The sequence below is a fragment of the Clarias gariepinus genome, chromosome 6, assembly GCF_024256425.1.
Source record: "Clarias gariepinus isolate MV-2021 ecotype Netherlands chromosome 6, CGAR_prim_01v2, whole genome shotgun sequence".
Lineage (NCBI taxonomy): Eukaryota > Metazoa > Chordata > Actinopteri > Siluriformes > Clariidae > Clarias > Clarias gariepinus.
This window is the reverse complement of record NC_071105.1, coordinates 17,361,057-17,636,126: the sequence shown is the minus strand read 5'-3', so window position 1 is coordinate 17,636,126 and position 275,070 is coordinate 17,361,057. Positions and strand designations below refer to the sequence as shown.

Below are 275,070 nucleotides of genomic sequence, written 5' to 3'. Positions count from 1 at the left end.
ATTTACATACTAGGCCACGCCCCCGGACAAGGAAACTCTTCAGAATGTTCTGGAAAGTGGGAGGAGTTTACATTTACCTCAGAAGAAGACTGTGTGTCCCTGACGACGAACGGGAGCATTTTGAAGAGAGAATCCAGGAGGTCAAACTGGGTAAGTTATTAAGTCTTATATAACTCTTATTCTGATAATATTAAACTAATATTAGTAAATATTTTCCTCACTTCAGCTAGCTCTTGTCAGCTTGTGTGACACATTGGCTTTCATGCCATCTACATAGTTTAGGTAAATCATGCTAACATGCTGCCTTTCTGTATGTAGCACAAACATGATATTTCCCGGTGGCTAAGCTAATGCCTTATGGAGTTTACAGATGTTTATAAACGTTTTAATAAATAATCATTTATTATTATTATACTGTCTTATTATTTTTGTCTTTTCTAGATGCTACACTGAAGAAGTGGCCGGCAGCCACCCGAGGGCAGACAGGCACATCTATCAATTCAAAGCTCACGAAGCTGACAAGGTCCTCAAAATATATATATATGTTTTCTTCCTGTTGAGTATTTTTGTTCTTTTACTATTTGATTGTTCTTAAAAAAAAAAAAAAAATTAATTTCTACATTTTGGGCTTTTATTTATGTTGTCTAACAGCTATGGATTTTAATAATTTTACTAATATCTAGGTAAAAATATAGGTGCATATATATGCACATAGGTACATATATGCACGTATATATGTACATATAATATAGGAAAACGGCCAATTTTATATATGTCACATATATGTCTATAGGTACATATATGCACGCATATATGCACGCACGCATATATGTACGTATAATATGGGAAAACGGCCAATTTTATGTATGTCACATATATTAAAAACCTATATCAAACCTATATTAAAACATATATGTTTTATATAGGTTTTTTTTCCATGTGGGTTGGCAGACACTCTTATCCAGAGCGACTTACATTTTTTTTTTTATCTCATTAAACATCTGAGCAGTTGAGGGTTAAGGGCCTTGCTCAAGGGCCCAACAGTGGCAACTTGGTAGTTGTGGGGTTTGAACCTGGGAACCACTGAGCTACCCCTGGCCCCATACATATATATTAGCATAGCATTTTCCTTCTTTGGGTCTGTCTGCTATAAAAAAAGAGAAACCATTTTAAAAATGCTTTTATACATTTATAGTTTAATCTCCTTCGTATTTTTTTCTCTCTCTTTTTTTGCACGTAAATTCTAGAATTCCAGCGCCATGTTTTTTTTTTTTTTTTGTTTCTTTCCTTTCCTTTGTTAAATATGCCTGGCATCTAGCCTTCCTTACACATGTAAAGCTGGCTTTGAGTCAGGGAGGGGTGGGGTGGATGGTTTAGGGTTTTTATAAGGGATTTATAAAGTGAGCTTTAAATTGTTACATGTTTACTCTCTTATATCCATCAATAAAAAGGTTGTAAAAGAAAAAACGCTTTTAAGAACACAAACTTCACACACTTCTCTGGAGTAGGCAGTTATATTTCCATCCATCCATCTGTCCATCCATCCATCTTCAACTGCTTATCCAAAGTCGGGTCGCGGGGGTAGCAGTTCCAGCAGGGAACCCCATCTTTCCCCAGCCACCTCAGCTAACTCTGACTGGGGAATGTCGAGGCGTTCCCAGGCCTGTGTGGAGATATAATCTCTCCATCTAGTCCTTTGCGTCCACGTTACCCCTTGGGTCTTCTTCCAGCTGGACGTGCCACGTCCTGGTGACATCCTTACTAGATGCCGAACAACCTCAACTGAGTCCTTTCCACGCAAAGGAGTACAGTAGCAGCGCTACTCAGAGTTTCTCAAGGATGACTGAGATTCTCATCCTATCTCTAAGAGAAAAGCCAACTACCCTTCTGAGAAAACCCATTTCGGCCGCTTGTATTTGCAATCTTGTCCTTTTGGTCATGACTAAATGCTCATAACCATAGGTAAGGGTTGGAACAAAGATCGACTGGTAGATTGAGAGCTTTGCCTTTTGGCTCAACTCTCTTTTCGTCACAACAGTGTGGTAAAGCGAATGCAAAACCGCCCCTGCTGCTCTGATCAACCTTACGTTTCAATGTTCCATCACTCGTAAACAAGACCCCGAGAAACTCCTTCACTTGGGGTAACGACTCGCTCCCCACCTGGAGTAGACAATCCATCGGTTTTGGTCTGCAGTATCTACAGCCCATATGTTACACATTCTTTGAAAACTTTGAATTATTAATTATTCTTAGAATTATTATTTAAAATATTCAAAAAAAATTTTTTTTTCAAACACTGTAACGTCTTTAGGATGATTCTATTTAAAATGATCCTATTAGCAATTCGAAAGATAAAGGAGACAGTTGGCAAAATGAAACACAATCACCTTACTCCTTACACTTTACCCTACACACCAGGAGCTACGCTACTAACTTTAGCAAGGAAATACGGATACAGTACTTGTTCAAGGATCCAGCAAAGCCCTTTACTATAATCTTTCTCAGTGTATAGCACCTGCACCATAATCAAGTCCACATGTGACATCATAGTCATTGGTTTTTATCAATAATGAGAGTTAAGGAGGGAGAACAGCTCCTGGCAGTATGGTGTGTCAAAACATCTTGGTCACACACACACACACACACACACACACACACACACACCTCAATAAAGCTTACTTTCTGGGATCTACATTACTGATTACTAACCCCTTTGATGACAAGAAGATGCAACAAAGACTGATGAAGTCCATATTTTCCCAACAGGTACTAAATAATTATGCACAATTACATGATTGGAAGCATTCTCATAACTTGTACTTTGGTGTAGTATGGTATCTGCTCAATCGTCAGTGTTGTGATGTCAATAGGCGATGGAAAAACTGTTTACTAAATCATCAGTATCTAGCTCTTTTGTTGTGAAAGTAGTGTCTTCAGATGGCATATAATATCACCAGCAGCACCTCTCTCCCCTTCCACATCCTACTATCATCTGGACAGAGATGCAGAAGTGACACTGCACACCAGGAACAGGAAATGCTTCTGCCTCCAGTCACCGTGCCGAACTAAAAAAATTACATGCAATTCTTTCATTGATCAGTAACAAGGACTGTTGTCCACTTTATCTACTGAAACAAACCCTTTTTACCGGTCATATTTACACATATTCACAAAACATATTTACTGTACAAATATATCCATTTTTCAGTGCATGATTTTATTCTTGATTTGAATACATACAAATACATATATACCCACACACACATGCACACACACATACAGGCCAAAAAGAAATAAAAAAAATATTACCCCCTGGATTTAGCTAAACAAATTCATTAAGAGTCTTCCATTAGACATAATTACTGCAGTGATTGAATATGCTTCAGCTGGCAACAAGTTATTTAACCCTAACTGATGCAGTGAGTAGCTTCTCATTTCATAAATACCACCATGTTGGAAGACGTACCTCATGGTCATGGAAAAGATATTAGAGTGTTACACGGTCAAATTATTGGACTGCATGAAGAAAAGAAAACAACTTTGTTGGAACTACTAAAACTGGGTTAAGAACTGTCCAACGCACTATTAAACCCTGGAAAGATAGTGATGAACCATCATCTTCGAGGAAAAAATGTGGTCGGAAAAACATCCCGAATGAGCATGATGGGAAATCACTTAAATGCATAGTGAAATCACATTGTTATAAACCAACAGTAGAACTCACATGCCTGTTTAACAATGGAAGTAAGAGCATTTTCACACATAATGCAAGAAAGAATGCAATGGTTTACCCTGTTCCAGAGGAATGGGTGCATCAGAGTACGAAGAGAGGCGAATGAATGGATGCCTAGGGCCGACTGTACAAGCCTGTGGGGGCAGTTTTATGATCTAGGTCTAGTCTTAGTAACATTATTTGCACCAAAGGTGCTGAGGTCCAAAGAGCACACACTGCTACCAGGGTCTGGGTTATATATAGTGAGGTCAATAAGTATTTAATAGCTTTATGACAAAATACAGAATAAATCAACATCTGACATGTTTAGCAAAAAAAAGTTGCAGCTTCTGCTTTTACTTATTTTATATAAGTAAAGTGCTGACAGCGAACTACTGTTACATCAGTGTCAGAACTACTTGCACAATAGCTCTTCAAAGAACATCATAAATCAGAATGTTTTTACTTCCTTTGACTCAGTGCTTATTTTGTATTCATATTTCACAAGACCGGGAACAACAACTGATCCTACAGTATGCACTTCAAAAATGCCATTTAACACTAAGTTTATATAGGAAATGTCCATGTTTCTGTTATTTGATGACATTCGATCTACAGTACCTAATTATGTGAAACATCATTACTGTTCTCTAACAGCTACAATTAATATATCATTAGGAAACGATATGAGAAGAAATAATGTTGAATAAAATCAACATTTTTATAACAGATCATTTCACCGGAGATCTAAATGACACAGAGTAAAGCTTTACCACTAGGCCTTTTGTGTTTCAAACTTAGTGTAGCAAGGCCAGAATAAATTATGCTTGGAAATGTTATCTCAGTGGTGCACTCAAAGAGAAGCAGCTCAAAGCTAGAAGAAAAAACATTAATGGTTTTAGCACACTGTTGTCATGTCTTATATCTACTTTCTATTTTAGTACTGGCGATTGCTGACAGCTACAAAACTACTAGGAGAAATAAAACTGTTAAAACATCGCTATGTTCTACAAGACAAGAAAAATTTTTGTGCCATATGTTTTCACTGCAGCCATTCCTTTATATGGAATATAGCGCTTTTGCCCTCAAAGTGGGTGTGGGTAAAAAAAAAAAAAAAAAAAAAAGGTATGTAACTTTTGAAAACTGACCCTTCAAAGATGTATGGACAGACCATTGTATATATATTCTTCCTGCAGGAAGTTTAAAACCAATTTGTCTGATATGTTCCGAAACTGTGGAAACTAATAAAAGCAGTCACATAAAACGCCACTATGAGAAAAAACACAGGTTGTTTGAGCAAACACACCAATCTGAGGTGAGGGGGTGTAAAATACCCGAACTGAGAATGTTATGCGCTCAAATCAAAATGTTGAGTTTTGTGATGTTAAAAGTGATGTTATGTGACGGATTTAATAATCTATTTTAAACAGGGAGTGTATGGCTGACGAGTACTTCTTGTTGTTCTTTCGGCTGCTCCCGACGAGGGGTCGCCACAGCGGAACTACTGTACAACTACAACTTTTTTTTTTACAGGTTTTACGCCGGATGCCCTTACTGACACAACCCTCTCATTTTATCCAGGCTTGGGACCGGCACTGCACCCAGTGGCTGGGGTTTTGGGCACTGGCTGGGATTCGAACCCGGGCCTTCCGCATGTCAGGCAAAACACCTACCACTGAGAAATAAGTACAACTTCTAAAAACCTTACGAAATTTTATTTATTTGTATTAATAAGCTAGAGAGCTAGAGATCTGCTGTACAGAAATAGAGTCAGGCATGTACGTGGGCTTCAACCTGAAATAATAATATCACTGATTACATTAAAGTTGATTAGCTTTTTTTAGCTTTAACATTTGAACTATTTACTCATCAACGATGAGTACTAACGCTTGTATTTTATATATTTTTTGAAGACTGATAGAGAATAGAATAAAACACAAATGGCAAAAATATTATGTTTAAATTGTTTTAGTTATGTCAGTGTGATTTCTGTACTATTTTTAAAAATGCTATTTGGGTCAGCTTCCACAATTTTGTCAAAATTGATAAATCAGCATGAAGTTGTGTTTTTGACAATTTACATATGCAATGAAGTATAAGTAGGATGTTGGACGAATTTTTATAAATAATACTAAAAAGTACTGTATGTTGTGGGAGGTATGGAAGGCCACACTAATTAAGATTAGAGCATGCAAAAAGCAGTGCTTCTTGAGTTTGCTTTATTTCTTAAACATATTTTCATTAGAATTTTCCTTCTCTGTTTGCACCGTACTTAGTTTTGGCTTATAGCATGTGTTCTGGTTTTTAAGTTTCATACAAGCATCTCACTTGGAAGCTGTAGTGCAACTCCGATGGCTGCATAACACTTAAACATCACATATTAAGTAAGGCGGCACTCTTTCAGGTGCTTCCACTATCCCACCATGCACAGGCAGATCAATATTTCTTTCTGGATCCACTGAGGCTGCAGGTAATTGAAAAATGTAAATGAATCTGTAGTGGGATTGACACCTGCAGTACCACATCAAGAACAAGTGAGATGTATTCCAGCTCAAGAATACTAATGCAGTAGTTAGAGCATTGCGGACACAAAACTTGGAAAAGAGTTTTGTAAGTTTTGTGTCTGCAATGCTCACTTATCCCAAAATAATAAAAATGAAATTAAATTGTCATGTCTTTTGGAAAGAGCCGAAATCAAAATAACAGCGTTTTGAATGCAGAACAGCACTCTATCAAGTTCTAAAGCCAAGCTGTATTGAAGCACAGGTGTCGAATCCAGCCCAAATCCAGCCTGCTGCCTCATTTCATTTGGCCCATGTGAACTTGCAAGGAAAAATGTTTACACTGGAGCAATATTACCTGGTAATCACACCGAACACATTGTGTCAGCACATGGCAACTGCCCATCCTATCTACATCTCAAATGTAAAAAACATTGTTCAACAATGCGGACATGCAGAAAGGGGACAGTTGATGTTGGGCCAGCTGTATTTACAATGCGGTTCAATTAAAAACTTGGCAGAGGTTAGAAAGTTGACAATCCGTATATTTGTTATGCTTATGATTATCTGCATACCAAGTACTGATTTGCTCGAAACATGATTCAGCTCCCAGATGTTAAATGATGACATTATTTTAACTTAAAATTCGAAATACAGTTTAGATGATCAACAGTAGAACGTGGGAGTATGCAGGTTTTATATACTGTAGGTCTAGAGGTCATTGAACAGTAAAAACACGATTGGGAGTCGGCATGTATGAAACATTTGTCGGGGAAAAGAAAAAAAAGTTTATAGAAACAGGAAAATAAAAATCTTTATTGATTTATGGAGTTTATTGATTAATAGACTGTCTTGAATCTGTTTATGTTTTAGAGACCAGTGGCTGAGAAGTTGGAACTAGAGCCATGAACAGTTCCTAGACTCAAAAGTTCAGCCAACTAAAAAAAAAAAAAAAAAAAAAAAAAGACAAGTCTTAGTAAAAACCTCCAAAAAGGAGATAGTGCATATAACGTGTTGCAGATTGTCTGGCAAGAAGATCACATGCTGTTAAATTGAAGATGCTGCTCCAGTGCTGAAGGCAAAAGAAAAGTCGAACCCAAAGAACATCTACATCTGCTCAGGATTAACACCTACTGTAGTCAACAAGACTGGGGCAACAGTGGCAAAAACAATCACATACTGTAGGATAACTCAAGGAGGAGAATATTTTGGGTGGAACTAGAGCTTAGCAGGGGAAGCACATTCCCATCTGGGTGGCATAGAAGACAATACGTACTGTACAACCCTAGCATAGAAAGACATGTTAACAAATAGTCTTTTTTTTTGTAATATTTTGGTTTCTACATCCATTAAGATCACATAAAACACAAATGGTATTATAGAAGCTACTTTTTACACGTTTCAGAAATGTAAATTACATACACCAAGTTCTTTTTTGGAATTTTGTAAGTGCAAAAATTCTAATCAATAAGCACTGCAGGACATTTCACCACAACTTTTTTGCCTAGCCTGAGTAAACATCAGATGTCCCAGCCATGGCTTCTTTTGAGATGAAAAGAAGCTAATTGACGGAGCCTCGCTTGAGAATCTAAGGAGTCATTTAACATTAAAGCCCCATATTGTTTCCATTGACCCGCAACCTTGTTATATTCACTATAGTTCGGCCTCGGCTTGCTCATCAGGGACAATCAGGGACAATTTGATCATTTCGATTCAGAAGCATTTCCTCACATTTCACACACATTTCCATAATCTTTTGATTCTGTGAAGCTGCTTTGTGACAATGATCATTGTTAAAAGCGCTACACAAAAAACTATTGAATTGTATTGAAATAGTTGGCAGTAGTTGAAATAGTGTTTATAAGTGCAGAATCTGCACTACACTATAGAATCATAAGCTTGTGGACAACTGACCATGATACACAAAGTTGGTTCACATTCCAAAGATCCTATATCATTGACTCCTAAAGGAAGTTCCATTACACTGAGATCAAAATACTTGTTCAAGTTATTTGACCAGATTTGTAAAAAAAAAAAAAAAAAAAAAGGTAAATGTAATAAATTAGTAGTGGACTACTTTAGCAACATGTTCCTGGTATATACAGTATTGGTAAATTTGTTGGATTTAAATGACTGTTTTACTGGCATATTTATACTAAAAAAGCCTTGATCTCCAGCAATGATAAATGCTCTTTACTGTAAATTAGAGTGCTTTGTGTACTCTAAAGTTAAAAGCAAAGGAAAGAATAATAATTACTGGTTAATTAGTCATGGCAACCTTTCTTCTTTTCTGCCAATAACAACTCATGAACCACTTGAAAGTGCAAATTGTTCTTGATAAATGTGCTTCATATGCATAATGAATCAATGACAAATTTTGAGTAAGAAAGCATGCACAACCATGACTCATATTCCCATTCATTCATTTAATATATTTTCTTATTATTTCTTGTGTACTGTAAATTGTGAATTCATTATTTGATATTTACTATTAAAGATTAGTTAATAACATATTTGCTTTACATGTATGGCCATTGATCACAGCGGATAAGCAGGAAAATGGTGGAATGTTTTATGGTTGCTTGCTTGCAAAGGGGTACTGTAACTACAGAACAAACTGAGCAGGCAATTGCTTGCCTCCCTGCAGGCATGAAAATATTAAATAAAAAAAATAAATATTAAATAAAATGCAGAACTGTCCCAAAAACCTCACATGGGTATCACACATTTATATACCATATACTGTATGTGTCTATCTGCTATATCTTGTGTCTTTATATGTGATTTATTTGTTAATTAATTAATTAATTAATTAATAATTCATTTGCGCTCTGGTTAGTTATACACTGACTGGACAGAAAAAGTTGCCATTTCATAAGGGTTAAATGAATGGGCTGCTGGTCATGAAATCTAGCACAAAACAACTATGAATATTTAAAATGATTGGAAATGGGTAAAGAATCCAACACATTATCAAAACCTGGAAGGGTTCTGTTGAACCCTCAACTTTGTGGAAAAATGTGGTCTGGAAAAAAATCATGAATGGAGATCACTTGTACACTTGGTGAAGTTGCATGGTAAAAAAATGGTAAAAACCATAGCTATGTTTAACAGTGAAAGTAAGAGCATTTCCATACACACACAAATTGATAAAAATGCACAGGATTAGGACTAAACAGCTGTGTGGCCAGTATAAATCCACTTTTATACCAAATGTATAAAATAAAACTTTAGATCGAAGTTAATGCAAAAGTTTTTTTTTCATATGGTGCCCTGAGAGTTCTTGTGGGATTTCAAAAGAAGTGCTCAGTGTACTGTTTCAAGACCTAATGAGTGTAGGGGGAAAGTTTCAAAGTTTTGTTATTGTGTCTTGATGGTTTTCAACAAATCAGACATCCTTTTAGAAAGAGAAATGACCATTCAGTTTATATTATTATATAGGTCTTTGCAGTAACCTATGATGTATATTACTGCATATTTCTTAGTCACGATATGAGCGCCTTTAACTCCCATACCTTTTTCTTTAAAGTTCCAACAATCAGAACAATGAATCTGATTGTAAATGAACACAAATTTAGATATGTACTGTAGATATTCCAAACAAAATTAGTGGACTAAGGGTATTACACATAATTTTAAATATAGATTGTTTAAAATGTATAGTATGTACAACCAACAATAAATAACAAAAGTCCCGAAGCTATATTAATTGATATTTGTTGTTAAGTAAAAAATTTTAATTATATTTTGATTCCAATCTGCAAATTCTGTGTTTTGGGTCATCAATATAACTTAATATGAGAGCCATTCTACCTACAGTGATGCTGATGCTAATGAGGAGTGATACATTTAGCCCCAGATGTGATGACTGTGGTAGGAAAAGGTAATCTGAGAAAAGGAAAAAACTACCTAAACCAGTTCAGCAATAGAATAGCTGTCAGTAATCACAAGCTGATGCAGAAAGTGGTTGCCATTGATTGAGAAAACATACATCAGCTCCATGACTCCATGACTTCACCAACCATTCCTCAATATACAGTGTAAGGAAGCATCAAGAGTCTTCCCTGTCTCAGCATCCAGGTGGGGGAATGAACATCTCCTGGCTGTTTTAAAATTAGCAATAAACTTCTACCACCAAACATTTAAATTAACATAAACCAAGTGACACGCTGGACTAAATTCACTCACACCTAGTTTTAGTTCAATAAACTTCTTAGACTCCAAGCTATTCATGGTTTAAACAGGGACTATAAATTACCTTGGTAAGTTAAGCTTTGGATAAGTTACCTTTTTAAAATGCTTTTCATGTAAATGTAAAAAACGAACAATGTTTCTGGTCAACAGTAATATCACAATGAGCTCACAATGAGATCAAACAAGCATGACTGATTATAATGCCTTACTGTTGGGAGACCAGGGTCAGGGGTAGCTACTGTAGGTGGTTAAGGAATTGGACTATGGTTCAAACCCCCTAGTTTGAAGGTCCTAGGTTCAAACCCCACAACCACCAAGTTGCCACTCTTGGGCCCTTGATCAAGGCCCTTAACCCTCAACTGCTCAGATGTATAATGGGATAAAAATGTAAGTTGCTTTGGGCATCTGCCAAATGCTGTAATGTCAATAAGACTGTACTGCAGTCCTGATACTATTTTGAGCACTAATGCATTTTCTAGCACTGAAAGGGACATCTGAAATGCTGGATGAATAGGAATATCTAAAAACTTTTTAATCATAGAATTCATGTCTCCAGAGTCTCCAGCAAGCAGAACTGAATTATTTAATTAAATCATGCCTAATTGTGAAAGCATACACAAGAATTCACCATGGCTTTGGTAGTGTTCATGATTTCAGACAACTATGGAAACAAAGGATTCATGACCGTGGAAGGTGTGACAATGAGTAGCAATTGAAATTAATTAATTAATTAATTAATTAATCCATTAATATTAAGTTAATAATAGAATTGGATGTAATATAAGCAGAGCTTCACAAAGTATCCTAAATGCAATACATCTTTGGCTAGGTCGCTGGGGATAAGTTATTGGCTTTTAGCATATTTTAAGCAGGCTATCATGATACATTTACTAAGTAATGGCTTCCAACTGGCCATTCTGCAAAAAGGTCTCTGATTCGTGGAGGGCTTCTGACATGGGTGTCCTTTTGGAAAATTCTCATATCTCACCACCTCACATCCAGCATTTCATAAAAAATAAAAATAAAAATCCATTAGGCTCACAGTCAGCACAATTAAAGCCCTTGTTCATGTTTGCTTCAATGTCACACTGGCTTTAAATATGTTCTGTTTAAATCTGGTGAAAGTCACCACGTTCTTCAGAAATGTTTTAATATTCTTCACAAGATCTACATCTATACACACTCCTGAATTTCGATCAAATTTTGAACATATCTCAAGGATGATCTGGATGACCTTGAGCGCCAGGCGTCACAGGAAGTGTCATGCATACTTATAAAAGCATGTGGTTTACTTGTGGCTTACAGATGCTTTTCTAATATGTATCACAGATTTTTATTATCATTTATGCATTCATGAGTGTACTAAGTAACCAGATTTGCTCTTGTTTTCATTACCAGTTGCTCAGCCTTTTTATTTGCATTAAGCAAGATCTCACCAATAGACTTTAAAGACAGTAAATTGTAATCATTGCTGTGTTTGTTTGCTCTCTTAAAGATTATTCTCTTCAGTATAGGCAATGTATGATTGTTGACAACTAACAAAAGAAAGAAATATAAAAAAAGAGAGATGGGGCAGAAATATGATGTAACTGGTCTGTTTTTAAATCATCTTCTTTTAGCCTTGGGCCAGGACTCCTGGAAGAAATTGTTAAAAGTACATGCTGAGCAATCACATATAATAGAGTGAAAGCAATTTTGCATTATTTGCCTTCACTCATGGAAAACACTCTGACATGCCAAGTAATTTATCTCAATTTAACAGAAATACACTATGTGTGAACATCTCATCAAATACTCTCTCCTGGCATTTGTACACAGATTCCACTTCTCAGGACTGGAGTAGAGTATATTTAAGTGATGTATCTGTTTAATGACAAGTTGTTTATCTCAAGAGGGTTAGGAAATGTGTTCAAGCTGGGGCGTTAGCATACTGCACTGTATTCTGCCATTTCAGGACTGAAATTCTAGACCACTGTCATGCAAATGTAACTTCCGTGATAACAACAATTACAAAAAATGTAGATATTTGAATTGCAAATCCAAAGGCATTAGTGAACATCACTTACAGTATCATACTGTATAATTGAAGGATCATGCTAACCATCTATGGGTTACAGTTAATTAATGTAACCATTATGGACTCTGTGAATTATATAAATATATAATTTGACCAATATGACAGCGACGTGTTGTGTCGGTGGTGTAGTGGTTAACACTGTCGTCTTGCACCTCCAGGGTCAAGGTTCGATTCCAGCCAGGCTTGATTCCCGTCTCTGTCTGCATGGGGTTTGCATGTTCTCCGCGTGCTTGGTATGTTTCCGGGTACTCCGGTTTCCTCCCACAGTCCAAAGATATGTAGGTTAGACTAATTGGCGTTCTCAAATTGCCATTAGTGTGTGAATGAGTGTGTAAGTGTGTGTGTGTGTGTGCCCTGCGATGGCTTGCCACCCTATTCAGGGTGTACCCTGCCTCGTGCCCTAACCCTCCTGGGATAGGCTCCAGGTACCCGCGACCCTGAATACAGGATAAAGCGGTACAGAAAATGAGTCAGAGTGAGTAAGAATGACTAAAAGATATCTTGCAAAGATGACATACCAGCCAAATACATATACAGTACATCCATGAAGCTTAGAGTTTAGAAATCTCAACTGGTGCACTGAACATACATACAAGCCATTTCTTATATCTCTTTTACACAAAGTCGTTGTGTTCATTGTTGTATTGCTATCTTTGTTTTCGTTTTTCGTAAAATATTTTAGTTAAGTGTCATAATGTTGCACAAAAAGTGTTCTTGATTTAGGGACGTCAAACTCATAATGTATGTTGCAGCTACAGTACACTGCAATATCACATATAGCTTTAAATCAAAACTGGAAAACATCTGACTTCACAGAATAGATCTCAGAAATTAAGCTTTTTTTTCATTTTCATTTTTGGCTACAGCCTTAATGGTGTGCTAAATTGTGCTAGTCTAGTATTTTCCTGACATGGAGGAGTTGTTTTGTGGTGCTCATTGTTTGACAAAGCAATATACGTGCATTTATTAAAATCAGCAGCAGATATCCTTGTGGACCTGTGGTTAACATTCAGCGCTCACTGTCAAGACCAGGGTTTCAGTCCCACTCAGGGAATTGTCTTTACTGCAAAGGAAAAGGTTAAAAGAAATGTACTGTTAGCAATACGAACATTTCAAAGATGTATTTCAGAAGAGAGCCAAATAAATCTACTGTATCAATAACTGTTTCAAAGTCATATTTGCAATATTGTAACAATATCATGTGGTCGGTGTTGGTCTATAGTCATGTTACTGTAGTGATTCTAAGTTTCAACAACATACACTCACCTAAAGGATTATTAGGAACACCATACTAATACGGTGTTTGACCCCCTTTCGCCTTCAGAACTGCCTTAATTCTACATGGGATTGATTCAACAAGGTGCTGAAAGCATTCTTTAGAAATGTTGGCCCATATTGATAGGATAGCATCTTGCAGTTGATGGAGATTTGTGTGATGCACATCCAGGGCACGAAGCTCCCGTTCCACCACATCCCAAAGATGCTCTATTGGGTTGAGATCTGGTAACTGTGGGGGCCATTTTAGTACAGCAACTCATTGTCATGTTCAAGAAACCAAGTTGAAATGATTTGAGCTTTGAGACATGGTGCATTATCCTGCTGGAAGTAGCCATCAGAGGATGGGTACATGGTGGTCATAAACGCTCAGGTAGCCCGTGGCATTTAAATGATGCTTAAATAGCACTAAAAGGCCTAAAGTGTGCCAAGAAAACATCCCCCACACCATTACACCACCACCATCCAAGGCATGATGGATCCATGTTCTCATTCTGTTTACGTCAAATTCTGACTCTACCATTCGAGACTCATCAGACCAGACAACATTTTTCCAGTCTTCAAAGGTACAATTTTGGTGAGCTCGTGCAAATTGTAGCCTCTTTTTCCTATTTGTAGTGGAGATGAGTGGTACCCAGTGGGGTCTTCTGCTGTTGTAGCCCATCCGCCTCAAGGTTGTGCGTGTTGTGGCTTCACAAATGCTTTGCTGCATACCTCGGTTGTAACGAGTGGTTATTTCAGTCAAAGTTGCTCTTCTATCAGCTTGAATCAGTCGGCCCATTTTCCTCTGACCTCTAGCATCAACAAGGCATTTTTGCCCACAGGACTGCCGCATACTGGATGTTTTTCCCTTTTCACACTATTCTTTGTAAACTGTAGAAATGGTTGTGTGTGAAAATCCCAGTAACTGAGCAGATTGTGAAATACTCAGACCGGCCCGTCTGGCACCAACGACCCTGCCACGCTCAAAATTGCTTAAATCACCTTTCTTTCCCATTCTGACATTCAGTTTGGAGTTTAGGAGATTGTCTTGACCAGGACCACACCCCTAAATGCATTGAAGCAACTGCCATGTGATTGGATGATTAGATAATTGCATTAATGAGAAATGAAACAGGCGTTCCTAATAATCCTTTAGGTAAGTGTATAATCTTACTAATCCAATATTAACAGTGTTTCAAAGTGTGTACCGTGTTGAAAGTCTAAATGTTGCCACACCGTTCTGAACACCAAAACTCATGCTGGTTAAAAGCTCTCCTTTAAGACCCTACTCCTTCTAGTGGACTGTTTACTTATACCTACTGTACAGTAAACAGGACACCTTTGCCTACTTACAACACAAAGTAATACTGTATTGTTTAATCTTATCAAAACAATGTACACATTTAATTTAGGAGCAAATGGTAGAATACCACTAAATAATTTTTTTTGTGAAGTTTTACAAATTAGCTGACTAACAGCAACACAGCTTTTCTGATGACTATGCATATTAAGAAACATGATTATGTAAAAATGAAAAATAGGGCAACATAATTCGTAAGCATAGTATTAATTTTCATTGTTATGCTGATGACACACAGTTATGTCTCAGCAAAACCAGAAAAAAACTGCTTACTAAAGTTGAGCAATGTGTGCAGGACATAAAAGATTGGATGTAATTAACCTTCTTCTGCTTAATCCTGATAAGACAGAAGTTTTAGTCATAGGACCACCAGCTAGAAGTAAACTTTCTGATCACACGTTAACTTTAAGTGGCCTTTCTGTTTCATCAAATGCAACAATGAAAGACCTCGGCGTGATTATGGACTCCAGCCTTTCATTTGAAGCTCATGTAGATAATATTACCAGGATTAAATTTTTTCACCTCAGAAATATTGCCAAGATAAGAAATATATTGTCACTAAACGATGCTGAAAAACTAGTTTATGCTTTTAACACCTCTAGGTTGGACTATTGTAATGCCTTACTGTCTGGTTGTTCTAGGTGCATAAGTAAGCTTCAGCTAGTCCAGAATGCAGCAGCGAGAGTCCTCACTAGAACCAGAAGATATGAGCACATCACCCCTATCTTATCCACATTGCATTGGCTGCCTGTGAAATTTAGCATAGATTTTAAAATACTACTATTGACTTATAAAGCATTAAATGGTCTCGCGCCGCAGTATCTGAGCGAACTGCTAGTGTCTTACGATCCGCTACGCCTACTTCGATCAAAGGATGCAGACTGCTTGTCAGTACCGCGTATTATGAAAACTACAGCAGAAGGCAGAGTTTTTTCTTACCAAGCCCCAAAATTATGGAATAGTCTTCCAAATAGTATTCGGGACTCAGACACAGTCTCAGTGTTATAAACCTATTTATTAGCCAAGCATTTTTGTAAAAAGATTTGCCTTAGGTAAAGAAGCAGATCTGGGGGACTCATGGACGTAAAGCATTATGGTGTATTGGTATGTTTAGAGGCTGTCTTTCCACCTTTCATTGATCACTCAGGTATGTTGATGGTAAAGTGATTGGTTGCTTTACATCTCACTTCCTCCTCATGTCTGTTGTCTCATGTTTTCCTTCTGGCTCCCCTTTTAGTTATGCTGTCATAGTTAGTCCTGCTGGGGTCCCTGCTTGCACTCTACACTAAATATAAGTATTCGGTGCCCATCACATAGTACTTAGTTAAAGCACTCAAGTTGCTCGGCAGCAACAACAACCTCATTTCTGCTTGGGAATGATTTTACAAGCTAGGCACACCATTCTTTTGGACCTTTTTTCCCCATTCTTCATGACAGAATTGTTCAAGCACAACCAGGTGGAATGGAAGGTTTAGATCCAGACTCTGGATAAGCCACTCCAGAACTTTTGAGACCAGTCTGTGAAAAGATTTTATTGGCCTACAGTTGTATTCAAGTGTGAGGTACTAAATACCCAGAAGGCCTCTGTTAACGACAAATTGGGGAAGTGAGAAATATACAGGAAAAAGGCAGGGATAGGAAACAGAGCAATAAGAAAAAAATAATACTAGAAAAAATAATAATACAAATATTATTTACTCCTTTTCATAAAATGTTTTTAGCTGTATACTCAAACCTAACGATAATCAAGCAGAAAAGTTTGTGAAATGTGACCCAAGAATGATCCATACACACAGAGTGCAAGTAAATTGAGGAACTTTAATGAAGTGGAAAAATACAGATAATGCAGGCAGAGATCCAATAAATAAAAATAAATTTTCAGTTCTGCTTTGATTGGGACATAGAGAGCTAGACTTCTGCTTTTAAGAGCGGATAAAGTTATAAAAACAACATACATTATATTTATCATATTGGAAAAAGGAAAGAAAAAGCAAATGAACCACTAATCCACAGTAAAATCATCCTCAGAGAAGGAAGGAGAGAAGCGAAGGAGAGGTGGGGATGAGGCTGATGATGGGTGAAGGTGGTGGAGAAGTGGTGTCATCAGGTGGCGGAATGCCTGTAAAACCACAGTTAGGGAGAGCGCCTTGAAGGAGAGAGAGCCTCAATCTCAGCAAGTAGCTCTTCAAGTGGCGAACTATAGCCGTTAGAGCTCTGATAAGACGCCCATTGTGTACACCTATAGGACACCTATGTTTTTCTTGGCAGTAAGCTCTGGTTGAAATGTCCATAACCCCAGCCTGAGATTCTGAGCACTGATGCTGCCACCACCATGTTTGACTGTAGGGATGGTATTAACAAGGAAAAGGTCATTGCCCAATTTCCTGAATCCACAAAGTTCAATCTTTGTGTCATCCAAGGATTTTGTTTCTCTGAGAGTCGTTCAGGGGCATTTTTTGGCAAACTCCCAGCTGGCTGTAATATGCCTTTAATGAGGAATGGCTTCTGACTAGCCACTGTACCAAATAGGCCTAATTGGTGGAGTGCCTTCTGTAAGTCCAACCCATCTCCAAAAGGAACTCTGGAATTTATTAAATGACCCTTGAGTTCTTGGATAACTGTCTGATCAAGGCCCTTCATCTCTGATTACTCAGTTTGGTTGGGAGATCAGATCTGGGAAGACTTTAGTTTGTTCCAAATCTTGTCCATTTCAGAATGATTGAGGCTACCATGATCTTGGGCACGTTAAATGCTGCAAAAATTGTATCCTTACTTAGGTCTGTTTCTTAACAAAACTCCTCTCTTTCACATCTCTATAGATCACTCTCTTGGCTTTGTTTAAACTCTGAAATATATTATTTATGGTGACACCTTTATAGACAGGTGTGTGCGTTTCCTAATTATATCCAGTGAACTCAGCTAGGCACAGGTGAACTCCCGTCAGGTTGTAGAAGCATCTCAAGACTCACTGATAGAAGGAGGAGGATGCACCAGACCTCATTTGCAAGTGTCATAACAAAGAGTCTGAATCCTTATGTAAATGTCGTTATAATTTCTTTTTTTATATGATAAAAAACCCTCCAAACACCTGTTTTTACTTTGTCATTGTGAGGAACTGTGTGTGGACTTCTGAGCGAAAAGAAATGAACTCCAAGATCAGTGTAAAATAGGGAAAACTTTCTGTTGGCAGTGTATTGTGTATTGGTAATGTATATTTCAAATACACTTTGATATAATGCAGTGCCGACCAAATGACAATAGGGTTTACCTTCAGAGAGTTACTGACAAGGGATTTTCTTTTTATTAGTCCCTTCCATCTTTGGGAGCTTTCTTTCTTGCTGTTCTCATCCTTGGCTTGCTCTCTGGGAATTGAGACAGAGACAGAGGCAAGGGATTACAGATTCAGGTTTCTTAGAAGTTCATGGAAAAAACGAGTAACCCTACAGATAGTGTTAGTGAGAAATTGCAGCTACAGATAAGCTTGGAAACACGCCTAAATCCTGATATCCTGATTTACTGGGTGACCTTTATTGTGTGATCAATACACACAAATGATCAATACACCATCACAGTTATCAGAGTACTGTATCTGTTGTGTTGTTGAGCATAAACAATTAACTAATGAGACACAGTGACCTCAGAAGGAATGTCCTTGTAATTACTTTTTAAATAGACTACATACACATAGAGCACAAAATAGGAAACTGAGAAAGCATAATAATAATAATAATAATAATAATAATAATAATAATAATGCAAAGGATTGACACCCCATCCAAAGTGTATATCTTCTTATGCCAGAAGCCTCCTGGGATAGTCTCCAGGCTTCCTGTGACAGTGTACAAGATAATAATAATAATAATAATAATAATCCATATATTTTTTTATAATAATAATGATGATAATGTGCAGTGGATCCAGGGTTTGTTTTTCTTTCCATCTCTCCAGACATGCTGCGAAGATTTTGGTTCCTCCAAATTGTCTCTAATTGTGTGTGTGTGTGTGTGTGTGCGTGCACTGTGAGGGACTGGCATCCATCCAGGGTGCTTTCCAGCTGTGTACTCAGACTAACCTACAAACTGTGTGACACGAAGACACACAGGAGTCTAAAGCCTCCTCTAATAACTAACCTTTCCAAGAGCAGACAGACATAAGAACCAATGCGGCAGAATTATCAAAGACTGAAAATATGGAAGCTTACTTTATATGGAACATCCACTATAATTATCATCAACATCTCCAGTATATTTATCATTTACAAAGCACAGACATTGCCGAAGTCGGCCATCTCTAATGCCTGACCTTCAGTATACAGTTATTAATTCCTGATCAAAGCAGCAGGGAGAGAGTTTTATGTTGAAAGAAAGGAGGGTTTCAGTACTGGTGACTTGTAGCTAAGCTACACAGAGCTTATTATCCAGCAATTTTAGCCAGAAAATCCAACACTCTGAACTGTAATGTCATATAGGGCTTGTGCAGTATTCAGCTGAGTGACTGTTGTGTGCTTTCAAAATAGGGACCACCTCCCAGGTATGTGATAAAAGAATAATGATCATTCACTGATGTTAACAACAGCAGGTGGTTGATGGGTGTAAGTGTTCTGTGTGGAAGGGGAGTGAATTGCTGACAAACCAAACCTCAAACTGCTCTAATTTACTTTTACATATACTGTTGTTATTTGTGTATGTTTATAAATTATATGACGATTAAATTTTCACTTATTCATTGTCTATACTGCTTTATCTTGTGTAAAAGGTAACAGGGGGCCTGAAGCCTATCCCTGGAGAACACCAATCCATCACAGGGCACACAAACATACACACACTACGGGCAGTTTGGGAACACTGATTGGCCTAACCGGCATGTCTTTGGACTGTGGGAGGAAACCAGAGTACCCAAAGGAAACCCACCAAGCACAGGGAAAAGATGCAAACTCCATGGACACAGACCTGAGGTGGGAATCGAACCCGGCACAAAACTGTTAAATCACTGAAAATAAAGACACTAGACAGATTTAAATATTATATTTTTACATGCTGTCTCAATGAAAGGTTTTCTTACGTTGTGTAAACTTTCCTATATCTCTTTCTCTTCCATCTCTCTTTGTTATATGTCATATGCCCCCTTTGTTGTGCTTCCTCATTCCTTATATGGTAATACTTCATATAGCACATGTCTGAAACCCGTTTGTCTAACCAAAATATGCTAATCTGCTTCCATTCATCTGTCTGTCTCTGCGTCTTCATACGACTAACTCTCTTTGTTCTGCGGATTTCACCGGGACATGTTAAAACGGCTCATGTTCTTTGATCTAACCAATGTACATGACACCACTTGTTTTGGCCAAGCATTTAAACTGTTAAGTATTTTCCTGACAATAAATAGAGAGTACATTCAGACACATCATGCCTGCGTGTGTCCCTATCTCCCGGTTCAGCGAGCATGTCGAGCCGGCCGGTAAAGGTATCAAATATGGCAGACACATCAAGCAATTCTTCTTCCTTCAATTTATTCTTTTTTTTTTACATAACTTTACATACAGAACACGAATGTAGATAAATGGTGGCCAACGACTTGCACACATTAGACACTGGAAGTGTCATTCAGTTCAGTGAGAAGAACTCGTTCAGTTCTCTCAGTCTGTATTAATGCACTAAACGAAAACTCCATGTTATTTTAGCTACATTACATTAACTACCAGTAGGTTTTTAATCCTTGTCAAGTATGTTTCAAGGGAGGTAAATCATGAATCTGCGGCGCACATTGGAAATTTTGTTTGCCCAATGGCCTAGCCAATGAATTTATAATCCCTCAACTCCTGCTGTAGTTTCCATCACATCTTCTTTATGCTCACGTTTGAAAGGACGAATGGAAAATAGCCTGCAGTCATCCACCTCCACTGTGGCGTAATAACATGCTGATTCATTTTCATAGTGGCCGTTTGTGACTTTTACGAAAATTGAGGTAAGCCGAGTACATGTGAGAATTTAGACTCTATGAGCTTTGGGCTGCTGCAAACTGTCAGCCACAGCTTAGTTGCTTATTGTCAATATCAAACATAGATAGCTAATTTAGTCTACCTCATCTAAGACAGGCTAATAAATTCTCATTCAGTCAGTGATTAGTCAGTGATTAGGATTCATAGATGCATTAAGTCATGAGAGTGAGTAAAACTGATGCAATATGCTGGTTGTAATGGAACTTTCTAATGGAAAACCACTGTTTTAAATCATATATTATTATTATTATTATTATTATTATTATTATTAATGCACCTTAAGGACCTATGCAAGAGACATCTTTACTTACCTATATCACCAAAGCATAAACCTGGAGGATCACCAGGGTGCTTAGGGCACCCTTTGGAACAGGGCCTGAGTCAGCACTCATCTCCTGCTAGCTTATAATGCCTGTAACCATGGTGACAACCACAGAGGAATACAAAAATATACTTCCTTGCCCTCTGTGATCTGTTTTAAAAAGAATAAACCCTTCATAGCCTGTCAAGGTTCCTCAAGGACCAGTTGTTCTTTTCATGGTGTAACCCGCATTTGCTATTTGTTTTTTTTAATTCCCACAACTAGGTTTACAGTACTATACAAATGTTTTTTATGGTTAAGGTTGGTGGCTCATTTTATATTAAAGGTAAAAATGGTAAATAAGTTAAACTCCATGCACACAGAGACAGGAATCAAGCCGGGCCAGGAATCGAACTCAGACCCCGGAGGTGCACGGCAACAGTGCTCACCACTACACCACTGTGTTCAGACGGTTTTTGTCACAACATCATACAAAACTGTCTGGACAGAATTTTAATGAAAGTATATTTAAATATAATGAATATTTAATAATTTTATATGCCCCAGAATTAGCCAGAAATACAGTAGACATGTCAGAAATAAAGGCTGCAAATGTATATCCATGATTTTTTTTAACCTGCATGCTTCATAGCTTAATGCATACTGAGTACAAACAGCCCAATTATGCATTGTTTTAGTGAATCCTGTGAGATCTTTGTTTTGATGCAAATCACTGATGTCAACCAGATGCTTTGGGAACCTGTGTGGCAAGCTTTAAAAAACATTATTACACCACTTATTTGTGTGTGTGTGTGTGTGTGTGTGTGTGTGTGTGTGTATGCCCCTGGTTAAACACCTTCCCATTTAAAATGCATATAACTAACTAACAAAAAGGAATTCAAACAAATCCATAATCCAACCTGACACTATACAGTGAACTTGGTAATTATGTAAGCCCTGTCTCAGTGCTGAGCGACAGCTCCACTCCTGCTGTGCGAAACAGATTACATTAAGGATGAGCCTGAGGTGTGTTGTGTTGGCATGACATGCTAAAAGTGTGTTGTCCCTGTCTGTGTGCATGTGTGCACCCAAATGATTTTGATTTTAGCCAATCTCTTATCTGTCTAAGGTACCTGGCAAACCTTGAGCTCAACTCTGTCATTTGTGTCCCTGACAGGACATTGTCAATAACCAAAAGGGTGAGCAAGACAGACACATACAGTAATAAAACAGTAGGTTCGGGGAAAAAAATATAAAAAAAAGCAAAGCTGAAATGCAGGCAGTAGTCAAAGTAAAACACATCCTAAAGGAGGAGGAGAGAAAAGTGTCTGAAATGAAAGTAAATTAAAATGGTACAAGAGTAGAAAGTAGAAGGGAAATTAGGAGTATGTGGAACTTTTTCAACCCGAGGAAGCATCTGATCTGCTTGGCTGTTTTACATTACTAGTTTCAACCTCAACTCTTACATATCTTCTCATGTTTTCTTTCATTTTTCTTAGATGTTGAAAGGAATCATCCCACAGAGTACAGTCGTGGCCAAAAGTTTTGAGAATTACATAAATACTGTATTGGAAATTGAAAAAGTTGCTGCTTAAGTTTTTATAATAGCAATTTGCATATACTCCAGAATGTTATGTAGAGTGATCAGATGAATTGCATAGTCCTTCTTTGCCATGAAAATTAACATTATCCCAAAAAAACCTTTCCACTGCATTTCATTGCTCTCATTAAAGGACCTGCTGAGATCATTTCAGTAATCGTCTTGTTATAACTCAGGTGAGAATGTTGACGAGCACAAGGCTGGAGATCATTATGTCAGGCTGATTGGGTTAGAATGGCAGACTTGACATGTTAAAAGGAGAGTGATGCTTGAAATCATTGTTCTTCCATTGTTAACCATGGTGACCTGCAAAGAAACGCGTGCAGCCATCATTGCGTTGCATAAAAATGGCTTCACAGTCAAAGATATTGTGGCTACTAAGATTGCACCTAAATCAACAATTTATAGGATCATCAAGAACTTCAAGAAAAAGGTTAAATTCTTGTTAAGAAGGCTTCAGGGCGTCCAAGAAAGTCTAGCAAGAGCCAGGATCGTCTCCTAAAGAGGATTCAGCTGCGGGATCGGAGTGCCACCAGTGCAGAGCTCAGGAATGGCAGCAGGCAGGTGTGAGCGCATCTGCACGAACAGTGAGGCGAAGACTTTTGGAAGATGGCCTGGTGTCAAGAAGGGCCGCAAAGAAGCCACTTCTCTCCAAAAAAAAAACATCAGGGACAGATTGATCTTCTGCAGAAAGTATGGTGAATGGACTGCTGAGGACTGGGGCAAAGTCGTATTCTCAAATGAAGCCTCTTTCCGATTGTTTGGGGCATCTGGAAAAAGGCTTGTCTGGAGAAGAAAAGGTGAGCGCTACCATCCTGTGTCATGCCAACAGTAAAGCATCCTGAGACCATACATGTGTGGGGTTGCTTCTCATCCAAGGGAGTGGGCTCACTCACAATTTTGCCCCAAAACACAGCCATGAATAAAGAATGGTACCAAAACGCCCTCCAACAGCAACTTCTTCCAACAATCCAACAACAGTTTGGTGAAGAACAATGCATTTTCCAGCATGATGAAGCACCGTGCCATAAGGCAAAAGTGAAAACTAAGTGGCTCGGGGACCAAAACGTTGAAATTTTGGGTCCATGGCCTGGAAACTCCTCAGATCTTAATCCCATTGAGAACTTGTGGTCAATCCTCAAGAGGCGGGTGGACAAACAAAAAAACCCTAATTCTGACAAACTCTAAGAAGTGATTATGAAAGAATGGGTTGCTATCAGTCAGGATTTGGCCCAGAAGTTGATTGAGAGCATACCCAGTGGAATTCCAGAGGTTCTGAAAAAGAAGGGCCAACACTGCAAAAACTGACTCTTTGCATAAATGAGAAACAACTGAAACAAAGATCTAAAAGCAGTTTAGTAGCAAATTTTGTGAAAACTAATATTTTGTCATTCTCAAAACTTTTGGCCACGACTGTACATGCTTCCAGCCAAACACAGAATCTGTCCAATGGTGGTTTACAGTATAGTCAGTGCCACATACAGTATGCTCAGATTAACTAGCAGATACTATACCTTCAGCAGCACTATGCCTGACCAATATGAAGCACATTTAACCCAAATCATAGTTTAGATTAGGAATAGCAAAGTAAAAATAATAAAGAATCGGGAACAAATTTGGAATAATTCTTGATGAAACAATCAAGAACCGAAATAATAATTAAAAAAAAGGCACAGAGGACAACAGTGGCTTGATACTAAGAATGCAAAAGTTGTAGCTTATTTCCTAAAGATGTCCGTATGTGGTGGCTCTTGATGCAATGACTCCAGCCTCACTCCACTCTTTGTGAAGATCTCCCAGGTTCTTGACTTTTCCTACCGCAAGTTTTTCATCCAGTCAACTTTCCATGAATATGCTTCAAATATGGCACTTTTTCAGCAATGACCTTTAGGACTTACCCTCTGTGGGTGTTTGCACTTTTACACTTTATCTACATTACACATACTTTAAACAAACACTATATTTATACTGGTGGTAAAGAAGTTTAGTTTCTTTAAGGCTGCTGTGAAACAATGACCACTGTTAAAAATGTTGTATAAATAAAACTGAAAAGTATTGAATAGTAGTAAGCACTGTTGCCTTGCATCCCTAGAGCTGGGGGTTTGCATCTAGCCTCCAGTCTGTGTACATGGAGTTTGCATTATCTCCCTGTGCTTGGTGGGTTTCAGATGCTCCCCTCACAGTCCAGGCTATATTATAACTTTTGTACATTTCTAAACAGGTTACAATATATAACCTACCCAATGTCTATATATTTTTTTCTGGTCAGTCTAGTTGTTAGTGTGCATCCAATGAAGCTAATTCAAATTGTAAAATAAAGCTTTAAGCTTTACATTTAGGCTAATAGTATATCGAAATACATACAATTACTCTCATATAATAACCCTGCAATGCGAAACAAAACAAAAAACACTAAGCAGTCACATTTCAATCACCATACATGGGAGAAACTACAAGTGACATGAGTGACTGTTTGCTGGTACAATTGTAAAATAGAAATGTGGACACATGTGGTGTTTAAATACCTCAGCAAAACTGCTGTTCATCTGACACATTCTCAAGGCAACACCCACTACTGCATCTTGCTGCTGTGTTAGGAATAAACTCTGCTCAACTTCGCTTGCTTCATTGATGGACTGTGTAAAGGGTGGGTTAGTGGTTATCACGGTCACCTCACACTTCCAAAGTCCTGGGTTCAAATTGTGCCTTGAGTCTGCATTTTCTCCTTATGGATAGAAGATTTCCTCTGGGTTCTCTGGTTTCCTCACAGGGTCCAAAGATTTGCCATATGTGCTTGTGATAGACTGGCACCTTATTCAGGGTGTACCTTGCCGTGTGCCCCAAGTTCAGGATAAGCGGCATATTGTAGATGATGGATAGATGGTGTTAAGGGTATAGCAAATTGTATATGTAAATATATATGGATATATGGTAAAATATACTGCATATGGATAAGATGGCTAGTATGTAAAGATCCATGGTAGGTGTAGTAACCCTGCAATGCAGCTTGAAATCATTCTCACTCCTCAATGAAAAAAAGAACCATGACCAATACTTACACAATGTTGTTGTTACAAAGATAAAAGACTACAGCTATTTAAATGGTAAAAAATTTAAAGAGATGAGCTAACTATTAAGTAGTTTTCTCTGCCTTATTTCCATCTGTTATTCAAGGCCTGCTATCTGGCTTTAATAAGACATCAAAATTAGAAGCACAGGACAAGCTGTTCTTCAGGGTCTACAGTCAGCACCATGTTCCCCAAAGCAAACACATCAAGTTCTATGTTAGATTCCTCACGGTTGCTTGTTGTTTTTAGATGCTTACCTAAACGCATGTCTAAAGCCATGTTTTGCCTTTAACCTTTTACAGACGTCATTACTGATGCAACAGACGAAGAACTCAAAAACATTCAGGGAGAATATCTTATACTCAAAGTTCTGAATCTTCAGTTGGCTCAAAACCATTTTTCTTTTTGATCTTTACATTCATATCTTGATTATCATATAGGGTGATGATAAAGGCTGTTAATCCCTTCTGCACAGAGGGAACATAAGTGCATGTAGTGGGAAAGGGCAATGGTCTTGCAATCAAGCAAAAAGTAAAAAAAAAAAGGGCACAGAGCTTTGCATAGTTAGAATCAGTTGGAAATATTGTAAGAAAATAGTAGGGCATCCTTGCTGTGTGGGTTATGTCTTTTTTAGATTGCTACAGTATAGTGTGCATGCAGAAAGCAATGCTAGATTCAGATAGCTGGCTAATATATGTATTTTTTCTCTCTCTTAATTTGCACATCTATGCTAAAGCACAATGAAGCTATAAAAAAGAGCCAGTCATATGTTTATATCAAGTAATTTTTATCATTCTTAAGAGCGTGTTGATCCTGATTTAGTTTTATGCTTAAATACACACATGTAATTACAAAAATAACAAAAATAATCATAATTTACTGGGACACAACAGACAACTTTAAAAATAGATTTTATTGTTCAAAATCTATGTACAAATTCTGTTCTCAAAACAGGGAAGCATGTGTAAAGGTATTAAAAGGTGTAGTTTAGTGTTAATTTTAAATCGAGTCCAGGTGTCATGGGGTCTGTCTAGTTTTGAGTGCATGTTTCCGCCCACAACAAGAGGATTCTCTTACTCCCAGCTAACTCCCGGGAGTCTTCATCACTGCGTTAGTCTCTCAGACCACTCTCTGGGACCCTGCAGAAAGAAAATCAGAGAGTTAACTTGTCTGCCCCACAGTAACACACAGCTCTACTGAGCAGAAGATATAATTTAAGAGAAGTAAACTTTTCAAAAAAATAAAAAATAAAAAATCAGAGCAACATCAAATGTCTAGACTTGAAAAGCCTACACCAAGACAAGACTGCATATCGAAATAAACAAGTGTTCCCTTGAGTGGTTTCATTATACTGCCGTGCCCAATCTGTATCATTTTCTCTGCGAGAGCCTATCAATCGGCTCTTTACACAAAGTAAACGACAGTATCGGATGAAAGAACCAGATTTTTTTTCCTCCCCGTACCGCTTTCTCAATTTAAATAAGGCACAGTAGGGTAGTTGGTATCATTGCTGCCTACATACATACAGCTCCAGGGTCTCCCGAGCTCAGGTTACTGTCTGAGCATGATCTTTCTGTATGCGCGTTTCCTCTGGGATGGCTTGGTATTTCTCTAGGGTGTTTCTGGGGCAGGTGCTAGAACCATTGCGACTCTGCCTAGGATATAGGGGGTATTAAAAATGAATTAACAAATTTTAATTTAGGTCTAATTCTGTTTGCAATTCACTCTCACACACAATTTTTAAACAAGATTATGTAAAAAAACAAGCAAAGGCTGTATCAACAGAGTCAACCATGCAGTGAACCATAGAGGATATTCAAATTTGATTACAGCTTGATATGAGGCTAACTTGGATAGCTTTAAGTAATCTGTTCTGACATGACATTAAATATTGCCTCACATTTCTCTGGAAGTTCAGCTGCAGCCCGTTCACCTTTTTTTACCCTTCAATCTTCTCTCTGCTCAAATGCTTCTTCGAGAGCTTATTGAAACACTGAGCCCAATTTACACGGCTCGCTTTAGAAAACTTTTCACAATTAATTAACACTAGAACTAAGCAGCTTCTAGGTCGATAATCCACCTACATCATTTCCTGCAATCATCTCACGCAAGACAACTCAACGAGGCATGATCAGAAGGGAAGTGGGATAGCAAGCAAGAAGGAGGCAGTGAAGTGAAGAAAACCTGGAAGAACACAATTTCAGTAAACAGTACACAGCACCTGTGGGAGATCAAAACCTGGGAGGATACACAAGGTATCGATGTATGATTCGGAGAGCGGAATTAACTAGTGAAATCTAATTAAGCGATTGTGTGGGGTTCAAGCAATGCATGCAGGTACACTTCAAAACACTTATCTTTTTAAGATTAAATGTAGGGACTTGCCAGGGCCACCACAGCCTCAGCATTGACGTGTTTGAAGTTAGACTTTGAGTGTCTAATAATCTGGGGAGATCAAGCCAACTCTTGAGTTATGTCTCCTTCTGGGGTCTTGTTTCTGATGTATGACTGATTACGTCTGACGTATGTTTAAACCTAACTTCATCAACTCTGATGTTAAATACACTTTGTAACCTTGAGCAGTGACTTTCCTTCACAGCTGTTTTTAAAATTCAATTCACGTTCACGCAAAAAGGGATACAAGGACAAAAAAGAAAACAAAAAACACTGTAAATTCACCTTTAAATGAACTAAAAATATCTCCGAATTATTTACAGGTGCAAATTTCTCTGTATTTATTGTACAAATAACTTGTAAAATACTGTATGTTGTATTGTGAGTGAATGATTTTTATTAGATTGGCTTGTTTTTGGTAGTTTTATAGACTCTCCTTCTATCTAATCTATATCTACTCTACTTTAATCTATAGCCAGATTGTTTTCATATGAAAATATCAAAAATACTATACAGGGCTTCAAAATAATGTAATATAATACAATAGTAAGGTAAAAGCAGAACCACTGTAGGTTCTGAGGACCTCCGTACATTCATTCAAATCATATTGAACTCCACACCCACCCATCTTTTCTTACACACCGTCAATAGATGACAATCTATAAACCAGGTCTGAAGGTACAGTACAGCATCATCTTCAATACGTCAATCCTTCAATACTTTCTCCCTCATTTAAACCCCCGGTCACACTAAAATAAATTGGATGAACGCAGTAAGAACTTGTGCAACCTGGCAGGAATGCAGCAGAAACCAGTAAGGACGTACAGTGAAACCTCAGCATACACGTTTGTGCCTTACGAATAGAAAATTTGCATCGGCATAGAAAGCATTTTTGGCATATGAACGAATGAATGAACCCAAGTTGTGCTACATCCTGGAGCCGTTCTAAATTTGTTTGCATCAGTGGACAATTTTTTTTTTTCAGTCAGCAAAAGCGGTTTCGACCCACCTTTGCCTATGGCATGCGTTTAAAAGCTACGTGATTTTTCGTAACATTATTTTGTAATATTTTTTGGTGGCTGGAACCGATTATCTGCATTTACATTATTTTTTATGGGAAAATCTGTATTGCAATTGCCTCCAGCACAAATTAAATTCATATGCAGAGGTTCTACTGTATTACGGTCTCCCTTGGACATTTTTGGACATGTTTAAAGAAAACACTGACGAGCACGAGGTCAAAGCAAGATGCAGGAAGAGGAGTTCCCATTGGGACTTCATGTCATTGTTGCCGTCAATGGAGTTCTCACGAGAACATCTTTACGCTTGGGCTAAGATCATGGTAGGTCCAGGCCATATTGTAGAAGACCTCATCAAGTTCATATCATGTTCTTTTTGTGCATACCAGTTTATGGTGACCATGCAGGAGGTTATCAGCTTGTCTATGTCACATTCAGAGAATTTAGTACAAGTACTAGATCCAATTTTAAACTATAATATTGTGATGAAAAGCACTGTGTATTTTTTTTTTTTTTTACCACCCTGCCGGACGCAATGACAACATACTGTAGTAAGTGTGTGAGAAGCAACTGGTAAGAGTAGGTGCGATATTGATCAGACATGGTAATAAATCAGTTCAATCTCATAGCACATAATGAGCACATGATCATGTGGCTGATGGGAAACTTGTAACAACGTGAAATTTCTAGAAAGTAGGATGAACTTGATAAATGCAAATTTTTCTACTTTGACCCCGTTCCCACATTGTTATTTTTTTGGATGCAGTGGGACTTCCTGGCCTCCAGTGTGACAAGGGGTGACATGATACATGGCGATGCCAAAATGTGACTGTGCTTTGCGGAAATGTTCGTGTCACGAGGTTGAAATCAGCATAATTTTAATTCATGCATCTTATGTAATTTCACTATTTAAACATTAAAGGTCCCACTCTAAACCGATTTAAAACATACTGTATAAAGAACACAAAGGACAGACAGATTCTTACATTATTTCATTAAAAGCTTGCACTTGGGAAGTGACCTGTATGGCTCTGGATCTCAAGGGCTGAAAAATATATACTGCAATAACACAACATAATAACATTTAAAAGCTCTTGAGTAGGTGTCAAAATGACACCAGCTTCATATTACTAAAATCTCTAATGGCTGAGAAATAGGATAAAGAATCTGTGCATTTCAGCCAAAAGCTCTGTTTCTGTTTAAAATTATACCTGCTGTAGAGCTCATTGTGTTTCAATTGACAGTTTCCCCCAGGTCAGACACATTTACTTATTCAATCAAATTTAGGTGAGAATGTATGTATACAAATCCTTTGAACATTTTGTTATTAATATTACATTTATTTTATTTTACTTTATATGGACAAACATGCACATTGTTTTGCACTGTTCAGGACAAAATCAAACTGAGTTGAACTGTAAAGGCAGTATCATGAAATGAACTGAAACATGGCTGGTGTGTATTGTTACGAATTGTTTAACTGCGAATAAATTATCTGTAGCTGTGAAATAGAGTAAGTGTAAAATAAGAAATAAAGTAATAAAATAAAGACAATGTGTCTAGGTGTGCAATTGATACTTTTGAAGAGTATCTGCACATTTCATTGTGACAAAATAAATTATATTAAAAAAAAATAGGTGATTACACTGAATATTTACAAATGTTTGCTAGGAAACCATAATGTTTTGATATACATGGAAAGATGTGCCTGGTAGCATATGAATGAATAATCTAGGATGCTTGAGTTAAATAAAAGAAATAAAAAAATAAAAATAATTAAAAAAAAGATAGAAAATGAACCTTGACAGCTTTACTTTCTTCCACCCAAGTTCACACTACAAATCACAAACCGGGCAAAACCCTTCAGTAATCAAAGCACATGTAAAAATGGGATGTTGGTCACAGAGCGAGACGCGGCAGCAGTCGGGTTCCTGGTCAACAAGCTGAACCGTAAAGGCCATTAAATATCTCCTCTACATGGTACCCTCTGTCATAGTTATGACACTTTAGTTAAAACAGCTTTATTGAAAGGAAGCAAACGGCCCCTCAGATATACTTTCATTAGTCTAAGAATGGCTAAAGCTCCTCAAAGCTGCTCCTCAGGGGAACCGGTCTTCGCACCCATGGAGGACAATGTGACCATTTGAAACACCATTATAAACCACTTTGCACTCCCTGGACAATTATCTGTGAAGAATTTTTAACAAAGTAGCCAAGTAAAATATTTTTCAGATCGGTTCCCAACGAGTGGAACTAATCAATTTAGACTGAAATAGCTGAAATAGGCTTCTTTGAGCAGCAAGAGCTCGCGTGCCAAGGACTTTTATCCTTGGCTTCGAGGGGCAAAGTTAAGGAAACTGCAAATCCAAAGTGACATGCAGAAATGAAGTACCTTTTTATCAAAATAGAAACAAACTTAATAGTGCAAAAGGTTTGGACAGCTGAGAAATTGGGTGGAAAGCCAGTGAATTAGAGAATAGTCTATTGGGGAAATCATATTTAGAAAATGAATTGAAATAGTTTCTTTGCAGGTTCTTGTGTATCTGTGTAAGCTCAACTGTAACTAGTTAACATTAGCTTTAATCCATCACTCATTCTGGTTTAAATGTGTGTGCTGTTATAATATCCAGCTTTTATGTAATTTGATATCTATACAAAATGGTGATGGATCGGCTGCTGACTACCCTCCCTGAAGAAACTACTCAGCTCTCAGTTCCACAGCAGAACATACAACATGCTGAAAGACCCAACCCACCCTGGACACCAAATGTTTGACCTGCTGTTTTCTGGCAGATGCTTCAGGTCCACCAAGTCGCAAACAAACAGAGCCATTTAAGAAGTAAACACTAACAAACAGTGTCACTGAACGTCAGAAACTGCTTACACAACACACATCCACACAGACTCACCTGCACCTTACTTCATATTGATTTATTCCCAAATGCAAAAGAGCTATACAACAATTCTACAATACAGACAGGTTTTATTACATTTTTAATTTATATTTATAGTTAAATAGTATAAGCCTAACAATATTAAGAGCAATATAAAAAGCAACAGAGCAACATCTTAGCTGCTTTGATTTTTCAATTAAATAGTACTATTGGATCATATGTTTTATATTTGTACACTTATTCCTATTTTGTTGCCCCCTGTACAATGACAATTTCTAACTATCCATCTATCTATGTCGATACTGTATATATAATTACATGGTCTTTCCTGAGTTATATTTCTGCAGTAAAGGTAAGTTTTGGTCTTGCTTTACTGAGATGTTCTTCATGAGAGCCAGTTTCATCATGGTGCTTGATAGGTTTTGCCAATGCACTTGACAATACTATTCTTGAAAGAACTATTCCAGAAAGGCCGTCCTCTGTGTCTTAAAATAACAACTGACTTTTGTTGTTGCTACTTAATTACCCTAATATCATGTGTGTTATTTGATAGTTTTAAGAAATGCATTACTGTTCTAAAATGTAGAAAATAAATTCAAACTTGTATCAATACTTCTGACTGGTACTGTGTCTGTGTGTGTGTATGTGTGTGTGTGCAAGAACATGTGCTTGCATGCATGTATGTTTTTATGCATGTGTGTATGTATGCAAACACACATGCACACATTCATACAGTATACGCAAAAGGATCACGTATGTTACACACTTTTTGTTCACTTCTCACCAAACTGACAGCATTTCAATTACCAGTTTTGTCAGAGGGTTTATGACAAGCTGAAGGTTGCAGATAAGGTTTCTCAGTAAAGAAAAACTGGCCTAGGTAAAATCTTACCCAGAATGTTGCAGTAATCTTTAGCTTCGCACCCTCAATGCACACAGATTAATTATGAATGTACAGTTTTTATGAATTTCCCTTTTATTCTATTTTAAGCAGAGAGACCATTAATGCCGGTGGCCTGGTGTCACATGGTGACAGCTTCCAGAGAGAAGTAAACCAATCATATGTTGAAAAAAAATATTATTAGCTTTAATTAGTGGTCAGGCTTCAGGAAAAAGGAATTAAGGAAATTTTATTTCTGCACAGGTCTCAAATGTTAATAGTTTCATATTTAGAGTTGAACTGATTGAAGCTTTGCAAGTAGGCCCTATTCAGATTATTAAATTAGATGAATGTAACATTTGAGGTTGGCAGATCTTATTTGACTATAGACCACTTGCTTTAAAACAGAGTTAAAGAACTTATCTTTAAAACAAGCAGATTGATGAAGCATACTAAGTGAAAGATGGTGTACAATATATTGCAATAGCAAAAAAACTGAACCATAAACTAAATACTTAGCTCTGTTTTGTCATGCATGTTCAACTGTCGTGGCAGCATTTATATCTACAGAAAAGTCCATATTCAAAATTGAATATGGATTTAAAACTTTGTCAATTGTGCCCAACTAATAACATAAAATTATGCAATTCTAAAAATGAATAATAAAGCAAACAGAAATACATAACTGTTTTATGCATCACTTTAGAGACATCTGTTTCCCCCCATTTTTGCAGCTAGAAAGCCTGGAAGTCTAAATGATGTTCAATTTATAATTTCCATGTCAAATTCAGCAAAATCCAGGCTACAGTACATTTCTACTTCAATCTACTTAACCCAGGCTTTGTGAAATTCTCATGAAGTGTTCGATGTGATAGTCAATGTGATACCAACTAATATTAATAAAATAGCATCTATTAACACATTTATTTAAAATGGACTATTAGTGGCCTCCACAATGGTCATAATTTTACAATTAGTATTCTACATAAACAAACTAGCTAACATAGCAAGTAAAAAGATCCCTGAGAGTCATGGTTGTAAGAGTACTATTTCATCAAATCATATCTCCGGTCTTCAAGCTCTCAATGACGGTATTGTTTAACTTGGTCTCTCAATTGCAATTCTTCAGCACTGTAATTCATTTAAAAAAGTTACAAACTGTTGGGTTAACATTGTTTTTCGCATACTTTCTTTTATATTATATTATATATCCTCTAGAAATCAGTTCTTCTTGATAAATTTCCTAGGGGTTTCAGAGCAGATTGGCCTGATAATTTAACAGCCTTATAACATTACCAGTAACACTGGGTAAATAGTGGATGAATGTGTCTCCACAAGTTTTTTTTTTTTTTTTTTTTTTAAAGAAAAATAAATTGATCAAGATCTGGAATCGGTTCTGTAGTCCAGTATCCAAGGTAATAAGCTAAGAAGCTTTGATAAAGGTGGAGGGAGTCAATTATGAAGTAAAGGAAAAAAAAACAGAACAGGGTATTACCATGAATAGTTTGTTAGGACAGACTGGAATAAGAGCTCTTAAAATACCATTTGCAAACTACAAAAAGTATAAATAACTGTCAGGGTTAACATCTATCATGTATATTTTAATCAATTAATTCTGAAGATGCAGAACAAGGAAATAGGAGGCAATGCAAGCAAAATTACCCCTCCTTATACTTCTGCAAACTTAAAAATGATGTACTGTAAAGTCTGTGATCACTTCAAATAGTCTTTAGTCTATTGTTAGTTTGTTCTCTGTAAAGTATAGGCTTATAGATTTCTATCCACATTCTGCTCCATTCTTAATCATTTTCTGCCTGCTGTCTCTGGCTCTTTATCTCTCTCCACCAGCTCTCTAAAATCAAGCAGGCAGATCATTTGTTTGGGCTACGAAAATGTTCATACTTCAGTATTCACTGTAACACTATAAATAAAACACTTCCTTAGCTTGGAATTCCTACCTGGAACATCAAGAAATCCTCAAACTCGAGTTCAAACAATAACTTCATATCAGCAACATAGCCTTATTGACCTCTCTCTCTTTTTCTCTTATAAAATAATAATAGAATGCCATATGCTTTAAATTACTCAACATTAAAAATAGTAGTGGATAAACCATCAGATTTGCTCAATCATATTCACTCTGTTATAAAACGCAAGCTTTCAGGGAAGACATCTGTTTGCCTGCCCCCCCGCCTCCTTTTTTTTTTTTATAGCTAAAAGCATGAAGGTCGAAATGACTTAATTCATTACTTTTAATTTCCCACTTCTGTGTCAAATGCGGCCTAAATCATCTCAACTCTCTGGCTAGAACACATGGAGTCAAGTCAAGTTCCACTTAATTATGGAAGCAAATGTGGGCCTGAATTAGATCTTTAACATATGACATGAGGAAACTGTAGCTCTGAGCCGAAACATTTAGAAACAACTTTCTTACGTCTTGTGTCAAGAGCAGAAATACAAGGTGTTCCCTTAATGGTACATTTTAAATAAACATATTAATAAATGCTAAGTCGATATCTCATTCACTATTACATTAAACGGTTTATGTGAACTTCACAAAGCCTTGGTTAAACAGATTGAAGTAGAAAAACAGCTTCCTCATCATATATAAAAAATGCTATTCAGGTCTTCATTTTCTCCCATAATTAAGTGGAGTGTGATTGCATGTGTATTAGCTGGAGAATTATGATTTTGCTGAATTTCACATGGAAATGGTATCATTTAGACTTCCAGGCTTTCTTATAAACGTTATTAGGAGAAGAAAATTACCATGGATATACAAAATTATCAACTGTTTAAATAATTATTAACTGTCACAAACACTTAAGTTTGATTATGTTATTTATAATGTTTTAGGACTTGACATGAGACTATGCAATAATTAAGATTCCACTTGTTTGGTCTTCTAGCTAAATCAAAATTGCTATTATTAACCATACACCTGGTTACTTTTAAAATCAATAATAGTGCGATTAAAATGTCCTTTTTAAAAATAAATGAATATTAGAAGAATGACTTACACAAGTAGCTTCTTTATGGTCTTCAATTGAAAACATCAGAAATGGAGCTACAACACAAAACCAAAGAAATATTTACTTGGCATTCATACATGTTGAGAATCAAAGTGAGACAAGGCATTTTGATAAACGAGAACATCCGAGCAGTGATCACCAGCCTTGTGCCTTGAGATAAGCCCAGAGTTCACTTTCCAACACTAATCCAGCTAAGCTGTTCTAACTAATCTTGTAGACAGATTTTCTGGAGCAGGTAGGTGGAATAAGGGCTTGAAGTGATCTCTGCAGTACCAGGTCTAGGGAGCACTGCTACAGGAGAAACAAATGGAGAAGAATGTCACCATGGGCTAAGCAAACGTTAAGCGATGACCTGTAATAGAGTAAATACATGTCAATTGTATTTGGAAAAAAGTTGTCTGGTTACATCATTTAGTCATCTGCTGGTTTTTCAAATGCTTCTCTACAGTATATTGACAAAGGGTGCAGGCAGAGCCATTCTTTGAGATGAAGACAGATTAAGGAGCTGCCAGAGCAGACTAAATTAGCCAATGATGGTCTGCACATGTGACCATTTTCTGTTAGCAGTTTCATCCATCATTTTTCAAGTGTTCAAGAGAAGTGCTCATTTTTCACATTTAATTCAACTTAACAGACAAATAAATAAATAAAATAGATAAAACCCTTGTAAGTCAAGAGTTATACATACACAGGTTCTCGAATCTTTCTACAGCAGGGAAAGCAAAGGGTGGATCTAAATCCAGGTCTACCTATGTGGTAATTACAGTGTTGCATTGCACTAATGAAAAGCATACAAATAGAACAAAGCACATGTTCAGGTCAGGACACAGTGAGGAAATTGAAAAGCTGGAGGTGGGTGGTGAGTGGAGAAGCTTCACCACTGATGTAATGAAGAGGCAGGGCAAACAAAATTACAATGGGAAAGAAAATTAAAAAAAGTCTTTCGTTTCCTATAAAGATAAAAAGATTGACGGTAATTTCATGCAGTCATCTTGAATGCTTTATATGTTCTCAATCTACTGTTATTTCTTTCTCTGTAATGTACAGTACATGACTATAAATTTTTGCCCCTAGTCACACTTAACTCTATTCTTTCTCCTTTTACATTTTCTGTCCTTATCCATATATCTAGTAAAAAACATTTATTTAACTTTAGAAATGACAACAGTAATGATAGCAATAATAATAATAATAATAATAATAATAATAATGCCATGACCATGTAGAGCAAGCACATCAGGACTGCATCACCATAGCCATAAGAGAATGAAATAAATCTGTTGTAACAGACCAGAGTAATCAGTGACTGACTACATCTGTGATCAGTTTATTTTCAGCAGTTTCATTCCTTGTACACCTCCAAATTTAGGGAAAATTGTTCACAGTAGATTAATATGTAATGCATTTAAAATGATTACAACACAAGCATGAAGAATTATCAAAATAAAGTTCATCATGAAAATGAGTGAAACTATTGGGACAGCAGGAAAACACTGATGCTTGAAAATAAATCAAATGTACACTTTAATATACAGTAAGATGCTTCAATTTAAGCATAGCTACAAAACAGTCATGTAAAATGTGTCATGCCCTCAGTGCTGCAATACCATGAATTATCATAGTATTAAATCAGCATCTTCTTCTTTGTCTTTCGGCTGTTCCCTTTCAGGGGTCGCCACAGCGAATCATCTGCCTCCATCTAACCCTATCCTCTGCATCCTCTTCTCTCACACCAACTAACTTCATGTCCTCTCTCACTGCATCCATAAATCTCCTCTTAGGTCTTCCTCTAGACCTCCTGCCTGGCAGTTCCAACCTCAGCATCCTTCTACCGATATATTCACCATCTCTCCTCTGAACATGCCCAAACCACCTCAATCTGGCCTCTCTGACTTTATCTCCAAAACATCTAACGTGGGTTGTCCCTCTGATGAACTCATTTTTAATCTTATCCATCCTTGTCACTCCCAAAGAGAACCTCAACATCTTCAGCTCTGCTACCTCCAACTCTGCCTCCTGTCTTTTCTTCAGCGCCACTGTCTCTAAGCCGTAGAGCATCGCTGGTCTCACCACTGTCCTGTACACCTTTCCTTTCATTCTCGCTGATACTCTTTTATCGCACAACACACCTGACACTTTTCTCCACCCATTCCAACCTGCCTGTACCCGTCTCTTCACCTCCTTTCCACACTCTCCGTTGCTCTGGACCGTTGACCCCAAGTACTTAAAATCCTGCACCTTTTTTACCTCTGCTCCCTGTAGCCTCACCGATCCTCCTGGGTCCCTCTCATTCACACACATGTATTCCGTCTTGCTGCGGCTAACCTTCATTCCTCTGCTTTCCAGAGCATACCTCCACCTCTCCAAATTTTCCTCCACCTGTTCCCTGCTCTCGCTACAGAGCACAATGTCATCTGCAAACATCATAGTCCATGGGGACTCCTGTCTTACCTCATCTGTCATCCTGTCCATCACCAGAGCAAACAAAAAGGGGCTTAGAGCCGATCCTTGATGCAGACCCACCTCCACCTTAAACTCTTCTGTCACACCTACAGCACATCTTACCACTGTCTTACAGCTCTCATACATGTCCTGCACCACTCTAACATACTTCTCTGCCACTCCAGACTCCCTCATACAATACCACAGCTCCTCTCTTGGCACCCTGTCATACGCTTTCTCTAAATCTAAAAAGACACAATGCAACTCCCTGTTACCTTCTCTGTACTTCTCCGCCAGCATCCTCAAAGCAAATACTGCATCTGATGTACTCTTTCTAGGCATAAAACCATATTGCTGCTCACAAATGCTCACCTCTGCCCTTAACCTAGCTTCCACTACTCTTTCCCACAGCTTCATTGTCTGGCTGATTAGCTTTATACCTCTATAGTTGCCACAGCTTTGCACATCTCCCTTGTTCTTAAAAACCAGCATAATGGTTAAAAATGAGTGCAAAAACAGCAAATCGTGTGTCTTGTAAAGAAGAGAAGCCCAAGAACAGACCCCTGAGGAATGCCTTCGCAGATGAATACCAATGAATTGTTGCCTGTCTCTCAGGAACATTTTAGAAAAACATCAAAATAACACAGAGCGGGAAGGAATAACTAATCAGGACTGGGGCAGGTGCAGGTGGTGCAAGTCTTCAAGGTTATATCCAATCAGGAGTCCATTCATAATGCAATACCAAACTAGTTTCAGCAAACAGATTACAAAGCTCCAAGTAATTCACTCCTGCAATTACCTCTTCATTTTAGTTGAACAGAGCAAAGACTCTACAATCATTTCAAGACAGCTACAACGAAGGTCTAATCCATGTGATTTTCTGTATGCACTGTATGGGTAATAATAAAAAAAACAAAAGTTTTTTTCCCTAAAGACAACAAAAGAATAAAACTGCATAAACTCTTGTTTTGTTCCTCTTTTTTCTCTTGTGAAGCAAGACAGCCAGTGTTTATTTTTATCTTATAGATAAAAAAAAAAAAAAAAACATTTTTATTAATAAAATTTTTTACTATTTCTAATCTCCCTATACAGTAGAATAAACTGTACGCTCATCTATCCAGGTGCCTAAAACCTGATTTAAGTTTAATTTTACATATAAGCTAGATTTCACATTTACGAAACATACAGATTTTTTAAGGAAACAACCAACTATGGGTGGCAAGGCACTGTCAAAAGATCTCTGGTTTGCGCACAATCACAGGTCAGGAGATTGGTGCAAAAAATGTCAAATGCTTTATCACCACCTTTAAGCACAGTGAAGTCTATTATTAAAAAGTTACAGATTTCTGATGAGGCATAGGGATGTGAACACCCGTCTATATGATGAAATTCAGTGTAACATACGCCCTGATGGGCTGGCAGCTTCAGTCAATTTTCATATTTACCATCACGATCAGTAGATCATAGGGGTTCAGTGATTTTCAAACATGGTACGAGTGTTTGTACTAGACAGGCTGGTGCAAGTATTTTTTATAAAAGCAGATTTTCACACACAAAAGTCTAGTATTTACTCAAAAAAAAAATGCATCCAATGCACAGATGGAAAGCCTTGTGGAGGTCAGCAGAATAGCATCTTAGAATGCATAAAATGGTAAACCTTAAAGAGAATGTGCTACAAACAGCAGAACACCACATTAAGTTCCAGTTCCGTCAGACAAAGCTGAGGTTGTAGTGGGCACAGACTCTCCAAAACTGGACAGTCGAAGCCTGGGAATGTGGCCTGGTCAGAAAAATACAGATTTCTGATGAGGCATAGGGATGATGGGGTTAAAATGTGGAGTCCATGGACCTGATCTGCCTCGTACCCTCAGTCCATACTGATGGAGGTGTGTAATGGTGTGTGGGAAATGTTTACTTGGCACATTAAGTTCCCATTAATCAATCAATCATCGCTTGAAGGCCAGAGGCTATTTGAACGTTGTTGCTGACCATGGATCATCCCTTCAAGGCCTCAATTTGGCCATCTGTTAATGGTTACTTACAGCATGATAATGCACCTTGTCACAAAGCAATATCTATTTCAGACTGGTTTCATGAAAATAAATTCAATATTTTTCAGTGGCCTTCGCAGTCAGGAAAGTCATCCCAGACCTTTGGGATGTTGCAAAATGGAAGATTCGCATCATAAAAATTCACCTAAAAGATGTGAAGGAATCGCATGATGTAAGGATGCCAAAATGAACCAGATCTTCAAAGTAAATGTTTCAGATAGCTTGTGAAATCCGAGTCACAAAGTTTTAAGAAACAAAGTAAGGCCTCCTTAGGATTAGACTGAGCATTTCTAATAAAAGTGCTTGCTGCATGTATACTCACTACACAGGGTTTGCATCATTTTATAAGACTACTTGTTCTGCACATGTCTTGCTGATCACATTTGAACATTCACAAGGTTAATAACGCATCAGAAACAGTTCATATTAATTATTTCTTAAAAGATTTCTACTAAAATTTGGGCACAATAACAGAAAAAAACTATAAAATGTACAAACCTTCACTATTCAAAAGTAAAAGGTTTAAACAATACAGTGAATTCTACAAGATGAGCTCTACATCTTTAAATTCTATTTTAACAGAGGCCAGAAAGTAGAAGTAGAATTATCCCCTGCAGATGAGAGAAACTTGAATTTCTGCACGCACAGGGTTAGAGCACTGTTTGGTTTGGACGATTTATGAAATTGCAACAGACCACACAAAAAAAATTATATTAGTAAGTCTTAATATGATAGTTTAAGCCTAATAGTTTTCTAGAATTTTAAGATTAGTACACAAATTTTAAGCGGTCCTAGAAAAAATCTCAGTGGACTATTGCAAATTCCTGGAAGAGTGGGAGATTTGCTGAACTGTTATTTTGGGTAAAACCAATAATGCCAAAAGCTGAAAGAAGACCATGAAATGTAGAGCTAAGGTCAACAAGAAAAGCCCAAGTGTTAAATGCAGCAAGGAAGAATGTGTTAATGACCTGTAGATGATCAGTCTCAGTGCTGAGTAGATGATGGAAATCCATTTGATGATGTAGACGCATTGACTTTAGACTTTAACAAGTGTGGTTTAAGGGCTATCAATATTTATCTAGATCAGCAGGATCTATACCAGATGGTCAGGAATTGAATTGCATCTTAAGGTCATAATATTACCTTTAAAAAAGACCATAAATAACCAAATTTCTTTTTTTTTTTTTACATTTGGTAAGACAGTTCCTACAACTGATTTACATACTGTGTTGTGAAAAATTAACAAAAAGTTAAAAATCCCTAATGACTGTGCTAAAGTGAGCAGAAAACTCAGGCGAAAAGAAATTTTAAAGAATTTTATACAGTTTATAATTGATATAGCTTTTCTTCTGAAAAGGTGTGAAAGCAAAAATAAATCATAGTTCAGTAGAGCAAAAGGGCAACAGGGAGCATCCATTTATTTACAAAAGAAAAAAAAAGGTTCTGGTTTTGTGTTACATGCTGTTGATTATGGAGGATAAACAAAAGGAGCAGACAGCATTTATGTGCTCTGTACAAGTTATTATTCACAGGTATGTTTGATAGTGTGGTTTAAGTGTATCCAGGAGAGTAGTGGGAGAAAGGTCTTTAATGTCTTATCGAAAGCATAACAGTTAAGACGTGTCAAAGTGATAAGCTAATAAAGTGTAAAGATGCAGAAAATGCCTTATAAAGCTTATAATGGGAAAAAAAAAAAAAATCCGAGAAGCATAAACAGTGACCATAACAGTAAAAAAAAGATTCTCACAAATATTCCATTTGACGCCCTTTAGCTTAGATGTGCAATGTGGTGCCTAATTCATGTATAAAAATGATTCCTCATGCTCCCAGAACCACACTTTCCTGGAGTCCTGGAGTATTCCTGACCCATCCGGGAAGAAAAACTCAATTGATGTCATAACCTGATAGGAACATTCAGGTCATCAGCTGACTTAATTTTATTGCCACATAACATTGCTGAGTCTGGATCTGACCAATCAAAGATCCTTTTTTTTTTTTTTTTTTTTTCCAATGAAACTTGATATCGATTCATTATTCGTTTTATATTTTTTCCATGAGTTAAGGGTTCACCACTATCCTCGCAGATGTTAATAATGCGTTGAGCAATTCTTAACCCAATTCCAGTAATTTTATTGTTTTCATTGCTTGATGCAGGCCAATAATTTGACCTTTCTGAAACTGCGATTTCTTTTTTGGCCAGACAGTGAATAAACATGTATTACAAAATATCCTGGTTACCGAGCTAGGACCTGTAGTTACTAGCTGGTGATGTGACTGCTGAACACCTAACAAAAGAATCATGGAGAAACAACAAACCAGCATATGAAATTCATGCTGATATGATGTGCAACTGGACTGGCCTCAGAAAATAATGACAGTGTCCTCTGGATATGCATTTCCAAGACCGCTGGCAGTCACATCCAGGTGAGACAAAAAAAAAAAACAAAAAAAAAAAAAAGTCTTTACCCTTCTATTTTATGTTGGATGAAAAGTGACAGAAGTGCTAATTCTCTTTAAGAAATCCAATCCTGGTTAAAAGACTCGACAATGTATTCTGTGACAGTTTTGGGATTTCTTGTGAACATGTGGTACAAAGACCAACTTCTTCCACAAAAAAGCTAAACAATGAGAAGAAACAATTAGCATCTTATATATACTGTGTATATATTATATATTAAAAAAAATCATTTAAATTTAACAAGAGTAAAGTGATTGTTGATTTTAAGGGAATTATAAGTTCAGTCCTTGGCCAAAAAAATGAGATCATTTAAATTTCAATGCAGTGAGTAGCTTCTCTTGTCATAAAGAACCACATCAGAAGACATACTGTATCCAATGCTTTAAAGCAATAAAAAAAAAGTCCATATTGACCCTATTCCAAAGTGATGGGCATGTCAGAATAAGAAGAAAACTGTATTAATCAATGTACCCGTCATGCATAGTGCAAACTATCAAGCCTCTGAAGGCAGTGTTATGATTTGGGTTTGCTCAGGTCTAGGCTCAGTAGCGTCATGTGGCCATAAAATGAAGTCAGCTGATGACCTGAATGACCAGGGTGTCCTATTAATGGATTTTTTTTTTCTTTTCCTGATAGCATGGCCATATTCCAGGACTCAAATTGTGCAAGAGTGATTCTGGGAACATGAGGAATCATTTTCACATTAATTGGCCATCACAGAGTCTAGACCTTAACCCAATTGCACAAAATTGGTAAAACAGTAGGACATGTGCCACAGTCAAAGCTAAGTGTTACAAAATTACAAATCTTACACTACTTTTATTGAAGCTTAAATAGACCATCTGGAACAAACACTTTAAACCTGACTGTTCTTAATATTATAGAAATTGACAGTGTATTTATTTTCAGTGACTTTAGAAACAGTTCTAACCTACAATCTTTCAGAAAACTGAACCATAGATTCTATACATACATTAACTCTATAGTTCCACTACTAAGCACACTGTCTGGGCAAAAAAAAAACCTAATGTAATATTTAAAAGTAAAACCGAAGAAAATATTTAACATTTATGTTTTACAAGCTAAAGCAGATTAAAAAAAAGCTGTAACACTATTCAAAGCGTCTGAGGTCAGCATTCTTCATTATGGTAAAAAATTTTTATGATTAAGCATAAAAAAGTTGATTTGGCTCTAGAACAAAAGAATACTTTATCAGCTGGTGTAATTGGACAAATCCCAATGCATAATCCGGATTAAATCCGATGTAATTATATTCAGTGCTAGCAAGTATGATTAAGTCCACAGTGAAGAAATGAACCTTATGGTTATGTGATTTTGAATCCTTAAACCGATCATACAGTGTACATTTTTTTTATGTAATTAGACAAACATAGCATTAAATAAAATAAAAATCTTTGGTTTGTTATAGTTTTGTAAATGCAAGTTAACATACTAAAGAAACTAAATGGTATAAGAATCACTGCTGTAAAAAAAGAATAATGACTGGATATTTTAAATCCTAGTAAATCACTGACGGGAAGGTGGTCAAGTACAGAAATACAGAACATAAGAAAATAGCAAATCCCCAAAAAAATCCTTGCCTTTGGACTCTATAGCTATTCCTGAAACTGATTTTAATCAAACCTCTCAATTTTTTTAAAATAAAAATATGATTGCCCAAAAAGGCACTGCATAAAAATATTGCACCCGTGAGCTCATGCATATAGAAGTTAGCATTCACTCCTCACACCTTAGTGATCCATGGGTCACTGTTGCCATTTTACTGTTTGTCCTTCTTTGGAACTTTTGGAAGGTACTACACCTGTGCATATCAAGAACAACCAAAAGACCTACCATTCTGAAGACAGTCTGACCTAGTCAACTAGCAATCACAATTTAAGGTTGTCAAAGTCATGCATATCCTTTCACCTCCCTGTTTTTCCTGCTTCAAATAAATCAACTCTAAAAACTGAAAGTAGTCCACTATTATAATCACATCCCTTCACAGGTGCCACTGTAAACTGATAATCAGCTTTATTCACGTCACCATGCAGTGTTTTTAATGTTTTTGCTGATTAGTTTGTGTGCGCGCGCACACATACATGTTCTTAAATATAAAAAATTCGATCTTTTGCTTTTTTTTTTTTTTTTTTGAAGACAGTGGACCTGAAGCAATACATTTTGCACAAGTCACCAAAAGTGTGTACAATACATATACGTGCAAATAGTGCAAAAATATAGCTAATGTATACCGTTATATTTACTATTTTTTCTTAAGTTAAAAAAATGATAATATTTTTAAAAATCAGTGAGCTTAGTTTTTTTTTGTGTGCGTACTGTATTAACAAAGCAGCCCTGTGCTTGCCATGATGGGCACAGCGTGACATAAAACAAAACCTGTCCACAGGAGGACACAAATAAAACAGATTTTTTTCCTTATATACAATATAATATCTTGTTTAAAAAATACTATATGTATGCTGTTGCACATATGGTTGTTTTTTACATATAGAAATCAATCCAATGGCAGAGAAGAGAAATGAAGCACAAGTATTCTGCAGTCATACAAGGGAGGAAAAGAGAGACAATGTGAGAGAAAGAGATTCTACTCCACTGTATACACTGAACTGTACATCTTTAAATTCTTTTGGTACTGCATTGCACTTTCATGCATATTGCACTTCTGGTGACGTACTGCATGCTTTCAATTCATCCTCATCCCTGTCAAACTGTCTTAAATCAGCAATGAGATGAAGAGATATTTTCCTTTTTTTCTGGAGGGCTCTCACAGGCTCTGTAAACAAATAATAATAAAGAAATAAAACATTAAAAAAAAAACAGATTTAGACATATTTAAAGAAGGCTACAAAGTGTCTGGCAAACAAAAGCTTTTTTCCCCCCCATTCTTTCATCTTGGCTTAATTAGTTTACTTCTTATGACTGAACTGGTAACACAACAAACAAATCCCCAAAAAAGTGCCTCACAGGACTCAAATGCAAACAGCATTGAAGGATGGCAAATTTATCTGCACAAAATGTCCACTTAATCCCTCCCTGTAGAATAAGGAAAAAAAAACGACCTTTTCTTTAAAAGTCCTGCTGGGAAACAGTTATTATTGGGCAAACAGCACAACGTAAGGTTGAGCATCAAGGAGTATTTTTAACATAAGAAGGGGGGGGCGATACTACCTATATGAAATCAGCAGAATTACACAGTATGAACCTTTTACACAAGACCTATGTGATTTGTATGTATGTTATTCCTAAATAGATTAATGTTTTAAGAGAAAAAAAGCTAATTCATGACAAGTCCTTACTGTTTTAACTCATCACCTTTCCATTTTGAGAGCACCTTTCTTAGTGCGAGTGCCTTTGATACACTTTTACCTAAACTAATTCTAAAAGCTCCACTCTTTTCTCACTCAAATCACTCATCGTCTAAACCGCTTTATCCTGTCTTCCGGGTCGCGGGGGCCTGGAGCCTATCCCCTATCCCAGGAGACTTGGGGCACGAGGGGCGGTATACCCTGGACAGGGTGCCAATCCATCGCAGGGCACACACATATACACACTCTGGGCACACTCATTCACACACTACGAGCACACTCATTTACAAACCCACCAAGCACAGAAAGAACATGCAAACTCCATGCACACAGGCAGGAATCGAGCCTGTCCGGGAATCAAACCCAAACCCTGAAGGTGCACGGTGACAGAGCTTATCACTACACCAACATGCTGCCGACTACACTCTTCACTAAACTGAAAAATATTTTTTCCTCTATTACCTGAAATCAACCAAAAAAAAAAAAAAAAAAAAAAGACAAAACTGCATACAAAGATTTATTTTTCCAAGTCACAGCAACAACAATCTAGCTCTACTTATAACCTAATCTACTTGTCAAAATAAAAAGGAATAAATAAATAAGTGAATTGAAAGAATTACAGAAAATCTGGTCTCAATTTTTTAGCATCATTTACATCAGTGTCAGTTTTTTTTATTAAAAGTTTCATTAGCTTATGTAAACATATTTATACAGTACACTACATAACATCTAGTATCAGATTAAAAAAAAAATGTGTAAATTGTTACAATGTACCTTCCCGAAAACACCTTACAGTAGCACACTTACAGTACCAGACAACATTTTAGATCTCTTTAGACAATTTGAATCACTTCTATACTTCCAGCGCGCTAAGAGTCAAGAAAATGATTAATATTTTTAAAAGATCGGGGGGGCGGGGGTGATTTAGCCATTGCTAGTACCACATAACAGACACCAAGCTGTAAAGCCAACTGCCTGCATCTTTTTAAAGCATTACGTTCAAGGGTAGCAAATCGATATCCGCCCACTTCTGCCTGTGTGAGCTCACAGACGCCCATTATCGCCTAGAGTTACAGTGATTGACCGACAAAGCCAGACGGCCTTCTCCAAGAGCACAGACAACTTTGCTCCCATAAACCCCTGGACTAAATAGTAATTTTTGCATAAAATAGGTTTATTGTCTTTTTTTATAATTCTGCCCGAGCGTCTTCAGTCAGGTGTATAATGGCTACTCACAAACTGCTGCATGTAATTTTATACAAGGCAACAATAGAACACTGGAAATCAATTCTACATGTATACTGAACCATTCTGCTACTATGGAAGGTTTTTAGTGTTCGGCTACTGTCACTGTAAGTATAATTAATGAAAACACCGAACAGACTTGAACAAATATCAATATACTTGATATTGGTACAAAGTTATACACACCCGTTTAAGGATGCAATCCATCTTGGCTAAACATGTTTAATCGATTATGCAAAAAAAAAAGAAAAATAAAAAAACACCCAAAGCAATTATGTGGGTAAACAGATCAATAATTCCCAGAGCAAGAGCACCTGTGTCAGAGGTTTACTTCTACAGTATCAAGGGTGCTGCAGGACACACATCTAATCAACAACAGTTTATCAATATAATGACATTTATTATAGCCATACAAGCCACAAATGGGACAAGACAATATTATAAGCAACATTAATATACACTATATATTTTATATATAAATGTAATGTCTATTTTGTATGTACTAGTTTGATAGCCATTATTGCAAATTTAGAGCTATTCCTAAAATTGAATACTTAAATAATTTGGGATACACCAACACATCAGGCTTCTGGACAAAGTAAATCCTCAACATTTGTATACTTGACCCAACATCATTCAAAAGCCTGCCATTTAACACCATCTGTAAACAGTGGAGGCCAGTATCCCGTGACCATTATTAAAAAAATTTCTATATTATTTTGCATGTTTTTTTAAGTGAAAAACAGATCCTTAGTAATATTCACAGAAATGTCTTTAGTTTTTAGTTATATCTCCTTTTGCTTTTATGACAGTGTGCAATCAAGCTTACATGCACTCCAAAAGTGTGTGTAAAACCTGATAATCCCTGATAGATCAAATCCATCAGAGTGTCGCCTGAGCACGCGCTCTAATGGAGGGGATAAGCCTTGTGCTCGCAGGTCACACAACAGAAACGTATTCACTCCATCATCTAAAGAACGCAAGATCGAATTCAAACACTGCTACAACAACATTATAATGTTTTGGGGCAAAATATACATTTTAATAAAAGGTTCCCTGCTTCTTTTTGCAGGCTGTATGCAGGTCCAAATTAGTAAAAGAAAGTGACTGACTGTTGAGGAAACCGACAGTACACAAATTTTCACTCATTGCAGGGGAAAGGTCTCATCAGCATAACAACTGGCACAGCACAGAATGTTAGAAACATAATTAATCAGCTTTCTCCCTTAATTGAACAAATTCTCAACCAAGCAATTCAAAAGCTGTACTGTACGGTACTGCGGGCAGAGAAACAGGAGGCAATGCACTACACGTGGGAAAAAAGAAAAAAAATATATATTTTTTAAAGACCAGGAAATAAATACAAAGTGCATGAAACACTAAGCAGTCTCAAGGCTAAATAAAAGTTTGTAAATTGTCACATAATCTCATAACAGAGACAAGCTGCTGATTAACTTTCTATGGAAGCTTAAGGTGCTTGCATCTGTCGTCTTGCATCATCATGTGCATACCGTTGAGGGTGAAGCAGTCTGTCATGTAAGCTATAAAGATGACACAAACTCTCCTTATTAACAGAAATTATACTAGAGCTAATTTAAGACTTCCGAGTAGCTATGTTGGCTATTAAAGATTACATGGCTTCTAATTTACGGTACTGCTATTAAAAACGGTTAAATACACTGCTTAAGAAACACTAAGGAAAGGCTTAACGCACACATTAAACCTGGATGAATTAATATCAAATATTAAAAATGTTTACTAATGCCTAATTTGCTTAGAACAAAATTACATGACAGTTAATACAAACTAAACTCATCAACCCATGAGGGCTGTATTCAAAATCAGACTAAAACTCAAAATGAAAAACTTCACAAGCTCATCCAAATTGAATCTCATCATGATCTCATCTGATGAGTCGGCAGGTAGTGCCCTAGGGGATCAGTGGCAGTAGCACAGTGGCTTTGAGGGTCAAAGTGCACGTCTACTGAAAAAGAGATCCTGGGTTCAAATCCTAGGAGTGTCTCTTGCAATGCGCTTATAAGCATTTTACTGTGTAAGCCTGTGTATGTGACAATTTTAATTTGATTTATCTCTCAGAGCTGAATAAAGGCATCGGTGAGCTCCTGGACAGTCTGTGGTGTTACTTGGTGGTTGCACAATACATGAATTTCTTACATAAAAGGTCTTGATGTTTGATTTCTCGATTGTTTTTGCAAGGCATTTATATGGGCCTTGCTCAGCAGCCCAGCAATGGCAGCTTGATGTGGCTGAGACTTGAACGTACAACCTTCTAATCAGTAGTCCAGAACGGGTAGATCAGTTATTTTTAAAGCACCAGATAGTCAAGTGTATACGATAACAAACTAATGATAGCTCAGGCAACTCTAATAACAAGCACACAAAGTAAATGTTAGACTAACACTAAACATGACAAACTCATGTGCAGGTGAACACATGACCTTGTCAATAACTGCTGCAAAACACTTCATTAATAAGATAAAAAAAAACATGGTACCATTTTTTAACCAATTAGTACATTACACACAGAACTGCTTATTGTAACCTTGTAATTTGTGGTCCGAGGATGCACTTCGTGCCTAATCAACTTAAAAGAGCATAAACACAAGTGTTTAAATATCTGCAAACAAAATTTGGACCAATACTAGAAGTGTGATGAAGACATCAGTTTAACCCTATGAGTCTGAGAGTCAACAGCAGAGTGTGCAATAAAAACATCAATCACTATCCAAGTAAAAAACCAAAAGTGAATACGTTTAAAAGTGTAAAATAAAAGCTTACAGTTTTCTGTGATTCTTAAAGACCAATACTGGAAAATAATTAAAAAAAAAAAAAGGTTAGCTTGTTATAGCGAGAAGCTTAATTTAGAGCTGAAGCCTAAACTTCATAATAAACGCAGAGGACTGCTATCCAAGGACGTTGTGATCTTGCATGACGATGTACAGTGGAACCTCGGATTACGAGTAACACGGTTTACAAGCATTGTCTTGGTTTACGATAACCGAGTATCATGTATCACGCGTATGCTTCTGGTTTTGATGCCAAGTGATCACAACTGAGCCAATGGTTTTTCTCTCTCTTGCGCTGATGAATTGTAGGTAATTGTCTTTTCTGCTGGGTGAGTACACACACATTCACGCACACAAACGCTCTCTGCCTTACACAGAACTATGCAAGCCCTAAGACCCAGCAGGGGAGACGATAGGTAATCTGCCTTACACAGAAACTCCGCTCTGTCGCGATTCTTTTCAAAGGTAAAGTGTGCAAGTTCATTTGTTGTTTTAGTTCCGTTAGTATTGATAAGTGTGACTTATCAATCAGTTAGCATCGCGAGTGTGACTAGCGATGTTTCTTGCTATTTTTCCGATAAAACATTCTCTCCGTTAATCTGGTGTGTGAGTGTGTGTGTGTGCACGCACATTACACATACACACACACACACACACACCGCCTACGCGCACAAACGGAAACACTTATCTAATTTATTTTTCCTTTTTTTTTTTTTAATTAAAGTGCAGGTTAATTTGTTTTATTTTTACTTTATATTTTGTGTTAATTATTTTAATGTATTAATTTTTTGGGGTGTAGAATGAATAGAGTTTCTATTATTTCTTATGGAAATTTTATTTGGTTTACAAGTGTTTTGGAATACGAGCCTGCTTCCGAAATGAATTATGCTCATAATCCAAGGTTCCACTGTACATCTGTACATTCCTGCCCACACTGTCGACACTCTGCAAAAACTTAAAGCATCCTCCCTACAGTCGCCATTGAACTTTCACCTGTTTAATCCCCACGAGGAAGATTTTTTTCTGATGAAGTGAACACAAGTGGTGATTCGTGGCTCAGCATAAAATATTTTTAATGGGACAATAAGAAAAATTGTTGACAGATGGACAAAGTATTGAAAAGCAAAGAGATTATTGCTGTCGCTATTTTACATATTAAAAAATTATGTATTTGTATTTTCAAAAAGTTAATTTAAATAAAGTCTGTGTATATGAAAAGACTGAGTGGTCTTGTTGGTCTTAAGTCTACTACCAGTGACTTTGATTTCTGTAAACGTGTGGAACCACATCAAGTCCTTTGTTCTTTTCTCCACATGCTTAACAGCCGAATATGAGAAGGTCTATAGGTGACTCTGTATGTCAGGATCTGTGCTGCTCATTCCCTGTTCAGACAAATCTTGTATACCATTTCAAATCATGGTCTGCTGGACAAACAGTCTGTGATCCAAGGAATTACAGAGACAATCAGAAATGAAGATTAATAACCTTGCATAGTTTGTGCATAATATCTTAAGTAAACACTGAATCAAAGAAAGTAAATACAGACAGTACATCTTATTTAATCAAAGAGTAACAAAAGCACATTAAATCACCCTAAACCATGTAGGGAAAAGTGTTGTTGGTCTGACAAGATGTTTTGGTCATAATTATTAAATGCAAAGACAACGCTCATCATCCAAAAATAGTCACAACTAGTAGCGGTGGAGCATTGCTTCACTTCAGCTGTGACAGGGGCTCTAGTAGAAATGGAAGGAATAATGACAAGCTCCAAATATCAAAAGAATGAAAGATAAAGAAGAATTTTATCTTCCAATATAATGACCCTTGGCCCACCTCAACCTAATTGTTTTCCAACCCAACCTCAAATGCTTTCAGAAAAAGATGAGATTAGCCCCGAACTCTAAAAACTTATGAAATGATCTAAAGATAACTTATTACAATAACCCTAAAGACCCAAAGAGGGCGAAGCTCATAAGATGTTCTGTTAAAGGCCCTCAACCTTCTTCAAAAAAGGGAGTAATAAAAGTTGTGAAATGAAGGTCTAAGTGTGCCAAATTCATCAGCTTAGTGAAAGAAATTATATCATGGTATCTGTGTGCGTGTATGTTTTCTGAAATATGTATATATGGCTAGTGTTTTCTGGACAAGCCCTCATGATACTGGGTACGGAATGGATGGCACATAGCCACCCCTGTAATGCACAAGACTAGATATACCCCAACGCTGATCTCACTCATGAATTAAAGACAGCTTTAAAGGACTATAAAGATGCTTTAAACCAAAACATAACTACACAATTAGATCTAATTTTTAATATTAAAACAATATTGTTTTGGAAACTAATAACATTTTTAGGAAGCATAAAGCCTATGATTGATTTTTGTTTAACTCGAATACTTGTATTTACCCCATGCAACTTACATGAAGGGTAAAAAAATTAAAAAGGAAACAAAAAGAAAAAATGACAAAATCCATCTTTAAAACACAAAAAACAAACAAACAAAAAAACCAGAAATTTAGAAGTTTCCAGATATTTTCTGGCAGTAATGTGCAACATGAATCCCATAGTAAGCGACTGCTGAAAGAGTATTTTAATGTGCTGAGTTACAAAAAAGCAACCTGAAATATGAATTTACCTGCTGACAGAGACATCACTGAGAGTAGGGCTTTGTGACCTTGATCCAAGGTCAATAACACAAGTTCTCTCATTATTGGCAATTTCCAACGGCAATGAAACTGGAGGCTGGACTGTGTCTTGTAGTACTGTGTCATTAGCTGAAAGAAAAAGGTCAAGCCCTTAAAATGCATAATAATGTATAGTGCAACAATCTTTTAAAATCATTTTTTTTAGTCCTATTCTGTTGCCAAGGGAGACAAGTCCTTTATTTTGTTACCCCACATGTTCACTATTATACACAAAGACATCACTTGACTAAATAGTGTCATCTATAAAAAGCCATGATCCTCTCATTGATTACAATTAACTTTTTTTTTTTTTAAGATACAAGGCACATCTCTAACAGAACTAATGCAGCCCTTACCACTAAAAGTTTCTGCCGATTCCCCTCCTTCCTGCTTCTTTTGTGTTTTCCTGGAGTTTTCCAAACGACCTCTGACCTGAGCAATTAAACGGGAAAACTCACCGCTGTGCTGTTTTCCTATGAAAGACAGTAAGATTTTAACATGGTTACCAGAGGTGTACGTTTCCTCCTTTAAAACTGAAATATAGAAGAAAGGAATTACACATAATGCCAGAAGAAAACTTTTGGTCAGTGTTCGATTTTAAACATAAGTCAACAATAACTGAGCCAGAAACACAATCATTGACAAAAACCATGTGTTGAACAAATATCCAAAAACTTCATGAGGCAAAGGTTGAAACTCTGAACAGATCTTGACTAGTGATCATGATATATCTGATCTTCCATTTCCTTAACACATGGAGGTGTGCAAGTGTGACGTGACTAAGTAATGCTCTGCATATGAAATTCCTGGCCCTGTGTTGGAAAAAGCAAAAGTAAAACTGATACTGTGGTAAAATTACATAAACAATGACGCTATTCACAGAAAGCTGAATGTTATTAAATATGTAAAATAACCATGTATATCCAAACAATGTCTAAAATGCCGTTCCTGGGCTTTAATTGTACTGAATACAGAGCCTTGCCAGGACTGTCACAGTAATACAATAAAAAGGAAATTTGAGAAAGTTAACATTTTACACATTTACAGACGCAGTGCAATATTTACACTAATACAGGATCCTAATGAAGCCAAGGGTTCAATTATAATGAAATACAGTTTTAAAAACCAGTAAACTAATCGAATGTGTAAATAAAATCCTAAAATAAAATATTCAACACTTAATTTTTAAAGTGCTTCATAAAGCATGAGTGATTTTTTTAAAGGTTTTTTCTTTGTTTTTTGGTCACAGCTGTTCAAAGGAAGAGTGAGTATTGTGTACGTACATTACTAACTACATAAGAATATATGGCTATTATTTGGGCTGTTTTTTGCAGTGGGCATGTTTTCACCACTGTGTAAGTAGAATTTTGTCCAAAAAAAAAAAAAAAGGGCGGCCTAAAACTGTAGTTTGCACTATGATGATTAAATTTAGTAATTTACATGCGCAAATTTGGAGAGTGAAATTTATCGATCACATATTGTACATTACATCACTACAGGAATCTAGAAGTGTAACAATACATTCACCTCAGTTTTACTGTACATACCTGCCAACTCTGTTTTATTCCTGAATCTAATCATAGTAACACTTCTTACCTTCATAAGAGTGATACTGTACATACAAGTATTGCCTTCGGATTAAATAGCATACATGATATATTTGTTCAACACTGATTATACAAGTCACTGTTTTAAAAAAAAAGCTTCACTCGTTTAATTTAGCTGCCTTGTATGTTGCTAACACAACAGGAATGCGTAGAGAAGTAAGAAATGGTGTAATTCTGACCAGGGAATTACAGCTTAGGCTGTAGTGCTAATGCTACTTTAAACAAATAGGCAAATTAATAAAATAATAAATAAAATGCACTTTAACTACAGTCTGTTGACTGTACCTTTATTTTCTACACACTTTTTCCCCCTTTTTCTCAGTGTTGCTGCTTATCAGAGCTCCAGCTTGGTCACAAGGATTATCAAACGACTCTCCTAAAAATACCCTTGAACCCCCAACTGTTCCAGCTGAAGAAACTTACAATTATACATCATCTCAGTTCCTATATTTCTCCTCATAAAATCAAAAAAGGTAAAATATGAAATGCCAGGTCAATCAAAAGTGTTGTCATATATAGAAGGATCTGGTGCCTGACAAGAGCTGAAAGACGGTGTAAAGTCGTGGGCAAATGTCACATTGCCTGCACTGAAGAAATGCCAAATCTCATCTCCTGATGGCAGCTTCATAACTTCTTTTCTTGCTTGCAAGAGTTATGCAGTAATACACTAAAATGTGTTTGCTTTTAATATTGATAAAGAGAAGTATAATTTTTTTATTATTATTTAATTATTGAATCTGATTGGTCGGAAGGAATGCAGTCATTTTATCTAAAAGCATGATTAATACCTAAAATTTGTACTTTAACTCACAAATGCTTTTTAACATCTTATGAAATGTTAGAATTTGGGTAGTAACAACGTAATATCAAAAGGCATACATATGCCAAACACTATACACTAATAAGGCTATGATAGGAAAATTCATATTGAAGTTTTTCTTCATTGTTAAATATAACAAAAAAAAAAAAATCAAGTAAAAAGTTAAGTTTTCAAATTAGACATTTCTTTAAAATTAATAGAGAACTCTCAGGCAACAATGATTCGATAGAATAGTACATTTTCCACCTCAGGGAGTTTTCAAGTTATTGGAGTTTGTGCTATCCAGTTCCTCTAACAAGTTGTGTTTTAAACTTCATGAAGACAAAAATGGAGAAGCTTGTGACTACTGCTACTGGAGAAGTGTTAAAGCTAACAAGCCTTGTGAACATTTCACAATATTAAAAATAAAATGGTTAAAAAATCTGCAAGTGTCATTCAGTAACAAAATCAACTGGCTTAGGAATAAAACTTTTTCACATGTGCTGTCCCAGGAAAATAATTCCCTAAGGGAATTCTATTACTTCATATATAAGAATATGTCCAGAGAGTGAATATTTTCCTCTCCCAGCCTGCCTCAACATGTTTTAATCTCTGCTTAGAATATGCTGAAGCCTTATTGTAGTGCAGTGCTCCCCTGTTCTGCATGTGAAAGAACAATAAACTTTATAGTGCTGTCAGGAGCTACTGTTTGAGCAACTGAACAAGATTTATAACAATGCTATGCATGTTCAACATATGACCATATGATATGTGCAACCCTGTTTTTATATGAGTGGATTTAAGTGTGAAAATCCTCACAGCTTGAACTTGACTGTTCCTGTAAGACAGTATTTTTGACCATGTGGAAACTTGTTGTCAGCATAAATCTATTCGAAAGGCCTGTGTCAGTTTTCTGCAGTTTCTCTTCACACTACTTTGCGTGTGTGACCTCCAGTCCAGCACATCTGCTCATTATGTTTGACGCCACTGATTCCAGTATACTGAAGACACCAGATGCCTCTAACACAGGCAAATGCAAAGCAGGGTAAGATGTAAATTCTTAGATAAACAATTGTAACAAAGTTTATTACAGCATTATTTTCAGACCATAATCAAAAATTAAAACATATTAGAGAAAATCAAACTTCTCTATAGCATGTATTATGATAGCTTTTTTTTTTTTTTTTAATGTGCATTACTTCAGTATAACTTCTAAAAGATGGGATCAGGGGAACGTTTTTTTTTTTTTTTTACTGATTTTAAAAAGACAGAGTAGCAGTTTTTACAATAATCTACAAGCAAAAGGAATCATGAATTTAGGCATGTGTGTACTCAAACATCCAAACAACAGCGAAAGTTCCCTGCTGAAAGACACTGTTTAATCTCCAGTGTAACAAGTAAGAACAGCACTTATTACAAAAGGGATACATTTTTTGGTGATTTTGTCCTTCCATGGCATGTCTCTAAGGTTCAGCCTCTCTGAAGCTGGTAAGAGAAAGTATGTTTTTCAACACAGAGCACACATTGAGAAAAAAAAAAAAGAAAAGGAATAGTGATTAAAGCCATATCCAGCCTGAGGGCAGACCATGAACTCTAAAGGTTAATTTAGTGGAAAAAAAAAAAGAAAGAAAAAAAACCACACACAAAAAAAACATAGGCTTCCATCTGCTCATGACCCATGAATAGCTATTTGACTAAACAATTTGTCTATTGTGTTTCTAACTATATAGCAACACAGAACACCATAATGCAATTTCAGATAAAAGAAATGTCTCCATTTCAACCAGGAAAGATGAACTATGACTCACCAATAGACTTCACTCTGTCAATGTGTTTGTGTTCACTCCCTCCTCATTCAATCTCTAACTCGTGTTCTCATTCATCATCTCTTCCACCAGACCAGTGAGTGACTCATCATGCGTTTCACTGATTATTCAAGAAGTAATCTCGGCAGGTCTGCTATTTATAGAGACCCCTCATGCTGCCCATCAATATTTCAGCTTCCTTCTTAGTGTAATTCTCCTCCTGTAAGCTCGATTACACACAGCAAATACTAACCAAGTTCTTGCAAATAAATAATCACACAACTGAAAGGATCTGAACCAAGTGAATTTCTTTTATTTAGTTTAGGAAGCCAGGCATTATGGTAAGCTGCACAGAATCAGGCTTCATCTATAAAAAAAAAAAAAAAAAAAAACATGAGCCGTGCTTTATACTGACAGCCCTATCAACAGTGGAGGAGTTTAATATGAAGCTCATTTCAAAGGTTGTGTACATATACACACAGTATATCGTACACCTAGAAAATATGGGATTAAATACAGTCAATCACATACTGCAGAGATTTACAGAATCTAGAATTTGATTTTTTTTATTTTTTTTTATTACTGCACCCGTTAAAGTACCCAAGTGTATTGCATCCTTGAAGAAAATGCAAGCTTTTATGCAATTGCATTTTAAGATTTTCGCAATGTGGTGAGCAAGATAGGAATAAACAATGCTATGCATTTAACCTTTTTTTTTTTATGTTAACATGGGGGGAAAAACAGAGACGATCTTTAAACGATGACTCAAGACGCATCTGTTTCTCCAGTACTTGGACAAATTACGTCTAATGGACACAGAGTCACAGAGATCTGTCCTGGTCACAAAATATATAAATAACATAGAATGTACAATATTGTTTAAAAGTCTCAAGCCACCACTCACTTTATCATATTTTGCTTCCAAAGAGCCAGACTTTCTTGTATTTAATGTAGTCTTAAGGAATAGCCCTCCGGGCTCCCCATTTTTAATCCTGGCCATTTTCAGAGTAATGTTTTTGTTTGTTAAGCCACACAGTGACTTGTGGATGATTAAAGCATAAAAAAAAAAAGCATCTAACTTAAGGCATGAACCAGTGAGAAACGGGTGCAGATGACAGATGATCAGGTCAGTGATTAATATACTGGTGGTACAGACGAGAGAGGAAATACAGTTGCTGCTGAGGCTACACAAACAACAATTTTTATTTGTATCTTTTAATCATATCTTTAGGCACTTTGCAGCCCATCAGAGTAAAACATTTGTTCCAATATTTATAGAATTTGACTCAATATGAAGAAAAATGGGGTGGCTCAGAACTTTTTTATGCACACTATTATACCTCTAAGAGTGCTTTGAACTTTCAAGTATGCAGTATTTAGTGTTTTTAAACCCTGGTCCATCACACTCAGCTGTAGAAAATCACCCTCGAACTCCATTGTGGTTTTGAACGCAGTGAAAAAAAAGCGCAGGAACTAAACCAAATATGGTGTGTATTTGGGTTGTAGGAGACATTTTTATAACAATGTGGGCTGATAAAATAATCGTTTGCAACAACAGAGCTGCAGAAATGCAATAAGTTTTGGAGAGTTGTCCATACAAACAAAAAGAGAGAAACGGTGGACGTGACACACAACATATTTTTATTATTATCTGGCAGGGATAGGAGATTATGTTTTTTTCCCCCTGATATGATTTAATAGACATTCTCGTTACAATCTCGATATGATACACTTAAAGGCCCTGTGACAACAATGTGTTTCCCATTGTTGGGGAGGTTTTTTTTAGCCTGGACCAGTGAGGAAATGCTGTCTGAGTGCAGCATTGTGTGTGTCTGTGTGCACGCAGATGTCTACACATGCATAGCTGCATTACATATGGTCTAAAACATCCAATCAGAATTAACTTTTTCCGTCTGTCTGGATGGTTTTTTCTGTCACATGTGCCACGCTGTACTAATCAGAGTGAGTACTGGCCTGCAATGTAAGTGTGTGTGCACGCATACAGAAGAGAGAGAAAAATACAATTTAATCTTATGTAATAAAAGTTTTTTTTCCACTCAAAAATATTGGATGAATATTAGCATAAGTGTATTGTACTCCTTTATTGATTATCCTTACTCAAGTGATTATGACTATGTCCACATTATCCAATTACAATGTACTTCTGATCAATGAATTACAAGCCCTATGAGGGACTTTTTAGCTCTCCTGCAAAGTTTTTTTGGTTCCAGTAATTATATGGAGTGGAAAAATAAACTAAACTAAACAGTAGATGATCCAATAGAATCACAGGAAGTAAGTGGATAAATATGCACAAAATATTTTAACAGTGATATGTCCCCTACACGTGTCCCTTGTTTTACTTTCTTAAAATCGCAACAGACCAAATTTAAACAGTAGTGCAAATATACTGTAACTCAAGAGGCAACACTTTAGCATCCTTAAAAGACAAATTCAGAAATCACAGTTTTAGTCAGTCTTTTTTCCCGTCATTTGTAATGTGAGCAGATTATTCGCTAGGTTCTGTGGCTAATCTTGCTGGTTTTCATTAGTCTTAACACATACATGCCTTTACTCGGGTCTGAAAGTCACATCACTGCAGCTTCCTCAGACTAGTCAGGAATAAAATAAAGTGAAATGCTTGCTGAAGTGGCCAGTGACTCACTTGTTGCCTTTGTAGACATTTTGCTGTTTTTCCAGTGTTTTGGTTTAACTTTTTTATTTTTTTATTTAACTGGTCTATTGATTTGTTTTTAAAATAAACAAAATAAATGTGTGGATAAGAAAATAGAAAATTTACTTACGGTAATCTGAGTGCAACCGTTCAATTTCATCAACTGTGTGGTTTTTAGTGATGACTATTGCCTACAAAGGGGGGAAAACAAGAAAACATTAGCTTGTGGTTCAAATTTTACTGACACACTTTACCGTGAGATGATAACGCACATACAGGTTTAATTTGCTTCTCCAGCTGACTCCTCATTTTCTCATTGTTGTCAACCTCTCTAGCAATGTCCTCACCTGTAAGAAAAAGCAATTTACATCATTAAACATGCAAAAATGATATTTTACTGAGTTTTAAATAAAAAATATGTCTTCTGATGTCTTCATTTTCCAAATTGCAAATAATTGTATTTTTATTATCGTTATTATTATCGTTTATCGGGTTCTTTCTCTATTTTAGGTGTACATTTTGTACACATTTAAAAAAAAAAAAGTATATTAGCTTGCAATCAGTTGTCTGCTACTGTAAAGGTGTGCACACTAAATGAATGGTCATTATGAAATCTTTCACCTGGAGAAATTCTTGTCAAAGCATACCTGGTGATTTGTTATATTCTTCTTAACTATTTTTTTTATACTTAAAAATAGTGATTGCTCACATGACAGATTTTTTTTTTCTTTCTAAGAATCTGAGAAAACACTCGCCATGGGAGCACAGAGCAAGCAGTTACTGAGTGACAAAATTAGGGGGCTTTCCCACATACATAATGTGATCCTTAGATCTTTTGGAAGAGCCTTTATGAGGAAGTTCATTAGAGAAAGCAAGGCAGTGGTTCTGGCCTTTTCAATCACTCACTCATCGTCTATACAACTTTACAGGGTCGTGGGGGACTTGAAGCCTATCCCAAGAGACTTGGAGCATGAGGCAGAGTACACCCTGGATGGGGTGCTAATCCATCGCAGGGCACACATACATACATACTGTACACACAGACACTCATTGACACACTATGGGCAGTTTGCAATGCAAATTAGCCAAATGTGAATGTTTTTGAACTGTGTGAGGATGTACCCGGAGGAAACCCACCAAGCACAGGGAGAAGCTAAATTACTACAGTATATGTAAGCTCTAATAAATACTACACTGTGTATGGTGATGTTTATTACAGAAATGCATCACAGGTTTAAACCTTCTGTAGTCAAATGCATTCAACAGCCTGGTATCCAGGTCACTGTTAACAGGTGAGAAATCCTAGTAGTTCCTAATAAGTTGTCCCAATTCAGAGAAAACCGTGAAGTGTAGCATGTACTTTGTAACAGATAGTAGGTGAATACAGTCCTAAAGCAAAGTTTGCCTCAGTTTATAGTGGAGTCCTGGGCACATCGTACATTAGGTTGTACAATTTAAAGTAATTTAAGGCATGTGACGTGTCAGAGTTTCTCAGTCAATAAGTACAGTATGCTGGGCATAACAGATGTGCTTTGTGCTAATAAAAACAGATCAAGGTCTAAGAATATTAAGATAGTAGGTGTTAAATATAATAACCCTAAACCCTTAAACCTATTTTATCAGCTTCTACTGCAATCCACAAGAGAAAAAAAAAAAGTAGCTAAAAAAATCTGACTTTTCTAAAGAACAAAGGTCACCATTTTAGTGGGAGAAAAAAAAGGATCCATTCCACTTAAAGGAAGACAGCAAGTCGAAACAAATTGGGCAAGGGTACAACATTGCTGACAAGGAGTTTTACTAGCTCCATTGGCATCCATGTGCAGCTATACATTTCCATTCAGCAAACATTTAGCCTGTTCTTTAATTTAACACAAAAATCACACAGCTTACTTTATGTACAAACCTCCATGTCAAACAGCATGCTTATTTAAAGGAGTCATACAGGCCTACATGCACTTTTTTAAGCTGTTTGGACTAAACTGTGTGTTAGTAGAGTGTGTACACAACCACTCTAAGATGATAAAAAACCGCCCAGTGGTTTTCTTTTCATTTATTACAGTAACATGCCCCTTCTGAAATCAGGCCAATCGCAAATGCCTGTCGATGTGACGCCACACCACAAGAGGCCGCTCTTACTATAGTTGATTGACACTGGTGTTTTAGCAAAGACCCGCCCCGAGTGAGAAGAAGCTGTCGGCCATTGTTTTTCGCCGCTGGAGCAAAATGGCGCCTAAGCGAGTGTGTTGTACAGTTGTTGGGTGTAATAGTAAACACAGCAGTCGTCATTCACTACCGACATCTGAGCCGCTGAGGACGCAGTGGCTGAATTTTGTATTTGAAGCTAACGTCCCCGCCGATCTACCTAAATGCGTTCATGTTTGCACTAATAATTTTTCACCAGACTGCTTTATAAACGCGGGTCAATATAAAGCAGGTTTTGCTACGAAGCTGCTCCTAAAAAATAGATCTGTACTAACTTCGTGTTCCTGCTTCATCTTCACCAGCCTTGGTGAGTAATTCCTTTTTCTTCGCCTTTTTAATAATCACGATGAATGCGGAGTGTAAGTTAACTTATACTCTCATAGAACATGGTTATGGCTTCTTCTCTATATACAACTGTCTCTATATAATCCCTAATCGCCTGTTTACAATAAACAATGCATTAAGGCAGTGGTTCTTAAACATTTTCTGTCATTCCCCACTTAAGGGGGTGGGCGAATTTTCAAGCCCCACTTGTCAACAAAATTATAACGAAAACAGCCAAGTGTACTATTTATTGAAAAATCTATTTCTAAACCAGTAAGATCAAATAACACCAAGTTCAAAACAGATAAAATACACGTGCAATTGTTATAACAGGCTTACTTTGTCACTTATCTAGAGCTTTATTTCAAAGAAGTCGAGTGGCTTATTAACGTGACTGGGGTGTGTTGTCGATAAGTGTCTTCCTACTTTGTCTCATGCTGTCTGCTGCCAACGGTTTAAGACACAAAACACACATGGGTCTCTGCTCTGCCCTCACCACCCCCACCATGAATCCAAGCGCAACATAGGCTTCATCATGTTTTCCTTTCGGCTGGGTTTTTGGTTGATTAGGCTGATAGTGCAGAATCACCTGCTTATTTGTGGTCCATGTAACAAATGTATCCATTGACGTTATTATGCTCACTATATACAGTACACTACTGTGTTATGGTCTAAAATGCCCCCGACCTAAGCCACGGATTGCCCACCTAAATTCATAGGTTTATGGTTTACAAATTACAACAAATAAATTTAATTATAAAGTAAACACTATAAAAAAAAAAGGTTGTATAGGGGAAAATATATAAATTATATATATTATATATATATATATATATATATATATATATATATATATATATATATACACCACATATTTTATAATAATCGTTTCTTGTAATTTTTCACCACAAACAATATTTATTTAGTGTAATTTGTGATAAATAATTTGTTATTTGTACATTGACAAACCCCTGCAAAATAAATGTGCCATATAATAATCATTTTGGGGGATTTGTATTAATCGTCTCGACGGCTGTCACGTGCCTAGGGTTAATTATAATAGTAATAATATACTTGATAATAATAAACCTTTGAATGTACAGTATGTCCTAATATAATAATTGATAAAGATTATGTAGGGGAGCAATCCGTGGCAGAGGGGCATTTTAGCGCATAACACCTGTTTGTGTCCGCGGTAAAGTTACTTTTATATTCGCATCTCCGAATTCAATAGCCTCGTAAATAAACCCGCAAATAAGATACCCAGATATATTTCCTCTCTACATTGTCTTTAATATACATTCTACTTAAATTATACATGTTTAAAAGCATAAACACCATTATTCTCTACGGCGCAACGAATGATTTAGGGATCATCGCAAAACGCCGCACAGCAACAAAAAGCGTAGAACGATATTGATCTTCCCTTTTGCAACTTTGTTGCCACACTGGAAACTAGAAATGCCAGACTAATACTGCCTGATAAAATATTAATATTTAACAAAAATACAGAAACATCAGCATACACATTGAAATAAATGAAATTACATATATAATACCGAATGTTTCCTTATATATTTTTCCTCTGGAATTAACATGCCGACGTTAAACCGTTATTGTTGCACTATGGTTCCACTTTTTCTCTGATGTTATTTTAATTTACTTGTATTAATGATCCATTTCTTTGTGTGTCTGAGTGTCTGATAAAGAAAATAAAGTTTCGAGTGTCTGATAAAGAAAATAAAGATTAAATAAATCAATAAAGAAAAGCATGAATTAGAATAGGTACTTTCCTATTATTTTCTACTAGTGCTGCACGATTAATGATATCGCAATCGCCATGTCAGCCTATGCGATTACATTACAGCAAATGTTGTGATTATATTAAATAAACAAATGCGTTTGCGGACGTAACAAGACATTCATTCTAAGAGCTGTATGGCCATTTCTTATGTCAAAAATAAAAAAATAACCAGTCAGACTCGTGTAGCGCGCGTGCTGGTGGTCACGTGCCTTTCCGCAGCGCAGCGTGGAGACGGAAGAAAATGGATACAGAAGAGACCGACGCTGAACTTGTGCCCAGAAAAAATGCAAGCTCTGTTATTTAGCGATATTTTGGTTTTAGGATATCGGACACTAAGCAGAAAGAGCTACTGCGCATTTAATTGGCAAAACTAAAGTCGCTACATCAGGTGGCAACACGACAAATTTATATCAGCACCTGAATCAACACAGATAGGTATGATAAATGCATGGCGGTAAAAGCCAAGAGTAGTAAAAAGACCAAACAAAGCACAAACCAGTGTGAGCAGAACAAAACAACACATTATTACAGATGTGTTTGTAAGTCTCAGTAAGTGACGTAGCAACGTTGAACTTGAAATAACTGCAGTGAAATGCTTTTTAACTCCTACGGATCTTTGGTCAAGCAGGACGACTGAGACATATATTAGCCTAACCGCGCACAATGAGTTTGAACTGAAAAGCCGTTGCCTGCAAACATGGTATTTCCCTGACGATCACACCGGAGAGAACATACTGTATCCGCGGGTTTAAGAGAGGCACTGACTGCATGGGATCTCTTTAAGGATGGTTTGGTCGCAGTCGCAACAGACAACGGCACGAACATCGCCAAAGCGGGGGGGGGGGGGGGGGGGGGGGTTCTAGTGCTTCGGGCATAGACTTCATTTGGCCATCGGTAAGTTAAATTAATTTAATCTTTTCATATTTAAAGCTACTTAACTGTATGTTAGAGAGGACCGCTATTAACAGATTTATTTAAAAATAAATGGAAATACAGTGTATGAGAGTGTATGACTCTAAAATTAATATGTTTAAAGGACATTTTTCTTTCCTTTAATCTCTTCATCATTAGATTAAAAATGGTGAGTGATTTAATAAGAATACCAATAAAGTATATGTTACATCCTCCTTAAATGTCCCTGTTTTGGGACAAAATGTAAAAAAATTAAATGGGTATTTGTTTTATTTATCTGTACTTTTTACTTTTATTTTAAGGTTAATTTAATGTAATTTAATTCAATAATGTAAAGATGTTACTGTTATTTAAATTTGTACAATTTTGTTTTAATTAGAAAACATTGTTCATTTGTTCATAGTTGCTAGATTGCACTGTACACTATATCTCAGTTAAGAAATTTAAATTTCTGCATTATTAGTAATGTGGGTGGATTTTCCTTGATAACAGGCAAGTTGAGTCATACCACTTGTTTATCATATCGCAATCGTAAATCGCAATTTTGACCTTAATAATCGCAATATAACATTTTTCCCAAATCGTGCAGCCCTATTTTCCACTAATTCCCTCCTGTTCATTGCGCCCCACCTGTCATGTCTGTATGCCACACACTTTGAGAACCACTGTTTTATAGGAACATGTACTGAAACAGGTTGCTGAGAACAGAGCTAGTTTTTACCAGTTAAAAGTAGTGTTTTTTTTACACAACCATTGAGAATTTTTAATTAAATATATTACAAACTTTTCATTAGGACCCTAAAGATCATATTAACATTTAATGAAAAATGTGTCTGGATGACCCCTTTAAGAAAATATCTTTAGACCAGCATAGAGAATAAAAGTTATAAAAAAATAAACTCAATCTATATCTACAGTATACAGGTTCATCTCATGTAAAATCTTCCAGTACTTTCTGGTGTTATTTTCGAGCCTTTTATTATTAATTAGCTCTTTAATCTTCTGTTCCAGTCATCCCCTACTGAATAATGAACACGTACTTGATCTAGGGTTGAGTGCATCACACTGCGCGTTGTAGATCTGAGTAAACTCCTGGTGCCTTCGGATGAGCTGCTCTCTGGGTCCCTGTGTGGACAGATGGCAGTCTTTCAGTCTTCTCTTGAGCTCCACCGTTGTCAGTAGCGTGTACACCAGCTTAGGCATCGGCCTACGCTTTTGAGACCTGACAATGTGTACAACAAATAAAAAAAAAAAAGTGTCAATTTTATAACAATAAGTTGTGGGATTGAACAGTAAATTAGCTTGATTAACATTTCCAACCTGTTAATATAACATTTATAGGGTAAAACAGCACTTTAAACCAATAAGACATCTATGGTGTAAGGCAAAGCTGAGCTTCCCAAAATAAGATATGACAAGGCTAAGTCCATTAAGTCACTCATCAAAACCCTTTTAGGCAACACCACGCATTAACATATGAGACTATGCATCATGTTTCACTTCATCCATCATCAATTGCTCAGGCTATGTGTTTGTGGAGTGGTGGGACGCACTTAAAGCCATCAGAACGCTAAAGCACAACCACATTCATCAGTGCTTGCATGAAATTCTGCCGCAAAGCCAATCAGGCTGACCTCAGCTGCCAGGGTGGAGAATTATTCAGCTGCACAGGAACATGTTCACATAAACAAAAACCCGAAGCCACAGCCATCGTCCTTTAAGAATTTATGGGCAAAAATCTTGGAAATAAAAATCCACTATAGAAAAAAAAAAAGTAGCGATGTTCAATGATGACACAAACCTGGGATTGAAGGGGGAAAAAAATCTCCTCAGAGAGGAAGCCTAGGCCACGTACACACACTGGCTTTTTGCCTACATATATTAATTTTTTCTTTTGTCTTAGGATTTATAAGGATACCCAAATGGGACTGATACACCCAATTTCATCAAAGCAGTCCAACACACCTTTGAGATGTCCACAATAACAAATCCACAGTTTAAACTCTTAACCATTTACTTTCAGAAATAGGCGGATACGAGTATGAGGCTTAGAGAACAGCACTGCAACAAGTCAATTAGAGTGATTAAGATATTAAGCTTACACTATATTTACTTACTTTAAAATTTGACTAAACTGGGAATTCTTTCACTTGGCCACACCAGCATTGACCATCAATAAATCTAAGGTGTAACTTCATTACAAAACATATGATACAGCGATATCTATCTCGCACAAATCATTGCTGAGTTCACAGCGATTCATCTTTTATAAAGCACTTGGACAGACAACCTGAGTTTGTGCTACCATCTAATACACATCCTTTCAGTCTCTCTCACCAACACAAAAACTCACAGCTGACTCAAAACTGTTTAAAGTGTATAATGAAGACTGATGGGATGATTGGAATTAAGTGTGTGCGAATGTGCGCTCGCGCAGTGAACACAGTGTTCAGGCTCATCTAATTGCAAATGTCATGATTCTTAGCTCCCGGGAAACGAAAAGGGAAAAAAGGTGGGGGTAAAAAAAAAAAAAAAAAAAACTTTCCCCGTGGATTAAAGAGGATACAAAAGGGTTGCTTTCTTCTCATTTATCAGAGTGGTGAAATTACAGGTTACTCCTTTTTTGAACACCAGGCTTCTTGCTCCTTCTTCATCGCCAGCTTTGACTGCATAAACTTTATTTGTACCAGAATTATTTCTCTTGCTTGCAGGACATTAAGATTCTTGTATTTGGAGCATTTTGTTCATGCTTAAGAATGTATGTTTTGGTGTTAATGCAACATCAGTAGGTGCAGACTAAAGCTGAATGTGCATACATCCACAGAGACATGATTAACTTCAGTACACACTAAGGCTTAATTGTTATCCAATAGATAATTGGCAGCTTGCTTTCTACACTTTTGGATCTACTCTAAACGAATACATGGCTCTCTGGAACCCAACTGACAGAAATCCCTCATACCAACAGAGAGCTGCCAAAACACACTTGAAAAACACAAGTGAATGAGTGCTGTTGTGCTGGATATCAGCATGGCTGTGATGTAATCATAGTAAGAGGGGTGTAAACTGAAGGGATCGCAGCCATACAACACCAGTAGTAAAAAGCCTCTTGTCCAATCAAATTACTAACTGTTCTATAATCAAAAATATAACATTTCTATTAGCGAGAGACTCCACTGAACAGGCAACAAAAGACAGTTTTCTTCCTTATTACACAGTAGGGCGTTTAATCTGGGCGCCAATGTGTGACAGTAAAAACTTCTTCCATTAATGCAGACTTTCTCACATTACAAACACTGCTAATAATAATAATAAAAAAAAAATTATTTTGTGCTAGTGCAAAAAAAAAAAGAAAGAAAAAAAAAAAAATGACATCTTCAACATGGTGCTTTTCTCTACAGCAGGGACTAATCTATGCATGGCGAAGCACCGGGGTGCGCTTATCACATCCTCAGACATACAAAAGCAAAGCAATTTTTTTTTTACATTAATTGCCAATATATTAGATGGGATAAAAAGCAGCTTCTTGACTATATAAGCTTAGGGACAATCGTGGGCACTTACTTGGGCTCTATACATGCAGAACAGGGAAAGACTAGATGGTCAGACCTACGGAATAAATAGTAATATATTCTTGAAGACACACTATAACTATGATTATGCAATGCTACAAAAAGCATTATGAAGGCTTCTGCAAATATTTCTGTCCTTGTCATCAGTACACTGCCACCGAATGCTGAAGTTTCTACTGCGTGCATATTCACAAACATAAACTATATTTTAAAATGTCTTTTTCTACAAATCTGGTATGCTATATTTGACAAATCTGTCTACAAGACACAAAGGAATTGTGCAGTACAGAAAGATTTCATGACCATAAAACAGTAATAACTGTAATTAAAGGCACTGGTTCCCTTTCACACACTGCTCAGAGATCACTTCTACAGCAGTTACATACAAGTTTCAGTACATTCAGCTTACAATAATCAAAAATAACAAACCTTCTAAGACTATCCTTCTTCTCATCTCTGGTCAGACACGTATCCAGATGTTTATTGATGTTTTGCTGTGACACTTCTACTCCACACACAGGACACTCCACTGTAACACAAAATTTAAACATAAAAACTTGGTAAATACCACCACAATTCCCAAAAAAGTGGGCACAGTATGGAAATTGGCAATTAAAACAGAAACAAGACATCTGTAAAGTCACTTCACCTTGTACTATATTGAAAACTCTACAGTACCTCATTATTTAATGATTTACCATGTGAATTTGTTTGTTGAAAATATACTATATGGCCAAACATATTCGCTTGCTTTCTTCACATGCAAATTAAATTAAGTAATTCTCAATCCAGAGGGTTTAATATGATGTTGGCCTACTCTTTGCAGCTATAACAGCTTCAACTCTTCTGGGAAGGCCCTTCACAAGGTTTAGTGTGTTTATGGGAAGTTTTGACCATTCTCCCAAAAGCGCATTTGAGAGGTCATTAGAGAGGATGTTGGACGAGAAGCCCTGGCTCGAGTCCCAAAGGTGTTTTACTGGGTTGAGGTCAGGAGTCCATGCAGGCCAGTCAAATCCTTCCATACCAAACTCTCATCCATGTCTTTACGGACCATGCCCTTTTGCATTATTGTGCAGTCATATTGGAACAGGATGGGGCCATACCCAAACTGTTCCCACAAAGTTAAAATTGTCCAAAATGTTATCCTAAAGCATTAAGAGTTCCTATCACCAGAACTGAGGGGCTGAGCCCCTTTGCGCACCAGTGCACAAAGCAAGGTCCATAAAGACAGGAATGAGCGAGTTTGGTGTGGAGGAAACTTGACTGACCTCAACATGATAGAACACCTCTGGGATAGATTAGAGCAAAGACTGCAAGCCAGGCCTTCTCATCCAACATCAGTGTCTGACCTCACAAATGCACTTCTGAAACAATGGTCAAAAATTCCCATAAACACACTCTTGACCTTGTGGAAAGCCTTCACAGAGTTGCTATAGCTGCAAAGGGGGAGTCATTATCATAAACACCATGGATTGCATGATAAACTCATATGCATGTGAAAGCAGGCATGAACTCTAAAACCTCAGACATTAGCGTCTTTAAAACTGTCATGCTTTTGTATTGGGTATTATGATGGGCCTGGGAACCATTTAATAAACATTTGCCCATTAACACCATTTGTTGCTGCATTAAAAAATTTCACTTAAGGCTTAAGGAACCTATAAATCAATAACGTCCGGACAAAGACTTCTATGGGGTTAGTCTCTTCTGAGATGAACAGTGAAACACTAGAATTTTTTTTTGTGGTCCGACGAGTCAGTTTTTTTAATAGTTTTGAACCATGTTCCCTGGGTCAAAAAGGAAAAGGACCATCCAAGCTGTTAGCAACATCAAGTCCAAAAAGCCAGCATCAGTCATGGTACGGGGATGTGCCAGTGACTGCGGCATGGGTAAATTGCATAGCTGTGAGGTCACCATCAGTGCAAAAAAATATGTTCTTTTTGGAGCAACATATGACGCCATCCAAACCGGGAGACATCCCTTTATTTTCCAGCAGGACAACGCCAAACCGCATTCTGCTCAAATTACACATGCATGAAGGCTAAACGGAGTACGGGTGCTCGACTGGCCTGTTTCCGCCAACAGAATATCCCAATAGCTAAACTTGACTTAATGGTGCGTTCCCTGTCCAAAATGCTTACAAAATTTAAATTAACAGAAACAGTAATGCTACACACTGGTAAACAGTCAACTGTTCCAACTTCCAAGATTTGAAATCAGTGTAAGAGTTTGTAAGACAAATGATATAAGGAGTGCAATATGAAAATTTATAAAGGGAAATGAGTCAGCGTGTGCAATTCACACCTAAATGGAAGAGGCTAAAAAAGGCACATTCTGACATCAGATATAAGACCGAGTGTAACATTTGTGCCTGAACTCCTTAAGCTGATTAACGATCACCTAGATTCTGTGTTATAGCAATTGTTTTTGACCGACACCATTGTGAGTTTTAAATTTTCATATACTTCTCTGATCTATAGTTTGTTGATAATTATTTATATCCACATTAACCATTTCAATCTAGTAAAAAAAAAATTTGGGGGATCCCTTGCCCCTAAACCCAGTAATTCTAATCCGTGGTAGCGGGGGTGGGGGGGGGGGTAAGTGACCATGGTTCAGTTAATATTCCTCAGATATGAATGTATGTAAATGAAGAAGTAAACTTCAAAACGTAAATGAAGAAGTAAACTTTAAGAGCAAATCGACAAAAGGTGGCATCAGGTAAAAAACATCATTCAAATTCAAAACTCATCAGCACAATACTACCGGTTAAGGCCACTGAGAAATGTTCTTTCCTCAGAACTTGTTCATCTCAGCACAGGGTAATTAGATGTATACATTTGCATAATGAGCTGTTAGAGCTGCCTGTGGCCTACACGAAGAAGGTAATGGAAGAAGGTTTCTGAATGACCTCAACCAATATAACGTCTTTAGCAAAAACTACAAAAACCATCTTACAACATTTCATGAACCGGGGTGGGTGAACTTTTTCTTAAAGTTCCTAAGCATTTTACACTGCAAAAGTGGTTATGCATTTTTCGAAACACACATTTTCAACAACTTTGCTATATTATTTGTGCTTTCCATTACAAGAGAACTTGTACCGCACACATCACTGAATCGTTTTTTATTTATTTTATTATTTTTTTTTAGGGATGGTACTTTTTCATCCTTTTCACCACTTGCCTGCACCTACGGTACACCCCAAGCTTGCTGTACCAATCACCATGAAGATGGCGATGGCTTAAGAAACCTCGTCATATGTACTCTTATGCATATTATCAGCAGGGACAGGATTTACTATTCAGGTTGTCATTTTAACAAGGACTCCCACAGTTAACCCTGACGCTGATATCTCAGAAATGATGTACTACACTTACCTGTGTGCTGGCCAAATAATGCATCCAACATGCACTGGAATTCTGTTGGCTATTCTTAACATATGTGCAGCCTTTTCAATTACAAGATGTTGCCCCTGTCTAAGGAAGTTGCCTGACCCCTAACAATCAGATACACTGCTAAAATAGTACATACACTATATGCCCAAAGTGAATAGGAAGCATATTCTCCTTCATGTTGATAATACTGTGCATTACTAAGTATGAACACTAACTATTTCTGTAAAACTGGTAAGGGAACATTACTTTTACCAAGTCAAGAAAAAATCAAAATAGCACAATAGAAGATCATATAGAAATATAAAAGCTAAATTTCTAAAAGGTCTTTGGTTTTACTATAGTTAAAAAAAAAAATACATTTATCATATCCCTTTCCTGCTTAAATAGTGCATTGCTATTGTTTTAGTTATCATATAAATATATAAAAATACAAAAAAATATATAAAATAACGCCACTACAGCCAAGTATCATCCTGGCTTCTTACAAACACTGATCATGTTCCTACTGAGATTTATTAAATGTCAAATTGTAAATTTTACTTTAGAGGTCTCCTTTTGCAATCAAGTAAACGTCAGAAATAGTTTTCTTTGTTTGTTGTTTCCAGACATTTACAGAATAAAGTTGTGTAATATTTATCAACATGAGGAATCTAAAACAGCCGGAATGAGTATGCGTCACCTTTGACCACGGGTTTAACATCCTGAGATGTGGAGGGAAACATAGGCACGTCCCGCTTTTCTTCTTTCAATGCTGTGGACACAGTCACTGCGCTCTCTGGCAGAACGGCTCCCTGCACACACACCTCCATGGGCTCCTGTTTCACGCAATGCAGACCCTTCAAGCCTGACTGCGAGTTGATTGGGGCTCGTTTCTGGAAAAACTGAGTCAGAGTAGTGCCCTCTTTCCTCAGGCCCTTCTGCCTGGCTGCTTTCCCTCCGACGGGCATTGTCGGGGTTTTGGGAGAAATTGGAGGTGATTCAAAATTCGTCTGGGACAGCTGTTGCCTGGAAACACAACAGAGAGTTATATGTTAATCAGAAAAAGCTGACACCTTTCAAAACACAATCACAAAAATGTGTGCTGTTTAAAAAAAATTATTTATTTTATATATATATATATATATATATATATATATATATATATATATATATATATATATATATATATATACACACACACACACACACCTGTATGCAGAAAACATCTATATAAATTTTTATGAAACTTGTTTGTCGGTGTACAGGGATTTGTTCGCAAAGAACTGACTAATGAAAGCACAAAAGCACTGTAATCTTTACAGGCAGGGCACAAAAATTAATGAGATTAAGCATACTGGAAAAACCATTTTTGTGCTAAAAGTAGAGCCATGGACAGGAGCAGTACTCTGCTTTCCCCCCTAATTATAGCACTTTTATCACAATTTTCATAGCTACCTAAATAAAGAAAACAACGGTATCCACATAAGATGCACATAACAGCAAAATTAATTTCGATGTGACCTACATGTCTCAATACCATGTTCAAACATCATAATGTACTGTTATTTTTAACTCAGCTAAGCTTCTCTGACAAGCAAGCACCAGAAAGCCAAGAAAAGGCCAAACCTAATCATAGATATGTGCAATACTAGCAAAGTACAACCTCACATTCGGGTAAAACGAGTGAGCTGTGTGGTGTTCAGTCTGAGTAAGGGTTATGGCAATACACATTGTAGGATGCTTACATATTACTTGTTGACATTTTCCCAACAATGAAAAAAGCCACTTTTCAGCAGGACTATTTACGTCACTATGTTCAGAGATATCGGAGGCGCTCTAGTCTGGGTAAAGAAATCAATACAGAAGCTTATCTGGTGCATTTAAAACATTCTCTATTGCACTTTGCCATCTGGAAATATCAGGCTGACAAAAAGATAAAAATGCAACTATTACGCAGCATTTGCACTATCTACGCAAATTATAACTGACACATGATGACTATCGTTATGAAGTAGTACCTACCACCAGTGGCTGTATGAGCCATATCTTACCAGAATAGCTACATTCACAGAGCAAACACTGTGCAGTTCCTATCAGTACTGAGTAAAATGGAACATTTTTGAATTATACTGTAGTTTATTTTTAAACGCCATACCAGAGAAAAAGACGCGACCTTGACCTTTGTTTTTTCTTGTAAGGAACAATAGGTCATTCAACAAAAATACTAACTCTGCCCTTACTAATTAAAAATGGCCTTTGTGGTTAAAGCATGTCAATCTTATTTAGCATATTATTATAATAATTTATTTCTATACTGGTGCTGGAGGGGAAAAAACAACAAAAAAACAACACAACATCCATAATCTCAGAAGTACAGAAACTTTTAGCTAGCGAACAAATTTAACTTGTTTTTTTATACAATTAAAAGCTGCTGATGCAGGACTAACCTTTGTTTTGTTTTTTCTGCTGATGTATAAATAACCTTCATGCAATGCTAATATTCTAATAACTATTAGCATAAAAGATCCGAGCTAAAATGCTTCTAAACTCTAGAGAAGAAAATCTTTATCAAGGGGCCAGGACAGGCATTCTAAATGAATTTTATTGCCAGATAAGTCAGGTGCTTTAAAACACAAGGGCTGTAAGAGTTATTGAACATAAATGTAATTAGCTCCTGGACAAAATATTTTAAATGCAAGTGTTACCAACATTTTAAGGCAGGGCATCCTTTATTTTATTTCAAGAACAAGGCTTTTCACTTTGTACACACTGCTGTGTTTGGGAGCTCAATGATCTCTCAGAAGCTCCAGGAGAAAGAGGACAGAGCAGACGGCTCAAGAGCAGCATCAGATCAGAGAGAAAGTCGATACACAGGCCAGGAGCCTAACTGCATTGCCTGGGTTCCCTTGGGCCTGATTCAGCTCAGTGATGGGGAGAAATTTAAACTATTACTTTATGGTTAAAAAAAAGAAAAAAATATATAAAAATACAGATTTAACAAAAGATTTTATTCCTATTTAAGGGTAACAGGAAAAAGATGATAAACATTTAAAAACAATCATAACTTTTCCAATGGGTCACTTACTCCTTACATCTGCCCCCTGAAGCCACAATAAGAATCAATAACAGATTTTCAAATTCCCTGTATGGCTCTGCAGCACCAGTGCATATGAACAATTAGTAGAACGATGAATGAAAACTGCACTCCACAACCAACCCATTCGGTCATAATTATATAAAAATAATATATAAAAGTTGCCTGCAGGTGTGACTTCATCAGAAGAATTCTAAGATTTTTTTTAAGAATACTAGTTTATTATTTAGAAAAGTTAAACTATTCACAAAGTTTGGCCTTTAACTATGCTTGAGAGATATTGATTTTTTATTCTGCTTGCAAGTCTTTTAAATGAAATCCAGATGAATCATTTAATCAACCAAAAGCCAAAAATCCTCTGAGACTCTTGGAGAAATCCTGTGAGAAAAAAAAAAAGACCTAAAAGCTTTTTGCTGCCAAGAGTGCCATCATACAATTGGTTTATATAAAAACTGAGACATCATGTCATCGCAAGGTCAGATTGCTCCTGCAATAAAATATTGCATTTACTCCATCTTAAACAGCCTTCTTAATCTAGCTTCTACATTCCATTCCATGACGAATTTGATCTAATATGCCCCAATGTAAATAACATAAACAAGCTTAAAAACATTGGCTAGTATTTGACCTTTTTCCACCCAAGGAAACTTGAATAAAAATACCCATGTTATTGACTGTGGCTTTTGAAGATGCACCAGTGACTGAAGTTTAAAGTATTAATTTACCTGCTAAATATTTCAATTTGCAAACAGATTGCTAGTGTTTGGCAGTATTTTGGCAGTATGTGCATAGCCTGTATAACAAACTCATTTATGCACCATTTTTCCCCCCATTTGCACAACCAAATATTACCCAAGGCCCAATATTGTATAAGGCCCAATATTGCATCAGATTTGTGTTGGGAGAAACTGTGTTTTAGTTATTGGTAAATGGAAACATAAGAAAAAGCTGCATTAGGGTGGACAAAAATTTCTAACACCATTCAGGTTAAAGTTTCCAAATTAACTGGTTACAGTAATCTGATGACGCATATCTAAATGTCTAAGAATTTAATCAGAATAAAACTTCCTGGAGACGTGCTCCATATATGTGGTTCGGCCCACTTGTGAAGCTTTTAAATTATTGAAAACATGACAATGATTAGTAGCCATTTTTTCTTCACCTTAGCGGTTAGGTTAGGCTTCCTTTCTTTTCTCACAAGCCACACTGTCTGCATTGTGATTGGCTCAGAAATTCAGTCTCATCCATAGTTGGTCAGATGTTTTACCACGTGAAATCCAAGCCACCAAGTTCCACTTTATCAAAAACTTAGTAGATAAGAATCAAAAGTAAAGATTTCCTAAATATTCAATTTCCATCAGGAATGAAAGCAAAATCTTCCCTTAACCTTGTCACCTAATATTATCCTAACACTGGGAAAACATGCGCAAAAAGGAATGCATTCATTCCAACAAAAGAGAAACAATTGGAACAATTGGATAAGTGTCAACGTTAATATTTTAACATCCTGATTAAAAACTAATTCCAACTGACCCGGATCGGGTCAGACTGTTCTGACCGAGGCATTTACATGATGCATTTTTATTCTAATTGGGCTATTATTTCAATTATCCATGGAATATTAGGGTCCAAGTACATGTACCTACTGAATGAAAATATTCTGAAATTTTGTTGTGTTTAAGGCTATAACTTCAAACAGACCGCATTACACAACAGGATTATGCTAAGCATTATTCAGCTGCAATAAAGTCACACTGAAGGATGAAAAACACTTTAGTTGAAGAACTTCCTTACCAATAAGAATTTCATTAAAAGGAAGGTCTTAAATTCAGGCACAGATTCTCTTCTCAACAGATGATGCCATTTGTTCATATGTTTGCATGTCATATGGGATCAAAATTTTACTGCAGTGCATACTTTGCACGTCAATTAGCCAACACTGAATAAGAAACTAACAGATAAAAAAAATGGAAAACAAAGCATAACAACTAAACATAACCCTTAAACAAAAACCTGTGTTGTAATGTAATATAATGCAGTTCGCCCTTTATACTATGCCAGTGTAAGACTGTGGGAATGACTGCATCATTACGAATGCAAAGGCATCAACCGGACAACAATCAAACAAGTTAGTTAGTTTACTAAAAATGCCTAGGAGAAAAGCTTTGAAGCTGTTGATGCGAAAAAGCCCTGGAGAGCTGTTCATCCAAGTGATCATTTATCCTGCAGCTTCAGAAGAGCTTTCAGAGTTTTCTAAAGAAGAGTGGAAAGAAATCTCGCAGGCAACTCTCCTAACTCATTACTGCTAGAGGAGAAGCCACATGTTGCATAACTGAAAAGGATTAATTTACTTTGGCTAAATAACATTTGTTACATTTTTCATCTTAATGACTCCCCAAATTATAGCGCTAAACTGACAGTTTATCATGATTGCTCAAATAAATGTACAGTATGACAACAGACAAGGCTAATCCCATTTAACCCATACCAAGGCAACATGAGACAGTTGTAACATTATTGCCACTTTTTAAACGAAGATTTAACAAATAGGATATTTTACAAATGTAAAAGGCTGAATACAGGGAATCTCCAGCAGTCACAGTTTATAGTTAAGATGTCTTACTTATGTCAGTGGTCTCCTGACGTTAATAACAGGGAATTAAATAAAACATGGTAATATGATGTATTGCGATGCTAAAATGCGCACCATGAAAATATTAGCATTCTATTAAATACAGTCCCGACAATGTTTTCAGACACTATTCAATGGGTTTTCTGCATTTTTCAATAGATTCAAATATTTTTCGTGCTCATCATTCGACAAACAGTACCTCAAAATAATAAAGTAAAAACAATGTCAGTAAAAAATACTGCATGTCAGTAAAAAAAAAAAGCTGCATGTTGGAGTGAAAAAGCCATGAGGTTGAAAGAAGTATCTGTAGACCTGCGAGACAGGATTATGTCAAAACTCAAATCTGGAGAAGGATAGATGAAAATTTCTGCAGCATTAAAAGTGCCTCCATAATTCTCAAATGGAAGAGATTTGGAACAACTAACAGACTGCCCAGACTTGGCTGCCCAGCCACACTGAGTAATCAGAGATGATGGGCCTTGGGCAGAAAGGTAACAAACAACCCTAGGGTCACTATAAATGAGATCCAGAGTTCCCTTGTGAAGATTAGAGACTTAAAGAAGGACAACCATCACTACAGCACTCCACCAACAGACCTAAATAGTAGATTGGCCAGACAGGAGCCATTCCTCACTAAAAGGCACATGACAGCCTGCTGGGTGTATGCCAAAAAGCCCCTGAAATGAGTGTGCGTGTTTGTGTGTGCATGTGCACGTTTGTGCCTTATGATGGGTTGGCACCACATCCAGGGATAGCCCCACCATGTTAGTATTAATGGATGGATGCTTAGATTTATACTTGAACAGAATACTGGTATACTCATGAGAGCACTTTAAAAATAGATCAATTAATTGAATATGTATCATCTCACAATGTTGGTTAGCATGTAGTACCTAAAAAGGTGTTGCATTTACAAATTCATTTATATACATACAATGGCTTAAACGGAAAACATGTACAAGTAATTGTCAAATAAGCCAATCAAGGTAGTAGCAGCACAAAAAAAATAAATAAATAATAATTATACCGATAACAGATTAGGGTGCTTCAGTTAATGTGATCTCTGGAACTTTAAGCACTTAACATTTAAGCATTTTGCAGACACCCTTATCCAGTTACATTTTTTACATACATCTGAGCAGTTGAGGGTTAAGGGCCTTGCAAAAGGGCCCAACAGTGGTAACTTGACGGTCATGGGGTTTGACTCTGGGACCTTCCGAACCATAGTACAATTTATGACACCAGATTAAATTTTCCAAACTCAATAAGAAAAAAAAGGACTAAGGTGTTCTGTGATCAACACACGACATCATTACAAACATGTAGCTTGTGTAGAGGAACCAACTGTTAATCACCTTTTGGATATGGATTATAATTCATTGTAAAGAATTGTACAGATATTTATGTCGAAACAAAATTTATTTAAAATAAATAAAATTTAAAGAATTATATAAAAATAAAATAAATGGTAAGGTGCACACATTATTAACCACGCTAGATTTTATACTGTACATCAGAAATAGATCAACATTTTTTCTTATTTATTATTTTATTCCTTAAAAAAAAAAAAAAAAAAAAAAAAAGAATATTAGTGTAAAACATTAAGTTGTCATGCTGGTGGAGGAGGTCACTGATGCTCACACTGTGTTTGGTTACCAATAAGTGTATAATAAACTTAGCGTTTAAAAAAAATATTACTTTTCCTTAAAAATTTTCCATGGCTTATACAGATCTGAAAAACCTGATTTGTTGATTCCAGGATTTTGTCAGGATTTTAATGACTACACACAATACAGTTTGTAGCGCTCATGAGTCGAGTGTGTTTCATTATGACTTTCTGATCTTATAATTGCCTCACATTTGTTTTAGGTAGAAAATGTATCCCCGTTCAGACTTTTTTCAGTGTTAATTTCCGTTTTGAATGATCCTATCAGAAGCAGACAGCCGAGGCAGATGACTGCTCCAAGCTGATATTTTCAGGTGTCTCAGACTTCATCTCCACTGACCACATGTGATTTTGTTTTATCGGTAGCAGTGTGTCAAATGTGTGTCAAAAACCCCTGTCATTTTAAATGCATCTCAGACAATACTAGCCAACACTAAAACTCAAAGGAAGTGTTTTATGTTCAGCCACCTAACAGTTTTTCCTAATTGAAACCTCAGCCGTTCAGACTGACTCAGAATCTTTACTGACACTGACATCTGGCTATTTTGCGCTAATCGCCCTACATGTGTTTAACACTAAATGCACAAATAAACAAAATAAAATTTGAGTAAGTCATACAATGTCAGTGTTTGAAGATTATTATTATAATAATAAAAAAAAGGTCCTCACACCCAGAGCTTTAACAAACCTGGTTATAGACCCCAGGGCTAGATACAGCATTGTTCTCTTCAGGAGTATTAAGTTTATGCCAATACATGTACAGGGATGTAGCTGTAATACTTTCGGACCATTTTATTCTGTTGTTCAAATTCATAATGTTTTCAGAATGAAATCCAGTGGCTGTCAAAATCTTCCCTTCTAACATCTGTACACATTTTTTTAAGAATAATACTAACATTAAATTACATGTTGTAATATTCTAGTTTGCATTATTCATTAAAGAGGCAGTATTTAAGAAAGAAAACATGCAATTTAAATTCATTTAAACAAAAACCTGATTTATTATAATAACAAAGAAAACCTGTGCATGTTTAAATAGAAATTAAACGTATATAGCATGAACAAACACCGAAGGCACAATCAACAAGTTATACAGCTAAAGGGTGGCAGGTCAATTAAAAAGTAGCTTGATTCTGCAGAAACTGCAAATCTGGCAACAATGAGAATTAGACAATATACAGATGTAGTGTGGTCATGCACTAATAATAATGTGGTCATTGGTGTGTGTGGGTGTGTGTGTACATGTACAACACACATTTGACTGAGATATTCTGAACAGAGCTGGTGTCCCTCAGTATTTTCACTAGAAGCTCTCTTTATCAACTACATGTTTGGGTTGAATTTTATATGACATTTAGAATAACAATAATGAACAAAAGACGACTATAAAAAGTAACTACTGAGCTCTCCAGAGACTTATAATTTCTATAATAAATACATAAAGTAATACATTTTGTTTAAAAAAAACTCAAAAAGGTATTTTTATAGCCGCTTGACCTTATAAAAGTCAACACACAGAAAACCCAGATTAAGCAGTACCATCAAAAACAGATCAGGCTCATAAAGATGAAACCTGCATTGAACTGCACAATCAAACCCTTAAATCCAAGCCAGCCTAGAAAAAACAGCTCATCTGAAGACTGTATAAAACCGAGCCAAAAACACCCAAGTGTTGTGCAGCATCAAAAAACATTGCTATTTATGTGACCTTCAAAATGTGGCTTTGCAACAGACATTTGCATGTAGTGTTGCACCAAAACTAAATTTTAGAGCACAGGGACTGAATTACAAAAATAACACACTTTAACATATTCGTATTAACACACCAACATCTCCAAGTTTCTAAAACGCATCTCTCTGCTCTGTGTTTGTAGACTACCCAACCAGATGTTATATATATAAAGATGGTGCCTTGTAACATCAGCCATCATCTGATCAAAAAAAGTTTTGCATGCAAAATTGTAATATCACTTAGATCATTCAGTCTTTAATACAAACCACAGATGCAATCAATATCAACATAAACACACTTTTGTGGATTAACAGGGTATATTGTGCTACGTTTGTAGACTTAATGTTTAATGCTGCTAGTGGATTCACGTGGAAACAAAATTTCCATGTTAATGTTTTACTAATATACCTTTATGACAGCTGTACAGAAACTAATTCAAATAATCTTTAATAAAAGAAGATTATGCTTTAGACTATACTAGAGGGTACCCCCCCCCAGCCCCTCCCACTCATTACAGTAGTATAATGATACTGGGGCAGTAGTAATGAGTAGTCAATAAAATGTGACTGGAAAACACTAGCTGTTTGTTAGCCATTGACCAGATATAGACCAGAGCTTATATAGAACTTGAATAACAGTACACATTAGCTAATATAACTGCCTTATTATTAAATAAAATAAAACGGTGGTGACAGGCCCAGTCCAATGCATTTGCCACCAAACACCTATTGACTTGCACCTTTTGGTAAGCAAAACCGAAATCACATCTCCCCTTAGTGTAGCCATCAGAGAAAAACTGCTGAATGCTGTAAGATGTTATAGGATGGTTGCAGCGATTGGAGGCCTTAGGGAATATAAGGTATTTGCGAAAGACCAATCATCTGTAGAACGTACAGCCAAACTAGCCGCAACAGCAAACGACTCTATGAGCATATTACTTTTTTATGCTAGCATGGTACTTGTGCTATTCAGATTTCATGCAAGAATGCAAAGCTTTGTCCCAAATTTAAATGTTTTGTGACAAATTTTGCATCATGGGATGGTACTATTTTTTGCTGTCCTCCAACAAGATTTCACTAAATCTGCATTTACCCATGACTGAGTCAGACTTGCTTTGCTTGCAATGTTTTTTTTCTCTCCTGTCACAGCCTTCAAATTGAAAACTGGATAAATGTTTTTCTAGGTTTAAAAGGCAGATCACATCCATACAAGGAAGACTTGCCACCTGCTAAGTGGAGTGTATGCTACCTATTTAATGTACAAATAAATGTGTTTTGGCATAAATTTTTTTAGCACAAAATACTGATCAACTAAAGAATCAATAAAAAATAAAAAAACTCCACACCTATTCATTCAAATGTATTGCCTCCTCTAATACATTTCTACAAATTTCACATTTTAGTCCTTGAATATCTAAAACTCAATGGAAAACATTAAGACTTTTTAAAAATCTGCACAGAACCTGTTTTTTAGTTCTGCACTTCAGCTAGGTAAGGCTATGTACCAAATGAGATAAAATAATTAGCAGAAAACAACAGGAAAATTAACATTTTAAGTATAATAATTTGATAATTGTCTGATTTCACACATTTTCTTCTTTAAATTAAACAACTAAATTGATTTGCTGGTCAGGCAAATCCTGCTTTAGTAGTGACTTAAGTCTTATATAACCTACAGGGGACTCAAGCTTGTCTTCTCCATACCTGTATGGCAGACAATTTCCAGTAACGAAAAGGAATGTGCCCTTTATTCTACATATTACAGTTTAAATCATAAAAGTTACCTCACAGCTTGGAAACTTTGAACGACGTCATCTAGCAGTCTGTTGTTTCTTAGCTCTTGTTCGGTTAGTGGCTGAAATTGAAAGTTGATACGCATTTGTAATCAAGTTTGTAATGTATATACATAATATATATAATACATAATTGATCAGATTCTAATTTTGGCTCCAGAAATCTTCAAGTTATTTATTTGTTAGTCTTGTATCAAAAATGTAACACAGAACAATGGAGTAACCTGTGAAAGACTCACGCCCAGGGTACAACCACAGAGATGTTTAATACCCACCGTGTTGCAAAGAGGACACTGCAACTTGTAGCAAAGAAATTTCCGTATACACAGGGAGCAAACTGAGGGGGGGAAAAAAAAAATCAATCCATCAGGTCAAAAATAATATATTTCCAACATTCAAGCATCGGACAGTTCTTAACCTTGTTTTCTTTTCTTGATACAGGCTAATAATTTGACACTTCTGATAGAGTAACATCTTTGCTACAAACAAAAGAAATGTCTTCTGACAAGAAGAAAACGTAAAAATTAAAAAATATATTTTGGAGTGTGGAGATACATAAATTGCCACAGCAAAGATTTATAATCCCCCCCCCATCTCTAATACCTACACTTCAGCAATTTGACCAACAGCTAGAATACATACTTACAGTTATGAGAACACTGCGTCATCATGGATATATTCAAGAAGTCAAAGCAAATAGGGCATCGCAGCAAAGTGTCGATATTCTAATTGAAAAATAAGAAAAGTAAAATGACATGTGATAAAGTGATATAATCATGAACAGCAATTTTTCATTCAGAGGTAAAATTAAACGGTTTAGAAATGTTTTTCTAAGACGAAAGCAATAAAGTACAAGACAAAACTAAAGAGAACATTATGGTATACACTTCAGTGTTCAATATTTTCCTATTAACTTTTAAAACGCCCTTAATATTCTTGCATTAAACAAGCAAGCGCTAATTATGTTTATAGCTGTTTTCATTAATACTGTTTGTGAGAGGTCATGACCACCAGAGACAATCAATGTGAAAACTTTTTTGCCTTGCCTAATTAAGCACTTGTCAGCTCACTTTTCTCATGAACTCAAATCTGAGGAGCTGTATTAAACACAATTACCACAGAGAGGAGTTCTCAAACTTTCTGCCAGGGAGGCTAAAATTAACTGCAAACAATTACACAAAGTGCTTATTCATTGCATTTACATATGCGTGTACATATTTGTAGGCTTAATGTATACAGTGGAAACTTTGATTACGAGCATAATTTATTTCGGAAACGGGCACATATTCCAAAACACTCTAAACCAAATAGAATTTTCTCCATAAGAAATCTCAAAATTTCCTATGGAAACTCAAATTATTCGTTCCACAGCCCAAAAAAATAAATACATAAAAATAATTAACACAAAATATTAAGTAAAAATAAAACAAATTCACCTGCACTTTATCCTTCCTCCACTCTTTTCACACGCACGCGCACACAATGGAGACAATGTTTTATCGGAAAAATAAACAGGACTCCTACATCTCCCTAATGACACTAACGGAATCACTGCTGTAAAGTAAAAATAAAACAAATTAACCTGCATATCACCTTTGAAAAGAACCGCGACAGAGCAGTGCTTCTGTGTAGAGCAGAGAGAAAGAGTGTGTGTGTGTGTCTGTGAAGGCGAAAGTAGGAGGGGTCTGTGTGTGTGGCACGGTGTCCAATGACACGCGCGCACAGACACAAAGAGCAGGCTGAGCCTTGAGCAGAGCCAGGAAATGGATTTTTAACCTCTCAATTGAGACTTGCTTTTGCTTTATTCATCACATGCGCTGTACACATGCATAAGGACACAAAATAAAATATGTTTTATGCGCAGACATGTGGTCACAGTGTAATAGTAAATAGTACACGCATGCCCGGATGTTGATTATACCAATAAGAGATGCACGCTAAGAGGGGAGGGGAGAAGATTACCCACAATTCCGCAGCACCAGAGAGAGAAAAACCGCAAAAAAGCCCTCTGGGAATTTGTAGATTTTAGAGCATTGTAGTTAGGGTTGTGCCGATAGACGATACTATTGTCTATCGACGATAGTCAGCTATATGGACGATACAGATGTCGCCATTAAAAACCCACGTTTCAAGAAAAGGAATCCCGTGACTTGCCACGGCTGCGCACGGCAAGCTGTGAAAATGCCCTTCATTACCTGTATGGGGCAGTCGTGTTTCAGTCTGAAGTATTGTGTGTCTACTGAAGCCGGAAATGTGTTCTCTCTCCTCTTCTTCATTTTCTTCTCTCCTTCAATGATGATACTTCTTCGACGGCGCTTTCTTCATTCAGTATAATTATTATTAGTAGTACTGCTCCGAATTTATTATTGTGATTTTTCCTTATTATTATTGTAACGCACCCGCGCGTGTGTGCAAAAAAACTACAATGAGGTATGATATGTTAGCCTAAAACAATTGTTTTATTGTGTTTATGCGCTTTAAATATACACTAAACAATAAACACTGCCTTGTGCAAAGTGAAAGTGAGTTGCGCGTGCAACTTTTTGATCAAAAGGCAGATATGAGCAGATTTATTGATAAAACAACAGACATGAAATGAAAAAAATAACCACAAAAATATGTACTACTCTCTGAATACAACGCGACAGCACGCAGAATCCCTGGGCTTTGACTACTATCGTGTATCGGCGATCTTACAGGCTGACGATAGGACGATATGACAATGGGCATTATCGCGCAACCCTAATTGTAGTTTATCAGTCTGAGTCCAAGACAACAGCTTCAGAGCATAGACAAGCTTAGCATTAGTAAACTAATTCCCATAAAATTTTACGTAATCTACAGCTAAAAATAAAGTAAATCCTCAAAATTCATAACCATCTACAACCCAGAAAATATACAGCATTTTATCAGCATTAAAGATGGAAATGAACAAACTTTTATGCGAAGGTACAAGCTTGAGACAAACTCTGAATTTCAAAGACAACTGCAGAAAGCGTTACACTTGCACCGTAAATGAGAACAAAAAAAAAGTTTAGGTTTGATAGTGATTTCTGGAATAAATTATTTAGAATAAACTAATGTTATGGATGTGACAGTTTCATGTTATGGATGTGACGGAAATGGCACCAGTATGCACAATAGGAAGAAGGCAGGGTGATGCTTTGGGAAATGTTCTGTTGGGAGTCCTGACATTTATGTGGATGTAAATTTAACCCATACCACCTAACTAAACACTGTACACTATTTCATTCAAAGACTATTACCTGATGGCAGAGGCATCTTTCAATAATCCCTGCCACACAAGGAAAAATAAAAGTTTAAGAAGTGTTTGAGGAACACAACAAGTTCAAGGTGTTAACTTGGCCTACAAATTCTTCACATCTCAATCCAATCAAGCATCCGTGAGATGTGCTAGAAAAATAAGTTTGATTTATAACGGCTTAGTGTCACATACCACAGCACACCATCAGAGGTCTAGCGGAGTTCATCGATGGGTCAGATCTGTTTTGGTGGCGGAACTGAGACCTACAGTAACGTTAGAGCTGATCAGTGTATGCCTACTTCTTTCCCTATGGTAAGGTTACTTTGACATAGAATTCTCCCACATATTAACCAGTTTATTGTTACGTTCAAGTAACAATGAGTAATGAGTTAGTTTTTTTGCCCAGAGATGGTAAAATGCATTTGATTTCACAGATTATTGTCCTTTTTATTTTTTCTAAATCAATACCATAATGTTCTAACTTTATAATTAAAAAAAAAAAAATTGTACCTAGTTTCTATTCTGACATCTAAAAGCAAAAAAAATAATAATAATTTTACTTTAAATTGTAATTTGTACGTCGGAAAATTTTACATATCTATTTCATAAGGCTTATCCAGACAATTATTTATTAATAATAAAGATCACATCTTTAAATGAGAAAGAGAGAACACGGCATTGTGGTAATTTAATTATGTATTATTATGGCTATCAAATCATTTGAATCTTAATAAAATAATAATATGGTTTCTACTAAATCGTGAGTTTCCGTAAAATAAACTGAAGGCCGATAAATGCCGAAGTCGTGCACGGAATGTTTATTGACCTAGATTAGTCCCTTACTCACTCCTCACTGCGGAGCTTTCCTGATGAATAAATAATAAACCTAGTCGGAAGATAACAAGTGAAAAAAGGGCTTGTATGTTTAAGCTGTTATTCCGTTATTTGTTTATTGTAGCCCTAACAGAGCTGAACACAGCAGCTAGCTGCTTAGCGTGCTACACAGCTAGCTACCTTGCCCGGAGTCGGGACGTAAAAACTGTAACCTGAACTTACTTTCATGCATGACAAGCTCGGTGGGAAATCCGCTTCGACTGAGTGAGACATTGTAACCAGCAACTGCTTAGCCGAGTTTTATAAAATAATTGAAAACTAACGCCTTTACTGCAACGGATAAAGAAATTCCCCGCGCACTTTTTCGCGTTCTGCAGTTACGTCATTTCCGTTTATATTTCCTTCCTCCAGCGGAAAAAAAAACAGGATTTCACATTTGCTGATAATATATTTGTTTGTTTGGTAACGTGTATACAGATAAATAACTTATCTCAACATAATGATTTGTGCTTGTTTTGCAGCCAAAGGACATGGGCACATTGCTGTCATGAGTTGACCATGAATCCTCTAGAATATTCTAGAGGTAAATGTGCACGGGGCCACCATTTAAAAGCAGGGTCGTGCAATAGGACAATGATCCGAAGCACATCAGTGAATCTACATCAGAACAGCTGGGGAAAAAAGAATCAAGGTTTTGGAATGACCAAGTCAAAGTCCCTCAACCTAAATGACATGCTGTGGTGGGACATTCAGAGAGTTGTGCATAAGTGAATCGCCAAAAACCTCGATTAACTAAAAAGAACAGACCAAAATTCCATCACAAAGATGTAAAAGACTGATAAAGTTACGAAACAAGAATACTTCAAGTTATTGCTGCTAAAGGTGGATCTACAAGCTATTGAATCACAAGGTTAATTATTATTGTCCATGTTTTTTGTTTCTTTTTGGCTTCATGTTTGTTAAATGAATAATGGCAATAAAAGTTATGGGGTGTTCATCTGAGGTTGTATTTGCCTAATAATAAGACTTGCTATGATCTGATGATGTATTTACACATGACTGTAGATATGTCCATAACACTAAAAGAACAGGGTACAAACATATATCTTTAAACCTTGCTAAGCCGTTTCCTAAACTTCATAGCCTCTAAAAACTGTATTTGTCCCTTTTTCTTGTGAGAAAAAGTTCAAGTTATTATGTTGAGATAACAAGTGAAGTTACCTGACAATAGTAAATTGCTTGATAGTTGATAGTTTGAGGAGTTTCTGGTGAAACAGTGTTTGGTTCTTCCCAAACATGGCTCTGGGCCAAACAACTTCACTATGGTCTCAACTGTGTGGGGACATAGTTCCAGAAGTCTTGTACAGTGGAACCTCGGATTACAAGTAACGTGGTTTATGAGTGTTCCGCAAGACGAGCAAAGATTTGTAATCTTTACAATTTAACTTGAAAAATGAGCATTGTCTTGGTTTACGAGCACCGAGTATTATGTTTCACGCATGCACTTCTTGTTTTGACGCCGAGCGTCATGTGATCACAACTAAGCCAAAGTTTTTTCTTTCTCTCGCGCTGCTAGGTCTTAGTGCTCGTCCCTTACTGGTATAATCAACATCTGTGCACGCGTGTACTGTTTACTATAACACTGTGACTACGTGTGTGTGTAAAACATATTTTATTTTGTGTTCGGAAACGCGTGTGTACAGCGCGTATACTGTTTCTTATAACACACGTGTGTGCGCGCGAGTAAGGCAAAAGAAATTCTCAATACAGTGGTTAAAAATCTATTTTCTTCCTCATTGCAGTGTGTGTGCAGGCCCATAGCCAGGGGGGGTTCGGGTGGTTCGAACGACCCACCCCCCACTGCCAAATGTCCAGAATTTTTTTTGTTATTATTATTTATTTTAATTTTTTATTTTATTTTTTTGAGACAGATTAAAATTGTTGGGCATTATTTAAAATAACACTTTATTACAAAAAAAAAAAAACGCGACATGTGACAAGTCTGCGCAGCAACTGACGTTTTTGAAATCTGTGAGGCGCCATCCAGCGGTGTATAATATGGGTCGAAAAGAGCAGGAGAGACGGAAGAGAAAGCAGGCAGAATATTGAACAAAAAGACTGCCAAACAGAGTAAGTCTGTTACTACCTCAAGATCAAATTGCTAACGCTAGTTAAGTGGTAGCTAATCGTCAACCCCACATCACACACAGAATAGTTCTCTTGTGCCTTTTCTTAAGCAGTCTGAATGGCTATGACAAGTCTGTAACATTTTAAATAAACATTAACAGACAGTAGCCTATCTGATGTATCTGTGAATTTATTATGTTAAATATTGTTAAACCATCAAAAAAAAAAAAAAAGAAAGAATGACGAGTTCAATGTGCAAACAAACCTGCAAACAAACTAACTTTTTTAGTTGGATTTAAGTGCAGGATCCACCCGAAAGGTTGTACTATAACCTGACAATGCAGAAAATAAAAGAACAGGCATCCAGCAGTTTGTCCATCTCATCATTACATGAGCATGAATTAACGGGCTGTTACGCTGTCGCGAGCAACATTAAAATAAAGCGGGGAAGCTTTAATAATTTAGAGGAGAACAACAGTCTTTCCGGTAATATGTGTGTGAGTGTGTTTAAACGAGAGGAGAAAGTTTTAATGTGTAAGATGAGGAGGGGGAGACAGGAGGGGCTGAAAGCAAGAGTCTCCACTTACTCTAGCCTCTCTCACACACATGCACACACATAGCGCCTGCTTGCACAAAGGGAAACGCTTATCTGCCGGGATTTATTTTTTGCTTTTTCGAAAGATAAAGTGCAGGTTAATTTGTTTTATTTTTACTTAATATTTTGTATTAATTATTTTATGTATTTATTTTTTGGGGCTGTAGAACGAATCATTTAAGTTTCCCTTATTTCTTATGGGAAAATACAATTTGGTTTACGAGTGTTTTGGAATACGAGCTCACTTCTGGAACGAATTATGCGCATAATCCAAAGTTCCACTGTAGTTTGTTCGGATGCAGGTTTGCAGACATCAGTCATGCTTACATGTTCTTTTTATACAGAAAAGACTTGCCACACAGATCAGCCTAAAACATTTTTAATGAGGGAATAGCCTGTTGACAGTTTTGTAGTCTTTTCCATAAGTTAACTAAAATAAATTTTACAGCCAGAATGCGGAAAATGTTTGACTTACTCTTGTATGTATGTGCAATTAGTCATAACATTAACACCATCTGCCTAATAATGTGTACTGTAGGTCTCCCTTGTGCCACCAAAAAAAAACTCTGACCCATTAAAGAATGGACTTCACAAGAACTCTGAACATGTGCTGTTATAGCTGGCACCCCAACGTGTTAGCAGCAGATCCTCTAAGTGCTGTAAGTTGCAAGGTTGAATAAGGAAGGAATTGGAAGGCCAAGTCAACACCTTAAACTCTTCGTCATATTTCTCAAACCATTCAAAAGAGGCAACAGAAAATTGGATACATTTCTAGGAATTTTAGATTCAATGGCAGGGTGGCTTATCTTCAATGCTGTTTGCTGTAGGATAAACCAGTCAAGCACTTCATTAAATCGACCTTTTGACATACTGTTTTAGACAGAAATTCGTCAACATATGAAATACATTCATAGCTCTTAAGCTGTTTTATGGGGACATTAAAAGGTCTTCAACAAGCTGCCCACAATCAATTAGTCCACTACAGCCTCATTACAAGTGAATGATATTAATTTCAATTACTTCTAAGGTAGTCCTACATGAGAAGGTAGTAATGAACTGTGTTCATCACATACTGTATTAGCTAATTTGAAATATTAAGTTGGAATTGTTGATGGTTTGGAGGAGGTTCACATTAAACTCCTTAAAAGCAGACAACTTAAATACACTTAAGGAGACAGAACACATTAAGCAGCAGCTCAAGAGGCACCATGTCAGTGCTGTCTTTTGTGAGTATTGATTGTGAAAGGTACAAGATTAAGGCTTAATGTACCAGATCAATTAAAATGTGTTTTTTCCTTGTGTATAATAGCTTAGTTAGCTGTTGTCCTTGTCTCACACCATACTTTAAGAACATTCCTGAAACACGACTGATAAGAAAGGCAGGAGACATCAGTCTAAAAACTGTGTATTTTCACGATCACTGTAACACATTGTTTTTAATATTTCGTAACTTTTTAATTGTTGTCATATTGTTGCTTTTTTCCCCATTCCTCTCGCCCTGTCTCATGTGCAGGTACACTTAAGATTGTCCTGGATTATAGTCTGTTTTCTATTTTCTTATAAGATAAGCAAGAGAGACAGAAAAAAATATCACTGTATGCATAACCCAAACCAAATAAAATTTTGAAAATTATGATTTATTATTATTAATAATAATAATAATAATGATACTGTTATTTTCTCACACCACAGCAAAGTGCACTTAGTGCAGATTCAGCCTAGGCCAAAGAACCACAGAGTAATCAAGTGGGAGCAGACCCAGCCAGGTACAGAGTGTGCAGTAAAAGACAGAGGGGACGGTACAAGTACCACTTTGACATTTCACCACTAAAACAGTCTACACATAGAATGAACACATTTATGGAACTTGAAAGTGGATTCTGTAAAATAAGTACTGAAAAAAAAGGGAATGAAAATTTAAAAAATATTCTTCTAAATAATGTGCATGAAAAGGAGAGACTCAAAGAGCACTGTAGTGCCCAAAATACATTTACCACAGAAATAGAAACAGGAAGCTATAAGCAACTTGGAACAACAGGTAACCAATCTTTCTTAGAATTAGTAATTTACTCTTGCAATGTGATCCTTAGAATTTCAAAAGTCTTCATCAAAAGTATGCATTTTGTTTAATATTAAAGTAAGTTATTGGTGGAGAACAAACATAAAAATTCCCATTTATTTAACTCAGTGTTTGTAGGTTGCATAAGAGGAATATCAGCTACAACTTTATTACAGCTGTGCTGATATTCATTACACCAGCATGACCTTTAGTGTGATGTTGCTTTTATACAACAGTTCCACAAACATTTTTTTAACAGATTACTGTTTGTTACTTTGTTTATTCAGTTTGTTGCACTAACACACATCTTCCGTGACTGGTGTAACTAACTAACCGCAACTTGTTGAGCTGGTGACGAGTTAGTGTAATCAACAGCGGTGAAAGTAGTTTTAAATTCGTACTGATACTGTTTAGCCTAAGGTTGAGAAGAATAAACCATGTAGGTGGTGGGCAGTTCTGTAAATCCTTTTTAAGTAAACAAGTTTACTTTTATGTTTCCACTTATTCACTTTGGAACATGAGCTTCATTAATTTCCCGGTCCTGGGGTTGAATTCCAAATAGTATTAAACAGAAAGTTATTGCGTTATTGTGTACAAACCATTGTCACACACACCAAGTACATAGATGTGGAAATGTAAAGAGAAAAGTCATACATTTCTGATAGTATCTGAAGCACTACAGACGTAACCATCAACATTATGGAAGGGGCCAGGGGTCATATCTTTGTATTTATAAAAAATTATGCTTTACTGGTTCTTTGCCTGTTTCTTGATTCTGAGTTTTCCTTGTAATTCTGATCTTGTTTGCAGAAGTAAAAGCTTCAGTAAAGTTTGGTTGCCCTGAACTTGCATATATCACCAATTGTATAACACATAGGCTAACATTGGCAGCAGTTTGACCAACTGATAATATACAAAGGCACTGAAATCAGTTTAACTATTTTTTTTCCAGGTTTCTTGAATTTTTGTACAATTCAAAATTCAACTCAAAATTCAACCCAAAAATAAAAGCAAGCAAACAAACAAAAAAAAATCAACTCACTTTTATACAGGTGACACATTTTTTCGAAATTGGTTCTGTCAGTATTAAATCAATTACAGGATAAAATAAAGTGTTAACTGCTAGTTAAGAAAGAATTCATGAGTTACTTATTTAAAAGTGAAAATCTTTTATGAAAGTTCTTTGCCTTGGGAACAGTTGAGATCAATAAAGAATATTTTTTACGCTGACATGAGAAGACATGCCTACTATTTGCAGGATATGATTAGATTCCCACAACTGTCTCTAAATAGACATATAACCTATGGGGAGTTATAGGGGAGGCTAAAAAATGTGACGGTAAAAAGTATGACTTGAGCCATATTTCTCTGTACAGACCACTCTCACTCTTCCCCTCCAGCCACGACAAACCATATCTTCCTTGAGACCTCACTGAGTGTCAAACTACAAATAAATCAACAAGAAATACACACTTATTGCTTCAGGCAAAATAAGAAAAGAAAGTCTGTTAAATGGGGCAAGCAATGCTTCTCACCAGGAGAATTATTATTGTGTGATTGATCATTGAGATAGAGTTGTCAATAGAACCAACAATAATCACCACCGAGCTTGAGATATTTATTAATTTATTGCCAATTTTTTGTTGTTTTGAAATTGCTCATTTACTTGTAATGACATTTTATGGGTATCATTTGCATCATAATAAATGCATTAGAAAGACTGGTGGCAATATTTTTCTCTTGTTTTTTGTCCTAGTAATGCATTACTGGTTGAGATTGGTGTAGCATACATACAGCATCACTCTATGGATCTCTTACACACATGGAATCTCAAGTATTTAAAAATGCTTAATTTGCTAGAATTCATTTGTTTCATTCTTCAATTATCTTCTCCCATTTCAGGCAGTAGTACAGGAACAATGTGGTTAATTTGGGTTTATTTCAAGGGATTTTAACTATCCACAGAGTTTAATGACATCATCAGTCATTCCCTCTAGGTGTATGAGGCAAGTTACTTAAAAAAGCCTGTGTATAAATAGTTTGGCATGACTTATGAGCCATGCTACAGGATTCATATTTGTAGAACCTATGTCAGCCATTTGTACAGCAAGTTCTATGGAGGCCAAGGACAAAATGTGGTCTGTCCTGCACTTCCATGGCATTAATCTTCTTAGAAAGGCAGTTTGGAAATCCCTTGTGCTGACGGATCAGCAATGCCAATGCTGACACCCAACTGATTTGGATTTATACCCTGAGTCAAATCTGCTTGTATAAGGCATTTCCAGCAAGACAGTGATGTTTAACTCTGCGAATGTATCGAAATTAGCCACTACATTTATATTTACAGCATTTGACAGACACTTATAAACAGTGAATTTACAGTAAGTTTTAAAATTGAAATCCTCATCAAAAAAGTTTTTTTTAAATAATAATAAAGTGCTGCTTTTGGTCCAACGATGAGATGCACTTATGACATGTTAGTGATATGTTGCAAAACTGCACAAACATATAATTTCTTAGCTGTTTTGCTGATTTCATTCAACAAAAAATAATTTCAGTCTGCAGCTGTCAGCCCCAATATAACCTGCACCTAGAGCAGGATGCAATGCAGCCATCAACCAATCTGGTTTATGGATATCTCCAAAGTGTGGTTGGCACGGTGTGCACCACTGGACTCTACACCGAGTCTGACAGAAGTACGCTTTGGGACTGCAGCCAAAAAAGCTCTAGGGAGTGCTTTGTAAAACTTGTAACTTTTGATTTCTGTTCAAAGTGAAATTCTGTGTGTGTGTGTGTGTGTGTGTGTGTGTGTGTGTGTGTGTGTGTGTGTGTGTGTGTGTGTGTGTGTGAAAAAAAAACAAGAAAATTTCATGTGCACAAAAACTGATTTATAAAGCATTGAATATGTGTATCTGCATGCTGTCTCCACTGTATAAATCACAATGTTCTTGAAAACATGAGCAGCTGAACGAGCCTTACAGTATCTTCGGCCTGCCATAGTCATGAATGGTAAATGAAATATACCGCGTGCTTATTAAAATATTGGTTGTCCCATGCACAGTTGAGTGAGGGACAAATATGAAGAATTGTATGAAATACAAAAAAGAATAAATAAACAATAAATAAAATAAAGATAATGAAAAATAATAAAGGGGATGTAGCTGCCATTAGATGCAACTCAATTATTTAATTCATAATGTTAAAAGGTTCAGTAGAATAATCTTTAGAGTAAATAAGTAATATATTTTATGTTGATAATACATGTTAATTATTTTCATATTGTTCTACTAAATTTCATTAAAAAAAAGAGGTGGAACGTTTTTTCTTTCTTTTTTGTTTAATTATGACAATCAAGAGTTTCTGGGGCACTGCAGGCGATGTAGCCACACAAGGTGCTGCGTTAGTTACACATCATTAAGAGAGTTTAGTTAAAAGGTGTAGGAAGTAAGAAGAATTGAAGAAACCATATCCAAGTTTAAGTTTATTCCTCTTGAGTCAGAGAGGCCAATGAGGTATGTGTTAACGTGTTTGTTGTATGTATTTTTTGTTTATAATGTGTACTTTTAAAAGGTTTATTTAAGTTATTTCTTTCTTTCCTAGTTCTGACGGCATTGTTGGGACTTGAATGTAAAGGACGTTGTCCAAATAAATGTCAGTGAATCCAAGAACGACCTGAGCCTTTGTTTAAAACTCGAGGGGAGTAATAGGGAATAATTAACAATGAGAACACAAAAGTACTAAAAACTTAAAAATACCTTTGCAGTGGTCTCAGTTATTCATGATTTATGTACGATGGTCTGACATTTTAGAGATTACGCTTTGTTTTATAGTTAGAGTTGTTATGGAGTATGAGGAAGGGCAGCCCCATCAATACTGCCATCAGTTTGGTGTAGCAGTATCTTATCTGATACATCCAGGCAACACCAATGCCCTTTAAGCAGGTCAGTGGTGTTCTCTACAAACAGATAGAGCAAGGGAGTGTTCATCATTGTAGCACCTCTCCTCTGTGATATGTGGGTTAGTTTTTTGATTGAAAAAAGCATTATGACTGTGCTTTCAAAATAACATAAATGCAGTCAATTGCTCTGATTACATCTGGGAAACCAGACATTGTTGCATAATGCTCTTTGATGTCAGCTTGTTCACCCACCTTGTAAGGAAATCTGATGTACTGGCATTCATCAAATATTTCTTCATAAATCCTGGTCTCTGAATGGGAGATTTTGTAAACACGTTTCAGACCGATTTCTGGGTATATGTGCTAATAATAAATGTTAACAAATGTTAAAGAGCTCTACCGGGCATGTCTGTGGGAGACAGGAGCTACCAACAGAACTATTTAGCTGTAAACTCTGATCATTAGGTGACGATTAAATTAGGTCAGACACTGCACTGTGGGACAAACCTACGGTCTGCCACTCAATCAAACCACCGCCTCCATTAACATGTCAGAGCATTTGTGATTTCACACCAAGGCAAGTTTGCCACTTTGGACAAAGGTACCTACTTCTTTAAGTAGCTCACTGTCTAAGTAGTAGTTTCTGTGATTTAGATCAGTGGGGTTCTATACATCCTACTTTCTCAAAAGTATAGTGTTTTACATACGGTACAGTACATTGCTACTGTAGATTTGAGAAAGCTGTACTCATTGCTAAAAGCAATTTCTTTCTGTTACAGTTGTTTTTAGTGCTGTCCAGGCAGATAACTGGTTCATTTCAGTGGCTGTCAGTGGCGGCTGCTAGCTTTTGATACAGGGGAAGCTCATACTGTATTAGCCCTTCATCATAAAATTCATTATGTTATTTGTACGTAAAATTCTGCTCTCCATTTCTTTTGCAGAAAATGGTCTGTGACCCTGTCGTACCAATTAGCCGTCTTTTTCAGGGACCTAACCAGTTTCCTCTAAATGGCCAGGACAGAAAGGTTGCTCAAACGATTTTGGCCCATCGTGTTGCGGGTGTATGGCGTGACCCGTTTTAAACAGGAGAAGCTCCTCTTTACACCTGCTTGTATAGCTGAGCCATTGCACTATCCAACTTCATGTCTTAAAAAAACACCAAGAAATCACACAGCTTATCCCTGCTCTCCTGTAAGTCATAATCAGAATATATTATTTTAAGTTCAGATGTCAGTCTCCTTGAGTCATAGAAATGGCCATAACTTTTCAGCACACTTTCAAATGCCTCCTCTGGAAACACTTGGCAAGGAGAGACCCAATTCTTTTTTTGCAGTAAAGAACTTCCATAGCTCTTTGCTGGACAATATCAAAGACAATATCTGTCTCAGGAAAGAGAGACGCTGTTTAACGCGCTGTGCTGCACGGAAATGTATGACAAGAAAATCTCGTCAATCAATCTACAATAAATACCTGATTCTAACCGAGCTAGTCATAAGGTTGAACGCATTCTAGCGGACTTTTATTAAAACCAATATAAATACGAGTGCATATATGAGCATTTATTTTCTGACAGTAGAGGAAGCGGATCTTCCCTTGTAGTCTTTGAGCAGCCGCCACTGGTGGTTATGCATGAAATGGATTAGCAAATACTCAAATGCTAATTTTCTACTAAGATCATGCATGTGTTTTATATGAACGAGGACATCCCTCACCTGGCATAAGATTTGGCTGCACGTGGCTTCGATGTGCCTCTAACATGAGGAAGGTCATCCAGAATACAGAACACATTCACCCTCCTCACGTGCATTACAGTACTTGGCCTCACTCTGAACTTCCCTAGCAGGCTACACAATTTATTGTCATAAAGCTAGATTGACTGAGAATGCTAGCAAACCTTATCACCTCAACGTGTGGCAGATATTACCTCTCTCAATCAAATTCTGGCACAACTTTTTTTTGTGGTATGTGGACTTGTTGACCACAGCTGCAAAATAGTTCATTTGGTCCTTGAGGAATTAAGGAAATTTCAGAACTGCATTATTACTGCCAATATTAGAGGTGGATGCATTTTATTGTTTAGAATTTGACTTTGTGTCTGTATTATGCCATAACACTATTCTCTACACTCTTAGAAAAGAAAGATTTTATCTACCACCCATAGGAGTTCGCTGGTTTGGCCCAATTTAGCTTTAAATTTGCAATGGAGGACCAACACAAGATTTTAATTTTAGACAACTTCAAGAATGCTTAAGGGACCCTTACATCCTTCCTTCCCTGGGCATGGATATGTATTGAATATAGAGTCATTTATTCATGTTTACAGCTCTTCATGACTGAATAAAGCAGAGTGCATTTTTAAAAAAGCACATCCAATATCTGTTTGCCTTATTGACTCTTATGCATCTGACCTCAGGATGCTCAAGACAAACTATTACTCATACCGCTGAAGAATATAATCAAGTTGTTTTGTAGTTACACACATTCATAAACCTAGTCTCGTAATGGTGATTCTACTTCTTGGTGTTTCACTACTTTTTTTTATCAGTTGCAGCTGTAGACAGCACAGACAGACCATTTTCCATTTTGCCCTTGCACTATACGATTGCAATTTACAATACTCACAAAATGTGCCTGGGTCACAAGCATGTGTAACCCATTAAAACGACTAGACCGCTTCTCCAAACTTGAGTCAGCATTTGAGGAACTGGAAAATGGGGAAACCACACATGAAAAGTACACCACATCCCTAAACCACTATGTAGCCTGAGCAGCATTAGCATGATCATAATGAAGATTATACATGCTGATTACTGATACTGTGTCACGGTGCTACAAACAGAGGCATGGGGTGTAATAATGTACAATAATAAGAGTGCAAGTAAATTAGGAATTTAATCTCCTGTACTGATTAGAGAAAACACAGAGCATCACAATGTTAGGTAAAATATATAAAAATAAAGTATTATTTTTTGTGAAAATGCAGACTTCATGAATTTTATTTATTATGCAAGTTGATATGAATTTAGTCTACATCATTGTTGTTTTGTATACACTGTAATGCTTTCTGTATGCAGGGCTGCCAGGTCTCAGCAGATTTTTTAGACACACTACCTTTCAAAAATGCACAAAATCATTTTAACAAGCCCAAAATACACAGTTTACATTCTTTCATTTATTTGTTTATGACGCACAAGTCATTGTTTAAACATATTTTCCTTATTTGGACTTAAAAGAAAATATTATATTCTATATACTGTATACTGTATGTATATAAATATATACCGTATAATGTTCTTATCTTCTTAGATAGCAGGTCCAAAACCTATTTTTGTATTATATCAAACATTCAAAAGTGACTAAGAGTGTGTGATGGATGTGAACTTAAATGTGTGAGAGTCTGTACTATAATAGGTGGGTGTTATTGTCCATAATGGTTATGCTTGAAGGTTACCTAGTCTGACACCAAAATCCCTTGTAGATCTGTCTACATGTAATTGCACATGTATGTACAAATTATTAAAGATATAAAACAATCATTTCAGTAAACAAATAAAAACAAGTTACTTTGATGGTGACCTTCTAGTAATATATTGTAATTTATGGATTGTTGTTACTTGTCGTCAGTGATAGTCACAGTGGCAATGATCCTGCACATGAGGATTTCTGATAGGAAACAGGAAAGTTTTTTTTTTTAACATGCAAAATTATCCAGAGATAATTAGTAAGTATTCTGAGGATTACATCATTGATTTCCAGCTAACCTCTGTTTAGTGGTACAAATCAGAACTGGATTTAACTGCACAGTAAAAAATTCTGAATTTGCAATGGAAAGAGTTTAACTGTTAGATTATGACAGTGAAATATTTCTCATAATAGGACTAAACCGTATTTTCTTTCAGCACTTATATATAATAAATAAATAAAGTGGGGCCCACAAAATCACTTCAAGGAAAAGAAAAGCATTTATCGCACTGTGGGCAGGCTATGATTAATGAATTGCTCTTTGCTATGCAATACCTAATTTGTTCATATATAATCACACTTAAATAAGTACTGGATGTCAAAATGTGCTGTCTTGTTATTTTTGCACCAAGGAAAGCTATTACAAAACACAACATTTACATGAAATTCAATTTTCATGCACCTGCATCTGAGGTACTTCATATGGATATACTGTGAGAAATTGTTTAATGGGATAACTGCAGTGATGAAATAAGGTCATCCAGTGTTTATACTGATAAAAACTAATTGCAAAATTAAGTTTATTGTCATACATAGATAGTTTTTAAGCATTTAAATAATTTAAATGATTTATTGCTTTATTATGATTAAGACAGTGCTGAAAATAAAGTGCATCCCAGGAACCTTGGGAATATGAATGGGACTCCAGTCTACAACAGAAAAATCATTATATCAAATAGGAACATTTAGATCTTAACTGCTAATGGAATACATTGGCAGTGGAGGTTAATTGCCTAGTTTAACTTAATAATTTAAACATCTTACTACAAGACATTTAAATAATAATCTGACTCTAATTTATAATGTTTTAATTATGACTAGAAATGTATTACCTCAGTATTCAATTGAACTAAAGTAGCTTTGTGCTATAACCTTAAGTACAAAATGATCATTTCTATGTCAGAGGATTTAGCCGCTTATTTTGGCAAGTCAGAGGTCACTTGTCAAACTTATACTAGAAGTAACTAAACATACATTTAATTATTGAGAAATCAGGTACTACTTAATAGAATAATTTATTATTTTTTATATATATTTAATATTTATTATTTATTATTTTCTTAAACAGATAGTACCAGCAATAGTAGAACCCCTGTTGAGAATAATTAATTCTTCACTCAGCATTGGATATGTTCCAAAATCTTTTAAATTAGCAGTTATCAAACCAATAATTAAGAAACCTGACCTCGACCCCTGTCAGCTGTCCAGTTACAGACCAATATCAAACCTCCCCTTTATCTCTAAGATTCTGGAAAAGATAGTAGCGGAGCAGCTATGCTCATATATACATAGAAATGGCATACATGAGCTGTATCAGTCAGGATTTAGGCCTCATCACAGTACAGAGACAGCGCTCGTTAAAGTAGTAAATGACATTCTATTGGCCTCTGATCAGGGTTGTGTAACTATGCTTGTACTACTTGACCTCAGTGCAGCTTTTGACACCGTTGATCACGCTATTCTTCTTCACAGATTAGAAAATGTAGTGGGAATTAAGGGTACAGCCCTCTCTTGGCTCAGATCCTATCTGACCCATCGTTATCAGTATGTAGACTTAAATGGTGATTATTCTGCATGTTCTCTAGTGGAGTTTGGCGTTCCGCAGGGTTCAGTTTTAGGTCCACTGCTTTTTTCCCTTTACATGCTTCCTCTGGGCAACATAATCCGTAAGCATGGTATTAGTTTTCATTGTTATGCTGACGATACACAGTTATATGTCTCAGCAAAACCTGATGAGAAAAAACAGCTTACTAAAATTGAGCAATGTGTGCAGGACATAAGAAATTGGATGCTAATTAACTTCCTTCTGCTAAATCCGGATAAGACAGAAGTTCTAGTCATAGGACCGCATACAGCTAGGAGTAAAATTTTAGATCACACCGTAACTTTAGATGGCCTTTCTGTTCCATCAAATGCAACAGTGAAAGACCTTGGTGTGATTATTGATTCCAGCCTTTCATTTGAAGCACATGTAGATAAAACTACCAGGATAGCATTCTTTCACCTCAGAAATATTGCCAGAATAAGAAATTTATTGTCGCTAAACGACGCAGAAAAACTAGTTCATGCTTTTATCACCTCTAGGTTGGACTATTGTAATGCCTTACTGTCTGGTTGTTCGGCTAGATGCATAAATAAGCTTCAGCTAGTCCAGAATGCAGCAGCGAGAGTCCTCACGAGAACCAGAAGATATGAGCACATCACCCCTATCTTATCTTCACTCCATTGGCTCCCTGTGAAATTTCGCATTGATTTTAAAATACTACTCTTAACATATAAAGCATTAAATGGTCTTGCGCCGCAGTACCTGAGCGAACTGCTAGTGTCTTACGATCCGCCACGCCTACTTCGATCAAAGGATGCAGGCTGCTTGTCAGTACCGCGTATTATGAAAAATACAGCTGGGGGCAGAGCTTTTTCTTACAAAGCCCCAAAGTTATGGAATAGTCTTCCAAATAGTGTTTGGGACTCAGACACAGTCTCAGTGTTTAAGTCCAGGCTAAAAACCTATTTATTTAGCCAAGCATTTTTATAAATAGATTTGCCATAGGTAAAGGAGCAGATCTGGGGGACTCATGGACGTAGAGTATTATGGTGAACTGGTATGCTTAGATGCTGTCTTCCTCACTCTCATTGATCACTCAGGTTTGCTGACGGTGAGGTGATTGTTTGCTTTACATGTCAGGAAGCCCTCATGTTTGTGTTTCCTTCTGGCTCTCCCTTTTAGTTATGCTGTCATAGTTAGTCCTGCCGGAGTCTCTGCTTGCACTCTACAGTTAATATACATTCACATTATACATCGTGTGACTGTGACCATACCTAACTGCCATCTCTCCTCTTCTTCTCTTTCCCCCCCTCTTTCTTTTTCCTCTCTCCTCCTGTCTCCCCCTTTCACTCTTTCTCTCTCTCTCTGTCGAGCTACACATGTCGTTCCTGAGCTGCCAGTGATCCAGACTCCCTCTGCCCTCCGGACCTGTCTGACCCATCCTGGTGCCCCGCTTCTGGCTGAAGATCTCGTCACATGGATGCCCCGTGTGTCTCTCTGGGATGCGTCTGGTGTCTGGGAATGATTCTCTCTACCTAGAAAATGGTTCTGGCCTTGACTGGTGTTGGCAACTGTTTCTCTGGGGACTTGACAGTTCGATAGTTCATAACTGGAACTTCTTACAAGTCTACCTGGGTCTTCAATAACTACCTGGACTCCATATTAACATCAATTAACATCAGCTATTATAGCTGAACTGCCTCCCACCCTACACACTGTATAAATGCAGATCATTTACTGCTTTCTGTTTCACCCAAATGAGGATGGGTTCCCTGTTGAGTCTGGTTCCTCTCAAGGTTTCTTCCTATTACCATCTCAGGGAGTTTTTCCTTGCCACTGTCGCCCTCGGCTTGCTCACCAGGGACAAACTGACCATTTTGATTCATACAAATTCACATTTCATACAAACTTAAATAATTCTTTTGACTGTGTAAAGCTGCTTTGCGGCAATGAAAATTGCTAAAAGCGCTATACAAATAAAATTGAATTGAATTGAATTGAATTATATAAAAGCATTGAATACAAAAGCAATGAAACGTTTTCTGTCAACATTAGGTTATTAGCATTTTTGTTATTCTGTGACAATGCATTAATATAATGTCAGGTATTTTTTTTATGTTTTTTATGTTTAAAAAATAGGGGGGCTGTCACGTACATAGTATCTAATGAAAGAGGGGTCAAGGGGTAGCTCAGTGGTTAAGGCATTAAGGCTAGGTTTGAACCCAACCATCAAGTTTGTCATTGTTGGGCCCTTGAGCAAGGCCCTTAACCCACAACTGTTTAGATAATGAGATAAAATGTAAGTCGCTCTGGATAAGGGTGTTTGCCAAATGCTGTAAAAGTAAACGAGAGAATGTCTCTGTGTTGACAAAATGGCTCCACTTTATGAATAATAACACATTGCAAAGTCTAAAACCCTATAATGAAAATGTTATTTCTTAAACTTTTATGATAATTATGATCACATGGTCCACCATGAAATACAGATTAAACTGATATCAAACATATCCTGAAGTACAGGATACGTTGGTTAAACCATGTTTAGATCTTGAATAAGCCTGTCTACTTCCATGAGTTTGAGGTTATTTTGTTGTTAATGTCATTATGCACAACCAAAATTGATAGTCATGACCAGCTGCTGCTTACTTAATTATCCGATAGTAATGGCAGTTATGTAGCTAACATTTGCTTGTCACTCTAGTATCTCAGCCTGGTGCGATAACACACTAATTATCTAGCTTATTAGTCAGACGTCAACAATGGCAAAACACAAAAATAGCAGTTATTTTAAGAAGCATTCTTCTGCAGTCCAATATAGAGGCTTGTACTTGCTGTTTAAATTAGATTGCACGTCTGAATCCAATATTTGTTTCAGTATACTGAACATAGATGATTTCTCAGCTGTGTCTGATTCTAACTGCTTTAACAATGTACTGTAACATGGCACATTTTTGTTGTGTGTCCACTGTGTTGAGTTGTATGCGAGACTGCTTTATTAATTTAATTTGCTTGAATAATCAAGCATGCTACAGTTCAAAGTTAAAATTAGAAAGAAAAAAAGGAAAGAGAAATGCAGTCACAGAACAGACAACGGCAGCTTGTGCATTCCTGCCACTGGGCAGGTAATGTTTAGAGCCCTGGTGAAGCATGCAAACATCTTGGGTGGGTTTCAAAAATTTCTTGAGTTTAAACAAGTGTAAACAAACCATCACCCCAATGACTGGCTCATTACAATACAGAGCACATCACGACATTCTCTCTCTCTCTCTCTCTCTCTGCTTCCTGCATAGTAATAACAAACAGATAGTTATCAGTGGGTTTGTCAAGCTGCAAACATATATAATTTTTATCACCACATTTTTATATGCACAAAAGCACTGGTGTTAATTTGCTCTATTTGAAAGTAAAAGCAGGTGTAATGGTATGTTAATGAGGCTGCTTTCAGACTAGGAGCTATTAGCTCTTTGTCTCTCCATAAGAGTTGAATCAATGAGGTTGTCTCATTAGAAGCAGAGGTAACTAAAAGCAAACAAAGCCATTTAGCCATGTCCTTGGCCATCGGAATGTCCATAAATCTGTCCTTTTAGGGACAATTTTTTTCACAAGTACTAAAGGAATAGCACCTCCTCCTGTGAGCTTCTCAAACAGATACCGACATAACAGATTAGTCTCATGTATATACCCCCAATTTTTATAATTTTTAAAATTTTTATTTATCCATATTTTATCCTTATTGTCGTTTCCTGAATTTCCCTTTTTTGTAATTTCCTTAATCTTTCTTTGTCATGTTTATTTCTGTATGTTTTTGTCCTTCTAATAGTGATGGGGCTCTAAATCAAATATGCCTTGATCAATGTTAGACTTCATAGATCAACTGCCTTATCTTATTGCTCTTGATGTCTCAAAAAGAAAAAAACAAAAACGCTTCCTCCATCTCAGGTTTGACAGGCTTTGAGTCAGTAAACGATTGTTGTTCATATATATATATATATATATAGTTTCAGATATATCAATGCTTTGAGTGCACTTTCAGAGACTTTGTACCTGTGATGTAAGTCTACTGTATAAACATCACAGGCATGCCCAAGACAAAGGACATCAGAACCATCACAAAGGCAGAAAAAAAGCATGTTAGATGACTGAGTATCAAAAGAAACAAAACTTGGGATCTTTGGGTGCATGCTACTTAGATCAGGGTGAGATGTGTGATGGTGATAATGAATCTATGGTTCAGGTTGTGTTAAGTAGCCTTATTTGTATGGAGAAATCCATACTGATCGAAACCAGTGCCAATGAGCATGCATGTTAGGCAAACATATCTGTATGGTTTTAGGATAATGTGATGATTCCATACAGAACCATTTGCAATGAGCATGCAATAATGGTGCCAGAGGGTCTTGCTACACCCATCGTCATTGAAAAGACTTGTATGGCTCAGATTGCATAAGAGTTGAAAAATAACAAATGTAATCCGTCTGTCTTCAGACACAAGGGTCATCTGGTTGAGGGTGTCTGTTGTTGAAAGAAAAATGCAAAATGATTCCAGGTTTTCTTAGTGCATCACAAGATGTCTTTTTCTCTTAGTTAAGTCTACAGTCAAATATTTTAACTTCATCCTTTAGGCATCTGGTTTAGCGTTATACCTTGTAGTGTATTTGCAAATATGTTATGCCCTCTGGCAAGTGATATAACTCTGCAAAATATTCACTACACTGTCCTTTTATGTGACGCTGTAGTGAGCTAGGACATTTCAGTTGGCACAGTCATTTTTCACTGATTCATCTGTCGTCTTTGGAAGACATTTAGATGTCAGAATCAACTTTTGGAAAATAAATGTTCTGATGGATTTTTGCATCTCTTTCTCACATAGTCATAAAAGAAGCAAAGGAATAAAAATGAGAAGGAATGCTAAGGAAAGGAATGGAAGGAAATAATGTAATCCTGCAAGCAGCACATCCCACTGGAAAAAATATGAGCAAGCTGACAGTAAGACTTTCCACTCATAAACAGTTATGTTGATATTGATATTAAAGTCTGGGAACAGATGGTTTTTATTCTCATGTGGATAAAAGCAGGTTGTCAGATATAAAGCTTGAAGCACAAATAACGACTACACAGATTAACATGGAAAAAGATCAGAAAGAGCATTTCTCACTGGGCATGATGTGATGTGTTTACTCTGTTAATTTCATTCCTCATTATTGCTTTCTTGTAATTATGCTACCTGGAATCTAAATTATGTAATCTTTTTTTTTATATTTATTTATGTAAATATAAAGTTCACTAAGGTAATGAAAAAATGATGCAAGTCCAAACAAAAATATCAGCAAGAGCAGGGGGGATTGGTCATGAGTGCCTGTCCAACTGAGAGCTCAGAAAGACATCACTCCCCCAAAACACACACACACACACACACACACACACACACACACACACCTATACTCCTTACTGTAAGTCTTTCACATGTAAGTTAGTATGAATATGCATCTGCACATTATAATGATGCCATGAGCAGTGGTGTCAAAAGTATTCACATTCATTACTTGAGTAGAAGTGTATACGGGTCAATGACGTGACGCCCCCTTTTTCTGTCCGGGTAATTTTATTTTGCAGAAAAAACTAAAAAATACCTAAAAATTTCTCATCTACTTGTTATACCTTCTTTACCTACTAAATCACTCTAACTTCTCCAAATTTTTAAGTTTTTCATCATTTTTCTGCTATCCGAAGTGCTAAAACACCATGTGGGGCGACCGTCCGGCCTTGACTTTAGTTAGGAAAACTGGTTTAATAACACTTTAAATCACCTTAAATATATCTCTTTTCCTAGTTGGCATAATTTTGAACATGTTTTACATCCATTGACAAAACTATAAAGCATTTGCTCATATATTTCTATCATGATACACAAACGAATGTTGTCCGAATTATGTTGATTCTATCCATTTCATCCGGGGCGACCATCAACAAACCACAATTTTGGGACCTTAATTTTAAAAAACATCTCAAGGATGGGATACTGCATCAGCCAGACACAAGTGAAGACCCCCTGCAACAACTGTATAGTAAATCAGTCTCTCTCATATAGTAAGAAAAAGCTGTGTTTTAACGGCTGTGATGTCGTAGTCACTTTTGGTCATTATGTGGGGCGACCACCCCAAAACTGTGAATTATAATTTTTTTCCACAAATCTACATTTTGATGATAAATTTGATAGTGCTTTGTCACTAGAAGAAGCTTGTTTGGTTTCTGAGGCTAACTGTTAGCCTGTTATACTTGAGTAAACTTGAAAACATCATATGGGGCGACCGAGTATCATGTGGGGCGACCACTGCTAAATGTTTTAAATGATAGATATATGTCCTATATTTGTAGTTTTCATATTCTATACATCAATTATATACATAGAGTTAATTGTTTAAGTATAATCATTTGTATATATATTTTTTTTTTTTCTCTCTAAATTCAGCCATTTTCCATTCCTTTTATAGGGATAAACATTTATTTTAACTGGATAATGAAGGAGACTCTGATATTATAGAATAAACTTGTGAAATAATGGTTTTCATAAAATGAAAGGGCACTAAAGTTTATCTTTCTTCATTAGTTTATCTACTTACTGATATGAGTTCAACTAGTCTTAATGATACATAAAAATGTGAATTCTGAGATATATTATGGTCGCCCCAGATGACTTTTTTAAGGCTTTTTTTTTTTTAAAGTCTTATCCGTCAATGACCCAGATACTAGCGTTTAAAAAGACTAAAAGGATAAAAGCTTAGGCTGTGCCACAGGCTTATATTTACTGCACTAACAAAAAAAGAAAAAGAAAAATGTGTTGTATTTTGTTGTATTTTTTAACAATAGTGATTTGGGATACTGTATAGGGCAATTAAAAAAGAATACATTTTAGTACAATGAAAATACATTAAAGAACCATATATGTGTACTACTGAGCATTAACACGTTTTATGGAGAAGAAGATATGATAACTAGTTGCCTATAAGTATTTTAATGGTGCAAAAAGTCAAACTTTAGAGGCATGTCATCAGTAACATCCAAGCTTAGCTGCAGGAATCTGTGAGGGCAACATACAAGACAATTAGTGTACCCAGGGCAGGCTTAGTAACAATTACCCCTGTATGGTTGTCCACAATAAACATTAGTGCTGTCAGAATGAATGATTAATCCAAGTGATTAATCAAAATTTTTTTAAAATATATAATCATTCCTTTTACCTTCCTGGTGCTGTTACCTTCCGCGCTGGTGCTTGGTTGTGACATTTCGCTCGAATCTTGAGTCTCTATCACGGACATCTTCGTCTACTTATCAGAACCTTATTAACCAAAAATGCTATTTTATTCAAACATACTTGCTGGAGTGTGTGGCGTCATGTGCAGACGTGATGGATCGCGTACCAACCAATAGGGTGTCGGAATGGAATATTTATACTTCTCATTCAACCACAATCAAATTCACTCCATCCAGATGACGCAATTTATCCGGATGTTTTTTTTGTTTGTTTTTTGAATGACAAGCTGAAATAAAATAGGAGTACCGCGGCTATTTTTAAAATGTAAGGAGTAGAAAGTACAGATAATTGCGTGAAAATGTAAGGAGTAGAAGTGAAAAGTCAGCTGAAAAATAATTACTCCAGTAGAGTATAGATACCCAAAATTTCTACTGTGTTTCCGCAAGTACCTCTCATTCCTCCCCCCTGAGAGAGCTCGGCCATTCAGCTCTCTCTGTGTGCCTCCGGCTGTGAGAGGAAAACAGCATCACCCGGGGCTCGAACCAGCGATCTCCGGATGATAGGGCAAGCACTTTACCACTGTGCCACTCGGAGGCCATTTTTCTTTTTTTTTTAAAGGTAAAGTGCTGGTTAACTTTTATTTTAACTTATATTTTGAGGAGTGTTTTGGAATACGAGCCCGCTTCTGGAACAAATTATGCGTGTAATCCAAGGCTTACCTTTGAAAAGAATCGCAACAGAGCGGAGTTTCTGTGTAAGGCAGAGAGAGAGTTTGTGTGTGTGTGTATGTAGTTTTGGAATACAAAGGGAAGAGAATCTTCCCAGCATTCCGAGCATGCTTTTTTGTTATACTGTATGTTGAGGGTCCTTTAAGACTCTGGTGTGAAACACAGCCTATGTTACCCAGCTTTACATTCATCATCCAAATGCTACACCCACCATCTTTTTATATCCAAAAGAGTCAACATGGTATTTTCTTATCACTCTCTCACTCATCTTCTATACTGCTTTATACTGTATTTAGGGTCACCGGGAACCTGGAGCCTATCCCAGGAGACTTAGGGCACAAGGCAGTGTACACCCTGGACAGGGTGCCAATCCATCACAGGACACACATACTATGGGCAATTTAAGGACACCAATTAGCCTAACCTGCATATCTTTGGACTGTGGGAGGAAACCCACCAAGCACAGGAAGAACATGCAAACTGCATGCACACAGAGACAGGAATCGAACCAGGACTCTGGAGGTGCTAGACGACAGTGCTAACCACTACACCAGTGTGCCATATGTGGAAACATGGCAAGTAAGAATTAATTGTAAGTAAATATCTTTAGTTTCATTTTTGATAAAGAAGGAAATCCCCAGATAAGTACAATATTATGACATGTATAGGCTGTCCAATGATGTTTCATAAAATTAATTTGCATACACCACAAAAAAAAATTCATTTCCATTTTTTCTCATTGTTTTATATTTATGTAATAAGAGTTTTCGTCCAGCCTATAAACCACACTGCTATTATGCCAAATAACCTTATACTGATATGTTTGTAATTTCTCTTATTCACCTTCATGGAGAGGTTTCTGTGTTTAAGATTTTTTTATTCTTAAGTCGTTCTGTAGTCGTTTCTTTTGTTTCGGTGTGTAATGCTGCCAGGTGATTTCCACCATTCTCAATTTCTTGTCTATCCCTTTTATATGCACAGATCTCAACAAGGTGTTAGTGTGGCCACTTGATATCTCACTCTAGTTTTCTGGAATGTCAGAGGTCAATGGTCATGTTATAAAGAGAGACCAGACAACCAAAAACAACCCAAAAAAAAACATATATTTTACAAGAAAAACAAACAGTGACGACTTTTTTTTTTACTGGTTTCACAGGTTTACCAATCATTGTTTATTTCCAAAGCCATTCTGGCATTCTCCTTCTGGCTAACCAGCATTTGTGCAGATCCAAATGGTATCATTATTTCTGTCAGTATCAACTCAATCCCTGTTACCTTTATCCACATATTGTATACGGTTCAAATTTTGATGACCCATAATTTTGGAAAATGGGTCCAACATTATAAATGGAAGTTGTGTTTTGGATAGTTATCTAGGTTGTCAAGGATCCATTTGAACCATAAGGAATCAAATCAAGGAGCCTTATGAAGACTTCAACATTCCTCAGTTTACTCTTATGTCCCTCGGTCCCACAGTAGAACCGACTATTGAAAAAAACTATTCCTATTTTATTTAACACCAAATATCACAGTATTATTATCTCCATAGTCCAATATTAATGACCATTGACTTTGCCCCTTCCAAACTACATTACTCTTGGCGTTTTGATCTCTTATTGTTATCTGACAAAAAGTTGTGTAGATAAGGGAGTTTATCAAAATATAGGATATTTTTTTTTTGTAAACTGTTTAAGGTGGTTTTGCATGGTTGTATCATCTCCTGTGAAACTTCAGTTAAGAAAGGAAGGGGCAAGCGTATATTAGAAATTAAAAGCATCCTTTCCATGTTTGAATCAGCATACCTATTCTAGGATGTCTAGTTAATAATTCACTTATGAAACTGAAACAAAGGCAGTTTGAACTAGAAGATAAGCCAGAGAAGCTGGTAGCACAGAAACTTAAAAATGTTTAAGCTACTAGGTAAATTTACAGAATTAAATCAAATTCACCTACTCTGATAACAAAAACTAAAGACATTAACACCAGGTTTAAAGAGTTTTATATGGATCTCTACTCCTTTAAAGGTAATGTCACTCAATCTGTCATGCACATCAGCTTTGACTCTCTGGATAATCCAAAGCTCAGTGATTCAGCTAGGGAAGAATTGGACCATGGAAGAACTAGTCTCAGCCATTAAATCATTTCCTTCCGGGAAGGCCGCTGGACCTGATGGATTTTCCAGTGATAACTATAAAGCCGTTTCAGATATATTAATTCCACTATTACTTAGAATTCCGCAGAAGAGAAGTGAAGACATTACCTAAAACTCTGCATAAGGCCAGCATCTGTCTCATAATGAAAAAAGGGAAGGAAGAGATACAGTAGTGACCCTGCCAGCTACAGGCCAATTGCTCTTTAAATATTGACAGAAAAGATATTATGAAGCTATTATGAGGTCCTGGCAAACAGACGGAGTAAACATCTGACTTCTATTAATTACTATGATCAGACTGGGGTCCCAAGAAGATTAAACAACCTCTCAATACAATATATGCAGATCATGGCAAGATGAAATGAATAACAATTATATTCTTAGATGCTAAGAAGACTTTTGATCAGATGACCATACGTGCTCGAGTCATTGTGGCGATACATGTAGGTCAGCTTTATTCTCTCTACATTTATAGTTTTAATTAATATGTAAACTAAATTGATTTGTTTCAGCACCATGTGATAGATGTAAAATTTCAGAAGATATCTTATCACACACCTTTTTGCATTGTCATAAACTGGCATTATATTGGTCGGACATATTTTCTTTGTTTTCCAATGCATATGGCTAATACATTATTCCACATGCTGAATTACCAATCTTTGGTTGTTCAGAATCTAGGTTCATATATCTAAAGCCTTACAAAAATTTTTGATGCTTGATATAAACACTGCCAAGAGACTCATTTTAAAAGACAGGAAATCTCTCCTTCACCTCTTTTAAGGTGGATGTTGGAAATGCTGTCTATTTTCCATATTCAAATCCCTGGGAATTTTTTTTTTTTTTTTTTTTTTTTACATATTTGAGGTCCATTTCTGTCTTATCTGGGCAATCTCCAATCTCTAAGACAGAAAAAGCATTCACATTTAACTGTTCACAGCCTAGTGATGCATACTGTGTTTATTGTATTCCCCTGGAACCATGGCAGCTCCCTTATATATACACAGACAATATTATGTGTGCAATTCTTTAATTATTTAATGTTTTTTTTATGTTGTTGTTGTAAGTACTGTATATAAAGTGTTATTGTAATGTTTAAACTTTTTTGTCTTTTGTTATTAAAATGTAAAAGTGATAAACATGATAATTAAAAAAAATATACTCTTCTTACATGCTGTCTGAAAAAGTTGCATACTCTCATGTGTGAAAATATTTTCTAATTTCTCTGTTTCAAAGTTCCTGGAATATGCTCATGCCACCAGCAAAACAATGCATTAATGTCATACCCTGGTCATTCACTATATTCAGCTGACCTCTTTTATTTATTTTTACCACATAACATTGCTGTGTCTAGATCTGACCAACTGAAGTTTTTTGCATGGTAGATACATCGCATCATGCGCTTTCCTTCTTACCCCAACCACCCATCGCTTGGGAATATGGTTAATCTGGACTCATCAGACCTTCTGCTTCCTAGCAAACTATAGCCTGTTATTCTGATTAGTCTATTATTAGTATATATGGCCAAAGATGTTAAGTCGTGAGTTCTTGTCAGATTCTGTGTGTGGAAATGCCCTTGATTTTACTTACTGTAGGTGGGATTTCTACTGTTGATTTTTTTTTACAATGCAATTTCACCAAGTGTTTAAGTGATCTGCAATCATTTTTGTTTGTGATTATTTTTCCTAATCAGATTTCTTCTGCTAAGTTCAGTACTATCATTCCAGATTTTAGTAATACATTGACAGCTAACTCAATTATAATGCATACCAATAATTTGGCCCCTCTTAAAACTGTGATTTGTTTGACCAGTTATCTTATATAATATTATATAATAATATTATAAGAAGCCAATGGTGAGTTCTCCAGCTGTTTAATGAAGTGATTAATGCTGGAAATTTGCTCATCCTTACAGTATGTTGTTCTCCTGTAACTGAACTTATTATTTTAAAATAAAATTTGCTATTAGTAGAGCGGTAATTAAAACAAAACACTGCTTAGCATCGGCCCTTTGCTCTTAAAACAACCTTGGTTTTTTGTGCTATGGATTCCTCAAAAATCCATGGATTCCCCATTATGATTCTGGTCCATGTTGTCATGTTGGCATGTTCACACAGTTTCTGGAGATTTTTCATGAACCACTTTTATGAAGCTGCCATTCTACCACATCCTAAAGGTGTTCTATTGGATTCAGATTTATTGACTGGGGAGGCCACCATGTCCATGAAACAGTCTAAGACACTCTTTCTTTGTGTCATGATGAATTATGTAACTATTAGAAGATGGGAGACGTGTGACACAAGCGCAGGTCGGGTTTATGGATTCATGTGTGTTGGAACCACATTCTGATGCTATCATCTGTGGCCACTGACGCTTCAACTTTCTCTTCTTGACATACGGAAGTGGAATCCTGTATGGGCTTTTGCTGTTGTAGCCTATCTGCCTCAAAGTACCTCTTCGCCTTTCTGTTGGCTCTAAACATTCAGACCATTCTCCCTTGGTTTCTCTCATCTGCAAGGCATTTCCAGCCACAGAACTGCCCTTCACTGAATGTTCTTTCCCTTACTCTATTCTGAGTAAACGTTATAGATTGTTGTGTGTGAAAATCCCAGGAGATCAGCATTTATAGAAATAGCAGGCTGTCACAGGCTGGTAAAAAATGTGTCACGGTCAAAATAACTGAGATCAATTTGTTCTGCATTGTGATGGAACATTACCTGAAGCTGTTGGCCCATACTTGCATTTTATTATGCATTGCACTGCTGGGACATGTGTGGCTGATAAGATTAGATAATACCACAAATAGGTAGATGTGCAGGTGTTTTTAATGAACTGCTCAATGAGTGTGTGTGGGAGGGAGACACTACAACCCCAGAAGCCAACTGTCCGCCAACTGTCAGCTAAAGCGCTACATCAGAGTGGCTGAAAAAATAAAGGTTTTGGAAAAGCCTAGTTAAAGTCCAGACCTCTAATTGAAATGCTGTGGCAGGACCTTAAGAGAGCTCGCGTTAGTGACTGGTACAGTAGTAAAAAAAGTTATATGTTGCTGTTCATCTATGATTGTATATGCCTAATACTACAAAAACACATAATTAAAAGAGGGGGTACTCATTTTTGAACATAATTGGAAATATATATATATTTACTATTCAGTTTTTAGAATTTTGTTAAACTGTCAGTAAATTTGCAGTATTGACCATTTTAACTCCTTTGGAATTTAAAAAGACGTTAGATTTTCTGAGTTACCGGCCTTGTACAAAAATAAATGTTTTTTTTTTTTTTAAAAACAAGAATTTTTCTGTGTTTTTTTTGGCCTTTAGTCAAATATATCCCTATATAGATATACTAAAACTGTAAAGTTGGTGTGTCTGTACATTGAAGATATTTGTGAAAATGTTCTATTTAAAATTCAAATGAGCAAATCTTTTCTTCTCGTGGGCCAATTGTGAATGTTACTATTGCTGGATATCCTCTACTGTATAAGTCTACTGTATATGGTATCTCAAGCTCGGCAAAATACACATGTAAAAACCGCATTGAAATTTGTTCAGTAGTTTTTATGTGACACAGACAAAAAACAGACAAAAATTCACAAATTCATCTTAATCTGTTCTATTACTCATCTTGTGTTCGACCAAAAAATTTTTCTGCAAATATACAGAAATGTACAGACATGTCAACTTTACTGTTTTATTATATGTATAGAAAAAAAGCCCCTAAAAAAAAAAAAAAACAGTTTTTCTTAAAAAATTTGAATACATGCTGGTGAATGTGCATATGAAATCGACTTAATAAATGCAATTTCACACCTTCATTGAGTGCACTTCATGGTATCTCAAATTACAAATTTTAGTTCACGTTTTTTACAACAGTTTAAAGCTTATGAGTGTGCAATTAAATTCCACGTGAACAAAGTCACAGGCATATCTAGTGTATAATATACACTACCGTTTAAAAGTTTTAGAAAACTTGCAAATTTCTTTTTTTTTTTTTGTTTAGTGATTTATTTTCTACATTCTACAACAATACTGGGGATTTCAAAACTATAAAATAACATATGGAATTAGGTAATTACATAACAAGAAAAACAACAGTTAGTTGTTATTTTAAGACACAAAGGTCAGCCTTTCTGTAATAGTTCTTGCAAGAACAGTATTGTCAAGTGCGTTTGCAAAATCCGTCAAGCACCATGAAGAAACTGGGTCTCATGAAGGCCATCCCAGGAGGGCGAGACCAAAACCTACCTCTGCCGCAGACGAGAAGTTCATTTAGAGTTATCAGCCTGAAAAATGACCAATTAACAGCACATCAGATTAGAGGTGTTATGAAGTCTTTACAGAGTATAAGTAGCACATCTCCTAAACACATCTCCTAAACACATCTCCTAAACACATCTCCTAAACTTCCAGCTGACTACCACAAAGTATGACACAATTCCTGCTATCTGGTTTCTAATCTGGTTTCTTTCAAGATTTCTTTCTATTGCAATATCAGGGAGTTTTTGCTTGCCACCGTAGCCCTGGGCTTACTCATCAGGGACAATCTGATCATATTTTCATACTAAAAATAAATCACATTTCATACTAATTTCCACATTTTTCTAATTCTGTAAAGCTGCTTTGTGACAATAACGATTGTTAAAGGAGCTATACAACTTGAATTGAATTGAGGAATCTGTTTGTGTGTGTGTGTGTGTGTGTGTGTGTGTGTGTGTGTGTGTGTGTGTGTGTGTGTGTGTGTGTATTTTGGATCCTGCCAGTAGAAAAGTGCTATAACCAGCTGGTAAAAAATACTAAGGATGAAAGAAACAGCCCCAACCAGAGAGAGACTGTGGAATAGCTAATCTGCATGGCAGCTCTGCTAGACCAGTGCCAGCCTGCAGGAGGAATTGCTAATACAATTACGGAGGCAGGAATTGTCCAGGGCAAAAAGGTAGCAATGATTATGACAGAACATGTTGTGGAGAGAAATGTATTAAATTAGAGTGACCAAGGCTGTAGGAAAAAACATCTTTCACTACTGCAGCTGAGTCCTCTAATGAATGTTGCGGTCTCCAACTTCAGGCTATCCTGTCACAGTTGACTTCAGCACATAAATCCTTGTCGTCTTCTGCAGAAGGAGCTTTCTCATAATGGAAGGAAACTTAGCATTACAGGATAATGAGACATTAAATGAATGTCATGCAAACAAGGGAGCACACATATATACACCACTTTTAATTTCTTGTATCTAATGCCTTTTCAATCTTCCTTTTTTTGATCTTCCAGTATTTTCCTTCTTTGCGATTTTTTATTTTATAAAGTACGGGGTTAAAGCTCAACATGTAATGTTACCATCTGCTGGATATTCCCTCACACCCACTGCCCCATTGCCCATCTATCCTCTATTATCTATCTAGTCATCTATCCATGACTGCTGGGGAAACTGCAATGGCACTCAACTGTAAAAGCCCTTTTTCATTTCTCATGATTTTTCTTTTTACTTCATCCATGACAGCTACTATAATGCCAGATTGTAAGGTCACTGTATTGATCACATGACCTTAAGAAGCATGATGATTGGCTTTTTTTTTGCATGAGTCAAAATTTGCTATAAAAATAGTACAGCTATTAAAATAAGATTACACATAAATCCTGTGAAAAAACAGTATTGTTTCATTGACAAACCAATAGATTGTCTTTAGACAAATTTGTGCACCTAAAGAAAATAATTTGTCAGACTCAGTAAAATAATCTGAAAATATTGCATCTGCAGTAAAATCAGTCACATTTAACACTGGTTTTCTTCTTTGCATTCAAACACCCTTTAATTTCAGTGTGTTAATACCACCTTGCTAGTTATGTTTTCATGTCACATTACTAACTGAATGTCACAATTACTAAACAATAAAAAAAATTTAGTAAAGGAAATAATTAGTATTCAATTTTAACTTAAAAATATCAGGTTCCGCTGCATGCCTAGAATGGGCAACATACAGTATCCACATAACTTAAAGCTTTTGTCAATATATTGGTCAAAACAGTTATTTCAAAGATATTGTTATACTATCTTATGTACTACGTATCTTATGTTTATCTAATTTCTTTAACTGTTTTATTTTTATTTGAAATGATGTTTTTATTAGTTTTACTTAGTCTTTTATTTTTATTTTTATTAAATTTTAATTAGTTTAAAGTTTTGTTGCAAACTGCATTTATTTTTATTTTAAATGAAATTTAAAAGTTTTTGTTAAAATGTCTTATTGCTATTATCTTTTATTTCATTTCATGTTTATTTTCTTCTTCTATGTAAAGCACTTTGAATTACCATTGTGTATGAAATGTGCTATACAAATAAACTTGCCTTGCCTTGCCTTATGTTTTATACATTGGAGGCCCAAAAAATGTTTTAGAAAATTTTCAGTGTATGTCTATATGTCTGTCTGTCTAGCCAGATTTTGTCACAGTGTCATACAGAATTTTGTTACTTTTTTGGCAGTACTTAAAAATCTGTTTGCAGTTTAACCTGCACCATGGAATCAAAATGTTGAGTAAAAGCGAAGTTACAGTACTGTATAACCAAGTTACGCTTCAGATTTAACAATCTACTAATAAGCTACTTTGACAATGTAAACACCTGCACCTATACATATTAATAAGAAAAGTTCATATTTTTGGTTAGTAGATTAGTATATATATATATATATATATATATATATATATATATAAATATAAATACTGTTTAAAAGAAATTAAGGTATTTGTCTTTGTTACAGGCAGATATGTATGTAGGCTTTAACCTGAAATAATGTCACTGATTAAATTAAAACTGATCAGCTTTTTTTTTGGTTGTTTGTTTTTACCCATTTCTATAAACTCTTTTCCAGTCAAGAACTGGTACATTTACTAGGTACAAAGAAGTAGCTGCCATAAAAAGGTTTTTGCTGTTTATCTACAAACTACTTAAATATATGTTTAATTATTATAAACAATTATTAATAATGTTCTTTAAATCTACGTTCATGGAGCACTGTTTATTTTATGGTTCTGTAACAGGAGGTTATACGTTCATGTGCATTAATAAAAAAAATGCACATATTATCAAATAATGGGAACGAGAAAGGTCAATAAAGCAGTAGAAAAAAACCACAGAAGCCATGGAAATCCTAAAAAACAAGAATTAAAAGAACTGTCCTAAATTGAAACACAAGAGATAAATACAGAAATGATCATGTTTTCAATTACAGAAAACTCAGCAAGGCTTTGCCAATGAATTCCTAAATATAGTAACTGGTAGAACAAGAAACAATAATTTAAGGGCAATAGTGTACACATTAAGCTGGACCAAAACCAAAAAAGTCAGTCAGTCATTTCCTTATCCATGTTTCATTTTCCAATATTTTTCAATATTTTCATTTATTTATTATCATAAATAGGCAGAACAACCCAGAAATAAGGTCAAAAAATATCTACTTTTGGGATATACACCTCACCTTAATAGCATATTTTAAAATTAGCCTAGTGTGAGTCATATACAGTAATGATGTAGCAATCAGTGTAGTAATGACTCACAACGGGCGTGACTGCTGATCAATTGTAAAATAGTTCAACTATTTAGAGCTTGGTTTAAAAGGGATGGCTTTTCCACATCACTAAAAGAAATGCAGCCAAACAAATAGATTTGCTTTAACTAACACATACTGTACTGAGATAAGTGTGCTGGAGGAAAGGGTGAGATGTGCTTTTGGACCTCCGACAGCTTCCCCCACCCCATTTGAAACTGCTGACACAGTGCTGTATGTTCAGGTAAACCGATACCAGGTGAAAAAGTACCTATCAAGCTTGATAAGGGTTGAGACTTTCGGCTGATTTGACACAACAAAAGGCTCAGGTTTTCAAAGAAAACACACAAGGTAAATGTTTACTTAAGCTGCCAGGATGCTAAGATAAACTGCCATCAACTACAAATTGTAGTGTGGAGTTTGCATTTTCCCTTAACTCCATTCAATTCAATTTTATAAAATGTATATATTGCGTTTAACAATGTTCAAGGTAGCTTTAGACAATAGGAAGAATAACTGTGAGGAAATGGTAAACCTTTAGTATGGTGCACTGATGAACTTGTCATTGAGTGCCATTTCCCCCTTCCTCTGTTCCACTTCTGGCAATAAAAGTGGGTAATTCTGTCATAGCTTTGACCTTTTCCTTGTAAGCAAGAAAGATTTGTTCAATGCCCACTGCAAGCAGTGACCTTTTTTCTAGCCACTTTGTTTCCTCACCAGTGAAATTTTAGTCAATCTTACCTCCATGAGCCTCTCCTATTAATTTTGGGTGACTGAATGTGATGCCTTACACTGGAAAAAATCAGTTGGATTTCGTGCTCTAAAAAGATAGCATTGTTGATCTTAATGACCAATTGACTATATTGGAGTTGGGTGAGTTAGTTGTCCTTTCACTGTAGGTCTGTTTGAAATGACAGTAATTTTGGATTTCAATCACTCTTGGCAGCCAACGTGTGGAAGGTAAGTACTTAGTTTGTTGCAGAGTTGCTACCTTGTCATAGTGAAGCTTTTTCCACCTGGGTCTTTACCTGATGTAGGACTGTTGAAGATCTCTGTGTCTGACCTGTGACCATGCTAATCGGTAAACAGGTTGCCAATGAAAGTTGGTAAGAGAAACTTCCTGTGCTTTGTTATTTTAAATGCAATCTGGAGGAGTCGGCTAAGAATGTCTTAATACAAAATCCATTTCTGTCTGGGGAGCCATTAAACTTCTCTGGTATAGGGCTTTATAAAAGCAGAGTAGAGTTAATGAAGCTGAATGAAACCTCCGTCTGGCACATAAAAAAAAAAAACAAGCCAGATCGAATTAATCAGCCAACAATATATAATGTACAGTACAGCTACAGTATGTATGGGTATACTGTGTATGACATATTGGAGCTGTGACAGCTAGCTTTTACAGTCAAAACAATCATCTCACCCTACTTCTCATTCCTCAATCTATAAAACTTCTGCTATACTGTATACTATAGCTAGAAGTGTATAGTAAATCTTATGAAACACATGTCTTGCTGCTTGTGATGGAGGCCAAAACCATAAATGGGCTGGAGCTTTTCTATATGCTATTCAATAGTATCAAGTGTCTACTGTATACTGTATCTCTTTTAACATTTTTTCTTGCATGTTCTCTCCGTGCATGGTGGGTTTCCTCCGGGTACTCCGGGTTCTATTCACAGTCCAAAAACATGCAGATTAGGCTAAATGGCGTCCCTAAATTGCCCATAGTTTGGAAATGTGCATATAAGTGTGTATGTGTGTGCCCTGCTATGGATTGGCACCCTGTCCAGGGTGTTCCCCACCTCGTGCCCTAAGTCTCCTCGGATAGACCCTATATTTAACAATTCACATCATCACATAAAGTAAATACTTTTAGATTTTAAAATGCTATTGTTTATTAAAAGTGCATATTTGCAACTTTAGAGATAAGGAATGATAATCATTATTGATTAAGTACAGTATAGCTATATAGGGTGACCATAAAGTTTTATTTGTTTCTAATTCTTAATTTGACCAGATACACTTGTCAGGAACAGGTAGTAAATGTAGTCTATGTGTACTATATGCAAAGCTATTAAAATGATTAATCTCTAGCTGGTATCAAGGACATTTACGCCCTCGACAATATTTCTGTAACAGCATATTAATCATAAGCCAGACATTTCTGAGAAAAATATGGAGAACGATACCATGAACAAGAACAAGATGAACAAGATGGCATAAACTATACCAACCCTACGTCTACAAGTAATCATGTATTTACTCAGATGATTAAAATAACATGTTCTCACACTGCTTTGAACTCCCACTGAATGAATATGTATGTCATTCTCTTTCTCTCCGTTTCTCTGTAGGAACTTGTAAATGTCACAGCCAATCACACCTAGTGGGTGTCATTTTATTTAGCAAAATGATTAAAAAGCTGTAATCGTTAAATGTATATCATCATCAGAACTCACTCTTCCTCCCAAAAATGCAATAAAAAAACAATAGTCAACAGCACAAAGCTTTTGGTATTATATCATCCTCTTTTGATTTAATTGTTAAGTGAGGGTATATACAGACTCCTTAGGTTTGATGTGACACATAGCCTGGCCGTTCACAATTAAATAATAAAACAAATTTACATATGTACAGTTGAAACTTATATTTAAATAAGTGGGTTATGGGTACATTTCATGAGCTATAGTTTTAAAATTACATAAGTCTTTTTTTTATTCGAACAAATTTATGTATACATGTATACAGTCCGACACCACAAGTAAGAGGCTTGAGGCTTCCCTCTTTGCTTTATTGACAGGGTGCAATCAGACTCCTGACACAGACTCCTAAAATGTGTGTAAAACCTGTGTAATTAGTGTTAAATTATTGCCAAATATGGCAGGGCACTCAGGCCATTAACTTGCCTGTGAATAACTTTTAAGCTTGGGTTAATGAACAGAATGATGTGATTGGCGAGGAAGACCACCTCCTTCTCCCAGTAGCTGTGTTCTGTGTCCGCAACCAAAGGAAGGAACAGGGCTGGACGACAATCCTGGCCATTTTCAACCTCTTCCTGAGAACTTCAGTTCTTCCAACGTGCTTCAAGGTTACCACCTTTGTCCCTGCATCCAAGATGTCATGAGTAACCTGCCTCAATGACTACCATCCTGTATTAAGCGGGTTGCCGTAAGGCATATCAAGACCTGGCCCCCTCTCTTACTAGAACTCCTTCATCCCAACTGCTAAACAGATCATGCCATCACCAGGTACTCACCAAATGACATAAATGTTCTGAGATCAGGAGCAGCATCTTCAGCAGATCCACACTGAGGCATGAGACATGATGGGTCTTATTAGCAAGGATGATCAGACAGCGTACATAGAGCAGGCACAATGCCTAACAGACTAGTGCAGAGCTGTCCTTAATGTGGACAAAATCAAATGAGATGGATGTTGACTTTAGACGAAGATCTTTAGAAGATCAGCCACTCTCCACTACACATCACTGGCTTCTCCGTGAAGATGGTCAAGAGCACTAGTGTTTAGCTGGTCCAGAACTGTTTCCTCAACATCAGGTCTATAGCCAAGAAAGCCCAGCAGCAAAGAAAAAAAAAACCTCCCTTCCCTTTATTTTTTACCACATTCCACAGTGGGACTAGAGGGAAAGGAGAGCAGCCGAATCATTGCCTGGTTTGGAAATTGCAGCAGACCGTGAGAACAGATGAGAAGATCATCCTGTCTTTGGGCCCTCACAGCCAGACTGTGTAAGGATCTTTCCCCAAGCCATCATAGTGCACTGTTTGCGCAGGGTTGTAAAGGTGAGGTTACTGAGGTCAATGTGGTTAATGTGAGGTTGCCTGTGTTCTGTTTGTTCAATTAAAGGCCTACTTATGCGTCATCTCAGGTAGATCTGTTTCATTTTATGTAACACCATGGTCAGTCCAGCGAGAGGCCAAAAAATAACAACTTGAACTTTGGAAAATCCATTAGAGCATCATCAGAACACATGGTGAATGGTATGAGGTCTAGTCCACATGGGCATTTAAAAAATGTTTTTTCCTCCTTTATTCCAAAGAAAAATTTAAATAAAAATGAATTAAAATTTTTGAAAATCTTGAAAATCTTGTTAAAAACGTCAACAAGAAAGAAACAAGAAAGAAAAAAAAAAACACACACACACTGTTTAAGCAGGCCAAACCAAGAGGCAGCAGTATAACTCTAACCACAAAGCCACAGTGTCCTGGGAGAAGCCTGAAAAAGGTCTTACTGAGTACATCACACTTTGACGTGAAACACAGGAACCGCAGCTCATGGTGCACACTCTTACAAATCAGAAACAATATTTTTCCTGCTCACACAACAACACTGAAGACAAAAACAAATTTTGAATATCTGAATATCTTTACTTTGGAAGGAGTTTCCCCAAAACATCCATTTTCAGTGACCTTTTGCCTGTGGACTAAAGGCCAAAACTCACAGAAAAACCCTTGTTTTGAAAAATACCCATGTGTGTTTGAACAAGGTCGGTGACTCACTGTTAATCTGGTTAAAATGGTAAATGGTACAAATCTCTTGACAACATCTACAAAATTCTGAATAGTAACAATATTACACCTTCTCTATTTTAGATTATTTACAGAAATTTTCAAAAGTTAGTACCCCCCTTTTAAATTCTATGTGTTTCTATGTAAGAAAAAAATATATAAAAATAATCTGAATATAGTGGGTCTTAGTATTAGGCAAACATAACCTTAGATGAAAAACAACATATAACTTACATTTACTATGCCATTATTTATTTAACAAAAATGAAACCTAAATGAAACATGCAAAACTAAGTCCCCCTTACAGCTTATACAGGACTTAAGAAAGTAAGTTGCAACCAGGTGCTGCTAATCATCAGCCATTGATTAATTGATCACCAGCAGGTGTGCAGACCCCTAAGAAGCAGAAGTTCTAGCAGGTTGCAGGTCTGCCGCATTCAGGTGTGTGTTATCTTGATTTGCTGCAGTGGAAGTGAAAAGCATTCAAGACAGACAAACTCAATATTTATATATAAAAAATCTCAATATTTCCAGGAGTGGAAGTTGCAGCAGATCAACTCCAAGGCCAGACCATACAGTACTCAGAGAAATATATATATGATGACAGATGAAATGCTGTGGCAGAATCTTTAAATGAGCTGTGTTCGTACAGTATACAGTAAGCAAATGCCCAAAAACCTCATTGAAATGAAGCAATTTTGTAAAGAAGTATGGACCTAAAATACTACATTTTAAATATACTACATGGCTGTGAGAGACCAATAAAGTCATACTGTACATTCATACAAGTCAGAAACAATTCCTTCCAGTTCTTTCTGCTTAAGGTGCTATTGAATCGTGGCATATTATCCATGTCTTTCTTTTTGTTAAATAAATAATGGCACAGTAAAAAAAAAAAAAAAAACGCTGAAATCGTGATCATGAACCATGATCAGATGATTTTTTTATTTTTTATGTTGCTACACAAAAGCATTGACTTAAAGGAGGGGGTACTAACTTTATGACCATACATATTTATTTAAAATTTCTGTTTATTTCCAGTTTTAAATTACAATAAATATTTTTTTTATAGAGTATATACACTCACCTAAAAGGATTATTAGGAACACCTGTTCAATTTCTCATTAATGCAATTATCTAATCAACCAATCACATGGCAGTTGCTTCAATGCCTTTAGGGGTGTGGTCCTGGTCAAGGCAATCTCCTGAACTCCAAACTCAATGTCAGATTGGGAAAGAAAGGTGATTTAAGCAATTTTGAGCGTGGCATGGTTGTTGGTGCCAGACGGGCCGGTCTGAGTATTTCACAATCTGCTCAGTTACTGGGATTTTGACGCACAACTATTTCTAGGGTTTACAAAGAATGGTGTGAAAAGGAAAAAACATCCAGTATGCGGCAGTCCTGTGGGTGAAAATGCCTTGTTGATGCTAGAGGTCAGAGGAGAATGGGCCGACTGATTCAAGCTGATAGAAGAGCAACTTTGACTGAAATAACCTCTTGTTACAACCGAGGTATGCAGCAAAGCATTTGTGAAGCCACAACACGCACAACCTTGAGGCGGATGGGCTACAACAGCAGAAGACCCCACCGGGTACCACTCATCTCCACTACAAATAGGAAGAGGCTACAATTTGCACAAGCTCACCAAAATTGGACAGTTGAAGACTGGAAAAATGTTGTCTGGTCTGATGAGTCTCAATTTCTGTTGAGACATTTAATTGGTAGAGTCAGAATTTGGCGTAAACAGAATTAGAACATGGATCCATCATGCCTTTTTACCACTGTGCAGGCTGGTGGTGGTGGTGTAATGGTGTGGGGGATGTTTTCTTGGCACACTTTAGGCCTCTTAGTGCCAATTGGGCATTGTTTAAATGCCACAGGCTACCTGAGCATTGTTTCTGACCATGTCCATCCCTTTTTGACCACCATGTACCCATTCTCTGATGGTTACTTCCAGCAGGATAATGCACCATGTCACAGAGCTCGAATCATTTCAAATTGGTTTCTTGAACATGACAATGAGTTCACTGTACTAAAATGGCCCCCACAGTCACCAGATCTCAACCCAATAGAGCATCTTTGGGATGTGGTGGAACGGGAGCTTTGTGCCCTGGATGTGCATCCCACAAATCTCCATAAACTGCAAGATGCTATCCTATCAATATGGGCCAACATTTCTAAAGAATGCTTTCAGCACCTTGTTGAATCAATGCCACATAGAATTAAGGCAGTTTTGAAGGTAAAAGGGGGTCAAACACCGTATTAGTATGGTGTTCCTAATGATTCTTTAGGTGAGTGTATAGCACATTCACACAAATATGCACTATATGCACTCCAGATTGTCTGCATTTACATTGTCTACATTTTATATGCATTTTTTCCTAGTGTGCCCCTGTAAGATAAATGCCTGGCTGGCAAGAATGGCTTACTTTTTGCTGAATTAAAGTTTTCATGGCTTTCAGGGTATTCTTCTCCATGTTTCCGTTAATACTGATATTTCCTAACTCTTTCTCATTTACTTAAGAATAGATTCATTCATTAACTGAGGAAACATTGAAATGCTGTATAACCATAGAACAATAAACAAAAGAATATTTTACTATTTATTATTTTGTTATAATGAACAGTATCATTGTTCCAAATGGAACCATAAATGTTTTCATTGCATTTGGATATAACTGATGAATGCCATCCTGCTCCTCATTATTCTTTTGAGTTTAACTGAGCCAGCTTCCATGCAGAGACCTCTTCTCTTAAAATGCAATAGTAAACTCTTCAGGAAGGAGTTTTTTTTAAAGAGCAGGATAACAGCAAGCCAGTCTGGAACAAATGAAGCAAGGGAAGGAGTTCTTTTTTCTATAGCTTTCAAAGGTTTTGGTTTTTGAAAGGTACAAGAGATTAGGTGTATTTGTAATTCTAAATTCATGTAAATGGGATTTTTAGAGAAATGATGCACTTTATTTCCATGCATATTTCATCATACAGGTCTGTGCTTGAAATCAATGCAAATAGAAACCGATGTAGACAGTAGAAAATGTGTTTGGCGATGGGGGAGTGGTCGACACCTGCCTGTGAAGGGAGCCTAGGTCAGGTAAGTGGAAAGGTACACCTGATGGGAATGTCTAATTAATGTGTTTGTCTGTTGCAGCAAAAGACTGGAGATGTACGTAGAGGTGAGTATGCAGAAGAGCCATATAGCTAAGTAAGCATTGAGTAAGCAAAAAGTTAATCAACTTTTTAGTGGTACATGATAAATCAAGGAAAATCTTCTATTTAAAAAGAACCACCAAGACCAACAAATGATGAAGAGAGTTAGTCACACAAATCACAGCTTCATACAAGGCAGACAAAAAAGCTTGCCTTAAAAACTTGCAAGAATAAAAATTTGTTACTAGAGCTCATAATCTAGGCAGAAACTTGATAATAGTCACTGACCTAAGTGGAAAAAAGAGACAAAACAGACAGCAGTTAGGATGCTCGATGACAGAACTCCAGACACCAAAAGAACTACTCGAAGAATAGACGTGCTACTTCAATAAGCTGCCGAATGGCAAAATCTCAAGCAATAACAACTTCTTATTTTCACCAGCCACTCTTGACCTTGAAGTCGACACAGAAAACATGCTGGACGGAGCAATAACAACTCCATGATGACAAATCAACAGGCATTTCTAATCAACAACACAGTTACTGTATAAAGGTCTTTGTGCACAAAGTTCTAAAAATGTGACAAGATGTGTTTGAGACTCACAAGGCACCAACACAGTGGGCAATGAACATCATAGTACTTGTACTCAAGAAAGGTAACTAAGGGTGAATAATAGGGGCATAATTGCAATTGCAGCAAAATCATACATCATGCTTCTAAATTGCATCTATTCAGTGGTTGACAAGTTACTCAGAACAAATCAAGCAGGCTTGAGAAATATAGAAATTGCATCCAACAATTTAAGATTTAGCTGCGAGTACTTGAAGGAGCAATCAGGGCATACATACCTCTACAAATAACATTCATAGACTTCAAATAGGCATTCGACACAATTAAGAGAGATGTTATGTTCGCAATTCTGTGGCACTGGAATTCCTCTAACACTTATACAAGCAATAAAAGCCCTCCACAAAAATTCCAAACAAAAGTTCTTCAAGGTGACAAGCCATTTTTATTAATCATGATTATGAAGTATATTATGCACAACTCTGCAGAACGATTTAACTTTATCACCCATCCTACAGAAGGTAGCTTCAGAACAACAGCTAAATGACTTGGACTGCACTAATGACATATTATAGACCGATTTCAAACCTTCCGTTCATATCAAAAATATTAGAAAAAGTAGTATCAGCTCAAATATGCACATTCTTGCAGGAAAACAACATCCTAGAAGAATTTCAGTCAGGTTTCAGGCCCCATCATAGTACAGAAACTGCACTAGTTAAGATTGCAAACGACTTGTTTTTAGCTTCAGACCAAGGCTGCATCTCAATACTAGTCTTACTTGATCTAAGTGCTGCATTCGACACCATAGATCATAATATTCTCATAGACCGCCTACAAAATCATATAGGTATTCAGGGGCAGGCATTAAAATGGTTTAGATCATACCTGTCTGATCGATACCATTTTGTAGATCTAAATGGAGTACCGTCTGATGTAATGCCAGTGAAATATGGGGTCCCACAAGGGTCAGTTTTAGGACCTCTCCTGTTCTCAATTTACATGCTTTCCCTGGGAAACATCATTAGAAGGCATGGGATTAGTTTCCATTGTTATGCTGATGATACCCAATTATACATCTCAACAAAACCAGATGAAATACCCAAATTGTCTAGATTAACAGAGTGTGTCCAGGACATAAAAGATTGGATGACCAATAACTTTCTTTTACTAAATTCAGATAAGACAGAGATATTGCTCATCGGCCCAAAAACCAGCACACAACAGCTTTCACAATTCAGCCTGCGTTTAGAAGGATGTACTGTTACTACTAGCTCAACAGTAAAAGACCTGGGCGTGATATTAGACAGTAACTTGTCTTTTGAAAATCATATTTCCAATATCACAAAAACAGCCTTTTTCCATCTTAGAAATATTGCCAAACTTAGGAGTATCCTATCCGTATCTGATGCAGAAAAGCTAGTTCATGCATTCATGACCTCCAGACTGGACTATTGTAATGCATTACTAGGTGGTTGTCCTGCATCCTCAATAAACAAGCTACAGTTAGTCCAAAATGCAGCCGCCAGGGTTCTCACTAGATCCAGAAAATATGATCATATAACACCTATATTATCATCCCTGCACTGGCTACCTGTTCAATTTAGAATTAATTACAAAATAGTACTACTTACATACAAGGCTTTAAATGGTTTAGCTCCCTCATACCTAACCAGTCTTTTGATACGCTATAATCCACAACGTCCCTTAAGATCACAAAACTCCGGACTTCTGGTAATTCCCAGAATTTTTAAATCTACAAAAGGGGGCAGGGCTTTTTCATATTTGGCTCCAAAGCTTTGGAATAGCCTTCCGGACAGTGTTCGGGGAGCAGACACGGTTTCCCAATTCAAATGTAGGCTCAAGACGCATCTCTTTAATCTGGCATACGCGTAACTCATCCCATAACCTCATACTCCAGTACACCTATCCTGAATGGCAACTACGCTAATTCTCTCCATCTTTTCTGTATTTTTCTACCCATCCTGAGACATCTGGAGATTGTGCCAGCTTCAGTAGACAAAGGCCAACCCTGCGAGGTTTCTAAGGCATCTTGAGAAGGACCTGCTCCAGCTAGATTCTGCTTTATGATGGCTGGAGCTACACATCCTGCTCCTGTGCTTCCAGTGATCCTGACCCCATCTGCCCTCTGCACCTACTGCTGAACTGAATCTACACAACTTCTGATATATTGAACTTTCACCTGCACAACACACTTGATGTTATTTCTATCTGTTATCACCCAGATGAGGATGGGTTTCCTGTTGAGTCTGGTTCCTCTCAAGGTTTCTTCCTATTGCCATCCCAGGGAGTTTTTCCTTGCCACTGTCGCCGTCACCCTTGGCTTGCTCATCAGAGACATTTCATTCATCATTCATTCATTTCATTATTATCACACTTCCAAATATTTTCTTTTCTTTTCTAAAAAAAAAAAAAAAAAAAAAAATCTTTAATTTTTTTTTTTTTTTTTGTGAAGCTGCTTTGGGACAATGACCATTGTTAAAAGCGCTATATAAATAAAATTGAATTGAATTGAAATTGAATAGTTCTAGTAGAAAGTGAAAGAGAGAACACAAGTGAAATAGAAGAATGGGTCAGAGGAAACTAAAATTGTAGATTATTTAAATACCTAGGAACAATAGTTGCTAAAACTCTTAATGATACCAAAGTTTAAATCTTCAATGCCTTAAGCGTCAGCTTTCTAATGTACGGCAATGAAACTCATCACATAAACCAGGAGAAAATTAGACAGCTAAGCCACAAACTGCTTACTCCACGCTTACTCACTTACTTACTCTTTGTTTGTATAGCTTTTTCCTGTATAAAGGGTCTCAGGGAGCCTGGAGCCTATCCCACTCTGCCTCATGCCCTAAGGCTGTAAACCCTGGACAGGTGGGAAACCCATTGTAGGGCACACACCGAATGAACCAATTAGAATGTGCTGTATGATCCCTTAAAAAGTCTCACAGTTCCTAAGCAAGGTCATCCAATTAAACCTTATGTGACGACACACTTCTGGCACCATCAACACTGCAATTCGACTGACACCAAGTGAAACTGATAAAGCCAGACAGGATCAGGTCAACTGGGGCAAGCTTGTTCTAGACCGCACAGTCTGCCATCTAACAGACTGCTCTGCCAATTGTGTGGCTGACCAATGATTATGACATTCGTTTCTGACGCCTTTCGTTCATAGGAAATAGGCATTGGGCATAGGATCAGATGCCTGATGCATGAGATGATCATGAGAATGTCATTGAAATAAATTACCAAGCAATTAAACAGCTGGCCCAACATAGACACAGACTGACAGACAGGACAGATGGTCCAGTGTTTACCTCACCATGTGATCTACTATTTGCCAGAGTGCAATCACCTTGCTGTGTCCAACAGATCGTACCATTTGTATCAGGTTAATTTCCGGCTCATGTTACTTAAGCACTTCATCTTTTCATTTTGTATCCAATAATAATTTAATATAAAATTTGTGACATTCAATTTACCTCACAAACCATCTTCGCTGTTCCCAGTAACCAAAAGACTGATAGACATTACCATCTCTGTTTTTCACTTTTTTGTGCCTGCTGTTTACCCCTGTGTGTGATCCTGGAGCACATCCCGCTCCCTGATGCCTTCCGAGATGGCAAAGATAGTCACAGTGCTGCTTTTTGTGCCACAGAATTGCATGCAGTTACCTGGCCCTCCTTCCAAGAGGAAACACATTCTCCCTATAAACCTCACTTACAACCACAGACCATGTTCTTTTCACAAGTAAACAACTCTTGTATGCCGTGTGGTTTCCAAGAGCAATTTGTATGGAGCCGAAACGCTTGGGTTGATTTATTATCGAAGCCGTAAGGTTTATGTCTTCATTAACTAATTGGATGTGGAATTTAAACGATACATCGTGGATGCATTTGTGCCAGAGGTACATGCTTCATGACAGCTCATCCCACGCAGATGCGACAAGACAGCCGAGCATTGTGAATCAGTTTGTACATCCCTTACACAGTGGATACATATAGTTCCATACAAACACCAGGCACGCAAAACTTTACATGCTGGCCATATAAAAATCATATTCAAACAAAGAAAAGCATCAATCCCATTACATGCCTTTTTCACCAGCTATATATTTATTTCTTTGCACACATGCATCATATGTTCATACATGCATCAGAGTTAAATAATTCCATTTTTCCTGGTTTTATTTTGTGTGTGTTCTTCCCTTTTATGTGTGCTAGAATTAGATACACTTATTGATCTGTTAAATGAATCCTGAATTCAAGGAAGGAACGCATCTGCCAAACACCTCTATTTCAGACCGATTACAGCAGCATCAGTGCCTCAAAGAGCAGCTTTGCATGGAAGAATGGTTGCCATAGCAGCATTATCATAACATCACCAGAACTTTCAGCAGGTGAAAATGAGGGCAGCATATGTCATTTATCAGCAATATGAGCATGCCTTATTTAATTTACTTAAATTACATTTTTTTGTATTTGACCAGTACAGTAACAGTCAAAGGTTTGGACGCACCTTATAATTCTTGATCTCCTTTCAACAGTTAATATTAAGATGTGTCTATGCTCTTTATGCTCTGTAAAGCCTTCATAATGGCTCTAATCTGTGGTGCTGTTGGAAACACTTCTCCTCTGCATTAGGGGTAAGTTTTGGTCTTGCTTTCCTGGGAAGGTCTTCATGAGAGGAAGTTTCATCATAGTACTTGATGGGTTTTGCAAACGCACTCGACAATACTATTCTTGCAAGAACTATTACAGAACAGCTGATCTTTACGTCTTAAAAAAAACAAATGAGTGTGGTTGTTGTTACTTAATTACCCAATGCCATATGTGTTATTTTATAGTTTCCAAAAAATCCAGTATTGTTTTAGGATGTAAAAAATAAATCCAAACTTATCCACACTGGCAGTATATATGTCTAACACATAAGCCAGTTGTTACTTGGTGTACCCATCATTGACTTCAAGTCATCTGGAAACTTTATCAGTTTTGCACCTCTGGACCCTGATTATTTATTTATTTGTTTATTTGGTAAATTGAGTTTTGAACCGCTCCAATGTAGAATTGGCATCATGCATAGCACCATTGTCCCGTCTGAGGCTGAATCACTGCCTCAGTCTCAATCATATTGAATACCATATTCTTTTTAAAATTAAGATGTCAAGAACGGAGTGAGGTTTGTACCCAATGGATGAGAATTTCACTCATGCTCTGGGAAACTTTGGGTGGGGTCCGATCAACTTCCAGTCCCTTCTGAATATTATCCGTACATTTCCAGTAGACAGAAGCTGCAGAAGCACAATGATTTCTGGGAAATTTTCTACTTGATTTTTTTCATACATATGTGACAAATCATCCAGTTTCATATTTTAGGATTTGTATAAATATGTCAAGGTGAAGTTAAATTGGAGGGGAAAAAAAATTAATAATTTTGTTAACATAAAAAGTTCTGATTATCTGTGCAGATGAGAAACGTGTGATATTGAGATAATCTCAGTCCTGCTCCACTTCTGGGTGCATTAACCAGTACTACAGGACATTAGTAGACACGTACAATATGTAAGTGAGGAATATGGATGATGAAGTATGTTAACATTGGTAAAGTAATCTTATAGAGTCTGGACTGTTTAGCTGTCTTTTTCTGACAAATTAAGTCTTCTGGGTCTCCCTTTTAGAAGTTCCATCAGAGGGCCTGCTACAGAGCTCAAAAGCACAGATTATGTGGTGTAGCCAGGAGGTAAGTGCTTTCACTTTTGTTTATCCATACTGTATATGCAGACTCAGCTTACCTAAGAAGCAGCCCAGAAGTCTATCAAGGATTTGATGAAACTCTGAAACTTTTCCAGGTTCACATCTAGATTGATTAGATAAGATAGAACATGTGGAGCTGGCAGAAACAACAAAGAAATTTGACCTTGACCTTAAACTTGAACATGAACTTCTATTTTTATTTTGAGGTGATTCTCCGATGATCCACAATATGCTGAAAAGCACTTAAATCTTTGCAGAAAGTCCTTCCGAGTCCTTCTTTCCATGCACACTGCACACACCTTTTTGCATTTTATATTGACCAAAACACATAGAAAAACCACATCTACATATATTAAAGAAAGGTTTTGTCTGTACATTGGACAGAACTTGCTCTTTCACGTCCACAGTAGGTACATATGTTAGTAGGACAATAATTCATTATTCCATTTGTTTATTTTATTTATTATTGAAAGCCAAGTAGATACTGTTTCACAAATTTGCTATCGAGTGAGGGTACCAGTTGTACTTAATTACTATATGATTAAAATAGGCATGCTAAAATATCCTGCAGAGTTAATACTGAAAAATTGTGATTGCACTGTTGCATACTGTTGTATTAAAGACACATTTTTAAGCCGTCAATTAATTATGACTGATTTCACGGTTGATTCTCATGAACAAAACTCCAGATACCAGAATGTTTTAGTAATTTAAATATGATATATAATCTTATTTTATTGCATACTGAATATAGTAGTCTTTCAATAAATTTTAGCCAATATGATCGATCTAATATTGTTCATAGTCATAATGCTAAAAATATTTGTAGCAACTTAAAAAAATTGTCATCTTGTCAGATAAGATTTTAAGATTTTAAGATAATTTTAGTTATTTTAAGCATTTATTAAGCAAAAGACTACCTGAATTACAGAAGTCCTGTGATCATACCCACCTATTCCTAATCAGCAATCATCTATTTAAGCATTCACTCCACATAGCAAACTTTGCGAAGTTAAAGTTTAAACCTATGTTCTGACTTTGCTATTGTTTGGATGTACTTTGATTCTGTTTTTTGTATTCTTTGTGGATCTTGCCCGCTTTCTGGTATTCTGTTTGTGCATCCCCTGACCTCCTGCCTTTTACTGACAACATTTGAACAATGTTTTGGATTGTTTGCCTTTTAATAAACTCGTTAAAGCTTTTCACCACGTTACTTACAACAGCAACAGCATTCTGGGTAATGGTATTTTGTCCTCTTATAAATCACTTTGACCTAGAGGAAAAGAAGCAACACTGAGCTTAGCGCATTGCATGGAGCAAAATGATGCCAAAGGCTGCATTCCAGCAAAGTCAAAATTCTTAAATTAAATTGCATGTTGCAATGATCCAGCCATACTCTATTCTCTTACTGATATGGCCATCTGACTGGATCGTCTTCTGGGATTCACTGGCCCAAAGTTTCTAAGTTTCTGGTGGTTGCAATTGTCCAGTGCACTCAGGATGCACCCAGTCAGTCTTGAATTTCACTCTATAAGGTCACTGAAAACAACCTCACCAGTCAGGTTTGATTGACTCTGGAGCTGAATACATCTTCACTGACCTTGGAATGCACTGAGCCGTTCATGCACTCCACATTCCCACTCATCCACTCCAATGCCCTCTGTGGATCAATGCCATCAATGAGGGGCCCATGGGAGCGGCCATTGTTAGGGAGCAAACAACCCCTGATTCTACAAGTCATAAAGTCCTTTCTAGTCACAACAACTTTCTAATCTTGTGATTTCCATGCATGAAACCTCATGACTTGCACATTTTATTGCATTTCATTATAAAGTGGTCAGTGCTGTCAGCACTGTCTTGATCTTCCCTAGCCTCTACCTTGATTGAAAGTCCAAAGAACTCCTCTGATATCCAGATCCCCATTGAATATCAATAATTTAAAGCAGGCTTAGAGCTGCTTCCAGGTACCACACCACCATTTATTTATATATACCACCTTTCTCTTACTAAATATCAAGCTATGAAGGAACATGTGCATCTTCTACCTCACCAGCCACAGATTTATCTTTAAGGGGGAAAAAGAGGACAAACTACAACCTTGAATTGACTTCCACAGCATTAATTAAAACCCAGTAAAGTGCCTTTATCCATTTGTTTTGGTTAGCAGTTGCCTTGGACCAAAACAAGGTCACTGCTTCATCCATGGGTTTTGCTTCACTGATATTCTTTTGAAAAATGGAATAAAGAAATTATCTTACGTAGGTCCCAGCTGCTGAAGTAGCATTCATGTCCCTAAACTATTAGTGGTGGAAGTATGCGTTAGAAACTTGAATTGGTGCAATTTTGTCCCAAATGTTCAGTGAAAAACCCAAATTTTATCCAGCAGCATTCTTCTCAAAGAAACTTACCATACTGGAAACTGAGAATTACTAGCTATATTACAATTACTGGCCCAACTGGCACTAGAGGAGTGGTGTGTAATTAACTAGGTTGTAGCGCATCCATTCACCATGTACACTGCACACAAAAACCTAAACCATCTAAAAACAGCCAAATATTTGAACCACCCACAGGGACAATAGATCCTGTTTTGCTTTACTACCGACCAGGATCTTGTGATCAGCTATCTAGCTTTGTTGGCACTCTCCTTTTAAACATTGTTCAGGGGATCTCTTGTTCACAAACCCACATACAGTATCCTTTGAATGCCCTCTTGACAGCAACCTTACACACCCAAGATCTACAGTACAAGGAAGGCTAATTACATGGGCACACAGTGTACCTACCTCAGGACATCTAAGAATTTAAATTACATATTAACACCTAAAGGTCAAGTCCTGGTGGCTAAGCATACAGATATTCATAACTAAATCTCATGGTCCATTTGTGCCCAGAGCAAGGTATCATGCAGTCTTTTTCTACTGATCCACTTAAATCTCTGCCAATACCTTAATGCCAGTGGTCCTATACTGTATATGAGCTGATTTTATCACAATCCTCCAAAAACCCAAGATGACACAGTGATCACAGTCAACAAAAAATCAGTTTTCCAAGTTGAATTTAACAATTTCCATTGACCTAAAAGAGGTTTGCTGATCTTCACAGTAGAAAAAGCTTCGAATTTTATTTAAGAGCCCAATTATAGGTTTTAACCAAGGACGTCCAAAAAATGTTTTGTCACGGTTCCCAAATCCTAATCAGCATTTATCTACTTAATCACTCACTCCACATCTCAAATTATGCAAAGCAAATTCTAGACTTATACTACCAGTCAAAAGTTTGGCCACCCTTCTAATTTCATGGTCTTTCCTGATTTCTTCCTCCATTGTAAAACAATGCTGAAAGGCATCCAAAATATAGAATAATCTCCTTTGATTAGTTGATATTGAGATGTTTCTGCTACTTATGTTCTGTAAAGGCTCTAATCTGAGGTGCTGTTAATTGGCATTATTGCTGTTAATTTTTAAGTCTGGTAACTCAAAAAGAACTTCTGCTTTCTGTTTACTTGTTCTGTTTGACAACTCCTTCTGTTGTTAATACCACTGTGCTAGGTCCCTTTCCATGTGGCCTTAGAAGTGAACATGACTGCTTGCGGGTAAGCTTGCCTCTAGGAGTTTTAAAGTTTTCAACATTCGTTTCTTTATTTTAACATTGACAAGCAGTATATTTTCTTCTACAAACTGATATTCTTTATATTGCACAAGGGCTTTTCATTAAGTAAATGCCTGGCAGTTCATTTGTTCCAATAAACTATAAATGAGACAAGCTAAAAAAAAGCAGCAGGGAAATTATCTAAATGATCCCTGTTCAGACATAAACAATTACAATTACACTTAATTAAGAGGAATGCAGATTTACTACCAGTCTGTGTTTTGTTACTGCAGAAATGCCAAATCAGACCAACAGAGATTACCTACCCAGCGTGCACGTCCGTGGGCATTCAACTTTATCCAATATACAGCATGTGCTTTCTTTGTATATGCACTTACTGTAGGATAGAAAAGGATCAAGTTTATTTTCATTTCTAAGCCTTTAAATGGGTTGCACGGTAGCTTGGTGGTTATCACTGTTGCCTAAAACCTCCAGGTTCCGGGTTTGATTCCCGCCTTTGGTCTGTGTGCATGGAATTTGTATGTTCTCCCTGTGCTTGGTGGGTTTCCTCTGGGTACTCCGGTTTAGTACAAAGACATGCAGATTGACATTGGCAAATTGCCCATAGTGTGTGAATGAGTGTGTGTATATGTGTGTGCCCTGCGATGGATTGGCACCTCATTCAGAGTCCACCCCTCCTCATGCCCTAAGTCTGCTGTGATAGGCCAGGCCCCCCACGACCCTGTATACAGGATAAAGCGGTATAGACTGTGAGTGAGTGAGCCTTTTAAGGTACAGTTAAGGTTTACTAGAGATGCATGAAGCAGCCACATATTCATATTAAATACTTTTTAGTCTTGAGCTTCATCCTACAAGGCACTCAAGATGAAGAGGGATTAAAAAAGAAAACTCTTGTTATTAGGGTACTTGAAAGGAAACTGTTTTTGTAAACTGTAGTATTAACTAGTTATGAAAGAACTCCAAGCATAGTGTTACAGAATCTCTGCCAACATCCCATTTGTTATTCTTGAGAGTTTCTCTGCATCGTCCTTAAGTGCTTACCTTTTTATTTCTTTTTTTATTTTTAAATTCTGCCTTTTTTATCACATTATGTTCAACATTATAGCAAAATGTGAAAAGTAAATGATTTAATGAACCATAATAAAAGTTGATGCATTTTTGCAAGAGCTACATGATGTAAAATGAGCCATAAACAATAAAAATGAGACAGAAATTATTAGAAAAATATTATACAGTATGATAATTTGATACAGTAATCAATTTATCAATTAGTAATAAATTATAATCAATCCAAAATATTAGTACCTACAGTATTAGGTCATATGTTCAGTTTTGACAATAATCACCAAATCAAAAAGTTTGACCCGCTGCCAAACATCCCCTTTTAAAGCATCTGGCCATGTTTTATGACACCCTTGAGGAAGTTCAAACTTAAAAGGTACAACTAAATAGATAGTTATGTTATAAAGAAAGTGTACACACAAATGATAAACAGACCATTATCCCTTTTATTTTTCCTTTTTATTAAAGGCTTCATAAGTAGGATAGCTTTGTGCCATCCACTTACAGGCAGCTGTTTGTATAGCAATAATGCTTAGTTATTTCTACCTGAATATCCTCAGTTCATATTCCCTAAGGACCAGCGAAATTTGCTCCAGCGAAGATTTACTTCTTGTATGTTTTGGATATGGAATATATCTTCCCCTCGATTTTATCTGCCTACTGAGATCTCACTCATTTTCTCAAGTGTCAGCCTTTAATCACAAACCTGAGGGAGCCCCGATCGCCTCTAGACTTCAAAAGAGGATCTTGCTTCTTTGATTCTGAGCTGCTTTAAAGTTTAAAGAAATGTACAGCTCTTTACATAACCTCACATCCATAGATCATAAAGTACTAAACCCCAGAGTTACAAACTGCAACAGACAAATATACTGTATGGCTAAGACTTTTGTAATAATAGAGTTTAATAGGGCGGCACGGTGGTGTAGTGGTGGTTAACATGTCGTCTTGCACCTCCAGGGTCCGGGTTCGATTCCCAGCCAAGCTCGATTCCCGTCTCTGTGTGTATGGAGTTTGCATGTTCTCCCCGTGCTTGGTGGGTTTCCTCTGGGTACTCCGGTTTCCTCCCACATTCCAAAGATATGTAGATTAGGTCAATTGGTGTTCTCAAATTGCCCATAGTGTGTAATTGAGTGTGTGTATGTGTGTGTGCCCTGCGATTGGATTGTCACTCCAAGGTGTACACCGCCTAGTGCCTTAAGGTTCCCTGTGACCCTTAATACAGAATAAAGCGGTATAGAAGATGAGTGAGTGAGTGATAAGTAAGAGTTTAATGGTTAAGAAGAATTCATCTAACATAATAACTATAGTAATTACTCTCATCAAGAGTAATTCAAGTTTACAGTCATAATGAGTAGAAATGTTAAAAAAAATGTATGTCTTTAAATAAATAAAAAGAAAATCAGTGGTGAATAAAATGTGTATTTGGCAAATAGTTCCTCTCAGTGGGACATATTTATCAGGTTAACATTGCTTACCATTTTTATTTAAAAAGTCCCTTAGCTGTGTGAAATTTTGTTTACCTGTGAGTAATGCACAGTTGTATTCTGATGAATCAGGACAGACGAATAAAATATTAGTGTATTACCTTGTTCAAATACAATAAAAATACTTTCCTGAGAGCACCAGGACATCTGTTAAGAGTTCTTACTGACTCCAAAAGTTTACATCAAAAATAAATCAGAATAAACTTTTTAAACCGGCCTTTAAAACCTTAATCTGACACACTACTGCCATCACATGGAGCATTACTGCAGTTTCACATTCTGATAAATGAGGCCAAAACCTGTAGATAAGAGTGGACACCATAACCATAGATATCATACACTGCCTGCGGCGAAATAAAAGAAAATAAAAAAAGCTTGGAACTGGGTTAAAAACCTTTTAACACATTATCATGATTTGGAAGAATAGTGCTAGACTGTCAACTTTGTGGATAAAATGTGATTGAAAAAAAAAATCATGATACGAAAAATGAACGGAGCTAACTTAAAAACTTGGTCAAGTTGCATAGTAAAGAATCAATGGTAAAAAAAAACATACAGTACTTATATTTAATATTCAAAGTAGGAGCATTTCCATACACACCCATGTAATGTGATGGGAACTCGATGGGGACCGGATTTGGACTAAACAGCTGTTTGCCTGTAACAAAACCACTGTCTGTTATACCTGCTACCCAATACTGCTTTGCATTAGGCCTTGGTTTATTACTTTTTCACTGCTAGGACCAAAGCTATGGTTGAGTGCATAACTAAGTCCCTCAAGCAGGTATATATCTCACCATTTACTTCACCTGCATCTGCTAGACACTTCTTTATGCAAAAGGAGGAGATGTGACGATCCATGCATAGATTACAGAAGCAGGAGGTACTGCAAGTAAATCCAAATACTCATGAGAACTTAGTTATCTATGAAATGTCTGTTAATATTTTCACCAGTGTAAGTATTGCCTTCAACTTAATATATAATCAAAGTGAACAAATATAAAAAGTGATCTCTTTACTATTTACAAATGCATAGACCGGATGCCCCCTCAAGCATTCAAGTAAGAGATATGTTATTTCCCCCTCTCTTGAAATGTCAAGAAAGTTCTGAACCAAGTCCAAAAATAGAGAAATTTTCTGGAACATGCCATAAATAAAAAGACTTTCATCAAAACATAAAGCATCACATTATTTCAGATATTCCTGATGGTTTTTGACTGTCATAAATTGATCTCCATCACCCTGCAGAAAGGAGTGAACACAATTCACAAAGAGAAAAAAAAACCTAGTGCTCTACCTAGTGGCCTTCTGCTGGAATTTCTCGACAGCTGAACATAATTATGTTACTGTGAATAGCAGTGAAAATCCGGAGGTATGGCGTCATTGCTTTGGGGAAGCAGATCACATACAGCACATGCTTTCGCTACAGTCTGGAGTGTCTAGACACTTTGAGTTAAGTGGCTTAACTTTAAAGAAGTTAGATGTTTTTTTTTTTTTCTGTTTTAATTTATGATTAACCAGGTTCCAAGAGTACCAATGTTGATACACTGACCTATATACTGTATATTCCTTGCTACTTCCAGGAAAACCTACCAGTTATTCAGCACCAAGTATACAAATGCTTGTCAAGTTTCCCAAAGGTCCCAATATCTCTGCTGGCTGAAAAGCTCCTTCGTTTGCCTCTTCAACAGTGCCATGGATCACACTTAGCAGTGGATTGTATCACAGCTCCTCTTTAAGAACACTAGCATAATTATAATCATCAACAAATGTATTATCATCAGACATTTTAGAATTTCAAATGAGTTTATTGATGAGGTAAACAACAGTCAAACTGAGCCGGTACATTAGAAGATTTTCAGAGTGTTGGTTCTGTTTCCTGTCCCGGTTTGAGTAAGGCCAAAACTTCTCGTGCTATCCCTCCTCCATCTCCTATCGATTTGGAAGGGACAGCCAGCTAACACCATTAGGGAGGGCTGACTCACCTGACAGGCTGACAGTTGAGCAATGACTCATCTGACCATATTAGATTTTCCACATCTCTGTAGACCGGTGTCTGTGGTTTTTCACTACCGAGCCTCTTTTATACCTAATACAATATCTCTCGTTATGTGGATGTTGTCAGGCTGACAGTCTGGTCACATAATACATTCTGTTTCTCCTTAAACAATGCACTACTGCACAAACATCACAGCCATAAATCTAGGTGCAGACACTGTTTGTGTTGAAACTCAGCCAGTTACATAGTCTTTTTAAAATTATGCTCTTCCATTCCTGCCCCCAAAATGAACCTTTTACCACTGTCTTTTAAAACGTCCTTTTGTTCCATTTTGGATTTACCTGGGTCTGCTCAGCAGACTGCAGACAGATGTTATGATATCATTTCCTTATCATTTGTATCATGCACTACATCTGTATAGAACATCTGTATCATCATGCACATTTATTCATTTTCCCCCTTTAATCCATCACATATCTCTGATTTTACATAGCAATAGTATAAGCATTTTATTTATTGCTTTACTTCTCAGGGAGCCCTCATGCCTGCGTTTCCTTCTGGCTCTTCTTTTTAGTTATGCTGTCATGGTTAGTCCTGTTGAAATCCCTGCATGTACTCTGCACTAAATATACATTCATCTTATATAGTACATGTCACTATGACCACACCTAAGAGTAATATCTCTCTCTTTCTGTCGAGCTACACATGCCGCTGCTGAGCTGCCAGTGATCCCAACCCCCTTTGAACCCGCCTGACTCGTCCTGATGTCCCGCTTCTGGTTGGAGATCTTTCTCACATGGATGGCTTTGGGTGCATGCGGTGCCTGGGGACGGTTCCACAATTTGCCAGATCTGATGATTTGTGACTGGAGTCGCTCAACAGTTCAGGTAAACTTAATACAAACCGTTTTGTACCTGACTATCTCTTAATGAAACTGGACTCCATATTAACTTAAACACATCTCCCATTATACTGACCTTCCAGCCTCCTAACACACAGTATGAATGCAGATCAATCCCTGTTATCCATTATCACCCAAAGGAGGAAGGGCTCCCTGTTGAGTCTGGTTCCTCTTAAGGTTTCCTTCTTTTTGTAAGTATTCTCAGGAAGGATTTCCTCGCCAACGTCGTCCTTGGGCTTGCTCATCAGGAACAATCTGATCATTTCAAACACATTTCCATAATTTTCTTTTGAGCCGTGAAGCTGCCTTGTAACAATGACCCGTGCTAAAAGCGTTATATAAATAACATTTAATTGAGTTGAATTAAATGATTAGAACATCTGGTTTAAAAAAAGAAATCATTTATTTTTATTTTGGATTTGAGAATTCTTCACATCCAGACAGTGGCAAGGTGTACAGTTAACCTACATTATAGGGAGGAATCAACCATCCAAACACTCATGAACGAACAGCATCATTGGACAAAAGGGTTAATAGGAGGGCAAAAAACAGTATGTCAATATTCACAACCCACTAGTACAGACGGACACAAGTTAAGTTTTATGAATGATGTGTCTAGAGAAGGAGGAAGTCTGTTACCTTACATACATACAGTCAAGCGTACATACAATACACACCCATTAGAGCATATGTTCTCAAACGGACAGAGAAAAAAAAAATCTTCCAGAATTCATGGTCCACATACAGTCTATAATGGACAGGAGTGCACCAAGTGCCTCAGTAATCGTGCAAGTACCATAGAAGATTTGACTAGGCCTTAAATACTGCAATGCATTAGCTAAAAGGATAGGTAGAAGGATTATATGATGAGCAGAAAGTCAAAGCTTTTGTGCAGCACAGTCTCAGGTCATACGGAGAGGAGACAGGAATGATAGGGATGATATAACACACATAAGAAACAGATGGTGATTGTTTAAACCTCAGTATGGTATGATTTGGACTGCAGCCATCGTACATGTGACATTAATCTCTAGCAAAAAATTCAATCGCTTTTACTAAAGTTAGGGTAAAACACTTGAGCACTTTAGAAGAATCCAGTGCAGGACAACAAGACATCTACTGATAGCTGAGCAGACCTTCCTGACAGTTCAAATTCTAATAGGATAAAGACGAAGGACCTTATCATAATTAATCCAGGCTTATCAAAGTCAAAAGAACTGCACGTCCCACGGAATTGTTAGAAAGTAAGAACAAATATGTAACAAACATTAACATGTGCACTTAATGACAATTTGTAATATGTGTCGTTTGTGCTCATATTTGGAGAAGTTGTTCATGGTGAAGACCAAGATGGAGGGCAGTATATCAATATACACAGTTAATTTCTTAGTTGAGCTGAATTATTTTAAAGATGCATAACTGTTCATGCTAATTTTACTTTCACTGTATATTCTATATATACACAGACAAATTGCATTATTCCATTTTATTACAGATCTCTGATTAAGCACATAAATTCAGCATTCTCCAGTGGAGGGACAAAGAAAAACTCTTTATGGCCTCCGGAGGGCAGTGCAAGACCTGCTGCAGGACCAAAGACACAGTGTCTGGGCTTTCCAAACAAAAATGAAAGACGGATATAATTAAAGACTACTCATTACAATGCTACAATGTTACCTTATAAAAGTCACAAACATAACTGCACAAAACCATACCTTTTCTCACTGAAGTGGGACCCTTAAGACTACATCTTTTGTACTTGTATTATTATTATTATTATTATTTGAAGGCAATTCTAAGAATGTTCACAGGGCACCATGCACACACATGCCTCAAGGCAATGATCTGTAGCCAGAGGACATCTACATAGATTTTGGCAAACATGCAAAACTCCACACAGACCCAATCTCATGGCCCAGAGACTTTGGAGCTGTGCCATGGCGATTATACACACTGCACCAAAAAATGGGCAGGCAAATTGTGATGGCTAGTCGACTGGATTACAGCGTCTCCAAAATGGCAGGTCTTGTGGGACCTGTTGAACAGGTGACAAGGACATGAATGCATAAGGCTCACTGATGAGTTTTGGGAGCAAAGGATGTCCCATAGAAGAGCTACTGTAGCATGAATTGCTGAAAGAGCCAAATCTGATTATGAAAGAAAGGTGTTAAACACAGTGCATCACAGACTGCTGTGTATGGAGCTGCATAGCCACAGACAGATCAGATTGCCCATATTGTGTCCACACCCAATATAAAGGACGTCTATAAAGGGCATGTGAGCATCATGGAGGAATGAAATAAGGAGGTCTGGTCTAATGACTTAGACATTTGGTCTTTTACATTGTGTATATGTCCAGTTGATGTCACTTACCTGAAAAATAGACTGTGGGAAAAAGGCAATGTTCTGCTGGGAAACTTGAATTTCATATGGATGGTTCATTGACCTGCGCCACCTACCGAGACAGCCCTTCTCGGCGATGGTATTTTCTAAAGGCAGTGACCCCCAAATTCCCCAAACCTCAATCCAAATAAGTAACTGTGGGATGAACTACTCAGATCAATGAAGACTCCAACTCTCAATTTACATAACATAAGGAATCTGCTGCTAAGGTCCTGGTGAAAGATACTACCCCAGCACACCTTTAGAGGTCTTGTGCAGCGTAGGATTCGATGGGGCAGTGCTGTTATTTTGGCACAAGGTGAACCTACACAATATAAGGAAGATGTATATTATACGTTATGACTGATATATGTATATCTTTATATGTATATTCATATATTTATTTGGGACAAACCATAAGTACTGTACAAATGATGCACCCTTAAAGATAGCACCTTACAGTTAAGGAAAGGTAAAATTTATGACAATTTTGGTAAGGGGCTAGTGTTTCCTAAAACCTTGCAACTGTGTAATTGTAAAAAAAATGTATGAGGATGCCCTTTTTACTTTCTCTGGCTTGACATCATATTTCATATGTAGGGATCATTGTCTGTATAAGTGAAAACATGTCACAGTAATGCAACGTTAGTACTGATGAACAACTCTCCTTGTCTCTGTTTAAAGGACTATGTGTTAGATCTGAGAAAGGCACAACTGCATTGTCTCAGAGAAGCACATGCACATGTGTCACCCTCACATGCACAATGAAGGTCCATGCAGAAGGAAAGGCCGAGCTAGCTGAGAAGTAATTAGAAACTGTCCACTAATTACTGGTTGTTAACACAACCGGGAATAAAATGCTGACAGTAAGATAAAGGGCCAAGTCATTGTAATGCAACATAAAAAAAAATGGTACACTGATCAGGGTTAAGACTCAGACACATACACCTTGTGCGTGTTTGAACCTAAAGCCGCAATAACGAGACAGATAAAGATGTCTGTGCTGTTGGTACATTAAGACGAGGGCTCCACTCTCTACACATCATCACATTGCAAACCAAGCAAAATGTGCAGTAACAGTACTTTTTCCCAGCAGAATTTTTCTTGCAACTATACAAGCATTTACAATTAGAGCAGAACAGGCAAGAGTTGGCAAATAAGACGGCAAAAAAAATGGACATGTTTGATTATCTGCGGTAAAGATGAGATTAGAGACTGACTGAAGCAGATAATTGGTTCAGTCGGGCAATCATCATGCCTGAGTTAGAATTCCTCTTCCAAGTGCAGGGAGCAGGAGGAGGGGAAAACTGGAAACCAGCTGAAGATGAACTGGAGTTGATGTGACAGAATGGGGGCAAGCGAGACATTCCCTGCAAGGATCTGCTTTGCATCGAGGTGGGAATTACCAATCTGGGATTAGCAAGGCTCGTCATATCGCTATATAACCCCATGTGTTAGAAATATAGAGTACTCAAGCCCTTTACGATTTTGGGAAAACAACGATTTACATTAAGTAAAAAGAGATCGATATTATCGAGGACTAGGCGGTCATGTAAAAGTGCAGTATGCGTACACTTGTACATTATGTGTGCAAATGTATCTAGAAGTGATGTGTATGTTTGTGGCAGGAGTAGAAGTTTGATATGATATTGACTGTATTTGGTGCAAATTTTTTTTCATGTGTTTTGCTTTTTTTTCCATGTGCTAGCTGCAATTTTCGAAAGATTACAGCATGACAAATGTTCGGGAAAACATGCAAGGTATCATCTTGTTCTTGTTCTATTGGATATGCTTAAGTAGAGTGTAGTTTGAAAAAAAATTCTTTAATGAGTCACTTGTACTGGTATGTACAACAAAGGGTTTGCTTATCAGGGGATCTTCCATGCAGAACCCTTTTAGAAAGCTAAGTACCCTTAAATATCTTGTTAAGTGACCATTTTCTAAAAGTGCACCCGGCGAACCTGAAGGCTGCTCATGAAAAGAAGGCATTGGTTTAATAGGAATAACTAGTCCAAGTGCGTTTCATATTTATGAGTTTTAGAAATGCTTTTTTGATGAAGACAGAATGTGGAAAAATGGAATATATTTAGAAGTAACGGCTCAGACAGCGAACACAAAGTATCCATATTTATGAATGCAGTCCTTGTTTGCTGGTTGTGACTCTTTTTGTGTGTGTGTGTGAAATGCCATCTATTCTTGCCTGTTCTGTCCCCAAATATACATGTTTGACATAAAAAACTACTTAAAATTATATACAAAGTAAACTACAACTTTACCACAGGTTTCTTACAATTAGTTGGTAATGGATATTGGTTTCAGTTTCTGCATCTCATATATGTTTACAACTTGGCTATGTTGTTACTTAACTGAACATCCCTTATACTACAAAACAAAAGGCATTACCAGTTCAAGTACAGTATATCTCTATTTACAACAACCCATGTGGGCGGTTCTGGAGTCACAGGCTGTGAGTGACAGTAAGGTCCTAGGGAAGATGCCATATGGTACCTCCCCTGAGAGAGAGAGCTCCGCCCCCTCTATAACAACACCTCTGGCCGAGTAGTGCAGAGAGAAACAAACAGCAATCTGGGTAGGTATTGCTCCACTGTGTATGACTGGCCTACGAGGGTGCCTTATCATTTATCATTATCATAATTATTTTTTAAATACACATACAGATAGTGATGTGTATGTGTGTGCATGTGCATGCGTGTGTGTGTGTGTGTGTGTGTGTGTGCATGTGTGTGTGTGTATTCACAGAAACATCTTTACTATATACTAATATATACTGTAGGGTCCAAAATTTGGACTCTGCATTGATGTTTGTATTTGCTCCACATATTCATAACAAAATTAAAATTTTGTTTTAGAATTTAGAAGTTCGTCATATTAAATGGAAATATAGCTAAATATCCAGTTTTCAAGTGGTTATGATTCCATTATATTTTAATTAACTTGTAACACCGATATACCAATAACACATTTTTTTTAAGTTAAACTTGATATTGATTTAGTTATTTGTGATTTAGTCATCTCACTCCCTCATCTTCTATACCGCTTTATCCTGTATTCAGTGTCGCAGGGACCTGAAACCTATCCCAGGAGACTTAGGGCACGAGGCAGGGTACACCCTGGACAGGATGCCAATCCATCGCAGGGCACACGCACACATACACACACTCATTCACACACTATGGGCAATTTAGGAACACCAATTAACCTAACCTGCATGTCTTTGGATTGTGGGAGGAAACCAGAGTACCCTGAGGAAACCCACCAAGCACGGGGAGAACATGCAAACTCCATGCACACAGAGAACGGGAATCGAGCCCGGCCGGGAATCGAACCCAGAACCTGGGGGTGCAAGGCGACAGTGCTAACCACTACACCACCGTGCCGCCTGATTTAGTCTTCTGTGTTATGAATTATCATTGCTTGGCTTCGACAAATTGCAAATCGAATGTTTTAAATAGTGCACTCTTTTAGTCCCTACTGTTTGTGGTACATAGCTGTTATTATTTTCCAGTATTTTTCTTCTTACACCTTATGTTTTATGCTTAATGCTATAAAAGTAAACTTCATGACTTTGTACGCCTCGTTGCCATAGTTACCGCGGCTCACTTCTAAAGTGTTCTGAGGCTTTTTTTTTATTTGATCACTAAAAAATAAACAAATGTAAAACATTTCCCCATTCAGTTTGGTCTTTTGTAAGGCTGGCAGAATTACAAAGCAGAGAGCCAACCTCGACCCTGACTCCTGGTGGAGCTACATGCTTCCTCCGTGTTTGTCAGCTGTGTTAGAGGAAGGGCTGCTGGGAAAGCTCTTATCAGTTGGGGTAATGGCAGGGCTGCCCACACCAGAAGAGCCAGAGCTGCTAGAGCGCTGCTGCTGAGAGGGCACGGGGCGTGAGGGCCTTATAGCAGGAGGTCGGAGCTGGGCACTGGGCAGTCTGGCACACATCGCCGGTTTGAATGTGCTCATCATCATGGTCTCAGCAGTATTGGAGGAGGAGCTGCTTCCACGTCGCAGAGCTGCTTCAGGGTCACGAATAGCGATGGTGTGTGAGGGGCTGGCTGGCTCCGAGCTTACAGGGTTTTTCAGTGGCTCCAGTGTGTCCAGCACCACGTCCGGTGCCTGCTTGGCTGTGTTCTGGCGTTCCAGCTCACGCAGCTCGTGCAGGGCAGTGCTCATCGTCTTCTCTATGTCCTGCATGATATGCACATTCAGAGACATTCATTCTCATAAAAATAGCATATAGTATCATAATAACTGGAGCTATTTAACTTCTAAAATAACTAGGTTTAACATATAGATTTGTCAACCTATTTGCATTAATAACTTTTTCCTGCTATGTATAGCTTCCGTGGCGAAGTTACCATCGCAATCAAGCACAACAGTTGCTGGGACTATATTTAGTTTATTTATTTATAGTTGTGTGGATTTGTGCTCAATCGGCCAAAAAGGCATGACTGAGATCAGGCACTGAGGTGGGGTAAGGATGCTAGTGTGTCGGTTCATTCCAAAGCTATTTGCTGAGGTTGAGGTTAAAGGTTCTGTGCATGCCAATTGAGTTCTAAAGCATGCCTTCAAAGAGCTCGCTTTGGGGACACTGTCATACTGGAACATGTCGGTGTCTCCTTGTTTACAGTAAATTTTTAACCTAATAAATGGCTAAGTCCCTTATTGTCACATATTAATACCCAATTACACGGGACTGCACCAAAGCCCACATTTTCCTAGCGCTATCATCACTGCTGCCATCGCTTATGTCGCCAGTCAGATGCCTCTGTCAATCATTATGTACTCTGAAGTGACCCCACACAGTTCTGACAGGCTGAAAGAAAAAGCGTTTTTTTGTTGTTGTTGCTTCCACTAGTAATTAAATTGTCGTTAGAAATATCCTTGTTTTTTTTTGAGGATATGATTGTTAAATGTTAATTATGTTCATTGACAGGTCTTTAGCATTATTTAAACATTTGGTAAAGTGTTAAACAACTTCCTCGTAAAATATTCACTGCTTTGTGGAATACCAGTTGCAGAACAGATTTATTTTCATGGTTTAAGCTTTGGCTTTGCTCAGAGCTAGGCTCAGCCATAATTTTATCTCGGGGTCCCATATGTCACTGCTGTGCTTTATCTATGACATGTATACAGTGCCTCAGCCCGGCCTCATATGCTATAAAACTCGCTGCTCAGCTTCCCTCATTCACACCGAGGGGAATGGCTTAGGACTCCACAGCTGTATGAAAGCTGTAATGATAAGAGGTGTTAAAGCCAACAGGCGCACATACAAAGACAGTCAAGATAATTAGGACTAGACATTCACTCAGGCACTAACAATGCAAACATTAAGATATAAATAAAGGTGAGATGAATAAACATATCATCTCTCACCTACACAATAAACTATTAATGAACTGAGGATTCTTATGAAAATCTATACACAAAAATGGCATCAATTCTGGGTTAAACATAAACTCTGCCAGTGTATGGACCATTTGTTTCCCGTTAGCTAAAGTGCAAACTTGAGCTGCTGAAGGATCATTAGCTGTGCTTCGTGCCTTAGTGTTCATAATTAAACTAATGCTGAACCAAATAGATAACTCTGTGGCAAATCATTTCTGCTCAATTACTTCGCTTCATGGTCACATGTTAGGCGGTTTTTATAAATTCACTTATGGTAAAGTATGCATATATATTTGAATCAGAACTACAGATGTTTTATCAATAAGGTCAAACAGGCACGACTTACAGTACCATTTATTAAAACTATAACTTTTATGCCAATAATCTATCTTTTTTACAATTCAGCTTTTATAAGTGGAATTATTCTTAAACTAAATGACACATAGATTAAAATGCATATCCAGTAAAAAAAAAACTCAGATCTTTCCTGACCTCAGCCAAGGCCTCAGCCTCCAGGCTCTTATGGTCTCCCAGGCTGCTATGGCGTGTACCAGTGCTCGGTCTCAGTGGATGGCCCTCTCCATACATCTTTCTCTCGGGGTAGTTTATAGTGCCGGCGCTGCCAAATGTGCCCAGGCGTCTCTTATCAGGACTTTCCATGCGGCTCCTGCTGCTTAACATGGCTTTATGGGGGCTGCTGGGACACGCAGCTGCACGAGGAGGTGTGTCAGAACCACGTGGAGGACTATGGCTCTCTGTCCCGCTGCGACGCCGTGGGATAGCAGCACCATCCGAACGCAAACGTACCCTCAAAACAAGAACGCACGCACAGTTAATTTCACGCACAAAACAATTCGACTGTTCCTAATGACTCTTAAATATAATGCGGGTTAGAGTACAGGGTATTAATACTCCTACAGCTCCAGGGTTACTGGTTCAATTTTGTGCCTGAGTTGATTTTAAAACCTTTAATTTGTCATCCGTTAATATGCGTACAAAAACAGTCACATAAGCTGCAGGCACAGGACAAAAAACCTTTGTATTTCTGTAATATAATAATGACTTTATTTACTGTGCGAATATCCTGTTCTCTAAATCAATAATATCAGCAACACTCTAGAAGTCAGCAAACCTACAGGATGTGGTATTGTGTCTCACCTGCCCATCATTGCACTGAAGTTATACTCTGGTGCTGTCTCACATGGTGAATGGAGGTCATTTTTGGATGAGGCCTTGTCATCTAGCAGGGGCCCACTGCTTGCCTCGCTGTCCGCCTTCTGACTTAGATTATCAGAAAAGGCGTCATCCCTGAGACAAGAGGGCAAAGGCAGAGCGATGGGTTTAACATTAATGAGAGCACATACTGAAAGGAAGTCTGCTCACAGTTTTGTGATAATTCAGTAAAACCAATTGGTTTACCAAGAAAATTACATTTATAGTAGCGCTTCAGACTGCTAAGCTGTATTTATTCTAATATGTCTTGCAACTAAAAGCTCCCACTTAGTAAGGGCCTATAATTTTTCTTAACCTGGCTCAGAATCCAGGCTTGATTGGCTCCATTCAACACCATACAAAGCAGGCAACAAGGCCAAGATCACACACATGGCACAAATCTTGATTTCAACCGGCTAGCCTTTAATTGCTGCTCGGTGCCAGCAGAAATGGAAAGCGATTTAAAAATGTTATTGGAGAAATAGCAGGCAAGACTGACCGCCCTCATGAGACAGAGAAGTTTTAACCTACAATACATAAAACAGGTGATTAGACAGATGCTTTTATTAGTATTTCAATGTAAGGAACATGTTTTAAAGAAAGAAATGCTGTAATTCAGTTTGCATAAATAAATAATACGGTATTTCAAAATTATTTAGAAATGCATGCCATAATTACAGCATTTTTCTTTCTATAAAACTTGCAATGTAGTGAAATTGCTGCTTTAGGTAAACATTCTCTCTGAATAACAAAGATCTGAATTGGCTGGCCTTTCTAGTGTACTATTGGTTCTTAAGCTAATGAATCTATTCTTTTAACTACATTGAAACAGTTTTATAAATTAAATGAAACAATTTTTCTGAGACATGTCATGGAGATAAATAATAACCTGGAGCCTAGTGAAATACATATGGGCAGTCAATGAAATTCTGAACAAAGACAATGTTTTTGGCATTTGCACATCACCACATTGAATTTGCAATGAAGCACTCAAGATATGAGTCTTCTTCATCAGTAGGTTGAGATCAAGTGCTTGACTTGGCCAGTGAAGAATCATTACCAGTTCTGCAGCATTTGGTTGAATCTGAACAGGAAGTATAGCCTTGTACACTTCAGCATTCATCCTGCTTTGTTTATCAGCTGTCAGGTCATCCAAAAACAACACTGATGCGCTTTCATTGGCAGCCATACACGCTTATGCCATAACACTGCCTCCATCATGTTTGACCAATGATGTGGTATGCTTTGGATCATGAGCTGTTCCTTTCTTTTTCTTTCTCTTCCCAACAGTTTGGTAAAAGTTAATAATGGTTTTATCTGACCAAAGAATCTGCCAAATTCATTCATGAATTACTTCATAAAACCATCTCTTGACTGTAGACTTGATAATGACGCCTTCCTCATTGAGAGTGTTCTTGCCTTGGGAAAATATTGTAAAAGGGTTCTTCCCCATCATGTTCAGAATTTTGCAGTCATTCACTTCAGTTGTCTTGCGTGGTCTCCGAGGCCTTTCAAACTGTTGCTGTATTTGCCACATCTAATGTTTTTTCTGTCTCTCTAATGGTTTATTTTTAAAATCTATTTTTAGCCTTGTGATTGCTTCCCTCACCTGTATAGACACCTCTTTGGACCTCATATTGAGGGTTTGAGTAGACAGCAACAGGCAACTGCTTGTCAGTCATTTGTTCCATTATTTATTACCCATCTCGAATCTGGTGTGTGTTTGAAGGTAGCTGTAATTCCGAAATACTTAATACTACACATTTTTCAAACCCCTTAATTTAAAGGTGAAACATGGTTCCAACGGTTCATTTCAAATTCAATGTGGTGGATCTGTCATCATTTAGTAGTTTACCCAATTAAGTGTAAAATGTAACATGGAAAATATGTCTAAGACAAGTGAAGGACTGAAGGGGGAAAAAATACCAACAGTATTGCAAGTAATCGCACTAAGTAGACTTAGTGTTACATTAAACCTAATAAGTAATGTCAATAATTAATTTGTACCATGCTTTCAAATTTCACTGTGATTGTTTAAACTTTATTAGTCATAAGCTCACAGGCAGGCAGAGAGAAAACTTTGCATTTTAACCAAAAGACCCCAGTGGAAAAATAGCAGCACTACCCCGCTCCTTTATATTGTCTACTAAAGAGATCACAGTTCCCACCCACTTGTTTCTACTGGCTCACAAGACTAAGACTTGTGAATTCAAAGGCCATCGTTCATCTAAATAAAGTTGGTGTGAAGAGAAAGTAACTGCCAGAAGCAAATGCACACCATCATGTCCTGTGTTGCCTCCCCTTTAGTGACCTGTTTTTATTTCTACTGTACTAGCTGAACTTTACTCACAGTCTGACCCGTTAACTGAAAAAGCATAAAAGCATCGGTTTCAAGTGGCTGCTGTATCACTGTAGCACAGGGTCACACATGTCCAGGTAAAATGTAGACATTGGCACCTCTAGAGGTGGAGGTTACAAGAAAAAACCAGGATCAACAGCAAATACACTTTAAATATACTTCCTCCCATTTTTTATAGACAGACTACGAATAGCTGGGGACCTTCTAATGTTCTGGCAACCCATAAAAATTGCAGATTTAAACGTTTTCCTGAAATGTCAGTGATGAATTAAGTATAAGACAAATGATCTTCATGGTCCACAACTTTATTCTCTTCTGTTCACCATTCTGAACTCTATGGAGTAGTGAGTGGATGGATGCGGTGTACTCACAGGTCCTGCACTACAATGTACTGATGAGGGATGAGACCGTCCACTCCATTGTGTCTGCCTTCCCACCAGTCCTCAGACGCTCTGTGGTAAAGCAGCAATGATGCTCCCTTCTTAAAGGAAAGTTCTCGCGGCGTACGGCCTACATAGTCGAATTTAGCGATTGCTTCTATCTGCTCCACTTCTGAGAAAAGAGGAAAAAAAAGCATAGTAGAATTAAGATAGATAGATAGATAGACTGATAGCTAGATGGACAGATAGAGAAAAAAGTCCAAAGTAAAACAAAAAGTGACTGACAATCTTTGTCATATTTTTAGAAGAAAAAAAAAGAGATTCTAATGAAAGATTACAATATCAAAAAAGCCCTTATGTATAGAAACTCGCTGGGGGATGCGATTTCATTCCCTACTTAAAAATGACCCTTAGCTCTTTCAATCTCACCAAGGTGCTCGAAATGCAAAGTGGAGGAGAGGCTTTATCCAAACCCTAGCAAATTGCCACCTCATGCTGTTTGCATGTCATTATTCTGAACAGACAGCAGGCTGCCCTTCTACCTCTTCAAGCTCTGTGTCGTTGTCAGGCACGGATGGAGAGCTGGGTCAGGAGTGCTTAAATACATGCATAAAAATAAATAGTTTCCCAGTAGGGAATATTCCTTCAACCAGCCAATCAGTTTCATTAAGGGCTTCAGCCAGGGGTGAAATTACCTACAGACATTGCATGGAGGGATAGAGGTGTGGCGAGCTCTGCTGCTTTATCCCCTGTGCATTTGAGCAGAAGTAATACCCTGACAGTAATCTCTGTCTATCAAGTGTGCTGGAAACCTGGGCTATTAAGAAAAGTAAAAAGGCAGAGAAGGGTTTTTATATTGAGGTGCTGACCACAGCAGAGTGGTATGTTTTAAAATTCATATTATACTGCATAGTGAATTCAAAGTGTAGTTTCTCAGCACATTTTGGCACAAAGAGGAAAGAGAGAGAGAGAGAGAGAGAGAGAGAGAGAGAGAGAGAAAGCATCCCTGCTGGCAAGCAAAAGCCACTGAATCACTGAATGAGATGTGAATTAGGAGGCTGGGCTGTGGAGGGAGCTTTGCTCCCTGTGCTGACTTTGGAATAGTGATTAAATCCACAAAGAGATACAGATTAGAATGTGTACAATGAGCTGTTTTGAGGCGTTCACATGTGTAGAGACTGTCAGGAAATACAGCAGGAAATTGGAGACCAAACAAATAGGGATGCATCGATACTGACACTGGTGTCTTAAACCATTCTGTGACATCCCTGGTTAATTAATATTAAATAAATATCTAACCACAATAAGGTGTAGTGGTTAATACTGTCGCCTTGCAGCTCCAGAGTCCCGGCTCTATTCCTGTCTTTGTGTGCATGAACTTTGCATGTTCTCTCCGTGCGTGGTGGGTTTCCTCCGGGTTCTCCGGTTTTCTCCCACAAGTCTTGCAGATTCGGTTAATTGGCGTTCTCAAATTGCTCGTAGTGTGTAAATGAGTGTGTGTGTGTTGCCCTGCAATGGACTGCACCCCACCTCGTGCCCTAAGTCTCCTGGGATAGGCTCCAGGTTCCCCGCGACCCTGAATACACGATAAAGCGGTATAGATGATGAGTGAGTGAGTGAGGGAGTGAGTGAGGGAGTGAGGGAGTAAGTACTATGACTAAAAAATAAATCCTTTTAGGTTTATTTGTTTTGGCATTGATGAGTACCAAAAATTGCACTTATATTCATTCCTTGCCTGAAAACTGGCAGTGATTCATCACTACCAAGAATTGTTTTCTAATCAGCAAAAGTGAATAGAGAGGAAGAAAACCGGAGCACAGAGATATGAGGCAGAGTAATAAGCCGCAGATCATGAGAGAGGAACGAGAATATGCAATGAATAAAAGCTGGTTAAGGAATGTTTTTCTCTCCTCAATGTTCATTGATTAAAACTCTGGAAAAATCATCGAGCAAGAATCTTGACAGCGGATTAGCATTTGTAAAGAGGAGTGTGTAAAGCAGACACAGAGGCTAGAGGGAGGTTGAGAGCATGAGAGCGATCAAGCCCAGTTCATCTGAGGCTCTTTCAAAAACTCAGTAGTCAAGAGCTATTTAAAGTCTGGCTTGATATCGACTCACTGCCTGCCAGCCAATGAGACGCCTCACTTGCTGTCTGATGATGGAAGAGCAGTGGTAATGGCTATGAGGTGAGTCAGTCAAACCACCATATGCACAATAGCAGCAATACAAAAACAACAGGCGTACACAAGTTGAAATACATCTACGGTATATAGATATCCATCTTACTATTCCTTCATGAAAGTGATTTTATATATAGTATATAATAATAATAATAATAATAATACAATATTTCATATTAACATTTAGATCTAAAACATGTAATGTTGTAGACAGTAGTTTTTAGAAAATATCGAGATAAATAAATAAATACCCATGATAGACTGTCTAAGTGGACAGAGGGATAAATAAAAGGAACAAAGAGAAAGATAAGTAAATAAAAAGTGCCTGCTGTACCGTCATCACTTGTATGTGGCTCCGTTCCGTTGTCCGCCTCATCAATGGTGCCTGGTTCACTGTGTGGGCTATCACTAAATGCACACACACACACACACACACACACACACACACACACACACACAGTTGTCAATACAAAGAAATTTCCACTATCAAATTAAACTGGTTTGTATTTTCCAGGTATCTGAGCATTAAAAGTGAAAAATCCATGTTGAAATATTTTGTGTACATGTTACACTTGCACTTATAATAGTGTCTTGCTCATAAATCTCTTGTCATGCTACTATAACAATGCAGACGTCCATCTAAAGATCAGATTTAAGAAATACAATTTGCTCAGTTGCCCTTGCTTTCTAGCATTACAAAAAGTGCTTATGTTTCACCTCAGCTACCATTAGGATTCCTTGAGTATTTTTTATAACACAACCTAATTAAATCACCATTTCATTTGGAAGATACAATTCAGTCAATTTACTACCGCTGAGAGCATACTGACACAAATAAAGCCCAGATAGTATTTTGTTCAAATAATTTTTCTACTCTGGTTAAGTGAAGCTTTGAAATCATGTGATGTTCCGGCTTCACCAGAGATGTCACAAAATGGCTAGATATTTTTCATGAACACAGCTCAGTAATCAAGCACCTATTGCCTCTACAACAATCAAAATAATATAGATTTCAGCATTCTGACTGTGAGCCTGTTTGTGCTGGTGTGTATCCATTAACCTCATGTTCAGCTCCTAAACACATTCAAGTTAAAAAGCAGGTATTTTTATACTGCTCGTAAACTAGTTTGTGACACAGAACCTGTGAATTATTTACTGTCATTTTATAATGGTTAATTTGAGTCACAGAGTGTTTATATTTTGCCATGTGGGTCTTTTATCTTAAGATTGTTGAAGTCATGACAATAAAATTTTTGTACTATTTTGCAAAATGCTCTAAATCCACCTCTCAGTTTTGTTACAATGGTACCTCAGCCTTCACTTGTGATCGCGGCAATGTAAATATTTAATATAATATCACTAAAGTGTTAAATAAATGTAATGTATATATAGAAGTATATATATATATATATATATATATATATATATATATATCTCAAACTCATGCTCAGACTGTATTTTTGTAGAGAGCCATACTGGTGGCAAATTAGACCAAACAATGAAGAGTTGTTGAGCACAAATCCTTTTTAATTACAAAGGTTGTTAAATATTATGAGAATCATTAGAATCAATACAAACTTCACTTTTATCATTGGCACATCATCATTATCCCATCTATAGCCTGTCTAGTCTTTAATTCATATTCTGTCTTTTTTTCTTGATTTCAACATTCAACTTCACCAAATGCATTTGGTTCATTAATGGCAGACACTGTTTTGCGCTGCTGTAAGTTTACACTTAAAAAAGACTGACTCTTTGTGAATGTGTCATGATTTTTTTTACAAACCAGCAACACCACCTTCAAAACTGATGTGGGACAACATTCACACCTTAACAGTATCAAAGATACTAAGATCTACCTAATGCTACATGAAACTTACTTCATGTTAAGCAGCATTAATGAACAAGGGAACGATTAGTTTTAAGTTGAACATGGTGCAAAATGTCACACAGACAACATATCTATGAAGCCTAAGAATATGATGTTAACTCCACTACAATGTTTATAATAATATCATTTTATATGAATGGTGACAAATTAAACAGATTCAGGTTTCCCGGTTGATTCCTGAGTTCCATATAATGCCGTTGTGTAGTTTCATGTATGTTTCATCCAATCAGACAACATCGGAACTGGGATCATGAATTCCGTCCTGCCTTTAAGGTTGGTGGGTTTCCCCATGTACTCCAGTTTCCTCCCACAGTCTCAAGACATGCAGAGTAGGCTAATTGATGTTTCCAAATTGCCCATAAATTGTGTGTGTGCCAATACATTGTTTGCTATGTAACACGTTTACTTACTGTCACTTTTTGCTTAAAAACAACTTCACAATGAAGGATATGTACCGTACCAGTATTTATTTAGAGTTTTGTCATAGACAGTCTTATATGTCTGAAGAGAATATTGTTTTCTTAAAATGGGCCAAATTATAAAAATGCCATTTATCTCATTTTGCAGTGAAATCCTTCATAGGAACTCTGAGTGGAGGGGATGATTTCATGTAGTTACACTCCATGCAAAATGTACTATTTAAAATTTGCATGCCATCTCACTGGCTACAATTTTTTTTAGTCCTCTGGATATGAGGCCATGAAATATGAGCAGCATTGTGGGTAATCGTCTCCCATGCTCTCAGTGTGCGTACGTCACCCGTATAGTTAACATCCATGCAGGCATAAACTGTACACTGTGACCACTGTGTGACTGAGAGTCTTTGCCGGAAAACTGGGTTGTGTGTGTTTCCATGTGTCTGTGTGTGTGAAAGTTGTCCTACAAAGTAGCCCCTCCCCTCTCCTCTCTCTGGTCTCAAATTGGATTGATGGATTTTGTGTTTTTTTGTATGTCATTTGTATAGTACTTTAGAGGATTTTTTTATATATATAATTTATGGTGTAAAATGTGGTTTGTCTTAGATAGGTAAATAATTAGGTGTCCTAGTTAGCTAGTTAGTGTCTGTTAATTTATGTTGCATGTACTGTATAGCACCTTGGTCCTGGAGGAACGCTGTTTTGTTTCATTGTGTACTGAAATGGTTGAAATGACAATAAAAGCCTACGTGACTTGACTTGACTCGACTTGACTTGAATGCTTTGGATTACAAGCATGCTTCCGGAACGAATTATTCTGGCAATTCAAGATTTAACACTATTAATTACAAATAAAAAAAGACAAAAACTAGATGTCTTTAGATCTAGTCCTAGATGCATGATTTGTTTGTCACTATTGAGTTGTTTGTCCTGATACAGTTTATAAATGTGACAATATCATGATACAAATTCACTAAGACACACTCAACAACTTACCAGTACTCCTCTCCTCCAGTCATGCATTTCTCATAAACAGGGCCCTCAAGTTCCCGGTGGCTTGGGAAGATAACCTCACTGTGGATGATGATGGTCTTGATGACTTCGTTAACGTGGGCCTGACAGGCCACGGGGTCCTGGCCATCCGGAATAGGCATCAGAGTAGGGCCGAAGCAGATGGCCAGGTTGTAGGGATCCATCATATTCTCATCACTGTACTGCGACAGACTGGTGGTAGTGGGGTGAAGGAACAGATACATGCAGAGAAATGTGTCTATAAATAATTTTCTGGACATACAGGGCATTTTGAAAACTCCTGTAGTAGCAAAAAATAAAAGGTTTGAAACAGCACCATAATGTTGGGAAATTAAACAGGCTTTTAGGCAGACACAACCAATAAAAAAATGAATGCCTGGGAATTGATGACAGTAGAAAGTCTAGTATTTGAAGTAAAATGATATATTTCTCAATAAAGAGTTACATTAAACAGTCTGCAAATGCGCGACCAAGATGCGAGAGTTTCAGGACTGTAAATTTTGGCGCATACTGTATCTGAAATCCTATGGACTCGATTGTAAACCAGATGTCGAATCGGTCAGTCAGTGATTAAAGTCAAATTTGTGTAGAATGCTTCTCTGAATTCATTTGTGAAGGGATTTATAATACCTTTAGCAAAAACCTCTAGTTTTATATAAGATTCGACCACATGGAAGATTTTATGGTTCTACCAAACCAACAATGTTAACACTGCTTAAAGAGAACACTTCTTACTGTGCTACAGATCCGCTGGACAGACACTACTTTGCAAAACACTACAGCTGCCCTTTAACCCCTAGCCCTGTCTTTCGTATGTTATTCAGTTTCCCTTCTGACATGCAGAAATACGTTTATGAATCACAAAGCTGATGTTCTAACGTTGTCTGACATGTACTTATTACAATGTCTGTGCTGCTACATTTCCTCTGACAGACAGGTTAACAATCCGCACTTAAGCCCAATTTCCAGGTGATAATTTTGTCTGGATTTAGTGCGCCACTGTGCAGAAATTTACAAGCACTTGCTTTGGGGTTATGAGAACAAGGTTAGGCGTAAGTCTCTAAGATTCAAAAACAACAGAGGCAGGATAAGATAAGATATATTGACATTTATCTTTCTATTAGCTGACAATCGAGAGGTATTTTCCCCAACTCCATTTTACCGTGACTTTTCACTGCATCCAGACACGGCTTTAACCAAACACTACTGAAAACAGAGACTTAATTGTACGAAAGCTAAAAAACGCTGCAGGCCCAGTACTGTAAAAAAGCACATAAATAAAGAAGCTGTCGAGATAAAACTTCAGGATGCAAAACGGAATTTTTTGTTCTGCGGGGGAAAAGGGGTGAGCAGAAGCATTAATAATAGAATAATAAAACAAGACAGGTATAGTGCAGCAGAGAGCAATGGCTTTTCGTTGGCATAAATAACTTCTAAAGTACTGCAGACAGCCAGACACAGCAATGAATAGGGCATAAACAGTAGGGGCTGTTAAATAGCTCTAAATATAATGAATGTCTGTGTGTTTGACTGCAGTTATTCATACACCTGCTGATTTACTATGCAGTCCTGTACATACAATACAAACCCAGAGACATGTGTGAAACTAATCACACACTCAGTCTCTTATTGCAATTATACCGTTATGTCAAGAAACAGGAAACCTCAGACTCACTGATTGAGGAATGCAAACAGGTATCTCATGACGATGATGATGGTGCGTGGAAGAGTGACAATGATCTGCTGAAGGTGGTGGACTCTTTCAGCAGATGACTCAAGCTCTGAAATGAACACAGAAATCAGATTTCTCGGGCATGTTATCTGTATTATAGAATCACTTTACCAATCAATGACAGGTTAAAGGGGCCTCTACAAATTCCCAAAGTTTTGGCTTGAGCATGCAAAACCGTCCTGAATTAAAATCTTTGACATTTCCTGTTTGCTACACCTTGTGATGTGTCATGCCTTAAATCACCTATGACTTTTCTGGTCTTTTACTTGTTACGATGTACTTAAGATTATATGATCACCCATGACTCTGCTTCTTACCATATCAAGCTCATCCTGAAAAATCATAACCTGTCTACGAACTTATATTATTTACCAACGATTTACCTACTACACCTTACAACTATGAATAGTCAATGATTTAGCAGTGGCGGCTCAAACAGTTAAGGCTCTGGGAGGTCGGGGTTCAAGCCCTAGATATGCCAAGCTAAGCAAGGCACTTAACCCTATCTGCTCCAGAAGCACCCTGTATCCTGGCTGACCCTGTGCTCTGACCCCAGCTTTCTAACCAGGGTATGTAAAAAAAAATATATATATAATAATTTGACATGCTGTAAGGTATATGTAACAAATAATTGATTCTTAATCTTAAAACTTGTTAGGAACCGCTATGATTTCTCACATGTTATCTCCAATCTGGATTCCTGTGACCGCAGAAATCAATATAAATATATATTAATATTTTGCCATTTACTGTGTTGGAAACTGGGAATATATTTTCGGATTTTACAATCCATTATTAAGAGGCACAAACCACATACTAGATTCTACAAACCACCTACAAACTGCACTTTTAAATAACTTTAGAACTGCTACACTGTTTCAAAAAATATTATATAATATTTTTTTTTACGCCACCACAATGCACCCTATTAAACTCTTATAAACTTCTTGACAAAAGCCGCTTGGTTATCTTTAAAAGCCCCGTTATTCTAATCCACAAAGATTCTTTTGATCCATTTAATTTCCTTTCATCATTTAGTTAAATTAAAGTGACACTGAACACTGAAGACAAGCAAGCATCTATCACACTCACTAATAGTGGAGATGAAGTCCAGGAAGCGCTCCTTGGGGAAGAGTGGATTCTCCAAGCCTCTGAAGTACAACTTCAGAACCCCAGCCACAGAGTTTATGTCATGATCACTCTGATCGTCAATAAGTGGGTCTTCACCTAAAAGAGGAAACACCAAGCGTGTTCATAATTCATGGAGTTATACTAGCACAGAAGATGCTCAATGGCAGCTTCCTGTAGTTTAATCATTTATGTTGTGCACATGTGAACGGGAAGAGTGCTCTAAATAAATAAATGTATAGAGAACAACAAGATGTGTAAAGGTTCATAAATGTCTTCTTTATGGGGGTGCAAGAATATATACACCTTAAATTCAATTTCGAATAAAATCAAATAAAATCATTGCCTATTGATATCTTATACAAACCATGGATTTGATCTTTAAGTAGTAGGATGAGCACTATAGTGCCACTCAAAAACAACTGTGCTCCTAATTCTCAGCACTCTGCATATTATAGGGTTTTGCTTTGGTAATCTGTGTCATAACTTAGCAGGAATTTACCAGGAAGTGCTGCCTGACACCTTAAAGGTTTCTCCAGCCTGCTGCTGACCCAAAGAAATAGGTAAGTATACTTTAGCATTTTACCCCATGAAAAATAGGGTTTTTTAACCTCTGCAGTCTCTTCTGATTTGAGATTAAAAAAAAAAGGAAAAAAAGCTACACTTTTTTAGAGGGAATGCGTTTTTGGTTAAGTTTTATTATACCTAGAGCATCGTGGCCATTATTTTATAACAAATAGCTCACTTTATTATGAGTATGTTCAAATTCTGCTCAATGTACCCACATGATATTGAATCCAGAGCCTTGTATCAAGCAATATAATATGCAGTTTGTTTACCCTTTATACATCTTTGATAAGAAAATCTAATCTTTTCTGACGTGGGCTAAGGAGTTAAAGAAAAAAAAGCAATTTTAAAACAGTTATGGTTCCTCCTCTACACACCCACCTCTCTCAAATGAATTTTTAATATCGTTGACTTCAACCTGAGATCCAGGAACTCGGAATATCCCTTGCTGCTGCAGACCTGAAATAGAACGCGAGAAAAAAAAGGGACACCAGTCAGAGTCAAGGTATGTCACTTTCCGTCTGAAAATGCAGAACACAAAGGAGGAAATTGCAATATGCCTGTAAAATGTCTTTCTGGTCCATAAGGAAGATGCCCCTTGCTTTTGAGGCTCATGTGGTTTATATGAAAGCTAATCTGATCAGTTTCTAAGATTTCATTAGATATGGAATGCCACTAGACCAGCGCAGACATGATGTGTCAGAGAGAGGAACCATGCGGCATGGACGGACGATGTAATCTGATCAAGGAAATGAAATGAAGATGGTTATCTGACTCATAGGTCCATGTCACAGGAGAGTGAATAAGTCTGGGATGAAACAGGGAGACTGGGGTGGTCTGCTCATGTTGTTGTGTGTAAAGATGTGTGAACATGTCCCGAGAGGAGAGAGGAGGAACTATCACAAACACATGCAGATAGGAAATTTAGTCGAGGTTATTTTGCGACTGGGAGATGCAATAAATAGGACAGCTGTCCAGCTTTACTGCTGCCCAGTGTTTAGACCATAATATGTCATCTAATTTACTTACATCAATACTGCCCGCCTTTTTATTACCCAAAGGAAACTGATTACTAACAAATAAAAGATACAGATTTAGGACCATCAGAAATTAGCAGTGGCAATAAATCATGGAGGTGCTATTAAAAAATCATCATGGCACAATCATAAACATGGAGCAGAATGCTCTGAAACACTGCAGGCTGCATCTCAATCTAGTCTAAATACCATGACATAAATCACAGTATTATATTAATGCATTATTGTTGTTTTATTGTATGTAAACAAAACCTTTTCTAAGAATTATTATACTCCAAAAAAAAATCAATACACACAATGTCTCATATAAACCAACAAAATATGGCGTTCTATGTCCTTATCAATCAATACCACTGACTCCACTTTCACTGCAAATACCTACAGTGGAAATGCCATCCTCCACTGACTTTATCTCACCCACTCTTCAACAGATGGCACACATTTAGAGAAGAGTCTCACTACAAAGCTTTCAACAATCGCAAAACTTTGCGATGCGAATAAGCATCTGCAGTAAATCTATATGTCCTCCACCCTACTGTTTAGTGTGCACAGCATTCTCCAGAAATGATAAGGAGCTGTCTTTATAATAAAAATGAGCTAATAAGAGCTTATAAGCAGTGCCCACCAAACCTCAATCTAGAGTGCTTACCGTACAGATTGATGTAGCGAATGCAGCTTTCCACAACGAGAGGAATGGGCTGACCTGAATCCTGAATACAAAGGGCAAAAAAAATAATAAAACACAAAATTAATCATTCACATTATTACATGGCTCGTGATTGATGATGTTAAGTCTTCACTTGAATGGAAGTACTTGCTTAATAGAAGAAATACAGCAGATATAAAAAGTCCGCACACCCCTAATAAAACTGCAGATATTTGTGATCTAATAAAGTTTACACACACCATAGCCAAATACAATTAAACTTTTTTTTTTTTTTTTTTTTTTTACAATTCCTGACATTTAATCCTAATAAACATTCCCTGCCTTAGGAGCACTGCTTTATTTCACGAATGTGAAATGTCAATAATAATAGCAAGAAAGATTTATTTTAGCTCATATGTCTTTCATCACATTCTCAGTGGGTCAGAAGTTTACATACACTCAATTAGTTTTAGGTACTGTTGCCTTTAAATTGTTTAACTTGGCTCAAATGTTTTGGGTAGCCTTCCACATGCTTCCTCAATATGTTACTATGTACTGTAAGACACTTTCACCTGACAGAACTGTAGGGAGACAAGAACGGGTCAGGTTTGTAGCTCTCCTTGTTCCCACCTGCTTTATCAGCTCTGCCCATAGAATTTCTATTGAATTGAGATCAGGGCCACTGCAATACCCTGACTTCATGGTGCATTTACTTTTTTTTTTTTTACACACACATTTTGGGAGGTATCCATTTGGAAGACCCATTTCCAAACATATATAATATTCTTTCCTCATGATGCCATTTTGTGAAGTCCAGGAGCAAAGCACCCCATAATATGATGCTGCCATCCCCGTGCTTGACAGTTGGGATGGTAGTCTCCCCTTTTTCCTCTAGATAATAATGGTAATTATGGCCAAGCAGTTTAGTTTTTGTTTTATCAGACCAGAGCACATTTCCCCAAAAAGTAAGATCTCTGCCTCTAGTGAAGCTATAAACCATAATCTGAGTTTTATGGCTGTATTGGAGCAATGGTTTCTTGCTGACCAACCTTTTAAAATACATTAATATCTTTCTGATTTTACTGTGTATATATATATATACACATATATATAATCTGGGATTGATTTGATACTTTTTGTGTCTTCTTCCTGAGTTATATAATGGCTATGTGGTTCTGTGTTTATGCTCAGTGTAGTATTGTTTGTACCGATGATCATTGTACCTTCAGGCATGTGGAAATTGCTCTCAAGCATGGATCCAGACTAAAAAACGTCAGCAAGTGATTTCTTTTGTTTTTCCCATGATGTCAAACCAAAAGGCACTGAAGTTGAAGGTAGTTGAAGCACATCCACAGGTACACCGACAACTGATTCAAATGATATAATTAATTAGTCTATCAGAAGCTTTTTACATTTTTTCCAAATTTTCCAAGCTGTTTAAAGGAACAGTTAACTGAGTGTATGTTAACTTCTGGCCCACTGGAATTGTGATATAGTGAATTATAAATGAAATAATATGTCTGTAAAAAATTGTTGGAAGAAATACTAGTAGATATCCTAACCTATATAAGTCATGTCAAATCTTTTTTCCACTGATAATGGAATGTGATAAAAGGAAAGAAATAAAAAAAAAACAAATTAAGCAGTATTTTCTGTCTTTTTGATTAAGAGTCTGCCAACTTCATACATCTTAATTTTCAATATAAAAATAATCCAGATCTCCAGCCCTCTTCAAGCCATTCTAATACTAATTAGGAATTAGTTCAGCAATCTGAATGAACCATAACAAACCAATGGTCTTTTTCTTTTGAAGTCATTCCTTTGTTGACTTTGATTTGTGGATTGTTTTTTTGTTTTGTTTTTTTTGCTAGTAGGTGATTATTTATTTATTTTTTATCTTCAGCTGTCTTATAGCAGCCTGTAGCTTTTGGCCAAGTCCAAGCAGAAGATTCTACGGTGTGGTGCTGCCACCACCATGCTTCACCATGGAACTACTTTTTACACTTTTTACTTTGATTGATGATTTCAGAGCAGGTTTAAATGCCCCATTTTAAAAGTGTGCATGCACCTCGGCAACCAGGGCAGTTAAATACATTTTATCATATATATATATTTTTTTTTAATTGTCGTAAGCTATATCACATTAAAAGTGTAAAATTATCTGACAATTTTTTACTTCTATTTTTATATAATTAATAAAAACCTGCAATTTTAACAAGGATTGTGTAGACTTTTTATAACCATTGTATATACAGTATGTATGCATGTATGTTTGTACATCTGTGTGTGTATCTATGTGCATATGCTTGCATGCTTGTATATATGCATGTATGAACTGTATATATATATATATATATGTGTGTGTGTATGTATGTATGTATGTTTGTACATATGTGTGTATGTACAGTATGTGCATATGCTTTCATGCTTGTATGTTTTTATGTTTGTATGTTTGAATGTATGTATGCATGTATGTATGTATGTATGTATGTATGTATGTATGTATGTATTCATGCATGCATGCATGTATGTACTGAATGTATACATGCATAAACTTAGCCGTTGTGCTCTGTAAGGATGCTGTAATTTTATTTAAATACATTTAAATATTAAAGTATAGAATGTGATTAAATTTAAATTTAGGGTTTAAAGCATGCAGAATAATATTAGCGAAGAACAGCACATTATTTTTATATAATTAATAAAAACCTGCAATTTTAACAAGGATTGTGTAGACTTTTTATAACCATTGTATATACAGTATGTATGCATGTATGTTTGTACATCTGTGTGTGTATCTATGTGCATATGCTTGCATGCTTGTATATATGCATGTATGAACTGTATATATATATGTGTGTGTGTGTGTGTGTGTGTGTGTGTGTGTGTGTGTGTATGTATGTATGTATGTATGTTTGTACATATGTGTGTATGTACAGTATGTGCATATGCTTTCATGCTTGTATGTTTTTATGTTTGTATGTTTGAATGTATGCATGTATGTATGTATGTATGTATGTATGTATGTATGTATGTATGTATGTATGCATGCATGTATGTACTGAATGTATACATGCATAAACTTAGCCGTTGTGCTCTGTAAGGATGCTGTAATTTTATTTAAATACATTTAAATATTGAAGTATAGAATGTGATTAAATTTAAATTTAGGGTTTAAAGCATGCAGAATAATATTAGCAAAGAACAGCACATTAGGCACATCTGTTCTCAACAACTGTTTACTTCCAATTAAAGTGTATGTCAAAAATAATTATATCTGAGGTCAAAAAAAAAAAGATCTATGTACTTTTCGTTCATTCTGTTTATGTCAGTGAGATTTAAAAAAAAAAAAACTATTTAAAAACTGTTTTACTGGATATAGTATTAAAATCCAGATGGAAGGAATAAACTATGCAGCCTTTTTGTTTTTAGATTTATTGTCAGAAAAAGCAGATAAAAAATAAAAAAAATGCACTGAATGAAGAATAACAAAAAAGGAACCAAGTAAAATTAATAATTAGGGTTATACATAAATCATATGTCTAGGTCAACCAGTGAACCTTTGACTTTCCAGGATTATTTATGTCTTTCTTTATTCTAAAATGAATTTAGGGGGTACAAGTTTTTTTGCATGATTGTGGTGAAACAAAAGCCCTGTTCTCAGAGACTATTAGGAGATGTCATGCTGAATATTGCCTTCCTAAAATACAATTTGTATTAAAGGTGAAATTAAAGCAATAACAGAGGTATGCATTCAGACCTTGTAGACATCGCTATCATAATCCTGGTAGCTGTATAAATGTAATTAATTTATTAAGCTTGTTTGTGGGTGTAAAGAGACCAAACATCCTTGTGATTATAAAAAACAACGCTGACAAGAGTTGTTGTGATAAGATTAGTGATATTGATTTTCTGTAATAGGCTACACAAGTAATATACCATAAAGATGTGTGTGTGTGTGTGAGACAGAGAGAGAGAGAGAGAGAGAGAGGGAGAGGTTTTACAAAACCCGATACATCACTTTGCTCTCAGCAGGCATTTGTTGTGGTCTGCTAATAAGTAATCCCAATCTTTTCAATAATAATGAGGATGTTTGGTCTCTACAGAGATAGCTAAATTTTCCAGGCTCCTGTCCTTACCTTATTTATAGCTTTAGCTGCTTATATTTCCATATTGGAATCACCAAGTCCCAGGAATATTGGCAGGCCTTGATTTACGACTGATGATTGGCAACAGTGGCATGTATTGCTTTTTTTTTTTTTTTACTTACAAAATGAACAAAAAGTACACTCATTACTGAGCTCACTTCTAATTAAACAAGTGAGACTCTATATTTGTTCACCTGCAGAATAAGAAACCAAAATGACACTTTTGTCTTTGCTCTGTGCTAATGTACCTGGTGGCGAATACGGGTATTCCTTCTTCCCCTAGGACAGAAAGCAGTGGCGAGAGGAGCAGAGGGGTGAGAAAAGCAAGACAATTACAGATTAGAAAGGAACGACAGGATCGCCATGGAGACGACTCTGTCGTCCCGAGTCTTAGAGTGGTTGCTAGAACGGCTCAGGATGCAGCACAGGGTGGCACAGCTATCATATATACACAGCTAATCCCATCGCCCAAACAAACAAACAAACAAACAAAAACATGGTCATTTCGGTGTGTCTACTGGTTTTTCACGTGTGAACCGCCACCCTTACTATCTGCATCTCAACTGCCAGGAGAAGAAGGAGGCGTGAGTTACAGGAAGGCACAAAGGGAGGGAGCTAGCGAGTGCTAAGAAACAGAGGATAAACAGCCTGCGTGCCACAGTCAGCCCTCCATTCCAGTAGAGAGTGCTGTCGATAACAACATGGTACCTTAATGAAGGTCTCCATATTTCCGTTAAACAGCTTATGATTATAGACGGAGCGTGGCCGGGGTTTCCGTAGTTTCTGTGGTTTCGGGGGTAGGGTAGGAGGTCTGGGAAATGGATACGGCAAGGAGGAACAAAAAAAACAAAACAAAAAACATATGCACACACATACACACAACACCAAGGGATGACATTTTACATCATGCAGTGCAAAATCAAAAGTCTACCTAGTTAAAATCTACAAAATTGATAAAGATATGAGAGAATGCTCAGTAGTTATTAACATTTAAATCAATGACAGTGTTTTTCACCTTAGTGAAAAATAATTATGATTTCATTTATGACCCTTAATTAGCCACATACTGACTGTAAAAAAGATTTGTGTTCCACAAGTTAAGTGGCTTTTACAGCACCCTCCTACAGAAACACATTCTGTGCTATGAAGGCTTAATGATGTTTTTAGAATAGTGACAGCCCACACAACCTGATACTGTATAATACCACACTGAGCTGCACTTAGCTGGAAATGCTAGGAAAACTGCACATGCTGGTGTTTTTACGTTAAGGTCTAAAATTATTCTTTAATGTTAAACATCAGAGTTATAATGTACATAGTCCATTCCTTATCTGGACTTTTTCTTTTTAAGAAAATCTTATATTAACTACAAAAAATAGTTTCAGACAGCATTTATTTGTGCACATCCGAAACTGTTTTTATTATAACAGCAGTTTGTTTTTGCTGACAAGCTTTTGGTTATTACCAACTAATACTGTACAATTTTTGGTCATGTTTATTGTTGAAAGTCCTAGAAAGACATTAATTCATTTGAAAAGTTCTAAAAATATTATTTCTTTGAAAAGCATCTCTCTCTAAAGTTAAAAGGGTATATTTTTTAAGTCTGTCTTAAAACAAAATTAAGGTGCATATACTGTAAGTACATTACAACATGTCTTGATCTTTATAAACAGCCAAACTTTTATCATAACAGTCGGCCATGTCAGTTCCGGGCAAATAAAAAAGATTTTAATGTGTATACTGTAATGCACAGTAACTTTGGAAGACATCAACTCAATTTCTTTTTGTACTGGCACCCCAGTGACAAACTTGACAGCAAATTTGCTAAGCAGAAAAATGTATAAGAGCCACAGACTATGGTGATGTATATACTGTATATGTGCCTAAATGTAAAATTTAAGACTGACTTGAAAAAACAAAAACTATCCCTTTTTATAGACTTTTTTACTGCTTGCTGTGTTACCAAAAAACTGCACAGTTATCTAAAAGCTGTCTAGACTGAACATTGAACATTTGTCTTCAAACCTGAAGTTCCAGCTTTCCCTGTGACTGTTAAAGCTCCCCAGAGAGACTTTTGAAATGCTAAACTTCTCCGAACAGAAAATGTCACCACATTGACAATTGTACACACTTTCAACACATATATTAAGAGCAGCCTTCATATTGTATAAGGCGCTGTTAAGTTCTAACTATAGAAACAGTAATTAACTATATTAGAATAAGTGTAGAAGCTCACGAGAAACTTTTCAGAAATAGTTAATGGTCTGATGTCGTAGCTGTTGAACAGTAAATGTCCGTCACTCAGACATGGCACTTTGCTCAGCAGTTTGGGCAGGTTTTCATGAGCAAGTGACCAGATGGTGGTTGACATCTGCTTGCCAGAGGACGCTCTATTCTCTCTCGCAAAGACTGGCACAGCTTTTCCACCTCTACTCAGCTAGAACATTGAAACTGCCGGTGACAGCTTGGGGACAAGTCCTGTTCGACCGCTGTGCAGTAAGTCAGTCTAGGGGCCGATGAAAATAAATATTTGACTTTCCTTCTATTTCTTTCTTTGTCGCTGACTTGTTTGGGATTGTTTATTCAGCTGAATGAGAACACAAATTGACTAAGAAGGACTTTTTCATAAAAAAGCATTATTTTTTGAAGTGTAGTATTTTCACACCCTTTTTTCTCTTTAGAGCAAATACCTTCTAGAGTTAGACCAAAATCATAAACTTGATGTTTTGCCTAATACATTTAAATATTAAATGAAAACCAGATTTTTTTTCTTTAATCACAACATTTTCTCAATTATTTCTTAACCTACAGTAGATCGGATCATTTTGTATTACAGTCATGATTTGTACTTAATGGTCTGTTATCATTTAGCAGTGAATAATGCACTGAGTTTAGTTTAGGCATCAGGGGGTTGTCATTACTGCACAGCACAGTGCAAGCTACACACTGTAAGCAGCTTAAATTGGCAGTTAAACAGCGGTACACATCAATATTAGTGCTTTAATTTTCATAATAAAATGAAAATTGGCAAACCTGGAAAAACCATTTTTGCCTGTAAAACTTAATTATTCAGTGCTTAACACTTTCTTGGACAATCTGGACAATCACATAAAGTGTAACTTCAATCAGGACAAGTGCTCCAAAAAACTCATTTTTCTAAAGGTCTTACCTTGTCGTTCCACATTCAGCCCTTTCTCCTGCAAAGGAGGAAAAAAAGGATCAGAACTATTGTACAACCTTGTGCTTTCAGCTGTATTGTTTTGATGGATTGGGTGTGGGGCTTTAGTGAAAGTGACCCAGTCTATTGAGAGAAGAATGAATGGGTGAACCACAGCCCTGATACTCAGACAAAGGAGTGCTGCGGTCGCTGTAGAAACCTTAGCGGATCCCTGTGGGGTGCTAGACGGCTCGCGAGGGTGAGAAACGGGAACGTCTGCGTGTGGGTGTCTGTGGTCAATTAACTGTGTTGCACGTGACGGCGCATTAAGCTATTTGTTTAAAATATGGTAATGTGAAAAAAACTCACAGACAGCCACCACAATGAGTCTATCACATATGCTCTCAGTGGCTATCACTGTACAGAAATTATGCGAACGAAAAAGAGAGTGCTTCCAATGACTGAACAATAGTACACAAGGGACTATCTATAAATGAATCCATGACCATAAAATGCATCAAAGATTTAAAAAGAACAAGTATTGAGCAATCGTTTTAAATAAGCATGGTCTAGGTCATTATATTTATGTCAAGGCATAACCGCCATTGCCCTGTATGAAATAAAAATGAAATGGAAAGGATCTTTATTCTTTTGCCAAGTGTAAAAAAAAAGCAGGACAAAGACATTTTTTCAGAGTGCTATAAAGCATTCGTGTGAAGAAAGAGTGTAGTTCCTGTCGGTTATTTTCCAGAGAAATAGTTTGGCCGACGTACCACAATAATACTCTCTTTATAAAGTGTCCGGCCCCATCCACCAGTTAACGTTCTCTTCATGTAATTCCATATCCAAGAAAGCTCTAAGAGACCGACTCGGATAGGTTTGCTCCAAAAAATTCTACCTCTAACAATCTGCATGTTGAATTTTTCTTGAAGTGATTTTCTCAGAGAATGCTCTTTTGAACAGCCAGCCAAGGAGGAAAAGTGCTTGAGGAGTTGTTCGTGGAAAAGGAGGCCAATTTAAAACATCAATCTATTTTTCAGATTGCTGGACCTTAGCCAAGGTAGCTTTTAGGCTTTTGCTTTTGTCCATGGACATGGTGGTGAAACCAGCTGGCGTGTACCTCATCAACTGTGAAAACATCAGTACAGCTGAGTGCACCTAGTAAGCCAGATCAGCTAATGCATCTACGATCAATTAGGTGAATAATTAAAAACAGGGGTTGTACCTGCAGCCTCCATATGTCACACACACACACACACACACACACGCACACACACAGGACCCAGACGTCTAGCCCTCCCTGTCTGGTTTGATTTGGCGTAATTGAGTGTCGGGCTGCTGGGTAGCAGGGGGGCATATTTGTCTGGAAACATCCATACGCATAGCAGGTCTCAGCTGGGTTCTCCCACACTGTGTCGCCATTAGATTAAGACACAGAGCACCAGCAGCTGCCCAAATGCTCATGCTGATTGATTGGGTGCAAACTGCCTATAATCGAGCTGCCAACAAAATCAAGGCGAGGGTTTCTCTCTATGGCGAATAAAGAAAATGGCATTTTTTCTTTATGCTATGGCGACCCATTAATTACAAAATACATCGTTCAAAGTGCCATAAAAATAAAATCGAATAGAAATGTGTTTTTAAAATTACTGATGTGGTTTAGGTTTTGTTGCTGTATTTTACAGTACCTGATTTATTCTCACATTTTTGCTTTGTTACCATGTTTTGCACTTACACTGCATTACCCGCCATATTAACTCTTTCCTAACTACCCTGAAAATAAAGTAAGCAGGTGAGAATAAGGACCTGAAGACAAGCTGATCACCGTAACCGTTTAATCACCCATTTAAACAACAAACAGTCTTTAAAGACCAGCAGTGAGAGGAAGCCTTTTACCGACACTCTTCATTAAAGCGCTGGCTTTCTCTCGATGATAGGATCTTAATTTGACGTTATCCTGCAGCGACCAAAGTCACAATGAGAGACCTTTGCACAAGGTCTGACACTTGGCATTTGGCGCTTGTTATGCAAGCACTCACCTTCCCCCAGCGTCTGCTTCAGGAGGTCGTGCTTGGCCTGCAGTTTAATGATGAGGTTACTTCCGTTCAGGTACTCTTTGAATTTCTGCACACACAGATAAAGACGTTAGGAAGCTAGTGATTATAACACAACCTGACAGTGACACAACGGATAGAGTTGCTCGCTACCGCAGATCGAATTTTGTTGCGTATTCTGCACGACATTAATTCAATCTGCTCCCTAAGAAGTTTAATTTCCGTTTTTGTCGCTAAGTCACGGAGCCTCGTCCTGAGTGTTTCATGATTTCATTTACGATATGAGTACGCAGGGTAAACTCTCATTTTCAGTGTATGAGTTTAAGACACTGGGGTTCATGATTAGATTACAACATTAATATCTCATACGGTAAATGATAAAAGACTCAAGTTATTTATATACTGTAGTCTATTTATATAAATATTTATGTTTCTTGTATAATTTATACTACAGGGTGTCCAAAAATTCTCCATTCATAAGGAAAATTTGACCTTTTTTTAAAACAAAATGTTTTCAAGTATACAAATATAATACTGTATATATAAGTGGAAGAATATTTAATTAACGACTCACTAAAACAACTTTAAACTATCAAGGCGTGGAGTCCACAAGACCTTTGAGCTGTGCTGGGGTATAAGGTGCTGCAGATCTGTAATTTGCAAGGTTAAGTATTCATGGATCACATTTAGGCGTTTGGCAGACGCCCTCATCCAAAGCGACTTACATTTTATCTCATTATACATCTGAGCAGTTGAGGGTTAAAGACCCTCCTCAAGGGCCTGACAGGGACAGCTTGATGGTCATGGGATTTGAACCTGGAACCTTTGGAGCCCTAATCAGCGAGCTACCCCTGTTCACACTTGTTAGTCCAGCACAACCCACGGATGCTCAATCAGATTACGATTCTGGGGAATGTGTCAATTGTAAGAGCTTTCAGCAGTGGGCAGGGGTCAGCATGTGCTCTTTGACCAGTCTGTGACAACGCAGCACCCGGCCCAGCAAGCGGTGATGCACTGTGGGTTATGACACCTTCCTATCATCGCCAGCAAATTGTACTATATTAGCTCTATATAGTGTGGGATTGACCCAAACAGGCTAGTCTTTACTTCCCATGTGGATTAATGAACCTTGGATACCCATGACTCCATCATCAGTTGACAAGTTCTCCTTCCTTGGACTACGTTTGTTAAGTACCAACACACCAGAAAACCCGCTGTTTTGATGACCTCTTTGCCCTCACAGAGTTAACCTTGTTAAAATCTCTCAGATCCTTATACTTCCCTATACTTCCTGCTTCTATCACATCGACATCAAGACCTGATTGTTCACTGTTAGCCTAATAAGTCAAACCCATTGACAGATGTCAATACTAGGAGATAATCAATGTTATCCACTTCACCTCTCAGTGACATTACTTCTATGTATGAAGACTTTTGGGACACCTTGTTGTTGTGTAGCTGCTTTTGTTTTTTATGTTGTTAATTCATGTTGTACGTATGTAGCACCTTGGTCCTGCAGGAACATTGTTTTCAGCCAAATGCCTACATGTATTTTACTGTGTACTGAACTGCATATGGTTGAAATGTCAATAAAAGCTTACCTGACTAGACTATCCATTCTGTGTCCTCATAGTAGGTTTAGGAGTAACCCAGGGGTTCAAGTGAAATATTGCCAGGGGTCCGTGATTTATTTATTTTTTGTTACAGTAGTGGAACTCATATCTGACTATTATCAGAGTACTGACTGCTATAGTTTAGTATAGTATACCCGTTTATTATACTGTATTATACTGTAAGTGTAGTATACTATTATACTTTATCCTGTTTTAGGGTCATTTAAATTGAATAGCTTCAGTGAGCATAATAGGACCGACCCTAAGGTATTGAAACATTTATACAGCATTTGCAACACCATGTGAAACACTAAAATAACTTAGACATATAGCTATTTGTCTAGCTTACTTCACATTAACTGAGTGCAGTTAAAATATATTATTGTAGACATTTTTGCATGAATGCCATCTAATACTCAAACTAAAATTAAAATATTTTTCACAATATAATATTATTATAATATTATATTATTATTATTATATTTCATATTAATTAACTACATACTGCAGCAATAATACAACATGCAGATTAATTATTGTTTTAGATATATTAGATTTTTTTAATAATAACTCAAATAAGTCAATAAATAAATGCTTGGATGAACAATTATTCATATTATTGATTAGTACAATTTAAACAAACACCAATGAATGCTGTAGATGACAAAGTTCAGATCTAATGCGATATAATAAGTTCATATAATGTGTTCATTAACTTTATTACTTATGAACATATTCATGATTTAATAATAAGGAGGTTAATTATTAATTTATTAACATTATTAATGAATGATAAAAAATGCTAGTTAAGGGACTCCTAATGTGAGGCATTTTCAATGAAACTACTTTGAAGGCACACCTATAGATATATAGATCGGTTTTCCGACTCACTGTGAAGTAAAAGAGCTCGGTCTCCTGCTGGTTGGAGCGCCGCTTTGCAATGTTCAGTTTGCTCATGTAACCTTCAGAAGCCACCGATTTAATGGACTCTGTGGATCGGCTGTGCTGGAAAGCATCAGACACGTCAAAGTCCTCCACGGTCAGCATGTCCTGCAGCGTCTGCATTGTTGCATCCAGGGTCTTGCGCACCTGAGGAAAAAAAAAAGACGTCTTGATTTATTAGCAACACCTAAAATCATCTGTTTCTGTTTATTAATAGACTGTTGCAGTGTGTTTGCAAATCGCCATATAAATCCTAAACTTACAGTTAAAGCAGTTGGATGGATTGAAAGTTTTTAGTCTTCTGGTTGTTATTGGTGTAACTTCTTTAAAAAAGCTGCAGCTATAAACCGGCGATGAGAAAGCAGTCTTGTACCAGATCCTGGCAGATGTCTGTGTGCTGTTTTCTATTTACAAATGCCACTATCTTGATAATTCATATAAATAACGCGGTGACAGGAAACGTTATGCTTGTATTGGCACTAGAAATGTGATGACTGATTGATGAAGGATTTCTCAGATTATCAGACCAGACTCAAGTAAATGTGTGCAAATATCAGATGCTTCATTATCATAATTAATACTGTGGGTACTAGTATGTAATTCTGGTGCCTGATCCTAGCATATGTCTTCCTCTGTGGCCCCTCTCACCCTCCTGAGCTGTCTGAGTCATACTGATACTGATATCTATTCTGCTTGGTGCTTTCTGCATTTGTGACTCACTCTCTGCAGCTGTGAAAGGTCCTACGTGGATCTACTCACAGAGACTGTTTATTTTGTAATTTAATCATTTTGTATTGTAATTTTATTTTTTGGAGAAATTTTTCCATTAATTTATTTCATTGCATGTAATAATGTGTATGGGTGTGTATGTGATAAAAAATAATTTAATTTGAAAAAAAAAAAAAAAAAAAAAAAGACTCTGAACATGAACACTGTCAGCCAGAACAGGGTGGGTTTCCCTTTAGAGTTGTCAAAATTTCTTCCTTATGTTGATCAAGTAATTGATTCATTGATTTACTTTTTTTTTTCTGGCTAAAGTGCCTTGCAGTGGAAGTCTTTAATATTTTTATGCATGAAGGCAAGAAAGATTCTGTAAGATTTATTATGTTGTCCAGTCTTGTCCAGTTTTCTTTTAATTTCTCTCTATTTGTGAGGGACAGTGGCAGGGACAGTTTTGTTACATCCACCAAGAAAATTCCCACTTCATGACCATAAGCATAGCTCTCAAGGACAGACTCCGAAACAACCCTGGGGTGAAATATCACTCATGTGAACAGCTGAAAATGAGCAGTGTCTGACTATAACACAGATGATATGTAAAACCGCCCCAGGACTCTATTGTGAAGCTCTCAGATTAATGTGGCATATTGCCTCCCTGACACAAATCGTCCATTATGGCCTGGTTATGAGACACACAGTGATAAGAGCTGGATCGAGCCATCAATACACACAGGTCGGGCTATTTTGGAGTCGATTAGCGCCTGTGTACACTTAGTAGGAAATCATGGCATGTCACCTTCTACTACCCACCAGCAAAGAAGCACTATTACCAATTCAATTCTTTCACTGCAATATCAAACAGCTAAAACATTTTGACCACCAGGTTAATACTAAGCAGGGCTCCCATGTGTTTCCAAAACAGGCCTGACCCTGCTTTTAGATGTTCTACATCTAAAAGTTCAATTCAATTTAATTTTATTTGTATAGCGCTTTTAACAATTGTCATTGTCGCAAAACAGCTTTACACAATCAAAATAAATTTGTATGGAATTTGAATGTGTATAAATCAAAATGGTCAGATAGTCCCTGATGAACAAGCTGAGGGCGACAGTGGCAAGGAAAAACTCCCTGAGATGGTAATAGAAAGAAACCTTGAGAGGAACCAGACTCAACAGGGAACCCATCCTCATCTGGGTGAAACAGAAAGCAGGAATGGATCTGCATTTATACTGTGTGTTAGGTGGCAGCCAGTTCAGTATAACAGTTGATGTTAATTGATGTTAATATGGAGTCCAGGTGGTTATTGGAGGCCCAGATAGACTTGTAGGAAATTTGTAAGGTTCCTTAAACCATTTATAAACCTTTTTTGCAATATGACAGAGCACATTATCCTGCTAAAAGAGGCCACTGCCATCATCAATGAACACCGTTGCCATGATAAGGTGTACTTGGCAAATGTGTCAAAGGCTACGTTACCATAACCAGCCCTGAAGTAACTCGGTTCCAGTTTTTTCCCCAATGTGACACATTTCCAGTTTTCTTTCTCAATGTGATTGGAGTCACTTTCGTATGTAATGACTTCGATCAAATCTGAAATCGGACATATTTCCGACATGTGGTCATGCGACTTGAATGAGAATGGGCAGAATCAGAATTCATACGACTTTTTGTCTCTGTGCATGCATGTATGGGCAAACAAATTGGTGACCCCATTTTTTTTTTTCAAAAGTCGCATCAATTGTTTGAAATGAATGAGAGGTTGGACAAACTCATGGTGTGTTAACCAAGATGGTGAGACCAAAGACATACTGATGCGGCGTGCAAACCGCATCAGAAGACAGAGTCAGATAAAATTTACTTAAAATTAAGAATGTGAATGATTATAACATGCAGTCTGATCTCACCAAAAAAATTCAAGGTGTTAAGGTTGTGTCAAGATTTCCCAGCAGAACTTTCACAGCACGCAGCCCCAAATGTAACAAACTGCAACACACTGTGTTGACACTTTTCTATCAGTACCAGAATGAAATGTTCAGCAATTTGAGCTTCCTTTAGGCTTCCATTAGATCAGACTACACAGGCCTGTCTTCACTCCCCACATTCAACATTGAGCCTTGGTCGCCCATAACCCTGCCCGTGTTTTTCAGTTTTTCTTCCTTGGACCACTTTTATATACGAATACATATGTTGTATTTTATAACCTACGACACACAGTCACTTCTGGATATTAATTACATTTCCAAAAACTGTGTTTCGGACTACAGCTAACTTCGACATGTACAGGTAGAAATAGAGGTAGAGGTTTCTTTTCACTCTTTTGCTCATTTTGACTACCTGATTATTAAGTGCAGAAGTTATTTACCATGGGAGTTTAGATGCGTCGTTGTATGTCCCCTTGGATGCTAAGGCTAGCACAGGCATGAAAGAACTCAGTGCTTTGATTAACAACCTGCAGATAGTGCATACTGACAGAGCCTTTTTTACCAGCTGGGGATTTAAAACCTAAGATCTGTTCTGCCAAAATTCCAACAGAATGTGTCCTGCTTCACATTCTGGGAACACAAACCCTACTGTAGGTCACAAGCACAAGTGTGGCTGATGCCTACAGAGTTACACCCTTCCCCCAAGACACCCATTGTCTTTGCTTCTCAAGAACCCTCTCGTCATCAAATGTGTGAAACCTACAATCAGGACAGTTTGTCTGACTGAATGAAGCCGACGCTGCTTTCCAGCAACAGTTCTTACATACAACCTAGAGTGAATTTGCAGCTCAGGCAACAATAACATCTATACTAACTCTATTCTAGAACACATTAACAGGTGTGTGGATCGAGTAATTACACAAAGAAACATCATAATGTTCCCAAATCAGAAGCCTGGTCCATGGACTTCTCTCTTCTCATTCTCTCTTCTCTCTCTTTTTAAGCAAGAACTTAAAAAGTCCCAGCTGTACCCTGGGGTACTGAAGAACTGTACCATTGAAAGCATCCTCGCAAACTACATCTCAGTGTTGTATGACAACTGCACTGCTTCACACCATACATCCCTTAAGAGTGGTGAAAAGCGTTAAACAAATCGCTGGTATTCAGCTACCCACCATGGGGGACATTTACAAAAAACGCTGTCTGCCAAAGGCGAGAGGCATTATCTAAGACACCTCTCACCTCAATCATGGACTATTCACCCCTCTCCCTCCGGGTAGGTGCTACAGGTTCCTCAGCACCTGCATAAACAAACTTAAAAATAGCTTTTTTTTGTGTGTCTGTTACTGCACTGAACAGCTGCTCATAGAATCTTATAAAATAATACTGCACTGTCACTTTCAGTCTATATTACACTGCTTCATCTACTACACACCTTTGCACTATCCATAACTTATGTTTATCATTGCACTACTGGATATTCCACCCTATTTATTCTGTATATCCTGTATCATACAGACATATGAAATATGTATACCATGTTGAGCATGTTATCTTCTTGACATGTCTTCTCCACTAAACAATCAATGTTTGCAGAGTTAAACTCTATATTTCTATAGATACCATATCGGTATTACCTACTGCACCTTCTGTACATTAATCACTCTCACCCCTGTACATACAGTATAGACCTATACCCATTATTTACTAAATGTGTCATTAATTGTAAATAGGCCCCTTATGCAGTTCTGGTTAGATGCTAACTGCACTTCATTGGCTTTGTACATGTAATGTACTTTGCACTATGACTATACAGTCTAATCTAATCTAATCTAATCTAATCTAATCTAATCTAATCTAAACAGGTACCACACCTGTCAGCTAAGAACAGAAAACTAAGTCTACAGTTCACATGGGCTCACTAAAACTCAACAATAGAAGATTGGAAAGATGTTGCCCTTTCTGATGAGTCTTGCATTTCTGCTGCGCCATGTCACCACATGCTGTAGAATTCATGCCACAAAGAATTAAGGCAAAAGGTTGAGTCCAGCCCAGTGTTCCAGTCCGGGTAAACTGTACCTAATGAAGTGGCTGGGAAAAAGTGTGTGCGTGCATGCATATGAGTGTGTGTGTGTGTGTGTGTGTGTGTGTAATGTTTCCACAGATGACAAACTGAATTTTATAAATGAAACCAGTTTGATTAAAAATGTGATATATCTTCCCAAAGAGGAGCATGCAAAATATTTTTTCAATAAATTTAAGGAACTTCTAAAGACAAAACTTGTTAAAAGTTCCTATATGGCAATGCTATAGCAAAGAACAAGCATCTACACAGCACACAATGTAATAAAAAGTCTCAGCCTGGATGTTTCTGCCATCAGCATGAAGCTACTGTATTCAGCGTACTGTAAAGAGACTAAAATATTTTTCAGTATTGTAAATAAGACGAACAAGCTGCTGTGCTTACAAATGGGGTTTAAAATAGAGATGGATACTACAAGGCACTTATTTATATAGGTTAAACATATCCAAAATATCTCGGCTTGCCTTTATACTTTATTAAACAAAAAAAAAAAACATTTCCTTTAAGATGGGAATTATTTATTTCATATTTCTTGGGTCTATCCTGTGCATCCTGGCTGCTGATTCAAAGGTCAGCTGATGTTTAGCTCAAATTATCCGCATCAGGTTTTTTCTAATTGATCTGATCCATATGGTGCATGACACCAATTAGACCACAGTTAATAGCGCAGCAAAATCAAAGTCCAGCTGTCACTAGTTAATTAATACATCCTAATTAGGACGCTGACTGTGGGCTTTAGCTGTACATGGTGCAGTGTAATGTCACAGCGTAAAAGGTACAGATTTGTATGTAAGTCTATAGTTCAGAAATGGGGCTTACCTCCTCGTTCTCAATCTTCAGCGTAGCCAGGCGGGATTGCAGCTGATGGTAGCGCATCAGGAGCTCTGTCTGGACTGGCTGCTGAGCACTTACCTGGCACACCTGACACACACACACACACACAAACACGTGCGCATAAAATGGTGGAATCTTTACATTTAGCTTTTGTTTTTACTTTATACTAATTTTATGCTAGACATTACTACTGCATGTACTACACCGTGGACTCTCAGTATGTCGTCCTCTTGGAATTATAGAGATCTATTTGCGATTTTCTATTTTTCCAGGAGTTTTGAGATATCGACCTTTAAAAGTTTTGCCTGTTATTATTTTTTATTGCATTTATTACCTGTAATAAATTGCAGCCTTTTGAGATTGAATAACTGCACAGTTAATAATCGCAACAGTATACTTTAGGACATCAATGCCACATTAAAAGAAACTGCAGAAGAACAGACAAGTTTTAGCAAGTAATAACACTAAGTCCTTAGGAAAAAATATTCTTTTTGCAGAATAATACTTAATTTAGTAAATATGTGGCAGTCTGGAATAAAGCTGTAAAATGATGAAGCAAGTAAATTCTGGCAGACAGACAAATAAAAAAAAATTCTGGCACCTGAACTTCAGATAATAACAAGCATCCCTTGAACTGCTTTTTAAGAAATTAAAAACGTACAGCGTGCAGCTCACTATTTAATGCATACATTTCACTTTTGTTTAAGGGTTAATTTCTGTTATGCTGGGCTCTGTTTTAGCTTTTTTTCACTGAAATCACACTTAAAACCATCTTTTGCTAGTCTGAACAAAATTTTTTAATCTAAAAATTTCTCAAAATGTTTTAACTTTAAGTAGGCTTTCTAAAATGGTCACATTATGTTAAAAGAGAGCCAATATAACAAGCACGGATAAACAACCAGGTGTAGACTATGATTTAATGTTTGTGTACTGTATGTAAAGACATAGGGTTCATGGTCATGTCTGTTATTCTTATACATTTAGTGTGTCTGTGTCTTTCCATAGAATTTTAATGATATCTTTAGATGTATATTCTGCCAGGAAAGGAACCTGACATGGCTTAACTTCACTTTTGATTTAGTTATGCCACACCTATATACCTTTATTTCAGGAGAGTCTATAGTGTTTTTTTTTTAACTACATATAATAAAAATGTCCCTGCAAGAACTATTTATCCACCACATTTATAGCATGTCCATCTGCCTCACCTCATCTCCCATGTGAGGCAGATACTCGAAACGCATGGGAGGACAGAACACTTGGTTGTACATGTCCATGATCTTGTGCTTGTCACTGCGGGAGTCCAGGTTGTCCACGGCGCTCTCGATCAAATCCAGGCCTTCATGACGAGAAGTCTCCAGGTTGTACTCGGCAGAGAGATAAGTCCTAAATGTACGTGCCAGGCTAGCATGATAACCGAGGTCACAGCACTGGAGAAGAATAAAGGACAAAAAAGGAAAAAATATTTCAAAGAAGTGGCAAAGCATTACCATGGACACCAGCTCATTTGTGTCCTTTATGATAACGAGCTCCGAGTATACCCATCTGCAGTTCTGTTTCATTAGTAAAAAGCTGAAAGATATCATTAACATCAATTTGTAGAAAATTCTACATTGCAATTACTTTTTACTCACTGTTATATATAAAGACAACTCAGGATAAAAGTACATGGTGACAGACATAAAATGGCTCGAAGAAGGAAAGAGGGGAAAATGAGGCCTTTAACACAAATTCAGAAGCACAAGCACAGTGGGATATCCTGTCTAATTAATTTGTGTTAAAAAATAGTATTAACTAACCTAATTTGGTAGAACACTTTGCACATTTCAAATATGCTAAAGGAAAACAAACATGTCTGTAAATCACTATATGGTGTTTTAATGAAGAGAAGTCTCTTGCGAGCTCTCTTAAACCATAAATCCATCCATTTGGGCTCAATTAGGTATTTGACTAAACTGGCACATGAGCTCATTTCAATAACCTAATTATAAGATATTTTAGAGCTTGACTCTTGTGTATTTACACCAGTCAGCCATAATATTAAAACACCTGCCCAATATTGTGTAATTCCCCCTTGTGCTATTAACACCGTTCTGCCCTGACTCCACAAGGTGTGTACTTGTATCTGGCATCAAGATGTCAGCAGCAGATCTCTTAACTTCTATAAGGGCCTCAATGGATCAGACTTGCTTTTCCAGCACATATCACAAGCCGTGCTCCTCAAATCATTCTTCAAAAAAAAATTTGCACCAGGGAATATCATTTCCATGAAGAGGTGTTCATGATCAGCGACAATGTTTAGATAAGTGGTACATGTCAAAGTAACATCGACATGAATGGCAGGACCCAGTGTTTACCAGCAGAACATTGCCAAATGCATCACACTGGCCCCACCGACTTGACTTCTTTCCATAGTGTCTGCTGGTGCCATCTCTTTCCCAGGTAAGTGATACATTCACCTGGCCACCTCAGGATGGAAGGAAAAAACATTCATCAGACCAGGCCACCTTCTTCCACTTTTTCCATCCAGTTCTGACACTTACATGTTCACTTTAGGCACTTCTGGTGGAGGATACGGGTCACAACACCTTTCAATCAGAACCAAGCATTAACTTCAGCAGCTCTTCTGTGGGATTGGATTAGACACACTAGTTTTTTCTTCACACATACAATTGTAAATCTTGGTTGCCCATGACCCTGTCACTATCTCACCAGTTGTCCTTCCTTGGACTGATTTTGGTCGGTACTAACCCCTGTGTATCCATCAATTTAGAGAACTTGACTTTTCACTTGCTTTAATTTATGCATTACAGGTGCCACTGTTACAAGATAATCAGTTTTATTCTCTTCAACTTAAAGTGGTTTAATGTTATCGCTGATTGGTGTATACACTAACATGATATAATGCATGGCCCAGTGTCTGTTTCCGAACCTGATACTAAGTGACACTTGCTTGAAATCTTTTGGTATTGGATTTGTATTGGGTCAGAAATCACAGAGTTTTAGATTTTCATGCTGTGACACAACTATACATGACCACAGGCACAGGTTGTCTAACAGCACGGTGTCACACCTGTAATATTTCACAAGTTTGCTGAGAGGCATCTCAGTTATTCTCAGGATGTCAGTACAGGATACTGTCTAATAATCAGAGCCCGGGTACTGGTGTCAACCGTACACAATAAAAATAATAAATATTGGGAATGGTATTCCTACTATTCATATAGCACCTAGTTAACCATCATTGATGTGAATATCCATCAGGACGTCAAACATCAGGCTAAATAGCTGTAACTGTAATTAATAAATGCAGTGGTGGCTTAAACAGTTAAGTCATTGTGATAATGATTGGAAGGTCAAGGGGGTAAAAGCCTTAGCAAGATACCCTTGTTGAGCCCTTCAGCAGGACCATAACTCTGTCTGTACTCCAGCTTCCTAACAAAAATATGCCAAAAAAAAAATAAAAATTATTCATTTATTTATTTTTTCACTGTGCTGAAAGGTATACATGAGAAATAATTGAATCCTAATCTTTGTAGTTCCCATTTGTTCCCATTGGTTTTAACAGATTTTTTCTTTGTACCTTTCTTTTTAGATTTTTTTTACTCAATTTTTTCACCACATACTAGTTCTTCTGTGTCACATGACAGCTACAATCAGAGATAATGGTGACTAGCATGTTTCCCCTGAGGCACATGAAGCTAGCCACTGCACCATCATGCTCCATCACACCTAAAGGAGAATGCTAACTCCCCTGGTCCTCAAACATGTGTTAATGTTTTTCTGGTGAGCGTCACTCTGATTAACATGGGGGCAGGGTGTGTCTCTGTAGACATAAAAAAGGCAATATTTTTGCTCTTGGTCTCCTGACCACAAATGGATGTGGATTCACTGGGATGTAAATCCTAGACTTTATGGCAAACAACTTTTTGTTATACCACCCTGTTATACTCCCTTTTTCAGTTTTAACTGTCAGAACTCCACCACGTACAACCCAGTGGTAATAAAGGAGCCTTTATTTTCTCCTCCTCTCATTGCTTTCTGGTGGATTATGGATGATAGATAGATGCATCATCATAGTTGAGCACAGAACTAAAAATGTCCATTATGATAGAGGAAAGAAACCTGTCACAGCAGCCAATCACAGAACTCCATGATAAAAGGCAACTCTGTGGCCGTCACACTTTAACACAGCGTTTAAAAGAACAGAATCAAGAAAGCGCCACAGGAGCCGTCCACCTCAATTTCAGCCGCCCAAGGGGATCATGAAACTGTCTCAATTCCCTTGATTTGCCATGGCTATGGTCATGAAAGGTGAAGTCCCAGTAAACAGTTGTCTGCGTGTGAATGTGTGTGTGTGTGTGGGTTGCCCTAGTCTTAGGATTTTTTTAATACCCAGCAGAGTGACTCTATTATAAAATCCGCTGTGATTGAAGCCAGGGGCAGTGGAGTAACCAAGACTGCACCACTGATAAAATAACGTTCACTATGAGCTGTGCTCCGGAGTGCAACACTGAAATCCTGCCAGATTCTTTAATGCCCAGTCCAAGTTTTAAGCTTGAGGATTTACTGAGACACCACTGCTAGTCTGGCTCTGACTTTACACAGCCAAAAGGGGAAAAAAAAAACCTTGAAGGCCTGAAAGCTTATGGTGTTCGATGAGGATAAAATTAATTTCTGTACTGTAGCTTCTGCAGCACACTGCAAATATGAAAGAAAAATTAAATGAATAATATGCCATGAAACTATGACATTATTGATGTACTCATTTGATGTTAGAATTGTAATGCTGCCTTCTTTCTCCTTTGGAAATGCATGAATGAGGAGTGAAGCGTTAACAAAAGTGTAAAAGATATCATGCATATTAATCAGTTTGTGGAAAATACAGGCAGATCCATGATGTTGCTGTCTCATGGTTCCAGGCTGGTTCTATCCTAACCTCTGGTTACTGTCTGTGTAAAGGTTCTGTGTGTCTTCATCTTGTATACAGTAAGTGTGAGTTTCTTCATGCGTTCCCTGATTCTCCCAAAACAAACCCTCAAACCCAGATCCTTAGATCCCCGAAAACAACCTAGAGCCTAAGCCATCTGAGCCACCACTCCCTTTCTATGACTGAAAGAAAAACTATAAAAAAAAGACAGCTTTTAACATGTGCATCATATCACAATGTTTTAAATAGTTTGTGTTTTTTTCCACTAGCAGGAAACGCAAGCAAAAGGAAGTCTTATCCTGAATGTGCTCCCTTCATATTTGTGTGTGTGTGTTTGTGTGCTTTGTCCTCTGCCAACTCATAGGATACATGTGTAAATGCACTGCTGTACCACTGTTTGCCTCTCAGCAAAAATCCAGACAGAAGCATTTGTTTTGTCATACTAACTCACACACACACACACACACACACACACACACACACATCCACACAAGTGGTCAGTATAGCAAATTATTGTCATGTCACTAAGAAGCCTAACTAACTCTAGCAGGCAGATTATAGGCTTAAAAACAATAAAACAGGGAATAAATGAAAGTAAACACCCGTGTGTAGGGATAAATAATGCTGGAATTATATCATGATGCAGCAGTGGTGTGTGCCAGAATCACAATGCCTGAAAGGGTATAATTATGCAAAGCAGAGAAAAATAAAGTCTGTGAGAGACATTTGGAGGAAAGAGCATAGATCGGTTTTAGCGAGACCCAGTACCCACAATGCAACAGGGAACAGATGGAGTCCCCTGCAGTTTAACTGTGTCAAACAAACATTACACATCCATGCCAATGTACACAAGCACACGTCTCATGTGGCATACTCACGTCAATCATGTCGGAGACGTCGTGAATATAGTATTTTGCCACTACAGCGTTGGTGGCTGCCAAATTCAATAAATAGTCGTTGCGAGCTTTTGTGCATTTCAGCTTGTTTTCTGAATACTTGGCTTGTCTCTAAAGGAAGAAAGCAGAAACAATGGGGAAATTATTCGTTTTCTTAAAAGAAAGTACACTGCAAGTCCATGTGTAAATTTCATTATACAGTTACATTAAAAAAATACATTATTTCCGGTTCACTCATTTGACTGGTCATTGGCTGTAACGTAACTTGGACTTCTTACTGTGTGTATCTGCGTTCACCATGTATACAGTTACTACAGTAAAGTTAGCGCCATCAGCAGCAGACAGAGTACACGCTTCTCTTCAGGAACGTAATGTTTGACTTCTGACAATAGAGCAAAAACAAGTCTGAGATGTCACTTGCTTTCAGGTTCTTCTGAATAGAACTATCGTATAAAAATAATATCGCACTCTAAATCATGCAGTTATATTAAATATGGACATGGTGGTTATAATGTGTGATTAGCACAACAGTCTCGCTCCTGCAATACAGCTTAAACAACCCTTTCCTTCTCCTGTTATAAAATGATATGACATAATGTGATATTTTGATATGACATAAACCTTCCTGTCCAAATCTTCATCTAAATTCCGGCAGTAAACAGATGCCAGTCATTTCACTACTACACAATACACACCATGCAAGTTTCTTCTGGAGAGCCCAGAGGTGCGGAATCGGCTGCACGCTATACAGAACTAGATATGCACTGAACCTCATCTGTTAAACAGCTCCAGCTGGGAGGTTCTGAATTTTTTATTGAGGAGATTTTTTTCAGGCGCCCATATCTGACCGTGGCTATAATGGCATTGAACATAAATCCCATCATAGTGCTTGCACTAAATCTTTAGATGCTGTAGAAATTGCAGCCACCTTCTTTCTAATGAATCTTGATTACATGTCATTTTACATGTAAAATGTGTGTTTTTAAATGAACAAAAGACGTATCCAATCCATCATCATTTGTCTGGCTTTTTAAGAGAGAGAGAGAGATTTTGGATTTTTTAATGAAGGCAGTCTCCGATGGCTGAAAGGAAAAACACTGTAACTGTTTATTCTACCTGAATCGTTTTTGGGTTTTTTTTGCCATAGGTCTTCAATTTGAAACATTATCATTTTCAATAGCTGTTTTTGCAAAGCACTGAATTTTATATGTTACTAAATAAAAAAGTATAAAAAGCATAAAACAGTTAAAGGAAACTCATTAAACAGTTCTATTCCCATTTGCGGCCACAGTTTTTCCTATGGGTAACATGTCTGTTTGCCTATGCCAGTGTGAACAGAATTCAAACTCTATACGCTTCCTTTTGCTGCACTAAAATATAAAAATATGGTACATTCTGAACTGTAAATCTGGTCTCAAACAACATAACCATTGAAACTCAATGTTCAGGTGCAGACTCTAGCTGAGTTTCAATCGGTGTAGAGCACTCATAAACAAATACACTTGCAGTACTTTGGAATGTTCACTAGAAATAGCGGAAACATTATATCAGTTATAAATCACAATTCTTTGGTGTGGTGATTCACGTACTGAAGTGATATACGACTTGAAAATAGATTTTTGAAAAAATATTTTTACATTTATAATAGAGCAGTGTCCAGAGTTGGCTGTTTTTCGGTTTGATTGGCTATAACCAGGCTATGAACCGATCAGGTTCAGATATAATCGATTTTGTACAGAGCATAGAAGCTTCTGTGTGGCACAAAAGAAATGCATTTTTATAGCGATATTATTAAAAGCCATGTGTGTTAAAAGCCTCCTATCTGCCTTTTCCTCCAATATCCAAACTAATTAGTCTCGAACCCACTCATTACAGAATCTTACACCAGTCGCAAAACACACTAAACAGTCGAAAAGCCCATGTGAGAAGACGCGCGTGCACACATGCTCACCGCCTTCTAACCTGTCTGCTCACCGTTGAGCTTTGAGCCTTTGGAGGCATATGAGCCAGTAAAACGTCACAGTTTCTGTATAATCATACAGGTGGTACATTCTGTAATATGTACACATTTTCATCCCATGTTGTAAGAGTGAATTATTTGCTAAGCTTGTTTAGAAATAATAATAAAGGTGGAGGACAGAGTCATGTGCTGCTGCTATAGTTAAATGTAAACTCTTGTATTTGAAGTTGTTCTGTATTGTCTAAATGCAACGCTTGGTTTTTAAAAATTCTTAAAACTAATTTTATAAGGAGCGGGCTACATTTAGTTAATCATTGAAAGGTTTGAAATTGTTATAAAATCGGGGAAAATGTAATATTGAATTATTATTAAACTGTGATATTTATAGAATCACAATTCTAACTGAATCGGCACCTACGTAGGTTCATGATAATATCGTATTGGGAGGTGACTGGTGATTTTCATCTCTAACGTATGTACATACAGTGTTTTGTGCACTGGCAGCGCAGGGATTTTATAGCAGTGCTAGCTATAGCTGATAATACAGCAAAAGCAAAGTGGCTTAGGCCACTGAGCTAAAATAGTGCATGTTTGTTTGTGTAAGTGTCCACACATGAAGACAGTCTGTATCCTCAGTGCTTTCCATATAAACTACCTCCTTTACACCGTACAAGCTCCTTTATCAAGTCTAAACAAGCTTTTAGGGTCTGATGGAAGCTCAAGAGTAAACAGAATGGTGGATGAAGGGCAGCTCTAGTGTAGCACAAGATCTCCTTAGATATATCACCTACTTAAGCAGCCACGAAGACCGTGAAAAGGCAAACATTATCTCAAGCCAATTAAACTGTCATGAAGTGACACTGATGGTGGTGCGCGCGGTCTGTTCTCACCTTCTCCTTCATCTTCTCGATCTTCCTGACAGAGCTGCGGCGCTGGGCACGTTCTTCATGCCGTAGGAGATTGACGTTCAGGTCTCCGGATTTGCTGTACTGTTTCTCCTCCTGCTTCTCGGCGTCCTTCAGCTTGCTCTCTGCACTGATGCTCTCCGTGTGGTACATGTGGTATGTCTTCATCACCTACAGGGGGCAGTAAGGAAGCAGTAAGGAAACAGAGAAGTCATCTATGGACAGTTTTAAAAATCATAGGACAGTGGGTCTGCATGTGGAAAATATTTATATTCTACGCTTAGATTATAAGACAACCTAAGTGGCCGTATATCCTCAGTGTGGCCTCAGAATCTTATGTGATTAAAGGGAACAGTTTTGTGGCATAGCTGTCACCTCCAGCACACAAAGAAGGCAATTACGACTGCAGATGATAATGAATGAACAATGCAAGTGAACACTCACTCTCTCCGTGGGCATCGAATAGCTAACATTCGGGTTCCTCAGCTGCTCTTGTGATATTGTTGCAAGACATGTTTGTATTTAGACAACTGCTATTCTGCGACGACTTCACTATTGCGCAATTTAATCAAATATTCTCTTTGTGCTAGCGAAAGCATTGAGACCTCCCAATTTCTGTAATTAGAACTGGTTCCAGTTGAAAAAAGGCCCAGCCCCTTTTCTGTAAAGGAAGATGAAGCACTAGAGTCAGTCTCTGTTTGCCCTAAAATGAAACAGATCTTTTGAGCAGCTTCATCCCACAAGTGCTGTACAGAGCCCCTTTAAAGAAGATCAGTGCTCCCTCTGCAGCTAGAGGACGAGGCAATTCTATGAATATGTACAGTATGACCTGCAGCTGCCAAAACAAGGAAAAAGGCTCTCACGTACTTATCACAGGGTCAGGCAAAGGAACATTAATAAGGAAGTTCTAGATCAGGGTTAGACATTTGTCGGGTAATGTCCAACTCATCAAACATTTAGCAAATCTGGACAAATTATTAGCAAGCTCAAGAGGCAAGGGAAATGTGTTGTGCTAATATGTTGTGCAGTCTAATGATTTGTGTGTATGTGACTGCCGCGGCGGGAGGCAACAGTCGCCCGGAGATCCGCGTTCTCCTGCCTGAGCCCCGCTCTTTCGCATACCTGAAGGGGAAGCAGCCTAACTAGTGAGCAAGGAGTGAGCAAGGAGCAATATTGATTTGGACGCAAAATTTGTGTGTGTGTGTGTGTGTGTGTGTGTGTGTGTGTGTGTGTGTGTGTGTGTGTGTGAGTGAAAATCGGCCTACACAGTAGCCCCCTCTTCCTCCTCTCCCCTCTTCTGGTTTTATTTACTACAGCTATGATTCTTTTTAAAGGTAAAGTGCAGGTTAACTTGTTTTATTTTTAATTTATATTTCGTATTCATTATTTTTATATGAAAATTTTTGGGTTGTGAAACAAATTATCTGAGTCTCCATTATTTTTTAAGGGGAAAATTCACTTTGATATCCAAGTGCTTTGATATACAATGAATTATGTTTGCAATATTTTAGCTGTATAGTTACGTACGTTACCTCTGCCTGCTTGTTGATCCTAAGCACAAAACTAAATCTGGCATGTTGTAGGTAATCCAGCTTGATGTATGGCAAATATGTAAGTATGATTCACTACCATATGATTATTCTCAAATGGTGAACTACCATCCGAACAGCGATTACTATACTTAGTACTTAATTTATTAAGCATTCATTTATTACTGAGGTGAGAAGTAGTTATAAAAATATATCTGTGGTGCAGACTTACAAAAGTTCACCACATTGATATTGCTACTACCCTGCCTGGCAGAAAGAAAGTCACACACTGTAAAATTTTGTTTAACCAACCTGTTAACCTGGTCATACAGTACATTCAGGTCATCAGCTGACCTCATTTATTTCAAAATAATGTTACTGATCCTAGACCTGACCAACTGAAGCAACCCCAGGTTATAACACTGCCTCCAGAGGCTTGTACAGTGATCACTCTGCATGATGGTTGCGTCGCGTCATGCATGTCCTTTCTTACGCTGATGCCCCCATCGTTCTTGGGTTGAACTGGGTCTCTGGACTCATTGCTTTAAATCAAAGCCTTTTTCATCTTTTTATCTGAATTAGCCTCACTAATGAGTGATTTTTTCTTGACGACAAACTGTTTAGTCCCAATCCACATACTGTAGCTGCAACTTCTACTGTAACTGTGTTTAAGAGCTCTTCAGTTATTGTGCAAAAATTGTATTTTTTTATGACCACATTTCTTCCACGAAGTTAACAGTTCAGCAATATCATTCCAGATATTAGTAATATGTTGGATGGTTCTTACTTCAATATAAAGTCATTTAAAATCACTTTAATTGTTTTCTTTGCTTGATGTGGGCCCATCATTTGACCCTTTTGATGTGGCAACATTTTCTGACCAGGCAAACGTGCAGACAGTCAGAAACTAGATATTAGTTGATTTTATTTGCCAAACATGAAAGGTCAGTGCTTTCCTAATTTAGAGCCTTTTTGTTGTTGTTGTTGTTGTTTTTTAAAGAAGCCTGTCAAACCCAGTCATTAAGCGGGTCCACTGCTCCTGGCCACCATCTCCTGCAGGAAAAAGCTGTTTCCTGCAGCTCATTAGGAAGAGGATGAGCAAAGATTCAGCCTGTGGACAATTCACACCACAGTCTAGTAAAACCAGACATCATGAGCGGTGTGTTAAAGTGCATACGATCAGCCTTCAAAAGACCTTTCTCATTAGAGTAAAAATGAGAAAACAAGAAAATCTCCTTTTTAATGTGGCATTCCTAATTAAATATTATGAATGGTTCTGCGAGAGCTTTCAGCATCCCAAAGTACAACTGATGCATCTATAATTTTTCTCCCTACACTGTGGTTTTAATGGTCGGTGCTGCACAGTTTTATGAATACCAGCACCTGGCTCTTTTATGGAGCACAGCTTCCTGCAACATCCAGCTGCTGTCTTCTGCAAAGCGACTTTTACAGCACTAACAAAACCCAAACATTCATCATCTCACTCATCTTTTGATCTGCAGGAAGTCAGAAATCATAAATAAACCTAATAAGGCAGAAAAATATGACACAATGTCCCCTAGATTAGAACTTACAGATATAATACTATATAAATATAGTCTCCTGCATAGAAGCACATGAAAAAATAGGCCGTTTCACTACAACCAAAGATGTCAGCTCATTCTTTTACCGAGGATAAAGAAGGGAAGTGTGTTTACAAGCTAGCTGGATATATATATATATATATATATATATATATATATATATATATATATATATATATATATATGTGTGTGTGTGTGTGTGTGTGTGTAAGTCCCCAAGTAGCGGAATCTCATTTTCAGCAATGCTAAAAAAATGAACATAGATTTGAGCTATTTGATTTTTTTTACAAACCAGCAACACCACCTTCAAAACTGATGTGGGACAACATTCGCACCTTAACAGTATCAAAGATACTAAGATCTACTTAATGCTACATGTAATGTAAACTTACTTCATGTTTAAGCAGCATTAATGAACAAGGGAACAATTAGTTTTAAGTTGAACATGGTACAAAATGTCGCACAGACAACATATCTATGAAGCCTAAGAATATGATGTCAACTCCACTACAATGTTTATAATAATATAATTTCATATGAATGGTGACAAATTACACAGATTCAGGTTTCCCGGTTGATTTCTGAGTTTCATATAATGCCATTGTGTAGTTTCATGTATGTTTCATCCAATCAGACAACATCAGAACTGGGATCATGAATTCCGTCCTGCCTCCCTTTAAACATAGCAATAGGGTTAGTGCTTAAATAGTGGTTAGCACTGTGGGCTCGTTCCTGCAGGGCCAAGGGTTCCCACCTTTGGGGTTGGTGGGTTTCCCCATGTACTCCAGTTTCCTCCCACAGTCTCAAGACATGCAGAGTACGCTAATGAATGTTTCCAAATTGCCCATAATTTGTGTGTGTGCTTGTGCCATGCGATGGACTGGGACACATCCAGGGTGTGTTCCCTCCAGGGTGTGAGTCCCCTGGGGTAGGCTTCAGGCCCCCTGTACAATTTAAGTGAGTGAGTGAGTTAACATGTACAGTATGCATCAAGTCCCATTCATTAATCAGAAATCCTGACTAATGCTCTCTGCATCTATCTCAACTTTGACTAGGACAGAGAATGAATACTTAGAGAAATGCTAGTTTTGATTTTAATATTATTGAGGAGTCCCAATAAATCTACCAATCTTATTACCAAAGAGTGTCTTGTTATAAACAGTATTTCTCCACAAAGGTACTTTTGCCAATTGTTTGAGTCAGAAAGTGAAGTTATTGTTTAAAGTCATGCTTCGTTTATACAATAATTCTCTAAGGGGGCCAATATTATTGCCAATATATTGGACATAAAGAGCCTTTGTATAGAATTTTTTTTCCTATTTGTTTTTTAATTAATTCTTTATCAGTAAATACTTTATCTTTGTCTGGGGGGCGATGGCTCAGGAGCCAAAGGCCAGAATAAGATGCCAGTACATCACAGAGCATGTACCATACACAAACACACATTTGTTTATACCTAGGGGCAATTTAGCATCGTCAATCTAATTCCTGGCATATTTTTTGGGGGGTGAAGCGATATCTGAGAACCTGAAAGCACCTCATAAGAGGACATGCAGAATCACCATCCATCCAGAAAACTGAGCACAAAATGCAACCAGTGACCGTAAAGGTATCCTGGTCCGGGTTGTGGATTCAGAGCATACGAATACTGGGAAAACTGGGCTCTAGGCAGGAATACACCCTGGATAGGATGTCAAACTACTGCTGGACAGAGACACCACCTTTTATTGTTAATAGATCCTTTAAGTAAGTAAAGAAGTATGTACCACTTCTGTTTTCTATTATGATTCCAGTCAATTCTGTCTGGAAGTTTTTTGTAGTGCAGTTCAAAGCTTTCAGGTTTCACAATTTATGAAACTCATAAACAGATTTCAGTGTGTGTACAGAATACGTAAAGCACCTAAATAAACTCATAGATGGCAATGAAAAGCCAAAGCAGAAAATGTAACTATAGCTTCTCTGCACCATCACAGGCTAAACTGCAAATGCTTACTTGATCATTATTCCGCAGTGAATATGGACGAAATCTGTTGAAGATAAATGGTCCAATTGGGATGAGTAGAATGAATGAAATATATAAACAGCTTAAGGTGTTGCATGCATTATTGCAGTAGGAAGAAGCTGCATGTTTTTTGGTTTTTTTTGCTTTTGCTGCAGAAACATTACTGCAGTCTGTACGTCTCATTGCTGATTCCCTACACATCATTCCTCTATCAAGAAACAGGTCTGGTCAATAACTCGAATAACACAAAATAACACAATGGCCCATTTAAAACAATAGATTAGAGATTGCATGTGCAAGTTTAAAATACCTATCTACTTATATATCTGCACAGCTGCAGGTTAATCTATCCCTGGAGATGAGCCGTATTCTAGAAATGATAAAGCTTTCATACACGCACACACTCACAGCCCATTCACATCCTGAAAGAAAATCTGGTGGGTTAAACTCGCCTGCATCTTTTTTCCTAACTCATTATCCTCTCAGGCTGTGACCTTGAAATACACACCGATAATCAAGCTGTGGACCTCTGTGTGTGTTGCACCAACTGTTCAACAAAAACAGCAATCACTGCTTTCAGTGAGCAGAGAAGATATATGATCTGAATAACAGACAGGGTATTTTTCTACTTTCTGTTTATATAGTATTTAGCAGAATAATGCATTATTCTGTATAGGAATTAATGAAATCAATCATATCCATAAGTACAGTGCTGTGAAAAAATATTTACCCTTCTTGACTTTTTTATTTATTTGCATTATTGTCACACCTAAATGATTGAGATCGTCAAAAAATAATAATATTACACAAAGATAAATACAAAATGCAGTTTTTAAATGATAATTTCATTTATGAAGGCAAAAAGCTGTCTAAACCTACCTGTCCCTGTATAAAAAAAAAGTAATTGCAAATTACAAAAACTATAATCAAGCTTTTGTGATAACTGGCTATGAGTCTTGTACAATGCTATGAGTGACTGATTTCAATCATTTAAGTGTGACAAATATGCCAAAAAAAAAAACAATCAGGCAAATACTTTTTCACAGCACTGTGCAAAAAGTGATTCTACTGATCCTACTATGCATCCATTCCAAACACAAGAAAAGAACCACACTTCAAAAGACAACATTTGTAAATAAGAGGTAGATTGATTGAATGACAGGATATCCAGATGTTGGAGCTGACATTTCTCTTTAGAAATTGTGTAAATTTCCAACAGATAAAACACTTGGATTGCTGTAAACCGAGGCAACTGAATAAACACTAAAAACTCCAGCATCTGGAGCACAGACTTTTATTTAAAATTATATGATACACCATATGACCGAAAGTTTGTGGACACATAATATGTGCTTGTTAAGCACCCCAGCTTATTCTTATTTGCCCTTTGCTGATTGTCATGATGTACACCACAACGGGCATGCACACAAATCGCCGCTCGCTTACCCCAAAGGCGGTCTCCACTTCTGCAGGTGTGTAAGAGGCGGGGCCACTAGACTGGGCACAGCTGGCGCAGGATAAGTATAATGGATTTTGATCTTGCGTGCCTTGATAAAAAGTTCAAGTTCAAGGTTCAGAGTCTTGAATTGTGCGGTGGACAGGCTGCTGTGTTCGCTGTTAAGGCCCCCTTTCCCAGTCGGAGTAAGCTGCCCAGACGGTGGAAGTCATAAGGACTCACGCCTGACGCTGCGCCAATGGATGGCTGGGCAGGGCCAGCTGACCACAACTGAGAGAGCCTCGAGGACAAGCCCACAGGAGCCCCCTTCTCTCCACTTCTTTCCTTCCTTACACTAATATAATAACTTTCCATCTTGTGTAAAAGTATTCCATTAGATTTTGGAGCAGCATTTTGGCTTTGGGAATTGTCGTTTGGTGTTCCAGTTCATCCCAGAGGTGTTCAGTGGGGTTGAAGTCAGGGCTCTCTGCAGGCACCTTGAGAACTTTTACTCATGTTGGACAAACCATGTCCTCATGGTGTTTGGTCCAAGTTTTGGTCTCCTACTTTAAGTAAATGTAAACTGTAAAGATACAGCTAAATTTGTCAGGAGTCAACAAATTTGCCAAACCAAAAGGTTAAGTAGCTAGGCTTGATAACACACTCAGCCTTTGGCGCTTATACAATGATTGTAATTATACTTGGGTACACCACAGTAACATTTGACAAAAAGATCTAAAAACACTAAAGCAATGGACTTTGCGAAAATTAATATTTGTATTATACTTAAAACATTTGGCCACGGCTATACAGCAAAGAAATCTCAGCAGAGAGTGGCGAAGTGACTCAGCAAAGTAGCGTATAAACCCCACTGCCAACTAGTGGTTAGGCCGGGTAATTGCAGCATGACATAAACACATGGTTGCACAAGTATAAATGCTCAATAAAGGTTCTGTGCAGACGTGACACAATAAATCAGCCTTTAGCAATAAACCAAGCTGAGAATGTTTTAGATAGAGTTTGACATTTTAACCACGCACATCTCATTTTACAAGCAAATAGTTCCCACTGTTCCACTGGGAAAGTAATTGTAAACATCCATGATTGGCTTTTACATTTTTTTTTCTGGTGTAACAACAAGGTACATATCAGATAGTCACTATTGAAAGTCTCCTGGAACATTATCTCACTTTATTGCGCAGAACCAAATGTCTTTTTCATAAATGTTTGTATACAGCTCGTTGGTTTGCTTTTTAGAGATTCGAGATTAATTCAGAAATGCTGCAGAAAGGACACTATATGTATTTATCCTCAGTTCATAAGGGATCTTATAAGCTGCCTTAGGTTTAAAACGAAAACATAAAAGCAGTAAATACGCAGCAAAGGTTTGCAAGCTGTTCGGTTTAACCTTGGAGAAGACACCTAAACAGCTGGTTATAGATTTTAGTCGGGCGGCTGCTCTATTCCACAGAGGAATTACGAAAAGTGGAAATAGATTGTTCTCTGATACAGACTCACTGGAGAGTAATCTCACCGATGAGATAACAAAAAAAAGGAAGCCATCCAGATTGAGATAACAAGAAAAATACAGAAAAGAAGAGAGAAAGATAAGAGGAATTAGATGGCTTTAGATGTCCTTTATTTTATTCTCACTGAGCAAAGTTTACAACATTGAGTGATTATTAGGCGTGGAACGAGGCATTAAGAAAGAGACTGCAGATGGACTGCACTAATGTGAGCGAGTGCCAGAAGCCCACACTGTCATCAGTGAATATGAGCACCATCATCATCGTCATCATCATCATCATCATCATCATTCATACAGATATCATCAGCAATAATGCCACTAACTGCCATGCTTGTGTCAGACAGGTCACTCGAAAACCAGTTCTCATTCTTCACCTAACACTGGACGGGAATACAAACAGACAGAGAGCAAAGCTAAAGGCCATGTTGCCATGGTGAAGAATGTGCCGTGTGTGAGCTCTAGTGGAAAAAAAAGAGCAGAATAGAGATGTGGGAGAGACCGATTACTCACCGTGTATAGCTCATTTGTCACTTTCACCAACTCTTCATGCATCTGAATGCCAATTTCTTTACTCTAAAAGAAAAAAACATAGCAAGAACACATACAAAATGTATTAGTTATGTACATACTTATGTTCAGTTTATATCCAAGCACGCTCAATTCTGATTGGTCAGAAGGTACTAATGTTAGTTTTAGCTGCACAGATACTTATTTTATATATGAAGTTCAATTTAAATATATTTTTTATTATGTTATATATGTTATTATTTAATACTTACTGTATAACTGATTTCATAGTTTGTATTATGCAAACTTCCAGTCATGGTCATTCATAGATACCCCCTCGACCTGCCCCAACCCCCCAATGGTCTCAGCATGTGTTCAATTCATTTTCTTTTCATTTTTGTTATGTTTAAACGGAGAACAAATCATGTGCTTTAATTAATCTCTGCCAAGACTCATTCAGAGTTTTATAACTAACATGTGTTGTGCTTCATACTCATGAACAGTAAGCTAGATGCACATCAGTAGTGAAATGCATTGGGGAAAACCAATGCATAATGAGCTGCAACTATTCATAACTACATTATCAATCAGTGTGATGTATTTTCTAGACATTACATGTGAAAAATCTATATACTGTACTCATACAGTAACACAGGACTCCTATCGATGAGTATGCAGTATGAGGGGAGTTGTATGTTACACCCTTACTTGTTATTTAGTAATAGATTTTCTTTCCATTTATTTATTTACAATTTATTTTATACTTATTTCAATCTAATCAACTTTATTTACCAGCACTGATTTCATATCAGTCCATAAAAATTTAAGCAATCTGGCCTCTGTGCACCACAAAACATTCAGCTTTAATTCAAGGGGTTTGACAAAAGTGTGGCATTAACCATTCGGGAACTACAGCCTTATTTATGCACGTTTGCCCATTTAGGGGGCTCATAAATAATGGAACAAATGGCTGCGCTGCATAGCCAGGTGATTAGCAGCTGCATAGCCAGGTGATTAATATGAATATTATTATTTAATAATTTATTATATGTAGTAGTACATCTATACATAGTAGTAATATTAATAATAAAATAATAATAATAATCATCATCATCATCATTATTATCATCATTATCATAATAATACATAGATGCTACATTTAAGTATGAATACATATGTGCATATACATACAGTATATCTATACATAATTCCTTGTTTGTTACAAAAAATGCAGATTGGAGCTGCTTCTTGTTATAGGTTAATCTTAATAAAAAATATTTATATAAAAAAAAAAATTATGATTCCAGCATTTTAGTGACTCAGAAATGAGAAACCTCTGTCGATACTTCTTAGTTCAGTTTATATCCAAGCACGCTCAATTCTGATTAGTCAGAAGGTACTAATGTTTTTAGTATTTTACTAATAGTTTTAGTTTTAGCTGCACAGATAGTTGTTTCATACACGAAGTTCATATTTAAATATGTTCAAAATGTTATTATTCAATACTTATAACTGATTTCATAGTTTGTGTTATGCAAACTTATAGTCATGGTCATTCATGAATACCCCCGACCTGACCCTCCCCGCCCCCACCTCCCCCCACTACATCTTTTGTAGTCTCAGCATGTGTTCAATTCATTTTCCTTTCATTTTTGTTATGTTTAACAGGAGAACAAATCATGTCCTTTAATTAATCTCTGCCAAGACTCACTCATACATCTTAAGTCACCCAAACATGTCAGACCACGGGAGGTGGGAGTAAACTTCTAAAGGAAGTGATTAAAACAAAGGACCTGATATTCAATCATTCTTTTTTAAATAATAGCACTCTGTCATGTCCAGCTCACGTTTTATTATTTTCGACTATTTTTGAGTGTGCGGCTTAACTTAAATTGAGCTGCTGTCCAGATGCTCACTTTGACTTGGGTCCAGAAGACAATCATTTTGTGGTTGATTGTGAGAAAGTGACATGTGCAGTCCTGGCTTACAAAAATCACAGCTGTATGAAATCACACGTTAGTTATAAAACTCGAAATATCAGTTAATGAAATATTTTAAGCTGCAGCGTTACTTTGCCAAATAAATTTCTTGTTTAAATTACATTTACTATATTTCTTAGTATAGGTTTTGCATCTGGAGTTATTATTATTATTATTATTATTATATTATATATTATTAGTGTAACATGCATATGGATTATAAGGTAATGTATAGCATTATAGAAACTCGATTTCTCATTACTTCAAATCTAATTGCTTTGTGCTTCATCAGTGCACAAACTACAGTACAGTTTACTTCCCTAAGGCAAACGCAGTACTGCAGCTAACTTCTCTTTAAGCTTAACTTTAATTTCACAATAATAATAATTATAATAATAATAATAATAACAAACAGAATCTATTTATTTGTCACACTATCTACCTTGACTAATGAAAGGCAAGAGATTTTAACTGAGAGCGGAAATTCAGCGTAATGAATGGCCTCTGTGAGAATTTTATAACGTACCTTTAAGCTATTTTATTGCTTTGCTTTTTTTGTACTTTGGTGTTCCCTTCCTTAGCATGAACTACACTGATTTATTTCTGCTTTCTAAAAGCTGCTTCATGTCAATAAATCAAAGAGAGCTATAATCCCCAACAATCAATAGCACCTGCAGGATCAGTGCCACGAACAACAAAAAATATGAACAGAGTATTACATCTACTTGTGTAACACAATAAGGGAATCGCAAAATGTCTTACAATACAGTATACTGGAAACATATGTGTGACCTCTAGATGTGTCACAGTCAAAAATTGGATATTAGTTTCACCAAAATCTACAACCACAGAAATGCACCTACAGTATGTGTTAGATGTTAAAAAGAGGTCAGGATACACATTGCACAATAAAACATCTGTAGGGGGTCTTAGAACAAAGTGCAGCCATCAATATATTGTGCAATCTTTGGAAATGAATGCTCACTTTATGTCTCAGACACACACACACACACACACACACACACACACACACACACACACACACACTCCAAAAGCAGCTGAGTTATGTGTTACGAGCAACACTTGATTCCCTGACATACATCACATCCTGTCAACACACAACACACACACACACACACACTCTTAAGCCACCATTATTATATTACAAACAAAGATCTCACTCCAACACTTTATACCTTACAATGAGCCTCATTATTCAAATTAACTGCAAAAAATTTATTTATCATTTACATAAGTAATGCTGTGTTTATAAAAATCGAAACATTTGTCTCCTACAAGAACTCCTGAAGATGTGTACATTAAACAAATTACAATAAGTTATTGTAATTTTAAATATACGAAGTATAAGTTTAAGTCTAAATAGCATTATTTCATTTGCATGCACAATTTAAATTAAAAAAATTAACTTTATTTTTTTAATCTAAAATAAAATAATCCAAAACAAAGCCATACATAGATAAATCTGCAAAGCCATTTAATTAGAACCAAAGAAGTGGCACTACATAAATGTATGAAGGTTTAGTTCGTCTCTACAGTGTCCGACATGCTGCGATGGCTGAGGTGCATTACTGAATTTACTGTACTCCACCCTTAGGGTGGCGCTCTTTCGCCCGTTTAGAAATTATCTTGATGTTTTTAGCTCCCTGTGAGCTTTGCCTTATATGGCATTTTGTGGGAGTCACTAAATGCCAAGCAGTTGTGCCACGTGATATGGCAAGGGCAAATTCAAGCCATTTCCACATGTTTGGGCCATTAAAGGAGTTCCTGGGAGGCCAGCGTTACAGATGTGAAGCAGGCAGTCATCTGATCATTGCACAAGTTTAACAAAGAGATAAGTGCATTAGGGTAGCAGGGGTTTATATAGAAAAATAAAGGTAGCTTTTACTCTCATAACTATGTTCTGTTATTCTGCACAATCAAAAGTCCTGGTTTGACTTGAATGTCCCTCATAATATCAGAAAATTTCAGTTCAGTCTGTCCTACAAAAATCATTTGCACACTACTAAATTGATCATCTGCTCAGTTAATTTAGAGTTCATAGTGTATAATATGTATGCCTGTAGTTATTAATTTAAATACCTTAAAATAATTTTAACTGTTTTAATACTGCTATGGGTTTAGATGTTGTATTGTGAGTGCTTTGTCACACCCTGAACATGCAAACAGTCAGAGTCGTTCTGATGCAACACAGTGAAAGTCGAGGAAGTCCAGGCACTCTCCATCAGAGGAAACACTGCTCTGATTAACAAGTAACCGCCAATGCTGTATGACTTCGGTCTAAAGGCCTAATTATTTTGAAAAGGTGAAATGGTGCATAAATCTGCCGAGTGAAAAACACACACACGGAGCCTTCCCCTGTGTTGAATGTTTGATAGGTTCATGGAATGCTAATCGTCAAAAGAGATTATTAGTTACACTAGATATAGTCAACACGGTGCAATCCGACAGAGATGAGTGTTTAGCCTTAAGCTAGCAGGCCAACCAGATGACAAGCCAGTTTGCGTTCTCAGCATGTGGTTGTTTTTCACCTACGAAAAATATGAAGATGCAGAAAAAGACTGCTTCAACACAAGTCGCACAAAATGGTAGCAACAGTACATCATACAAGGGAATGATTTTTAGCTGGAAAAACTGTTATGAAAAAACGTAGGGTGAAACAACATTATCATGGACTTAACTGTCATAGATTCAATTCAATCCAATCCAATCCAATCCAATCCAAATAAATCTCAAAGACAGCTCTGTGCAGATACTTGTACTCCTTCAAGCTAAAACAGTGTACAGAAAATGCTTATTACAGTGGGCTTATACCGCATCGCACCAGTTTACTGCATTCATTCATGGTTTAAATCCGTCTAAGGTCAGACCTCTGACCAACACGAGCTGCCACTAATCCCTTCGGCTCTTTCCGTGCCCGGCACTGGCTTATTCATGCTCTCCACTTCCAGCCTTTCCTGTGAATGTTAACTGAGAAGGAGTGCACACACCTAGAGGAAGCCCAGCCAGGTGTAAACATGCTGCTGCTGTTTGCTTTAGACCTCAGGAATCTGGGCTATGTGCTGACACCTTCTCACATATAGAGCCCCGAGCTGTCGAGTATAAACCATGTGGCAATGTCCTTCATTAATGCAGGAAAAATTGTTCAAACATGACTGATTATGCATCTTTATATTTCCAAAGCCTAGGGCTTACTGTGAAGTAACTGAACAAAGAGCAATAGCACATGATTAGCTAATATTATAAGTCTGATGAGAGAAAGCAAGGAATTATCCATGGTTCTGAGGTGTGTAACGGGGTGCTGCGTTGACACACGCCCAGTTTAAAATGCCTACGGTAAGGAGTCTGCAGGTTCTTATGCAGGCTGGAAAGCTGAATCAAGCAAGTACAGCAGTTTTTGTTTTTTGCGCTGGCTGCCAGAAGTCATCTGTTATAATTCGCAATGTAGTTATTTTAAAATGAAAAGCATAATTAAATAATGCAGTGCTACGTGTAGTCTTTAAAAATTTTGCAGTCATACTGTTAGATTATTATTATTAATAATAATAATAATAATAATAATAATAATAATAACAAATTACTACCAATATTAAAACCAAAGATTTAATATTTAAACCAAATTGTTATAAGGACTTTATACAAATTAACACCATATCACATATTATACAGAACTAAGATCTGCCATGACGATGTTGCAAATCTGTAAATGTATAGATTTTATATTTTATGTTCCTTTCCTACTGCTATTTTTCTCTTCTATTACTGCAGGAAAATCTATCTATGTTTCTATCTTGATGATATCACCTCGTCTTTAATTTCTAGGTCACAGTCATTTAAGCATTTAACTGCATATCATACTGCTGTTTGATTTTGGGTTTGTGGGATTGATTTTATTTGTCTTATTGTTGGTAGGATTTTTTTTTTACACACAAGAAAAGCATATTTATCACTTAAAAATGACTTTGTTTCTTGTAATCACTAGTTGCAGTTGCAATAAACATCACACAATTATGATTTTTTATTTTCTTACAATTATTTGTTAATTTAGTACTTTCTTGAATTTTTTTTTTAAGAATCACACCAACAGAATACAGGCATATGCAGCAATGTGTAAAGATGCAATATATCCTATACTGTATGTATTAATCTTTTCAGTAAAACTGGCTACTCTAAGAGAAGGTTTTAGGCCGAACAGGACAGTGTACCTGAGGTGTTGGTGATACAAACATTAGTTTTTAATTCACAGTTAAGAGCTAAACTTGTGTAATATTTTCATCCAAAATTTTTTTTTTACATATAGACCTATATAGTAGAGTAGAGGAATAAAACTACTACTTAACTTAAGTTCAATCATATTTTTATCTATGGGGTACATAGACATGGTGAAAGTGCAGATGTATGAAATTTACTTAAACAAAATAGAAATGAGACCAGGACTGTGCATGTGCAAAGGACCAGAAAAGAAACCTGGCACAGGCATGTGGATGGAATCGGGCAAGAACACAGGGATGAACATGAGCACGAGAGTGGAGCTTGACATGAGTATATCATTTAATGTCTGTCACACTGGAATGCACTGTATGTGTGTCATCCTTTAATCTTGGTGGGTGCACCAGTATGGCGAGACTGGGGTGTTCTCAAACCCAGGTAGCAGAGTGAGCAGAACGGTTTTAAATGCAGAAAGTGGCAGCTGCAGTGCAGAGCTGGATGTGGCTCAAGCAGTGTAGGGCATGGCTCAGATACAGTAGTACAGTGCTGCTCTTATATCCAGGAGCTCTGGCAACCACTCCACTGCATGCGGTGCTTAGTGAGCAGCACAGCAGGATTCTATCTGGATAACGAGCTCCCTTTCTCACTGCTGGATGGCGTGCAGCTGCTTGCCGATGGACTTCACCGACTACCCAGCATTGCCACTCAAATCAGGAATTTTCCTCACCCTTTACACTGCTGCACCCTGAACCCTAGTTCTGTACTTCAATATGGGGAGTGCGTTCACACTAAACACCCTTGGACTCCATTGCATACTCTTCCACACCAGTCTCTTTCTGGAGCAACATGCAAGATTCTGCATTGACAGTTTAATGCTGGATGGCAAGGCGACTGCCAACAATGGCTGATCACCCCACCAGGGTTTTCATGGTCCCCCTCCAAAAAAATTCCAAACTCCTTTTTCAGTGGTGTGGACAGGGAAAACTGAATAAATCTATGAAGCAATTGTGAAGCACGCAACAGTGAGACATGATATCAACTTAAAAATCCCAGAAGCACACAAATCTCCCAGTTGTCAGTGGGTGCAGTGCAGACTCCTGAGGTTATCCTGAACACATGTACTAGGATTAAGGTAAGCACCCCTTCTACCCCCTTCTACATCCCAACATAACTGTGGCATACGATTTGGCAGTTTGGTTTGCAGGGTTTAAAAAAAAATTATCTGGTCAATTCTTGCTTGCATTGGAAGCTCGTTGTTTCTCAAATGCATCAGAAACCCGCATAACATAATGCCAATAACTGTACATACTCACAACATGGTTGGGCATGGCTAACCGCTACTAGACATATGGCTAATTCTATTAACTGAATGCACTGTAATTATTGTTTTTTGTCATTTGTGTAGGTTTTTTTTTTCTTTCCCAAATAACCTTGCTCCGTCAGCCATGAATTGAGCAAAGCATGTTTTTTTTTTAAACTTTGAAATGCATTTTTGCATGGAACAAAGGTAATGTACTTATATGTACTTATATGCCCCTCAATTTTGATTTGTTTTTTGATAAACAGACTTAGCCATCAATTAAGTTGTGTACTGTGCACCTTAAACCAATTAATAATTTTAAACATTTCAAACATTTTAAAAGTTCCACCATGACTGAAAACGTCTCAAGCACCACTCTGGGATCAAATTGTAAGAAAGGCATTAATGTCTCATAAGTGTTGATATCATGATGGACATTCAACAGGTACTACAGTGTGGGACAACATTTCCAACTTTATGTTAGAGGGGAGACAGAGAAGACCCAGACCTTTTTAAAGAGGCGGATGACGTCCTCGCTGACCTGCGCCAGGCGGACGATGACGTTGTTGATGTAGATGTCGTTGAGTGTGGCGTGATCTCGGCTTTCTCTGCGAGTCTGATTCAAAACCAGGTACCAGCAGTTGACTGAAGACAGGAGGTGCTGGTCTTTCCTAAACGAGAGGAACAGAGACAGAACTCGGGAAAGTTAATATGGCCATGGTCTGGCAGCTAGGTCTATTTTCAGGCTGTTACAAGTGTTGAGTGTCAAACTGTAATTCTGGAGAAACAATAAAGATTTACACATTGTTCCTTTTATTGACTTAAATACGCATGAGAAACTCTGGCATACAGCTAGTTCCCTGTGGGGACACTTATATAAACACAGTTTATTTCGCCTATTCGGGAGTAAAACATTATGGCCAAAAAGTAAACTGTAATTGTGACTAAACATGCGAGGAGAATCCTAAAAGAGCATTCCATGATTTGCTACTTGCTTGTAGTTGGTGGTGCAGTCAGTATGTTATTATATTTTTTGCTGTGTGGAAAGAATCAGTCACTCCTTCATGTGATTATCTTGGATAATTAAGGTCAAAATCTGACAAAACAGCCACAACCCTACTAAGCGATACACAATCTGTGTGTGCAGCTCCGGAATCTGTTTATTGTCTGGAACTGTCAGAGAACGGAACACGCAGTCGCTTTTAATTAACTTTGTTTGGCAAAATCATGGTTTCTACGCCGAGTCCTATTTTCTTTATAAGGCCTCTTACTCGATGGCCATTATTCCCTCGCAGCAGAAACACAGACTAAGGGAGACATTTGTCATCGTCCTTGAATACTGATGCTCCACGACACACCCGAACAGATGAATTTACATGTAAACATGATGTCTGGCAGCTCATCGATCACTTAATACCTTAACACTGGTTTTCATAATGACTCTGAACCAGACGGAGAGTAAAAACATCCTGACGTGATACTAATCTGCTTTCATGGCCTTAAGCTTTCACTAACCACCAATTCCCCCCACCCCCCCAGCCCCCCCACCCTGCTTAAATCCCTGGCCTCCATCTCAGCCCTATCTCCTTTACCAATCAATCAACAAGCCTGAGGACGAAGAAAGAAAAGCTTGGACAGGAGGAGAATCATGAAATGCACTGAAGAAGTTTCAGATAAGGTGAGCCGGAAAAGCAATTAACTTTGGGGAGTGAGAGGAGGGAGACATGTGTGGAAGTCTAATGGCTGTAATCTCTTACACATAGGCTACACTACAAGCTTTAAACAATATTAGAAAAAAACAAATCTTGAAATTGTAAGAAATGAGGCAGTATCCAGGTACTGTATGAAAATATCCATAACTGGAGTCAAAACACTGAGAAAAACTATTTATATCATAATAAACCTATTTAAATTAAGGGAAGAATTTCCATGTACAGAAAATATGTAACCTGAACAAATACAGTTATAAATAAACTGTAAAATTATAGTCGTAAAATTTGTGTTTAGGTGGAAAAATTGTGTGAGTTTAGGTACAAATATTTCACCTAATTAAGTATTACATAAACTTAATTTATTTTAATTAAACAGACATACAGTATTATCACAATATGTAAAAGCTACACAAGGCAAGAATCGTTTGAGTGCCGGCAGGGTGCTTAACATGTGATCATTCAGAATTAAAACATGAATATAGACTAGATAAAATGTCTAAAGGAATTGTGGTGCACATCTTTACCTGGGAAAAAGCCTGAAAAAGTCTTGTTCCTTGACCAGTTACAAAGAACTGCCTTACAACTGCCCTACAACTGTCCCTTCCAGCTGCACGCACAACTCACAGACACAGAGAATGTAACAAGCTTTAACTTTGTGATTCTTTTACTTAGATCAGAAGAACAGTAGATTCTATAGCTTTGATTATTAGACTAGAGGAGGCTTTAATCTTCATCTGAGTATCTTTTAAAACTAAGTACAGGATGACAGTTTTTTCAAAGTGGTCCAAAAGTGTTTTTTCACTCTACAAACCCCATTAAAGTCTATGGATGGATTTCTTCAGTAATTTCAGGGACATTTTTGAAGGGCTGAATTATTTTTGATGATTTTTACAATAGTAGTTTTTCAAGCTTTTAGACGTGACGTCTGGTTTACCGATCAGACCATAAACGAGCGAGCTACAGTAGGCGTCAGGGGAGCGAAACGATTCGGCACAGGTCACAAACAAAGCAAGTTGAAGAACACAGTGTGTTTGGGCCGATGGTGAAATCATTCCATTGTGCTCTGGAAACCTGGCAGAACATTTCGATATAAGTTTCATGGGAGCGCGTGCAAAATTGAGAGAGATACGGCCACCTAGTCCTGAATAAAAAAAAACCTGGCACTTTAGGAAAACCATCTTTTGGATTCCTTAGAAAAGTATAAGCACCCTTCTAATTAGGGTGAAATGTAAAGACTACAGGAACAAGAAGAAAGGCGAAAAACTAAACTAGGAAAATAATAATTAAAAAAAAAGAACAGAAAAAACAGCAGGATAGAATTTAATCCAAATAATCAAGTGTGACACAGAAGAGGTGAACATATTAGAAGGGTTAACCAGAAGAAAAAAAGTAATTTCAAACAAAGGACCAAAACCAGAACAAAGAACACAAAGTGAACTCAAATCCAAATACTGTGATTCTAATCAAGGTGGCAGATGTTCCTTCCCTTGCAAGGCAGTATCAACCTTCATATTATGGGTTTTGAAACACAAATGTGTCTTTAAATAGAAATATACATAGTGGAAAACATTTTAGCTAAGTAAAGCTGGTAAAACAGGTAAATATTGTGTTTTTAAATCAATGAATCAATGAATGAATCAATCAAATATGTTAGTGAACTCTTATTGTATATTAATATGAAATTACAGATGAACCTTGAATTGCGAGCATAATTCTTCCCGGAAGTGTGCTTGTATATCAAATCACTTGTATTTCAAGGTTTAAAAATAATTAGTGCGAAGTAAAACTAAAATAAATGAACATGAACTTTACAAAGAATCGTGTCTAGAGTAAGACAAGAGCAGAGAGGAGGAAGGACACAGGCTACTGTGCAAGATGACTTTACTTTCACTTACGCATGCCCCCTGTGTGTGCGTGGAAGTCATCCTACATAACAGTCCTAACAGAAACACTGCTCGGTCGGGAAACTTTTTTGACGAGGAAACCTCTTTAATGACATGCACGCACACTCACACGCACATGCACGTAGTCACAATGTTATAGTTAACAATACATGCGCACACAAATGTTGATTATACAACTATATTATACAAGTGAGACTGAGCATGGGATTCGATTACCCACAATCCTGTAGCACGCGAGGGAGAAGAACCTTTGAATCTTTGAAGAATCATTGGCTCAGTTGCGCTCATGGGACACTCGGCAGACAAAGCGCATGCATACTATTTGTATATCAATACCTCGCTCGTTTATTAGGTTAAAATTTTTATTTTTTCTTCCCTAATTACACACTCGGAGGAAAGCGCTAGCCGCTCCTTCCGCATGCGCGAGCTTACAGACGCCTCTAATGTGGGAGCACAAAGTACCTCTCATCCCTCCCCTCTAAGAGATCTCTCTAGACCTCTGGCTGTAAGAGGTTACAGCAGATGATAGTGCGAGCACTTTACCACTGCGCCACTCGGAGGCCCAGGTTAAAATTTATTAGAAAAGTTTGCTTGTCTTGCAAAAGTTACCCACAATCCAATGTTTCACTGTAAGTCAATGTGTTGCACCAATTATGACTAAACAACACCCTTTTTAAAAAAATATATTTTACTTGTTCTTTTCTAGTTTTCTCCCTAATTAATTGTTAGCATTTTACCAGCCATCACAGTTAGGGAACTGTCCCCTCAAGTTAACAACTACCAAACATGGGGGGTGAAGACAATAACATGCTTCATCCGAAATACATTCCAGTAGACTGAATCCTTTCGAACTGCAGCCCACGCAATGATGAGAACAAGATACCACACTTGGAGGAAAATGCAATCTTCCTTTCACTCATGATTGGATAGTGTCACTGTGATTGAGGTGAGAGTGTAGGTATGCTATCCCTTCCATGCCAAGGGAGCACAGCTTTTTTGCTATCTGGACTCCCATCCGGATGGATGCAGCATCACCCGAAAATCAAACTCGCCTTTAATTGATGTCATTATTTTTACATATGTGTCCTTCTGTGCCACAGCTCTCCCATACATCAATGTTTAAAAAAAAATAAAAAATTATACAACGGTGTGATTTTGTGAAGTGTTTTGAGCCCATATTGTAATTAGTTCTGTTAAAGCGATGCAGTAAACACCAGAGTACACAGAGTCTCAGAGCTAGACATAAGAGTTTGGTGTTTTCATCTGGTTTTTGGAAATTTGTTCTGCATCATCATCATAAACACAACAACAATAGAGCATAGACAACACACCGCCTACACCGCGTTACTCATGTGCTGAAAATCAGACAACATGTAAGAGTTCTGCTTACTCTGAAACTGGTCTTTCTCTTTTTATTTCCATGGCTGCTTACAGGGAAGTTAAATTCAGAATTTCAACTGAGGCTGCATTTTAACAGTGACAGAGACAGAATATTTTTTTTCACTGGAATGAGGCCTTGAAGTGTCTTGTATCTCACTATCCATTTATGCTTTACAGAGAAAGGTAAAAAAGCTATGTAAAGGATTGTGTGATTGAGTGTGGTGTGAAAAAGCAATAAGAATTAAATATCAATCAGACATCATTTAATGTTCCAGGTGGCTGGATGTCATGTTTTATGGTCAAAACCTCCAAAACAAAAAAAGGGACTGATCATTCGGGTTTATTAAATTTAGTTTATTTAATACACAAATGCATGCCGAGCAGCTCATCTGACTGATACTACTAATCCAGAATGTAGCTGCATGACTGGTTTTTCAATCTCCTCAAGTCACACTATTGCTTCTTTCCCTTGACTGGTTTCCTGTAGCTGTCACTACCAGATTTAAAACACTGATGGTTGCGGCACAGCTAAACCCAGCATTCCTTAAGGTATGGGGACCATCGTAAAGACTGTTCTTTATCCTGGCGTTCTGTTGGTGAAAGGAATTGCCCTGGCTATCTGCACAACTGTATCACTGGCTGATATATCCGGATCTAAAATGCATTGTACATTGTACACAACATGGCCAAAAGTATGCAAATACCTGACCATCAAATGCCTTTGAACTTGTTGAACATCTCAATGGTGTTACTATAGAGTTGGCGTTGTCTTTTCTGCTAGAACAACCTCCAAGCTTCTGGAAAGGTTTTGTACTAGATTTTAGAGTCTGTAGGGATTTTCTTAGAAGCATCAGTGAAGTCTGACACCAATACTGGGCTGGCATAAATTCTGCGTTGCTTTTCATCCCATGGGGGTGCGGTGAATGCTATCTGCAAGCCCGTTCTGTCCACATACTTCTGGCCATGCAGTAGTTGGTAGCTCTAAGGAGAAACAACTAAGGAGATTGCAGTAAATAATAAAATTGGGATATGACCTGTAAAACTACTATTAAAAAAATAATAAAACTTGGAAGGATGGTGAATGAGGAAGAAATGTGGTTGGAAAAATGTCCTGAATGAGCGTGATGGGAAATCACTTAAAGCCTTAGTGAAATTAAATAGTTTATAAAAACAAAAGCAAAACTCAAGGCTATGTTTTATAATCAAGGGATTGAGACTAAACAGTTGTGTAGCCCTAAGTCAGACTAACCATAAAAAAGCTTCAGTTTGCTAAAAGCACAAAGAATGGACTGTAGAAAAATTGGAAAGTGTCATGTGGTCTAATGAGTCCCGATTTACCCTGTTCCAGATAGATGGGTGCATCAGGGTAAGAAGAGAAGTAGATGACGTGATGCACTCATCATGCTTAGTGCCTTCTGTACAGTTAAAGCCCTTGGGGCAGTGTTATGATCTGGGGTTGCTTCTGTTGGTCAGGTCTAGGTTCAGCAATATTTTATGTCGAATGAGGTCAGCTGACAACCTGAATATACTGAATGACCAGGTTTTTACTCTCAGTGTTTTTTTCTTCCCTGATGGTACAGGCATATTCCAAGATGTGAATGACAATGTCAGGATTCATTCAGGGAGCATGAGATATCATTTTCACACATTGATTGGCCACCACAGAGTCCAGACCTTAACCCCATTGAGAATCTTTGGGAAGTGCTGGAAAAGACATCACGCAGCGGTCCGACTCTCACATCATTAACACAAGATGTTGGAGAGAAATAAATACGACTCTGGACTGAAATAAATGCGAGGACATTGCACACACTTATCAAAGTTATGCCACGGCTGTAATTAAAGCAAAAGGCAATTCAAAACAAACAAAAAAGATTTTTTTGGCTAGGCAGTGTATATAACGTTAAAAGGATAGAATAGCAAACACCATGTTGTTGTTGTTGGTGATATTTCAGCTGCTCCCGGTGTTATGCGCTAAAATGCCCCCCTGCCACAGATTGCCCCCCCCCCCCCACATAATCTCTTTCCAATATTATATTAGAACATAAATTCATAGGTTTATGATTTACAAAATAAAAATTACACCAAATGAATTTGTTTATAAAATAAGCAATATAAAAATATATGTTGTAAATATTTTTTTATACAACATGGATTTTTTTTTACATTGCTTATTTTATAATAAAAATCGTTTCATGTAATTTGTCAGCATAAACAATATGTATTTAGTGTAAACATTTTTGTATTACATGACAAACCCCTATTATAATAGTAATATTATATTTGATAACAATAAACTTATGACTTTATGTTCTAATATAATATTTGATAAAGATTACGTAAGGGGGCAATCCGTGGCAAGAGAGCATTTTAGCGCATAACACCAGCAAGCGATCGTCACAGCGGACCATCCGATCTGCACACAAGCTTGGCACAGATTTTGCGCTGGATGCCCTTTCTGACGCAATCCTTGGGACCAGCACTGCATCCAGTGGCTGGGGTTTGGGCATTGGCTGGGAATGGAACCAGAGAAACCTACCACTGAGCCACCAATGCACTTATAAAACAGCAAATACCATGTACAGTATTGTTCAAATCGTTTACTTTCCTTAATACTGTAGTTGCCTACAGTAAATTCTGGTCTAACATCCTAATTGAAGGTCCTCATATGGGTGTGCTGGTGAGATTTCAACATACATTTGGTCACACAGTACCGCTTTCCAGACTTACTTTTACTTTTTCCGTTTTAGTTATATTATTGCAGCTAACCACAGGTTAAGAAAGTGCTTCTCATCACTGCAATGCCAAGAATGCTGCTTAACAGCACAGATATAAACATTCTCTTTTACTACGACATTTAACTTTACAGAGGCAATGGTATAATTTTCCAATCTATTATAGTAAGCAAGTATATTCATGTGAGCGCCAAAAACGTTAAGGCTTGAGCAACAGAGATTTGTTTCAGAAGTTATCACAAATAGGCATAAAATGAGATTTTTTTTTTCCCTTCACTGTGAATTTGTAGTTCAGTTCAGAACTAGGTCACTCTCAGTTCTGAGCCTCAGGCTACAACTCAACAACTCAACTGAGCACAAGGATGTTTTTCAGAGTTGTGCAGTGACATTCTCTGTCTACATTTTGCTTCCCCCTTTTTCCAAAAATACTTTTACATGTTGAAAAAATGACATGCATGATTCTCAGATGGAGAAAGAAACATTTGAACAGTCATCTAAAAAAAGTACAACAGATTACAGCTGGATGGAAACTAACTCCTTACAGTAGACTCTACTTGTAAAAAACAAAGCAAAAAAATGGTGAATTTGTGGATACCTGACCATCTCACCCAGATGTGGTTCGTCCCCAGACTGTTGGAGGCACAGAATAATGTGTAGGAACCTGTTCCAGCATGACTGTGCACAAAGCGAGCTCGGTAAACACATGGTTTGCTGATGTTGGGGTCAAAGACCTCAGGTGACCTATACAGAGCCCTGACTTCAACCTCACTGAATACCTTTGGGGTATAAACTAGGCATCCTCACACGACATCAGTGTGGGTCCTCACTAATGCTCCTGTGGTTGAATGAGAACAAATTCGGAAAGCCTTTCCAGAAGAATGAACGTTATTATAACAAAAAATAATTAATGTCCCTTACCTTTAAAAGAGATGCTCAACAAGCAGATTGATGTTGTATACATGATGTATACATGTTGTATACTGAATTTAATTATACACAGGTAGTTTCAACTGAGCAAGAGGCTTTGATTATCCAGGAGGCTTTTCATGAGGGCTGATAATAGATCGTAACAGCACTGGGACGTTTATCTGTATGTATCAGTCCACATAACAGACGTTATTTTGACAGACAATATATTTTAAAGGGAATTTTAAAGGGAAGTGTAACTATTATGAGAAACGTGACACTTACTTGACTGTCCACTGTGTTTGTGGAACTGTTGTATAAAAGCAATATCACACTCGAGGTCGTGCTGTCGTACTAAAAACTACAGCCGAAAACTCTTAGAGCCGTGCTGATATCGAACACAACACCACTGCCTCTCGTGTGATTATTGCCTAATTATATCATGTTGTTTACTGTGTTTTGATTAAAGCAGATTTTGAACGTCCTATTTACTGCTTAATACTGCATATGTAAGTGTATTTACATGCTTAATCATCTTACTAATGATAAAACCCTCAGGCACATTTGGAGACATTTAGATATAAAAACTCACAAAATACTGAGACATTTTTTTCTTAAACATGAAGAACATTAAAAATACATGGCAACTTAAAGCTCCTCAAAGGCAATTAAGCAACATTTAAATCCTCATGACACCTGCGATTAGATTCTGTACGGTGACTTCCTTCCTTTCGAAACAAGTGACTGTGGGCTAAAACGGTTTCACAGATTTACACAAAAGCCAGAAGTGGTTGAGATATGCCACACCACGACTGAATCTAAACAAACCTGACAGCAGTTTGTCAAACTAGAACAGCAAAGTATTTAGCGAGAACCGTTTCTCAGCTGTGGAGGATTTCTCAGCACCGCCTTCACCCACCCACACTCTGTCAAGTTTAACGATGAACCAATTCCACCCTGTCAAAAAAGAATGAACTTTTTTTTGCAACAGAAGAACGTTTGAAAAAGTAAATAGTGTGGGAAAAGACACACAGCAAAAATAAAAACTTCGCTGCTAACGAGCTGATAAAATACGCCAACATCCTGTCTGGATGCAGGCAGGAGATTTACAGAGTGTTTAATCAGACGAACACTAAAACTACTGCAATATGAAATATCAAAAAGGAAAGAAAAAAAAAACATTTTCCCAGAAGTGACGGATAAAAAAAAAAATTCATAACAGAAATATCTCTTAGAATATTTTGTATTTTTTTTTTTCTTTTATATTGGTATCTAGAACAATAAGAGAAACGTACAAAAAGCTTTTTAACACTAATGCTGATATCTATTGATAATAATATGTTCAAGGCAAACTGAGCCTTTTATTCATTGATTCTTTGATTGATTCTTGATTTCTCTTTTGCAATTTGGAGACAAGTTATTTGTTGATTTCCAAGGATTCCACAAGACAGTCTCGTTATATTTTCACGGGAATGACTGCAGTGGGCTCACACAGATGTACAGCCTTCTTTAAAATGTTTGCGCCATTTAAATATTTTTCTGCAGCAAATCTGTAAAAGTCTCATCACTTTGTAATATTAGTTTTCCATTTATAATTTTAAAAGTATATGTCCTAAGACCTGGCATTTAATACAGAATCTTGACGCCTCTACTGTACGTATTGATGACTGACTTTTCACTTCCCAGTCCATGGTGTCTGATAATCTAGCAAAACCTGTCCCAGTTCCAGATTCCCAGAATTCCATATCCTGGACTCATTTGTAGGAGATCCAATTTTGCAAAGAGAAACAAGGGAGAGCAATTATCTGTTTTTAGCCCAGGTCTGTCCTGGTTCAGAAAGTTATTAAGGGCAGCAGGTTAGCTATTAAACTGGTGAATTGGGGGGTCTGATGGAGCTGCTTATTTGAACATGTCAGGTGATTTTACCAACTGTCCTACATATAAATGCACAGATGTTAGACAGATGTTCTTTTTTCACACATATGAGCATACTCACACATACACACAAAAATACACAGAGACATACAGAGCCAGAGGCATCAGGTCACCAACACACCTAACTGCTTTTTCTTTAGCTGCCAGTAAAGCGGCAGACCAGCAGCCTGTGGGGATATAATGGCCACTAGAGCACATGGTTTAACAGGCCTGACGTGTGTGTGTGTGTGTGTGTGTGTGTGTGTGTGTGTGTGTAATTTGATTCAGGTGTCTGTACAGTAGTGTGGAGCTGAGAGCAGGCAGATGAAGCTGCTTGGGGAATGCCTTACTGCTGAAACAAACAGAGCAATATTCCAGCATCTGTCTGCTTTACACTCTGTCTCCCAAACACATACACACACACACACACGTGAGAAATAAATCACAATGGGGAACGCGGTTACAGGATAAATGATCAGTGTCAGGATGGTGCAATAATGATTAATCTTAATAAATAATAATTTAATAATAAATAATAATCGTATTAAAACTATAAGATTAAAAAGACAAAAAAAAATAGGAGGGTTATTCAAGTCAAACCGGGACTCATGATTATATTTCATTACAAGTCCCGTTTTGACTTGAACGCCTCTCTTATTTTTTTAGTCTCTCCAACCTTCATTTAAATGTCAAAAAACTAAAGGTAAAAAAAAAAGAGTTATTTATTTGTGCAAATGAAAGTATTAGATAAATATGGATGATTTCTGTCCCTGTTCTGATCCCTCCAAATGAATTTTCATCCTCAGTTTCAGATGACTATAAGGCATGTTAACGTGAACATTATTATGCAAATGCGCATCTGTCTCAGTGGAGATGTGCACAGATGTATAGACGTCTAATCCGATTCTACATGGATGCTTGATGATGAGTTTTTTTTTCCCCCTCTGCATTCAGATGCACTGGCAACTAGACTACACTGAGATCTAATCAGCCTTCCTTTAACCACACCAAGCGACAATCCCATCATACTATCATGTCTTTCGCAACAATACTGTGAGCTTAGTAAAGATTTACTGTAAGGCAGCTAATCCAGTCTCGTGTAGCTCGCTCCAGTTTATCCGCTTAAAGTGAAGAGAAACAAAGGCCGAATCAGTGACAAGGGTACATGCACTCTCGCGTTACTGCATGTCTAGCCGTTTAACTCGGCTTGGAACACGCTGGCTGTTATTTGCTTATCTAACATAGGTTCCCTTTTTCCACACACACACGCACGCACACACATACATAAAACAGTACCAGAAAGGTTTGATAGCTCCCAGCTGTGGACACGGAGGCTAATCCAGACAAAAGAGGAGAGGATGGACGTTCACCTACTAGCGTTATATTCTGTCCAATGCTTGCAGCACAGTCAGTCTCCCTGAAACACAACACTGCCACACACCAGAGAAAAAACTAAATGATGCAGGCTCTAAGGTTTGACACAGACTCTGTCTGGCAGTGTGTGAACATCTGGGACCGGAAGACGAAAAAAGGGTAGACATGAACTCCTATATTTTAACGATGTTGCCGTGGTTTAAAATCAGACTCCAGATTAAAACAAACTTGCCATTTGCTCTTGAATTGCATCTGATCTGAGGAAGTTTTAACCGATTGATTGTTACTTGATATTACAGACTAATTCTATTTAATACTTCCTGTTTTGTGTTACCCTCGAGGCTTGGAGTTATAGTCTTTTGGAATATCATAGCCCTGTTTATATTCACCCTGTTTGTTCAACTCGTGTGTGTGCATGCTTGTGTTAAATAATCTTATTGCGCTCCGCCAGCTCATCAGTCTTCATAAAGACGGGTATAATTGTTTAATAAAGCGCTCGACTTCCCGTATGAGCACGCCTGGGTATGGTCACTAATAAAATATGACATACTCTGGCCCTCAGCACTACTGAACTGTAGATGGCTCATAAACTGTACGGTGTGCAGAAGTAGAGTGGAGCTGAGCGCTTTATTGCCATTCCTACGATATACACAACAATGCAGTATATTAAAAAAATGGACAGCAGTGCGGCACATGATAAAACCCAGGACGATATGTAGTGCAAGTTAGGTTTTGCTGCCATCAGCCAAACAAAATGTAGGGCTTAAATAGCACAACAGCACTGTCTGCACAGCTTGGGTTTCCTGCATTAACACACCCATATACTGTAAATGTCAATGTTTTAAATCCGGTCAGTTTGATGATGAGGTAATTAATGTTTTACAACTGAGAGAGAAAGAGAGAGCGAGAGAGAGCTACAGTGTGTGGTGTAAATAATCCAGGAGGATAACTGTGAAATCCTGCATTAATTAAACAGCATTAGGGCTGTGGAATTCCCTTAAAGGGGAGCTATTACGCCAAATTAATTTTTTTGTCGTTTTCAGGCATTGAGATTGGCCTCCAATGTGTGTAAACACAGCAAAAATTTCACATTTTTTGTTTTTTCCATTATCGTATTGGACAAGGATTAAAGAAGCAAATCAACATTTCTGCTCCTATGACCTCATATACTAAGAAACCCTTCTCCAGCTCAGTGCTCAGCCCAGCTCTGCTGTTCCATGGACAGCGTTTTTAAGAGATACACTAAATAAGGCTATACTACTGTAGCAGATTCCGACTAGCCTCACTTTCATCGGCTCTTTAGCTCTGATTGGCTATAAAAATGCACTTCCTCAGAGGGCAGTTCATTTAAAGCTAAAGACGGTGAATTTGAAAAACAAGCGAAACAGAACGAAAGACAAGCAGCCAGAATGCAAGAGCTGAGTTCTGCTGGAAAATTACCAGACACATTTTGGAGCCCTCTAAATCTTGTTTAAACTTTTACAAAGGAAGCATATGCACTCCCTGGCCAAAAAAAGTCCAACATTCTAAGATTTCATTCAATCACACAATGTGGTGGCCAGTCCATGTGTGAAAATGATTCCTCATTCTCTCAGACACACCTTTACAATTTGGGTTCTGGAATATGCCTGTGCCATCTGGGAAGCTCAACTCTATTGATGTGATGACCTCCTGAAGAGCCCTGAAGCAAACCCAGATCATAAAACTCCTTGAAGTGGCTTGTTTTATTCGATTCGCCAATATGCATGATGGGTGCATCACTTTATGTGCAACCCTTCTTACCCTGATGCACCCATCACTCTGGAATAGGGTCAATCTGAACTCACCACATGACCTTTTGCCGTTGCTCAAAAGTCAAATCTGTATGCTTTCTGATAAGTCTCAGTAACAAAATGCAACCACATGTGCACAATCCAGTGTCTTCTTGTGCCAATTGCAAGTCTGGATAAATGCAGAGAGTTGTGTCAGGAAGGGCATTCGACGTAAAACATTTGCCAAATTGCTAATCACAAATCACTTCCATACTGGATCGGTCGTGGCCCGGGTTAACAACAACCGCCACCGGTGCTGTTGACCTACTGTTGGTCAAAAAAGGAGAGAAGAAAGGCGTGTTCGAAAGCAGAGAGAGAGAAAAGGAAAGGCAAGAGTTTAGGAGTGATAGTAGGGACTTTGAATGTTGGGACTATAACAAGGAAGGCAAGAGAGTTGGTTGATATGAGGCAGAGAAGGAAGGTGGAAGGGAAGCAAGGCTAGAAGCTTAGGATCAGGGTTCAAATTGTTTTACCATGGCATGGATAGGAAAAGAAATGGAGTAGGAGTTATTCTGAAAGAGGAGTTTGTTAGGAATGTTCTAGAGGTAAAAAGAGTATCAGATAGGGTGATGAGTCTGAAGCTGAAAATTGAAGGTGTGGTGTTCAATGTTGTTAGTGGTTATGCCCCACAGGTAGGATGTGATTTGGAAGAGAAGGAGAAATTCTGGGGTGAGTTAGATAAAGTGATGCAGAGCATCCCCAGAGGTGAGAGAGTGGAGATGGGTGCAGACTTCAATAGACATGTTGGGGAATGGAACAGATGGTGAACAGCTGAACAGGTGATGAAAATGTGATGGGCAGGTCTGGTCTTCAGGACAGGAATGTAGAAGGACAGACGGTGGTGGACCAAAGAGGATGGAAATGGCAGTAGTAAATACTTTCTTACAGAAGAGGCAGGAACATAGGGTGACATATAAGAGTGGAGGCAGAAGCACTCAGGTCGACTACATCTTGTGTTCATGTTGTAATCTGAAAGAGATCAGTGACTGCAAAGTGTTGGTAGGGGAGAGTGTAGCCAGACAACACAGAATGGTGGTGTGTAAATTAACCCTGGTGGTGAGGAAGGTGAAGGGGACAAAAGCAGAGCAGTGTGGAAGCAAAGTGGTGGAAGTTGAAAAAGGAAGAATGTTGTGAAGTCTTTAGGGAGGAGTTGAGACAGGCTTTGGGTGGTCAGGAGGTGCTTTCAGTTGACTGGACAACTACAGCCAATGTGATCAGGGAGACAGGTAGGAGGGTACTTGGTGTATCAACAGAAAAGGGCAAAGTGGACAAGGAGACTTGGTGGTGGAACAAGAAAGTACAGAAGTGTATACAGAGGAAGAGGTTGGCTGAGAAAAAGTGGGACACTGAAGAGAGTAGACAGGAGTACAGGGAGATGCAGCGTAAGGTGAAGGTAGAGGTGGCAAAGGCCAAACAAAGAGCATATGAGGACTTGTATGCTAGACTGGATAGTGAGGAGGGAGAGGTGGATCTGTACAGGTTGGCGAGGCAAAGAGATAGAGATGGAAAGGATGTGAAGAGCCGAAAGACAAAGAAGAAGAGTCTCACTAAAAAGTAGATTTCCCATGCCCATGTGACTGTTTAGGTCAAATCATATACGTTTTTATCACATTGTTTGTGTATGAAAATGTATAAAAAAATTTGATTCGCAATTGCATATGATACTTATACTTCTACAGATAAAACAGTAGCAGCTGTGCACTTCTTGTCCATAAGTGTGTGTGTGTGTGTGTGTGTGTGTGTGTGTGTGTGTGTGCGCGGATGAGTAAGTGCATTAATGCGCCAGTGGAGGTGTCACAGTTGTTGCTTCTGGGTGAAACGTATTATATGTGAGGTACAAATCAGCAAGGTGATATCTACACACCCATAAACTCACCAGACTGTGCAACAAGAAGAGATTTCCTTTTGGCCTTACACCCAGTTACAGCAGCAGAACTGATGATTTCCATATTAATCTGCTACAATCTTCTACCACCAGCTTGTTATTTTCGCTTCCTCAATGTAAGACCTCCCCAGTGGCTGTTTTTGGTTGTTAAAATGTTGTGGTGATGTTCATTTATTAATGTGACAAACTTTGAGACAATGTTGGTAGCTGGTTGTTTTTGAAAAGTAATTTATTCTCTAATGCAAACAAATGCACGAACATACTGTAATAAGCAGCGCAAAAATACCAGACGAGAGGAACTTACTGAAATACTAAATTGGAAAGCAGCCAAAAGGGTAAAAAGCAAACGCCATATTACAGTACAGTAATTCTGGAAGCTGAGATGCACCTTACAGTAATATTTCAAAAAGTAAAAAAAATAAACAATTACAATGTTACAAGATGTGTGACATGAGATAAAGGAACGTGTTGTGTCCGTCTCAATATCCGATCAGAATTCTAAACCCTGTTAGAACCTTAAGGGACCTATGATGTGGACGGATGTTGTGTAAGTGGATGTTAATCAGCATGAATAACCATGTGCAGGTTATGATTACATTTACACCATTATGTTTGGGTCATTCACTTAATGTTATCGCAATGTCATTTTATTAAAGCAACTTTCCTGAATTTTTTGTTAAAAAATTAAAACAAACAAATAAATAAAACAACCCATCATAAAATGTATTTCCCTTATGTATAGTCATCTTTTGCCATTATAGCCTTGTAGGTTAGCTATAATACAAAATGTTGCAATAAAGCTTTACAGAAAAAAAAAAAAATATGGAAATGAGTTTGAAAAATGTATAAATCATAATGATCAGATTGTCCCTGATGAGCAAGCCGAGGACGACGCTGGCAAGAACTCCCTGAGATGGCAATAGGAAGAAACCTTGCGAGGAACAACAGGGAACCCCTACGTCATTTGGGTGATAACGGATAGCAGGAATTGATTTGCAGGCATACTGAGTGTTAGGAAGCTCAATATAACAGGAGTGTTTAAGTGAACATGGAGTCGGTTCATTATTGGAGGCTCAGGTACAAAACTGTTTGTGGAAATTTCAGTCCTGTACATTTGAATGACTGCACTCACAAATCATCAGAGAACAGCTGTTTGCATTAGCCGAGTCCAAGACTATCCTGATGGTCAAGTGGAAACGTCCCCAGTCACCACACGCATCGCAAGCAGACCACACAGTGAACCTATCAACACAATCCGTTCATTAAATTTGTATTATATGTGCAATTAATAATTTAGACACATTGCTCTTTGAAAAGAATAAAAAATCCTAGGTTAAGGGAATGGTGTCTGGCTGGCTGGCTGGAAAAGACAGAAGTGTTGTCGGTTTGATATAAAGTCATATTTTTTTAAGAAGCGATCCAAGACAAAATAAATAAAACAGTAAAAACTGTCATCATATTTGGAGTCTCTCACATTTTCAACACCGGTTAGCGCTAGAAACTATAAATCATTTAGTCTGGCTCAGCCATAAGCAATACCAGAAGATGCAAATAAACAGTTGTAAGTAATAAACTAGACACAGAGATCAAGAGTGACACAAATAAACAAGAAGGATGAACTGGAAAGTGCTGATGTGAAAAAAAAAAGACTGCAGCAAAAATCAAACAACAGCAAAATGGTTGAAGGTTCAGGCTGAGGGCTGTAGAGACTGGCCAAGTTTCCCCTCGTTGTTAAGTGAAGGGCCACATGCGGGTTGAGGGAGCACACAACGCTTCTACAGCTGGCCTTAATTACACACAACAAGCCTACTGCTATTGCAATAGGCCTCAGCAGTCTCACACACACACACACACACAAAGTCAGAGGAAATCATATGCGCATGCACACGTGTGCTCAAAGCGGCAGGATTTACTGACCGACTCTCTTATCTGCACTAGATCGGCTCCCCAGCACATGTACGTACACCCAGCTGTGAACTGCTTCTTACAGACCTGCTTCACTGAGTCATTTAATAACTTCTCTTCTTCCTTCCTTCTAGAACAATAGATCGCCTATTAAAAGCAGTGCTGCCAGGGAAAGTATGAAAGAAACTAAAGCACGCTTAAAAAGCCACTAGATGACATCATGGATTATTTTGAACATTCGTTGAATCGTCCTAAGCATGTACAAGGCAGACAAAACTTATTACATGAAGAATAATTTTTTTATAAAGATGAATGGAATAGAATATGGAATATAATGGAGCAGAACAGAATAAAAAGGGAAGGAAAATCAAATACCAAAACAAAATAAAATAAAATAGGAACGGTTTCACAAAAGTATATTTTGTTCTATAGTTCTATTCTAGAAGAATGGAATGGAATAGAATAGAATACAATAAACAGTTGCATAATATAACAAAAAAAAACAAATAAATAAAAGAAATGACAAAAAAAATCATCAGCATTAAATAAAATAGAACAGAATATGGGGTAATATAAATAATCAAAACAGAACACAATATATTGGACCAGAACAGAATAAAGCAAAATATAACAAAATAAATAGAATACCAGTTTTGTCAAAACAGAACTCGTTTTTGGGAACCAATGGTGTTCAGTGATTGTGTATTACAAGAAACAATAAAGATCAGAAACTGGTTGATGAGAAAGGACGGTGATCAGTGATTCAGCATTAGGACGTAAATCATCACAAAGGCGGATCTTTATTCTTTCACACTAGAGGCAATCGTTATGCACTGTGCCCAGGAAATGATTGCTACCCCTTCCCAATTCCCCCAACCCCCACCGGCTAGAATTCACTTTCATTTTATCGCTCCATACTCAAGTGCAATCTTCGATATAACAAGTGTCAGTATGCACATAGCTGGTTTGTGAGCTGCCAGTAAACACAAAGGAAAGTACAGGACAATAACAAGATAACAACAACTACCAAGAGAACAAGAGGAGATCCACACTGAGCCTAATATCATTGATATTTAGGAAAAGATGTGAAAAACAGTGCTCCTACATCAAGCGGTGGTGAGTCATATCTCATATACTGTAAGCAGCTGCTGCAAAGTCGCATCGATTACAGGACAGTCATGTTTGCTCAGAAACTTGTCACTTCACTTTTTCTAACAATAAGATCAAAGACACTAATTTGGCAACGCTGGTTACTGAGTATGTGACTGTCTCATTCACATACAAAAGCAATTTATTAGTCCGCTCCTTCATATACAGCCATGTGAGCTGCTGCAGGCCAAGAATCCATCGCTGGCTGGATGCCATTCAGTAGAGAATCGCCTATTGATTAAATATGCAGGAGCAGCAGCTCACATGCAAGGCAAAGTGCTCGAACTGTTCTGTTTTTAGCCAACAGCTTTGATGAGGCGCTTCTTTGACAGCGAGGAAAACAGGAAACGGAGCCTGTGCAATTAACAGTCACAGTTCTGTTGCTAATTTGAAGTGGAGACAAAAGTTTCTAAGAAACTTCTAAGAAACTTTTTCGAGAAATCTGCAGGTGGAAGGGCGTTCGTATCCAGTGGCTCTAAAATTGTCCAGCAGCTATTTCTGCTCTGATAACGAGAGCACAGTCAATGGGTGGTGCTCAGAGGAACAGAGGAGAAAGAGAGAAAAAAAACAAGCTGAAATAAACAGACACTCGCAAACTGAATAGACACAGTGGAATACAAATGCAGCACAATATCTGCCATAAAATCTGACCACATGTGCAAAATGAAAAAGCATGCTCTCAAAGCATCCTAAGGCTGAAAACATGTCCAAGTTTTATTTCAATTATTAATTCACTTTTATGACACATGGATGATATTGCAGTGATTTCTATAACAGTATTCATGTTTTTAATAACTCTTACAACCTGCCTACTGTAAAAGCAGCTGATTAGATACAAGTTTTAAATGTCCACTGCCAGTCTAACCTACACACACACACATACACATTTACACCTATGGGCATGTTTTTTAACGGTTTGAAGAAACTTGAGAATCCGACGGAAATCAATGTGGACAGGCGGATATTCAAAACTCATACAGTAACTCGAGCTTATGATCCTGGAGCCTTGAGGCAGTAACACTATCTACTGCACCACTATGCCAACCAAATCTACAGTCCAAAAAAGATAAAAATACATTTAAAAAAACTTTTTAAATCTTTATTTGACTAGTTTTGGTGACCATGTGCTCGGTGTAGAAGCACCAGCTTCATGTTTTTTGCAGACTATCCGCTTCAAGGTTCATCATACTGTACAGTGCATTCTGAGATGCTTTTCTGCCCAACACAGGTGTAAAGAGTGGTATTTGGGACATTGTCCTGTTAATTCCATCTAGTCTGGACGTTTTACTCTGACCTCTTTCATTAAGAAAGTGTTTTTTCCTGCAGAAATGACCATTTTGAAACTCAGGAGATCTTTAGTTTCTGACATCAACAGCCATACCATGGTCAATGTCACTAAGAACACTTTTTCCTCATTCGAATGTTTGATGTGAATATTAATCAATGCTCTTGACGCAGATCTGATCTTTTTTATGCATTACATCGCTGCCACATGATTGGGTGCTTAAATAACTACATGAATGTGAAGGTGAAGGTGTTTCTAATAGTAAAAGTGGACAGCGAGTGTCCCCTCTGCCTTTTTAGGGAGTCCTCAAAGCATTTAAGAGTGCTGATCCTCGTGTCCAGTGGGTAAAGAATCCAAGTGTATTGTATCAGTGGGGAAAAAATTGAAAATTGTCAGAAACCCCACAATGTTTGAGTTAATTTGGCATTTTTACTGTACTGTATGTTCAATGACATACTGGATAAAGATGTTCACTCTCTCACTCACTCATTCTCTATACTGCTTATCCTATATAGGGCTGCACAGTACCATAAGCCTATCCCAGGAAACACAGTGCACAACCTGGACAGGGTGCCAATCCTTTACAGGACACACAAGCACACACACTACGGCCAATTAGCCTAAACTGTGGGAGGAAACTCACCAATCACAAGGAGAAGTTTTCTAGGAACTTTAGGAACTTTTTGCCCTGGTTGTGCAAGGCCACAGTGGTTACCACTACACCACCGTGCTAGTGGATGAAATCAAAGCATATTTTCAAAGGCACTAGACAACAATTATCAAAATGAATTTATTTTCAGAGAAGATAAAAATAGTGTTAAATCTGCCTCTGTTGCTTAGTGACTTTGATTTGCCAGAGCCATGGTGATAACATTAATAGGGATTTATTACAAGTCCCTGTAGACGTCGCTAGAACTTTAGCTGCTTAACCTATACTGTATACTGATTTAAATGATCCATCAAAATACGCAAATATACAAAGCATGAACAGGGACCACCGAGTGAGTGCAAATGTACGATTGGCATCTATGTATGAAACTGGAGCTGTGTTTCTGATTTCTGCTGCGTTGTCTCTCCCTGTACAAAGTTGAGAACAAAGCTTTAGGTAAAAGGGGGTGATACTAAACAAGATTAAATAAAAGGGAAATGCACCTCATTTATAGCTTATGTTTCATTTCAAAAACATTATCCTGGATGGATTTAGACTAAAGGTCACTCTGAATGGGTCGGCTTTAAAAGGGGCTGAAGGGGCTGATTATGTGGAGATTACATGTTCTCTCCGTGCTTAGTGGGTTTCCTCCCACGGTTAAGTTAAGTGGTGTCTTTACATTGCCCATAGTGTGTGTGTGTGTGTGTGTGTGGCACCCAAGACCTTGAGCCTTGTACCCCACCTTGTGCCCACAGTCTCCTCAGATAGGCTCTAGGCCCCCTACAACCCTTTACAAGATAAGTGGTACAGAAGAAGATGATGATGATAACTCTGAATGCAGAGGTCAGTCACACCACACAAACTATGATAAACTCGTCTACACTTTTTCATGTCAAAACAGACACAACAATAGAACTGATGGCGAGTGCACGGCACCGCTAGTTACTGAATGAGCAATCTTGCAAACGATTTTGTTTGATGCAGTTTACAGGTTAAAGAGTTTGTTTTAAATTATTTTTCACTGAAAAGAATCAAACGTGAAAAATTGCTCCCGCAGTGACACAAAAAAAGAAGAAAAAAACGAATAACTGTACATAAAGGTAAAAAACCCTGCAACTTGTCAGTGATTACTAAAAGCCAAAACGTTTCAGCCAAAAAAGCTCTCCTTGTGATGCATTGCTTCAGTGATAGAAACATACAGTACATAAGCAGATGATATACTGTAGGAAAGCAAGATGAACATAAACGACAACCCACACACAACACTGCTATACCTGTCACAATTATAAAATCTGCAGTGATTAATTAACGCACACATTATTCGAAATAATAATAAACCGTCACCTCATTCACACGTTATTGCAAAGCTGCTTTTTCTTAACAGTAAACGTGTACTTTAACCAGTTCAATAATTTTGTCCGCCTTCCAGATTCCAAAAAAAAATGTGAAGGAGAAGACAGGAGCCAATAGCTTAAATATGTAAACCTACAATTAAAATGGACAAAAAGGAACAATAAGCAGTGTATGGAATAGAAATTGTGCAAATGAATAAAAAAATAAAACAGGGACTATACATAACAGGTTTTATAGATTATTGATAAAATCCACTAAATACCACCTTACATGACAAACTTTAATTTCAAATAGATGAAAGGAACATACGTATAAACCCTGGAATGATTTTAGTTGTATTCTTATGTCGTTTTCATGCTTGACTGACTACAATAATTATTGTTACATTATTAATGACAGCGAAAATAATGGTTAATAAAAATCAGCACGGATAACTGCAATTATATAATAATTGACAGTTGTGTAAGGCCCACACTACTGTAGCGTTTCCTAATGCTCAGTCACACAGACTGAGAGACTCCGACACACACACCTACAGTATACACACACATATCATTCTATCTTCCCCTTGGCTTACTTGAACTGCTGGTGTTCCCTAGAGGAGCGAATCTTGGACGAGAACCTCTCAGCCAGTTTCTCCAGGCTACGGGAATACTCCAGCTGAATCTCGGCTTTGCGGCGGAAAAACTCCTGCAGGTCCTGTAGCAGCTGGATCCGAGATTCCGACTGCTGCTCCAGACATTTAAACTGCTCCACCAGCTGATTGCGGATCTCTAAAACACAGACAAATGCAAGGGCACGTTAGAAAGCATGCACTCCACAAACGAACAAAGTGCAACGAGGAGGACATGAGATGACATCACATCACTGTCAGACTACCACGGCGAGACCTGTGCAACTAACAAGCCTAGATATGAAAGAGTAATTCATCATCATGGAGATAAAACTCTTTTTATTACTGGAAGGGTACAGTGGATGAATCACTTTTTTGGGTCTGGGCCTTTTATTTATTTTTTTACATATCATGTTAACTGGACAGAAAAATAGTTTTTACTTGCAATGCAAGAACAACACAAGTCACAGCCGAAACATTTATTTTACCGCGATCACGAACACCGTGTGCTATAGAGATGGAGATTTATTAACGTATCATAACTGGAAATTCATATGTTCAATTGTTTTTGTCTGTATTAAGGCACTAATCTGTGGTAAGTTACTACATCTATATTAGCTAATAATTTTTAGCCCAGCCGGGATACCAGTAGCGCTGTACAATTAATCGTGTAAAAACTGCAATTGCAACATGGACCTGTGCAATTATTTATTCACAAAAGGCTAAAATTTATCACAGGTATTTTCTGTTTTTGTCAATTATTATTATTATTGTTTATAATAATTTTGAATTGATAAATCTTTTAATAAGATCCTTTGTGCCATTATTTGCTGTAAGCCTATATAAATGCGTTTGAATACATTTACCAGCTCTATATATATATCACTGTTTATACTCTACCATTATATGTTTCATAATAATCGCAATGTGATTTTTTTTTTTTATCAAATTGTGCTGCCCTAGTTACTATATTGTAGTAGCTTTTTTTTTTCATTAGAGTCAGTTAGGTTTCCAAGCAACAAACACATGGGACTTGGCAGCATACGCACTCTTTCACCTTCCCAATCATCTAGCTTTAATTATTATTTTTACATGTTCTTTCTTTTCAATCTTAGGCTTAGCAGCCTGAAGTGACTCAGTTCTAATTGTTTTACCCTAATGTGACACAGATCTGATTTTTCTAGGACTGTCTGGATGCACAAATCGGAGGTTTTTCAGATCAGATCCCTTTTGTATCTGGTCCTGGATCAACTATATACTGTATCTGATCTACAGTCATGTGCCTTGAATGAGAACGGACAGATCAAAATTAATGTGACTTTTTGCCCCTGTGCACGCGTAAGGCAATGACATCATCAGACAGCACTGGCAGCTCAGGGATTTCGTATTAAGTGCTAAAACAGCTGTCTGTTAAAAACTCACTGTCTGGCTTTCTCGCAACTGCATGTCGTCCTCCAGAGCAAAATCTCAAGCATATCTTTTGCTAAAATTGTATCTAGTGTTTAAAATGAGTGAGGGGTCAAGATTATGGGGATTGAATGAGAATGTTATGTCATGCAAGTCCAAAAAACAAATCTGAATTGAACAGTGCGGCTTTATGGCTTTATTGCCATTTAGAAGCAGCACCGTGTCTACACATTGATTGTGGAATCCTTGGTTGGACTGTCTTCCTTAATAGCCTAAAATGAACAAAAGCCCATAGGTACTGTAGGTCTCACTGATGCAAAATGTCAAACTGACATTTTATTCCTACACATAAAATCATAATATATCGTGCAATATACTGAAAACAACTAACCCCTGAACAAAAGCACAAAATTTGTAGCATTCGTCTATTCCCAGGATCTATTACAACAAATGAAAAAATAAATGAAACACAATTTGAAAAACATCTAACACTAGTAAAGGCACTTGCCAGCAGCTGTCCAACATGTGGTATATTTCAAATTATTGGCGATTAGCTAAAAGCATACAGACCACAGTCTGTTAACAATTAATATCGAGCAGCTGTTGATCGCGCTCTTCTTGCTTTATCAGCTAATAGCCGCCATCACTAAACGACTGCATCGCTAGTGATTTCTGTTAAAATGCTTGAAGGTTAAAAAGTTTCCCGGTCCTTCTCCACGGTCACGTGATTATGAAAAACCCTCCGAGAATGAAAAAGTTGAAAATTTCTAGTTAAGTCAATAGCATGAAAGATCAAACTTAGGGAGAAATTACACCTCTGTGTTTGCATCTCTCAGCAGCAGTTTCTTTAGTTTTGTGTCAGTGGCCTGGGTTTTAAATTAAAACACAACAAGAAGTCTTAACAGCATAAAACAGCCGGAGATGTGGCGCTGAAAACAGATCATTTTAATAAAACAGTTCTACACTTTCTGAGTTTCACTTATCTTGGTGTGTAATTGCGGCTTGAATATAATGATGCCAGTGGAGCGAATGCCTCGATGGTTCACAGATAGCTTTTAAATTAAGGGATATTCATTCATTCATCTTTTATACCACTTATCCCAAAGAGGTTCATGGGCAGACTGGAGCCTATCTCAGGAGACTTTGGGCACAAGGACAAGGTGCCAATGCATTGCTAGGCACACACACACACACACACGCACCCACACCACAGGCAACTTGATTTTAAAAAACATTCATCTCCATGTCTTGAGGGAGGATTCTCACCAAACATGGGAGGAACATGCAAACTCCACACACACACACACACAGACCCAAGGAAGGAATCGAACCCTCGACCCTGGAGGTGTGAGGCCACAGTGATAAACACTACATTACCATGCTGTCTCTATGGATGGAAGATTTAAGATAAACTTATCAACAAACCAACACTATTTGCAAGAACTTTTTTCCAATCATACTGTAGACTGAATTTATATGCAGCTGTTTTTTAAAGATTTGGGTTATATAACACCTGCATATTTACTGTAATGCCTTCACTAAGACTGCTTTAGACAAGAAACTTTAGACCGATACTTATCAGGTACAAGTAAACAGAAAAGAGTAAAAAGGCACAAAAGTTTAGGTCTCGGGAGGCTACGAGACTGAGATTTGTCGTGATGCTTGCAACAAACACATAGTTATGCTGCGATGAGCAACATTCAATAAATCTATATTCTACATCTCTGTTTTATTATTTTAAAATAACAAGACCACAGGGAAGGCTCACATCAGGCCATTCTATAACAGCAAGTCATGTTCCTATAGCTGCCGTGAAAGAATAAATTCGTTTATGACTCATTTTAAAGTGGCTTTGTAATGCAGCTTCAAGAAGCGCGACAGTTTTTCATTCTTTTACTTCTAAGGATGAGGTTAAAATAAGGCCAATGCACTTAACAAGAAGAATGAGTCCTTCCTTTAGCACGCAGTGTGAAAGAAAACTCTTGATTCATTCATCTTCAGTAACTTGTATGTCCTAGACAGGGTCATGATAGATCTGCAAACAGTGGTACCTCGGCATAGAATGCCCAGCCTTGCAATTTTTCACCTTGAGAACTGAAAATTAGCAAGCAATTTGCCCCGGCATGCAAAGAATATTCGGCATAATAGCGACCAAGACGGTTGCGTGTACTTCCAGTTGCGCATACATCCAGTTGTGGGTACTGTACTTCCAACAGGTGATCACAACCTGTTTGTCTCAGTGGAAAGCCAAGAGAAACTAGCTTGCATATTGTTCACTAGATTTAGTGGAGACATGGCACCATGGGTCCCTAGAATGTTATCAAGGACGGCAGGAAGAAGAAAAAGCAGCCATTTTCAGTTTCTTTATTATTTTACTTCATTTACATATATTTTCTAAATGTTTTGATTGTTTTTATATAAACAAATATGATTATATTGTTGGAAATGTAACAAATGATCTGCAATTACATTGTTTCCTATGGGAAAATGTGTTTCACAATACAAAATTTCACCTTAATAACTCATCACCGGAATGAATTAAATGCGTATGCAGAGTGACAACACTGGGCACAAAACTATAATATCCTATAACCTGAATGTCATCATAAGGCATTATCCTCGGCCATTCTCATGGGACAATTTACAGTACTTTAAGGAAGTCCTGTAGGTGAAAGGACACCAGAAAACTCTGGAGAGGAGAGCGGCACTGAGGACATGTCAAACTCTGCAGACAGTAATCCAAGCTCATAGTTGAACAGGGAACTCTGGAGCTGTGAGGACCATGGTGATGATTTGGAAACCACAATATCTGCTACAATATCTCTGTATATAATGTTGTACTGTAAGATAACAAAACAAATGAACACCTTACAGTATATTGAGCTTGACCCTCAAAGGTCATGGTGCTGGTAATTCATTTAAGCAAGATCATTTTACAAAGATAGTGTACTGCAAAAGCCATCTCAGGTCTCTCTTGGGTACTCAAGAAACATACTGTACATTATTTACTTATTAAATTGCACTTGGGGCGGCACGGGTGGCCAGCTATGACACATGGTGGAGTTAAACTATATGGCTTAAGGTTTGTCTACACTTGACCATCACACCCATACTATATACACAGTAAGTATTCCTGAGACCGTTGTAAATCATGTCTTTGTATGCTGTAGCATTACAGGTTCCCTTCACTAAAAAATGATTAGACTCAAATGTGTTCCTGCATTTGCCGCTCTGACATCACTTAAACAGGTTTGAAGCTGCTTCACCACCTCTAAGACTGAACAGGTTACATCCATTACAGAACGAATGAGTCACGGCAACCACAAAAAATGGCTGCTTTATCATCTATAGAACACAAGTTCAAAATTCAAAGGATGCCACGGCCACCTTTGGATGGGAGTCCAAAACTGGAAGCAAAACTGGCAATGCGTTCTGATTAGGAGGGATGATACATTCTCTCTCGAATGTCTATCACAACACTACCCAATCATGGGAGTCAGTGAGGACATACAGTATATGCAGAATAGGGCTGATAGAACTTTCTTCCAAGGGTGCTACCTTGCCCTGTAATACTGCATGAGTGGTTGGTTGGCTTTACTAAATTGTTAGACTTCATCATATCTGGTTGGTAGCTGTTGTATGATCGAGAAGGGCTGGCTGGAGATCAAAGGCTAAATTAAAACAAGCAAGACCTGAAACCAACTGCAATGCTATAATATCATCTGTAAGAGCTTTTCATGGGAAAAAAATGCAAAAACATTCCTGCTCACCCTTCGGTCAGATCAGCAGCTACTTGGGGATGGTTAATGCTGCTACCAGTTGAAATAATTATATATTAATTACAGGTGTCCACAACCTTGGCCATCCTGCAGTGTAAATGATTATTCAGTCTTCAATACTGACATTAAAACACAAAGGTATGTGTCTTCTAAGTATATGAAGAATGTGTCTGCCTTTTATTATGACTTGGATGAAGAACAGAACACACTAAAGCAAAAGATTTAGGCAATTGCAAAGGATTCACAAACCTTTTTTTTTTCTTCCCATGACTGGATACTAGACTTTCGAGCACTGAATAAATGAGTGCTATATGTGCTGACAGGGAACCAGCCATTTGGTTCAAAACTAAACACAGCCCTAAACCTGAGAGGCAAAAGTCTTTTATATTTCTTTGTTTCTTTGAGCTGGCTAGCCATTGCTCATGTAGCACTCCCCAATCTTAGGTTAACCACTGAAACCTAGCCCATTCCTTTAGACGCAGAGAGAGTTTGCCTTTGGGGCTTACGTACATTTGGCCACTTTTCAGATACCACACATACTGAAAAACTCAAACCATCCACAGCTCCGGGGATTCTTATAAACATTCCAAGACTTTTTGTACGTTTATCTTTTTTTTTTTTTTTTTGTCTTTTTTTTTTTTCTTTTGCTCACTATTTCCTTCACTGTTCTCTACAAGTATTCAATGACAGAACAACAGAGCCCAGAGAAACACCCCCTTGAACCATCTGACACAGTTTCGCATGAATGGCAGGCAGGACTTTGAAAATGCTCTTATGAAGAGACGACTTCAAAACCGCCAACAGCACAAGAACTCGCAGGCGGGTTTGAGAAAATTAGGTCACGTTGTAAGTGAGCCCTGAATGTCTTGCAGAGACCATGTGCATGAGCAATCACAGAGTTATTCAGAACAGAGGATCCTGCGCACCCTCTACTCACTCCATTTCATGCCTGGAACTCAGAGTTGTTCTAGTTGTTTTTTTTTTGTTTTTTTAAAGAAAACCTACAATGCTGCAAGTTTTTACTACACACATACATAACACTTTTAAATTCTGTATGCTGAATTGTAAGATGATTGCATTATATTACATAAATGTCACAGGCTATACACACATAATAAACAATGATAAGAACATGCTCATGAAAAAGAAAGAACTCCTATACATGGCGCAAAGGAACAAGGTGGAGCCAAAAAGCCCAAAATAGATAAAAGCTTGTTTAATTAGAAATAGGCCATAAGCTTAACCTTTAATTTCAGGGATCTCCACCTCATACTGTGGTCTGATTAAGCAAAGCTGCAATTACACCATGTGTACCTCCCCCACAGTATTTCTCATCAACGCCCTTCTGTTAACAACTACAAATCAGAAAATTTATAGTCAGACAAGCAAGAGGATTCAGAACCCCAAAGAATCAAGCATAGCACCCTAGTGTGTTTTGTGACTGTGGGAGGAAGCCTTTAGAATGCTTGTATATGCCACAGATAGTTTCCCTATGAGTTTTGTGTTGACCCAGAGGATCATGTCTGCTTCTGAAACCTGGGAGCAGCTGAAGGTTAGGGGCTTCTGTAACAGGAAGAGACAAAGATGCTTTCTGAAGATTTTTCACACCTGCCTACCACACCTTGTTTGAAATGTAACCACAAATATAGAAATGCATGATTATATAGAATGTCTTCAGCAATAGGATTTCTCTTACACTCTACCTAATGCTTAAACCTGACCCAGCATGTGCAAAAAGCACGTTTCATAAAGATATGAACACCGGTTTGGAAGAACTTGAGTAGCCATGAAAAGAGCCCTGACTTCAACCCTATTTACCACCTTTGGGATGAACAGGACACCAGACGTCCTTGTCCATCCGACATACTGTACTGTACGTGGCTAATGCTCTTGAGGCTAAATAAGCCCAGTGCCTAGAACTACACTCTCTTTCCAGAAGAGTGGAGGTGATTGTAACCAGTAATAAAGAAGAATTAAATCTAAAATAGGATGTCCATCAAATACTGGTGCGATGGTTAAGATATCCATGAACATTTGGCCGTGAAGCATATAATATCAGGGATATTTTTGCCTTATTAAAAGGTTGTTTCACATTGTTGTTCCTTTCATTTATTTTGCAGGTTAATTTTATAATTTATCTTTTTATATTTATAAATAATTAAATTCAACTTTATTCGTATATATTTTTTAACATTGGACATTGTTTTACATATAAGTAAAAAAAAAAAAAAATTTTAAGTTCCTAATAAGCAAACCGGAGGTGACAGCGCTGACTGTCGAAGCAGGAGAAAGGAACCAGACTTAAAAGGGAACCCATCCTCATGTGGGTGATACTAAACATTAATTTGCTCCTATCACACGGGATGTCAGTGTGTGGAGCATACCACCTGTAGGATTATAGAGGAATGGTGGCAGTTTACCACCTCAAAGGCAAACGTATATACTTTTTAATTTTATTTTCAAGTCATTGTGGTGATATACTGTAGGAATTGCCATGCAAAAGAACGGTGGAACCCATCTCTAGTGTCAATTCCATTAGTTTAACAGGAAATGTGTTTTAATCAATATGACATCCACGTTGTTATGGTTATAAACTGTTAACTAATTAAGACATGGGTACAAAAAAAATCACAAATATCACTCTAACTGTTAAGATGAATTCTGAGATGTTACCTCAAATATATGTGCTGTTTTTTGCTATCTGGACATGATGCACAAACACAAGAAAAAGAGACAAATGTCCATGTCCTCCCAGCTCTTCAACAATATTAAGACTCAAGTTTTTTCCAAAAGGTTTATAAAGCTCTAAATTAGAAATCTATTCGTTTGGCTTTTAAAAATGGGTAAGATCAAAAAGGGGTGCTGCACTTGTTAATCAGTTTTTTGTATTATGTAATTATTCTTAAATTTTTCATAAATTAGAGTTCATTGATTCTCTACCCAAAAAAACAAACTAAACTAAAACTCTAATCTCTTCTGCTATGCATACTTAAGTTAATTTGGGGCGATCCCATCCCATTGTTACTTCATACACCCTACTTCATCTGCCAAGTCTACACCAACACTGAAGAAGTCTTCAGATGATGTGTCTAGACAGTGGTTGATGATCCTCTGAGAACAATGATCTAATCATACAATCACACGCCTGGAGCAGATCAAGTGGACGAACTGATTTACTGTTGATGTCATACACTAATGCTTCCTCCTTTGATACACGTACAATGTCTATTTAACCACATTCATATGCCTAATCTTTTCTATCGAAGCCTGTGTTTAGAAGAAGCACATACATTTTAGAATAAACTTGTGGTATCCATCCCAGTTCAAATGCACACTATCCATCCGTCCATCCATACATCATCCATATATCAATACCGCTAATCCTGTGTAGGGTCATAGGGAGCCTGGAGCCTATCCTGTGAACATGAGACAAAAGGCGGGGTACACCTTGGACAAACATGCATACTTAAACACCCTATCACATACTGTACTACAGACCATGTGGAAACACCAACCAACCCAGACCTTGATTCTAGTTCCTTTGGTGGGTGGACCTGAATGAAACCCACCAAGCACTGGGAGAACATGAAAACTAACCACTAATTTAGTGCCATTAACAATAACCACAGTGCTAACCACTAAGCCACTGTGTCATCATGCACATGGTCACCCACATCTTTAATGCCAACACTTATGTATTGTCATTTAGAATGTCATCTATGTTTTATTGTCTTAATTCGGTAGAGTTTGCATGTAAGACAAAGCATAAAACCTCTTTTCCCCCAAGATTACAACCATCTTACCATCTACCAACATACCAATTTAGGCAATATTTATTTCATCTAGGTTTAACACTAAATTGTTTACACTACAATAATATCCCTTATACTCTACGCTACTATATTATACTTGGTACAAGATGGCGCTGGAAAACACCATCTTTGTTAGGAGGACCGAGATCAGATTGTAATTTCTCACTTATTTCTGCTATCAGTCAATAAACAGGACAACTGCTTCTGCTTTTATCATGCATAATCAATGTAAACACCCATTGTGTGCTCATTATAGCTTATCTAAATTCAGAGAGGACGATGGAGATAAGGAAGTGCTTCACATTGACCTCAAGACACAAGGCATAATCCATGCAGCTTTATCATCTCCTCCTGTGAACATGTGCACTTAATTTAGTCTCAGAGCCTGAGTCTCGGAGCGCAAAAAATAACCTACGTGTAATATGGGAGGGTGGTTAGGTTAATGAGTAAAGAATGACAGGCATGGTGTGGACAGATGGAAGGAAACAGAGTGAAGCGAAGATAAAGAGCGATAAAGAAACAGAGATAAACCGTACATCTCAGGGTAACATGCTGAAAGAATTCACGTTGGCCATCATGTCTGTACATCTCACCAGAAACTGAGATTGTATCTCGTGTCAGGGTTTTGCCTCACTCATCATAACAAGATACAATACAATGTAACGCATTGTACTTCCTAAAATTATCAAAAACTCTTGCCTTTAAATTTTTAACCGTTGATTTAGATTATAGAATTGTATACCTGAAACTTCTGCAATTTTTGCTTCAGGTAACAATATGTTTATAGAACATTAGATTATAGATTGTAGATTTTAAATAACAACTGTGTACGTGTCTAAAGAAATGGCCTTTCTGTCTTACAATTAGCCTGCATTAGTAGAGAGATACACATGGAAAGTGGGGCATTATTTAGCACTTTTTTATCTGTTTGCATCTCAGTGACACACAAAACAACTGCAAAGACATCTCACCCATCAACAACATAAAAAAGGAACCTAACCGTAATTGAAATGAAAGAATAAGGACGTGCATTCGGGGAATAACAGCCACCTTCCGTTTTCAGTAAAATGTTGCGCTCAATCACACCACAAAGATGACAGCTGATGATAGGTCATGAGATGCCTGAGTAAAAAGAAATAACTTAAATAGTCTGCATTTGTTATGAAACCTGAAGAATTACAAAAAAAATTAAAATAGGTAAGCTTGGTTTTATGCATTTAAGCCTATGTCTTTCACATACAGTATAGTGCATTTCCATGGAAACCTGATGTATTCTTCACACATCATTAAAGTAATTCAGAAAACCCTCTCGGCCAGGCTTTCTCTTTTATTTAAGTGAATGATGCCACCTCACCCGCTCATGCCCAGTGGCTCAGGGTCATTATGTCCTGTTTGTCCCTTGAGAAGATTCATTACTCAATCTGTAATTCAGGCTTGAAATTTCCACAGGTGTGGCGGCCTTTCCTTTTACTTTTTTCAAAGTCTCAAGGTAAATTTACCATTTCCTCTCCCCTTTTATTTGATTTGTTTGTTTGTTTTTTACCTAAATACATTTTTTTTCTTTTTTCTATTTTTCTTTCCCTTTCTTTGCATACCAAACCCAGACTTTCAATGCCTTTTTTCCTATTGTTTAGTTAATTTTTCCCCTCTATTCCTTTTCCCCTTTTCTAAACATGCCTGGTGTCTAGCCTTAGAGGTACATGTTCATTTGCTTAAAAACCATTTCTTAGACATGTTAAGCTGGCTTGGATTTGGGGAATGGATAGTGTGGGTTTGTGTGTGTAAAGGGTTAACAAACTACGATTGTACAGGTGTATCTCTTCTTCATTGATATGTCCTGTGAATCTGATACACTTTAAACGCCCACTACTTGTTCATTTTGTATGTCATGTTTCTGCTAATGAAAAAAAAAACAATAAAAGCATTGCTAAAACAAGTGATACGGAAAATGGATTAACAAGTGAATGCACTCTTTATTACCGTACAAATGTAATAAATACAGGACTCAATGGTACGGGCTGCTCCCATCGAGGGGTCGCCACAGCGGACCAATCTGTACAACAACTTGGCACAGGTTTTACACCTTCCTGTGTCCTCACGTAACCCTCCCATTTTATCCGGGCTTGGGACCGGCACTGCATCCAGTGGCTGGGGCTTGGGCACTGGCTGGAAATCGAACCTGGCCCTTGCGCATGGCAGCCGAGGAACCTACCACTGAGCGACCAGTGCCAAATTTAGTCTAGTACAAGTGAAATTTTTTTTACCAAATCCATAAGCAGAGGTTGAGACATAATGATTCGTCAGATGATTTCCACCTTCCACACTCCAACTCCAATTAATACATTTAAAACTGCATTTATAAAAGCTAATTAGAAGGAGAGTAACAGTATATGTATTTTACATGTATTTTTATGTATTCGTACCGCTCGGTACAAGATATTTGGTACGGTGCACAGTCTAGCTTTAACTAGTGCTGGCCGATTCTCCTTATTAATCCAGTTAACGGAACAGCACGTCACTGAGGACTTGTAGCTGTCACTTCAGAAATATAGAATTTGCACAATAAAAAAACTGAAATATAATTAATTGTTTCATCCTACGTGCTAATTTTCCAGGTATTTCCGACTTTCCTGCATGAAACAGACAACATGCAAGGCAAGAAACTCAGACGAATGAGTGATGAACACGGAAGGAATTTTGATTTGGGAATGATAGTTCTGTTGTTGGGGTACGGTATGTACTGTAAGGAAAGACATGCTCCCAATTTAATATGGAGAAAGAGTCGTAAGTTGTGCAAAAATAGTAACAGAAGCAAATAGTGCAAATAGTATAGAAGAGAAATTATTCTTTATATATACCTTATTATATACCTTATTTAAAACTATTGTTTGCATTATTTACTTTGGATAGCGCTGCTTGTGTTCTTGAACAATTCATTTCTAAGATATGTAAACACTTTTTAAAGAAAGACGTTTATAATAAATTAAAAAAAGCATTTTTCTTTCACTTCACTGTACCAAAAACATATTGAACCATGACCTAAAAACCAAGATGCATACCAAACCATGACTATGTGTAACGTTACATTCCTACCAATGAACGCTAATCGCTAAAGGCATAGCTGATGTAGACCTTTAAAAATCTCACTGTCATCTTGGTGTCATAAATTTTTTCACTTGCTTCGATTTTATGATATATCTTAAATTTGATGTTATAGTCCAGAAACATGAATACAGCGAGTAGCTTCGCATCACAGCTCCAGGGTCCCAGGGTCAACCCTGAGCTCGAGTCACTGACTGTGTTTCACATGTTCTTCCTGTGTCCATGTGGGCTTCCTGGTAATGCCCTGGTTCTCATCTCTCCTCCCAAGGTGACTCCCAGTGAACTCATGATAGTTTTACTAACTGAAGCAGTCTTTTGACTTACAGTAGGGATGTATGCTGTAAAATGTACTCCAACAGAGCTAATCATATACAAAGCCATTGGAATGTCAACATTTAGTGTAAATATGATGAGAATAAATAAATGAAACACTGCATAGAGTAAAGCAATGCTGATATGGACCTGAACAAAGACACATAGACACAGAAGAAATGACCAAACTAATCTGTATTAGGCGTTACAGGATTAGGGTATTGTGTTTTTTTTCAAACAACACTAAAACAAATTACGATGACTCCAAGTCATCCTTAGACATATAGGGGAAAAAAAGAGTTGATATATTTTATAATGATCCAAACATTTTAAACCCAAAGCCTGTCCTGTGAACAGTGATCATAGGGCTGGAATATACTGTATCCTGGCCGCAACGCCATGCACATACAGTACACACACACACACACACACACACACACGCACACACACTCAGGCAACTACATTTAATAAGGACCTAATTAAATAACAAGCTCCGGGTCTAGGTGAGTGTGTTCTGCAGTATGTTTAGCAGCAAAGGCTGCTGAGTGACAAGATTATGCATCATTTCATATCTCCTTTGGAATCTTTGGAATTGAATTTTGTTATTTTATTAAAGAAAATCTTTTTTTTTTTTTTTGCATTATCTGTATCGAACTATACACTCTTGCAGTGTGCACAAAGTCTCTCTATCTCTCTCACACACACACACATACAGGCGAGTACCTGCATCACTGCAGCAGCTTTGCAGTGTTTAGACAGAAGGCTACACAGCGCACACTGCAGACAATTAATCTCAAACCGAATATGTTCAACTCCCACAGGCTCCATTACCGCTTGCTCATTATGTTCAGCAATGGAGGCCTGGGGTATCTATTAGTCAACCTTCCAAACCCAGACCAAGAGGAAGTGAGAATAGAACAGGCGTGATGTTTCTGATGCACATACATTAAAAATGAGTCAAAATGACTAATGACTCTAACGCGGAATAAAAACCGACCTTTTAGCCGAGATCTTAAAATATGAGGGAAGCTCTCTTGACTTCCTACAGTTTAGGATTAGAGGGAATATCAAAAGCCAAAAATTCATGATTATGGCATGGTAATGGACAAGCAGACTGAGGTCAGTGTTTCCCTTTTTAACTAACGGTTAATTCCATAAAGGCATAAAATGTCATTATATCCTTTAAGTGGCATCAGTTCCTCGGCGTGACTACAGTGTTGACTGGCAGTCATATGATATCACTATTCCATAACCAAATTTTTCAGTGACGCTGCACCGAGACAGAAACTTCCATTATGGAGAGAAAAAAATACTCAGAGTGATCCGTGTTTGCTCCATTACGGCCATTAGATACTGAAGAATTGCCACAGCACTCATAGTTCAAGTAGCAAATGCGATTTCCAGAACAGGCCGAGTACAGTGTATCATCAACAGATTTAGGTGAAATGGGGCTGAAGGTGGCCTCCAACTTAATCCCTTGCTAATACAATGTTTTCAGATAAGGTCCATACTGAGGAAAGAAATGGCCACATCGCTATGTGTAACTCTTGAGGTGTATGCCAAGTCATTAGAACTGAGAAAAATCTGAAACTCCTAACAGGCAGCCTACTCTAACTTTAGTAAGCTCAGGATAATTGACAGTAGTTTCAGGAATCTCCAACAGATGCCATGAGCTGGCTATTAAATCGGATGATTTAAATGTCTGTGGGACACAGACAAAAATAGACTGTGATTTATTTGTTATATTACATTACATAGCAGAGAGGGGTAAGAGCCTTGATAAGCTGCCCAACTAAACTAACTTAATTACAGCTAGAAACTTACTATAAAAATGGTTAAGCATTAACACAAGCAACTGTACAGAAGACTTGTAACCAACTTCCAGATTTTTTTTTTTTGCTGTAATGACATAACATGGACATCACATATTACATATATCTGACCACAGCCTCTTTTTGTCATCTCTCAAAACCACAGGCGAATACAACCGTCAATCGGCGATAGTAAGAGCGCGAGAAAGGACGTTAGCAAATCATCACATGGTGTAATAGGCTGCACAAACAATGAAGAATGTATTGACAGAACGGGCGCACGGTGGCTTTGTGGTTAGCGATGTCGCCTTGAACCTCCAGAGCCTGAGTTGAATTCCCACCACAGGTCTGTTCTGTGGAGTTTTGCACCTCCAGGTGCTCCAGTTTCCTCCCACAGTCCAAAAATATGCAAATTAGGCTATTTGGTGTCCTCAAATTGCCCGTAGTGTGTGTGTGCGTACGTGTGTGCCCTGCGATGGATTGGCGCCCCATCCAGGTTGTGTGCTAGCTCATGTCCTATGTCTCCTGGGATAGGCTCCAGGCCCCCTGCGACCCTGTATACAAGATAAAGTGGTATAGACGATGAGTGATAAAGTGAGTAAGTTAGTATTGACTGAACAGATATACTGCAGTCTGATAAAAGGCCAGGTTTGTAACACCTTACCAGTGTGTTAAAGCTTACCTTATACAGTATAACTGTTACAAAATTAAGTTAAGTGCAATTTAAGTCAATAGTCTGGTCAGATGTCAGATCATATAGTACTGTATGTAAATGTACTATATAAGTATAAGTAATAATCACACTGAAATAAAAAGCCATGGTACATTTTCCTTGTGTTGTTATTACTGATTGACCTGTGTCTTGGTACAACAAAGTAAAATGCACCAAGTACAACCTCCGTACTGAGAAACAAAACCCCAGAGGACACAAAACCTGACAAACAAACAAAAAAATACCTGCAGGGGCAATCAAGATTGATCACCGAGGTCTGTGAGTGCAACAGTCCTGCATACTTTTACCCCACAAAACAGGACGATTGTCCAAAAAACATGTACAGTATTGTGCAAAGGTTTACTGCATATGGAAAAATATTAAATGAACCTTTTTCTACATTTCTACAGTCTCTGAGCAAAAACTCAACACTTCCCAAGGCAACCATCTGCTTTTTCATAATATCCTAGTAGGCACCGGAAAGCTTTGTGCAATTTTATGTAAAAATTAGCAGATAGCTTTTACTGAGGATTTTGCTCCTTTTTTTTTTTGCATGCACAACTCATGCTCACAGACCCGAGGCAGGAACCGAACCCTCGACCCTGGTGGTATAAGGCCATAATAATCATCACTACACTACACCACCGTGCCACCATAAACTAAATGTGTATAGCAAAATGATTAATGTATCAATTTTTCCTTAACAAAAGTGGCCTGGGTGGCCTATTGTATGTTGTACCTGAATATTAATCTTGGAAAGCTTGTTAAACATAGCATCACCTATGTTAGCTACAGAGCCGCAGTTTACACACTTAGCTGACTTTAGGTGACATTGTCCCAGGGGTGAGGGAGCCACACCGCTGCTCTGAATGGGTTATCGCTCCTCTCTTAAACCATGCTAATATAAATGTTGGGACGGAACTGAAGAGCTTAAAAAAACATATATTTTATAAATATGTTTTTATATGAATGCAGAGAGGCCATTACAAGCTTGTGAGAGGAAAAACCATGGAAATTTGGAACATGTGACGTAATATAGTTGGGGAAACGAACACTTTAGGACAAGTCGTCAGCCTGCTTCACTATGAACTTCTGAGTCACTATCTAATGGGGTTTTGTCATTTCTCTCAGACTCCTGCTGGAAATAAATGAAACATTTAAGCTCAATTAAATGCAGTAGAGAGTTACAGAGACAATTAGAACAACGGCCAATATTAACTGGCAGCAGGGACAGATAACCATGACGTTCTGTTATCTTTAGCGCAATCAGAGCAGAACTGAAACTCGAAGGTTTGAAAGTATTCGAATGGTAGAAAGAGGCATGACAAGCACTTGTCTTTGCGAGATGAGAGAGGAGCTGAGGCAGCACATTTTATCGATTTATCTAAGTGTAGTTTGACTGTGGTCAGGCCTTGTCATCTCTGTAGCGCAGAGAGAACACATCCCTCTATCTCTCTTTCTCTTACACACACTCTCTTTCTCTGCATTTCTATCCATCTATGTCTCACACACACCCCAGTATTGTTTAATTTGTAAAAATAGAAACGCTGACTTCGGAGCTCTAGTCTGCTCCAGTGTTTAACCCAGTTTAATAGCTGCTGTGTATATACTGTAACACACACTTACACACATACACATTCAAGATTTCATTTTTTAGCAGCTGTACGAATGTAAAAATGTATATATCAGATTGAAAATAATCACACAGCCTTGTGTAAGTCACAACCGAAACGCACAGCCAGACACAAGCGAGCGAGCACACACAAAGCAGCAGCGTTATTTGCAGCCTTTTGTCTGGCGCATTGATTTTTCTCCTCCTTGGCGACTGGGCCATCATGAGCATATCTGTTTGTGTGTTACATGACCCCCATCAGGGAACACGAGCCACGCCCATTTCGAACCAAACCATCAGTCATGGCTGTCTCCACGCCTACTGCACTGTCTCTACGGCAACACAGGCTGTGCTCTCCGAGGAAAAATGCCTGGTGTGATCCGAGTGAATAAGTGAGAGAGTGAGGTGAGGACAGCTAGGCGTTCTCGTCCACAAACACTGCAGTGACACGATATGGTCTTCTTTTTTTTTACACAGTGCTGTGTTAACTAAAGCTGTATGTGTGTATAAATATGTACATATAAGACATACAGTAAAAAAAGAGGGTACAAACAGGTATGTCAGACATTTTAAAGCTGCTTTTGAAGGCTGCTTGTTCTGAGAAAAAACAGGATGTTTCCCAAACCACACACCGTGCAATAAGGAATAAGCTTTAACGGTAAAGTGTTTGCACTACTGAGGGTATAATTATCTGCTGCTATTATCCCTATTATCATCAGTATTACAGTGGTATTATGGGGATAAAATTGCTAAACGTGTTCATCACCGTGACTGATCAGGCAGTAACGCTGGTGTTTGTACATGGCCAACTTAAAACACATAAAAATAGGTATTTAATTAATACTTTTTAGATATTATAAATATGCTTAACATATGATAACTAGGTGGCACTGTGGCTTCGTGGTTAGCACCCTGGGGTTGGTGATTTAAATCTCGTCTGTATGTGTGTTATCTTGGGGAGTGTGTGTACCCTTCCTGGTGCCCAAAGTTCCCTGGAATAGACTGCTCAGTCCCCTAAATAGGATGTCGATAAAGACATGGTTTAATGAACCTTTTTTTTTGTTGAGAAATTCTAGTGCAACACCTTCCCAGAAAATCCCCAGGTGTCCACAAATATATACAGCTATATACCCCGCCATTAGATGCAGGACATCCTTAGTTTCTGCCCCAAGTGCAGATAAAAAAAATGGGAATGTTGTTTGAGGAAGGGTAAAACCTGTGCCAAATCAAATGTGCAGATGAGATGGTCCTCTGTGGTCACCCCTTACTGGGAGCTGCCGCAACGATACGCCGTATAGTGCATACCATGTTCTAACTTTAGATAAGTCAAACATACATTGTTTAATTTAACTGCACATGAATGAGCTCCAAAACGCTCCATTTACCTTGATGGAATGTGAGTTCAGCACGAGGGTAAGGAAGGTAAATGGAGACAAGAGCACCAGGGAACGTATTACTAATGTGAGATTGTGGAAAAGATTGGCTTCCTGTCCTGACAAACAAATGACTGTGTAGTGGACTTGTCCAGGTCTCTGGAGTGTCCAGGCTTGCCTCTACTAATTGTATTTCTTTTTTCAATAAGTTTTAAGTATGTTCATCATCTACGTTCCCCCATCATAGTACAGCTGCAGCACAGAGATTACAATGTACTGGCAGTTTACAGCATTTCTTAAATAATAGCGTCTGAGCCATCCTCCCAGTTCATAATATCATTAATGCGCTCTCAAGGCAAGTGGTATTATCACGCCAACTCCACGTTTGTCTCATCAATGGAAAACAGAGGTGGTGATGTGTTATTGCTCTTGAAGTCCACCCCCAGCTATTTTGTTTCACTGCCACAGAGCTGGAGATGATTCTGTTTACTCTATTAAAGTCGTATAGACTTCCGCCCTCCCTTCATTATTGCAACCTCTCATCACAGAGTTGTCAAAAAATATCACTAATGTGTGCAGTAAACAAGAAGAGTGACAGAACAGATTCCAGATGCATAACATGGTGCCAACTGGAAGGGCCAACAATCTGCAGTATCATGGTGTGATGAACCAGTAGGACCCAATCTGAGCTTCTATTCCAACAAATTAGATCAGATACTAATATAGGCACAAAAGATGTCAAAGAGCCTAAGAACAATGTTAACATGAAGAGGCCATTTTACTGAGACTGCAACCCACCACAGAGACTAGAACCTGTAAGCAAAATAGCACAAGGATCATATTTCCATGAAGTGCTGTAAACAACAGTCCTCAAACCTTTAAAGGCCTCTCTAATCCACTGACTATTTCATGCTCCAAAGGGCTTTGTCTGGTTCTGTTTGTTTTCCCATGCATACACCATTGCACATAAGTGCGGAGGGTCAATCACATTGCAGTGGGATTTTGAAGTTTCTGGCCAAAACCATGCACAATAAGTATTAAAACATTCTGTGGGCCGTAGACACAGGATCTCCGGCTCAGTGTCATTGCCACATTGTCTGCAGTTTTACGCACATGAACATTACACATGTTTTTTTTCTGTGTGAATCTACATCTTATGCAAAATACTGTTTGTGTATATGTATATCTTACAGTATGTGTATATACAGTCATGTGAAAAAGTGAGTGCCACCTTTTTTATTCTTTTTGTGTAAAAACATAATAGAAATATTTTGATCTTAGTGGGGGTGGCAAACTGTGTAGTGGTTAGCACTGTCGCCTTGCACCTCCAGGGTCCGATTTGATTCCTGGCCAGTCTCGAGTCCCGACTTTTTCTCGTGTGCAGATCGTTATAAGTTTTGCCAGTTTGCTGGTATGGAGCATTCAGGTGTTAACAAAATGCCAAGAAGGTAAGACATACTGTAAGCAATTGTCTTATACCCCTATCTCACCTACGCAGTTTTGCACGGTGGCCGTAAGTACGGTTCATCATGATTCACCGCGAGTTTTGGCGCTGTGATTACGTTTCCATCTTTCCGCGCGGAAATTAAACATGTTTAATTTTTTTTTGGCAGTCCTCATGGAAGCTTGCGGACCTTCCAGAACTTCGCAAAACATTGGCGGGCAATCGTGGCGGCTCACGGTGCCTAACACCGCATCTCACCGTGAGTCAACCCGCATACGTGAGAGAGGGGTATTAGGGAAGAAATTGCTGTTGCACATCAATCTTGAAAGGGTCATAAAATAATTTCCAAACAATTTTAAAGTTTAATATTCTACAGTAAGAAAGATTACTCACAAGTGGAAAGCACTCAAGACAATTGCCAATATTCTCAGAGCTACATCTTAGACCCTACAGGCCTTACTGAGCATGTTACATGGTAAAGTACATGACAGCACAATTACAGGTTAACTGAAAAAGTATGGTTTGCTTGGAACGGATGTCAGGAGAAAGCCTCTTCTGTCTGAAAAGAACTTGGCGGCACGACTGAGGTTTGCAATGCTGCACCTAAACAAACCACAAGACTTCTTGAACAAAGCCTATGGACAGATGAGATCAAAGTGGAGTTGTTTCGCTTACATAAATAGCTCTTACATAACCTCTCTCCACATTGATTTGATTGGCGCCATTGCCCTGTTGGAAAACAAATTATGATTTCACACTAGGTGCAAACCAGATGGGATGTGATGGCATGTCGCTGCAACAAGCTGTTACTTGTGCCATTAATTTTGACTAAGTCACTGACAGTGTCACCAGCAAAGCAACCAAACACCATCACACCTCCTTCTCCATGCTTCACAATGGGAACCCCACATTCTGCAACCGCCAGTTCACCATCTTTATGTCTATATAGTGGTTAGAACAATTTTCCATTGATATCGTGTTTTTTAGCCCAAGCGAGAAGCAATGGTTTGTTTGTCACAATTTGACCATGAAGGCCTGACGTAGTCTCCTCTGAACAGTGGATGTTAAAATATGTCTGCCACTTAAACTCTGAGAAGCATATATGCGGTCTCTAATCTGATGTGCTGTTACTCAGTGGTTTCTGAGGCTGGTCGTTCTAATACACTTCTCCTCTGCAGTAGAGGTAGCTCTTGGTCTTCCTTTCCTGGGATAGTCTTCAGGAGAGCTAGTTTCATCACACTCTAGCATTTGATGGTTTTGGCAACTGCACCTGGAAATATATTCGAAGTTCTAGAGATGTTTTGAGATTAACTGAGCAGAATTTCTTAAAGTAATGAATAAAAGTTTCATGCCATAATATGGATTTGTAGTTAAAATAGCATTAATAGGGCCAAAGGGGCTATTACCCACCCTTCCTCTGCCCAAGTCAACTGATGATCTAAAGCACATTATGAAGGCAAGAAATGTCACAAATTACTCTTGACAAGAAAACCAATGGAAAACCATTCCAGGTGATATGATAAGTGTGCCAAGCTACTGTAAATGCAGCTATTTGAGAGACTCTAAAATATAAACCATATTCTGGGTTGTTTAACACATTTTTGTTTACTATACAATTCCATACATGTTCTTTCAATGTTAAAAATAGAACGAGAAGGCATGTCTACTACATACAGGAGGCTGATAAGAAATCTCGTAGAGATCGAGTTTGGTGGGAAAATGGTCGTTGTGGATTTGGGGAGAGCTTTAACAGGGACCATGAGTTCTCAGCAATTGTACAGTGAGCGCGTGGCGCGCCACCAATCTTGTGTTGTTTTTTTTTTGAAAGGTAAAAATAAAAAACTGCCTATACGGGAACAAGGAGACCCACGGCTATGAGGAGAGGCAAGAGAGTCACAACTAAGGCAGAAGAAAACAATTCTAGCACCTTAGCAGTAACGTAAGGGGACACTTACAAAAGACAATTTCTTTATTTTAGAAGTTTTCTGCATCCATACGATAAGAAACAACCAGGAAGGCCCCACAACTTTGTGGAGCGCCCAGAAGTGAGTCTAATAGTGCCAAGAGAGCGCTACAAGAGAACCATTTCATTTTTTTTCTTGTGAATAGTCTACAGAAAGAATTGTCCCATGTCCAATAATTCTGTAGCTTTTTGCTGTGATTGAAGAGAGGATTTGGGAGTTTAAAGAAAGACCCTAAGAAAGCCCAGGAGTTCAAGGAAATGTTCTTGCCAAAATCGCTCTCTGTGAGATTTCTCATCAGACTTACCTGTGAGGACATGATGGACAGAGTGACTATGTTTTTCAATTTGACCCTGAACATGTTCCTGTTCATTTAAAACTGTCATCACTGACTTTAACTTACGTAAAAATAAGATATTATACTAAGATCACAAAATCAGTGACGCTACAGAACAGCCTATTTTTTAAGCTTAAATCTATCTCACTACAGCACACATTACTACAGACTGGGGAAAAATAATATAGTTTCATCAAGTATTCATGAGGATCATCTCTCTCTCTCTCTCTCTCTCTGCCTAAAGTACAGGAAGGAGGAGAGAATGTAGTCTGAGCGAACAGCTGAGCCAAAGTCAAGGCTATAACACACTGCAGCACCCGGGTTCTCTAGTTTAGTCGTAGATTAAATCTTTTGACTAAAATATCCCTTTAAAATATAGTTAATCTTTAGTTGACATTTTAACCTTAACAAAAATGGAGTCAAATTGTAATTAGAAATCTGATTAAAATGTAATGATTAAAAATGTAATAATTTTTTATACAGTACATTATAATGTTTATATGTAATGTAGCAAAACAAAACATATTTAACCAGACACAGTGCTGCTAACTGAAGCTGTTGATGAATTTTCTGCTTTGACAACAGCAGCAGCTATAATTTAGATTTTTATTTTTTTTTATATAAAAGTGCTTGGTCTATAGTAATATGTTTTTCTTTTCCAAACAGCATTTCTGAATAATCAGGAAACAATGGGAATATATGGAGCAAAAATGTCTATATAAATAGATGTTTGTGATAAATAGATGTCATTGTGAATGTGAATATGTAGAGCACATGTTGTTAATAATTTTGTAAACTGAAAATTAATTGGTTTCTTACTTTTAGCCAGCTAATTAACAGGGATTTAATTGTCGGACATCTAATAATAAACATGTCGGTATTTAACAAAACTAATTGCTGAAGGATTCTGTAAGGAGACTTGTATAAAAGAACTATTTTTATAAGGGTCATTACGTTTTCCACCATTTCATTCATTTCCTGGTTTCTCAGTTACATGGCGTGGTGGTGTGCTGTGGTGTCTGGCACTGGGGTGTTGACAGTGGATCCTTTGGGTGCTGTGGGTTGAACAGAGCATCCCATGAGTGCTCAATCGGATTGGGATCTGGGGAGTTTGAGGCCGGGTAGGTGAGGATGAGCCTTGAGTTCCGATGATCTTGTCACGAGTTTACTAGTGTACACTTGGTGATCAGTCTTCAGAGGTATTTATGTTACATCAGATCAGTGTAAGCAGACAATTCATGAATGTTTTCTAGCAATTCAAGCTCCTTTGGGAGATGATGAAGAGCTGGGTGATGTCTCAGGACATAAAATGTAATGTCTTGTTTCTCAACCGCAGGAAACAGAAGCTTGTGTTACATGGAAGGCAGTATAAAGTTTTTATTTAAAATAATAATAATTTGTGTCTATGTGCATTAATTTGTGTTATATCTTTCTTCAACAAGTGCGTTTTTGACATACCCAAGCACAACTAATTAGAATAACCTACAGGAGAGCAGATATGTCTGTATACAGGATATATATACAGAGCGATTGAGATGAATGTGTGATTCACACTTATAATATTATAAGACTAGCCAACCCTGTGGTACAGAAGTGTGAACCGGTTTGAAAACACACAGGGAAACATGTTCAGACAGTACTGTAAGTAATTGCTAGAGAGGTGAGTGCTGTAGACATTCTCTATTGTTCAGAGACAGTTATTCCAGCTGATTTTTTTTCCTCTTTCCTCCTCTTTCAAACTATTTATTCACTCTGGCCAACATTTACACATTGATGCACTCAATAAAACCAGATTAAAGCACATTTTACAATACTCCAGGCCGGCCAAACACTTAAGCTTAAAGCATATCACCAGAGAAGTTCAATTCCAGGCCTGTTTTAGAACAGGATACACTCATCTAGATGAAATATTTCATTTCTGGTTTCTATTTATAATTTTCTCGTCCAGAAACGAGCCAGTCCTCCTGCTGGAACAGTGTTAGCTCCTATTTTTTTGAAGCAATACTTTCATTGCATTTGCAATTACAGGATTATAAGAAGTCATCTTCTGAGAAATGTTCTCCTTGATCTTAGAAGTGTATTTTCACTCTCCAAAATATAAAGCAATTTCACTGGATTTCAGATAGATAATGTCATAGCAATCAGCTATACGATTGTCCCCACCATTTAGCTTTAATTGTGGGACATAGTTTTACAAACTGTAGGGAAGTGGGAGGATTTAGTTATTAGGTAATATTGCCATCCGTTTATTATACCCTATATCCATCCATCCATCTAGGGACCTCTGTGGTCCAAATAGGGACCGTGGAGAACAATGGTGACCATTATATTTATTCCCATTTGTATGACCAACACTCACGTTCACACACTCCGGGCAATTTAGAATCGCCAATTAGCCTAATCTGCATCTTTTTGGACTGTGGGCGGAAACCAGAGAACCCACAGAAAACCCACCTAACACTGGGAGAACATGCAAACTCCACGCATACAGACCCGGCGCAGAATCGAACCTGATCCATGGAGGTGCAAGGCAACAGTGCCAACCACTAAGCCACCGTGCCACCATGCCCTATAAACAGAAAAATATATTGCCTTGCTGTCACATAATGACCTCTTCCTTTACCCTATTTATTTTTATTAAAATATATGCATTTACTTTGATTTTATGGAAATATAAATCCTCACACCTCTAACTGCAATAAATAAACTAAAATTCTTCGTTCTTAAAACCACCACAAATTAAATTGACTTTTTAAGCATAAGAAAAGAAAGACAGACTTGTAGTGTCTGAGGGCTGAAGCCGTCTTGCAGTCAAACCACAAAGCCCGACCAACCCTTGCACTCGTTTCTTTTCTGTCTGCGAATGCTGCCGTTCTCTCAACTCAGCAAGCATGACTGTCTCAAATCACCCAGCCTACATGAACAAAAGTGACATGGCATCCTTTTATTTCCCATTCCTGCGAATCATATGTTAGTAATTTGCTATTACAATACCAGTGAGACGACGCGCCTGGCTCATCTGCATGCTACAGTATATCATTCATTGTTTCAGTCACTATGGTTCAAATTAGTGCCTGTCCATAAGAGTCTGTGCCGACGCTGACGACTTGTAGGTTAGTATGTTGGAGCAGAAGCTTAAATGCTGATCAGCAAAGCTGCAAAGTAACCACTGCATTACAATACATTAGCAATAGAAGAATGCTTACTTTTGTTTCCCTACCGAGCCTTTTTTTTTTTTTACAGTGAAAGGCTTCAGTGTGTTTGCACGCAGTTCAATATTTCAATGACTTTCAATTCTCAACAATTCATTCCATCAATCAAATCAACAAGAAAAGGCAGATGCAGTTGTTTCTTCTATGACCTTTAGCTCTTCATGAAATCTAAGCACTTCAAGTAAGTGGATTAAACCATCAGTGATGACAGTCTATGAGATAATCGTCCCAGAGAAGGAATAAGGGATTGTTGTGAATGCTGGAAAAGAAGGAAAAAATGGAGTGTGGTCTCCAGCTATTTCTGGTGGAAACATATGTTTTGTGATACCATTCAGCAGTAATTCAAATCCCAAATCTTAAATCAATTCTTCAATGGTGTCACTTGGCTATGACATTCCTTCTGAACTGATTTCAAACTAACAGCCGGAAAGGCCTTCGGGGAAAACTGACAGCGCTCAGCATTTGTCTGAAAATAATATATATATATTTTTGCTTTTTTCCCCCCAGAAGCTCGCATTATGATAATGTAAAACAGAACAGCATGGGAAGGGCATGAAACAAAGTCTGCACATGGCTGGATTAAAGCCACTGTTTATACGCAGGCTTTAAAGCGCTAGCTAAATCAGTAAACATCATTATTTGGTATCAAAACTGCAACAGTCAGAGATTATTAACAAGCACAGATAAACAGCTCGGAGGCTCATGGGACGAGACAGCACGGACCCACACCGCCCACTCCACCCACAGTACAACCAATTTCTCGGGGTTGCAAAGCTATTTAGACAAAAACAATGCACTTACACCAGCTCACTTTTATTAGGGATAGGTGCGTATGCCAGGGCTAGCTTCAGCAGAGGTTTTTTATTTATTTAGGGGAACTGATATGGAGCTAAAGGAAATTAGAGAAATTGAAAGTTAGAAAAGTAACAACCTTTACACAGTCAGACACCATAAATAATAAAGATGGAGAGAGTTATACTGTATAATGCGATTCTTTTGTGATCAACATACATGAATTGAATCGTGATGCATAACTAAATAAATTTTCCCCTACCTCTCTTACCCATGGTGTCTGACTACATAAAGGTTATTACTTTTCTAGCTTTTTTGTATGCATTTGAGGTGGTAAATTGTCACAGCTCCCCTATATTCCAACAGGTAGCACATTCTAACCTTTGGCAGACAGAAGTATTTGCTACGCTTGTGTAAAAATAACAATTACGGCTGACGAAACACCAGAGATAAGGTGTGTTTTTTTACAGTTTAAATCGAATGTATGAATGAATTTTGACTTTCATAATTTATGATTTTGTTCATAACAAATCGGATTAGCACCTAGGTATCACAATAATTTCACATCAGGTGGTCCCCAGTGAATCTAATGAATAGAGCATGCACACTGTACTGAACAAGTTGCACATTCAACCAGAGCTTCACTTGATTTCAGCTGCTTGCAAAATAAACACTAAAAGACATGCACATTTTTTTTTTTACTACAGGAAATACTCAGCAAATTCTAACAGTAACTTGAAGCCAAAAATCTTTCTTTTGATTGGTTCTGTACCTACACACTTTCACACATTCTTGTGAAACAAAAGGTGAAACGAAAACTTTTTTTCATGGCAAGTGATAGTGAACGGATTGCAAATGCTGCACACAATGAAGAACTTCAAACTCTTTAAAAAGTCTGTTTGAAGTTAATAGTGGTAAAAGAGCAACGTCTCACAACTCACATCAGAAGAGGTCTGCGGGTTTGCATCATATGGGTCAAAGTTGCCTGTTGTGAAAGCAGGTTTCTCCTTACTAGGGTGATTTGTAAAACATTTTTTTCATCAACATGTTAAATTCTTAATGCTAGATTTTTAGCTTTTTAGCAAGACATAAAGGAAATAAAGATGAAATCTTAAATCTGTAGGAAACCAACATTCTAAGTTGGTCTCATTATATGCCGTCATAGCCTCTACGTTATACCAAAGTCCATCTTGTAAAATCAGTCCACTTGTCAGCCATCTTGTCAATATTCTTTGCACCCATACAAGTCTAAGATACTACTGTATTTATTTGGATGATTAGAGAACCAGATACAAGAAAAAGATCAACAAGATGACATATATCAGAGCAGGGTCAGTCATGACTTGGTACTCCTGGAGTAATAAAAGTTTTTAAAGGTCGTAACAGTGCTAGAACTTGAACCCCTGACCTTTTGATCCTTGAGCCATCACTGCCCAGGCATTGACCATGTCTCTACTCATAAGACCTTTGATTGGTTAAAGAAACAACTGGTTAAAAACAGTAGGTGCAGGCCTCCGAGTGGCGCAGCTCACCCTATCATCTGGAGATCGCTGTTTTGATTCCTGGGTGATGCTGTGACCTCTCGCAGCCGGAGGCCTAGAGAGAGCTGGTTGGTCGACGTTTTTCTCCGTCACGTGGTTCGGAGGAAACACGTGATAGTCTTCTTAATGTGGGAGCTGAGTACCTCCTCATTACTTCTTCATGATTCTACCTTACAGCTTAAGGTAAATGAGGCTCAGAGATACATGAACATCAGTCTCATTAGCTCATTCCAATAGCAGTGCTTGAATAGTGGTTAAATTACAAAAAATTACTTAAAGTCCAATTAAACAATGACAAGATTGGAGCAGATGGTTTTCCTTTTTATTTGCAAAAAGAAAATTTGGAAAAATTATTAATAATTTTTTTTTTATATATATATGACTCCATAAAAAATGTACTAGCGTTAAATGAACAACTCTTCTAATATAGGATTACAGTTCCTCAGCTTGGACACAATTTTTTTCTGCACACTGAAAACACATCGCCAGTCCCAGTGCAACTCTTGTATCATCACATTTTCCATCACAGTTTGGTCTGGCTCCAAATTCCCTTTTACCAAAATCCCGTCCGATCCACAAAGTTACAAACTCTCGTGTTGTTCTGATGGTCTACAGGACCCCAGGGCTGACTAAGTGTGACTTGTGCTCCAGTAAAAGCGCCTTAGGAAAATACAGCAATAATAATAAAAAAAAGGCTTTATCTTTGAAAGAAAAGCAAACGAGACAAACCAGACCTCCCCTGCCTCGAAGCAAACAGCACCAGTTTAATGAGGTCCTTCCAGCACCATGGCCTTTTTACCCTCTTCCCATTATAAACTACAGGCCAGGAAAGATACCCTGTACATTCCCAGTATAACACAAACCTTTTATAGTTGCACTAGATATCGGCACAGTTTTATCAAGGTTAATGTTAAAAACCCTAACAAGAACGTTTAATGCCAACAAGAAGACAAAAGCAAATGAGGGAGAATGTATACACTTAGGAGCTGGGAGGTATTGAGGCGACAGTAGGGAGAAGCAGTCATGGCTCTGGTTGTACAAGGGCTGACTAGCACCGAGGCACAGGGCCAAGAGCGCAGATGACCTGCTCTTCCCCGCCATAGAGAACCAAGGAGAACAATGGGGGATAGATAACAGACAAATCTAATATAACTCAGTGGCTCAAAGAGGTAACGTTACTATAATGCGAGCTACACCATATGGACACGGAGTAGTTTATGTCGGATTAAGACGCCAAAATGCCTTTATCCCTGATGTAGGCTTATAGCAAAAGAAGCCTGTACCCTAATATGCTGTATTCTCGACAATAAATATGATTACATAGGTTAAGGTAAAATATCTTGTTAAGCCATGGTTAATAAACATGTATATGATGTAATAATAAAAAATGCTTTGTTGTATGCAGGATAACTGCAAGTCCCCGATTATTCGCCCTGCTACTAGTGAAAATGGCAGAAGCGCCAGCCTGGGAGCCTCCCTGCCTGTTCTAACACTGATCGCAGGAGGCCGGCAGTGCTCACGGCCAAATCCTGACCCATTACATAATGCAGTCTTTTCACTGCCTCTGAATGTGACAAGGCTGCAAAGGAGAATGCAGACAAGCAGGAAGCAGCTCTCTCCAAGCCTGCCCTTCCCTCGCTGTGCGGCATAAGAGCAAAGGCTAAACCCAGTCCAATTCTAATGGCCTGGCTCCCTTTCCATGCAGAGCCTCTCTATTTAAATGCAAATGAAGTTGTGTAGCAGCTGAACAGCTTGGACAGAGGTGAGGCACACACCCCCATTCCTCGAGGGGCCTGTGTTCTGGCACTTGTCTACTCGGTCCATAACCCGTTAGCTCATCAGGATTCCACCCTTTCCTCCCTGATGCCACTTCCATAATGTTTAGCAAGAGAACCAAAGAGTCATGACTCTTGTGCATTAAATAAAATAAAATAAATAAATAAATAAATAAATAATTCTCGCTATGTACATCATTGGGTTTCTGCAAGCGTCAAACCGAATCTGATGTGCAGGTCGTCTTACTACGCCTTAATTACGCATGTTTACATTTATCATTTGGCAGATGGTTTGATCCAAAACGGCTTATGAATAAAGTAAAATTCAATTCATGTTACAGCTTAAAATAGCCGTAGAGTCAGACAGTTGCCAAAAAAACTGAAAACAAGAAGACATTTGCAAAAATTTACATATAAATGTACATAAATGATCCCTTTTATAGCTGGACCTTTCAAGCGCTTTTTCATCTGCGCTGTCATGTTGATTGGGATCACATGCATTTACACTTTTACAGACAGACTGAAAGCAAATATCTGTGTGTGAATATCTAAACCAGCTCATTATTCCAGAACATTAGCTTCCATTTATGTCCTGTATTTTAAATTGGTTCCTGAATGAGCCCCAAGAATCATGGTGGTTTTTCGCGATGTTTGTACACTTGCTTAGTTTTTTAAGCATTTTTGGAGCATGTGAGACACTCATTAGAAGAGGTTTTATTTGTCAAAAAAAAAATGGCTAGACCACCTAAAGCGGTTTGAGCAAATGGATTTCAATTTATGAGCAAGAGCTTAAGGGTTTTTTTTTGTTAGGTTTTTTTTTGGCCCATTTATATTATGAAAATCACTTGTGTTCACACTTCCAACGCTGCCAGATTTGAGGAGAGTCGTCCAGCACGGCCTATTTTACATGACAAAGTGGCAGAAGTGGGCATAGGTGCAAAATATGAAGTACCACTGTAAACTGAAGCAACTGACTAGACAGGCAATTAAACCTTTTCTATGTCTCTGTAGTGTATATAAACAATATATTTATTGTTTATATATGTTTATATTGCACATTGAATATGAACCCATCAGGGCAAAAGTCATATCTAGCTATAAGTAACACATCAACAGGAATACCTTATATTTTGTATACATACAGTTATAATAATGATAATAATGTTAAAGTTAGACAGCAGGGTGGCGTAGTCGGCCTTGCACCACCAGCGTTAAAGGTTCGAATCCTGCCTCGAGACTACAGTATGTGTGTGTTTGCATGTTTTCGCTGTGCTTGGAGGGTCTCCTCTGGGTACTCTGGTTTCCTCCCACAATCTAAAGACATGCGGATTTGGTAAACTTGTGTTCCTAAATTGCTCAGTGTGAGTGTGGTTTCTCAGCGATGGATTGGCACCCTGTCAAAGGCGCACCCCTCATTATGCCCTAAATCTCCTAAGACAGGCACCAGGCCCCCCATGGTCCTGTAGACAGGATAAGCTGTATAGAAGAAGAATGAATAAATGAACAAATTAATGTTAAAGCCAAATTTTGAAGTGATTTCTAGAAGTGATTTTCTCCGATAGACCTGTAATAATCTAATCAGCATCATCACCACATGATCTTACAATGCCGCAATGTCCATTTTGATTCACCTTATAGTTATCATTAGTGACTTGAAACGAAGTGCAGAGTATACCCTGTTCATTTTAAAATCCAGCTGTTGTATCCGTAATTGCGAATATTATGACAGACCATCAACATCACAACCTGTTGAGGAGTGATGGCTGAAGAAGACGCTTTTGCAAAAAGTGTCACTGCATATCCATGAGTCTGACGGAAAACCCAAGAAAAGTATCCTCATGGTAAAACCTGTGCTTGAATACTCGAATATGTGTGTGTCACCAGCACTGTATAATGAAAACTTTTCAGCATATCGGGTATAATTCTGTCAACCTCCTGTAGACCCAAAGTAATGGAAATGCTTTTCGTCTAAGGAAACCCATTTTACTGCATATCCTGTTAGAGGAGCACCTGTGAACAAATGAAGGGCCTTTTTGTCGTCAGAATGTTTAAGCGATAAATAGTTTAGGTATAGTATTATTTAGCATTTTTATAACAAAATACACTAACCAAAGTAAACTGCTTTAGCTAAATCTTTGGCTAGAAAATTTTGGTCTTGATATTTACCTCTGGTGAATTTTTGATATTAATCACTTTCCTTCTATAAACCGCCTATCCTGTACAGGGTCGTGGAAGGCCTTGAGCCTACTATAGGGGACTCGGAGCACTACGCAGGGTACAACCTAGACGGGGGCACACAAACACATCGCAGGGCACACAAGGAAAAACACACTCACTTAAACTAATCTGAATGCCTTTGGACTGTGGGGGGAAACTGGAAAACCTGGAGGAAACCCAGCAAGCATGGGGAGGACATGCAAACTCCACACACACAGACCCGTGGCAGGAACCGAACCCTCAGATCTGGAGATGAAAGGACACAGTGTTCACCACTGCGCCACCAAACCAGTTTTAATATTAAATTATATTAGCAACAGTATTATCATTATGTTGTTGATTTTTTAGGGTGCTTTCATTAGGGGTTCCACGGAGGAAATTTCTTTCTGCATATTTGATTTGGCACAGGTTATTAACCAGATGCCGCCTCTCATGCAACCTTCCTGTTTTATCCAGGCTAGGACTGGCACTAGTGGTTGGGTGTGGCGCATTGGCCGGGACCTGAACCTGGACCTCCCATGTGGCAGGGACAGATTCTACCACTGAAGCACCAATTCCCACAATAGAATCATCAGTCTAATAATAATATAAAAACTATAATATTAAAGATGTCTTGTTACATTTTTTTAATAGAATGTTTATTTTAAAAGAGGAGAAGAAGGAGAAAATAAATTGTAATTGTAGTTTGGTCAGTTTGTCCCAAAGAGGGAATCTCTCTGGGACGACATAAGATAGAAACATTGAGAAGAACCCGACTCAAAAGGCTACACATCCTTGTTTGGATTATGATATTCAGGATTTTGTGTCATGGTGTGTTAACACTGCATTATGTTCGGCCGGCCCCAGTTCCTACTTCATCCATCTTTTTTACCACTTTTTTTCCACTATGGAGGAAACCCACAGGGAGAACATGCAAACACACACACACACACACATATATATAGCACATTTACTGTCTATTACTTGCATTTGTGCTTCTTTTTTTCTTTCACTCAGTAAAACGTAGCTAATTATGGTATACACTGATTAAACTTAATCTTTCTGTCGCAATTCCTTAAATCAGACTATTCCACTTAGAGTAAAGCAAACCTGTATAATAAGGATTGTGAAATCCCTAGAAACTAGTAAATCTCAACCAACAGGAAACCTGGCTACTGATCTACTAATGTCTGCGGACAAAGTAATCACACTCTATTTAGCAATTATTTCCATTGTTTTTGTGGCTATACAAACTTTTTAAATAAGCTTTTCCAACTATGCTGTTGCAAAACCGCTGGATGCACCCCTGGGTTGATTAACTGGCATTGTTTTGTTGTAAATGTATTCAGCAGTTACAGTCCTAATCTCTTTGCAGTGCAGAGTTGAATCTTCCTGTGAATACCAGTGTTGGGAATACTTCATCATTTAGACAGGCGTGATACAACGAGCTCTACTGCTGACTCTTGCACATGCAAACCCAGCAAATTCACAATCACTCTGTGTGATAAGTCGTTTAAAGCTGTATCTCATTATCGGATGGAGTCATGAAACAACCAGAGCTCACACACAGGCACACCTTGCTGCATATTTCCCAAGGACAGTCCTCATTTCCATCACCACCATCTCTCGAAATGAAAAACATTTCTCACATTTTAGCACACATTCCTCTTACGTTATTTTGTGGATTTTCAAACATAAATCCTTGGCAACTATGCAGATTTGGTTTAAGGTCGGCAAGTATGCTGTGATTAAAACAGCCGAGGCTGAATCTGCATTGGATTACCATTAACACACCGCTCCCTTATCTCCCCCTGTCTCATGTGGAACATTGCTTAATTAAACAGGAACTGGGCACCATTTGCGAGCACTGATGCTAACTGCATAATTTAATGTCATCTGCCCAACAAGGCATACGAGTTAATTGACAGGCAGAGAATAAATGGAACTATCAGAGCCATTACATCCAAAATCATCATTATGAACAAAGAGACCAAGATCAGATGTCATCAGCTTAGAGAAGGACGTTCACAGCGGGGATTACTGGGGAAATGATTCAACATGACTTTATATCTAAAATATATGATATAATGGCATCTAACGTTGCTGCTCACATTGCTGTTTTATCATGAATTTTATTTCATAATAAATTAACATGATATTACACAAGAGGGAGTGCTGTTGTGCTGGTTATCAGCACGATTGTAGGCAGGAGGGCACAACCAAAGTGCCGAAGGCATCACATCAGCACAACAGCACTCTCGCATATAGATAATGCTTTTATACAACAGTTACACAAACACCTTTTAATATCAACAGATTATGATTAGTTGTTTATTTAACTAGTTATTTTGTTCTGCCAACACACATCCTTCCTTAGAATATCAGCTCTGTTAACGTCTGGGTTCTGGGGTTAAATCCCAAATAGCTAATAGTTAAATGAAAAGCTAGTGCTCTAGGTTGTACAATCACTTGTTCAACACAATAAAAAGTGCCCTAGATTAGGCGTTACAGATGGATTTGGGATTAGCCTTAATGACTTAGATCAATAATTAAACAGACGACCAGACAGTTGTTTAAATGACATAACATTGTCGGATGTGTGTCCGGGTTTTGAATGTGCATTTTGGCACATAACTGCTCTCTCCTCAGTACGTCGGACTGTACCGATCTATTTTCACCCATGCTGTGACTTACATTTAGTGTAATTAACTATTGTTAGAATGTGGTACATATAGTTAAACGTCCCAGTAGTGTTACTGTCCATTAACACCTCTCCTGGGATGCCTCTCGTCCAATCAGATTACTAGGCCGTCAATAACTGTTGTGTAAAAAAGAGGAAAGCACTAGTGCCTCATTTACTTTCACATACCAAAGTGTATACAGCACATGTTGCACTAGACGCATCCACCAATTGTAAAACGCTAACGGAACTAAACTAAACTTTGTCAAAAAGTTGTGGTGACCTTAATTTGGCAACCTTTAGAACATTGGAACAATCACTGATGATTTTGAAAGTTAGATTGACTTTGATCAAATGACCTTGGAACAACTTGACTACATGATAATGGGAAAATAAATGCCCCTAATGTAGCAAAAATGACTTTAAAACCAAATTATAACCAAAATGATGGCCTGAGAAGGTCTGAAACTCTGCAACACACACACACACACACACACACACACACACACACCATATTACAGTACAGTGTTTTGCGGGTTAGGATGCACCTCAAAGTGATGTAACCAAATTTGTCTCAACAGTGTCACAGCGTTAAACATCATCAAAATTTTGTCACACAAGATTAGGGTTCTGGCAGGGTCACTCTCCTTCCAGCATATCACCATCACCATCACCTCACAGCTAAACATATGAAGATGCGAACCAGAATTTTTAAACATGTAATAGAAGGACAGAAAAGCACAACTCATAGTTGTGTTTTTTCCTGGGCACAAGCATGATGTGCTACGTTAGACACCTTGTTAGAAATGGATAATCATCATAAACCTGTTCATTTCCCTTAGTCTGTGTTAATGCACTTAATGAGCAAGCTCGCCATACATTATTAAATCAGGATACCTGGTGTTTTTTTAGCCTAATCAGTTTCCAGGCAACCAAAACACGAATAAGGGCATTGCACTGGATGTTTTAATCATCCTGGGTGTTAGCTAATAAATTTATTAGGATTTGGTAACACAGCTAGTTTTACATTGCTGGTCTTAATCTATGCATGATTTTTGTACATTATTTCCCTGATTTCCTTGTATCTTCACTTCTTCCTGTTGTGAAAAACAATCGAATATATGCATTCCACCACTCCCTCTTGCTTGTACTTTCCTTTACCTAATCCTCTAATGAAAGGGCTTATCTTATTCACCACTATTTCTAAAAACCTCAATGTTAACAAGCACAGTACTCGACCCGTTGATGTGGGTGAAATGTTGCAATGATCAGTGCAGCCTTTTTTCCCCCACAACAATTGTCACAGATCTCGTCAAACTAGTACTGCTGCTTTGAGACATTTAAACCAGCTTCGAAGACTTTCCGAACACTCAAAACTGCAGTCATTCCACAGCGGTATCACTATGCCTTTGTAGAGCATTTGATTAAATAGTGCCTGTCTGAAATCCAATCCAAAGTTTAATTAAAAAAAGCTGTTTGCACCAAGCACAGGATAAGCAGACATTAGAAAGATATTCAGGTAAATAAAGATGTGTGTGGGATCCGTCACGCTTTCTTGAAGAAGGTGATGAAGTGAGAATTCGAACTAACTACTACACTAAAACACCAAATTATCATTCGATTAGTGTAATAATTCACAGTACAACCTGATATTGCACTTTTTGGTGCAATTAAAACAGAAAGTTGCATCATTAAACCTTTGCGAACGTGCATTATGTAACAATCCAGTGTATTTCATTAACCGTTTCCTCATTTAAAAGATTCCACGTGATTAAAAATGTCTGTATTCTTTAAGCATCCGTCACTCTTGTTTAAAGATGGTGATGAGAGCTTGGCAGAAAGAAAGACCTTGGCAACAACAAGCAAACAAGGAGGAATGCTGGGAAATTCACAGGGGTTTCAACGTAACAACAAGGAACCGATGGAAAAATACAAGTCTTTTCTATCTTATGAAATTTCCATGAAAAGGAAGTATCGTTTTCACAAATACAGACTGCTTTAATCTCTGGTTCTGCGTTTCCGGTTAACTCTAAACAACCATGCTATGCTGATTTAGAAGTCAGTGGCCCATGACAGACTGGCTCTGTTGACAAGGAGACGTCAAAGACGCCGCCTCATTTAACCACATAAAGGATATTGGCATCGGGGGCTCTACTGAGACAAACAGTCTTCTTTTCTGAACTGCTCAGCTGACTGCGGCCTATGCTGCTTCTCCAACTAACATGTACTCCTGCCTGTGTTCTTTCTCAGTATTACAACGCAGAACGCTATTTCTATGGTCTTCACTGAAGATCTTTAAGATTCTGAAAATACATTAACATATTAACAGTGTATCCATTTTGTCAGTATGATGCACTGTTAATGCAGGTTATTCAATATTTTAATGCACCAATAGACATATGCATGTGCATTGTAAAAACAGGAACGCAGCTTGAAAATGTCGATTAGGTCTGCCTGTGTTTTATCACTTGACATGCATACCGTCTGCACAAGTCCCAAAGGGAAAAAGAGCCATTTAGCAAATGCTAGTCAAGCTAAAATCCAATTTAAGAGCTCTATAATCCTTAGAACATGGCTCGAGCCGGTGTGTAATGCAGTGTGGCCTTTAACGCAGTCAGCTCTATGTTCAGCTTCATCTGTGTTAAGTTCATTCACAAAATTTAAAGCCTGAATTGAGATTTGCTGCAACTAGCCGGCACACTTTTATTACTGTATCAGAGGATGGTTTAAAATTCGAATTAAATACTAACTAAAAGACAATATTAAGGGTAGAAATTCTTGTTTAAGGACAAATTTAAATCTGAAATAATGTGTGCATGCATTCAGTGACAGGTTAGAATAACTGCAAAAACTTGTTAAACAGACTGCATCAGTCATCCCACACTGCTGTTAAATTCTCCCATCTGATTGGTCAGAAGGCGCTGATTGATTTTTATAACAGCATAGCTCTGACAATAATACTGGTTGTAATTTAAACAATAGGTTTCTATTAAAATGCTCCGACTAATACTTGGTTTCTATAGTAACAGTGAATCTCCTGGGACATACAGTATATGGTTGAGCATAATCTAATCCTGATAACAAACAGATTTATATTAGAGAGAAAACGATTCATGATTTCGAATTCATGCCACATTGACTGCAAAATCTATTGTTAAAATTATTTATTCAGTATATGTTTCTACAGGGTGGTTGAAAGTTAACTAGGCATTAAAAACTGGTGATAAAGTGCATATTTCTATTACAAATGAATTAAAACAAATTGCACACGTACTTTACTACAATGGACTAATAAAGGCTAATTTTTAAATATCAACGTAGGCACAGGTGGCATTAACCAGTTTCCTCAAACGGCCGAGGATGGAACGCACAGTCCTCAGAATGGAGTTGTTTGGGATATTCCTGAGATCCTCCTAAATCTGTGCCTCCAAGTCCTCCGGTGTGCCAGGATTTGTCTTGTACACATCCTTTTTTGCTTAGCTCCACAGGAAAAAAATCACATGGAGAGAGATCTGGACTTCTTGGAGGCCATTCATGAGGTCTGTATCATCCCAGCCAACGTTCTGAAAAATCCTGGTCTGACCACGCAGGCACAGTAAGAACAAAATGGGTTGGTGCACCATGGGGTGGTGCACCAGTGATACTACAAGTTCTATAGCCATTAAATATTGCCTTATTCATTTTCATCCACCCTGTACAGTATTTGTGGCAGTAAAATGTTGCCATTCCTCTATAATCCTACAGGGGGTGTGCTTTAAACTATGTACACATGGGTATAAAAGTATAGTGCTAGTTTATATGTGTTGTTATTTAGGGGGAAAAAATTATAAAACTGTTGATTGCTTTCTGTGTGGAGACATGACATTTAAGGATGGAGTCTTTCTCTTAGAGCTTTGGAACAGTCAGTAAGTTTTCCACCACAGGAAAGTCTTCATGACAGTGGGATTTATGCTTTCCGGTTTCATGGAAACGTTACATGGCAAGGGTAAGGTAAAGGAACGACTGTTTATAGCTGCCAGACATACAGTAATCAAAAATAAGAACAAACTTCTTTAACAGATGTTTCACAACATTAACTTAAAAACAATTTTTAAAAAAATTGTGTAATAAACTAATGCATTAATTATTGGTTGTTTTAGTTGCTGTTGGTGAAAAGGCCCTCTGCTTATTATCGGAACTCATTACACTATCCTAGTGGTCAATAACTTCCTATACCAGCAAGACCCATAATGTTTTATTCCTTAGATATGTAATATATAATTTTCGAAACTTTACCAACTTGTACTTTATGTTCTTGTTTTTTTTTTTTTTTGGGGGGGGGTGACATTGCTATCTATAGTGTCACATCACATTTTTTTCCAATTATTGCAGATTTCTATATCCTATTACTACATGTTATATCCTTACAGACAACATGCTGTACATTCACAGTTTTCTGTGCTAGATTTGATAATGGCAGCTGCAGCAATGACAAAAAGCCAGAACTATTATACAGTACTGGTAATGTTGAGAGTGAAAATGTAACTATCATGATATGTGAATGGTTGACAGAAAATCAGGTAGATATTTACATTGTGTTTAGATAGCTAATCAGAACTCTATCTATCTATCTATCTATCTATCTATCTATCTATCTGTCTATCTATCTATCTATATATAATTAGAAATCCTGTTTTTATCCTTCCGCCATTGGCCGGTTTAGTGGTGGCTGGTGTTAAAGGAATCCCTTTTCTTGTAACAGAAGGCAGTGTTATAGAATTTAACAGAAGACAGCATCATCATCGCTTTTTACAGTATGTCATACAGTGTGGAAACAATATACGTATCTGCCGAAACATTGGAACAGCGTGGTGAGTGGGAGCAAGTTGACCGCACACTTATCCATTCACAGGTGATGGTAGCACACGGACGTCAGGACCTGCATGCGGACGAAGACGCGGGTACCCTATATAAATATATAGCATGCCCCCCTTTATGCAAGCCAAACTGTGTATGTGTCTGCATAGTGCTAACAGACAGCAAATTCTGTTCCATGAAGCCTATCCTAGGAGATTTTGGGCTTAAAGCAGGGTACACCCTGGACTGGGTGCCAATCCATTGCAGGGCACACAAATATACACACACTGCGAACTAGCCTAATCTACATACCTGGAGGACTGTCTGTGGGAGAAAACCGAAAGATCAGGAGGAAACCCACCAAAACATGGGGAGAACATGCACAAACTCCATGCAGACAGGCCAGAGGCAGAAATCGAACCCTTGATCAACTCCAGGCCACAGCGTCAACCACTACATTATATATATATATATATATATATATATATATATGCCCTTTCCTATAGGCTACTGCCACACTCTGTGTGTCAGGTTGTTTCCTGTATTTATGTGAAATCAGTGCTGGATGTTTTTTCCCCATAAACAAAGGGAGAAAGTAACCCGTGTAACCAGGAACCAGTCGCCTCCAAGTTCCACCCATTTGTGTGTAAAGAGCTTGAAATCCTCCATTCTACCCAGCAACAAAGCCTTCACTCCGGCTGCTCTTGAGCCATTCATCGACACCTAAACCCCCGGAATGAACCGTTCCCCGACGCTCCGTGCTCATGGCGGTGAGCTGAGGCAGGCTCGCGCGCGCGCACCCCGTGCACCATTTCTGCTCCCCAGAACACCGAGCACAGCCTCCTCGTTTTTCCTCTTACTGCAGATAAAACAAACGTGGCTATCACTAACCCGATTGAATCGAATTGCATTGCATTACATTGCATTGCTCACTAGTGCAGATTTATGTGCCTGAAATGCAGGGGAACTTCAATCACCAATAAGAACGAAAAAAATAAAAGTGTAGGGGAGTGGGCAGTTTCGCAAGCAGAGATGAGGCGTTACCCCGGTTCAGGTTCAATGCAGAGAGCACCACATCAAGGCTGGAGGAGATTCGACTAGTCACGATTGATGTAGTTGAGCAGTGATGATCGGAAATGCGTTTGTGTGTAATCATCCCGATCTGACACAACGCATTTCCGAGCAAAATGATGCTGCTGCATGAAACTTCAAGGCGAGTGTCACATACCTTTAACTTGCGTTTCATATTCCCCAATGATCTCCTTGTCCTTCTTGTATTTCGCCTGCGATGACATGTTTTTTTTTCCTGAAATAATAATGTAGGATCCAGTGAGAAGTGAAGATGTTGCACCAGAAGATCTCTCAGGCTCTTGTCACAGCTTGCAGCGTTTTTCTTCTTCTTCTGATTTCTCGACTTTACCAGCTCTCTCTCTCTCTCTCTCTCTCCTCGATATCAGTTTCTTGAATGCAGCCTTAAACTCACCCTTCTGCACACCTGCGCGTTCTCATTCCCTCTGGCTACAGAGTTTAACCCTGGCACTGGGAGGATGAAATGCTCTGCTGCCACAAACACACACACACACACTTACAGTACACACTCTCACACACGCACACAGGGGCTCCTCCTCGCTCAGGATGCCATCCAAAGTGGCAGAAGAAACCTGAAATTCCACTGCTTATATGGAGACACGGTCACTGCACAGACGATAACGCTGCTCATGTGCACCCATGCTGCAGAAAACGATCACTGGATCTAGAGAGGAAAACGCTGAGCGCGCGCTTCACAGTCCCGCTGCGCACAATCCAGCTCGCGCTCGCCAACCTTACAAGAATGGGCTCGCGCGGAGCGCCGAGAGAGGCCACGCCCAGTGTAGAGAGCCCGCCCCCATCTTGCTTTCCACCAGCCAATCAGCGGCGGGCTGTGGAGACTCGGCTGTACAGTATGTTTTCAGAAAGAAAACAAATAGACGCTTTCCAGCAAAGTGTTTGTTCTAGCCAGTTCCTTTGCATTGTAACAGTAATACAAAAGAATTTCCGTACACACACATCAAAAAAAGTTCAAAGTACAGTAAATTGCATTTCAGATCATTTGTTTTATCACATTTATACAGCCAAATCCAGATTTATTGGCACCCTCCAATAGAATGGGCTAGCAGCACTGCAAAATATCTTGAATATGGTCAGATTTATCTACAATTTAAACCCTGACGAGTAGACCCTACTCAAAGTTTTGAAACTCACTCAGTCGTTATCTGTAGCGATTTATTCTGTATACAGGGTCGCTGGGGCCTGAAGCCTATCCCAGAAGACTTAGGGCACAAGGCAAGATATACCCTGGACGGGGTGCCAATCAACTGTAGGGCACACACACACACACACGTTTATTCACACATAACTGGCAAATTTGAAACTCTAATTAACCTAATCTGTATGTTTTGGGACTGTGGGAGGAAACCCATCAAGAACAGGCGGGAATCAAACCCTCGACCCTGGAGGTGCAAAGCAACCACTAAGCCACTGTTCCACTGTTTTGAAACTCTGTCTTTTAAATTGATTGTAAGTATATATGCTGCACATCTCTTGTTTCAAATTCAAAAGGACTTGCACTTAAACACATGGACAAAAACGTGGACTATAAGACTGCTGCTGATACACACATCACTTCAACCCATACCTCATGTTCCACTCATTCTATTGCTGTCATACATACATGCCATACAGTATCTTACTATGTTCCACATTCTGCACATTCAGCACATTCTGTTTAATTTATACTTTAAATTTATAAATTTTATATGTTTCTATTTTATTTATATTTTCTATTGCAACTTTGTAAATGGTAGATTTGAAAATAATAATTATTTATTTCTCTCAGAGCAGTTTTTCCTTGCAGGAAAATCCTTCTATTTTTCCTGTCTTTCCTCCCCACCCTACTTTCTTTTTTAGGTCATGAACAGCATGTCACTGCATATTGTATTTTGTATATTCATGTATTTGACAAATTATATATTAATTTAATATAAATTTTAATTTAAATAAATTGTATATTGTGTTGCATGCAATATGCATGCAAAAAATAAGGACCTAATACGGTAAGTCTGCGTAGTTAATATTTAAAGTCATTGTTGCTTGCAATATAAGTTACGAGCTACAGTATCCGATTAGAGCACATACCAGCTTATTAGGAAGCAGGTCATCCATGATACAGCAACAGAACAGCAGCAGGGACTTGGTAACAGCCTCCGCGGCAGCTCTGTAGCATTAAGGCTTCAACCCTTGACCTTCTGATCAGTAACCCAGAGCATTAAGGTTGAACCACCACAATATTCCACATGACCCTTTTGGCCTCACCACCAAACATCACTTGTATTCATTGTCCTTGAACAATAAATGCAAAAAGCAATGTTTTTAAAATAAATTAATGAATAAATTTAACATTACATAACAGCAACAAAATGCTGTTTACATTATTTTACACAATATGCAGTTTTTCTCTTATCTAATATTTGCTTTTTGTTGTTGTTTTTAAGATCTATGTGTCTAGGCACATTAGGCAACAAATATGTCCCACTACTGGAAAGATATCCATCAATTCTCGGCCAATTTCTTATGGGGCTGGATTGCTGGCTTAACGCCCAACTGTCTCTTAGCAGTTGAGGGCAAAAGACCTACAGTAATACAAGGGCCAAACGGTGGCAGCCCAGCGGTGCTTAAACTGGGGACCTCCAATCAGTGATCCAACCACTGTGCTACTCCTACGCTGCTTTACTGTTAAAGGTGATGAATATATTTTCCAACCTTCTGATTTTAATATTTTTTTGTAATTCATAACTGCACTAACCTATACCAGTTCATAACATGACTTTGAATTAAATCATTTACCATGGAACCTATTCCTTAAAATAAAAATAATAATCCTGCAAGGTGTCTGGTTCTTTGGATTTAACCTCAAAATACAAATAGTGTGAAACACATTTCTATCAATATTGTCACAGCATTACATCACATCTCTAAACAGTTCAATCGATGATCTAAATGTTCAGAAACTTTACAGTAAGAATATTGTAGCATTTACGAATAAAATCATTAAACATGGTCAAGAAAAAAAGTTGCAACTATGTTGGTGTCAACCATGATACAAACACAGACTAAACCAATGAGAATTTGAAATAGAGTCATTAAATTAGAGTCATCAAAGAGAGTTCTTTCTTCCTTATTCATTAACAAATTGTTTACTTAAATAAATAAATAAATAACAGTGTAACCAACAATATAATATAATGTAATATGTTTTGTATATTCCATACTGTACATCCATGCTGTCATCACGCACAGTGGGTGGCTTCAATGACAGATGACTTGCCACCTCCTTCTCGCTTATTGTCATTATCTATTACATTACACAAAAACAAATTTGTACCATATTAAAGTATAATAATAGTTTTTGTGGATCAGTTAAACATTTAGACTACATACAGTAGTTACCTATTGATTTGCTTTTCACCATACCTGCTTACCAAATAATTTGTAGTCAATTAATTCCATCACACGAGCAAGACTACAGATCCACATTAAACATCAATGATAGCAAAAAATTCTGTTTCCATGATGACAGCTTACAAAAGATGAAGGCTCAATGAGAAGAACATCTCTACATGGATACCTGTCACCACAGCACTAGTGATAACAGGAGCAGAAAAAAATGGTGAAAAGCTTTTAGTGAATTGGACCATGAGACAACTGTCCCACGACTGCCCTTGTAAGACTAATTGAAGAGTCGGAGCGCTTATTGGAGACTATGTTAATGCTTACAAAGAGGTGGTAGACACACTGTTGTCTGTGTATAAGCTTAGTTATTGGTGCAACACAAATCATGCATTGTTAATAAAAGAGATTCCACCCAAACTACAAATAATGAGTAATCTTCTGAGTCATGTTCAAAATGATTACAGTACATCCCATTTAAATGCCCCAACATGTGTAAATACATTTGAACAAAGTCATCTTTGTACACAATATCCTGTTCTACTTGAACATTTAATTTATAGACTTCACTTCAGGCATTTATCAACTATTTATTGGTGTTGTATAGAATTTATAAACTGCTTCCTGATACTTAATACCAGGGAGAGAAAAAACTAATCCACGCTAACGATTAAAACACATGGTGTAAAGGCCCAATCTAATCACCTTTAATCCTGATGGAAATGAGTGACGCACCAAAGCACATATCTTTAGTGAAAGATTTATTAGTTATCTGCATTCTATAGGATCCACAGTGTTCATACAAAGCATCAAGCTTTAGGTGGATCTTTATTACTGCATAATGAGAAATCAGCATTATTGCAATGTCCATTGCAGCTACCCTCAACACTCACATCTTCCATATGACACACATCTTTGTGCTTCAGCATTCATTTCTAAAAAATTTTTTTTTTAAAAGCATTCCTGCAAGAGCTGACCTGCCGATGCATAAATGAAAAAGACCAGATGAATATGAATGCATAGCTCAGGAATTATCCATCAGGGAGCAGCCCTTTCATCTTCTGATTAAAGATATGCCCTAAAGACCTCCCGTTATAACTCCAGTAAATGATTTATGCTTTTTAAAGTATGATTTATTGTAAAGAGGGGGAAAATGTTTGTAAATCATGACCCAGACATATTGTCACCTCCGGTTTCAGTGACTTGTAAGTTTCTGTGAGATGTAACATTTATAATTATACAATTATAATCCAAGTCCAAGCTTGCTCCCTATCATCTTCATTTTCCAGTAGCAAATGGTTGCCAAGTCCTCTTTTTCCTTCATCCTCTCTTATACTCATTGCTAGGCATGTCCGAGGGTAGGAGCCTGGGAAACTATGACTTCAGTGTTTTCAGGGGATAAAGCCCCATTGTGTGGTTCCTTTCAATCCTTTATGTCTGAATAGAGAGAGCAAGAGAGCAAGAGAGAGAGAGAGAGAGAGAGAGAGAGAGACTGTGTCCGCTGAGTGTGTCCATCCACAGGACTAAAGCACTGAGGACACCATGTGAGCCAGAGACACAAGGCCATCTGGAGCACTGGTAGAGTGACAGGATAATGCTGTAAATAAATACAACTTAGAAATAATGAGGAGTTAGGAGAAGGATAATGTTTCAGGACAATGAGCTGTCAGAATAGTTTAATGAAAGCACACATATAATTTGACGAGAAATGTTACAACTTTTACTCATTAGAAACCTTTAGGAGCTTTAACCTCCTTTAAATTAAATTTAAAAAAATTTAATCTGTCACTAGAAGTGTAAGATTATGATTCTAGTCAAGGCTAATACTGTAAATAAACCTTTTGTGACTAGTGTAAGTAAGAACAATTCAATATTTCCTATATTGCAATTTTTAATTTATTGTATACATGTGGGACACAAATTTTAAATGAATGAATTTTGTAAATTATTATACCTATATGCATACCTACAGTATATTCTGGCCCCTTGGGTGTGACTTCGCAGGAAGACTGAGTTGTGCTGTGGTGTCTGGCATTGGGACATTGGCAGCAAATCCTTTGGGTGCTGTGGGTTGCGGGATGCGGCCACCATGGATCAGGACTTGGTGGTCCAGTGTATCCCATGAGTTATCGTTTGAATTGGGATCTGGCAACTTTGGGCTCTTTGTTTCCTGGGCCCTATGGGCAGCACGCTGTAGCCCACTGGGTGTTCTGCTTTGCGACAATGACAATTATGTCTTCTTAAGAACATTGTACAGTTTTAGTTAAAAAAAAAAAAACCCCACAAATTTAGTCTGACAATCAACATCATATATTTTGCATTTTATTGCAGTGAATTTTTATATTATAAAAAATATTTTATATGTAGGGAGCCTCAGTGACTTGGATATACAGTGGAATATTCCATAATTTTACCTGATCTGAATGATTTAAGTGGTTAAAATAAGATCTACAGTAGACTGGAAACCAACATCTAAACCTAAACAATAGTAAACTCGAGCAGAAAGAGAGAGTGAACATCTGGTGGACTCATTACAGCACCTCTCTACTGACCACATGGAGTAGATAAAGCTGAGCTGTGTGGCTTTTATCTT

The 275,070-nt window shown here is 37.6% G+C and overlaps 2 protein-coding genes across 9 annotated transcripts; both read right to left on the bottom strand.

Moving 5' to 3' along the window:
* Positions 1–26,962: 26,962 nt before the first annotated feature.
* Positions 26,963–87,766, bottom strand: rad18 (RAD18 E3 ubiquitin protein ligase). 7 transcript variants are annotated; one of them, XM_053498649.1, is made up of 14 exons: positions 85,489–85,840; positions 83,940–84,018; positions 83,569–83,630; positions 83,285–83,355; positions 73,078–73,403; positions 69,430–69,529; positions 68,993–69,037; positions 66,469–66,650; positions 60,463–60,533; positions 60,317–60,377; positions 53,658–53,774; positions 53,253–53,391; positions 36,276–36,322; positions 26,963–27,207 (listed from the first exon to the last, which is right to left on the bottom strand). In XM_053498649.1, the coding sequence occupies exons 1-13, from the start codon at positions 85,567–85,569 to the stop codon at positions 36,298–36,300; spliced, it is 1,359 nt and encodes a 452-aa protein (XP_053354624.1). In that variant the 5' UTR covers positions 85,570–85,840; the 3' UTR covers positions 26,963–27,207; positions 36,276–36,297. The 7 variants fall into 7 exon arrangements, with proteins under 7 accessions (XP_053354624.1, XP_053354620.1, XP_053354627.1 ...); XM_053498645.1 differs by lacking the exons at positions 26,963–27,207; positions 36,276–36,322 and adding an exon at positions 44,308–46,032; XM_053498652.1 differs by lacking the exons at positions 26,963–27,207; positions 36,276–36,322; positions 85,489–85,840 and adding exons at positions 44,310–46,032; positions 87,402–87,526.
* Positions 87,767–142,482: 54,716 nt separating this feature from the next.
* srgap3 (SLIT-ROBO Rho GTPase activating protein 3) lies at positions 142,483–269,793 on the bottom strand. 2 transcript variants are annotated; one of them, XM_053498432.1, is made up of 22 exons: positions 269,221–269,793; positions 229,263–229,458; positions 207,232–207,394; positions 199,221–199,283; positions 190,619–190,804; positions 187,751–187,879; positions 183,151–183,372; positions 181,928–182,029; positions 176,333–176,530; positions 173,814–173,898; positions 171,787–171,814; positions 169,326–169,428; positions 164,473–164,533; positions 163,168–163,245; positions 162,184–162,318; positions 161,035–161,140; positions 159,324–159,551; positions 156,355–156,428; positions 153,832–154,012; positions 151,048–151,197; positions 150,382–150,697; positions 142,483–148,689 (listed from the first exon to the last, which is right to left on the bottom strand). In XM_053498432.1, the coding sequence occupies exons 1-22, from the start codon at positions 269,285–269,287 to the stop codon at positions 148,249–148,251; spliced, it is 3,312 nt and encodes a 1,103-aa protein (XP_053354407.1). In that variant the 5' UTR covers positions 269,288–269,793; the 3' UTR covers positions 142,483–148,248. The 2 variants fall into 2 exon arrangements, with proteins under 2 accessions (XP_053354407.1, XP_053354408.1); XM_053498433.1 differs by lacking the exon at positions 169,326–169,428 and adding an exon at positions 168,866–168,896.
* Positions 269,794–275,070: the final 5,277 nt, after the last annotated feature.

Coding starts and splice junctions, on each gene's coding strand:
- rad18 (XM_053498645.1), bottom strand. CDS start 85,569: ATGAAGAAGAGGAGAGAGAACACATTTCCGGCTTCAGTAGACACACAA. Junction 83,356..83,568: donor AGTGTCCTCTTTGCAACACG/GTGGGTATTAAA, acceptor TTTCAATTTCAG/CCACTAACCGAACAAGAGCT. Junction 69,530..73,077: donor TGTTAAACCCGTGGTCAAAG/GTGACGCATACT, acceptor TTTGTGTTACAG/TGGAGTGTCCTGTGTGTGGA.
- srgap3 (XM_053498432.1), bottom strand. CDS start 269,287: ATGTCATCGCAGGCGAAATACAAGAAGGACAAGGAGATCATTGGGGAA. Junction 156,429..159,323: donor ACTGGAGGAGAGGAGTACTG/GTAAGTTGTTGA, acceptor GTGTGCATTTAG/TGATAGCCCACACAGTGAAC. Junction 148,690..150,381: donor AGGCTGAGGCCTTGGCTGAG/GTCAGGAAAGAT, acceptor CATATCATGCAG/GACATAGAGAAGACGATGAG.